Source organism: Falco peregrinus, chromosome 2, assembly GCF_023634155.1.
Source record: "Falco peregrinus isolate bFalPer1 chromosome 2, bFalPer1.pri, whole genome shotgun sequence".
NCBI lineage: Eukaryota > Metazoa > Chordata > Aves > Falconiformes > Falconidae > Falco > Falco peregrinus.
Window position 1 is genome coordinate 124258789 of NC_073722.1, and position 281033 is coordinate 124539821.

At 47.6% G+C, this 281033-nt stretch overlaps 6 protein-coding genes and 4 long non-coding RNA genes across 17 annotated transcripts; 3 read left to right on the forward strand and 7 right to left on the reverse strand.

Moving 5' to 3' along the window:
* Positions 1–1018: 1018 nt before the first annotated feature.
* PRKAR1A (protein kinase cAMP-dependent type I regulatory subunit alpha) lies at positions 1019–18117 on the forward strand. Its single transcript, XM_055795891.1, has 12 exons — positions 1019–1152; positions 2295–2354; positions 3280–3458; positions 8837–9010; positions 9642–9733; positions 9946–10007; positions 10539–10585; positions 11233–11391; positions 12064–12124; positions 12407–12528; positions 13156–13237; positions 15633–18117. The coding sequence occupies exons 3-12, from the start codon at positions 3282–3284 to the stop codon at positions 15803–15805; spliced, it is 1149 nt and encodes a 382-aa protein (XP_055651866.1). The 5' UTR covers positions 1019–1152; positions 2295–2354; positions 3280–3281; the 3' UTR covers positions 15806–18117.
* Positions 17514–37119, reverse strand: FAM20A (FAM20A golgi associated secretory pathway pseudokinase). 3 transcript variants are annotated; one of them, XM_055795882.1, is made up of 11 exons: positions 36190–36602; positions 29682–29866; positions 29193–29243; positions 28676–28754; positions 27452–27544; positions 25812–25927; positions 25189–25369; positions 24758–24867; positions 24303–24384; positions 24159–24218; positions 17514–21050 (listed from the first exon to the last, which is right to left on the reverse strand). In XM_055795882.1, exons 1-11 carry the CDS (start codon positions 36492–36494, stop codon positions 20786–20788), a joined length of 1527 nt encoding a protein of 508 aa, XP_055651857.1. In that variant the 5' UTR covers positions 36495–36602; the 3' UTR covers positions 17514–20785. The 3 variants fall into 3 exon arrangements, with proteins under 3 accessions (XP_055651857.1, XP_055651856.1, XP_055651858.1); XM_055795881.1 differs by lacking the exon at positions 29193–29243 and having other exon boundaries at positions 27452–27540; positions 36190–37119; XM_055795883.1 differs by lacking the exon at positions 29193–29243 and having other exon boundaries at positions 36190–36603.
* A 12337-nt stretch (positions 37120–49456) lies between these two features.
* LOC114012210 (uncharacterized) lies at positions 49457–64510 on the forward strand. The gene is made up of 5 exons (XR_003554522.2): positions 49457–51221; positions 52947–53088; positions 54297–54584; positions 62986–64275; positions 64387–64510. It is a non-coding gene; the product is annotated as an uncharacterized LOC114012210 (long non-coding RNA).
* Positions 64511–67212: 2702 nt separating this feature from the next.
* LOC129783927 (uncharacterized) lies at positions 67213–75147 on the reverse strand. Its single transcript, XR_008746072.1, has 4 exons — positions 74510–75147; positions 70919–73453; positions 67438–69921; positions 67213–67317 (listed from the first exon to the last, which is right to left on the reverse strand). It is a non-coding gene; the product is annotated as an uncharacterized LOC129783927 (long non-coding RNA).
* Positions 75148–81664: 6517 nt separating this feature from the next.
* On the reverse strand, positions 81665–106240 carry LOC101922139 (ATP-binding cassette sub-family A member 10-like). 3 transcript variants are annotated; one of them, XM_005237514.4, is made up of 39 exons: positions 105506–106234; positions 103222–103331; positions 102631–102841; positions 102035–102193; positions 101685–101785; positions 100598–100824; positions 100139–100277; positions 99583–99768; positions 98401–98548; positions 97723–97894; positions 97059–97117; positions 96532–96642; positions 96264–96439; positions 95757–95876; positions 95186–95324; positions 94954–95044; positions 94530–94669; positions 93801–93920; positions 93447–93636; positions 92554–92720; positions 91704–91831; positions 91201–91338; positions 90556–90669; positions 90096–90263; positions 89636–89746; positions 88873–89001; positions 87980–88048; positions 87436–87527; positions 86882–87002; positions 86413–86530; positions 85853–85944; positions 85304–85482; positions 84634–84709; positions 84260–84354; positions 83689–83808; positions 83333–83473; positions 82981–83060; positions 82844–82899; positions 81665–82251 (listed from the first exon to the last, which is right to left on the reverse strand). In XM_005237514.4, exons 2-39 carry the CDS (start codon positions 103321–103323, stop codon positions 82153–82155), a joined length of 4884 nt encoding a protein of 1627 aa, XP_005237571.3. In that variant the 5' UTR covers positions 103324–103331; positions 105506–106234; the 3' UTR covers positions 81665–82152. The 3 variants fall into 3 exon arrangements, with proteins under 3 accessions (XP_005237571.3, XP_027642688.2, XP_027642689.2); XM_027786887.2 differs by lacking the exons at positions 102631–102841; positions 103222–103331; positions 105506–106234 and having other exon boundaries at positions 100921–101785; positions 102035–102083; XM_027786888.2 differs by lacking the exons at positions 81665–82251; positions 82844–82899; positions 82981–83060; ... (2 more) ...; positions 84260–84354; positions 84634–84709 and having other exon boundaries at positions 85430–85566; positions 105506–106240.
* Positions 106241–108271: 2031 nt separating this feature from the next.
* LOC101913844 (ATP-binding cassette sub-family A member 9-like) lies at positions 108272–135483 on the reverse strand. 3 transcript variants are annotated; one of them, XM_055795703.1, is made up of 40 exons: positions 135352–135483; positions 134161–134409; positions 131087–131199; positions 130384–130594; positions 130024–130182; positions 128981–129081; positions 128386–128612; positions 127414–127552; positions 126734–126919; positions 126015–126147; positions 125183–125354; positions 124408–124466; positions 123370–123480; positions 122712–122887; positions 122266–122385; positions 121780–121918; positions 121156–121246; positions 120384–120523; positions 119792–119911; positions 119077–119236; positions 118609–118775; positions 118045–118172; positions 117485–117622; positions 116808–116921; positions 116216–116386; positions 115941–116054; positions 115667–115777; positions 115017–115082; positions 114373–114464; positions 113232–113352; positions 112779–112896; positions 112424–112515; positions 111390–111565; positions 110820–110895; positions 110229–110323; positions 109503–109622; positions 109066–109206; positions 108816–108895; positions 108670–108725; positions 108272–108544 (listed from the first exon to the last, which is right to left on the reverse strand). In XM_055795703.1, the coding sequence occupies exons 2-40, from the start codon at positions 134273–134275 to the stop codon at positions 108455–108457; spliced, it is 4938 nt and encodes a 1645-aa protein (XP_055651678.1). In that variant the 5' UTR covers positions 134276–134409; positions 135352–135483; the 3' UTR covers positions 108272–108454. The 3 variants fall into 3 exon arrangements, with proteins under 3 accessions (XP_055651678.1, XP_055651679.1, XP_027642661.2); XM_055795704.1 differs by lacking the exon at positions 135352–135483 and having other exon boundaries at positions 112779–112893; positions 134161–134641; XM_027786860.2 differs by lacking the exon at positions 135352–135483 and having other exon boundaries at positions 134161–134640.
* Positions 135484–136530: 1047 nt separating this feature from the next.
* Positions 136531–168413, reverse strand: ABCA5 (ATP binding cassette subfamily A member 5). The gene is made up of 39 exons (XM_055795539.1): positions 168308–168413; positions 167518–167631; positions 166580–166784; positions 165305–165463; positions 165003–165100; positions 164104–164333; positions 162472–162613; positions 161545–161733; positions 160996–161143; positions 159862–160030; positions 158255–158313; positions 157618–157728; positions 157227–157402; positions 156686–156805; positions 155740–155878; positions 155474–155564; positions 155108–155247; positions 153439–153558; positions 152238–152439; positions 151818–151987; positions 150909–151042; positions 149838–149975; positions 149075–149188; positions 148539–148709; positions 147468–147581; positions 147080–147217; positions 146517–146591; positions 145866–145957; positions 145212–145338; positions 144999–145116; positions 144802–144893; positions 144488–144663; positions 143910–143985; positions 143715–143809; positions 143206–143325; positions 142851–143000; positions 141786–141865; positions 141441–141496; positions 136531–139933 (listed from the first exon to the last, which is right to left on the reverse strand). Exons 2-39 carry the CDS (start codon positions 167620–167622, stop codon positions 139826–139828), a joined length of 4947 nt encoding a protein of 1648 aa, XP_055651514.1. The 5' UTR covers positions 167623–167631; positions 168308–168413; the 3' UTR covers positions 136531–139825.
* Positions 168414–173163: 4750 nt separating this feature from the next.
* LOC129783969 (uncharacterized) lies at positions 173164–179836 on the reverse strand. Its single transcript, XR_008746182.1, has 2 exons — positions 175729–179836; positions 173164–175224 (listed from the first exon to the last, which is right to left on the reverse strand). It is a non-coding gene; the product is annotated as an uncharacterized LOC129783969 (long non-coding RNA).
* A 1819-nt stretch (positions 179837–181655) lies between these two features.
* LOC129783974 (uncharacterized) lies at positions 181656–184631 on the reverse strand. The gene is made up of 2 exons (XR_008746189.1): positions 182753–184631; positions 181656–181805 (listed from the first exon to the last, which is right to left on the reverse strand). It is a non-coding gene; the product is annotated as an uncharacterized LOC129783974 (long non-coding RNA).
* A 395-nt stretch (positions 184632–185026) lies between these two features.
* Positions 185027–240349, forward strand: MAP2K6 (mitogen-activated protein kinase kinase 6). 2 transcript variants are annotated; one of them, XM_055796344.1, is made up of 13 exons: positions 185035–185326; positions 211560–211626; positions 212575–212623; positions 215131–215244; positions 216790–216909; positions 217705–217821; positions 218288–218339; positions 220430–220557; positions 221276–221353; positions 222089–222228; positions 225139–225184; positions 228675–228790; positions 239981–240349. In XM_055796344.1, exons 1-12 carry the CDS (start codon positions 185311–185313, stop codon positions 228750–228752), a joined length of 1005 nt encoding a protein of 334 aa, XP_055652319.1. In that variant the 5' UTR covers positions 185035–185310; the 3' UTR covers positions 228753–228790; positions 239981–240349. The 2 variants fall into 2 exon arrangements, with proteins under 2 accessions (XP_055652318.1, XP_055652319.1); XM_055796343.1 differs by having other exon boundaries at positions 185027–185326; positions 228675–240349.
* The last annotated feature ends 40684 nt before the right edge of the window (positions 240350–281033 follow it).

A 281033-nucleotide genomic window follows, 5' to 3' on the forward strand; every position in this document is an offset into this window, starting at 1 on the left:
GGCTTCTAATTAACCTGTAACAGGCAGAAGCTATCAAACATCTAAGGAATGTGAACTCGGCCTTTCTTTGCTGCGTCATAAATGCGGATCCAAGATCTAGGCCTAAGATGTTACCCTTTATTTCTTTAATATAAGAACTAGCCAAGAAGAAATGCCATGGCAGATAGCTCCTGATGGCTTGTCACATCATTGCAAAAGCACCAGTATCTTCTGGTCTTGAAATATACATTAAACCCTGGTTCTGGGATCATTTTGGTTGTCTGTAAGACAATTCTCCCAAAGGAGTTAAGCACCGGTGAGTATTGGTTGAAGCGCTCTCACAGCAGTTGTAACATGGAGTTGTAAAATGGCGTTATGTTCTTGGTTATATGCAATGAAGGGGTCATTCCTTCCTTTCCCAAGCCCTTGGACGGGCCCTGTCCCTCCCTGCCAACGCAGCTGGGATCTGCGGTGACTCCTCACGGGCCTGAGGCCTCACCTCAGCCATAGCGGCAGAGGAGGCGATTCCGCACGGGGATTTTACATCGATGGCAATGAGATCCGCCACACCTGAACACCGTTCATTTCCCCATTAACAGCCCCTGGTCCCTTCACCCGGCAGCTCCAAGGCCGAGGCTGCCAAGCACCCGCCGCTGCACCAGTACTGAACGAGGCCCCCGAGGGCAGGCCGCGGCACCGCAACCCCCAGCGCCACTCAGCGGGATCCCGGTAACACCCGCCCGCCCAGGGTCGGGCCCGCACAGGTATTAGGCAGCGCGGCTTCTACCGGGCGGCCCCAACCGCCGGATCCCCCCGCCCAGCAAGGAGGCCTGCCTCGGCCCCGGTCCGCCCGCCGTGGGGCCCGCTCCCCTCAGCGCCCCGGCCACTCTCTCCCCGCCAGCGCCGCGCGCCTTAAAGGCGCCCAGGCGGCCCCGCTCCCAACTCTGCCCGCGGCCCGCTGGAGCAGCGGCGCCCTGCGCTGCCCCTTTAAGGTTACCGTGGCGACGGGTCTAGGTGAGAGCGAGGCGCATTGACGTCACGGCGGGCGGTGATTGGCTGGATCAGTCGGTTTCCGGTGGGAGCTGCTGCCGCCGCTGCTGCTGTCGCGGAGGCCGCGGCCGGGCCGGGACTGGCGGGGGGGCGGTGAGGGCCCGGCGGAGCCGCCCGCAGCAGGTGAGCGGCGCGGCCCGGCCCGACCCGGCAGCCCCTGATGCGGGCGGTGGCGGGGCGAGGAGGCGAGGCCGGGCTCGAGGGGCGCGGCGCGGGGCGGGAGGCCTGCGGCCTTTGGGGGCGGGGGCTGGCCCCGCTGAGGGGAGCGGCCCGGTGCGGGCAGCTCCCGAGGCTACAGTGGGGGCAGCGTCCCCGTTCCTGCCGTGGCTGGAGGCCCCGGGTCTGTGAGGGAGAGAGGCCGCGCTGCGTTGGGCCCCCGCCGGCTTGTCGGGCCGCGGTGGGGCTGGGCGGGCGTCGCCTCCAGGCGGCCAGTGCTCCAGCAGTTCCCGGCCCGGCGTGGGGCTGGGGGCTTCGGGGGTGCCCCTACCCCGGCAACGCCGTGGCGTTAATTTCGCCCTGGTGCTGCCGTAGAGCTGCCCGCTGGGCCGTGGCGGCGCCCCCGGGGAGCGGGAGCACCCCCGGCCCTGCGGTGAGGGGCGGGCTGGGCTGGGCCTGGCAGGGCTGCCCCAGGGAGGGCAGGCCGGGCCCGGGCCGTTCGAGCCATCTAAGTGCAGCCGGGCGTTAGGAGGCTCTGGGAAACCTCGGGTTTGTAATATGCAGAAAAAATACTTTGTAGAAATGCTGCAGTTTTCAGTATTTCTTTGGTATTTTCAGCCCTGGCCTTGCTGTTCTCATGACCAACCGTGATCCGTGTCTATCAGCAGCGCAATTCTTTTTCTGTAGTTTGTAATTTGCAGTCTGTCAGGGAGCCACCAAGTTTCTCTGTGGCTGTTAATTAAGACTGACCTTCACTGTGTGAGCTGTCAAAACAAAAGAAGTAACTGGAGAACTTTAAGGCACTCTTTGAATCCATGTGAAGTCCATAATTGGTGTTTGTGCAACACAATACATCTGTCTGTGCATACTTATGCAGGGATGAACTGTGACAAGAATGAAACCTGTTGAAGTGTTAGCAATTTCGTATTAACTCTAGTCCTCCTGTAATCTCTGGTGGCATAATTCAAGGGGCACAGTGTTATATTGCCTATGTTTCTCAATCTGCTGCCTCAGTAGGATAAAACGCGTAATATGACTGCATCATTTGGCTTTTCAGTTGTCACTTCTCAATGTCATTTTGACTGAATCCATTTTTTTCTTTTCAAAAGCTGATCCTGGGATCAACATATCTTCGTATTTATAAGCTGTTGCCACAGTCCCTGTAGCAGGTAACTTTATTTATATTTCCTCAGAAATGCACTGAGAAATTCTTTTCTATTTCTAAAGTTGTCTCAGTGTTAATTGCTTTATGAAAAAAGTTACGTGAAATGTTTTTATATATAAATGTAAAAATAGATTTTAAACTGGTTCTATAACTTGGAGGGGATGACACCTGCTTAAGAATATTTTTCAAATTGTTACAGCTGACACTATAATTTTAAAGTCTGTTGAAAAGTTGGCGTCGTAATAGATGTGTTTAAAGATGTACTCTTGATTATTTATAGTTGAAGAAATATTTTTGGGACTGCAGTGTATCCACAGAGATAGTTACGAAATATGGACCAGTTTAAAATGGAGGGTAGCTTTTTAGAAGTAATGCCCCTAATTCCATAACTTCCGTTAGTGGATTCTGCCTTGGCATTTGGCAGACTGGCTTTGTTTTCAACCTTAATGTGTTTCACTTCCTAGTACTTTTCATACTGGCCTCTCAGATTCCCAGCTTCCACCCATGTGTCTCCTGCTCGTCATCTCCGTGACCCTGTACAGCTCTGTGAAGTGAGCCTCCAGTCCTATGGAATACTAGGCTTAATCAGCAGAAAGTTTAGGTGGAAGCTTCCCTGACTCTGAGTGCTTGTAGAGCTTGAGTTATTGAAGATTTTCCAGCTCGATCAAATGCTTTTCCTTTTGTTCCTGTGGCTAAAGAGCACCTAGATTTTTTATTTCTCTCCAGGTGCTAAGTAAGTTCATAGCTTTTTCTTTCACGGTTTATTTTAGTTACTAGTTTTACCAATAAAGGTAGTTTTATGCTGTGGTATCAGTAAGATTGTAATGCAGTGTAACTTTCTTTCAGGCAGCATAGCATGTCTGACTGTATCGGGCTGCAGCATCTTTGTTTCTGCTAGTTATTTAACCTTCTCTTTCTTTTATCTTCAGCAATGGCAGCTTCTAGCAGCAGCAGCAGCGAGGAGGAGCGTAGTCTTCGGGAATGTGAACTTTATGTCCAAAAACATAACATCCAGCAACTTCTGAAGGATTGCATTGTACAGTTGTGCACAGTGAGACCTGAAAGACCCATGGGATTCCTCAGAGAGTACTTTGAGAGACTGGAGAAGGTAAAAATACATAGCGGGGGGGAAAGAGGGTGGAACAACCTAAATTTGCATCATCTTCTTGTGATTTAGAGATGGAGCTTTGGATTTGTCTGGTGTTCATATTGGCCATTTGAAATTGGAGCTGATGCTTTTGGAAAACAAATCCTATTTTCCAGTAGTTTATGCCAGTTGAGCACGGTGTAAAAGCACCTCTGTCATAGCAAAGCACATAGGGCAGAACGTAAGCTGACAAGGAGACTTACCCAGCTGGGATGCAGATGTAATCCCAGTCTAATGCTTGCTCATGAAAGCTAGTAGGTGGCACACACGATTGTGTCTGTAGTTAGATAACTGTGGTGTTTGACCTTGGTTAGACACAGACATTAGGTGTCTGATTTCTTATATTGAGACAAATGGTTTACGATAATGTGGGTACAGCACAGAAACTCCTTCTGTTAGTTTCTGTTAGGTTAGTGGTAGTCGGGCAGGCCTAGCTGAGGACAAATGGAAGTATTTGCATTCCAGATCTCTAGGAGAGCAAGCCTGTTTCTGCCTTCTCTTGGGAGTTCGGTGTTGGTGTTTTGCTTTGTTGTTCCTCTTGTCCTCAAGGTCTCTTTGGTGTTCTTGTTGTTGTTGGAAGCATTCTGGAATCTTGGGAATGGAAAGCATTTTGTCATCTCGGTGCTCATGCTTGAAACGGTGATTTTGCATTCTTTTGAACTGTTCATTTTATATATTGATGCTTAAGCAGATAGGAACGGAAGCTGCTATGAAAATGGAAGGTTTTAAAGGCTAATGCAGGGAAAGGTTAGATACAATGACTATTCAGAATACACAATTAGTAAATAATGTAGCTGTGACCTCATACACAGTCAGTTGCAGGTGCTCCTTTCAGTAGTTGTTGTATATGGGAGTTATGTCTTTTTAATTTTTTTTTATTCTAGCTAGTTACTAATTGCTAATGTAAAGCAGAAAGAAATGAACACTACAGGTTATCAATATGCATAGTGCAAATTGTCTTTTAATGGAAGTGTTCAAGGTAGATACTAGAAAATGACCACATGGTGCAAACTAACCTGTAACTCCATGTATTTGAAGAACATTTTGCTTATTAAATGAACAAGAACTCCAAGAACTCTGCAATATGCCTGACTTGCTTTTTTTTTTTTGGTGTAGATGCATCTTGAGTACATTCTCTTTCAGAGAGAATACCAGCAGCAAACCAGGTAGTAAGCAGGTTCTTAAAAATTCATTGTGCCTCCTTCCCCACCTTGGATTCTCAAGTTTCTAAGTACTGATAGATTGGTAACTGGTAAAACATTGCCACAAGTGTTGATATGCAAAACTTTACAAAGTAAACTGCATTAGCACACTTAGAATAAATTGTAAACCAATCCATACATAGGGATATAAAATAGGAATATTTCGATGCTTTTGTAGTGAACTTACAGTCAACATGCATTATTTAAAAGTAAAGGGAACTGTTGGCTTTTAGCAAGACAAGTCTAGCTCTGAACTTAATCACATGTATTCTGGAGTTGAATAACTTGATTTTATTCTGGTGCAAGTAGGCTGTCTTAAGTATTTGGTCAGCCTACAAGGAAGCTGAAAATAAAACTGGTTAAGTAATGTTTCTTCCCCCTTAAATTACTCTTATTAGAGTTTTGGTCAGGGTCTCTTATGAGTTGTGTTGGTATGGGTTATACGTGCCCACCAGCACGGCGATAGCTACAGGTGAAACTGTAGTATTTTTCTTCTTGCCTTCTTGAATTTAAAAATTGCTACAGCTTTCTCTTAAGTCAAGTCTCACTGTTCAGTCTAATGGATTGGTCTTAGTTTAGCCAGGTAATGTGGTACCTTAATAGCTATCAAGTAACAGCAGTGAACATCCTGTACTATGTTAGCCAACTCCTCTGACATCTGTGTCTGGAAAGCACAAATGTGAAGCACTATTATTAACCAGCTCTAACGTGGTAGTTAGCTCTGGGAGAGGAAAAATAGGTGAAACAAAATCTGCTTCACCTTCCAGAAGTAATGTCTGTTACATCTTCAATAAAGCAGGGTAACTTTTCAATATACTTTTATAAACGTATTCATCTGTTAGACTGGCTGAAATTGAGGTTGAGATACAGTATTTTTTTTAAGATTGAATTTTGAAGAAACACCATTTAAAACTGAAGCAAGGTTGCTATTTTCTCTGTGGTTATCCTGACAGTCATCTCTCCCACAGCACGCAAACACAGAGCTGATTCACTGTCATGTTATTAAAATACATTGAAGACATTTTAACATGCTTTTGAATTTATGTTCAGAAACATTAAAATTACTGCCTCTGAGATTGCTGTAGCTACTGTAGGAATTCAGATATCCTCTTCTGGGTTATGAAAGCTGTTTCATGCATCTAATTACTACACATTGATTGTATAAATGTTTTTATTTTATCTGTTTGTGGTGTACTAAAGCCTCTATTCTTTTTGCTGTGCAAACGTGTCTGGTAACAGCAATGCATACTAAAAGCTAATGGCTATGCTTGGCTGTGTAGGTAGTCTGAGCTATGGAAACGTAATGTAGAGATCGTTATTACAGTCTGCCAGATGGATATTGGTCGTGGCTGTCCACTGAAATAAGTGCATGTTTGAAATATTGTGTGTAATGCAGTTATGTGCATCTTAGGCTTTACAGAAAGCTGGAATTACAAAGCGCAATTGACACCCAGTCACTGTACTTATTCCCTGCCACCTGCCCTGCCTCTGTACATACATACCTGAATATTTTCCCGTTTTCCTAAGTGTTTCTTTTGCAAAACATGGAAGTTAAGGATGATAAACTGTGCAGTTGTGACTTTATTTTATTGCGGGGCTTTTAACACTTTTTTTTTTTTAGCTTCTGAGTGTTTGGGATTTAAGTGTGTGGAGAGCTGATATAAATTAAATACTAATTAGCCAGAAGTTGAGACTGTTTCTGGTGTGATGACAATTACCAGGTGCCAGGCTGTACAGTGTAAAACATAATTCTGAAATTGCGAAGGTCATCCTCAGTAGCTGGTAGACTTCAATATGAGTATGTGAAGTCTTATCACTTTAAATTATTACAAGTAAGAAACGTTAAATTAACTTAATAACAATTTTTTACTTGTCAGGAGAAATGAGATTTTACAGTTAATGGTCACTGACACTGAAAACTTCAAACTGCTTCATCAACAGAAAGACCAGGCTCAACACTCGGATGTAATAAACAGGCTAACTTTATTACTAAACCTTCTTAAAATCCTGGTAATGGTTATACTGATCCATACAGAGTAAAATGAATGCCTTTGTTCATTCTCTGTTAATTTGAGGAGCCTCTAAACCTGAACAAATACATTTTCTCAGTCATAAGTAATGGCTAAATTCTAAGGTAACAGAGTAACAACTGCCACTCTTCCTTCAGGTCCTAGTGCAATTTTTCTCTGATCTGGTGGGGGAGTAATGTGGTTTAATATCAGGAATTGTAAAAGGTGTATTTTAAAAAGATGAACACATGAAAAGCTACTGCTGTGAAAACAATGAGATTTTAGCATGTCACTGCGTGGCACAGTGTTGTCTTGCAAGGTGTAATGGGATACATGGAGATTTGTCTCATTCAGGGATAATCTTCCTCTTGCTGTGTGTGTATGTAGGCTATTTAGAATAGCTGGTATATTTTAAATTAATGTGTTATCTTGCCCACCTGTAACTTGTTTATATGTCCATACCCTATCTTAACATACTTCTTTTTAATATAGTAATATTAAATCTCAGATCAGGCAGAAGTTTCCAGTTGTTTTTTTTTTTCTGTTAGTGCAGTTTTATTGTTCCTTGAGTGGACCATTACCCTGATGAGTCTTTTGCTGAACAGTGTTTTGATACACAGCTCCCTTGGTAAATGCTGCTGAAGCGCTTCTAGCTGTGAAAGTTACAGGATCTCAATATTTTATGTGATACTGGGGAAAAAATACAGCAGCTGGTGTTCACTTACTTAAAAAGTGTCAAGGCTTTTTTATGGGTGAAATACTTTGTATGTGAACAAACAATATGTTTCTGTGGTTGGTGGTGCTGCCCACTTAGTAGAGAGGCAGTTTAAACCGAACACTTACTACTGGTCAAACTATTTTTAACTTCATCTCAGTTGAGACTTGTTTCTCTAAAATCAGAGGATGGAAACAAGGTTTTAAATATGTTTTGCTCCCATCATTTTGAAATGTAGCACTATTTTTATCAATGGGCAAAAAGCAGGAAGTGGAATGTAATTTGATGGATCAGTGCTTGCTCTTTGGCTATCTGAGAGGTGTAAAATGTAAACTCGCTGTAATGGTTATCTGATGTCCCTTTCCTCAAAGTGGTGGTGTTATACATAGCCTCTGTGCACCTCCGGAGCGGAGCATGGCAGCCAAGCAACAAGCTGCCCAGCTGAGCAGGGGACAGTTTGATCAAGGACACTGGGTCAAACCCAGCTTTTAAAAGTGCCGGGAGCTGTCAGAGAACAGATGACTCCTTGTGCTTTTAAGGCATGTCCCAAACCCCTGTTTCCTTAATGCTGGGAAAGTAATTTGAGCTGTTATGATGCAAATGCTTTGGCTCCAAGGTTGGCTTTTTTGTTTTGTTTTTAGTCTGATTTTAGTTGATTAAGGTGAATCTTCTAGTACATAGAAGAATCAAATTTTGTGTGTCAAGTTAGACTTCACTTTATTGTGAGTATGCTAGTCTTCTACAAAATCACTACAACACAGTGCAGCAGGTAGCTGAGGGAAATAAGGAAAATGTGTGACGTCATGCAAAGATCCGGGGTTTGCAGAAAAAACCCTACCGTTTGGCCTCTAGCATCCTCCCTCCAGCTCTTTTGTAAGCAGCGTTCATATTTCTTTCTCCTAAAATAACTGTTGGTTATTGAGTATCAAGTTGGTCCATGACTTGACCTTGTTTCAAAAGCTTCTCATGTAACATGGATTTCTGAGGAATTGCTCTTCTGTCTTTCAAATCAAAAAAGGCTTAACACCTCCCAGCTGAGGGAAAGAACTGCTGGGTTTACAGTTGGGAAGACTGTACAAAAAAACTTTACAATTTGCAGAACGTCCATATTGCCTGTGGATTACAGTAGTGGAAAGTAGAATCGACTTGTTTATACTACTTAATTTATGAAACTATTAGCGTAACTTATTAAAAATAAACACCATTGTGATATGAATGTTGTGAATGGCCTATCTGCCATCTATTTTGAAAGGCCTTTGATCTTGGTTGCTGTAGTCTCCTGTTGGCCTTAATGTGGGAGCAGACGTATGCAGGAAGCTCCCTTGCATTGGCAGGCCGAATTGGAATGTGATATATAACGACTTTTTTCTTCACTGGATTATGTGATGCAGACATGTCTCCCTTCCTGTTTAGGAGGAAACAAAACAGTTGTTGAATCAACAGAAGTCTGGTTCTCGCTCAGACTCGCGGGAGGATGAAATCTCTCCCCCTCCTCCTATGAACCCTGTGGTTAAGGGTCGAAGAAGGCGCGGGGCCATCAGTGCAGAAGTCTATACAGAAGAGGATGCTGCATCTTATGTTAGAAAGGTGCTTTGACTTCTAAATGTTGCTAAAAATTGCATCTACAATCCAAGAGTTTGTCTAAGACCACCTTTTAGCCAGTGTATTGGGTAACACTAAGCTCCTGTAGCCTGTTAAGTCTTGTGATAACTAAAAAGCAGACCTCTGTGTACAGCTGTTTAATTGGAGGTTAGAATAAACTGTCATGCAATTAAACCATTTATGCATAACTTGGATCTGTTCCTTTTGAAGTAATATATATATTTAGATGCACATATTTATATATTATATATATAAACAAAGTGTTTCCAGTTATTTGACAGCTGCAACAACATTACGTTTAGCCTAATGGCAGAGCAGACTTGCTGCTATTCATAGCAAAATGGAAGTTGAACAGATACATGTACTCTTGCAAAAAACCCTGAAAAACTTAGCATTGAAGGATGCTTTTACAGTTGCATGAAGTAATACAGGATTTTATTTACCTTCTGCAAAAACTGGCTGTAAACACTGACTATATTTGGTTTTAGATCTGTAGTCCTTGAAAGAAACTGCAAAAACTCAGCCAGTGTTTTGTAGCAATTTAAATAATCTGTTTACCCTGGGGAGTGCAGATTTTTTTTAAATTAATCAGTTACTTTTTCTGTTTATATCCTAGGTTATTCCAAAAGATTATAAGACTATGGCTGCTTTGGCAAAAGCTATTGAGAAGAATGTGCTGTTTGCCCATCTTGATGATAATGAAAGAAGGTAGGAGCAAATCTTTGTAGTCTTCCTTGAAGGGCAGGCTTCAGAAGAGCTAAATGTGTCATAACGTACAAAGCTGCACAGCCACTTTATAATAGTGTAACCATACAGAGGCTATAGGAAGAGTATTGAGAGGTTGGAGGTACAGATGTATGAATGCATGCGTGCCTGGCAGTTCTCCAGCACTTGTCTAATGTTGGTATCCTTTTCTTCAGTGACATCTTTGATGCAATGTTCCCTGTCACTTACATCGCAGGAGAGACTGTCATACAGCAAGGCAAGTGACAGTTGTTTACATTGGTGAATAAGTGCCCTAGTGCTGCTGTTAGGTTTTGGGTGGTTAGTTGTTTGGTTGGTTGGTTTTTAATAAAAACACTGTCTGCATACAGTAACCCTTTCTTGTTATGTTACCTGAAGCACAGCTCATACTAAAGGGAGGAGTGGAGCAGTTTCAGGAAGATGTGGTTTCATTACATATGTTATCTATTGTAAAGATTGTCATTTGATGGCTCTGTAGAACACGTTTTATCAGTTTATGGATCTGGTATGCCTTTCCAGTAATACTGGCAATGCTGCTGATCTCCCACATACCAGTAGGTGTCCTCTTTCACAGGACTAAGATGAGTGCAAAATTGGCAAAATGTGAAATTTCTTCCTGCAAGCTGTGCAAAAATTGGTTGCTGTCAACCTTATTAGATTCTAAACATCAAAGTTGTCAGAGGTGCCATTTCTGTGAAATGTGAATGTTTGCATAGCTTTACTTTTTTTTTTTTTTAATGTGTATTCAATATTTTCTTGTCGTCTTTAGGTGATGAAGGTGATAACTTCTATGTTGTTGATCAAGGAGAAATGGATGTAAGCATTATTGGTCGTTTATTAATGATATTTTTGTTCCTAGTAGAAGAAGTAGGCTTCTTCTACAGGTCCTTCCTTTAGCAACTGTTCTCATAATAAATTCTTACTTGTAAAAGCTTATTTTGTTCCCTTAACAGCTCAATCTGGCTGTTCATACTGAGTTGTGTGGCTTTCAAAATGAACGATTTGGCCACCAACACAATATTAATGCATTACAAGAGCAGGGTGGAGTCTAGTTGTGGTGTGGGACAGGCGTTAAGAATGAACAGGCTTTTTATTTTCCAGTCCAACTCATCTGTAACTTTCTCTGACAGAGACTTTGTTGATATTTTATTTCTTATCACAGGATCTCAGGAGTCTGTGTGTAGTCTCTGTGCATGTGATGTAGAAGAGAGTCCCTTTGTTGATGAAAGTAAAAAATTGTGGCTGGGACTGGGGTTGGCTGTGGAATGTTGATGAGCCTGGAATGGTCAACTCTGGCTGTACAGATGTGAGAATTTCCCTTTATTAGAAAGGAAATGTTTTCTAATAGCATTTTAGAATGCTATTCTAGGCATTCTATAAAGGGCAGCAGGAGCTTCATGTTGTCTTTGACCAGCTCGCGAGACACCGTGGGCCTTGGCTTACCACAGTGCGCTGCCTTTCAGGTTTATGTGAACAGCGAGTGGGCAACCAGCGTTGGTGAGGGTGGAAGCTTTGGAGAACTGGCCCTTATCTATGGAACTCCCCGTGCTGCAACTGTCAAAGCGAAGACGAATGTGAAGTTGTGGGGCATTGATAGAGATAGCTATAGAAGGATCCTGATGGCAAGTATTTTTCCAGCTGGTGTGTGGCTTATGTCATTGACTCAAGTAGCTGTGTGCATAGTCTGGAATCGGGCTTTTGGTTTTACTATTCACTCAACTTACACTGGTCATCTGACCTTTTATCTGTGCTGGTCCTTTCCTGGAGTTGGTTATTCGAAATCCTGCTGTCTCTTTTGTAATCAGAAAACTGATCACTCAGCGTATGTCTGTCAGGCGTGGGGCAAGGAGGAGTCTTGCATTGGTGAACAAAACAATACCAATGCAGTATTAAACGACTAAAAAATGTAATAGCTGCTGGTTAACGAGCCAGATGTTTTGATTCTATTCTGTATTTAGCTTGCTATTTGTAAGTGGTGTGTGTGCGCAGCAGTTGTAACTAAGTTGAGCAGGTGTTGTGAGTTTTGGTAAGGTTATACAGTTAGAATGCATTTAAGAGTGTTTATTGCAGCCTTAATGTTTAAGTACTTTATGAAGGTTGCTCAGCTCTGAAATATTACTGAAATAAATTTGAAAACAATCTTGTGAGTTTGGGGTCTGTGAGACAGGATGCAGTATGTCTGGTTGAAATTTTTTATCTTGAGTTTTAATTGAAGCCTCATGTAAAATATGAAGTAGAAAGAAAACTTACTTCGTGTGCTTGGGGTGGAGTGACTTTTTTTTTTTCTTTTGTAGGGCAGTACTCTGAGAAAGAGAAAGATGTACGAGGAATTCCTTAGTAAAGTATCTATATTGGGTAAGTGAGAAGACTTCTGTTGCGAAGTGGAATAAATTGCCATATTGTCATAAGGCTGTTACCCAGCATTATTATGATAACAGGCTATTGTGGAAATCTGTTAAAACTGACTGCAAAGTGTGTGCAGCTTTTCTGCATCATTCCAAAATAATTCTAATTCAAGTCTTGATACCTGATGCACAGGTGTAGCCAGAAATAGGTTGACCTCTGTGTAAAGAGAGATCAAAAAGTATAATTTGTGTCTTGAAAAGATACTCCGTTAATGAACTTCTAAATCCATAGAATCTCTGGACAAGTGGGAGCGTCTCACTGTAGCTGATGCGTTGGAACCAGTACAGTTTGAGGATGGGCAGAAGATTGTGGTCCAGGGAGAGCCAGGAGATGAATTCTTCATTATCTTGGAGGTAAGTAAAGTAAAAAATAAAAGCCTAGAACTTTATTTCTTCTTAACATGGTTTATTCTGTCCCTAAATAGGCACTTGGAAAAAATCAAAATGTAAGAATATACTTAGTGGAGAATTCCTAAAGAAATATAATCTTGCCGGACATGCAGAAGCTTGTATTTGGTTTGCTATTTTTACACATGGTACTTCCTGGAAGAAAGTAACAAGTTTTTGGCTGAAACAGTTTATCTTCTTCAGAAGAGACCTGTTCTAGATAGTAACGTCTTGCTAGTGGTAATCGTTGTTTCTTGTCTGGGTTTTTTTTTTGTTTTTTTTTTTTTTTTTTGAGTGCATTTGGTCTTTCTCCCACCCCCTAGTTATACTGTAATATTCTCACTGTTATGAGGAAAAGCAGGAAGAGGTCAGTGCTGCGGATGTGCAGATACCCCAGACATTTTCTGCTTAGAGAGGAGGGAGGACCAGCTGTTTTTATAGGGCAGTCTGCTGAGCTATGCAAGGACTGTGCAGCAGTTTTTAGACTGAGACATCATAACAGTTATTTGTGCAAAGCAGCTGAATCTGTGTGGAATTCAATGTTGCAAGTGATGCTGGAAATTCCAATTGTTTAATTGCTGTGATTTATTAAAGGGCACAGCTGCAGTGTTACAGCGTCGATCAGAAAATGAAGAATTCGTTGAAGTGGGCAGACTGGCACCTTCTGATTATTTTGGTGAGTTACATACTGATGGTGACATACACCACTGTCACCATTTTACCTGTGCTGTGTAGATGACTGTTGTGAATGATAGTGATGAGGTGGATTTGCTTAATTACTGTTTTGGCTAACTCTTGTGGCTTCATTCAATGTCAGGTGAGTATCAGAGTCGCTTGGCATGCAGGTGTGCATGTGTATCACAGAAATGTGATTGTTCTAGAATACTCTAATTTAGAAGGGGCCTGGTGGTGGTTTGGTCTAACTTCCCTACCCTGAGTAGAGCTAACTTTGAAATTGCGTCATATTGCTCAGGGCTGTGTCCAGCTGAGTCTCTTGGTCTCCAGGGATGGGGATCCCGCAACCTCTCTGGGCAATTTCTTTCACTGTTTAACTCATGTTGTGAAGAATTTTCTTCGTGCCCGACAAGAATTTCCTGTTCTGCAACTTGTTGCTTTCTCTCTGCCTTTCACAGTGCAGAGAGCAGCCTAGTTTTGCCTTTATAATAACTCATTACGCAGCGAAGACAGCCTTAAGATTCCCTCCTTAGCTGCCTTTTCTCCAGGTCAGACTAATGCAGTTCTTTCAGCATCTCTGTACACCCAGTGTGCAGTCCCCTGACCATCTGGGTGGCACTGCTGGACTTGCTGTGCTTTGTCAGCATCTGGTACCGGGGACCCCAAAGCTGTGTGGTGCTCTGGACGTTGTCTCCCAAGTGCAGATCAGGGTCTTTTCTCCTGTTGAAGGTGTTCTAACTCAGCTAAAAGTTACATACCATGTAAATTGCTTTGGGTTGAAAAAAACTTACATATGTTGGCAAAGAAAAAGGCTGAGATCCTGTGATAAGTACTTGCTTGTGAAGACTTTGGAATAATCTTCACATGGAACTAGTCTCTTGTCTAGTGCATGTTGATTTATTTTGGATCACAGATAAGGACTGGATATGTATGCTTACAGAGCATTCTTGGAGTATAATGTAACAGTATGTAACAAGATACTCCTTGTGGCCTTATTTGGGTTCAGAAGAAAAGTGGCTTGCAGCTCAACCTGTTCAGAACCTGTTGTTTAAGGTGTAATAATACTTCCCTCACTAAAAAAAAGAAAGAAAACCCAGCTGCAAACCAGAACCTCTAACTCTTTTCTCATGTTTAAGGTAGGTCCTCTCTCCTTACTTCTTATTACTCCTTCTAAGCAGTCCTCTTGCTGAAGGGTTCTGGTTGTTCAGTTTTTCAGCTTTGTAGATGATGTAATCAACAAATACTCTGTTGCAAAGGTCTGAAGTGGGATGTACTCAAGAGTGTGTTAGTAGTACTGGATCTGACCAAAGGTCAGCTTAGGTCAGGATTTAGTACTGGATTTTTGTTTGGTGAATGTCATTTCAGTCTTTTCTAACATTTCCCTTCATGTGTACTCTGGAGTTTTCCACTCTCAAACTAAAAGTTATCTCTACCGTTGTGTTCAGGTGCTGCAGACCTGTCCTCCAGGGGTTGAACTCTCCCTTAGAACCTACTTATTCTTTTGCAAGCCTGTGTTTTGTAGGTTAGTGAGTTCAGGAGTTTTAATTGGGCACAGAGGAAAAGTTTTTCTCATTGCTTTTGAACATCCCTTCTGATAATGCAGGCAAATCTATTCTCTGAGGAGCACCAAGTTCTTTCCTCAGTCCCAAACATGGGTGTAACCAGCCCAACTGCTTAAAAACAAACAAATCCAAAAGTTGGTGGTTGATGCTGTGATTTTTCGTGCTTGTTCCTAGGGATGTTAGGCGTAGCTGTTATCACCAGTGGAAGCAGGGGCTTGTTGAAAGCTATTTCCAAATATGTTGTTTAGCAGTTGTGACAGGTATTTGAAACAAAGCTTTTGGCATGTTTGTGCATAACTTACGAAACGGGAATCCGATGGGACTTCAAGATACTAATCTTCCACAGTCCCATAGCAAAGTCAAACTCTTGATTCTGGCTAGCTATGGGGCAAAAGCTCCTGTCTCGTGCATTAACGTTTTTACTTCAATACCGTCATTGTCTTGTCCTGAATTTCCTAGAAATATCAGAATTGAACGGTAGCTTACCTTACATATTAAAAATAACTATTTGTTGACTAGAAAAATTACATGTTTAATTGAAACATGACCATTTCTCATGGAACCAATAGTCGAAATTCTTTAGGCCTTTTTCAGAGAGACTTGAATGTGGACAGGCTTTTTAATTAGGAAAATCAAGTAGTTTTGTTTTGTTTTTTTTTTTTTAAACTGCCTTCACAGTTGCTTCTAGTGTAACTACGTAGATACTTGTTCTGATCAGTGTTAAAACCTGAATTACCTTTGGTTCCTGTAGCAGTTTGAAATAGAGCAGGGTGATTTCTTTGGCTTTCTTGCACGTTGATTTTTAACACTGTTCATGCTTTCCTGTTGCCCTAGGTGAAATAGCTCTGTTGATGAACCGTCCCCGTGCTGCCACAGTTGTTGCTCGTGGCCTGTTGAAATGTGTAAAGCTCGATCGACCCCGATTTGAACGTGTCCTGGGTCCGTGCTCGGATATTCTCAAGCGAAACATCCAGCAGTACAACAGTTTTGTATCGCTGTCTGTCTGAAACCTTCCTCCCTATCCACACCATGCTTCACGAATGCAGACTGCTTTATTACCCTTGTGCAGAGCCACATTGCCACTGGCATTTGCAGCTTCCTGTCTGTTTAAAAAAAAAAAATTGCTTATCATGGCACTATTTTTAATTTTAGAGCATATTAGTTCTGTGCTCTCTGTCCCTTTTAATTTAATAGAAAAAGTTCTATGGAGGTGTTTGCTCTTACGGCTTCTCTCTGTGCAACAATGTCCAACTCGGGCAAATGCAGCCTTGCGTCAGCGAGGGAGAGATCTCCTGGCGCCATGCCAGTTGCCATAGAGTAAGGAGGTGATGGGGGAGTGGGTGGAAATGCTTTTAAAGGTGTTACTCAAATTGTTGGACAGATTTTAAGGCTGTGGTCATAATCTGCTGTATTTCTCTTGAAATGAGAACTGCCCTTGTAATGGCGCTTCTTGAGGCTTGGGGTTTTCTTTTTTTTCTTTTTTTAAAAATTTTCTGGGTACTGTAATCCTGGGTTCAATCGTGAGGCATCAGCTGCTAAGAAAGCCACAGTTGGAATTTAACAGTATAATTGTTCCTGTTGTCTGCTGGTTTAAGATTGCTTAGTTACGTTTTTGTCAAGTGTAAATCAAAGCTTTTAAGGTTTATAGTTCTGGTGAACTACTGCAGATGTTACTTAATTTGCTGACTTGCCGCAACTGATTTTTTTTCTTGTTCTTTCTTCAGCGATAGATATACCATTTAAAACTCTTCCTGTTCAAAGTGGCAAGAACCAAATGTTACATTAAATGCCTAACTTTGGTGTAAGAATGGTGCAGCTGTCCAGCTGTTAGTAATGTTCAAGTACTTAGATTGGTGTAGAAATTGGAAGCAAACATTTTACTTTCCCTGTGACTCTTGCTTGCTTTGTATTACTCAGCTGACTTTTTAAAGAAATGATCATCAGTTCAGGTGACCCTTTGTTACCAGGGAAAATAAATGTTGAGTATTTATGGCCAGCATCAGTTGCAGGTGGCAAGATTGCTGGTCTATACAGATGCCATTATTCTTGGTAGAGAATGAGGCAGAAAAAGTGAATGTTTTAACTTTCTTGCAACACTCAGTTATTTTAAGTTTTAAATCAGTTAATCCATAATTTTTAAAATGGTTAATTATAAATCTAGTTTGAATACAAAAGGTGCATTCTCTTTCCTTGCCAATGGAATTTACATGACACGTATTTCATACTCATTCTTTTTTCCAAGTTCAGTATGTTGCGGAGTCTTAAATGTATTTCAGTATTTACCAGCTTTGTGTTACATTATTCTGTGCGCACCAGTACTTCCCAGAAGTTTTTACTGAATTCCACGGTTCAATAATGGTAGGCAATTTTTAAGGTTTCCTTTAAACTGTAATTTATATAAAAGTAGTGTAGGTTTGTATTTGGGAGTGACAGCAAGCAGTTTTGCATTTGTTGTGCAACTACTTCTAACGATGGAGCCCTCGTTTTATTTCCCTTCTGAATCGATAGGGATTCAAATTCAACAGACTTTCTCCCAGGCCCGTAGATAATAAGGAAGAGCCTGCTGATTGATGCAAAATAATAGTGAGGGTGTCAAGCCTTTACAAAAGGTTTCAGGGTATTTCTGAACCTGAACTCCCAATAATGGGATTTAAATGCTTGCAGTTTGAGTTCTTTTTTCAGAAGATGTTGAGTAGAGGATTTCTGCCAGAGTCCTTAAGGAGTAAACAAATGCTACCTTTTCTGGTTTTTTGGTCTTTTTTTTTTTTTTTTTTTTTTGTAAAACTATTTTCTTCAGTTGACTATCCAGGTTTTTTCTTCATATGTATTCTTTGTGTTACTTTAAAGCACCAAAAACTGTGTAAACTAGTTAGAGCTCCACAAAAAAAATGCACATTTTTTTTATATAAGGCTTTCTAATCCAGTTTCACTACCGCATCTTTTTAGCTTGCTGTTTACTCCCTTTTGTAGTTTTACCTACAAGATTTTAAGATAAATCAGCTAAGTCTGAGTTAAATATTAATCACAGTTATAGCTTTACCTTTGTGTGCAATTTAAATATGTTTGAAACCACAATTGGCATAGTTTTGCCTTAGCTAACATTCAGGGCTTTAGAAGTAATTTTTTGCTAGTCCGCCTTTAGCGAATTTATGAAGTCTATTGCCCTAGAAAGCTATAGTCAACCAGAGGACCATTTTTGTATTGTTACCTGACTATATAAGTCTGATTTACTGTATGTGCTAATATATTATATTCCTTTTGTTATAGATTGTCCTAATGGCAGGTAAAGCAATAAAATGATTTAAATTCTTAAATGCAATCAGTCTCTTTTTTTTCCCCTCCCATCCTTATATTGTGTTTTCCTTTGGCCTCAGGGCGTACATTATTAATGAGGTGGTAGAAACTAAGAAGCTTAATGGATTAGCTTTGTGTTAACTCCGGAGGCTCGTGTTCAGGTCCTAGCGTACAGTGCAACTGCACCTTCCCCTCGAGCCTGCTGGAGAGCGTGGTCTCCGTGAGCCAGCCTGTGCCTGTGCCCCAGGAACTCCAGGCGAGTTCTGGCATCGTACACATGACTGCTTTTGCAGTAAAGGTACCTGCGTCTTTTCCGAGTCTCTCTTAGCAACTTGCGCTGCTTTGATCTCCTGCTAAGGTTGTCAATTCCCAGCCTGATCACTGTTACCGGGGCTCATAAGCTTCTGTAAGGTGTCTGTTCCCATCTATGCATACCCTTAATGAAAGTTTTGAACGTATCATGAATGAGTTCTGGTGGACAGACAGTGAGAAATAGAAAAGAGGGATTTTCATACTCGATGAAGTAAGAAAAAAAAGTTGAAGAGTGATGACCTGAAGCAGCTCAGACTGGACATTTTACATACAGCTATGAGAAAGCTAATACCCAACTTTGAAGATATGTTAAAAAATTACCATGTGAAAGAGAATAAAAATAAGAGGCAACCTTGCAACCCCAGTTAGTGTGCTAGCTATTTAAGTATCTGTGGGTTTCTTTCCTTCATCCTGCCCTCCCTTTCCCCCATCCCCTTGGAAAAAAAAAAAAAGGCTGAGAGCAAGTTCTTATTATTGAAAGTGAAAATGTAAACCTTCCAACCTTATAACTTTTTACCATTTATCTTCTGTTGCCATGTTCTTCCTGTTCAAGCAGCCAGCCAGCAGTCACCATTCCATGAGACTGATCAAATTAATTTTGGACTTGTCATGTGTGGTAAGCCTGTAAAACATCGCCGGCAGAGGGAGATACAACTTTGGGAATACAGCGTCTTGTACTGGAACAACTGCTGTGCTGCGCATGCCAAGAGTGAGTCAAATCTTTTTATTTTCATGTATTCTCTGTCCCCAAGAGTCCAAAGGCCTGTAAGCCCCCCCGGTGCTGAGAATTGTTTGATTAAGACTGTCTAAACCCCTGTTTTTGTGAAAGCTGGAAATGGAAGGACATGGCTAAATCACAAGTCATGAGCGACTAAAGGGCTGTGGTGTGGGGTTTGGGGTTGGCTGGGTTTGTGTGGGGTTTTTTGCTAAGCTTCATGGCTTCAGAATGTTGGAGGAATCTCTTCGCTAAATAGAAACACTCCAAACTTCCTCAAATATACAGTGAATACAATAGGCACCTGTGGGGACATAAAGAAATTACAGTCTCGCCTGTCATTTTACAATGTGGAGACAGGTATATTGTAGAATTATAGTGGAGCTGAATGAAGTGCCAGTGCAGTCCCCTGTGAAAAATGATAGCTGCGGCCAAACGAGCTTTGTTCCTTCCTTGCATGATCCAGGCACTTATTAACAGCATCACTGAGTTCCCTTTAGGTTGGGCAAAAGTCCAGCCCGTGAGAAAATGAGCCAGCGCTAGGTGCAGCAGCTTGCTGAGAACCTGTTAACTGCTGCCTGACAAGATCTGTACTATGGTTTTGGGATTCTCTTCTGAAAGGCCTGCAATGCTGTGGGTGGAATTTGTTTAACTTCAAGGTTAGTTTAGAATGAGCTAGCGCATTGGTTGTGGCGTGTTTGGTTTGGGGGTTTTTTTTCCCCTTAAAGATGACAAATTATCAACAAAGTTCTCAACTACTTTCCCTAGGTTGCCAGAAAGCTCAGTGCAATTGTTCTTAAACAGTTAAAGGAAAAAACTTGTTACTGAAGTCCTCTTTAATAGCTATTTTTAAGCCTTGTTATTGGGAGGCATGGGGAAAACTGCCCATTGGAAGATATGCAGTGACTCCCTCCCCGTGCTTTTTTGTTCTCCAGTTTCTATTGCATCTCCTCAAAATGCAGGGGTGTGTGGGGTGGGGGCAGGTTACCATTTCTGTTTTCCAGGGAACTCTTGACAACTTAAGTGACTTTAAAGCAAATGGGGAGCCAGATGACCCGAGCTAGAGGCCCCCCCCACTTTGGTGAGACCAAGAGGCAGTGGACAGGCCTGATGGTCAATACTGTGCAGATGCTCTTCAGTCTGACCATGCTGAATCAGCGTGTTGTCTTGGTGGCAGGTACTGCCCTCATGAAGCAAGACTGCTCTTTTCTCAATGCATAGTCTTGATTACAGAACAGAGACTTAATAAGAGGAAAATGCTCTTGGCATCTCTTTATTCAAGCCTCATCCTTGGACCTGGTTTGTGTCCTTCGCTAGCAAGACCGAGATCCTGTGCCGGTTGAGCAAACAAACGGCCGTGTGTTCCCCCACCCTCCCAAGGGCATGACCAGCTACAGAGCAGGAGATCGCTGCTTTTCCACCAGGGAGCTGCTGTCCCGGGTGTAAGGGTCTGCTGTGGTCAGACCACAACTTACCAACACGCTGCCCAAGCACAGCAGCTTTGGTTGAATACCCAGCATAGAAGCCCAGCGTGATTCTTGAAGGTCTTCTGAAGAGTTTCCCCTCTGTCTCTGCAGGTGTTTGTAGATGGAAATTACCAGCCATTATACCTGTCACTTGCCTTGCAGGAGTTTTCCCTGCCTCTGAGCCCGAGTTAAGGACTGTTTTAAGTGGACAACTTCACTCTGTCGGATGCAGGAGCCTCGACCTGTGTGGTGTCATTGGCCACCACCTTGGCTTCTCCATATGTGTCTATGCATTTCTTCACGGCTTTCAGGATAAGCTGTAACCGTCTGTCTAAAGCCAAGAGATGGGGTTCGGTGAGGACAGGTGCCAGGCGGTCCTGCAAGAGGGATTCCCTCATCATGTCGCTGAGCCGATACTCTGGCTCAGCCAGGAGCTGGAGTCGTAATAATGTTGTCCTCTTTATTCTGGAAAAAAAGAAATCACATATCTTAATGCAAACTACTTGCGGCATCCTAGCAAGAACCAGCTATCTGGGTGCCTTGGGTAGTGGGGAAGGAGGGAAGGCAAAGACAGGTGGAGATACTTCACAAAGAACTTTGGAACAAAACCTTGCCATTTCTGAAGGAAATGAAAATTTTTGCAGCAACCTCTGCTGCTTCCTTTGGTTTTCCAGACTGCAGAGTATTTATTTGTACTGTGGATTTCTGTCACCAGAGAAAAACAAGATAGAAGTTCTCAGTAATGAGTGTTCTTCCTCTGAGCCAGAGATTCCCCAGATTACTGCAGGATGGTGCCGTGTTCCCAAGGATGGCATTTATGGGCTGGGGGCAGAGGGGGAGGTAAAATGAAGAGGCATGAATGAGAAGAAAAATCTGTCAACACTCTGAGCAAAAAGAGGGAGTCTTTCCTGGAACTGATTTAACTGTGACTCTTCACCTTAAGAGATATTGCAATTTAAATATTACTTCCTTTTGACAGAAATTGGGATGAAAAGCTATAATCTTGGAACACTTCTGGGAACGAGACTGAGTATTCTGAAATCATGTGTTTAATCCTCAGCAGAAGTGTTTTGATTTCAGCATCTCTAATACTGAAATTAATCAGTGGTTTTAATTACTGCCCTTTACATTTTGAAAACAAAGTAGTCCATGTTCGTGGAGCCATTCTGACTTAGCTGAGCCAGAATTTTTCAGATGGGAAAAGGTGTAGTCAGGAACATTTTAACCAGCTCCAGAATTTGTCTTTGTACGCTTGTTATTTACCCAGGCTGTCAGCTGGGAACAGCGACCTGGCTCTGCAGCTCTGATGGGACACGTGCGGTTCGGATGGCAGGGGAAGGTTGCTGCTGCCGCTGTGCCCGGCTGAGCAGCCACAGAATCGCACCAGGTGCCAGTGGTGCTACAAGCAACGAGGTGCCAGCAGCGCTCTGGGGCAGCCAAGTGCCCTGCGTGTCTTTGGTCAGCAATGCTTGTGTTGCAGGAGGGAGAAGGATGCTGTGAGCGGCTGCCTCCTGCGTGGTGCTGGCACAGGGGGCAGGAAACTTCACCTGTGGCTGTTGTCCTGGCTGCCAGGCTTGCGTTGATATTCCTGCAAACCCCCAAATAATCAATTGATCAAGTGCTAAGGCTGGCAACGAGGCTTTAAATCGCTGCCAGAGCATGGGTGTGAGGTTCTGCTGCTGCCAGAGAAAGCTTTGCACGGAGCAGATGCAAACCTTCTTCTAGGTGAGGGGTGACCGAGGAGCTGCTGTGGGTAAACGCCGGCTGTGTTTGCTCTGGTCCAAGCGGTGACGGGGCTTGGAGGTGGAGTAGGGGATAGTGTGACCCTGTGGGGAATGGCGTATTCCATGCTGTCACACTTACATAAGAAACAGGCAGAACATGGAAAGGAGTGTGAGATGGAAATCCTGCCACTGGCCCCGCTCCTCTCCCGCAGGGTGGTTGTAACCCTGCTGTTGTACTGAATTGCTGAAGATTTGACCCTGAGCCTTCTCAGGGTTTCATCAGCCAAGAAGATACATATGCCAGGTTAAGTGGGGGCTGTTGTCAGGCCTATCTGTACCTTCTTGAGGGTTTTGACCCTTTCAGGAGAAGGACCATCTCTTACTGCATGGCTACATTTGTGCTGTTTGCTATGCTCGGAGCAACGCTGGGAGAGGAGAGCCGTGTGGGACAAGAACTGCTGTAGGAGCTGTGAAAGGTAGCTAAAAATACCAGTTTTAAATCTGCTGGGAGCCAAACTTAGAGAAGAACTCAGCTGGGAACAAGATGAACATGTTTGACAGGGAAGCGAGCAGCCTGTTCAGCATCCCTGGGGTTTGAGTGGTCCCTCGTGGCTGGAGGACTTGGTTCCTGCTTAGGTGTACACGGCTCAGCTTCGCCTAGGAGCAAGGAGGTGACTCGGTGTGCTCAGTCCAGCCAGTTGGTCAGGGCAGGCTTGAAATCGGTGGCCTCTGCAGTTTACTCAGATAAACCTTTTTACCTCCTTTCCAAGCATTTTTGGATGCTCCCCCACTCCAAATGGATTGGCTGTTCTGGGAAATGAGGGGGGTTTTGTGTGTCCTCTGGGCAGCGTGAGTTGGTTTTACGCTGTTCTTGGCCTTAGTTGGCTTATTTCAAGGTGTGACTTGCAGGTGGTCTTACCACTGCCTTGTACAAGGAGAACCAAATTAAGAAGAGCTTCTGGGAGGTGGATCTGGCAGGATAGGAAGGATCTGACCTGCGGATATTACTGTACACAGGTCAAATTAAGAGGCAGAGTTAATTTACACTGCACAGAACAGGAGTTCAAGAGAAGGATTCACTGCGAGCTTGCCATTATAAATGAAAAGGCTGACTGGGTGCAAATAACAGTTCTTAAAATTAGATCCAGTAATAGAAGTGTATGGGGAGAGAGTGCAGTTGACACCCCAGGGCTGAGATGGAGCAGGTACAGCAAGGAAATAGGTTAGGAGTCTCCTAAAGAGAAACCACAGGGAAGAGCAGCGTTTTGTCTCTTAAATGTAACTTTCAGCTGATGATTTATGTAAATTAATAAAGGAGGAAGACAGGATTCAAATAGGAAAATTTATGAACTTCTTAATGCTATGGGAAGAAACCTGATTGACTGGTAAGTTCTATGAGGTTTTTGGATGGAGATTTCTGAGCTTCATGTCAGACAAATGGGGCTGATAGCACCTTATGTCGATGGGCTGGGAAATGCCAGTAGACCCTTCTGGAAGGGTTTGATCCAGTGGACAGTGTCTCCTGGTCTAGCTGTGAAAGCTTTTACACTTGCAAGGCCTTTTAGCTCCAGTGGGGAAGTATCCAGGAAGGACTGTCGTATGACGCCGCAGCCGGCTGCAGCACAGCAGAGCTTAATGCTCTGATATAACAGCTTAATCCCCGTTCGAGGGACAACTTGCAATTCCCATGCTCCAGCGCCTGGCCTGCCCCCTTGGCTGGGATTAGCAGGGGCTTTCCCTGCACTGCTGGATGGAGCCAGGTCTGGGTGACTTCCAGCAGTAAGCGCTGCTGGTCTGTTGTGGTGGGAACACTGATGTGTCTGGGCAGGAAGATGAAGCTGGCACTTACATGCAGCACTGGGAAAGCGGGGCCAGGATGGAGGTTTCATCATGGGAATGCCGCCCGAACCTGGAGGGGTAAAGCAGAGAGCACAGAGCTTTAGTGCCTGCCCACCACCTTCCCCCCCACCCTGATGTCCTCCCACAGCCTCACCCTCTGGCGTTGTCCAGGTGTAAGAGGAAGCCGTCATCCCCAAACTTGGTGAACATTTCATAGTGGTGACGGTCCATGTTCCCTGGTAAAGGGCAGACAGAGGAACAGAGTTTCCCTTGCATGTGACCAAGCAATTTTCTAAAACATCCTACATTTTCTTTCAGCTCTGTGTGAATGAATTGTTGCCTTGCTGGAAGCGTCTCGAGATGCCCAGGGTGCTGTGCTCTCCTTGCTGGGCCCCCTGGGGAGTGGGCTGGGGTGGGTCTGGGGGCTCCCCCTTGCCTGCACATCAGGAGGGGTTGTGCTGGCTGGCTGTAGGGAGACAGCAGTCTCCCAAACTTGTCTCTGGAGCAGAAGGGATGACTTTGAGAAACACCATGGCGTGGGAGGGCAGACAGGCTGCTGAAGGCCCACACGGAAGGAAGGAACGTTATTTCCCCCTTCACCATACATACCTATTAGGAAGTCAAATATGGCCATGTCGACGATGTTAAGCAGCCGGTTGCCGTTGCTGTAGGGGTAGATCTCCTTCACCGTGTTGCAGTAGAGCGGATTCACTTCCCACCTGCAGGAGATGGAGGAGAAGGGAGAGGTGCGCTCGGGTGTTGCTGCTGCTGTGTCCTAACGGCATGCCAAGGTTGGTCTCCCGTGCGGAGATGAGGAGGACTTAAATCTCCCTCCTTGTGCATGCAGGAGACTGGAAGTCAAACCCAGTCAATGCCCAGGCATTAAGAGTTTATTAGATTAATTACAGGCAACCTGGGAACCTTGGCTTTCCTCTGCCTGGACGTACAATTTCTGTATGTGTGTCTGTACCCTGCTCGTTCTCCTTCCCATGTGCTCCCTGCAATGCAGATACGGGAAGCAGCATCATTTACCCACTTACTCCTCTTTTTCATCAAACGAGTAGGACCGGATCCATGGGTTTGGGATGGAGAGTCGTGGTGCCAGGTTGAGGGATGGCAGGAAGGCAGAGAGGGACCCTTCCAGGAGGTGAGGGTTCCCACACACCGCGTACTCAGTCTTGCACATGTACGGGCACTTGGCGAAGAAGCACACGTTGCTGGCTGTGGGGAGAAGAGAAGAAAAAGAGTGGGGAAAGGAGCTACGATCTGTAGGAGGCCACAAGATAGCCTGGACTGACCTGTTCCCCATCGCGTGATGGCGACTGCATATATCGTGGCACACGTAACAACATTGTGGATGTGAAACTCGTGGAAAATCATGGAGAATACCTGGATTTTAGTCAATGGACAGACTGGTCCCATGCTAAGGCAAAGTTAGGAAGAGGGGGCAGGTGAACAGACCTGGCAGCTGGTTTCTGCTTGAGGCTGAGAGAGGGCCACCTCCGCTGTAGCCGTGTCTTTGTGCATCTGTTTCACCCAGGCGTTTTATTTCTGCGCCACAGCCCAAGTCCTGCCACCCCCCCTTGCCTGCAGACCCTGCCCTTCCACCCACCATGGACCAACATGTCCAACCCCAGCTCATGGCAGCCCAGCGCTCGCCTACCTGGTGAGACGAAGAAGACGCTCTGCAGGATCTCGTTCTTGGTGACCTCCAGGATCTCCTTAGTGACATTGATCAACCTCCCAACCGTGGGTGGTACCCTCCGGAAATCCAGGATCCTGCACGAGAGGGACAGTGGCTCAGAGCCTGCGGTGCAAAGGGATGTTACTGTGCAGGAAGGCAACACGGGGCAGCGGATGCTGTCCTCATCCCTTCCGTTGGTAAACCTTCTGATGACTATGCCTACATGGATTTTTTTTTTTCTTTTTCTTTTTTTTTTTCTCCTCCTACCTTCTTTCTAGTAAATAGCCTGCATCATTTTACCCCCTGGACCAAAATGCGGCTGAGTTTGGATTTTGGTATTTTAATAGCTGCTGCCTGGAACAATCTGGATGTTCTCCAGAATTCATGTCTTTTTCCCTAACTGGTTTCTCCCATCCCCTTGCACATAAGCAAGGCTCTTCAGGCTCTTCTATGGTGCTGGGTTTGACACAGAAAGATGTGTAGAACCCAGTACAACGCAGCTGAGACAGCAGGAGGTGAGGAGGCATCACCCCACTCGGAGGCACTCATGCCCAGCTGATTCATCTAAAATATTAAAAAAAATCAGGGCCTGGGGCAGAAAGGCATTCATGTCAGTGAGTGGAATTGCTGATCGCTGAGTCAGTAACACGGGGTCAGCCAGCGAATGCTGTGCTTTGCTCCTTGGGCAATGCCCTCTGCTTCTGAGAATCAGGCAGAAAACAGGATTTAGCCTGTTCCTTATTGAGCAATGTTCAAAGAAAGAAGAATCATTTGCTTTCATCTAATGTCTTTCAGCTCTAAAAACCACAAAGCGCTTCAGAACAGCACTCCGGCCTCATTTTTCTGGCGGTGGGGCTGGGATGCAGAGAGGTAAGCTGATGGTAGCTGAGTCAAGCAGAGTCGCTGTGGCGATGCAGGGATAGAGCTGGAAAGGGAATTCAGCTCCATTTCTTGCTCAGAGTTTGGTCTACAGGACTTACAGTCATGTCCTGCTTTTCATGTAAGTTGGGTGTGGGAACTGGAGACCCCCATCCACCACCATCATCATCAGGGATCATTTTCCCTGGATGTTCAGTGCTCATCCCATTGAGAGGAAGAAGCTGCTGCCTTCCTCTTGTAATAAGGGTATTTTTGATTTTATTAAATACCGAGCCTGCTAGGGAGAGGAGCCAGGTTAATTGCTCGTTAGCTGAGAGCCTGAAACTGCATCGCTGCAGTTTATCTCCATCCAAACCACGGCGTGATTGCCGATGGAGCGTGTGACTCCCTCCCTGGGAAGGGATCCAGGCTGCACCCAGAGCTCCTCTTTGCACTGCAATGCATGAGAGGGAGCGCGTGCGTGTGCCTGTGGGATGGCTGGGCAAGGACCTGACCCGCTCACAGCCCGGACTTCATCTGCCAGCCTGTTCTCGTGTGCTGGGCAGGGCAAAGCTGGCTCCTGGGCTTCAGGCGAGAGCCAGAGCCACCCTGTCCCCAAATCACGCATCAGCTCTCCAGTGGGTGCTGCAAAGCAATCGCTCGTCTGAGGCTGAGCGGCTCTGCGGGGCTCAGCGCGGCTTTCCTCGTGCCAAAGCCTTCTGTGGGCAGAGGACTGGCAGCTGGCGGTGGCAGGCCCCTACCTGTCCAGGTGGAAGGCAGCGATCTCCGCGTTGTGCCGCTGGAAGTCAACAAAGTAGAAAAAATCCTCAGGAGTCTCTTCCTCACGTTTCTGCCTGGGAGAGAGCACGGGGGTTAACGCAGCCTCGCGCAGCAGCGCAGGCAGGCAGCTGGCCGGCAGCCTGGGCACAGGGTGGTGGCAGGAGGATGGTGTGCCCAGGGACAGCTGGCGTGTGGCTGTCCCAAAGTGCCCAGTGCTGAGCCGGAGCATTGCCCCGGTGCCGGGTGGGTCAGGGAGGGGGAAGGGGTGACTGTGGGCTTCAACACGTCTGTGCCACGGCTTACACCCACCCGGGACGGTGTTTCAGGTGGGTGCAGCCAGGGGTGCTAGAGGCCATGCTGCGCTTCTCATGTCCCCGTGGGAGGCAGAGAAGAGCTCAGGTCTGGACTATTATACCCCTGAGATGGGAACACCACCTTATTTAATTTCATTTTCTGGCTGCCACGCAGTGCCCCAATTTGCGTAGCATGTGAATTTGCATGCTCAGCCTCCCAAGCAGCTGTATATCACGGGAAAGCCCACAGGCACTGCTGGGCCCTCCTGGCTCAGCTGAGTGCATGGATGCTTTCCCTCTCCTCTGGGACCTGCCGGACGCGGCAGAGGTGGATGGACACCAACAGGAGAGGAGCTGGCTGCTTTCTAGATGAGCAGACCATCGCAGTCGGTGTGCTGCTGGCTGCCCTGCCTGCGCACAGAAAGGAGAGGGGGAATAAATATGAAGAGTCCCAAGTAAGTGCAGAAGCAATTTAAAACTCCTGTTTGAGGTGACTGGGACTGGTGGCTCTTTCTTGGAAATACTCTGGGGAATCCAAGGCGAAACAAGGTAAAACACAAAGTCAGCTGGGGAAGAGGAAGAAATGAGCAGTCCCTAAAAGCAAAGCTCTCGGGAGAACAAGTGTCCCAAGGTCCTTTGCCATCTGGCATCTACGAACTAAGAACTTTCCAACATCAGTAAGCAGTGTGGGAACACCGGTGTTTATCCGTGCACGCCTCTGGGATGGTGCGAGCAGCCAACAATAATTAAACCTTCTCAGCTGTCAAGGTAGCTGAGCACAGGGGAGGAACGACACAGCTGCGGCGTGGCTGTCCCTGCCAAGGATGCTCGCACCCCACGCCGCAGGGCTCCTGGGTTCATGGCTACGCGGGGCAGTGGGGGGCTTGGTGGGGGCTCTGCTGCGTGCCTTACCTCATGGGCTTGAACATGGCTTTCCCAAAGTCCTGGAACCTGAGGACCAGCTTCAGGTGCACACCGCTGGGCTTCACAACTTGGGGAAGAAACGGGACGTTAGCCACCTGGAAAGCCTCCCCGGCGCGCAGTGAAGCACTGGTTACACGCTGTGCCACGATCCGGCTTCCCACCCTGGTAAGCGCATCCCATCGCTCCTTCCGGCTGCTCCCCTCTGCTTCTGTGGCTATTTTTCCTCTCTTCCTTCTCCCCTGTGCCAGAGATTTCCCTCTAGCACTTCTCCCAACAACCATTTGTTACGTTCTGTTGGGGAGTTTTTCCTCCTCCCAGTACAAACCAGTGGCATACTGGTGTCCTGGCACCCACATCCCAGCTTCTGCTGGCGGTTTAATGGAAGGGAGAAGGACCTGGCATTGCCCGGCTTTACGTTTCCCTTGCTGAGGTTAGGATGGAGGAGTTGGGATGGGGTCAGCCGAGGTGGTGGCATGCGAGGGGAGAGCAGGGACCTGAAACTCACTCTGGCTGCAGTCGCAGGCTCCCAGCAGCGCTTTCTCATCCTGGCTGTAGTCTGTAAAGGCAGGAGGAGCGGTGAGACCCCGCTGGGCTCAGTCTCTTGCTGCTGAGCCCCCTCCCAGCACTGGGCATGCAGGGGAGCCCTGCCTGCATGTCCATGGCAGCCCCAGTGGCGTTGGTGCGCAGCGAGGGGTGCAGTCCCCTTGGGGCGGGGGATGCTGAGCCAGCCTGTCGGGACTGAGCTGCTGTGCAATGGGTCTGCAGCATGGCTGGCACCAAAAAAATGCTGCATTAAGGGCCACAGCCTTCCTCCCATCTCAAGGTAAGGGCGCGGCAACTGCCCAGCATGTAAGGAAGCCAGCACAGGGCTGGGAGCATTCTCCAGCGGGTGACAGCCCCTGCCTTGTTTGCAAAAGTAAGCTGGGGGGGGGCTGGAGCCCCCAGCCCCATGCAGCTCCCCCCAGCCCCAGTCCTGTGGCAGGAGGGTGCTTACCGGCACTGATAGTGGTGAAGTCTTGCATGTCCCGGAGGAGCCTGTTGACAGTGGGGCTGGAGCGCGGGTAGAGCCCATCGCGGCTGATGCCCAGGTGGAACTGGAGCCAGCTGGCCTCTGGCCGCAGCGGCACTGGTGCTGCTGGGGAGGTGAGGTTCAGCTCCTCCCTGTAAAGCTTGTGTCTCCTGGAAGAGAGCGGTTACGGAGTGATGAGGATGAGCCAGGGAACGGAAATCCTTGCTGCGCCGAGCCCGGGGGCTGTGGGGGAGTGGGGAGGGTGCTGGGGATGTCCTGGTGTTGGCCGGGATAGAGTTGATTTTCATCTCAGTAGCTGGTACCAAGCTGTGTTTTGGATTTAGTATGGAAAGAATGCTGCTCGCACGCTGATGTTTTAGTTGTTGCTAAGTAGTGCTCACTCTATATCCAAGGGCTTTTCACTTTCCCGTGCTCTGCCAGCAAGTGAGTGCGCAAGAAACTGGGAGGGAGCAGAGCCAGGACAGCTGACCCCAGCTAGCCACAGGGGTATTCCATAGCACAGAGCGTCACACTCAGTACGTAAACTGGGGGGAGTTGTCTGGGGGCTGCCGATTGCTGCTCGGGGATGGCTGGGCACCCATCAGCAGGCAGGGAGCACTGCATTGTGCATCACCTGGGTTTTTCCCTTGGGTTTCATTCCTCTCTCTTCCTCTCCCCTTTTCATTACAATTATTATTATTGTTATTATTATTATAATTATTATTATATTTAATTTCCATTATTAAATCATTCTTAACTCACAAGTTTTACCTTTTTCTCTATTCTCCTCCCCGTCCCACTGCGGGGGGAGCGAGCGAGCGGCTGCATGGTTCTCAGCGGCTGGCTGAGGTTAACCCATGACAGGGGAGCAGAGCTGGGGGCATGGGGTGGGTAAAGACTCTGCGTGTTACCCAAGGGGAAACTGAGGCAGGGAGCAATGACTGAGATGGTCAAAGGTCTTGCAATTTGTGCCACCTTCTTGCCTCTGCAAAGCCCTGAGAAAGCAGCCTCAAGAGGGAAGACAAAGGACTCTGTTGCCTTCTCCTCACCCCATCAGGAGCAGGAAGGGTGTCAGGGCATGGCTGGAGCTAAACCACATCTCCAGCAACACAAGAGCTGGCCTGTGTGGTGGATGAAGGAAGAGCTGCAGGTTCCAGGCCAGAGTTGGGGAGGGGATGTGATGTGACAGCGGGTGACTTGGGTCTTGACTGCTCAGTGAGGAGTCTGGAGAGCCCAGCAGAATGACAGGGTCTTGTCCAAGCGAGCCTCCACTGAGGACTGTCTTTCTGGTCATTGCATCTCTGACAGAGTTTTCTCCTGGAGCCAGAGGTCCCAGGCGGGGAAAAAAAAATCACCAAGTTAGAGCCAGAGATTGTGCCTGTGACCAGATTCACAGCCCTTGGTCTGGTGGGCAGGGATGTGGTGAGGCCCGCTGGCAGCATCCCGCGCATCAGCTCTTCGGATCAAGGTTGAACCCGGCCCTTTCTTGGCAGGTGGAGCCGAAGGGGCCTCCCAAGTTCAATAATAACCCAAAACATCTCCCCGCTTGATCAGTGTTTTCCTCAACCTAGAGACCTCCACAGCTGAGACCCACACTTTGCCAAACTGCAACTGAAAGGTCACTTATTCCACGCGGTGGAGGACAGCGCGTTAGTTTCTCATTAGCGCTGGCCAAGCCATGTGCAGAGTAGCTGTTCCTGATAAAGGGAAAATGAAGTTCAGTTTGCACTGAAAGTGCCAAGATACATCCGTGAAAGAAAACAGGAGCTGGGGGCTGATCACGAGTGGGGCGTTACCCAAGGCTGGGATGGAGCAGCTGGAGGGAGGGCAGTGCCATATGCCTTGCTAGACCCAATCCAGACCCTTAGCAAAACACACTCTGGGAAACACAAAAGGTGAAAAGAGATGTTTTGCTACCCCTTTAGTTTCTCCTACTTTTCCCGATTCTTTAGGTTTTGCCTAATGCAAACAAAACCGAAAACAGGGAGGAGAGGGAGGCGTGTGTGGGCACCCGCAGGCATGGCAGGGTGTCCCGGCAGCGGGGCTCTGCCGGGCTGGCTGCGCTGCACAGCTTGCAGCGGTGGCTGCGACAAGCAGGTGCTGACCATGCACTGAGGCATTTATCAGCCAAGAAGGTGGTGCTGGTGGCTGGAAAGGGCTCACAGGTGTTGCTCGGTTTTTTGCTTCCCTGCTCAGACCAGTAGGGAAGCACTGGGTTTTGGCTGGTCTTTTTTTCCGTCATTCTCCATCCAAGCAGGCTAAACAGTGTGGTTAGTCCGGTCTAACCATGAGCAAGGGATGAGCCCTGCTGGTGGTGAGGGACACGTTTCAGTAGCACCCTGGGAGAAATCCAGGCAGCAGAGAGACGTGGCTTATCTGCAGGTCAGAGCAGCCTGTCCTCTCTCCCAGCCTGTTTGTCTTTCAGTTGGACGGGGTCAGCTGCGGTGCGAAGTCCACGCGTGCGTGGTCGGGCAGCAGGCTGGCGGTGTGCTGCGCTCAGTCCAGCCCTTTGCCCAGGACATCTGCAGAGGAGGCAGAAGCTCCCCCGAGACAGGAGGTGTTGGACACAGGAGCATGGCCAAATGGGGCGATTGGCTGGCAGGCTGCACACAAGGTTGCGGCCCCAAGATGCTGCCGGCTCCAGCAGATGTGCCTTGACCTTCCAGCACACCAGTGCACCAGGTCTCAAGGGGGCAAGACACAACCTTAGCCCCACACTGTGGCCAGGGACAATAAAGCCCCCAGTGTAACTTAGAAGAATGACTCAGGATTTTTCTCTAGGGAAGCTGCCCAAATATTTTACCATATTTGCTCTCCTGCCTCCCGTACACACAGGCTGTTCCCCCCGGGGTGGCAGTGTGCAGTAGATCACTGATGGGGAAAAAAATGCACCAGTTATGCAAGGGGAGGCAGTTCCCAGCGGTGGCTGGGAGCACCCACGTGGTCCCTGTCCCGGGTGAGCTGCTGCAGGGCCAGCGAGCCCCTTTCCAGCCTTCAAACCCAAAACGCACCTCCCTCGACCTCCCCATTTCCTTCAGGATTCCTGAAATATTTCCCTGTAAGAACAGATCTCTGCAAAAGACATAACGATATAAAAAAGCAGGTTCTTTTGTACCTTGCTATAAATAGCCCCGGGGCTGCCCTAGCTCTCTGCTCAGCCAGCTCGCTGCTGGGCTGCGAGGGGCACGGCATCAGGCTGCTGGTGTCTGCTCACCCCGTGCCTCCCCCCGCACCGAGCTGGCTGCAGAGTCTGGGGTGTGGAAGCTGCTCCTTGAAGGATAAAAATGAGCTCTGGAGTTTTTAAGGGTTGTCTTGGTTTTTGGTTTTGAAGAGGTGTGGATGGGTTTTTTTGCTGTTTCCTTCCTGCATCCCCATCAGTGGCTCCAGCTGGTTCTGCATGCTGCAATCAAACTCCTGGTCCTAATTGAAGTGCTGGGGAAAAGCACAGGAATGGGCAGCAGCTGGCATGCAGCCAGCACCGTGGAGGTAGGATGTGTGCTGCTGTGTTCCCCTGGCCACGGGGATCCGAAACGGGCCATGTCCTGGGGCCACTCCATGAGCTGGCAGAGAGTCCCAGCCCAGCTGATGTCCATCTGGCCACAAAAATAAAGACAGGCACGCTGTGCTGCAGGTGCAGGGTTGAAGCTACAGCCTCTTCCACTCAAGAAGAGCATCCTGCCACTCTGAAAGCTGCTTTGCCAACAGCCAGACCTACACATGATGCAGAGACATGCCATCACCCAGCCAAGCTGAGGAGGGGGCGACCCAGGGACACTCAGCTCTGAGCCTCTTCTGCCTGCTAGGGGATGTGGTCACACCTTGGGGAGAGCTGGTGCGGACCTTGCTCCCACAGCACGATCTTCAGCTGCAGCTTCGCTAAGCCTGTGCGTTGGGAGACAAAGCCGTGGGTTCCTGAGTCCCGCGGAGGCGCTGCCCTTCATTGTTGGCAGTTATAAGGGACGGCTCTTTCACTGACCGTGTCAGAGAGGACATGGGCCCTGCAGTGCTTCTGGTGAGGCAGAAATTCCTCCATGCCCACAGCAAATTAACAGTCTCACGAAACGCATCAGCGCTGGGAAGCGCTGTCTTGTATATGCAATTTGCAGCACCGGCAGCAGGAGAGGTGGTGTGTCCCTCGGCCTGTGCATGCTCTCCGAAGGCTTTACCCGCTATGTGAGCATCATATATTTTATTTCAAAGTGACTGAGGAATAAACAATACCCTGCCTTCTTTCTCCTTCCTTTCTGCTCTCACCTGGAGGTGCAAAGTGAAGTCAACCAAGGGCAAATGGCATCACAGCATTCCTCCTGGCCACATCATAACCAAACCTCAGAACAAAAGGCACTGTGCAGCCACGGTTTCGTCCACAAATGGCATGTTTTAAACAAAGCGGTAAATAAAGCTGGGAAATGCAGACTTCTTACCAAATAGCTGGGGCTGTCCTGCAGGTGAGGCTGGCGTGGAGGTGATGCCAGCACTGCTGCAAATGCTCAGCACTGGGTGCTCAGGGCTTTTGGTGGTACTCAAGAAGCCACCAAGTATATGCTGTGAGCTGTTTCGGTTCAAATGCCCCCATCCCACCGGGCTTTTGCTTGGGAAACATCCATCTCGCTACCCAAATCCTGATGTCTTCAGGATGCATTGCCCAGCTCTGAGGAGATGCACCCAAGGGGGGTCCGGGGCATTTGTCCCCAGGGATCCCCAAACACCCTGTCCATGGGCGTCAAGTGATGTGTGAAGGGTTCAACGTGCTCCAGGCGGACTCGAGCAAGCGATGAGCCTCGCAGGGTGACCCCCGGCCGAGCACACGGGGCAGCTCCAGGACCCAGGATCATTCTTCGGTTCCTTCCATTATCGCTTCCCGTCATCTCCTCCTGCAAATTGTGCCTGAAACCAGGACTGGGTGAACCCACAGAAATGAGAGGAATCTGCATCGAAGTGGAGAAAGTGGGAGCTTGGAAATCCTGCCCGCGCGGCTCAGCAAGCAGCACGTGGGTGGCAGGAGGAGCAGGGGCTGGCTCGGACACTGACAACCAAACCCCGGCAGTGGGGAAGTGCCAGGACAGGGACCTCTGAGGTGGTCCCAGAAAATGCTGCCATCCCCTGCCTGGTGGGCACTGTCCCATCCCATGAAGGGGACAGTGAGATGATGCTGCAAGCTGGGCATGCTGGGAGCCTCTGCGCAGAGGCACCATGGTGACCTGCTTTGGCACCGTGTCACCGTAGCCATCCCCATTGGATCTGAGTTTGTGCATGAAGGAAGAAGCTGGTGGGGTGCAGGGAGGAGTTGGGGGACGCTGGAAGGTGCTGCCCGTTTCCAGTTTGGCCGCAGCCCTCCTGCAAGGGGGGTTAGATCAGGGGTTCAGGGCTCCGGGGTGTGGGAAGCCTCAGTGGTAGGATCATGCGCAGGCGGCTGCTGCTCAGAGCTGGTGCTGAGGGTCACTGTCCCCTCCGGGGTGGGGGCCGCAGGGGCTAGTGCCAGTCACACCCCGGGAGCAGGAGATGGGGGAGCGTTCCTGCCAGCGTGGCTGGGAGAGGCAGGGAGAGGGGGCTCTGAGCTGGGAGCCCTTTGCTGTCCCAGCGTAAAACCCTCTGTGCCTTTCCTCGCGGAGGAGTTGGCAGAAGGAACGGGAGAGGGGCTGAGCAAGGTGCCAGCGCCCCGACACCCCTGCCGTGGGTCGGAGGACACCCGCTGGAGGCAGATACTGAGACGTGCAGGGCTCTGGCCTGGGGGACTGGCTGCTGCAGCCCGAGGGCTCCGGTTGTCACCCAGCCTAAGGGCTGGGGGATGCAGGGGACCAGCTTTGGGGTTCAGCACCTGGGGACTGGCTCCCCTCCTGCCCCACGCCAAAAAAGTGACACGGAGCAGAGGTGCTTGCTCTTGGGAGGACATGGCTTGCAGGGTCTCACGCCGTGGGTCAGCAGCCACCTCTCCCCTCACCTGGGGCTCTAGCAGCTGAGCGGGGGGCACCGCAGGACAGCCCTCCCAGCAGACCCCCTCTGCTCGGCTCTGCCTGTCCATGGGGTGCGGTTACTGGGGAGGGGGCGAGGTGGGGGGATGGTGGGGCAGAGAGCCAGGAAGGGGGCACAAACCCAGCTGGGGATGCCAGGGGTACCCTGGGGCGCGTGCTTAAGGGGTGCTTAAGCAGGGGCACCCAGGAGAGCTGCCCAGAACGTGGGTGCCTGTGGGGTACCTGCGCAGGGGGTACCCAGGAGGGGTGCCCGAGGGGTGCCCATGCAGGGAGTGCTGGGGGGCAGTGTGCCTGTGCAGTGGGTGCGCGGGGGGTCCTGCGCTTGGGGCGCTGGGCTGGGGGTGCCCATGCAGGGGTTGCATGGGAAGGGGGTGCCTAGGAGTTTTCCGGGCAGGGGGTGTCCAGGGAGGGGGCGCCCATGCAGGGGGTACCCGCGGAAGGGGGTGCCCGGGAGATGCCCACGCAGGGGGTGCCCGCGGAAGGGGGTGCCCGCCCAGGGGTGCCGTGCCGGCGGGACGCACCTGTTCCAGCGAGCCGCCTTCCGCCGGTAGTAGCGCAGGGCTTCGCGGGCGCCCAGCAGCGGCTCGGCGGGGCCCCGCGGGGCGGCGGCGCGGTACAGCGGGTGGGCGAAGAGGCGCCGCAGCGCGGAGGCGGCGCGGGCGCGGGGCGGGGGGGCGGCGGGCGCGGGGCGGCGGCAGGGACAGCCCGGGGCACCGGCCGCCAGCTCCCGGCGCGCCCGCGGCCAGAGGTGGAAGTAGAGGTCGGCCGCCAGCAGAGCCCCCAGCAGCAGCAGCACGGCCGGGCGGTCCCGGCGCGGCCCCGGCATGGCCGGCAGCGGCGGGCAGGGACAGCTCCGGGCGCGGGGAGCCGCCGCCGCCGCCTCCCGGGGCAGGGCGCACGGGGGAGCTCGAGCGGCGGAGCCGGGGGGTGTGCGGGCACCTCGGGGCGGGGACCGGGCAGGGCGGCTCGGGGCCCGGGGCGGGGAGCCCGGCCGGGGCGGGGGCCGGGGGCGAAGGGGGCGGCGGGGGTCCCGCGGCGGGGGGCGGCTGCGGGGCGGGCTGCGGGGGGCGGCAGGTCCCGGCGGGGCGCGGGGACCCAGCCGAGCCGCCCCCGCCTCTGCCACCCGCCCCCCTCAGCCGCCGGAGCCCCGGAGCCGCCCGGCCCCCCCCGCTCCCCGGCTCCCCCCGCCTGCCCCCGCCCCTGCCCCCCCGGGGGGCTCTGCCCCCTCTGCCCAAGGCGCAAAGGCCGCCCGGGCAAAGCCGCGGGCAGGAGCTGCGAGCTGGCAGGCGCCGGGGCGGGAGGGGGCTCCGGGCGGGGCTGGGGTCGGGGTCGGTGACCAGGAGCCTGAACAGCTCTGGGGGACCATGGGCAGAGCCTTGGGGAGCTCCGGCCCCACAGCTGGGCTTGAAGCCCTTCTGCCGTGCTCCCTGGCACATGGGTCTGGTCTGCTTTTGTTTTCTTAATTCCTCAAAAAAAAAATAATAAAAAAAGATATAATTTTAAAATTATATATACACACACACACATATATGTATGTGTATGTAGTTGAGGAAACTCCTCCCTGCAGTGTGCTGGGAGAGGCCGGGCAGTGGGGATGCCTGTGCGACCCGTGGTGCCCACCGTGGGAAGGGGAGCCCTGCCGCAAGGACCCCAGCAAGGAACAGGTTGAGGAGCACAAGGCCAAGGGAGGGAAACGGAGGAGAAACTGCCTGTAAACAAAAGGAGCATGACTAGACTGGCCTGGCTCCGGCACTGTGCTGAAGGGAGAACAAAAAATAAACTGTAGAAGGAGGGAAAAGGCAATTATGTTCTCAGCTGGCTGGAGCAGGGCTCAGTTTTGCACGCAGCGCTGCGAGGGGCGGCTCTGGGAAGCGTGCTGGCATCAGGGCTTCGGGGACCCTGCAAACAGGCGTCGGTGGAGTTGCTGGCCAAGCATCTGTCCGAGAACCTGCGATGCTTCTTTTGTCGAGGGAGGGAGAGAAGATGATCCCCTGGGTTGTGGCTGGAGGCACCTGGAGCACATCTGTCCCCTTGCTCTCTTAATCTTTGGAAGACAGGGGCTAGTTCATGCTCTCATTTAGAAATGCGATTTCAGTATTGCTCCATCTTTTGAGATTTGAAGAGTTTGGGTTTCAGGTCTGAAGGGCTTGCTCTAAGCTTTGCTTCAATAATACAAAGTTTTATGTGTTTTCCACAGTATGTCAGAAAAAATCCTAAGCACAAACTGCAGCTGGTGCTTCTATGGGCCAGCGAGGACTGGTGGGAGCAAGCGATGTGCTCCCTGCACCGCTCCGTTTCTGCCCGGGGAACCGGCTGTGCCCGTGCTTCTGTGCCCTTTGGGGGAAAAATTGGTATAATGGTTATACTCGAATTCCTTTATGCTCTAACCCAGACTTAAGGTATCAAGAGGGAAAATTTGAGGGTCCTGTCTGTGTTGGAAGGGCTTGGGGGGCACAGGGCAGACAGGGGCTGTGCTCAGAGGCACCAGGTTAGGGTCTGCAGGATGGGAAGGGCTCCCACCAGCCTTAGAGCTGATTCTCCTGATACTGCAAGAGACAAGCTTTTGGGACATAAAACTGGATATAAAGAGGGGAAAAAATGATTTCCAGCCCTCTGGCTGCCTTGCTTTGGAGAAAGGCATAGGGGTGTTGTGCTGCAGTGGCAAGCTTTGCATGGGGACACCATGGTCCTCAGCCCTTCCACAGGACAGGCGGCTTGGCAGCTTCCCCAAACCAGCATCATCGTAAGCTCAATAATAAGCAGTGGGCTGGGACTAACAATAGCATTCTTCTTCTTTTTTTTTTTTTTTTTTTTTTTTAATGTTTAAAAAAGATGAGATTAACCAGCTGAAGTTAACAAACTCTGGAATTCAACAAACCCCAATGAATCACCAGGAGCCAACACCGCTCTGTGGCTGCCAGCCCTCTGAAGGGCACTCATTGGCTCACTTAAACGTAAAGAGCAACTTTTGACAAACACTCCATCAAAAAAACTGGCTAATACTTGCTTCGCTCTTAATCCTTCCTGAGCTGTTTCCCCATTGCTAATCTCTCCCAGAAACCAATAATAAATCTTTCCTGGTTTGCAATACTAATTCTGAACAAATGCATCAGGAACCAAACATCAGCTGGGCCTGTGTCTTTGTGTTACTTGCATGCTCCGCGGGAAGATTGTTTCGCTTTTAATGAGGCTAATTAAAAAGAAACAAAAATAATAAATCAATCACATTAATCTGTAATAAATTGAAGCACTACAGTCCTTCCCAAAGCATTAGTGACTGCCAGCTTCTAACTCGCTGGAATGCAAAATTGCTCTTCTCATTATTATTTAGAGCATCTCAGTGATGCTCCTATAGTGCTGGTGCTACCTGGGCTTCACCGGCATGGCCATCAGCCCAGCGCCGCTTCCTCGCTCAGCTGTGGCTTTGAGTCCCATGGGAGCAGGGGGAATCCCGCTGGAGCTTGTCTCCATCCCACTGACATCCCACCAGACCCTGGTTTCTTGGTGCCTTGCTCTCACTGCTGGGCTGTACCTGACTGTGTGCGGCCACCACACTCCCCGGGGCAGGCAGGTAAGCGCCACTTCCCACCCCCAGCCTCCGCAGGGCTGGAACAGGTGGACGTGTTCCTAAAATTAACCTGCAAGAACTGCTTTGATAGGACACTGACAGCTAAAACGGAATCAAATTATCATTTGGAATTACCATGAGATAATTGCCCTCATTTACTATTTTAAGATGAAAAAAAAAAAAAAAAAAAAAAAAAGGCTCCCTTCTCCAGACAACTGCAATGGAGAAAAATTCAGGCATAGATGATGTTCCAAAACATATCATTAAAGCTTTAAATAAATGTATGATGACATCTCATGTTAAGAAAAACTTCCTTTGTATTTCAGATAGGAATAAGCCAGGTCATTTTCAAAGTCATTTTGTAACAAACAAAAGAGATCCCTCTTGTTCTTCCAGACACACAACTTAAAATATTTGGAGATGTAAGTATGTAATTTGAATTCTTTCACACATTATTGATTTAAAAATCATCTTCCTCAGAGACGCCTCTTACTTGCCAAAAGGTAAATGCCTGTCTGCTGGTTTTTGTCTTTTTTACTCTACTTGAAATGCTACAGAACTGACCCAGTCCCACCCTGCAGATTATAGTGTTTGTAAAAGGGAGAAAGAGATGAGAATGATCCCCTTCTCAGTCTCTCATTAATTGCAAGGATTAAACGCCAAGGCAGCTACACAACATTGTCAAGGAAATAAAAATATCAATCGGAGGAGCCAAGTTCTTAATTTGCTGCCTCACTGTTGAGATGTGCCTGAGCACATCGTGGCACCAACATGCCAGAAGCACATCCCACAGCTCCAGTCCCCTCACTGGTCCTGCTGGTCGGGGCTCAGAGCACCAGGTCCAGCTTCTCCCCCTTTATGCATCCAAGCTGCTCCCTGCCAGTGGCAGCCATGGTCTGGGGGGAGGGATGTGGCAGGGGACAGGGATGTGGCTGTGGACCAGGACACTGTGGTGTGGAGGGGAAAGGGGTTTGCTCCACATGTGGAGCTGCTGAAAAAAGGTGATTCCAGCGGGTATCCCTGGTGAGGAGAGAGAAAAACCCACAAGGAGCAAGGGAGCCTGGGGATGTGTGTTAGCACAGGGCTAGAAACAGAGGCAAAGCTGGAGCTTGGACACTCCCAGGGAAAAAACCAGGCTGATTTGCAGCTCTTCTGGAACGCGAGTTCACGTCTGAGGTCTTTGCTGTTTCCCTGACCCCCGTGACGCAGATGCTTTTGGCTGTCCCCGCAGCTCCGTGGCCAGGGCTTGCTGGGCTGTGCCTGTGTATCTGGCTGCTCCCCCCGTGTCCTCCGTAGGGCTTCGGCTGCGAGTCCCGGCTGGAGCCCGGCTGGAGCCCCTCCAGAGCTGGCCACCCCCCCCTGCATGCCCTTCCCACCCCTAAAGTGACCGGGGAGGCATAGCTGCTGGCTCGGGCTCCTGCCCCACATCAGATAGATGCTCAGCGGTTGTATCTGACCCGGGTTGCTAGCAATGGAGGGCCCCAGACAGAGCCCGACAGGCCGGCCGCCACGCTCAGGGCTCAGGGAGGTGCCCGGGACCCGCATGGGGTTTCACTCCCCTTTCTCCTTTGCTCTCAGGGACGAGGACCCCCCCCCCAGCCTGGCTGCCGGACCACCAGGCCCCTGGCCAGGAGCACATGGTGGCGGTTCCGCTGCTGTTTGTGGAGCAGCAGATACCCCCTGTGCCCGCTGCGAGGCATCCGGCAGTGCCGGCAGGAGCTGCAGGCAGGGGGTGGGCAGGGGGTGGGCAGGGGCGGTGGGCAGGGTCACTGCCAGTCCCTGGGGAGGGAGGGGGGGGGGGGGGGAGCCACAGCCTGGGGGAGGAGCCATGGTAGGGAGCCCCACCCATGGGTGTGGCCAGGAGAGGCCAATCAGGGAGCGGCACTGCCTATAAAAGCACTGCTGGTGAGCAGCTGGGGAGGCCAGAGGGAGGAGGAGGTGGTGGTCCCCAGAGAGCCTCTCCCAGCCTGGGTGTAGCCTCCTGCCCTGGCTGGTTTTTTTTCCCCCCAAGGACAAAGGAAGGTGACACCTCTGGCAGGGTGTCTGGGGGGTCCCCCTGCCTGTCCCCCTCCCTGCCCCCCCCCCCCCCCCCCCCGGGGTTGGGGATTTTTCAGCACCAGGGCTGTGTGAATTCCCTCCCTGGTCTCTGCCCCACTCATTTGGTGGGGGAGTTGCTTGCTGTTGCTCTGGGCTGCCTCATGCTCTGCCTCAGCTTGTAATTAAAAATGAAATATTTGGGCTAAGTGCTTAAATGAAGAACACGTTTTTGCTAGCTAACAGTACAGAGGAAAGCCCTGGAGACCCCGATAGGGCAATTAGTACCTCTCCGCTTGCATCGGAGATGAATCTTTTGAGAGAGGAAGCCTGTTCATACCAGAGGATTTTTTTAGTTTAAAAAAATGCAATTATAGGGTATAAAAGGAAGTGTTCAGAAACATGCAAAGTGGGAATGAAGTCTGAAACTTCCTTTGCTGCAGGACAGGGAAAGCAGAAGGTGTGATGTGCCCCAGGCACGACACCCCCTGATGCTTCCCCAACCTGCCAGGTGCTGGCAGCAGCTCCCATTGGCTGGTGGTTTCATTTTCCTCCTCCCGTCTACCTCTCCTGGCCATTCTTCAAGGCTCATCCCCTTGGCCTCGGTGAGCTCTCAGCTGCTGTGGGCTCTGGAGGCCGGGCGGTTCCTATCCTACTTGGCAGTTGGCTTTTGCACCGCTAAGCGCGAGCAAGACAAAACCACCTTCATGCTCCAAGAGAGCAGCTGTTGTGTGTTGGGACCGTTTCTGGGCTGTCTCCTCCACCCTGGCTTTGCTCCCCCCCCCCCCCCTCCCCCCTCACCTCTCTTCCTCCAAGTCTCTCTGAAGCTGGTGTGTGTATTTAAAGCAAAGTCCTGAGTGGCTGTGGCAGGTCCTCGCGGCTGGTTCCAACACCAGACCACCCTGTTCCAGGATGGTGATAAGTCATGAAACCCTTGCCTGGTGCATGGGGTCTCAGAAGGCTCCAGCTGTGCTTCCCTGCGCTCTCATCCAAAGCCCGGCTGATGGACACCACACCTGGGAGCCTACAAAAGGTCTGTAGCCAGCAGAGCTCATGGAGAAAGGTGGTGGTGACCTGCACGCAGCCCAGCACGTGGGCAGGGTTGCTGCTGCCTGCATGTCCCCTGCAGTGTGGGTGACGTGGGGCTGTTTATCTTGGACTGGGGTGGACTGGAAAACAGCACTGACCTCTTAAGCAATGCTGGGTTTTTTTTTGCCATCCGGCCAGTGGCTCAGCTTGCGCTGAGTTTATGAGATCTGATTTCCAAGATAGTAAAAATAAAGCAATCCTCTCCAACAGCCAGACTCGCTGGCTGGTGTCGCCTGTGCTGAGGAGGAAGGGAACAGCGTGTCTGCGTCGTTAAAGGTTAAATAACAGCAAATCGCATTTCTTGTCTGCAAATGATGCTGGGCTGTGTACGCGCATCCTTTAATCAGTATTTAGTTTGTTGAATTACTTTTATTGGTAGTTAACTGTGTAATGGTCTCAGTGGAACATCTGGTCCATGATTTGAAAAGAATATTCTTCAACCCTTGCTGAGTGCAATTATTTTTGGATACAAGTGGAGGCTTTAGAGCCATTAAGAAGATAAAATGCAGATTGTTTGCAGAGGCTTTTTTTTATTCTAATGGCTTTCAAAGAGAGGAACTTATATTATTTTTTTTTTTCTATTGTTAGCAGGCAGTGCAGTTGAAACCAAGCAGAGGGGCTGGGAAGAGGCACAGATGTTCCTTTTGCCGTTGGCTGGCCCAGGCACCCAAACCCAAGGCGGAGGGTTTGAACCTCCCTCCAAAGCTGCTGTAATATCTTCCAAATCCTGCAATAGCTCTGCTGCCCACCACTTTCTGGGTAAAACCACTGAGGGCTGGTGTGGGACTCCCTATAGAGCGTTTTAAAAGTGTGTCAGTGGATGAGACAAGGATTGTTTACAAAACAGAGAAAATGAAGGGCTTTGTGCTTTCCTCCATTGACGGGAAAATCACAGATGGATCCCAAACCTCTGATTCCTGGCCCTGTACCACTTCAGACCGCAAAAGAAAATAGCCAGTCTCTTGGTTGTGAGCATGGTAGGCTGTGATAGCAACTGGGACACCTTTATCCTCAAGAGTATATGTTATTAAAGTAAAATAAGCCAATAAACATCAATTTGTCAGTAGATAATAAGTTCTCTTATGAGTTAAGTGTAGTTTTTATATTATGTCCTTCCATGGGGGAGGCTGGCTGACTCCTCTTTGTCTGCAAGAACAGTGCTTTAAATTATTTAGAGGAAACTATACAATCTCGGCTGCTGTTTGCTGTGGCCATTGTACATCTTGTCCCTGTGAAGACTGCAGGCAGAGAGGCTGTAAAATTATGGCTGCTTTTTAGTAGGAAGATAAAGTGAAACCGTTAAACCAGGTGAGGCTGGATACTTTTAGTTTATCCTGAGGACATACTGTTATAGGTGAGATCCTGGGTTTGAGAACGACCTTGAATGGCATTGGAAGTGCCAAGGGATCAGTCATGGGATGAAGGAGAGGCTTTGGCTTTGTGTGTTCTCAGGTGAAAAGGGCACTGCCAAGGGAGATGGAGGAAAATGATGGCAGAGACAGTGACTCCCTGACCCTTCCCTAAAAGCTTAAGAAGAAAAAGCGTAAAAACCAGCCATGACCTCAGGGTTGGGTGGGCACTTTGCTTGTGGCTGGTTCATAGGTGGGAGCATCTCTGCCAAGGCAATGCTTGTGTCACAGCAGGGTGCGAGTAAGAGCAGGAGATCCTGGAGCCCTGAACCTCCAAAATGCTTCAGACCTCGCCTGTGGTTGCACGCAGAGGCAGGCTGGGGAGCAGAACCCAGGGCCCCAAACTTCAGTTTGAAGTTAACCACGCACTCGTTTGGGTTGGGGCTTAGTAACAAGTTTCAAAAGGAATGCCTATGCCTAATAATAGTAATAATAATAAATCAGTGTTTCATTCCAGCCCCTCTGTATATCTTGATACTTGGAAATGCTCTCATGTTTCCAAGCTGCAAGGGAAAGAAAAGGAAAGGGAGCGAACTTCTCGATTGCAAAGTTTTGGGTTTAGTATTGTTTGTTATACTGAGGGGAGGGAGGAAAGTCCTTTCAGCTTCCACCTACAATTAAAATTGTTAATTAAGAAGCACCAGTAAATTGGGATGGTTGAAAACAAATGGCAGGGCAGCCATCCATTGCTCCCCGCTAGGTAAGGATGCTGCAGGTGTGTGTATGAGTCTGATGTCAGCTGCTGGGGAAGTTCCTTCCTCTTCCCAGGCAGCCTTTGTGGCACCACATCCCTGCTCAGATTTTCCTGAGTTTTTTTCCCTTTTTTTTTTGTATTTGTTTTTACCCCTCCTGACCATATCAATCTTTGCTGCTCACCAGGGTCATCTTAACCTTGGCTCTGTGGCTGGCCGCCGGGAACAACCCATTTGGCAATAACTCTTCTGGGGAAGCTCTCTTTGTGGGCATAGTATTCGGTAATCAAAGTAACGATTCTGGAACACAGTGCTCATGCAGGAGCTGCGCCACAAGAATTTGTTAAATAGCTTATTCTGCAATAAAAACAACATAAATTTAAAAAGAAAAAAAATTAGAACAAATGGAGGAGCTGGGAAGGACCTCAAGAGGACAACTTGTTCCTAAGGATGCCGGAATAGATGTGTTTGCTGGATCCGGGGAATTGACACCCAAATTGATTGCCTGATGGCTCCTCCGGCTTTCTTGCCATCGAAACAGCTTGAACTCTTTGGGCCCTAACTGCTTGTCAGCTTTGCTTCCTGTTTTCTCACTTGGTTGGAAGTCAACAGTAATGTTGAGATTTTTTTTTTCTTCTTTACCAGTAGGATGTAAAATAAGGAGAATCAGTGAATCTCTTGCACTAACAGAAAATTAGCACCCTGCCCAAGAGCTGCTGAGCCTGTGTGTGTTTGCCCAGGAGGAGCCCATGTCTGTCTTCAACACAACCCTGCATTCAGAGCAAATTAAGATGCAATTATGGCACTGAGACTTTCCTGTAGGTTCAAATGTTGCTGTATAAAATGCCTCTAGCATTTTAAACATGGGTTCTTAAGTCAGAACAATGAACTTTGACTTCACCAGCCCTCTAGTACTGTGGCAGTTTGTTCATCCCTGCACGGGGTGGGGGGATGCAGAAAACTCGCTGCCCTGCTGGAGAACCAGCAACAAGATATTTTCTGAAGCAAGAGAATAATCAGGATAGTTTTAATGAGGGTGGGAAGGAGGAGTCTCTAAGCAGAAAATTCAGCTGTTATTCAACTCTGTCCTTCCTTGATTTCCTTATTAACCCTTAGTCACCCCCAACGGGTGAGCACCAGGGCAGGGCATGCCATGCAGAGCAGAAAGCGGGTTGCTCTCTGGATGGAGAAGGTTGACCAGGGGAACTGGGGTGAACACAGAAGTACCTGGGCTGCTTACAGCTGTGCTGGCTCTTTTGTGACACATCGTCAAATTAGCAGGTTTTCCTGACAGCCCTGAGAGAAACACTTGAAGCAAGCAGTTGACTGGAGCGGGTTGAATGCACGGGCCAGTGCCAGGATGGGTGGCAGGGGCAGCTGGCGAAGAGGGGATGTGGGAACATGCTGGTAACCTCAGCCAGGCAAGCAGGGGTGAGCTGCCATCTCCGGACTGGTCTGGAGGTTCTGGTGGTTAGCCCTTGATTCCTACACGACACATTTTACTAAGATTTAGGGCAATATTAATCACTTTCAGCTCTGCCTGTTTCTGCTTCTGTCTCTGCGCTGTGTCCCAGCCGTGTGAAGTTTTGGGTGCTGCAATGAAAGCCTGGATAACTGGGGTTCAGCCAGGACCTCTGGACAGGGACTGAGAATGTCACTTTTCTGCATTCCTAGGAATTCCAAGAGTGGAAAACATTTTTGACTTTCATTCTTTCCATATTTCCAAGCTTCTGCAGTCCATGGGAAAGGGCACAGGTAGACCTCCTCACCCAAGCACAGTGTGCTCGATGGAGAAAGCCTTGGAGAGACATGATGCCAATTTTAGCACAAGTTCCTGTAACAGAAATAGATCTTCCTGAGCACACACTGAAATCTTAGTAAATTATATCTCAGGTTAAACTATTTATTGAAGTGCCACAGGGGAATGTCAGGCTAGCTATGTACATCATCACGGGAGATAGGCTGAAAATTACAGTAATTTGGAAAAAACATGGATTTGAATCTTAGGAGCTGTGGTGAAAGCCAATGCACAATGAATTATTTCACTTAACAATTCATATTCACACATTCAGCTGCAGCCAAAGTATTTCTATAGCATCACATTTCTCCACTGAGCTACCGGGCGTAGCATGAGAGCTCTTGGGGGAAGGGGGGGTTGTGCTTGTTCTTGGGTTTTTAATTTCTGCCTTTGTTGCTTATCCCAAGGCAAATGCCAATAAAACAGACTTGTTCGTCTGCTGTGTGCAGTAACCACAGGGAGTATTTCTTCCTGCCCGTGGTAATGTATCTTCTCTGATGGTGGGAAGCAAAAGGCTATGGAGCCCTTGTCATTTGTGTCCTGGCTGGTGGAACTGCAGAGCCTTACTGATGTGTAGGGATGTCTAATCTTTATATAAAAAATGGTCAGGGAAACTGTTTAATTGGCAGTCAGAGAAGCCTCAGCTGTTCCTGAGAACTGCTGAAATTGCCTTTGCTTGCTGCTGCTCCTGGTGTTCCTCTGTGTCTGTCTGTCACCCTACAGAAATCTCTGGAAGCCAGAGGGTGATGGGCAGAGTATCACTGCTGGGAGAGGGACAGTTTGGGCTCAGAGGGGTGAGGGACCTCCCTTCTACCTTCCCTTCTACATGGGTGATGGTCTCACAACAACGTTACCGCCCGCCCCCCCCCCCCCGCCCCCCCGGCTCTCTCCTGCACTCCAAATTTGCTCAGGAAAATGGGATCCTTTGGCTCCCCTTTCCCTTATACCACCTCTGTGCTCCCATGAGAGGTGTTTTAAGTCATTTACAAAAATTCCCTTCAGATTCTGATGCTTGCTTGGTTAGAGCCGGCTGGAGCTCTGTGCTGTTTCTGTAGCACACAGCGGTGTAAGAGGTCAGTGAAACCTTGGCAGCTCAATGCACGATGCTCCTGGCCTGAGTGTGAAAGTATTTCTTATTGCACGCCTCTGGTGTGCAGGGCTGAGGTCCTCGGCAAAGCTGATTTTCTTTCAGTACCCACAGCTGTGGCTCTAGGGGGAGTTTTAGCAAGTCGTAAAGTCAACTGCCACACTCAGGAAGGTTTTTCTCCTCTCCCCAGTCTTGAATTTAATTTAAAATAAGTCATTATTAATGCTAGGGTCTCTTCAGTCTACGAACAAATGAGATAGCGGGAAAGAAGGAGCTACGAGATCACTGAATGAGCATTTGCTCCATCTCTGCTACTAATATGCACATGAAGGCATTTGTAAGCGCTAAGAGTTTTAGAGAAAGATTTGAACTGTATGTAATTTAATAATCATCCATTATAACCAACAGAATCATGTGGATTTAACAGTTGAAAATCTTCAATTTGGCCTTGGCCTTTCCGTTTTGCAGTGAAGCATTCAGTCATTGTGTTTAGGTCATGTGCCAGGGTGGTGTCCCACGTGGGATGTATTAGCATAGTCAGGAGGTTTCTGTTGATGTGATTTTTTTTTTTTTTTTGGTGGGAACTGCAGTTGTGCAACAGCTCTGGCTTTGACGAACTTGATCTCTGACAACATGGAAAGGTTTCTTTCTGGGTAGGTTCAGTGGCTGATCTGTACCTGCCTTGTGGGAGTTGCAGCTCGGAGCTTCCTGTGGTACAGGTGTCAGTCGACGTTGACGTGGGTGAGTTGTGGCTCCTGGGCTGGTGTCATCCTTAGCATCACCTGCGGCCACAGTTGGTGTCCATCTGGTCTCTCCATGGACCTGCTCCTGTGAGCGCTCACATCTCAGTCCAGGGCAGGTACCACCTGGCTGTAAGCATTGTAAAGAGCTGGGCTTGGCTCCAGAGCTAACCTGGCTTGTTTCATCAAAAGTAACTGACAGAGGAAACCAGCTGATGTGCAAAGATGTGTTGAATAGCTGGAAGTAATAACCTTACCCAGCAGATCTGGGAGGTACCAGAGGTGTTCCTTCTCCTCCTCCACCCTGGCACTGCATTGCATTGCTTGGATGGGGCCTCTCACAATTTCCAAATGAAAATTTTCATTACTTTTTCACTGGACAAGTTTTCATTACTTTTTCACTGGCCAAAACACGAACATTTAGCCCGTGTGCCCAAAGCTGGATCAAAATAGCAAGTTTTCCCCTTGGCGGTGGTGTGGGTGCTCTGTTGGCTCTGACTCTCACACTCTGAAAGCTGTTAAAAACATCTGTGAACCAAATGGCTCGAAGAACAGCAAGAGAAAAGCCTCAATTTTACTTGTGGTTAAAGTCTTTTTTTCCTTTTCCAAATTACCCACCTTTCTTCCCAGCCCTCAGCTCACACTGGAGCTGGTGGGTGGGTTTGGGGGTGTGCAGAGGATAGCTTGGAGAGGCGAGCCCGGGCACTCCTTTCCCCTATTTGTTGCCTGGGGCCTCCACAGGAAAAATCTTGAGGGTCTGTTGATAGAAAAAGGCTGAAAATTACTGAATATTTACACAGCACTCAATTGCTGTCCATCTTCCCCACCATTTCATTTCAGCACAAAGAGCAAATAACTGTGTGCAGTGATTGTAGCTATTGCGGATTTATGTAGTTATTCATGACATGCAGATTACAGGGCAATAATTATAGCTGAGGTTGCTGTCATTTTACTAGATCCCTAAGTATAAAGATCTCATAAGTGCTGGAATTTTTTGCTCATATGGCAATGTTTAGCTTTAGCTGGAGAGACAGTTAAGTAGGGGAATCACAAGCGCAAAATCTCTTTGAAAATAAGGTGACAACTGAATCTTTACTTGTCTGGACTGAGCTTCTCCCGTTATATTCTGAATGTTATTCTGAGAGCTGGCACAGGCTTCGAGGGGCATGAGCAGTGGAAAAATAGCACTGGATTTGGCCACGGCGATGTTGTTGGGAAGGAGCCCATTGGTATTTGGGTGATGATGGAGAGGAAGGGCTGAAGATGGCTGGAGTGGGAGGCTGGGGAATTCATTTTTGCTCACCATGGGGTCTCACATCAGCAGGTTATGTTTTTTTTATTAAAGATAGAAAAGTTACAGTGCAGAAAGGCACATTAAAAAGTGACTATATACTTATCCAAGGAGAATTTGGGCCTGAACCTTGGCATAGCTGGCCAGAAGATGGCTACTTGGGCAGTAGAGGTGGGAACTGGGTGCTTGGGAGGGTTACTTGTAAAAGACCTGAGGTCTGACTCCATGGTACAAACCAGTTCCTCACTCACCTTCTGCAAGGTCGTGGGTAGGTCCAGGTGTAAGGGTGGTTCCTGCACCTCATGGGGGACAGGGACCACATGGGCCATCCCTGGGAAAGGTGGTCACCACGTGTTTCTCTTCCAGCATCGTTCCAGCACATGAGCACATGTGGGTGTGTATGGATGCTGCCTGGGGGAGCACTGCCGGAGTGGATTTCTAATTATAGCTAATTGCAGGGCTGATACTCTCTGGATTTGGTCTGATACAAGTCAAACGATTTCCTGTTGTTCAGCCCTTTACAGACACGTAGCTGGAGGCACCGAGATGGATGTGTTTTCTGAAGGCATCCAGCTGGGCAAACACACACTCTTCCTTTTCCTTCCTGTGCATGGACGTCGGTGGAGCGAAACACCCCACCGCAGCCTCGCTCCGTGGTCTTGGGTGATGTTAACACTCCATTTTATTAAATAGCATAGAAGTCCCTAAACCAGGTGAAATGGTCAGGTTTAGTGAAGCTGAGGGCTGTTGGGTCGAGCAGCGGGGCTTGGCCACACTGAGCCCTGGGCTTCTGTGGTCAGACCTTCTCAGTCCCCCAAAGACAGCGCCTTTCTCCGCACAGCCTTGCAGCTGGCGTTGCTGGCAGCGCTTCGCATCAAACCCTTAGGAAAGCTCTACACAGATACACTTTCTGAAAAATGGGATCCAAAATGCCTTAACCATGTTCCCTGCAATGGGACTAGGTGCATTAATTGGTTAAATATTTACACAATGGTCAAATATTGCATAGGAACTAGATTTTATCATGAGTCGTTAAATTCATACGTTAAAGCCCATTTTTAATGTCCCCTAATGGGGACATTCAAAGTGTATTTCATGTAGTTGATAGAGCTGTAATGCTGTGCTGTCAAAGATCCCAGCGATAGAAGGGGAACTCGTTAGCCCAGGCGCCGGCCACACGAAGGGACAGGCAGATCTCAAACACAGAAACGATCAAAGTTAAACAAACGTTTAAGAAGAAAAGCAGCAGCTTCTTGAAAGGAATCAGGTGAGTTTGACTCCAAATGTAATTTTTTTTTATACTTTGGCTTGCACATGAGCCAGGATCCAAAACGATGATTTCATAACCCTTAAGATGTTTCAAACAAACATTATTATTCTCTAGGAAAAAACGCCCCCCTCTCTCCCAGGTACGCTCTGCACACTGAATCCACAGTCCTGAAAACCTGGAACTGATGCCAAGCATTTTAATCTTACCAAAAGTAAAACATGAGCACAAATATTACATAAAAATTGACTTTTAAAATTTTTCCAGTGTTAACGTTGTAAGAGTCCCCGTAAGCGTATTATGTGACATTGGGTCTGCTCAATGCTTTTCAAATGTTGCTGCTGTTACAGCAGGTGCTGGTCATGTTTCTTTTCAGATGTTTGTAGGAAATTACGTGGAGAAAAAACTCTGCTTTAGGAAAAGCCCAAAGGCAAATGGAATGAACAGAAAGAGCAGATTCTCCACGGACTTCTGAGTCTGGAGGTCTCCTGGAAGTCCTCCTGGTAGGATGTGTTTCAGCAGGGTGGGAAGGCTGGGAGCCTGGAAGGATGCTCACGGTGACTGCTGGGATTCCAGAGGTGAGCACGCGGTCCCAGACGGGCAGCAGTTGCTGATGCTGATGCTGATGGTCCCCAATGTTTTCTTAAGGACTTTTCTTCATGCTATTCTCTTCCTTGGCTCGTTTTCTGCATGTTGTTTGAGAAAGCCCTGGGAAGGAAATTGGGACTAAAATTCGTTTGTGAGGGCAGGGAATGGATTGAAGAGCAGCTTTCGTGGGAGAAGGACCCCGGAGCTAGGCTGGCCCTTGCCTGCGGGCGAAGGCTGGTGTGTCACTCATTGCAAATAGCTCTAAATTGCCAAACCTCTGACCCTGTTCAGTTATTGGATGAAACATTTCAGCTTGCACTGGAGAGCAGCTCGTACGAGATATTTTAGTGGCTGCTTCTGATCTTAAAACCAATGAGTCCCTGAATTGCTGTCCAAACCGAGAAAAGCATCCTTGCAGCTATGCTGGCATTTACTGCATAAAGATGTACTGAAGTATATCTAAGCACAGCGTCTGCATTATCAGACCTTTGGAGATTACTTTTATCTTCTTTCCTCTATTAAATATAGCTCAGCTTGACTGCCTTTCACGCGAATAAAATTTGCTGGCTATTGCTTCGAGGAATCATCCATTAAGTGTTTTTAAAATGCTGCTCAGCCACGTGTTTGCCCTGTGTTTGTGCTAGACGGGATTGCTGTTGCACAATCCAGTGTTCCCTGTGCATGAGGATTATTTTTTGGCTGCTTTATGTAAGAAGTAACCTTCCCTGCTTCACCACTTTGTATGTCTTTTAGCAAATCTGAAAACAGATTCTCTTAGTTTGAGCTGTGGAGTTTTGCCCTTGGCTGGAAGCATGGGGTGGACAAGGTCAGGGAGAGGGAGATGGTCTCACCGGGTGGTTTCTGTGCCTGGAGGTGCTGTTTGCTGGCTCTGCGGGGTCACTTTGCACAGCTCCCTCTGAAGAACTGTGGCTGGGTGATGCCGATGAGGCTGGGGGATCAGTGTGTGGTAGCTGGATTTCAGCAGAGAAAGGGCAGGGTAGGGGAAGCAGCTCGGCATCCCTGCTGGAGGAAGGATGCTCTGCTCATCTCCTCCTGAGGAGAACCCCAGGAGGAGAAAGGGAGGAGGAATTGCACATATCCAGTGCTAAATGGCATATGACTCAAGCAAAAAAAAAAACCCAAAAAACCTCACAAAAAATCACACCTCTTTATTACATAGATTTATCTTGCTGTGTTGGGGCCTGACAGCCACCACCAGATGCTCATCTTCTCAGTTGCTTTATTGGATTCTGGGACATCCTCCTAATTGCCATAAGTGGGAGATGATTCCCCAGCATCTGGCATGTGTTAATACTGATGCAGAGAGCTTATCAATCCACTTAAGGAAAGAGCGTACGTGCTCAGTGTGCAGTCAGAGGCAGCCTGGCAAATTCTAAAGCATCATCATTTGATCCTATTTTGTTTTTCCTTTGGATGGCTGCTGAACGACTGAGTCCTTGCATTGGACCTTGCTGCAGTATGAACAGTTAAAGGTAGGGGGGCATTGCCCAGATGTCATCCCTGTTTCTGGTGATGGATAGGAAAGTGCTGCAACGTTTCCCCCAGCCTTGCCCTCAGGTTGAGCTTCAGGAGCTGCTGAAATGGTATCTAAACGCAAGTTGCCCCTCAGCTCATGAAAAGTGCACTTAGCAGTTAAGGTGCAACAGGAGTCCAGCAATAAATTAAAACGGCTTCTCTTTTAATTTTTGGTTTAGGTTCGAACCATCTCCTGCTCTCTTTGAGGCTGGCTGCAGGTATCAATGAGCGCACCTGCTTGGACACTTTTCAGCTCAGCATCTTTTAATGGAGGAGGGAGCACTGCTCGGAGGTCTGTGGAGGCAGCGAAGTCTCAGGCAGGTGGGTCTCTCCACTCAGCTCAGAGTGAGGAAGAAGGAGGAATAAAACTAGTTAAAAGCAGGTATTTCAAGAATTGCTCCAAAGGTGTTTTCATTCCAGGCAGGAATAAAACCATGGGGTTTAGGTGGTTTTTGAAACTTTTGTACCCTACTTCCTTCCTCTGGGGAGCCTGGCAGCATTCGGTAAATGAGAGTTTGTGCTGGTGTGCGTGCAGCAGCGCTGGCAACCTCCCGTCTTCCAGGCAGAGCTTTGGAGGTGGAGGGTTTTGTGGGAGACAATGGTGCAAAAAGGTCTGTTTGAACAAGGGAATTAAATATTTCCCCGCATCACTGCCGGCTGAGGCATGCTGCTGGGTTTTCAATAGTATGCAAGGGCAGGGAAAAAGCATTCTTCAGGCTTGCAGGGCTCCAGCGCTGTCTAGACTTCATAATGCAATGGTGCACACCGCCCTGCCTTGAACTCCTGCCACGGCATCTCTCCGAGCGGGCTATAAATGGAAGCTGAGAAGCATTCCCTCTGCCAAAGCCTCAGCCACGCTAATGAGACCCTAGCTCCTGTCGAGTTTGGCAATTTGTCCCACTAAACCGGTGAACTTGCAGCAGGTGGTAGCAAAGTTCATTTCCTAAAACCACATCCTTCTGGAAAGTAAAAGCCACCCTTGACTTCCCCTGGTGGGGTGGCCACAGCTCCCTCCAGGCTAACGGAGGCAACCGGGCGCAGGGGTGGATGCTCCTGCACAGGCGACCTGCAGACCACCGCTCTGCAGAGGTGGGCTTTGGATCAGTACAAGGCTCCTGAGCCTGTTGAGTTGTCTTAGAAAAGTGACACTCTCTGCTCAAAGCCCGTCCCATTGACCACGGCGCTGTCTACGTGAGGCTGCAGCCACTGAAAGCAATCTGTTCTTTATAAAGCTTTAGGATCTGTTTCTGTCCTATCCAGATCCATGAGTCTGTTGACAGAGCTCGGCTGTGCAGAGTTGGTTTGGGTCACCCTGGCATTAAGGTGCTTTTCCTTCTCCACCCTCCCTTCTCCTCTTTCTGGGATCAAGTTTCTTGCGGCTAAGCACAGCCTGCTCTCTGTATTTCCCACCGAAGGCTGAAGCAGGCTTGGTTACCTCTGTTGCTCTAAATCCAGCCCAAGTGTTGAGCATCTGCCAGGATGCAGAGGTTTTCCCTAAGCCCGTGTTTTGAATAACTTGTTCTTTGCAGCCTTGCTCCTCTCCCAGGCGCATGCTGCCCGCGAGGAGTGGGAAGGACATCTCTAACCTCTAGATGCTGCCGCCTGCGAAGCCCCCGGCAGCGGATGGCCATCAGCACGGCACCCTGGCTGGCCTGAGCAGCCTGGGGGATGGGAGCACAGCGTCGGCCAGGCTCGCTGCCTTCGCCCCAGTGCCAAATCAAAGCCTCCTCATTTCGCTCTAGCTGATGTTTTTGTGTGACCTCTCCCATGGCATGTGGAGTGGAGAAACGTCCTCCCTGCTTTTCCCACCAGAGGAGGTAAGTGATAGTGCCGAGCGCAGCTGGGGCAGAAAATGTACCAGCATCTCCCAAGCACCAACACCTTCCATCCCTGACCTGCAGACCCCTGCACGTGGCACAGCACTTCACTAAACTCACCTGACAGGCTGCCTTACTGCAAGCCCAGAGAAGCATCACTGCTCCCATTAGCAGGAAATTTGGATCTTAGTTGTATTTTAAAAGAGCCTGAAGTTTCCCAGAGTGCGCTGTTGTTTGTGTACTGGCAGTTTTGTGTACCTGGGAAGACACTCCATGGAAAGCATCAGCTTCCAGAGGTTAAGTCCCCAGCAATGCAGATGAGATCTCTGCTTCTCTGTTTGAAAACGGAGGTAGCTCACATCTTTTGTCATCTCCATCAAAAGACAAACACATTCCTGTGCAAAATCACTGGTTGTAACTGAACAGGCAGAAGTGAAATCAGTGAAATGCTGCCTAGATCCTGGTGGGAGGTTCATCCCTGATGTGAATTTGAACTTTAGCAAGTTTGAAGCTTCTGGTTTGTGGTATTTTTGCCTCTTGGAGTGACACATCATGCATGGGTTATGCATCAGGGACTGGCATGTCAGGACCCGTAAAGAAATCTTGTTGCCCACAGGAATGGGCTGGTCCAGCTTGTTGTGGTGTTAGGTCTGCCTGCCCCAGGAGTGATGGAGGAGGTGCCTAGGTGGGGCAGAGGGATGGTCAGTTAGGGCATCATATCTCGGCTGAGCAGTCGCTTCTCAACTTACATGCAGGGAAATGGGCACAGAGAGTTTTAGTGCTAAACTCCGTAACGAATGCTGAGAAAACCTGCAAAGTCCTGCTCCCATTTCCTGCTCTAAATCCCGCACAACAGACCCTGATATTCAGGGAGCCAAACGCTCTCAAGTCAATGGAAAGATTCCCCTTGACTTTAATGGTCTTTGCATGAGTGCCTAATGCCTTCCTGTTCACAGGCCCTCTTGGACTGGATTATGGAAACAACTGCCGATAGAAAGTGCTGCAGTGAACTGTAAACCCTTCAAAGCAGCACGATGGCAGATTCTGCTGTCCTCCCAGACAGCTGGAATGGGTTGTGTTTGACAAAAAGCCTGATATATGTTCTTCCAGCCAGCGCCGTGGCTACAGTGTGAATGAGTGTTTTAACAAATATATTCATGCAGACAGAGTTTGTGGTCAGCCCGCTGGGTTTGGAGCCAAGCTCTTCCCAGCAGGACGGGAGAGGCAGGGAGCCTGTGTCCGTGCTAGGCGAAGCTGAACCTCCGCAGCTTTGACGTGCCAGCATCTCTCAGAGCTGCCGTCTTGGGTCTTGCAGCTTCTAGGGGCTGTTTCAATTCCCTGCCTGCAAAGACCATGTCACTGGTACAGACCAGGTGTTGTCCGGTTTTGTCAGCTCTTGGCGAAAGATAAATTTTTTGCCCTAGACTGTACCACTGCCAGCCACTGTCCCACCTTGGGCAGGGCTGGCATCTAAAACTGCCCAGAGAGGGACACAAGAGCCCAACTCAGCAAGGCGCTTGCTTAACCATAAAGGTGCTGTGAAGGTCCAGTGCCATCGCTGTGCTGAGCTCTCTCCCACCTGGACCAGGCACCAGACGTGCCATCAGCCCACCCCACACGGTGGATGAAGCTGAAGGCGCTGCCTGGGCCACCTCTGCGGCTCACTCCACAAAACTCGCTTTGGCAAAGGGCTTAAAGAGGTGCTTAACTTCAAGGGCGTAGATATGTTCTGCTGACTTCACGGGGATTAAACACATGTGTTTGGCTGGGAAGGGATCTTGGTGCCTTTGGCTGGGCAGTGCCATCGAGGGGTACACAGGATGTCCTCCCTGATGCTTGGGACTATGGACCTAGTGCCTTGAAACACGGGATCGACCTGCTGCAAGGAGAAATAATAGCAAACAGATTACTTAGTCTTTATAAAGCCCACAGACACCAAAAATGAGTCTGTTAGAGGAATAGTGACTTCCACAGGGGACCTGTCTGAGTGTTTAAGAGCAGAATGTTTCCCATTGCGGAAGGTCACTCAGCTGGCTCTCGGGGGAGAGGAGGCAAATGATGATTGCTGCTTCTTGCTCTATGCCCTGGAAACTTTCTAGGTCTACTTAATGGTTTTGGTTGTTTTATTTTGTTGTTCAGTCTCTGGATGGGTTTTGCCCATGTATTGTTTGGGTTTTTTTTCCCACGCACCCAAAGGCAACGGGGTGTCTGCACCCCCTGCCTGCCCTTCCCTCACTCGTGCGCAGTGTGAGCACCGATGTGACCCCGTTGGCAGTGTGGCTTAACGGCTTGGGCACAAATCCGCACTCCTGGAGCCACGTTCTGCGGGAGGAACCGAGACCTCACTTTCGCAGCTGTGCATTCCTGAGGCAAAAAGGGCAGCTCAGGCCCAGGCTGTTTCATAGCAGAAAATCAGAGCTGGGCAATCTATGGAAAAGTCTGGCAGCTGTAGGAGCCATCTGGCTGCTGGAAAAATCCATAGTGAGCTCTGTCAGGGTCCCTTCCTGACCCCCTGGTTTGGGGAGCGCTCCCCCTCGGATTTCAAGGATTTTGAACGCTTGCCCATCGGTCTCACTAGAAACGTGGCTGTGTGAAGGCTCCCAGTTCAGAGACATGGGAATTACAGAGTGCTGGCCTGGCTTTTTCAGGAGGATTATTTGCTTTTTAAAGTCCCTGTCTGCAGCCTAGGCTGATCGTTCTGTTGCAGAGGAAAATAGGCAGCAGACTGAGACGTGGATGAAGTAATGAGCTCATCTCTCTGCAGTCTAGCCAGGTACACGCTTTTTTCTCCCAGAGCTTAATTAAAATGCATACATCTTTCCTCACATTTTTATGAAGCTCAATGGCAAATACCGGTCAGTCTCTAATTACACCAACACTAACTTGTTTTCATGGCTGAAAAGGACAGATCAAGGGCAGTATCGTTCCCCTGCATTTGGTTACTCCGGGATGTGCTATCTCCAGCAAGCAGCTAAGAAAACCAGGTTTCACAGTCTGGGCCAGCACTCCCATGAGCTGGACTGCACTGGTGAGAGGAGGGTAGACTTGTCCAGTGGAAAACGTATGTGTTAGTCTAGGCTGACTGATAAACCCTTACCCCGCTGATGCTCCTCCTGCTCTGTTTTGCTGGCATTGGCACTGACCCCATGGACCTCGTCCTCTCTGCGGTTTGTGGCTTCCCTGGCTGGAGGAGCAGCCCATCAGCCATGGCTTGCTGCCTGCTCAGAGCCCTCTCCTGCCCAGACCCTGCCTGCTGTCCCCAGGGCTCACTGAGAAAAAGTAAAAATAAACACCCAAGCAAGTTTGATTGAATAATGAGTTAAGTTTCTTCACCCAGCCACAAAACTGGTCATATTTAACCAGAGCAAAATTAAAATAGGGACCCTCTCAGTGCAACAGAATAGCCTGTCCTAGAAAGGAAACCACCAGCTCTGTTGTGGGAGGGATGCGAAGCTGTCAATGGAAACAAGCACGCCGTGATCCCGTGGCCTTCCACTCCGCTGTGATTTTGGTTACTCCAGGCTGTAACCAGCACAGCCAGACCAGTCCTCATCCCAGCCCAGCTGGCCGCTGGCATCAGCTGCTGCTGGTGAGCGCGGCTGGCTGATGTGCCTTGTAGCAGGCTTCGCAGGGGGCTGGTGCAGTCCCAGAAGCATCTCTGTGCTCCTTTGTGATATCCATCCAGCTTGGTTGCACCCCACAGGGTTATTGGTTATGAAATGGCTGGTTTTACAGTGACGTTTTTAAAATTCAGCTCTTCTTAATATGGAATTGGTTCTTAGAGTATGGATTTTGCAACGTCATGTTCTGCTTGAAATAATCGCTGTTCTAACATGCCCAAGCCCTGGCTGTGTTGTTCCATTTTCTCATCTAAACCTGACCAGTCCCATGAAATTAAAATCTAACCTGAAATGCTCAAATTGCACTGCAGACATGGGAAACGAATGCATTTAGACGTGTCGCCAGGACAGTTGCACGATGAGAGAAGGTTACGTGCTAAGAGAGCGTGCAAGTCCAACATGACTCCACCGGTGGGTGGTTTGGGTCTCGGCCAAGGCAAGGCGGTTGGAAGGAAGCATGTGGCTTTGCTTGGGTGCTTTGTGGCTTGACCATCTGCAAGGAGAATGAATAGGCACCATCTCCTGCATCCACCCCCTCCAATTTAGTGCACGCCTGGAAAAAGACAGCAGTAGGTGCTGTCTGCATGATAAATGGCATCTGTATGACAAATGGTGCATCCCTAGGGCTTTCCTTTGCAGAGTCAGAAAGTTGGGGCTGGAGTGATGGGAACAACAGAAGAGGTGACTGCAAGACCAGCAGATTCAAAGAGCTTAGCTCGGCTGCCTTTTCCGGGGATGAGTTAATCACCTATAATATGTGAGGTCTGCAGGGCACGGTGATGAACGGGAGCAGACGGAGAGGGGAGGCCGTGTAATTAAAAGAGCAGTGGTGACAGTGCAAAAGTCCTTCTGGCAGTGTGATTTATTAAGCTGTGATGGTGTCTTTCACATTAAGTGGCAGCTGCCTCATCATACAGGACATTCAGTGCAGGAGGAGAGCGGGTTCACTGTGGGAAACCAGTCTCTGGCTGCAAGGGAGGCACTGGGCAGGCTGGACCGAGCTGGCAGCGCTGGTTTTGTGGCCGCCGCAGCTTGCATCACACTTGTAGTCGGAAAGGGAATTTTTAAAATCAGATTTTTATTGGGTGCCTAATTGACTCATCATCCCTGCCCCCCCCCACCCCCTCCATGCACAAACATTTGCTCTGCCCTGAAATGTGAGCTAAACAAGGCTGGCGAGAAATGTTTTCTGAATATAGCTGGGGAGAGGAGAGAGGACTAAGGAGGGTGAAGGAGGGGTGAATTCATGCGGTTTTTATAACAGAAGATTGTAAATGACTAAAAAAACCCCACCCCTACAAAAAATAACAACAACAAAAAGAAGTTGTGGTTTCTTAAGCCAGTTTGCATTCCTGGAAGTTGATGACGCCCTGGATTACTGTTGTTTTTTTAGATCTCTCTCAATTTTTTTCAGGATAGCTTGTCTGTGGTGTGGGTATGTGTGGGAAGAGAACCGGGGAATATGCAGAGGGGAAAAAAAAAGCTAAAAATGGGCAGGAACAGGCTGACTGCATATGCTTTTTTCTTTTTCTTAAATAATAATGAAAAAAAGAACTTGACGTTGTTAAAGATTTGGGTATGTGGGGGTGGAGCACAGGCATGGCAATGGAAGTCGGTCTTGAAGACCACATCTAATACAGGATGTTTTGCGCTTCATTAACAGTCGTGCGTACTCGGCTATGGGAGAGATGTGTCTCGGTTTGCAAAATAATCAGTCCAAACTTCTGATTTATGTCACTTGGAAGCTGCCTTGCTCTGCAGAGCAGAGAAGGGATGCAGCCAGGCTGCCATGGGTCTTGCAGGTCTTGTATCAGTGCCACCAGGAAATTTGTTTCTTTTTCCTGTTTCGATGTCGCATCTCATTTTGGCATTTTTGCTTAGAGAACAGTTGTCGCCTTCAGGCAGTATTTTGCTTTTCTCTGTGTAACTCAGATTTACGCTGAGCTGAGCCCCACCAGTCTCCATGGGATGCTGCCGCTTTGTGGGAAGTTCATTTTTTGGACTTTTTTAGCTCAGCCGGTCCCTGAGGGGGATGGGGGGAAGGTGGGGAGTCGAAGTGCTAAGGCCCCCTCCTGTTTATGGGAGCGTGTCATACCCAGAGCATGTTCTGGCTATTCTGCCGATTTCCTCATGGTTGCTCCAGATTTTTATTGCTTGCACTGAAAGAAGGGTCCAGGCTGTAGTTTGAACATCTAGAACAAACTTAAGACGAAAAAAAAAAGAGTTGTTGCATCAGTGTCTGAAGGTGGAATAACTTTTCCCACTGTGCCAGGGTGTGCGATGGCTTCGGGGGGAGAGCGGCTCCGCGCTGGCGGGGGCTTTGGCTCAGGCACCCGGCGGCTCTGCCCTGCCCGGGGGTGGCAGCTACGGGAGGTGTGGGTGCTGTTGCTGCCAGGTGAAAAACACCCCTTACACTTCACTCCAAGCTCTTCCCCACCCTGAAGCTCTGTAGACATGCCACGTTCACAGGTTTTGCTTTTTCCTGTTACCAAACCAGGGACTGATGTTCCTAGTAAGTGTATCCAACAGGTCTGTTCTTTGCTCATCGCTCCTTTCCAATACATTAATATCTGTATTATTTTTTTTTCTCCCCAGAAGGTTAATTAATACTTGATTCATCACCTCGAAAGCTAATGGATATTTATCCAGATCATGAAGGAAATTAATGCGTTCTATAAATAACCGCCGCAACGCTCACTAGCGCTCACTGACACCACATCTTTATTTATGTTCCTTCTTCTTCAGGCAACCAACCCTGCTCAGCTCCGGTGGAGTTAATCCCAACCTTTTGCCAGGGCTGGTTTTGCACTGACTTGGCTCGGTGTTTTCCTACTTGAGCTTTACTTTGTAAACACGGTGCCTTTTTCTGAGGGAAAACAGCAGCAGCTTTTGTGGAGAGAGACGCAGACAGCACGGCGCGATCGTGCCAGCCGGGGCCAGCAAAGGCCATTTGACACCTTGGGTGTTTTCATGGGCTGGGAGGTCTCTGGCACCCTCAGAAAAGTTGTTTAGTTTGGGCTATTGAAAAAAAATACTAGCAAGCCCTTTCTGAGTTCCCATCTGCTTCCAATAAAGATGCTTCCCATCTTTATTGTCTTTGTCTCCAGCTCTCCAGCTATTGTCATTGGTGACCTTAATTAGAAGCATATTAAAAATCACGTCTATTTTGTCATTCACACATACAGAATGAAAAATCATTATTTATTTTTACTATTAACTTGCATGTTCCTCCTGGGTGTATCCATGAGAGTGTCTGGCTGCTCACTGGAAAGTCCTTGTTGTCCGTGTAGATAGACCTCAAGGGCAGAAATAACTGGGTGGGTGCTGGGGTGCTGGACAAGGAGGCTGAGGGGCACAGAGGTGGCATGAGGCTCGTGGTAGATGCTGGATGCAACCACAGAGTGACCTGCTGTGATGTGGTGCTGTGCTTTGGCTTTTCCCACAGCCCTGCCTGTTGCTCGCTGCTGCCCGTGGCTGGGTCTGCACCAGGTCCTGCGTCTCTGTTGCAGGTTTAATCCTGCTCTTGTGGCTTCAGAGGGGCTGGGGGCTGCCAAGAACTCTATGTTCTTGTCCAGACCAAGGCTGGAAAAATATTTCTGGCATCATTTCTAGGACCCTGACCTCACTGGTGGACAGCTTGCACTGGGGTCTGCAGTGACACTTGTTTTGAGGCAGGATAGGGGAACCAAATGAGCTCATCCCTCCTGTGTTGCTCAGTCTCTTGGTTTTTGTTCTAAGTGGTGCAAGTGAGGCTGCCTCCAGGAAGCACCAGCCTCTGGAGTCACACGAGTGTGTGAAAATCCCAGGTTTTTTTCATTTTCCTATTCCCTATGAAAGATGCGGGCTGAAAGCTTCTAGCACAAAGGAGCAGCTAGACATTTTTTATGATTGTTTTAAAAAGCTATGCTGCTTAAGATGAACTTAATGGTTTGGTTTTTTTTTTTTTTCAGGGATATTGGCTCATGAATTTTTAATTCTTGAGCTTGGCAGCACTGGTTGAATTAGAAACAGAACAACTCATTTTAATGAGCGTAAGATTAATGCAGATGAGCTTGGCTGAAACTGCAATCCAGCTGAGGGGAGAGGGTTATCTCACTTCACCTACCAGCTCCCTCCTCAGTGGGCCGGTGTGTTGCAGGCATTACTGTAGCAGAGCATATTCTCGTCACTGGTCATTACCTGGGGGAGAGATGCTCCTTAAACAACCCGGTTCTTACAGGATAATTTGCACGTTAACCCTTGGCAGCTGCCCTGGATCATCAACAGTCCTGCAAGGTGGACTGCAGCTCTCGAGCGTGCAAGCGGGGAAGAAGGAAGGTGCAGATGGATGTGCACTGGGGGAGGAGAAACCTCCCTTGACTCTGGGCCAGTGTCCCCTGGATGGAAAGGAGAAGACTTTCAGCTGTTGCATGAAGCCACCACAGCTCCAAGCAAGGTCATGGTCTACACCCGCTGCCTATCTCTTGGTGGAGAGCTGTCGTTTTATTTGTTTGATAAAGTGCTTAGCACCCTGGGTCACATAAATAGCAATTACTGGTACAAGAGAGCTGGTGCTCCAAAGCACCCTTGTGCTGGGCAGAGCTCTCCTGCTGCCCCAAGTAACCTGTTAGCTCCGTGCCTTGCTTTCCTGTACACCTGAAATTAGATATTTGCACAGTGAGTGGTTTTATTACCTGAGCAATAAGGAAGGATGGGGAGGCTGAGCTGAACTAATTTTATTTGCTTCTGTGGGCAACTGGTAGTTTTATATCTCTGTTTATTTTTTTATGTGTTTTAATCAGGTAATGCTTTCAGAGATCGCATTGCTTCAGGTTTTGCCTGCTTGGGCTCGAGCAAATGTAGCAGGAGTATTTGTGAGTGGAGTGTGATGAACCATAAATAATGAGGAGATTCCCAGGAAAGCATCATGGAGCTGTGGAGGAGAAGGCTGCCCGGCAGCTGGTGAGGTCGCCCAGTGACTCATGTCCAGCTTTACAGGGACCTCCTGCCTGCCCATGGGTAAGCCATGGCTTGGTGACCGTAGGTAAGCCATGGCACCGCGTCCTGCTTCGGTATCTCCCCCTCAGAGTGGGAGGCAGAGCCATGCAAGATGTATTAGCAGCCCCTGACCCAAGGGATTCTTGGTTGTCTGCATGACCCTTTGCATCCTAGGGGGATTAAACGATCAGGCTGCTCGACAAAATAGTGGGATCGTCAAGGCAGATAGAGAGGACGTGATTATGGGTCTGTTTTGCAGCAGCAGTTTCGCAGATCTCAGGGGTCTAGTAGGGAAATCTGTGAGGGCAAAGGGGTGCCTGGGACAAAAAGTGCTGTACCCCAAAATTAGGAGACCCTGAAAGACAGCATCCAAAATAACAGCACACTCACTGGGCTCGTCCCCGGTGCTGGAGGGCCAAGGATGTCTCTGTGCTGAGGCTTGGGAATGCAGAGGCATGGCACTGCCCAGCAGTGGGAGGCATTTTTCTGAAAGCTTCTCCTGAACTTTTAAAGTATTTTTTCAGCTTCAAAACCTGTATATTATAAAGAAAAATTCCTCACGTTGTTAGCATCACTTTCAGCCAGCAGCTATCATTAGTTCCAGAGTCTGTTGCCAGCAGCAGCACCGGTGATTTACTTCGTCTGCTGCAAGGCTAGAGGATGAGCCACTTTCGCCTTTTCTGAGTTTCCCACATTGCCTCTTTGCTCATGAGGAAGCAAAATTCCTCATGAAAATTGGGCTGCCACCACATCAGGAGACTGCCAGCTACCGCCTCCAGGTGTGGCTGTCTTGGAACGCATTTAAAAACCCACTCTGAACCCATTTCTCCTCCTCTGTATTTTTCCCAATATAGTTTTCCTCCTCAGCCTGAGCTCCTGGTGCTGGTTTGAAGGGATGGCCGCCCTCTGCTACTGGCCAGGTGGCCAGTGGCATGTCCTGTGCCGGAGCAACCCGTCCTGATCCCACTGAGGTGGTTTGTTTGCCATGCTTGGTTTTGCTCCCCTGCTCACCCCATCACGCTGCTCCTATTTTTAATACCAAGGAATAAACCCGTCTCTTCGCTACATCTCTTACACGTCGCAAGCAGCACAAGGTATTAAGTTGAGCACGTCTGTGTTCAGCACCTGCCAGGCGGGTCCCAGTGAGGAATGCATCGGCTCTTCCCTGTCGCCAGCCCTGAATTACAGTGTTTCTTCCTCTGCAGGAGATGCTTTCCTCGGCTGGAATGACAGCCCCCGGTGTTATGCTGGGAAAAGCTGCCGACTACAAGCCCCGGGAGCTCCTGTAGTTCTTTCAGGGAGAACAAGCTGCAGCCAAGCCAGGAAAACTTGTACTCTAGGACTTTATCTCCTGGAACGTATCCTGAAATGGACGGGATGCTGGCCTGGGATGCGAAGCTGAATGAGTGTTGTGTCCTCACATCTTCAGTGACGTGCTCTGGACACCTGGGTCAGGACCCTGGTCCCCACTACAATTACTGGAAAAAATCCCAGTGCTGCTATGGAGCCAGCATCCTTGTGGGTCGCCGGGTCAGGATACTCGCGGCATCTTGCTGACGGCAGGATCAGAGCAGCTTTAACAGCCTTTCCAGACTCGCAGGGCTCCCCAAAGGCATTGCTCCACTGCAGCACCCCTGCTCAGCACTCCCACGAGTTGCTCTGCCTTTTGAGGTGCTCCACCTGGAGCCGTGCTGGGGAAAAGCAATATACTCATGCTTTCTCCTGAAGTTCCATAACAAATCGCACTCATGCATTTTAAATTGGGTTTATTAGACTCTTTGAGTCAATTTCTAAAGACCTAACCTCAGCATAAATCCTCCTCTCAGAAGCCACATCTGCAGCATGTGGTCAAGACTCAGTTTGCCCCCGGAGGCAAGCTCCTGAGCTGGGGTGGTGTTAGATCTTAACTCTGGGACAGCGCACAGACCTTGGAGATCTTGCTCCCGCAGCAATCAGCCTGTGCTGGGAGCTGCCAGGGACCACGTGTGTTATCCCTCCTGTGTGCACGGCCGATGGAGAGGAGGTTGGCAGCCAACTCAACATCCCGCACAGTGACAGCAGAGGCATCGGATCCTCTCCCCACCTGCCAGAAAGGGCGAACCTGCTGTGAAGCGTTCTGCTTTGCGACACTTTGCCTTTGATTAATGAAGAGTGGCCAGAGAAGGGAACTGGCGCTGTGCCATCGCATACCAGAGAATTACATCTTCTTCGGCCAGATGATGGGTTCCTTCTGCTTTTGAAAGGGAGAAGCCCTGCGGCCACGTGGGTCACATCAGCCACTGCTCGTGGACTTCTCTGCACGGGGAGAGTGCCACTTGCTGTCAGGTTGGGATGGCGAGACGTGCTCTGACTGCATGCTGAGCCGTGCGTAGCATGGTACCCATCCTGCTGCTACCAGGAGGAACCCCAGAAGGTAAATGCTGATTTATGCTGTGTACGGTGCCTATTAGACCCTGCACGGAGCAGTCAGTAACACAGAGGTCACGTGTGGGTTGTGCTGGATTTTATTGAATGTGAAAGTGGGGAATAGTTCAAAACCCTGTAAAAGATGGGGTTGTGTTCTTTATTACTGCGGTGAGTTAGAAGTGTTTCCAAGGGGAGGCATGTGTTGGGCTGGTAACGAGCTCTCCTTTGGCACAGGCAGAGTGCTGAATGCATGTGAAAACTGGAGGCTGAAGGCAGCAGATGCCAGAGGTGAAGAGGAGGGTGTTTGCAGCTGCGGGTACCAGGGTGTCCAGGGCAACGCATGCTGCAAGGGACCGGTGGCAGAAGGATGCTGCTAGTCTCCCCACTGGGTCCCAGCCTGCCCAGGATGGACAGCAAGCTGGAGGCTATGGATGGCTGCAGGAGAGGATGGCAACCCCCTCCTAACATCTTCAAAAAGGTTGAAGTGGACATTGAAGGGTCTTAGCAGCAGTTTCCAGGTAATGTCATGCACAAGACTGACCTCACACCAGCTGGGGGTGGGTTTCACAAAGTGTTTTTCAGTCTTGCCCAAGCACTTCTCCCTCCCAGATCCCAAATGATGATGCTGTGCTGAGGGCAAACATGACGTGACAGGAGCCAAACCATGACATGAACTCAGGGGCGTGCGAAGGTAAAGAGCTAAAAGGCACCTGGGACTTGTTTTCCAGGTGGGTTTACAGGACATTGCTTTAGCCTCACCCTCTCTGTTTACTGCAGGGTGCAGGTGGCCTCAGAATTGGTCCACTTGTTCCTTGTGGCTTCTGATGTTGATCTGGTAGCAGAAAGGCTGAAGCATTGGACCTGTGGCTGTGGTTTATCCAATGGATTTGGGAAGCAAGTGACTAATGTCACAGTAAACAAGTGGGGCTGGGTGTGCCACACAGCTCAGCGTCTTTCTGCTGGTGGCATCTGTGGTGGGACAGATTGGTGACAGCTGGTGGCTTGTTCTTGATTTGGGAATAGATTAAAATAATGTAAGGAGCAAGCGAGGCACTGTTGAGGGGTGTGTGTCTCACTGTGTTGCCACCTCCTTGTGCTGCAAAATAATGGAATAGGGATGTGTCTCCAGCTCCTCCCGTACCACCTCCTGAGCCCTGGCCAGCCACAGCACTGTCCCCTTCTCAGATCCCAGAGGATGCTGCAACCCCCTCACTGCCAGGACTTGCTCCTTGTGAGATGCAGCACAGAGAATTTAAATTGTCTCATTACAGTGGAACAGACATGGTTCTGCTGTAGTCTGGCTGCACGTGGAAAAGCCCTCCCTGGCTCTTGCAGAAGGGCTCCTCTCTCCTGGAGTTAGTCATGCAAAAAAGATTTCAGGAAGGTCTGCTGGAATCTCTCCCACTGTGTGCATTTGTACTGCAGCAATAGTCATTACTGGCTGCAAGTGCGGATTTTTCCATTATTAGGGATGATACGCGCACACGTGCAGGCCCCCTCCTCCCGTGTGCTGGTGCCAGCTGGCCCTGCCCTTCCGTGTGTGCACGGAGCAGAGAGAGTCCATGAAAATCTGCCCCTGCTGGATTGCCAGCTTTCTCTTGGGAGAAAACAGCTCTCTGGTCCCTGCAAAAGCCCCCTTGTGACTTCAGCAGCTTTCAGCCGAGGGAAGTCTTTGTGAAGGAAGAAACAAACAAAGGCAGTGCAGTTCTCCTACATGCAGTGTTTTAGACCTGGTTTCTCAAAAATGCAGTGTTTTAGACCTGGTTTCTCAAAAATGCAGTGTTTTAGACCTGGTTTCTCAAAAATGCAGTGTTTTAGACCTGGTTTCTCAAAAATGCAGTGTTTTAGACCTGGTTTCTCAAAAATGCAATGGTTTAGACCTGGTTTCTCAAAAAGCAGCAGGGTCCAAGGCAAACACTGGGTGGCATCAGACAGAGCAGCCTGGAGATGGGTTTTGTTCGTTCTTCACTAATGGGACAAACCCGTGTGTGGCGTGCTGGCAATTAATGAGGCTTGAATTCTGCATTTCTGTCGAAATTGGATGGTTGTCTTGGGACAAATCCTTTTGGCGTTGCTAGTGAGAGTGGAGGTGGCTGCCCTGGGGGGCGGAGGGGCTGTAGGGAGCACTGCGGGGCTATGTGGGTCACCACTTCTTACCTGCTGGCACGGGCAAGCTTTAACACCCTGAGGAATGGCGCAGAGACTAAGAGAAGGCAGGGAGGCTGTCGCATGAGTGTGAGGGGAAAATCCCCCTTCTCCAATGTTTGTCCTGGCTGCAGATGTGGGAACTTCAGCACAAGCACCTACAGGCAAGCCTCCAAGAAAGCATCCCAGACCTGCAGCGCCTGAGGAGGTGACAAAGAGGCAGAGAAGCTGCCGGTTATTCCCACTGCTCCTGGCTGGAGCTGGCTGCAGGCATCGACCTTGGAGTTGTGGGAAAATTCAAGTCTGAGCTTTGTGGCTTCGTCAGATCTGGACTCTGAGCGTTCACTCCCATATCTACGTAACGAGAAGAGAACAGCGAGAAGCTATGGTGATGGCTGCATGGAGCTGGCTGAGCACCCAGCACCAGCACCCTAAATACAGCCCTGCCTTCCCCCCGCGGTACACAACCCGAGCTGCTCATTACTGTTGTCCTACCCAAGGGCATGAGCCTACGGAGGCAGCAAGCCTCAGCCAGCCGAGCTTCTGCCTTGAAGTGTTTGCTTTGGATCATTACTTATTTCTTTTTACACCCATCTTCCAGCAGAATTAAGGACAGTAATGGGAAGAGCCCTGTAACGCTGCTTGCACAGTCTTAAAATGCTTTATGCTCATTGCAGTTCTCATCTTACAGCACCTTTGGGAAGAGAGACAATATTAAAATGCCCATTTTACAGCATCGTGCACTCGCCACTACTGAAGAAGAAATCCTTAGTAGTGTTGGCGCTGGAGACAAAATATGAATATATGTGAATTGCACGTATCCAATCTCATTGCAGTAAGCTCAAAATGGTGCAATTATCCTTATTTTTATGCTCATATGTGATTTAGAGTGACTAATTGCTGAGAATTCCTCCCTCCTAATTGTCTGCAAAAGGAGTGATTTCAAAGCACAGTAATTGTGGCCACTGCCAAAGGGAATAGGAGATAAAAGCAACTCCTCTTACCTCCAAATGGCCCCACATGTGTTCCCTGTCCATAGCAACAGGCACAGTTTGTACTGGAATAATGCATCAACTATATATTTAATCTTTCACCCAAGGATCTAAAATTGCTTTCCAATGAACCGTTAGCTGAAGGATCCTGGCACAGCCCTGATTAAACAAGCAAGCAGACATGGGAGCTAGCTGTGAAACCGCCCAGCTTCGTAGCGCTGGGAGGGAAGAGAGCCGTACCGTGATTGTGCTACGTGGGGAAACTACAGCTGAGAAGGGACAGGCAGGTCAAACCCACTGTTTTGAAGATGTTTTGGACACATTACAGTGATGCTACAGCCTCCTGCTCTGAGCTTGATGCTGTCGGTAGCCAAATGAGGTAGTTTAAAGGTTACTGGGTGGCTTTCTAGGTGGCTCTGCAGAGAAATGAAATACCCTTGGAGCAATGGTCTCTAAAGGGAGAGCTGCAATGCCATGGGGGGGGGGGTGGGGACAAGAGTTTGTGGGGACTACCAGCCCAACAGAAAATCGATTGCTGACAAGACTCTTCTGCTAAGGTCTGAGGTGTCCCAGGGAATGGGCCTGTGAGTGGAAATCTTTGGGAGCCACCAGTTTAAAGACTGCAGGGACCACAGACATCTTCTGCCCTACCTGAGTGTGGGCCACCTCCAGCTCTGCAGGAGCACCAGCATCCATCACAGAGTCCTGCGGCACCAGCTGGAGCTCTTGGAAACCTAATTCCCAAATACCAGCTCCCCTTCTGTGTTCACAGCCCCTGCCACTGAGCCAGGAGACCCAGAGAGACCCACGCTGTGGGCAGCACTCAGCACGGCTCCTGGCGGCAGGTGGATACGATGCCTTGGGGCTTCGCCCAGGTCTACCCCAAAAGGCTTGGAGAGGGGGATCGGTGCTTGGCCAGGCTGTCACATAGCAGCTCCAGGAGTGTGTTGCAGCACAATCCCGCTCCAGGAATGGGGAGATTCAGGGGTCTGCAATCATAAAAGCACTTCACATCCCCAAAACCACAGGCAAAGCCTCCTCAGCTGTGTTGTCCACCAGCGTCCTCAGCATCTCCCAGGGCTGGAGCTGCGCTGCTGACCTGGCTGGCTGGAGATGTCAAGGGCAGGAATTTCTTTTTGGCTTTTTCACATTCTCAACTTGTGGTTCAGTGATCAGAAGGAAGATAACTTCATGTTTCTGGCAGATCAAGAGAGGACCACTGCGTTAGTTCTGTGTCACTGAGGAGAGCTTAAATATTGTGATTCGAAAATTCCAATCTCGCATAGTCTACTCAGACATGCAGGGGAAACCTTTGCAATTAGATTCCCTGGGTGCTAGCAGGAGGGCAGAAGTTCCTCCTTTTTTTCTTTCCCATGACTTTATTCTTCTGCGATTTTAGAGCAGAAGGGGGAAAAAAAAAGCCCGTTTGATTTTCTTCATTATGCTAAGCCAGGTTTTTCTTTCTGATTGCCAAAGCATGATAAATGGAACAGAGATTACCTAGAGATTTTCAAAGATTTGCTTTCAAATTTTATTTTTCCTAAGCCTCATTAAGCTTGCAGGTTTTTATCTACGCTTTGTTCTTACAGTAAAGTAGCATTGCCATGTATTAATAGCCATTTTTTTTCATTTGAAATTAAAACCAGATAGAGGCTTCTCATGCTCTGCTTTCAAATCCTATTTTAAAAAATATTGATCATGTGTGTGTTGTTTTTCTTTTCCTCTGACCCTGCCAGCTCTGTAAAGGACAGTCACTAACGAAATGCTTTCAGTCATGGATTACTCTGCATTACTGGTGCAGTTTTGTAGATTCAGGGACATATTTTAAAAGGTATAACATATAGATAAAATAAAAATGTGGTTTCCAACAGAGACACAGGCAAGATAAGTAAGATTTAAAAGCAGGAGCTCTGCAATTAGGGGTACCCAGCAGCTTAGACATGATGTGCCAAGGTGCATCTTTCAAGAGCTAGATGCTGTTGAAAGATCTCATCCTCCAGGACTTTAGGAAAAATGGCCAAAAATCATCTTATGGCTGAGAGCCCCCAGGCGCAGCCTGTGTGCTCCTCTTTAGGAGAGGTCTGGAGGAGGGTGGCAGTGACTGGGCATGAGGGCAACATGGGGCACACACACAAAAGCCACCCGAATATACCTGATGGGGTTTCTTCTGCCAGAGCCAGGAGAACTGACCTACCTTCTGGGGTTTCCAGGTGAACATCTTCCTCTTTCTGTGCCCATCCATGAGCCCACAGAGGTCTTGGGGCAGCTTGAAGGTGTGACAAAAAGGTCCCCTTGAGCCACTTTCCTGGTGTAGGAAACGGCTTCCTCACCTGTGGTGGGACAGTGTGACAGTGCAGGAGCTGGCTGTGTCCTCCGAGTTCCTGGGGAAGCTGCTGGAGATAAAAGACCCAAGGCAAGTTTCTCTGTTGATGCGTTGCGCTGTTATCACAGGAATGGGGAACGCAGGTGCACAGAGTGGGATGAGGACAGACCATCCTTAGGGTGCCACTACATCACCCCCAGCCATGCTGGGAGCACCACGACCTGGTGCAGGGGTGAAGCCCTTCATCCTGAGACCAGCCCACACCTGTCTCCAAAACTCCAGGTGCTCCTCGTGATCTTCTCTGGATGTGACCCCAGGAGCTCTGCTTGGACTGGAAAGCAGCTCTTTTGGAAAGGTTTGCTGTAGTTCCTCCAGACCCACTCAAGAAGCTCTAATAATAATTAACTGCCTTTCTATTTATAAATGAGAACAGCAGCGAGGAACTTGACTTATGTGGCTGAGGCCACCGCAGCCCTGGTGCTCCCACACCAGGCTCTCACCCTCTGCCATCCAGCTCTTTGTCTCCGCTGTCCTGCCAGAGCCCCAGCAGCCCTGCCATCGTGCATGGGAAAGGGCATTTCCCAGGGATCTTTTCTCTGGATACACACTTTTTTTTTTTTTTTTTTTTTTTTTTTTTTGCCTGTTGACAAGGGAATATTTTCCTTTTAAATGTTTTTTTTAGCAGCTCTTACTGCACTTTGTAAAACAAACATTTCCCCAGCGCTCGATGTTTCGGATGATGTTATTGTTACTGGAAGGTCAGTGCGAACAGCAGAAAATGTATTTCTTGGTGGAGCCTGGGGACTTTGTGCCACCCATCTCCCAGCAGCCAGATGGGATGCAGAGGACTGGTGGATCCTTTTGGCCGAGCCAGCTGGATGTGGCCTGCTTTGGGAAAGCATTTGGGTTTAGGTTAAGACGCTGTAGCCCAAGGCTAGCTCTCGCCCAGCCTGCCTGCGGGAGGGGAGCATCACCTCCGCTTCGGCTGGGTCAGCTCAGCCAAGGGTCGAGCCAGGCTGACGCTGCCTTTCCTGGCTCTGCTCGCACGGGGTCTGGTCACCTGCAGCCAGTTCTGGGTCTGCCCACAGCTCTGCCTCTGCTCCCCTTCCCGACAGCGCCAGGCCCTGGACCCAACACTTCTGGGAGAGGCTGGAGAGAGTTTTTCCTCTAATCCATCCTCTCACTATCTCTGCTACATGCAGGATGCCAGATTCGATGGAAATGCTCTGATCTGTTCTGACAAATCCTCTGTTCCTAAGTAGATAATAACCAGAAAATCTTCCTAAATAAATCCTGGGTTTGGATCTGTGCCCACATTTGTTATGTTTTTCGTACCAATTAACTGCTCCTTCTTGCCCTGAATTGGGGGCATCCTCAGCCCCTCGAAGGAGAAAGGGGGCACAGATTTATGGCTGCTGAAGTCAGCATGAGGCCGGGTGGAGTTTTACGACTGTAAAAAAAATGAGAGTCTGATTGGCAGCATTAATGCACAAGTGACCAGAAACAGTCTCCGTGGCTGAGCAGGGATTAAAGGTTTCAGATAGCTATAATGCCAGACTGCAGAGGAAAGCGCTGCGATACCTTTTCATCACATCAGTAGTGCAATGAAGCGGTCACATGGACATGGAGGAGAGAAGAGGAAGATGTTAGAATAATACCCGTTGACTTCTCTCTTTTCCTTCAGCATTGAGTCCGTGTACTTGATATTGAGACATCCCCCTGGCAAAGGGGAGCCTCAGGCTCCATCTGCCCCCAGACTCAGACCAGTCCTGGTGCTCCTGGCAAGGTCTGTGCATCCACTAACAGATGAAACTTCCTTGAGGAGGTTCGCTGCAGGCACACTGAAGGTGCGACCATCCCTGCTGGTGATGGCTGCCACATTGCTGTGAACACCAGCCACATACACAGCATCTGCGGGCCACATTTTTGACGTCCTCCTTCCATCTGCAAATCCTCGGTGTGTGTCCAGCTGCAGAACAAGGCTCTCGCTCATAAGAGAGGCGGTGGTGCCACCTTCAGCACAGAGCAGCAGGGCCTGGGGGGCTGAGCCCCTCTCCCAGCAGCCTGGGGCTCTTCCAGCCGGGCAGCACTTGCCTGGGAACCACTGCTTTCCCTTGGATGGATGCCTTGCACAGAAAACTGGAAATACTCTGATGAAAGGTTCTGCTATAGTTCTGCACTTCCCCTAAGAAAATGGAAACTCCGAGCAGCTTTTTTTTTTTTGACACATCATTACCTGGTGAGTCTTCCTGAGATTCAGCCCAGTCCTCTACAATCCTCTTCGCCTCCCATGTTTCTGGCTCTGGAGCCTGTGGTCCCATGTGGTGAGTGCTCCTCCCTTGCTGATGCTCATAAACCACAGCCCTGGGATGAGGGTATCACTGGCATCCTCATAGCTGCTCCTGGCTGGGAAGTTAAGGTAGAAACTGATCTTGCACCAGAGTCTTAAACCTCTTCCAGGCTGTGCATTGCCCTCGTTTCTCATAAATGCTGTCTTGCTAATGCAGCCATCACACAGCGGTAACACAGCAGGAGCCACGCTCCTTTGGGGTTAGGGAGGTATTGGAGTGAAAAAGTGATCCTCGAAACAGGCAGGTGGGGATGCTCTGGCCGCCTGGAGCAACATGCTGGGCCAGAAGCATCCCCTAGAAGGTCACTGGAACAATCTCGAAAGGGATTTTGTACGGAGCCCTTTCTCAGACCCAGGTCCCTATGATCCCAGCAAGTATTTTGCTCACACCTTGCTCCAGGACTCCAGCTCAGCCCCACCTCAACCACCCCTCTGCTCACCTCCCTCTGTGCACAGCAGCACAAGGGGGGTCAGCCCCAGCAACACCAACCTGTCTCAGCCTGCAAAGGGTCAGCGAAGGGTGACCTCGATGCCAGGGCTAGACTCACCGTGCATGGGCACAGAGGGCGAGGGATGCCATGGGGCAGCACAGAAGCATTTAGATTAGAAAACACCTCTGCGATCATCCAGTCCAACCATTAACCCAGCACTGGCAAGCCCACAACTGAACCATGTCCCTAAGCGCCACATCTATGCGCATTCTAAACTCCTCCAGGGATGGTGATTCCACTGCCTCCCTGGGCAGCTTGTTCCCATGCTTCACCACCCTTTCAGTGAAGAATTTTTTCCAATATCCAATCTAAACCTCCCCTGGTGCAGCTTCAGGCTGTTTGCTCTTGTTCTGTCCCTTGTTATCTGGGAGAAGAGACGGACATCCCACACCCCCCACCCCGCCTACAGCCCCTGTCCGGCAGCTGTAGGGAGCGATATCGTCCCCGCTGAGCCTCCTTTTCTCCAGGCTGAACCCCCCCAGCTCCCTCAGCAGCTCCTCATCAGACTTGTGCTCCAGCCCCTTCCCCAGCCCCGTTGCCCGTCTCTGGACACGCTCCAGCCCCTCAGTGTCCCTCTGGAGGGACCCAAACCCAAACCCAGGACTGGAGGTGCAGCCTCACCAGTACCGGGCACAGAGGGACGATCGCTGCCGCGGTCCTGCTGGCCACGCTGTTTTGGATACAAACCAGGATGATGTTGGCCTCCTTGGTCACCTTGGCACACCACTGGCCCATGTCCAGCCAGCACCCCAGGTCCTTTCCCACCGGGATGCAGCACGCTCGCTGATGGAGGGGGGCGGGGGCACAGCCGGCTGGTCCAGCACCTTAAGAGATGGGATAACTGTGGTAGCAAAACCAACCCTGCAGATGCAAACCTGCCGCTGCCTGGTCGCTGCGGGATGTCCCGCAGTGCTGGGGGGTGCGCGTGCTGTCCCAGCCCTGCACCGCGGCGCTGTCACCGGGAGGTGGCACAGCACGAACGGAGATGCTGCGGGGGAGCGCACCCGCGCCGGGCGGGCTGGGGTCCGCGGAGCCCCCGCGCACCCCCGGGGGGACCCGAGTGATTCATTGGGGCAGTTCCAGGAAAGAGAAGAAAAGTCTCGCATCTTCTTTCTCGGAAACGCGTTGTGCAAAGTCCTTTCACATGGGAGGGGGGGAAAAAGGGCACAAACGCAGCATTTTATTTGGAGAAAAGGGAAAAAATGAGCACATTTCTCCCCCTTCGAAAAGACGCAGCTGTCAAGACACTCACTCCCCTGTGTCCCCATGGCCTTTCCGCATGAGCAGAGCCCCTGCTGACTCCCGTTCCTCTGTCTGGTGCCCTCATTCCCTGCTCTAACGTCCAATCTGTCAGCGTGTTCCTTAAGGAAACCTCACTTATGGCTTACATCGCATTAATAGCCCGCAGCTTGCAAAGGTTTTTCCTGCAAAAGTGCAAGGGCTGGAGGTCTCGGTGGCTGAGCAAGGACAGCTCGGCCCCTCAGCCTCCCGCCTGCACGGCTGCGTCTGCCGATTCCCCGGTGGGATCAAATGCCTTTTCCCCATGGAGAGGTTTAGCCCATCTTCCCTTGTGGGACACTCCTTAGGCACCTCTGCCTGAGGGGATACAGCTGGAAATGGCAAAGCAGTGTTTCTTTTTTCCTGAACACTGGCAATTTTCCCTTTCTAGCAAAGGCAGAACAGAGGATGTAGGAGGAAGAGCTCAGCCCTAACAGTCCAGCAGCAAGATTTGCTTTTAATGAAACACTGATCTACAGTGCTAGAAACATCACATCTCATGAGAATTGTTGTCTACCTTTCACCTGAATGGATGATTTTGAAATGCATTGCTGTTATTGGTAAAACGTATACCATACCACGTAGCCCATGCCCAGTTTGTAACAAAAACCAAAGGTGATTTCTTCCCAGAAAATAGTTCCTTCTCCCCCAATTTTCCCTTTTTGGGTTTACGTGTCAGAAGTTAACCGAAACACTTAGAGGGGTCCCAAGAGAACAGCAACCAAGCACCTCCTTTGGCCACTTTTTGGGGTCCTTTGGGTGCAGGAGCACAAGGAGAGGGCAAGTGATTGCTGCCCCTTCCCCAGCTGCTCCCTGGCTCAGGTGTCCCTAAGCTGGAGGGGCTTAGCAGATCCCCATGGGTGGCTTTCTTTTGCATGAATTTGTGCAGGCACTTTTTAAACCCCCCTCAAATTTTAACTTTCACAGCATCCTCATGGATGCAGCTAACTTGGTGTCACGCCCTCCTATCTCAGGCTGGAAGGGTCAGCACAGGACACCCCCATGGAGGGCATACAGGGGGGACACAGAGCTGCTGCTCCTTGTCCCTCCCACTCAGAGGGTCCTCACCTGTTTGCCACCGTAACTGCTGCAGCCAGTCTTCCAGAAAAGCCCAGGATGGTAGATAGATGTTCTGTAAATGAAAGAAATCAGATTTAAAAGATGTTGTGCAACCATTTGCTCCCAGAACCCATTTCTTGCTTTTCAGTCCCTTGTGAGAGACAATTACAAATCCCCGTGGGAAATGCGGTAGAGCCCTGCTACATAATGTTGGCAGGAGTCTCCTGTCTTATCCTGAGAGGTAAAAAAAATAGCAGTTTCAAGGTCAGTTATTTCTCAAATTAAAGCAAAAAAAAAAAATTCTTGCTTTTTGTTGTTCTTTCTGAGTTCCTACTTAGCATCCTGAAAACCCTTTAGAGGATTTGCATTTGGAACATGAATTTCTCACAGTGAGGCCAAAGAAAACCAAGGTGCGTGGGTGGAGGAAGCTGTGGCCCATGCCAGCAGCCAGTGCCAGCAAGTCTATGTCCTCAGCTGCCTAAGGTGAGACCAAGCACTGCCTCAAATCCTCCTTGCACCCCAGGGCACTTGCTTTAAAGTCAGATAATAAATGTTTGCTAGGACTGGGAACACAGAAAATATTTCCAGTACCCAGAGCAGACTTTGCCCCTTAGTCCATCTGTGGACGCAGTACTTAAGTAGCTGAAGAAACCAAAGAAATACTATTTTTACAGCTCAATCCTGACAGTACTAACCTCCCGCTTTGCGGCAGTGCTCCAGCTGCTGAGTTGCCGCTGCCCATTATCTCCGTGGAGGCTTGCTGAGCCTGATGTGTTGTTGTTGGAGGCTGGAATCCCACTGGGGTCTGGGGCAGGTGATGGTGGGCAAAAATAGCTTTGTTGACGTGCCTGAATTAGAAGGAAGATGTCTTAAGTCATCTTGATAGGTTTTGCAGTCAGAGGAGCTGATGGCTGGGCAGGCTCCTGGCTCCCAAGACTCTGGGTCACGGAGTGGGAAGACTCCTGAAAAGAAGGGAGTTGCTCAAAGCAAGGGTCAGGCTGGTGTGGCCACCTGCAAGAAAGCTGATTATAGGTGTTATAGGTTCCTGTGGCTGCATCCATTTACCCAGGAGAGACGAGGTTGTTAATGGCAGTGACAATTCTTCCAGCAAACCCATGCCATTTTACTGCCACAGTGACACAGAAGGACCTGCTCCAGCTGGCCCCAGATCCACGGGAGGGATATACCTGTGGCATGTGGGCTCCCACTGACATCCATCAACCACCTCTGACCCAACCCAAAACCTCTCCAGGGACATTGGTTACTAGTCTAGATGACTTCTCACCTTTTCAAGTAGACAAAATTCCTTCTGAAAAGCCTAAGACCCTGAGGGAGGGATGCATTCAGTCCTCATGCCGGTGGCATCCACCATGACCACAGACATACAGGTGCGTTTCTAGCTCAGCTGCTGCACAGCCCATGTCCTCCCTTCCTTGATCATAAACCACCAACTGATGTCTGTGCCAGGATAAGGATGCACAGGGACAAACCGGACACCTACATTTTGCCTAGAACATAAGTTCATGAACTTCTGTTATCATTCAGGAGTGATCTAATTGAAACTTCATGACTTACACAACCATCTCTTTCTCTGTCCTTCTCTTTCACTCTTTTAAAAAACATTTCCTGCTTTTTCCAGCTGGACAAGCTATCCTTCTGCCTGCTTTGAAGTAAATATTTTGTTGGGTTTGGCTGCTGTCACAGCCACACATAGTCTTCTGCCTGATACTTTATCCATCTGTTGCTAAAGAGAATATTTTGAGCTGAAAGTCTCCAAAAGGTTTTGAGGTACTGAGTAGAATTAGGTTGTACCGATGGAAGAGAAAAATCTCGGCTCTCACGTGCATAGTAATTCAAGCTAAAGTACCTTAAAAATTAAATACTCTGAGACATGGTTGTTACGACATCCTGGTACTCATGTGCTGCAAACTGGAGAGCACATGCTGGTTGCACTCTAGCTGAGGAGCTGATACACCCTGTCCCCCCCCTCCATACAGGGAGATGGAGTCCAACCCCGATTTCCTCTTTTGTCTCAAGTGAAGAGTTGGACTCCTGCGCCATGGAGGTTGCCAGCATCTGCCTTGCCTCATTTCTTCTGCTTGAGGAACATCTGGCTCTGCTCTGGGACAGCCGCGCATGGCCGGTTGTGTTGCATCAAATGAGATGTGCTCACTGTGATAAAGCCTCTCGTGGATCTGCCCGCTAGAGATGCTCGCTGCCCTCACGGCATGCTCTTCCAGAGCAGACACAAATAACTTTCTGTTTGATGATGGTCCTGTCTCCTGTTTTGGGTTTGGGTTTTTTTTCCCCCAGGTTGCTCTAAAGAAAGGATGTTTTTTGCTCATTTGACCTACGAGATCTAGAGGTGCCTGCTTGGGAGAAAGCACGCATGGCCACGAACTGCTGCTGCAAAGAGGGGATACAGGAGGGGCTGCGAGGAGCTGCACAGGGCTGGGGTACGTTGCCTTCACCCCGCGGGGTGTGTGCAGGCGGGACACTACAGGCAGCCCCATGATGGGATTCCTGCAGGACACCAGCCCTTCGCTCAACATCCCTCAGCTTAACCCTGTTCCTATTCTGCAGAAGTTTGTCTCATAGCTATTTTGAAGCTTGCATCACTGCTTTTTGTGAAGTTCCTTGAAATTCTCAGAAATACCACTTTTTGTTCTTGCTTACTTGCACTTACGGGGAATTGTTTAACTAGCATTTGAACTAGACAACGTTCCTATCTCTATCACAGCTGGGAGAGGATGAGGAGACCTGCAATGCTCTGTCATTCCTGTCCAGACATTTGTCAAATACCCCTTGGCTCCCAAAACCTTGTAGGGTGAAACGTTGCCCCCGAGTTCCCAAACTCTGAGCACCCATGTGCTTTGCACCCCTGGTCTCAAGCACTCAAAACCTACTGGCTGGCACTGCTTTCCTCACCCTGGAAGGCACGGAAAGCTCTTTGCCATCGCTCCAGGATGCCTGTTTGGGGCATGGTGCTTGAGGCCAGCACTGGAGGCGGCTGGTGGTGAATGGCCCTTTGTGCGCTTTGTTGCTTTGCTGCATAAAGAGGGTATTATTAAATCCAATAAATAAGACTCTCCCTGCTAATAAAACTATGTTATTGCACGAGTTACTGTGGGGAATGTGCAGCATTCGCAGCAGGCAGCTGCCTCACACACTTTGTGCTGGCATGATGGGTGCAGCCTGCAGCACGGCTGACAGGCCGGTTCAGGTTTATCAGCAAAGACCCCGCATGCACGGAGGGCTCGTGCTGCGCTGGAAAATGAGGAGAATTACCCAAATGTTAGACTGCTTTTGGAACTGGTTTGCATGCTGGGTCCGGGTGCTTCTCACCAGGCTGCTGTCAGCCCCTGCACTCAAAGAGCAGGTAGAGCGATTGCAGCTGCTGGGGGATGGTTTGTCCCTGCAGCCCTTCAGCGGAGGGCAGGGGAAAGGACGGAGGCGGAGGCGACCTCTGAAGGGAGTGTTTAAGAAGCCAGTTCCAGTTCATTTCCAGGAAATCTCTCTCTTGTTCTTTTTTTTTTTTTTTCTTTCTTTCTCCCCCCCCCCCCCCTCCCCCCCCTCCCAGTGGAAAAGCTAAGTCCTCATGAACTTTTTGAGAACTTTTGTTCGTTCTCTCTTGCCAGATAAGCTTGGCTTTGTGCTCGTGACAGAACCCCTTTCTCCAAGCACTGGCCATGGGCCAGGGCCTGGAAATCTCGACTGCGTGCTGGCAATGCCACAAAAGCCCTGTCCCCCTTCCCCCCCGGTTAATGCAAAGCTCCAGCACCATCCAGCTCACCTTTGGGGACCACTGTGGGTCTTTTCTTCTGCCTGTGCAGGAGATGATGGATCTGGCTCTGCTTGTCTTCCCCTGCAATGGAAAGTCCTGAATATCATGGAGAATAATCTGTCCGATTTGTGGTAGCAGAGGGTGAAGTGGGTTGGTGGTAGTTACTTAGAAGAAACAACTGTGCAAGTGGTGTCGGAAGAAGGAGATACTCTTCACCCCAGAAAAGGAAATGCAGCTCCCACAGGATTTCACACACCTCAGTCCTGCTCTCTGCTTCCTGGTTTTCCCTCTGTCCCAGTGCACTCCTCTTCTCCTCTCCAGCTCCCAGAGGTACTCTCTGGGACAGGACTTGTTTGCGGGGCATCTATTACTGTTGGCATCTTTACATCATTTAAAGACCTCCCAAGGGTTGGGTCCCCTCTTGCTGTGTGACAGACAAGATTTCTCTGTTAAAGAAGTGAGGGTCTGCGTGTAAGAGCAGAGATACAGGAGGAGGGAAACCAGTGTATGGCACAAGTCCACTCAAACCAGCAACCACCACAGCAGAATGGTCTCTCTCACCAGCAGCATCTCCAGGGGCACAAACCACAAAATGCTGATGAAAAAAACCCCAACAGGAATGGATCATACAAGCTGTCATTAAATTAGGAGGCTCAGGGCTTGAGGTCTCCACTGCTGCTGCTATCTCCAGGGCATTAAATGCAACTCTTCCCTTTTACTGAGTTCCCGTTCCCCAGAGCTGAGTGTATGAACAGGTGACCAAACTGTTCGGTGATTTCACTTACCCATTTCCCAGGGGTGGGGAGTAGGAATGGAGCTGTTGTGCAACCAGGAGGGAAATATCTTTCTAAATACATGTCCTCCAACTGCCAAAATATGTTTTGAAGGCAAGTGGGGAATGTACACAAGCAGTGATTGCAACACAGCCACTGCTGCAGATTATATAAAGAGAATTGAACTCAATATTTTCTGTGAGAGTTTTAACCTTTGCAAATGAGCTGGGCACAGGAAGAACATGCCCGAGCTGTCAGGAGGAAAATCATAGAAACACAGAAAGGTTTGGGTTGGAAGGGACCATAAAAATCATCTGGTTCCACCCCCCTGCCCTGGGCAGGGACCCCTCCCCACCAGCCCAGGTTGCCCCCAGCCCCGTCCAGCCCGGCCTGGGACACTGCCAGGGATGGGGCACCCACAGCTGCTCTGGGCACCCCGTGCCGGTGTCCTAGCACCCTCACAGGGGAGGATTTCTTCCTAATATCCAATCTAATTGTCCCCTCTTTCAGTTTGAAGCCATTTCCCCTTGTCCTATCACTACATGCCCTGCTAAGAAGTTTGCCCCCCTCTTTTAATAGGCCCCCTTTAAGTACTGAAAGGCTGCAATAAGCCCCCCCTGGAGCCTTCTCTTCTCCAGGCTGAACAACCCAGGCTGCTTTCTGGAGGGAGGAGTGAAAAGCACTGGTCCCAGTGCAGAGGGAGGGCAGGGGTGAGTGCACTGGCAGAGCCAGGCTCACAGAGACAGTAAACATGAGTGACTACAACCACTTGGCCACCAGCCCTGGGCCCTCTTCAGCCACCTCCATCCCCAGGGGATGATGTTTGAGCTGCTCAGCTGTTCCTGATGGTCCACAGCAGTGATGACATATGAGGGAGTAACGGTGGTTTCTATAGTGACATTTATTGGAAGGCTATAAAAATAGAGTGCAAATTTCAATAGGATGTTATTAAACACATAATAGGGAAATAGTCCCATACATTGGTGGGAGAGGGGCCCAGAAGGTTGGCAGCGTGTCCAGATTCCCTGATGCACCCAGATCCCCCGAGCAAAGCCTCAGTCCCCAGAGACGGGGCATGACCCTTCTTTCTGCAAATCTTTCTGTCCCCACGCTTGACAAGAGCTCTCACCAGGGCAGGCACTACTTCATCAACCAGACACTGGAAAGGCAGCCTGGGGTAGGGCTCAGCGAGACACCAGCAGAGTCCAGGTGAAACGTCTTCTGCATCAGAGAGGAGCCCTCAGCTGATGCTTGCTGGAAAGGCAGTCTGTTCCTTCTCTTTGTGGTATGCTGATAACGGTAGTAAATATGTGCAGTATCACATCAGTTGGGTTAATACTGAGTAATGTGTACATGAACATCTTAGACCTTTAACAGTCCTCCTGCTGAAGTTGTTTCCATTCAAAAGTTCCATCCAAAGTCAGATCAAAATTATCCTTTTCCTGCTCTCGGGAGAGTTCCAAGAACACCTGAAATGGGCAAGATAACACTGATTATTCCTCTGACTTTCAGTAGAAACGGCGATGCTCCTTTGCAGGAGGTACAGCTCCCCAACCCCTATGAGAGTTGTGTGTAGCAGCTTTGTGTGGGGAGCACATACACAGCAGCTCAGACCTGCAGTGCTCTCTGATATAAGATGCTGAGAGGCACTGGCTGCCCGTAGGTGTATGCATAGAGTAGGCTTCACCCACCAATGGACTGACATAAACATTCCTCATCTTTGCCACCAGCCTTGTACAAGCAGCAATAACCTGCAGCTTCAGGAACAAACAGAAGCTGGGCGTGGGTATCCACCGAGGGCACCCACCCCCTGGATGTGTGGTGTGCCTGGCCCCAGTGAGTGGAGTCAGGTAGCAACACTTTGCCTAGACTTGTTCCCACCATGCTAAATCCCAGCTGTGAAAAGAGCCAAACCATTTTTCACCACTTTCCCAGTAAAAGACCCATTGCCCACCACCCCCACACAGTGGAGCAGCCTTCTGCTCCTGCACCAGCCTGGATCTCACTATGGCTTTTGTTCCTGCACACGCCTTTAGCATGTCTAGCCTCGAAACCACCTGCCTGAGCCAGAGTATTCAAAGAGAAGCTGTACTCCTCGAGGTTGCGGTTTCGTTTGGCTGTGGAGAAATGGAAGGAGAGTCAAAAATTAGCAGTCTGTGTTCCACCTTTTCAAAAAGTCATCTTCTTTTGGCCTTTACCTTCCTCTAGTTTGCAGAAAGACTGCGACAGGGGCAGTGCATCTTCCATTGGGACCTTGTAGACTAGCAAAGAGGGAAACCTTGAAGAAAAAGAAGAAAAGGGATTCTTTCTCTGTATCGAGGTTCTGGGATTAAAACTTTCTGTCACGCCATGAGATGGATGTATGGATATTTTGCTGCAGGGATCACAACAGGGTTGGATGTGGTGACATTACCAAATCAGATCCCCATACAGGGACTCTGAGCTCTTCATCCCTCTCCAACTGAGATCCCGTTTCTGCTGACCACACTGGGCACATTTTAGGGATGAGGTAGTGTTGAAAACACCGTTCATCCCATATTTTGTACTTACTGCTCCTGACGAGCTGCACTTGGAAAAATCCTCAAAATCTCAGCATGGAGAAGATCAGTGTGCTCTGGATCCTTGACCTTAATTTCCAGCAGATAGCCTTTGCCAAACTTGTTCTTCAGGTACTGAATGGAGCCAATGCACCTGCAGGGAAGGGAGGAAAAATGAGAGTTGTCAGTGTGAAACCATGGGTGCCCCACCATTTGCTCCTTCCCGAATTGTACAGCCGGTGAAATCGCAAGGAGCACTTCATAACACCCATGGCGATGGGCTCAGGTAGGTGAGGCAGGGGGAGAAGCCCCTGTCCCTGCATGGACCCTTTCCTGGCTCCGCCGCGTGCCGGCCGTGCTGCTGCCCACCGTAGCTGCCCAGACACCATGATGGCCACGCGGTCACACACTGCCTCCGCCTCCTCCATGTAGTGCGTCGTCAGGATGGCTCCCGACTCCTTGGTTTTCAGGGCAGCACGAATCGTTTTCCTTGAGGACAAGGTGGGAGAAGAAAAAGTTAACACTCCCTAGGAATATCAGGCTCTTATACTTTTGTCTTTCCAAATGCTTTTCCCATAAAACAAGTGTAAAAGCTTTACATACAGCAATTTTAGACTGATGTGCACATGGTAATACTTGGAAATAATGAAAAAAAAATATTTTTGACTTAGGTGCCTCTGTGACTTCTTCCAAATCCCATATATGACTGTCCCCGAGTTTGGAACAAGGACGAAGGTAAAATGTTTCTTTCTTTCCCCTTGCTCCTGCTTTAGCTATAGAGAACCAAGAAAATGGAGTTTCCAATAAAACCACTGGCATGTGATGAGCAGCGCCAGCTAACTGCAGATAGGGTAAAACACTTTACCAAACCTTAGGCATCTCCTCTTGTCTTCCAACCCCTTTACCACCGTGGTGGCAGAGTGCCTGAGGTCCTACTCACCAAACACAGCGCTGCCCACTGGGGTCTGTGCCAGTTGATGGCTCATCCAGGAGCAGGACCATGGGGTTGCCCAGCATGCACATGGCGAAGCACAGCTATAACAGGAAAAGGGGCTTGTGCCAGGGACTGCAAAAGGTTTGACCCTCTGTCTACAAAGAGCTGCAGACAGCATCACTTCATTTATGGGAATCGAGGTTCTGATTCCTAGGAAACGTGGTTTTGGGAAAGGCTGATTTCCATCACCCCACCGTGGGAGCCAACATGATGCTCTCCTGGGTAGCTCAGAGCACAGGTAGGTCCCTCTGCTCACGGAGGGTTTTTTTGATTTGTGCTGTCAGCATTGCAGTTCTCATTATAGCTAAAACAAAACACACCTTTCTGGTTATCCCAGCAGATAATTTTCTGGCTTTCTTTTTTAAATAGTCTTGAAGCTGCAGAGCATTCACTATTCTGCGGGGAAAAGGAATAAGCAAAAAAGGAATACTTTTCTTAATCCAAAGCAATACTTTTACCACGGATTCCCAAAACGATAAGAAAAAGGAACTTTCTTCCCCTTGCTCTTGGCTCCTGCTTGCTTTCTTTAAACATTTACTGTGTTATTAAAATCTAAGTGAATATTTGAAGCAAAGTGTACTGAATAAGCCACAAGCTCTTTTCTAAACCCATCATTACTGTCAACAGCATTATAAATCCATTCCACCTTGCCAGTGTCAGCTGAGTAGGCAGTGCTTAAGCACCCTTTCTTGTAGTGCCAAACTATAACACCAGAGATTTCAGAAATGCTTCCTAAAGATAACATACTTAAAAGGACATTAGTGGTAAATTTATCCCCACTAAATGCACTTAGGCAAATTGGAGATTTTCTTAACCCACTCTCTTAATCACGGCATTTAGCACAAAATCACTTTTGCAGCTCCATTTCCTGAGTTTTTTCCAAGGTTGGCTGTGATTCACAGTGAATTTTGACTTTCTGGTCCCCTCCCCATGCCCTAGGACTAGGGAATAAACCACTGACCAACCCCTGGAAGCACCCTCCATCCGTACCGGTTGACAGCAGCAGCCATCTCCTCCTTGCACACCCCTTTCACGGCTGCATAGACCTTCAGGTGTTCGTGCACGGTGAGGTCTGGCCAGAGCGGGTCCTCCTGCGGGCAGTACCCCAGGAAGGCGGGCGCGTGGTCCTGGGGGTGGGGGTCTGCTCCATCTCCCCTCTTCATCAGCACCTGCGCAACCAGGCTGGTCGGTTTGCTCTCATAGAGCCTTGCCAAGATACAAGGGTCTGGTGCAGAGGAAGATCGCGGGCTTCACTGGGATTTAGATGGGGAAACCCAAAGAGCAGGGGAATGATTGTGCAACCCTCATTGACATGTTTTCTAAATATAAACACGGCCAAATAGGGTAGGTGCACCTGCTTGTCCAAGTTAGAAGTAGGTCACAATATTTTTAATAATGCATTACTTAATAGCACAATGAATTCAGTTAGAATCTTGATCACTAATAATGCCTTGAAAAAATATATAGCTTAGCCTAGGTGCAAGGTTTGCACTTGCACTTTTATCACGGATCTATCTCTTTCCTCCAGATGCCTCCTACCTGTCCAGCTGTCGGTGTCGTTTCTCCAGCAATCATTTTGATAGCTGTGCTTTTACCAGCTCCGTTGGGCCCCAGAAGTCCTAATACTTCTCCTGGAATCAATACATATAATTTCTTATTTGACTCTCCATTTGACAAATACATCAGGCACAGTCCCACAAAAGAAAAAAAAAAAAGTAAAAGAGCTTGCTAATATCAAAGATCATGTAAAAGTAAAGAATACAAATATATGCTCTGGGAGCCTGTAATGTTATAACTCTGAGCGATGCTGCAAGTCTGAGGATTGCTCCCAGGTCTCTCAGGAGCCACTGCTGAAGTGGCTCTTGGAGAGAGGGGGCTGTGTTATTTTAGATAATGGAGAGTCAATGATAACTAATAGGATGCATCCACATCATGTCATTCGTTAACACATCAGCCACAGATGGAACATGCCTTAACCACAGAGCAAATAGGTTTGACCTTTATGTCATTGCTTAGCTAACCGAGAATCTGCAGAGAATTAACTCTCTGGGTGTGATCAGGGCTCCAAAAAGGTCTAGGAGAACAGTTCCAGTTCTCACCTTTTTTAACACAGAAGGAAACATTTTTGGTGGCCATTTTCTTCTTCTTCTTAAAAACTGAACCAGCTTGCTTTATTTTATATTCCTTGCACAGATTGCTGACAATAATGACTGATTTCTAAAAGCAAGGAGGAAGAAGAAAGATTAATCTATTATACCAGATAGCATTAATATTTCAGTAATATTTTTCCATTAAAAAAGGTAGAAAACCTTCTAAAGATCTTTGAATTTGTTTTATAGTTCACTGAGAATATGAGGTGCAACAGGGCACTTTATTGTCCACATTCCTCTTAACAGCTTGCTTCTCCATCCGGATGGGACCCACACTGCACGTTTGGGAGCCTGGTTTTCCCAGTGAGAATAACAAAGCCAGAGCACGGACCTGCACTTACTGATACCTGGTGGTTTGTTTTTCACCAGTGGGCTTCTTACTGGTATAAAATAAACCAAGGACAACGCTTAGCCATACCCCCTCCTGGCCTGGAGCCGCTATGGCATCTCTCACTGCTGCTCTTTCAGCTTTAACATCTTCGTCTTCCTCTTCGAGCTCCTCAGGGTGCTGGTGGCTGCTTGCTCTCCTTGGGGAGATTCTACAAACCCAGGAGATTCACCTCAGCATTTTGTTCTTTACCCTTGTTTCTTCACCAATGCATTTTGGATAGACCTAGAGGGAATGTCCCTCTGGTTCAATGTTTCTTGTGTTTTTGGTTTTTTTTTTAATTTATTATTATTTATTTAATATTTATAACCTTTCTGTTATACAAAGAATAAAGCTGGTACACCTACACAGCACAGGCAGCACTGTGGGGAGGTACTAACAAGACTGAGTGATGTTTTACATGAGCATAACACTGTAGTATTTAAGTGCCTATTTCAGTTATGAAAAGTGACCAGTATTAAAAAAAATATTGAAAAATAGGGACACAAAGGCAACGAAAGCTGATCAAAATGTTGTCTTCAAGGAAAAGCAATGTGGTAGGATTTTACCTCCCACGCCCGTGGTGCATGCATGTTGATACAAACCTAAATATTGGGTCCTTTCTCAGAACTGCTCCTCCGTATTTTATCTCCAAATATCGAAGAAGAAAAATGAAACCGACGGAATGGATATAAGGCTGAAAAAAAAAGGTTGTCACATTAAACAGCCTTGCCTTCCATCCTCCTATGGCTGAAACCGAGAAGGTGGTGACAGTGTTATAAAATATGTGGGGGGAAAACATAATATGCAAAAATAAATTCCATGAACATCTAAACTGAGGGTAATCCTGAGGATCTTGAACTCTGGTATCACTTACCAATACTGCAGAAAATACCCATGGTGGAAGAAAAACACAATTCACAAAGTAATGGGGCAGCATTAAGTGATCTGGGCTTATTCCATTTTCCCTTCCCCATTTCAAAGGGGTGAGGTTATTTTCGCACAGGAAGGTGATCTGCCATCCAGACCCACCGAGATCCTCCTTCTGCATGAAATGAGCTCAGGGTTCTTGCCTGCTTCTTTGTAACTGAGGATGGGGTTTAGAAGACACACATTCCTAAACAAAAATAATCTTAAATGTTTTCTTACTGCGAAGACAGCTATTAGTACATCATGCTGTTGAGTCACACCAAACATGTCAGCATCTTCTATAAAGATCTATAAGAATAAATAAATAAATAAATAAAAACAACACAATGAAGACCTGTAATTCTTCAGTATAGTGCTGGCTAATTTTGGAAGCAAACAACATATAATTTGAAAATGTACAAAACCTTCTGATTGACCCAAAATATTCACCAGACAGATGAACAAATACAGATGTTTACTTGGGCATCCCAGTCCTATACCAGATGACAAGCATGGCACTCAGTTCATGCATCTCCTTCTAGGGGTAATGGCCCGGCACAGGAAAACACCTGGATCCCTCTCCTTTGGTGTTCCAGTGGAGAAGAGATGGAGGTGAGTGGGACAGGATAGAGGAGGAGTCTCTTCTACTTCAGCTTCATTCCCAAGTCATTTACGGCTCATGAACGGTGTTGCACATAGCTGGAGGGTTTTGTTAAATTCTTAGCTGGTTTTCCATGACCACCCTCAGTTGACATGGGGTAAATCACCTTGTGAGTGTTCTTAGTTCTCACACGGTTTCCATGCAAAGTCAGATGCGTAACTTCAAGTTTTCTCTTATGACTGTTCAAGCCAAATTGCTCAACTTTGCATGGAAACAGTGTTATCCGTAATCTACAGATGCAGCTCAGCTGCGCAAGAAGTAGCCCCTAGCCATAATGAACAGCTGGAAAAACTAGATGTGATCTGAAATGGTCACCTAACAATGCACTCCGGCCATTTGGAAAATCCTACCCATTAGAGGAAACTAATGAGCCTTCCCAGAACGCAGCATAACGTTACCATGACTGTGCTCACGAGGACACAGAGTTGTGTTTTGCGCTGCGTGCCTCTCCTTGCCCAGTGCCACCACTTACCTGATGGCGGCTGATAATTACAGCCATCAGTGGGTATATGGGAATCAGGAGAGACATAACGTAGAGGGAGACTTGAGGATCAATTGAGAAATCCATGACTCTGCTGATGATGTAAGAAACAAAACATACCTAGAAATAAAACAAGAGGATAACTTAGCTGATGGGAAGCGTTGCACTCCTCACTGGTCTTAAAAATTGTGTGGGTCTACCTTTTCAATTCCCTGTTGAATTTCTAAAAATGGACAAAAAATACAAAGACGAGAAACAACGAGGGTTCAGGAGGTCCTCATCCACCTCTGCCTGAGGTCGTTTGGGTCAGCTGGGGAAACTTCTTCCCAGACACAGGGATGCTTCAGCAGAAGAGCAAAGCACAGGATCCTGTCCTGTTCTTTCCCATCCTGGCTCATGCCAAACAACTCATCTTCTTCCAGGTCAGGCTTGGGCTATCTGCATCTAACCTGATGGCTCATGTCTCAGCACCTTACCTCTTGGATGTGAGGTGCCAAACAGAGCAATAAATAACTTTTTTTGCCTCCATTCCTGCCCCAGCTCAGGGTAGATCCAAGCATTTCCCTGTGCCACAGCAGGATTGTGGGAACAGAACATGATGACATGAATTTAATATAGACTTGACTGCTATAGAACACATGCCCGTATTTATGTTCTGCGTCTATAGTTGGGTGTTTGGACCTCTTGTTCATCCTTAAGATCGCAAAATACATTTCTGTAAGCCCTACAGCACATCACCCAGCCACATGCTTACCACTACGAGGATAAAAGACCAAAAATCACAGTTCCATCCGTTGCGAAAGACGAAGGAGATCACATAGATGAAGAGAATGATAGAAATTCCATAGCCAAAAGTAGTCACGATCTACAGGAAAAACAAGGCTTTCACTGGAGAAAATGGAGTGATGTAAACAACCAGAAACCTATATATCTATGAACGCAGTTCAGTTTAAATAATCATACGTTAAGGTCAAGGCATTCAGAAATTGCCACAATTTTACTGCAAAATTAAGGCAAGATTTATTGCCTTTTATTTCCATCTGAGAACACACAAATGATAGGAGGTGAAACAAGGAGAAGGTCAGGAAGCCTCTGGGACCCAGGGGTGTGCCAGCACCGTCTGCACCCACGGTGTCTCAGCTACCCTTACACATGCTCAAAATATTACCCCAGTCCCTCCCTATTGAACCAGCAACCACCAGAATGGGGTGTACCAGCAAGAAGAGGTTGTCGATGCTCCCGGAAACGTTGCTCATTGCGAACTGAAGCCCAAACATCGAGAAGAGAAGGAACCAGCACAGTGGGATGTCTACCAGTGCCTGGCCGCACCAGTATGCCGAGGGAAAGAGCCCTGAGATCCGCAGCTGGGCGCGAGCTCCCACCTGGGAAGGCACGATGCAAAGGACAGTTTATTGTCGGTGTCTGGCTGGCCAACAGCACCCGTGGGAATGGCTCCAGGAAATAAAAAGCTAACAAAAAGCTGTTATCATTGTGATACCAGGGTAAAATTCAACCTCTTTTTGTCTTTTAGCATTTTGTGATGGCTGCAAAGCTGCACATGGCAATACAGAGGAAAACACCTCAAGCTGCCCATCATATTCAAACTTCCTTTGTGGCAATGCAGTTGTAACCCCTTCTGCCCACCCCACATCTGCTCCATTCCAAGGAATTTACCTTGTAATCCTGCATGTAGCCCATTGCAAGGTGAGGAGGAAAACCAGGGAATAACAACAGCATATAAACAAGGTAAAAAGAAATAAAATAATCCCAGAACTGTGAATCACCTATCTGGAAACAGAAGAAGAAAGCATTTATAGGAAACGTTCACAGTGTAATGGCTAGATGCAACAATTCCTCTTACTGCATTTCTCATGAAGTACAGGGCAGTATGAAGACAAAGTGGGATTGGAAACCAAATATTGGCAGGAGGAAAGTTTTCCCCAAACCACAGCCCTGCAAAATGCCTGCCACTGGTGAGGAGATATGGGTGGTGCAGGTCCCACTCCTCCATCCAGACTTGTGGTGAGCTCTCTTCTGTGAACTGATGTGCCGCAGCTTGAATAACATGACGTAGAGAATAAGGAACATCCTGAAGAAACCCGCCCAGCTACCCTTTCCATGCAGCAGCCCTCAAGACCCACAAGGGAAAAATTAGCTTGTTTTCCTGAAGTCAAACGTGATGGTTCCAGAGCTACCACCGAGGGAGATGGGTTTGCAGATACAGACAGCCCCACACAGCTTCCCATTAAAATCTGAGACCTTAAGCAGATTTCAGAACTATTTTCTGACACCTTCTGGCTGCCAGGCTCTGACACTTACAGAGAAAAATGGATGACTCCAGATCCGAATGTGCGCGGTGGAATTGAGGGCTCTCAGCAGAGCGTTGCTGATGATGTTCACAAGCACTGGGAAGCAGTTGACGGCCTCCATGTGGCATAACACGGTAAACCTGTAGCTCTTCAAAGAGCAAGAAAACAAGATGAAAATGCTTGGGTTTTCTCATCTGCAGGGCAGCTGTAGAAAAGGAGCATACCAGGAGAATCCAAGCCTGGAATAATTTTGTTTATGCCTTGTTTGCTAAAAGAACAAATTATGAGGTATTGGAAGTCTGTATAGCTGTGCTACAAAAATGTAAAGTTTGATGTGGAGGATGAGGGAGATAAGGTCTCCTCTAGCATTTACTTTACTATTTAAAACACTTTCAAATCGTGGTAACTGTGGACTTTATGCAACAGGACCGTCCCACAGGTAGAGCTGATGGAGGCACCTTGCTTAATTATTCAATGGTTGGGAAGAAATAGGAAGAGAACAAAAGTCCTCACCTGACCTTTGCGAGCCACTTTAATAGCCCCATTGTGTTTTAGCTCCTCAGTGATATTTTCCTCGTTTGTTATTTCCACTGTGAGATCTTGGCTCTCGAGCACGCGGATGAAGTCTTCAATGTCTGTGCCTGGTGTGAAAGCCAAAAGCAGAGGAATCATAACACTGAACAAGAGAGTCTTTGATGGTTTGCTTTTTAAAAAAAATCCATGACCACCAAACAAAAACAGACAAAGTCTAATAACCGTGGACATCAGAGAGCACATATGTGGCAGATCATTGCACATTAATTTTTGTGAAGTTAATGGATTTCAGTCGCACTGACTGAATTTTTGCATTGTCATTTTTTTCTGCCTTTGCTGAGTTTCTGCAAAATATATTCTCCTTTGTGATGGTCTGATGAAGCCAACAGTATCATACTCTGGCCAAATAACATAAAATAGCATGCACTCATAGGAATGTTGAAGGTATAACTCTGGGAGCAGACCATTAATTTGACTCAGCATTAGTGAGCCCTCACTGGTGTATGGTGCCTGGCTTGAGAATCCCACACTATGAAAATGCAGAAATTGTTCGGACAGAGGTCTGGATTTGGGGCAGGGAAAGAACTGTGTCCCTTCTAATCTCATCTGCTGTGACATCCCTTTTCACATCACTGTGTCAGGATCTCACCAGCTGCTGAAGCCAAAGTGGGCTTCATTCACAACCCTTTAAAAATGATGCCTATGCTTGAAACCATCACCCCTTAGATCCCCCATGGTCCTACAACCATCTGCTCTTTCACTTATTTTCCTTTGCAACAGCAAGAAGCCCCAGAATAGGAAAGGATGAGGGAAGGTTCATTGCCCTCACCTGTGTTGTTTTGGACCAGGAGGCTGGTCATCTCCGAGCAAGCCCTCTTCCCTCGGGGCAAGAAGTACCGCGCAGATGAGAGCTCCCAGACATTCACACTCTGCCAGACAGCAACCAGGGCCAGTTGCAAAACCAGGGGAAGTAGAAAAACCACATAGAGCAGCAAACTACATTAAGAAAGAGATGGATAAACACTCTGAAAACAGATATTCAGCAGAATGCATTTGCATGTTAGGAAAGGTTTACTATATTCAAGTTGCCTGACTCTCTGTTAAAAATTTTTGGCAATTTCAGAAGTCTCAAACCTTGCTCATTCACAAAAGCCCTCAAAATTTAGCAGGGAGAAGACCTCAGATCTGGAGCACTCAACTTTTTAGGGCCATTAAATGCCTTTCAAACTTCCTTAAGATATCAGTTTTTCATAAATCGGCATCTCCCTTGTGTTTCTTGTGCCCCGCCAGGAAATGCCAGCTTAAGAACAGCGGGGCCAAGTGAATTCAGACAGTGGTAACAAGGGAGAAGCTTAAAAAACATTAAAGAAGTCTGAAAGTAGTATTTTTCCCTCTTTTCTCTGTACACACTAGTTCATTTTAGAACTTCTTCCTGCATCTGAAATAAAAGTGTTTATAAATGATTCTTCAGAAAGAAAATGGTTTTCCCTTGCATAAACCACTCACTATAGAAATGAAAAAGCACAAAAGGGGGATTTTGTATTGCTGGCACTGCAAAGGAAGAAGCTTTCTTCTCCTCTGACAGCAGGTTACCAAGACCATTCCTAGCCCAGACCTCATATTAATTAATCCAAATGCTTATCAAAACAGGGAAAACTGTTCCCCACTGCTGCAACTGTGGCCAGTTCCAGATCTGCAAAAGCGAATCATTTTGGTACTTACATTGACCGCAGGTTTTTCACCGAACTCTTCAGCTTTAAGAAGTGCACCCATGCCATGGCAGAGACTTGCTGCCTCCAGAGCGCTGAGCCGCTGACTGCTGCCTTCCTGGTGTCCGAGAGCAGCAGGGAGCCCAGCTCTGTCTCATCAGGGCATCGCTGTCCTGCCTCTGCCCACTCCTCCCCGTGCTCATCTGCAGAGAGTTTTGCATGTTTATGTCTAAGATCAGCTTCTGAGTCGAAATGTGTGAAAAATTAAAAGCCACCCAGTAATCAACTGTTGGAGGCATGCCCAGGGTTATTGCAAAGCAGCCGTTCTCCCTGGCTGTGCACTGTATAGCTGCAGCCACGATGGTACCTTCTTGATCTGCTGTGTTTCCCTCCTCCAGCCTCAGGAAGACATCCTCCAGGGTTGTCATGCTAACTCCGTAATTGACAATTCCCTGGTCAGAGCAGCTGTCGAGGCCGCTGAACAGATCTGCAATACAAGTGCATTCGAGGTTTCAAACATGAGCATATATCTCCAGACCAGACTTTGGCTCAGCTGAGTCAACCTGACTGGAGCATCTCCAGTGAGACAGGGAAAACGATAAAGCAGCTAGCTGCCAGGATACAAAGGGTCTGGAGGAACCCAAGGCTGCCAGATCTATAGCTGATTGAAGATGATTTTCTGCTTAGCACCCGCATTTCAGACTATGCATCCGCGGGACCGTCAGACTGAACGTGATGGACATGGTGAGTGAGGGTCTGCCTGGTGCCGCTGTAGGTACGGAGCGGTACCAGTTGTACGGAGTTTTCTCTTGTCACTATCTTCTCGTTTAACAAAAAGAAAAATAATCTCTCAGTAACACAGGTAGCCCAGTTTAGCCTGCCAGGTTTTTCATTAGAAACAGTAGAAAAGCATTTGTTGCATGTTTTCATCTTAAACATATGGATGCTAGAATTGTGGGGGGGAGACCAAAATGCAACAGTTCTAAAGCCTTTATGTGATTCCTCTAGAAAACCTCCCTCTTTATTTCTCTTCTCCCCTCCCCACGTGATTATTTTTTCCTTATGGACAATTCTCAAGTATTTTAATATACATCACCTGGGAATTTATTCACGTTTTCTAATGGCAGTTTGTATCTCAGCTCGTATTGACTGTGTCCTGAGAATATGACGTTGGGGATGTACCGTTTAACCAGAGATGTCACGCTTTCTAAGTCACAAGACTCGCTGACATGGATCCTGTTCAGTTGAAGAAAACCAGATGCTTAGTTTTGAAAAAATACCCCACCCAAACAAACAACACCCACCACTATTTGCTAGGGTGCATAAAAAGACAGCTCCAGCGTGCTTCATTTATTCCTGACTCTGCAGTAAAGTGCTGCTTCCATTAATTTAACTGAACATTAATTCAGTTAGTTTTATTGTTTTGACATCTGGTCTACAGTTTCCCCCTTACAGTCACCCTGGTGGCTCCTTGTACATGCATGTGCCCAGAGAGCAGCTGCTGGAGCTGAAGTAGATACCTTAAATGATAGCAAATCCCCCATTTTCTCTTCAAGAACAGAGAAGAACCAACACACTTCAGCCTCCCATGCGAGATAAAAGCCTTGCGGTCTAAAGAAAGAAAAAGCGAAGGGAATTTATACTGTAGAGCAGTGGTTCAAAACTTTTTTTTGCAACTGAACCTCATGTGAGCTTTGGCTTTGTGCTCCAGGGTGATTCTGCAGAGATGCTCTAGGCTGAGCCTGCGCTTACCTGCCAGGATATCGGCCTCGTCCATGAACTGGGTACTGAACAGGATCACCCGACCAGCTCTGTACTCCCTGAGGAGGCTCCACACCTGGTGCCTGGAAAGGGGATCCAGCCCAGCCGTTGGCTCATCCAGGAACAAAACCTGCAGAAAGGGTGCAAGCAGGAATTCCTCACTGCCGGAGCAAAAGCACATCTTTTGGGTTTGGGTTCTCCTGGGAGCCTCAGCTCCTGAAGGCAAGAGACCCAGGCCACCTTTTGTGCAAGGGCAGCTATTGTGGGAGCTGTGCAAGAGGTCAGGGAATCACAGACTCATAGAATCATTTAGGTTGGAAAAGACCTTTAAGATCATCAAGTCCAACTGTGGAACTACTTATCTGCTTTAAAACTAGGTTAGCAAAATGGGTTTTGAATTTAACAAAGTTAAATTATTAAATTTATTTATTTCATGAGTGCTTTAAAGAGGTCTGAAACCATGCACGAACCTCTAGCCAAGTTTTACGTAGCCAAGCATAACGTTTTAGTTGTGTTGGACCTTACCCTTTCCTATGTTACAGAGCTGTGCCTGCTGCTTTACCTGGGGGTTTCCAAGCATGGCTATTCCAATGGATAACTTTCGTTTTTGCCCACCACTCAGTTTCTCAGCTTGAGTATCTTGAATGTTACTGATATCCAGCAGTTCCAAAATGTTTTGCACCTAGAACAGCACAAGGATGTCCCTTCTCAGCACCAGTTGTCCTTCCATCCTTTATCAGCCATGAAGGACATCTGGCTGGGACTGCAAGCACAGTTTCTAAGAGCATGTACCGAGGTCTATGACCACCAGCAGAAGCAGCCACTACAGGGGCTGCAGCATCCCCTCATCTCCTTGGGTTGAGTAGAGGAATCACTGTGGTTGCATCAGGACCACAAACTTGCCTACTAACCTGGTCAAAGCTTGACACCAGCTTTGATTTTCAGAAGACACAGCCAGGTGGACCCTTTGAGCTTCCCAGCCGCAAAAGGAGCTTTTACAGCAACGTGGGGTTTGCCTACAGCCTGACGTTGCTGCACGGTGATGCGTTCCAGGGGAACACACACTTACCTCTTGATCTACCTCCTTGGACTTGATGCCCTTGATTTCTGCAAAAGTTTTCAAGTTTTCTTTCACTGTTAAGACTTCAAACTGTATGTCGGATTGTGGGCAGATGCCGATCATCTCTCTAATCGCTTCCCTATCTCCTATTTCAGAGAGTCTGTAGTCATATATGGTTGCAGAGCCTGTTTACAGGAATAAATGTGGCGGGGTGGGATGAACTGGTCTTCACAGCTTTTGCATCAAGCCCAACCCATCCCACCCTTTGCCATCCTACCTTCAGAAGGCAAAGTGAGTCCACTGAGCACATTTAACAGTGTTGTCTTTCCAGCCCCACTGTGGCCGAGTAAAGCGGTGATCTGACCCTCATAAACATTTAAAGACAAACCTTCAATGAAAACAACATCACGTTTGGGAAGAAATGAGGCTTGACTCACCTTCAACTCATTGTTGAAGGCAAGACAAGTCAAGAAGTGTAAGAACTAAGTAGCAATAATTAGCCAAAAGTGCATTAAGCAATGTAGGGCAAAGTTCTGCAAACCTTTAAATACAGTGTAAGAAGCTGCTTTGTGTTTAACAGGAAAAACAGAAACACAACAGAAAAAATCCCACCCTTTCTACTCCTTAATCATATTAAAAATAGAATATCAGTAAAAATGGAACAAAGTAGTAATCAGTTGCATCAATTAATATCTTAGATAGCTTGAAAAGTTATGCAGGTGTGGTTTTATTTCTTTGACAGACTGAAATGTTTGCACTGTTTTTCCTCATCTTTAACAGCAATCAGTATCACAGATTTCATACCTCTTAAAGCATCTATCTTCTTGTCCTTCTTTTTATATGCTTTTTTGATATTGTTGAGCCTAAAAGGAAGGTAAGAATAATATTATTTCAGGATTCCTGTAAATACATTTCCCTGGTGCCCTTTTTCACTCTTATGGCCCTTAATTTAAAATGACAGAAGTGACATGAAAAGCAAGACTCAGAAGCAGGCCTGAGGTTCAGCAGGGTTCAGCATGCTCTGTGCACGGGCGTGAGCATCACCAGGCAGTGACCATCGCTGGTGACCAGCATGAGGCACACAGCACCGGAGCACCAAGCCTTGCAAAGACAAGGCGAAGCCCATGGTAACAGGTGGCTGGTTTACAACAGGCTGCCCTCCACATTCTCCTTGGGGTCCCTAACGGACATTTAACAAAGTCCACAGCAAAAAAAACCCTGTTAGTTTTTAATCTGAATTTTTCTAGTTTTCACCAGTAGTGACCAGCCTGAATTATCTGTTTATCTCATCTACGTTTTATCTCTACTTTTTCTTTGTGAAATAAAGTGTTTTGCAAGAGCCTCATGAACATGAAAACAGCTTGGGTAAGTCAAAACAAAGCTGATGGCAGAAGCGGTGGTCCGTGGGAGCATGACACCCAAGCCACCCAACTCAAAAAGCATGAATGGCAATTTCCTCTCTCTTAACCTGATGGCTTCCTTCCCCATGAATTCGGGGGGCATCGGCTCTATGTCATCACCGAGGAGCTCCTCAGGGCTCGCTGCAGTTCTGGGCATCTCCCTGGTGGAGCCTTTCCTGCTCCGCACCCAGTACGAGGGCTTCAGGCAGAAAAAAGGAGGATCTGGGATGCCGTATTTGCCTGACAGGAAAGCAAAGAAGATGACCTGTCATTAACCGAAGCCACAGCAAAGACACCATCCTAGACTAACCATTTAGGAGGTTCTAATAAGTACTTGGTTGCCTCAAAATTGGTACTTTATCCAGTTGTAAAAAGAGGTTTGGAGCTAGCATAGAGGAGACAAGAAGGTTGGCTTCAGGGCTGTATCTAATGAATTCAGTATTTTACTTAATTCATTAAAATAACTCCCCCCACACACACTCTTGTACTATTTTCTCATAAACAGTTCAACAGCAGTATAATTAGAAAGAGTAAACACTAAATACTTTGTGATCTTTGATTTGGGTATTACCAGTGTGTGCCATAGGCAGAAAAGTCACTCAAGTAATATAATACATTTCTTTTCGACCAAAACCTATTTTGGTTAATTCAGAGGATGGAGCAGCCCATGATTTCTTGGAGAAGATACCACATGCAATCCATATAAATCAAAAATATAGAAGAAGAAAGTGTGATCATAAGCGTACCTGGAAGAACTTTGTCGAAATACATAGCCAACAGCATGTACAAGACTGAGTCAAAGACCAGCATAATGTAAGTTGAAAATAAAAAGTATGATTCCTCCATAAGGTTAGAGAAAGAGAAACCCATTCCATATTTTTCTAAATGGAAAATCTGAAATAAAAGGACAAAGAAGAATAATTTTCGGTCTGGAAAATTATGTACATGGCATCAATCCATGGACACAATTGACTTTGTTAATCCAGAATTTTCTGACTGATTTTTCTACCTTTCTTTCTAGTGAGGAAAGGAAATAAATTTACTCCATGCAGAGATGTTATGTTTTCACACATACAGAAGCAAAAGAAATTATTAGAGTTCTATAGAAAATCATTCAAGAAACATAATATTGGCACCCTTGACGTAACAGTCACAACAAGGACAGAATAATTTTACATAGTGATTGATTTAACCATATGGTAAATTAATAGTAAACGCTGTTTCTTTTCTGCTGCTGCAGAAATTTCCTCTCCCAGGCAGATTTTTATATGTCAGGAAATCAGATATTAAAAAACTGGAGCTAGAAAGTATCGCTCAGAGCTATGGAGATAGGACTGAAGGAAAACTGGGAAACTCCACAGAATTATCACAAGCAGGGATGGAGGAAGGATGGCTGCAGCAGGAGTCTTGAATTGGGTTTGTGCAATCTCTGTTGCCAGGAAGAGCTGCCGCAGCGAGAGGGGAATGAGCGGGCAGCGACGAGCTGATGTCCCCAAGTCAACTCCTGTGTGCCTGGGGTCCAGCCCTGGAGGATAATGGTGCTGTTGTGTGTGGCGATGGGCTTGCTGGAGCTTCCTCGGGTTCCAGTGGATGCTACAGAAGTGCACAATGGCAGATTATTTGTGATGAGGGCTGTGGTTTTCTTTGCATTCATTGGCTTTTTAGATGAATGGGGGCATTGGAGCCCACTTTTCTGCCCAACAGCAACTAGGCTGGCATGGAGGTTTCACAACGGGAAGCTGATATGAGCAAGAAGTACCTGAGGATTTTACAGATGTAGGAAAGCTGGTCTTCTAAAATGAAGACTGTGACTTCCTATGCCTTTATCAGCAAAGCACAGCACTGTCTGTGACAAAACGTACTCCATCCCCACCGAACGCACCCAGGACAGAAGCTACGGGTTCAGCTGCAGAGATGGCACCCCATACCTTTGCAATGCCAGCATTAAATGCAAAAGGACAGAAGAGACTGAGAAACCACTTCAGTGGTTCTGGAATATTCTCTATCAGCACTGCGAGGCTCAGGCATCCGAAGAGAAAGGTGGTGAGGAACCCAAAGGAACTGGCAAGTTTGGAGGTCCTTAAGAGGGAGCAGAGCATGAAAACCAGGTGGATCTGTAAGAACAGAAGTTTCCTTCAATCACTGAAAAAAATAAATAGCTTTAAGAGTAGCACTTCCATTTGCCAGGCAAACAGAGCTCTGGTGAGCTGAGTCCATGTAATAAAATACACTAAAGTCCTCCTTGGTGGGCTGATCTGAGTTTCAAGCTGGATCTTTTACAGCCAGCCTACTGCCTGTCAGACCTCCAGGCTGCAATTCAGATCACCACTGCTGCCTCAGAGAGTCCACTCAGCTATTAATATTAATATGACCATGCAAAGGGTACAGTCCTGCGCACTGTGCAAAAGGCTCTGGAGTAATGTTTAGGCTCAACATAGTAAGAAGTCACATGGCGGGAAAATTTGGCTTTAAAACCTGACTTACACATGCTAGGCCATACAGGAAAAACAGCAGTAAGACCGCAGGGAAGCTGCTGAGGTAGAAAGCATCCTGCACCACGACAGCTGTAAGCAGGCAGGAGAGGACCATCACGTAAAGAGCATACAGCAGACTCCAGGAGAGCCTGAGGATGGAAAAGTGGCATCACACTTTCGTTTAATGAAGAACTGTTGTTACAACTTCATCTGCATGTCAGAACTGCTTTAAAATTAAAATACTAATTATTTCCCAGGGTCAACTCATTCACATCCTAGGCAGAGCAGATAGCGTGATCCACCTTAGGAGGAAATACCCAAGGAAGAAGAATACACCACTGACATGTTCAGCCCTCCTGGTTTGTCCTTAGAGTACCTTATGAACTCATTTAACTTATTAGCGGACTATGCAAGTGCCTAGGGGTATACTGATTTTTGGCAAATTTTCTTTAGTTAAAAAAGGACTCACCAAAATGCAATATCCTGCAGCCCCATCGTTTTCATCAATACTTTGAGCTTCTTCTTTTCTCTTACAACATTCATTGATAAGAAATACATGAATGGAGAGAAACACATCACGATAGTAATCATGAAATAACTGTATTCTAGCGTAATCAAGGAGATGACGCCCCGGGACTTCATACGGACACCAGCAATTGATTTCATTTCTTCCCAAACAGAATGATTTGCCACCATCTAAAGGAATTCAAGGTCAACATCTCAGTATTTTGATTTTCTGCAGCGATATGTACTTATATAAGGAACCTTCTGATTCAACACCCCTGGATTTACTTTTTAATGCAGCTTTATAGAAGACACCGACCAGTAATGCAATAAAGCCCTGTGGGAAGGGCTCATCTGACGCGGTTGTGTGTCTGCACCTCAGCAAAACTCCATCCCTTGTCTATGGAGAGAGATAAATCCTTCAGCTTGTCCAGAGGTAAGGATCCAGAGACTCAAATCACTCGTGCTCATAGGGTCCTGTTTCTCTCCCCATGAAAGCCGCCTGGAGAGCTGGAGGTGCACAGCCAGGTGGAATGGCCCCTGCCCTGGTATACTTTTGGGGAATAATTTGGAAAGGAAGGGTGAGAAATGACAGATGTCCCTACTTTGAAATCGAGTCGTCCAGCAGATACACATACCACCCAGTCTCCTGCAAGGATTGCCTTTTCTTTGGAATCTGAGAAATTTTCTAAATCAAATAGTGGTATCATGCCCGGTTCCTAGCCTTTAAGAGAAATCATCATTTTGAAAAGAAACAAAAGTTAGTACAAATCTTAAAAATTAAATCAAAACGTGTTATTTCCTTCATGAACTGCTGATTGCATTCAGGTTCCTGCCTGAATGTTTTCATTCATTGCTTGAATTTCATTCATTTAACAATTCATTCAATTGTTGCTGCCAATAATATTCAGGTAGCCAAGATTTTTAAAATATTTGGCTTTCTGCAAAATTTTCTGACAAGCCCATCCCTTACTACTGCCACGGAACAACTTGTCTTTCCTGTACCAAGTTTAAAATAAAAGGACACTTACATACACATAAATTCAATTTACCTCGATGATAGCAGCATCGATGCTGGACTGCAGGGAGAGGAAGCCTTTGTACCAGTACCTGGGGCTGTAACAGTGCCGCAAAGAGAAGTTGTAACAGTTATCTGCAAGGATGAAAGGTGAAGGGCATCACAGGTAAGAGCACCGAAATGTAATTAGTTTTCCATACAAAAGTGGTTGATAAGCATGCATATGCACTATGGGGAACTCTTCAAATGGACAGCAGCCCACTGACAAAACAAAAGACAACCTAACAATTTATTAAATCACTTGATATATATGGATTATGCCAACAAAGTGATGCCTATCCATGTCAGGCAACCACCCGCCCGTAAATTCTCATTTTGTGTTACCTATGTATCCAAAGTTGTCATTTGGGATAGCTACGTTGCCAATAGGAAATCTGAGGTGATAGGAGAAGTTGTTCTTAAATACAACTCCTATTAACTCATTATTTGAAATCCAGGCTTCTTCCAGGGCTCTCTCGTTTTCCAGTGCCTCTAGTTTTATACCTGTAGCGTGTAAGAAAAATATTGCGATGAGCTTCCGTAGGTCTGGAAATGTGTGCACAGGCATTGGGTGTATATTCTACTTTTTTAGCATGGCAATTCCTCCTTTCCAGTTCTCCTTACTGGACAGGCTGGCACCTCAAAATCCTTTATACTACACCAGCTGTGAAGAAGCATACCTCAAAAGAATGAGCCAAGGTGTTGTAATAGTATTAGTCTACATAGGAATATCAGGTAAGGCAGAGCTTTACAGCTCAAGCACACACTGGCCTCACTAGTAATTTAAATACTAGAGAATAAATATTTGTGAGAATGGAGGATTCAGTATGAATTTTCTCTACTGACCAAAGATACTGGAGAACGACTAAAACACATTTAATACATTGAACATGGGTTAAAAATAAAATGGCAAAGCAAAATACTTCAAAAGCAAAACATACCCATCATTACAGAGTTCAAGGCGACTTTATTCATGATCTGCCTTGTGGTGACAGTGATGGGAGTAAAAGCGATGGTGACCCCAGCGGAGTCATAGGCAGGGTCATCTAGCTGCCCGAGGTGGCTGTAAGGCACTTCGGGGTAGCGGATGTTCACAATGAACACGCTCATGATGAACATCAGTGGCAGGAAGAGCAGAGACAGCATCCACTCCTAGGCAAGGGGGAGAGCGGGGAGGAGAATTTGATAATGTAACAGTAGAAGAGCATATTCTCTGCGGGACTGAAATATAAACAAGAGGCACTCACAGTCACACTGGTTTTTTAGACATCGACTAACTAACACAGTCTTTGCATTGCACCCATCACCTCAGTAAATTACTCTGCTCAAAGAGCCCATCTGCACTCTCATGTCACATAAAAGACAGAAATATTACCAGCTAAAAAAGTGTCAAAGTGTTCATTACCAGGCAAGCATTTCAAAAGTACTTCAACTTCTAATTAAAAAAAAAAAAATAATTGGCATTTAGGGGCAGGCAGCGATTGGCTGCTCTCAATGGTTAGCTACTCACTTTTTTTTTTTTTTTAGCTTACCTCAAAGCTCTGCATCTTCATCCTCCGCTTGACAATTAGATTCTTCCACAAGAGAATTTTAATTTGCTGAAATACACTCATCTTTCTCTGAAGTGTCTGCATCTTTGAACCTACAAACATTTTTTTAAAAAAATTACTTTTAAATACAACAAAAGCTAGAGCAGCAGTGGCTGCTTTTATTTGCACAGTCCTTGCACACGTGAACAATGATTTTTTTCCCCCCTTTTTTACTGCAAGAGAGCAAGCTAAGCAACTGAGACCTCGTGTGCTGAGCACAAGCCCAGCTTTGAGCAGTGAGGGACCAAGAGACATCATCATCCTCAACGCAGCCCCAGGCTTTGCAGCTAAGCAGTAAGATGCTGAGGATAACCAGGATTCCACGCTTCTGTGCACAGTATGGTAAGGCTGGGAGGAGTTATATATGAAATAAATAAGGGAAGATGATACTAGATGGCCTAATTGACTTGGGTGGCCTTAATATCCAAGAAACAACAATAATGTGGTCAATTAAAATCACTAAAATCTTTCTGAATGTAATTTTAACGTGCTGTAGGCTTCACACCAAGAAGTGTTGAGCAACTCCTGGCTGTGGCGTGAGCTGAGCTCATACGGAAAGCAGTGTCAACTGAAGGCAAGTGGGAGCTACGGGAGAACAAATTCTTGGAAGTGTGTTGGGAGAGCTGTTGTTGTCGGGGATATTAATGGAAAATGAGTGAGAAACAGATAGCCACGAGCATGTGTTGGTGTGGTACTCCAAAAGACGTGTCAGTGTCCTTAAAAAGACATGGTCAAAGCAAACCAAGGATTTGTTGCCTGGGTTAGTGCTGGTGGTGGAAACGTCAAGAAACAGGCATAAAGGTGGCTGTCAGAGTAAATTTTGCAGATCAGCTATGTCCATATTAACCATCAGTAAAATAATCATGAGTGCCTTTAATGAGCAAAAGGACTAAGTACGTACATGCAAAGGAGCTACACTCACATAGCCAGCCTGCTCTGCTGTCATACAAGTAGCTAAAATATGCTTTCAAACAGGATCTTGTTCCCCTATAAGTGAAATCTCAGGTAGAAATATCAGAGCATTTGTAGACCTAATCCCTTCAAACCTCCCCATCGTATTGAAGGAAGATTTATGTTGCCCTGTTCCCTTTGGGGGATGATGCCTCGCAGTGCTGACAGTCAAGACAGAGTTTATCTTCTTCCAAATATTGATATTCAGCCTGCAGGAGAGGCACATGTCTGCTGTAACACTGCAGCAGGCACCAAAATGCTGGAAAAGCAGCTGCAACAAATGGCCTTCCCCAGGTACACACTGCAAACACACACACTGGCACGGCACGGCACGAGGATGGTGCAGGGACCTTGGCTCAGGGGCAGGAACCTGCCGTTTTGCTGCCGCTTTCTGAATAGATTTTTCTCTTACAGATGATCTCATTAAATCCAGGCACATAAAAATTTGAATTTAGCCCACACTAATGATCTCCAAACTTCCTTGAGGAAACTGTGAAGTTAAACTTGCAATTGCTTGGTCGCTTTTTCACCTAACAAAAGCAAGGTCTAAGACAGTACATATCACCCGTATGCATTCCCACAACCGAAACGGGAATTGCGTCACGGCTAAAGCAGGTTTCCAGTTTCTCCTTCGTTTTAATAGTCACATAGAGTAACCCCCGACAAGCTGACACAGCGAGGTCCTGGGTGGGATGGAGAGCCGGTGCCCCAGGTATCCATCACAGCTGTCGCACGTGCCCCCCTCCCCCGTCGCCCCTCAGTGCTGCCAGACCCCCCGCTGCGCGGCTGCAGAGTTTGGACAGCTGGGGGAAATGAGCCAGAACTCATTTCATTGCTCCTTCAGTATTTCCAGGGTAATTTTTAAGAGCCTAAAATGAACAGAAGAGTTTTTTTTAATTCAATCTTCAGCTTACACTGCATGTAGGGAAAGAAATCTGCTCCTTGTATGTGATGGATTACTTAAAATACTGAGCTGTGGTGAACCTACCACATCTTCTGAGCACTAAGACGCACTGGAAATGCATCTCTGCCATAAACTGAGCTGCATTTGAGTGTTATTTCATATCAAAGTAAGGTTAAAGAGACACTATTGCCTTTAAATAGTCACTAAGCTTAATCACAGGCTTAACTCAGCCTGTTAGAATGATGCCCAATGTCCTGCCTACGCATTCATTATCTCACCCAGTATTATTAATGGTGTAACTAATCAGTGGATGTTTGCATACCTTTTAAATAACAACTTTTATTTGCTTTAAGAAGAACATTTAAGCCTTACCTTAATGGGAAGGTTTGAAAGGAATCCAGAGCTTGTCCTTTGCAGTGTGCCTGTAAAAGTGGAGATGCCCAGCCTCCCTGGGATGGACTTGCCGGTTGTCCCAGTGGCTCTCAGTGCTCCTTTGTCCACGCACTCATTTTTTCACTCAGGCACTTCTGCCAAAAGGCATTCCTCACACCATCATTTGGCTTTTCCCTGACTTCTTCCCCCCTTCCTCCTTGGCAGAGCTTCAGATTTATTTATGTTATAAAAAGCAAACAGAGCATATTGCTATTGAGTTGCTGGAGCGGATTCTCTGAAAAGTTACTCAGAAAATTCTTGAGTCTTGGCCAAGAGAAGAAAAATGAGCCCAACAACAAACCACACAAAAATCCTTTCTCTGGCAAACTCTGTTATGTTTCTCAGTGCAGTGAGAGAGGCTGAAGTCAACTGCAGCATCACGGCACGATTCTGCAGGCGGGGGAACAAACGGTGGCTCTCGCTTATCTCCAAAAGGCAAAGGTTGTGTTTGCAAATGGTGTCAGTGCCACCAGCCCCGGTGCAGGAAGAGCAATGAAGTGCCGTCTCCTGGATAGCAACAGCTCTTCTGATTAAAAAACTTATTGTAAATGTTAAAAGAAATTTCTCTTGATTAGCTCTGTGCTACTAAAGGGAAGGGGGTTGATTGCATCCCCCGGCGGAGAGCACGGCTGAAGGAGCGCGCCTGTCCCTGGGTCACCCACCGCAGCACGGCCGAGGGACAGGCGGTGGGAGGGAGCAGCCACCATCTGGGACAGAGGCTGGGCTTGCAAATGCCGAGGAGCTGGATCTGCTTCCCTTTGCTCTGCCTAGCGGGAAAAAAAACACTCCTAAGGTTTAAATAACATTCAGATGTTTCGGAGCTAGGCAGGCTCCAGAGGCGTAGTAAGTCAGGATACAGAATGAAGTTAAGACCTGTTCCCAGTACATCTCCTAGGTGTACAGACCTCCTCCTCCCTTTTCAGACCCTCCTTGCAAAGGGAGAAAATACCCAAACCCACCTAAAGTAGAAAAATAGATATGCCAGGTCCCAGTCAGTGAAGCTCAAGGAAAGACCTCCCTGCCCCACCTCCTTGACAGTGCACAAATGCTTGGAGACCCATATGGAAAGCAGTTCCCTGGGTCTGTAGGGTGGCTTCCTTGGGGGCTTTTCCTGGCAGGAGCAGCCCATTACCGAGTCACGGCAGCCACCTGCTTGCCTGCATCCCTGCCTGCATTGCCTAGCCACTCATCTGCGCCTGCGTCAGCCACCTGCGTCCTCCCTCCCTGCATAACCCATACCTGATTCACCAGCATCATCCACATGAACCCAGGGGACTCACAGCGTGGGTGAGGTCTTGCTGCTGTGGCTGTCCCATGGGGTGGCACTGTCCATCCTCCAGTGGGTGCCCAGCCCGGCCTTTCCTGGGTGCTTGGGGACAGGACACCAGGGTAAATGCCTGACTGCCTGAATGTAGGGAGCTTCTATTTTATTTATTGTTTAAAGCTAACTCTGGTGGGCAGATGTCTAAGAAGGGACACTGATCTGCTCAGAAAGGGTCAGCGTGGGTGTTGGTGAGGAGCCCACCCTGCCCTCCTAACCATGAAAGCAAGTCAAGCACACCCGTGTGGCCAGAAGACCTGTTCGGCCTGCTGTCCTGCTCCAGCATTACTCTGGGTTAAAGCACGTCTTATTTTAACTCCAGATTTATATTTTTTAAAGATGCTGATCTAGGAGCTGCCAGTTTTCATTACACTTTTCCAGGTACTGCAGAGTCCTTTCCTGTCTCTGTGTCCCCAGCAGTGGGGACCAGAGATGGGCCAAGGTGGCCTGAGCTGGAACACACAACAGCAGCAGTTTTTGGGTCAAGACACAGCCCCACGCCTCTCCACCAGAAAACACCACCTTTGCTGTTCACATGACACCTGCCAGGGCTGCTTCCCAAAACTGAGCAAGCCAAAGCCCTGGTGTCCTCCTGGCACGGATGAGTTTCCCCTGAGCCAGCAGAACCTGTGTGGGCAAGAAGGCCAGTGGGAGCCCAGGGTGCATTAGGAGGAACGTGGCCATCTCCTCTACTGCTCTACTCCTCTACTACTCCTACTACAATCCTCCCCCCTCTACTCTGCCATGGTGAGGCCACTTCTGGAGTGTCCAGTTCTGGGCTCCCCAGTTCAAGAGAGACAGGGAACTGCTGGAGAGGGTCCAGCAGAGGCTGCAAAGCTGCTGAGGGGAAAGGAGCATCTCCTTTAGGAGGAAAGGCTGGGAGAGCTGGGCCTGCGTAGCCTGGAGAAGACCGAGGGGATCTTACCCATGCACACAAATACCTTAGGGGCACGTGCCAAGAGGACGGGGCCAGGCTCTTTTCAGTGGTGCCCAGCGACAGGACAAGGGGCAACGGGCACAAACTGCAACCCAAGAAGTTCCTTCTGGATATGGGGAAGAACTTCCTTACCTTGAGGGTGACAGAGCACTGGAACAGGCTGCCCAGAGAGGCTGCGGAGCCTCCTTCTCTGGAGACGTTCAAAACCCACCTGGATGTGATCCTGAGCAACCTGCTGTAGATGAACCTGGGGCTAGATGATCTCCAGAAGTCCCTTCCAGCCCTGACCATGCTGTGATTCTGTGAGTGGGGGTTTTGCAGGCTCCTCCAAGTCTGCACTATAGTCTCCAACGACTGAGCCCCCTCGCACCTGGCAGGGTTATTCCTCAGCACAGAGGATTTTCACGAGCTGGTCTGATCAGGGCTACAGATGAATGGCAGGCATCAATTTGTCAAAGGATAAAGGCTTTATTTATTAAAATATTAACTCTTTTTTTCTTTGTGAGGCAGAAAACCTGCAGAGCAGTATGAGTTGTGACATGGGTAACCAAGTCCTAGGGCTGCATCTGATTGCACGTATCAGTAACACTGATGAAATACACTGAATATTTTCCTTTGTGGCTCCAAGGGCTCAGGGATGAAGTGGTCTCTGCTCCACAGCCCCATCAGATGCCACATCCAGGTCGTGCTCCTCCAGGTCCTTGGTGAGGTCTACGAACACCTGCAATGCAATGCAGTGGAAACAGCCCCATTACTGCCAAGGACTGACAGTATGTACATGGGTCACAGCCTATTTCTTCTTTTTATACCATCGGTTTCTAACCTGTCACTTCTACGTCAGCATACCTGTTGCAAAGTGTGCAATGACAAGCTGTACTCCTCAAGCCTGAAATTCTGTTTAGCTGCAGAAGAATGGAGAAGGCATCCTTAAAAAATGAATCCATGTGAACAATTTGAAAGCAATCGCCTTTTAATTGCTTGTTTCCTTTTACCTGCTTCTAGCTTAGAGAAAGATTGGGACAGAGGTAGTGCATCTTCCATTGGTATCTTGTAGATAAGCAAAGAAGAAGTCCTGAAATAGTAATAAAAAGATGAATTCATCATTTTGTGACTCAGCAACAAGGTTTAGGGGTGCTTGTTGGGTTACTGTACTCCCGGGTAAGTTATTGAGCAAGGTCAGTAGGAGTAGCAGGGCATCCCAGCACAAGCCTGGGCTGGGCGTGCAGCCCACAGGGCACTGACCTTCCTTGCCGAGCCGCACAGGGGAAGAGATGCAGGATTTCGGCGTGGAGAGCATCGCTTTGCCCCATGTCCGTCATTTTGACTTCGAGGTGGTAACTCGTGCCAAACTTACTTTTCAGATCCTCAAGGGAACCGATGTACCTGCAGAGGAAGAAAAACATGGCTCAAACCATCATAACTGGGAAATAAAACAATCACTGGATATGAGCAGCAGATTTATTTCCTCTTACTCATCAGCTGTTTAACTGTGCTGCCGAAACAATCCATCTCCTCACAGAACTGGTTGTTATATACTTGGGACAATCCAAACAAACATTTTGTATTAGATTAAGAATTAAAAAAAATTAAGATCAATCTAATCCAAACAAAACGCCCCAAACTCCAGACTAAAAAGCAGGTGGCACCCCAGGTTGCAAAAATGCAACCCCACTGCCCACCGTAGCTGCCCCGCCACCAGGATGGCCACCCGGTCGCACATCGCCGCTGCCTCCTCCAGGGACTGCGTGCTGAGGATGGCTGCACGCTCCTTGCTTTTCACAGCGGTCTGCATCACTTTCCTGGGAACAGAGGGATCACAGTTACTTCCCAGGAATCACCGAAGAACATCTCCTGGTTTACAGCTCCCTCCCAAAAGCCAACTGAAATGATAAAATTGTAAAAAAGCCGATGACTATTTAAAAGACTCCAGTTCCCTTGTTTAAAGATGACCTGTGGACGCCAATACTACATTGCAATTTGTCATGTCAGCATCCCTCCAGATTTTACACTTTCAGTGTAAACTATTGACAAAAAGCACTAGGGACTGAACGATGAAAAGGATCATCTATCTATAATTTTTTTTTCTTGCTCTGAAGAAAACAGGAATTTTTGTCTTTTGTACCAAATACATGGGTTCAGCTGGTGTCTACTCAGATTTTTTTTTGGGTGCAATAACATTAAGATTACATCTGATGGTCAGCAAGGGCTTACTGCCTGCTGAGTAAGGAGTTTAGCAAGTGGCACCCCAATCCCTGCACATTAGGGAAAACAGAAAATATAGATGTACTCAGCCCACAAGGCAGAACCTCTTTGCCTGCCCAACAGTTACTACAACAGGGAGGGCAAGACCCATCCTGTTAAATTTATTACATGCTTCTTGGTTCTGCTGAAACAGGGCTGCTCACCGCATACGCTGCTGCCCTTTGGGGTCCATGCCCACTGATGGCTCATCCCAAAGCATTACTGTCGGATCTCCCAGGATGCTCAGCACAAAACACAGCTGAAATGGGAAAGACACCCAGGTCAGGTCAGGTCTGCTTTTAATTTACCTGCAAAACTGTGGAGTTGTCCTGCTACATCATCTTAATCCCTGTGAATCTTTCAGAAGCTGAAGCTTTCGATTCCAAAATGCAGGAGGAACAGGGATTCAAAAATCCCCACCGCAGGTGTTCTTAGTTCACATTTTAATCTCCCCAAATCAGCTTTCCCCAAAACTCCCAAGCCTGCCAAAGATCTGAAAGTGGTTTTCCATCCCATTTACTGGCAGATGCATGTGGTGGGGCTTGAAGAGGTGATTACCTTTAGCATTTGTTACACACACAGTGAGAGAGAGTGGGGAAAGAGGAGGGGGAAGGATCCTGCCAGGCTGTATTCAAAATTTATTGATGCAAACAAATTGTGTTGGGAACCTGCTGTGCTGAAGGTTTTCTGTGCACCACGTTCTAGGAAGAAAAAGCAGGATTTGCTCAAGTAGCGAACACAAACCTGACACGTACCTTTCTGGCTTCTCCAGCAGATAACCTCCTAGCTGGGATTTTTAAATGCTTCTGGAGATCCATGGCCTTTGCTATGCTGTGGGCAACAGAAAGGAAAAACACTGAAATGACCATCTCTGCTAATTCTGTGGTCAGGGGCACTGACAAGCCAGAGACTAACGTACTTGTTTTGGCCGATATGCATCACCTTGGGGTGATTATTTTTTGATTATTTTATTTTATTAATTACTTGGTGATTTTACTCCTAGCTCGGATGATAAATTACAGAATTTTTGCAGAAACTCCAGCTAATAATAAGTGCAGCTAATGAGAAAAGTGAGTTGCTCATGTAACAGGCCATGAACTGGAGCAAGTTTGATCGTTTTCTGGATAAACTAAGGCTAAAATCTTCAATGACAGGGACTGAGAACAGTATAAAGTAGCAGAAGATCCCTTTTCTCCAGGGTAAGGAGGCATTGAAGGTGCTGTCACTTAGTCACACTAGCCAAGTTTGTTTGCAGAAAAACCTTTCCCTGTCCTGTACCTCTGGAAAGGGGAAGAACTGTATGCTAAACCCCTTCGGCTTCGTACCGGCTGATGGTAATGGCTGCGTCTTCCTTGCCCATCCCTCTGATGGCAGAATACGCCTCCAGATGCTGCTGCACGGTGAGGGCTGGCCAGAGCGGGTCATGCTGTGGGCAGCAGCCCAGGCTCCCCAGGCTGCCCAGCCCCGGCCCCCCAGCAGTGGTCCTGGCACCCCTCAGCACCTGCACAAACACACACGCCTCCACCGCTGCAGCATGTTACTCCGGGGGGAAGCAATGAGCCCCTTGGAAACACGCTTACACGTTCTCCTGTGTTGTGAGGAACCTCAGAAGCACAGGGGAAAGGAGAGCCAGCATCGCTGGAGTGACCACCTGCATCTACTGCGGCTTCTGCTCACCTGAGTCCAGGAGAGCATGTTCCCAAAACCAACCACACGTTCCGTGTTCCCAAAACCAACCACACGTTCCGTGTTCCCAAAACCAACCACACGTTCCGTGTTCCCAAAACCAACCACACGTTCCGTGTTCCCAAAACCGTACAACCATAAAACTCTGGCTAATAGTACGGACATGAGACTATCTTTTCCTAGTAATACTTTTCTATTTCAAACATTCAGTCCCAAATCTGTAACCGCAATGGTATTTCCCCTCCCCCAGCACATGTCATTAATCATCCTGCATATAATTAAGTGATGGATTGTTACTGGCCCAGCCCTGTTCGCATTCATTTTCAATTTCCTGGTTTTGCAAGGCTGTTTATGAAGAGTGTTGGTTTTCATCCTTTTTTTTTTTTAGAAGTCAACATTTCTTATGGGGTTTGTGAAATTTCACAATGGGTGTCCAATGCACGCCGAAGATTTTGTGCAGCTTAAACCCTTAAATCTGTAACATTGATTTTGATGCAACCTAGAATGTGCTTTGAGTACATCAACACTTTCTTCTCACTTCCGCAAACAGCCAGGGTTGCATGTATATAAATTCCCTGACTTAAGGGCTGCCTTGCCGGCTTGCCTTATCATATGCTTAATTTATAAAGGGCATCAAGGTCATCCCTCCAGCTGCTCCAAAGGCATCACCTACCTCCCCAGCAGTCATCATTAAGTGTCCAGAAATCATGTTTATAGTTGTGCTTTTTCCAGCCCCGCTGGGTCCTAACAGACCTAGTACTTCTCCTGGAACAAATACGTAAGAACTGTTAGTAACAACTATTGTTACTAAGACCTTCTTCCCTGTGTGCTAAGCAATATCTACAATTACAGTAGGAGAAAGGATCATTCATTAACTTATCCCCCTGAATTAAAACTGTGAATACAGTAGCCTGGGTGTGTTGGGTCCAGTTGCACACAAGAAAATCCTAACAAAAATATGGTCCCCAAATGTGACTTTCACATCAGAAGTGAGCCGTTACATAGGGAGTGCAGTAAAATACTTGAACCTTTTTTGACACTAAAAGTGAGGTTTTTGACAGCCACTTTCTTTTTCTTCTTAAAGATGGAACTGGCTTTCTTGTCTTCGTATTCCTTGCGCAAACTGTTGACAATGATAACAGACTCCTGTGAAGAGATGAAGTAGGAAATAAAAGCTCTTCCCTTCTCCCGTGAGACAGCTCATCTGTTCTTACCATTAAATAGGACTCTTTCAGGAGAATTCTAATTGTTAAATTAAAAATTCAGGCAATGGACCGACAGAAAAAAAAAGGAAAAAGCAGAATGAGAATAGAATAGAGTGCCAGCTAAATTCCTTCTGGTGCCAGGGTGACCGTGGGCTGGATGGCAAGATGTGCGCTTGGGCATCAGATCAGTAAATAATAAGTGTGTGAGCTAAGAAAGCAGAGACAGACCTGATGACGGCAAATGCAGAAGAAAACAAGCTAGAAGGCTGGTTTCACCTCCTCAGGTGGCAGGGAGGCCATCACACTCCGCACCCTCTCCCTCTCCGCCTGGACTTCTGGGGGCTCCTCCCCAGGGGGGTCCCTGTTCTGGCGGGTGGCTGCTCTCCTCTGCTGGATCCTAAGAGCAGAAGAGGAGAGACGGTGTTGCTGGGAATCACTCCCCAAAAGGCTTGGTTTGACAACTTCTTTCCCAGGGCAGTGCCAATGCACCGCCCCCCAAAATTTATTTGAATTCAGGGAGCTATTCCACAGACAGCTGTATATTTGCTCAAATATTTATTCATGGGGGGAAAATAAAAAAAAATAAAAGAAATCCCACTGGCATGAGTGAGAAAATAATGGCCAGATTTAGCTTTTCCTTCATCAGTATCAACCAGTTCCCTGCGTGACACATGCCAATGATCTGTTCAAGGAGAATTAAAATACACGCAGTGGCAGGTTTTCAGACTATTTGGATGTCTAACTCCTAGCTGTGTCATGTTGGTTAATGTTTGACGAGTTAGTATTTTTTACAGATCTTCTCCCACATGACTTAGGTGGTCAGTCGTTGGAAACAGATAAGCAGAAAGCCGGGAGCAGGTGACCCCAGCCCAATGAAGCTTTAGGGGGAGTCTCTATCCTGCAGAGAGCAACACTGAAACATTTGAAAAGGAGTTAAAATGTTGGATTTCAATTTGTGACTTAATTTAGCCGGCTGTAGTGAAATGTCCTGAAACCTCAGCTATGAATCTTAATCTAAAAAAACAAAAAAACCCCAAAAAACCCCCAGCTTAAATCCCATTAATTATTCTCTCTAGGACACTGTAGTGCAACTGACCTATTGCAACACACTGGGGAGGAATTTGCCTCCAGACATATTCAGGGAAACTCCAGTAAGTAAAGTCAGAAATTGTAATGACCCAAAGGAATAATAAAAATCCCTCCCTTCATTCTCAGTTTCCTCCCTTCCAGATAAACTGGTTAAAACTAAAAAATATGAGCTTTAGTCACACTTTGCAAAATGTTTTTAAGTTTACTCATCCCCTCCTCCTGCTGTCAGGGGTGAGCCAGGAGGGTTTTTTGCCTGGCTGTGCAGCACCGAGCCCCCCACAGACCAGGATAACCGTGGCTCACGAGGCACCTGGCTGCTGGGACACACCTGAAGATGGGATCAAGTCTCGGAACTGCTTCTCCATATCTCATCTCCAAACAGCGCAGGAGAAAAGCAAAAATCACACAGTGGATGTAAGGCTAAAAAGCAAAAATGTATTAGATTTGCATGGAGACAAGGTAACAACACACTTGATTAAATTAATAAGGGGATGCAGGAACCTATCTCATTTAATTCAGCTATTGAAAAAGAAGTTAAATTGATGCTTCGCATACATTTCCATCTCATATGCAGATCGTTTGCAAAAGCCTTGCCTTCCTACTGCAGTTTTTGCTCAAATAATATGCACCCCAACAGATATCCTACAGGATTAGAGATCACATCATCTTTCTTTTGTAGAAGTAGCATTAAATTGTTAGCTGATTAATAATATATCTGCCTCATATGTGAGCTCCACTTAATCCCTAGCCCCCTTTTTGCCAGCCTTTGCACATATGGTACAGCATCCAGGGGTCACTTGAGACACAAGCCTGTGATTACTTGGATGTACCTCCCTTGCCAAAATTTAACATGAAACTTTGACCACATAACATATGCTCTACTTAGGGGGAGAGTTATACAAGCCCAGTGCAAGTCCAGTGCACCAGAACAGTCATCCTTTCCACAAGAACCACCATCAAATTGTTCCTTACTGCAAAGGCCGCTACAAAGATGCGATTCCACGACTCAAGATCGGTACCGTGATACAAGAAGAAACGCTACAAGAGAAAACCAAAACAATTAGAAAAATTCCTTAGAATGGTGAGCCTCAGTGCAGCGTCAGAGCAAGTGTGGGATGTAGGGATGCTTAGCTTCTCTTCAGGATGGGATAAGGCAGGTTTGGTCTGTACTTATTTTTTGGGTCCATAGTGCCTCAAAGAGTTGTGGCTATGGCTAATTTAGAGGCACCTCAAATCAGCCAGGTTAGATCAACCTTTTCCATCATCGCTTCTCTCTTCCCAGTCCTTTTAACTCCTTCTGTCAGCTCACTTCATCTCTGCAGGTCTTCCCACTCCACCACCTTCCCTTCCCGTGCTACCCTGGCTGTCAGCACACGGTCACTGTAACTGCTCTTTGTAACTAAACAACGCAAAAATGTCCCAAGCAACCCAAGGATTAACAAGGCAGATCTTGGTCCCTTCTCACACTCCCCAGCCTGGACCTTGCCTTCTCCTGTTGTCTTTTCTCACTCTGTCTTTTTGACAGTTGGCACTTTGAGACAGGGAATTTGGAAAGCGCCTCTTGCTTTTCCAGTTTGCACCATTAGGACCATTATTGAATTTAGTACGACATGTTCACTTACTGGTGTAGAGATCATCAAGCAGCCCAGCAGTGGAAATGTAGGAATCAAAGTAGAGAAGGTGAAGTAACATGCTTCATGTAGGTCACCGAGTACATAGAGAGTGACATTCACCTGGAATAAAGCAGAAAATGTATTTTCAATGTTAATGCATTGCTGCTAAAAAATAGGCACTGATTTGGGTTATCCTGTTGAATACTAGTATATCTGAAATGAAATCTCAAGTGGCAAGATGTGTACGTCAAACACTTTCAGAGCGAAAATTCACTTCACTTACCAGAATGAAGATGAAAGACCAAATGTAACGATTGCTTCGTCCCGTGCGAAATTTAAAGGCAATTAAATAGATGAGGAGGACAAGGGATACTCCGTAACCAATGACGCAAATGATCTAGAGAGAGAGACTGATGTCAGCAACACAGAGATTGATGTAGATATATGAAAATCTGCCTAGAGCAGTATGTTTCCATTAAAGTATTTTAAGAAAAACTCGATGCAGAACAAGGGAGGGGGATTTGTGTTTGACTGTTTTCCCGCACGCAAAGAGCTCACCAGGGGCAGGACAGTGCTGGCCTGCAAGGGGCAGATGCGATTGAAGAGTACCATGACCCCAAACATGAGGCACATCAGGGTCCAGAACAGCGGGACATCCACCAGTGCCTGCCCACACCAGTATGCTGAGGGGAAGAGCCCCGCGAGCTGCAGCTGGGCGCGAGCCTGGAGCTATGAAGCAGACGGGAGAAGGGACCTGATTCAGAAAAGCCTGAAACATCCATCCTGCTCCTCCTCCTCCTCCATTACCCCTGCTCCTCCCCTCCCTGGCTGTGCCTTCCCGTCCTTTCCGAGCACTTTCAGTTCTTTGTCAGTTCTACTATTGTGTAAAAACACATCGTTCTTAAAAAGAAGAAAAAAATAATCCTCCTGACCCCAAAGTATTTATTAACACCCAAATTGTTCTGATTCTCCAGTTCCCTGAGATGCAGGGTAACGCACTTGGGTACAACGTTGTGCTTGTGTGGCTGTATTTCTTCTGGCATCCCACCCAGGCGTGCCAGCCAGCCCCCCAGCACACGAACTACTCTCCACCGACATTGCATTTGCATTCACATTCACTCCTCGTGTGAGCCCCCTTAAAGCTCTTTACCTTGTAATCCTCCATGCTGCTCACTGCAAAGTAAGGAGGCAAACCAGCAGCCAAAATCAGCATGTAGCTGAGGCAGATGAAAAAAAACTCAGTCCTCACTTCTAGGCTGTGTGTCTGCAGATGAGAAATTCAGAGTCAACAATCATCAACAGCTGCCCAGGGAAAATCTGGCTAGTTCAACACTCACAGGATGGTTAGACACGCAAGTGAGCAACAGCACTAACGGTAAGTCATTTGCATTTAAAAACAAAATCTAAGGCAATGTAAAAAGAGCGTTTAACACCTTAGAATTTGCAGAAAAGTAATGGGAATTATCTTTAACAATTTACAGTTGAGACCATCTTTTTGATGCTGATTCTTGCCAGATGGATGCTGAAGAAAGGTGGGGGTTGCATGTGTTACTGTTTTATTCCTACCATATTGCCATGCAGCACGAGCTTAAAGGTTGTAGGGCACTGAAACCCTGCAGAGCCCTTAAACAGTGCAGAAGAGAATCGTCACTCAATGGCACCAGGATTGCTGGCCGAGCAATGCCCCCAGGAGCTGGCCAGCAGTGGGACCACTGACCCCAACTCTTGGAGGTTGCTCATCCAACCACATCTCCAAGCTGTCCAAGTCCTTATCACTTCAGGATGGCTATTTCAATTAATTTTCACCAAGAAAGGCAGGACACTCACATTGTAAAAGGGCTCACTCCAGATGCGGATGCGCGCGGTGCAATTAAAGAGCCTGAGGAAGGTGTTGCTGAGGATGTTCATGAGCACGGGGAAACAGTTGATGGGTTCCGCACTGCACATGACCGTGAACCGGTAGCTCTGCAGATGCAGGAGAAAAGACGTTACCTTGATGGCCGTGAGAGGTGTGAGGAGCTGACCACAGTGAGGGGTTGGGAGGGAAGCAAAGACAAAAGCAACCAGACGGCTTTACTGGTGGGTCTGCGGAGACCGGGCGGTGTGCTAACTGGTACCATGAGTGAAATGATCAGTAAAGACCACAATTTCTGGAGAAAAGCATAAAAGAATGAATGCTTTTCTCTAAAGATCACCATAAAGAAGCACACAGTGGAAAGAACCAAATATAAACCTGGTTTCCCACAAACAGGACTACTGATATTATTTAATACATCAAGCAAATACTCTCTCTTCTACTGGTGTGTATGTTTCTCTGTGCCTCACTTCAACACATTTCAGAAAATCCTGTTGACATGCAGGGTGAAAGAAGAAAAAATAGCCCTCACCTTGCCTTCCAGGGATATTTTTATAGCTCCATTATATTGTGGAATGCTTGTGATGTTTTTCGCAGGAGTTATTTCTGGGATTATGTTTTGAGTCTTCAAAGCAGAAATGAAATCCTCGATTTCTGATCCTGAAATGAAGTCAAGAACAGAAATCAGCATAACCAGAAGTTTTTTTCTTGAAATAGTTTGATGTAGACAAGTTCCCACCTGCAAAGCAGAGGTATGTTAAAAAATCCCAAACATTCAGAATCTATGGAAACTTATCTTTTCTCTATTTTTTTTTAATTAAACTGGTTAAACACAGCATAATATTTCCATACTTAGTTTGTTTATTGCTCTTTTTTATTTTTTCTTCCAAATTTGCCTGGTTCATTACTTTTTTTAAATATTGGCTACTCAGTTTTCATCACTAAAGCTGCATTTGCTTTTGCTCAAAAGAAAACACCTCTCAAAGCCAATGTATAAAGGAACGTACAGAACGAGTAAGTCGAGGCTGGTCTATCAACTCTAAGAGGACTCAGAGTGGTGCATGAAAGTGAATCAACATCACATGTTCTTCTTCACCTGTATCATTGAAGATGAGAAGTTTTGTCGACTTATTTTGAATTTTCTCTTCAGTAGGAAGAAAATATGAGCTAGCCGTGATTTCCCAGCTAACAGAGCTGTCCCACAGTTGAAACCCAATGAGAAGCATCAGCATTGGAAGGGTAAATACTCCAAAGAACAGCAATCTGGATGGAAAAACAGACCATAAGTGGCTCCATGGAAACTCCACCTTTGCCCAATTGTGCGGTTTATGTTGTGAAAGACAAGGGGAAATTTGAAAGTTAAGCAATTCAAAGCTCTACCAGTAAGTTCCGACTGTCCTTATTACTGCAGCTGTCAAACATTTCCCACCTAACTCTCTGCTGCCAAACACACCTCCACCAGTATTTAGCCCTTCCCCCAGTCACTCACGCGGATGATCAGATCCTTTGAAAAGCATCAAGCCAGCACAAGGGCTGCAGAGCAGGTGAGAACTCCGGTACTTACATGGACCTGAGAAACTTTCCTTCGTGCTTTAGTTTGAAGAAGCGAACTCTCATCACCGCGCACACTTGCTGCTTCCAGAGCGCCATCCTGCTCGCTGCCCTGCTCCCCTGTTCAGAAAACACCGGGAGGCTCTTGTCCTTCTCCTCCAGGTCTCCATTTTCTGCGTGTTCATCACAAGAAATACCATTATCCACAAAGAGCGTTCAAAGGACACATTTTAATCACAAACAACAACAATCTTCTGTTCTGAATAGAGAAACACTTCTATCTTTTAGCCAGAAAAGAAACAATGGCAGAGAAAAGGGGCCATAATTTATCCAGAACATAATTTACATCAGTGAATTCAGACTGGCTGAACCTGGGCTCATGTGGCAACACATCCAGTATCTTCACCGGCCTTGTGAAATGTATTCTGTCTAGTTTATCTTCTCCCATCTCCCAGTCTGGCAGTATACCCTTCAAAGGCAAATACCCTTCCAACATCAGTCCTCAATTCTTGTGCTTAAAAGCCTGTGCAAAATCAAGACTGAATCATCTAGACTTCTCCAGGAAGATATTCTTCACTAAAGGAAAGCTGAATACAGCTGCAACTCCTGACATACCAAAAACTACCAAAATTCACATTTTACTGAAACCCATTAGATACTCAATTAAAACATATGTATAAATGGAACCTTAGTCATGCCACACTTGCAAATTGAAGTCAAAGTTTTACCTTCTTGATCAATGGCTTCTTTGCCCTCCAGCTTCAGGAAAACATCTTCCAGGGTTGTCCTGCTAACCTCATAATTAACAACCCCCTGGAGAAAGCTGCTCTCGAGGTGGCTGAACAGATCTGCATGACAGAAACCACCAGACTCAGCCCAGACACCAAGGCCAGTGTCGAGCAGAAACTCACACTGGCATGATTGACATTGCACATTCTAGCATTCACATCATTAATCTCCATAACTTAAAAGGCACAGCAAAATTATCGCACTCTTTAGAGGTAAGTAGTAGAAGATTCAGAGTTCTTGATTACCATGGGCCTTCCTGCTGGAAGAACTATCCTGCAACCAGAGGAGACTCAGTGGATTTTAGTTTGTAAATTAACTGGTGGTTTTTCTTTTGTTCATCTGCATTATTAAATTTAGCACATCCATTAGAGGCTTCCTGTAAGGCTGATATTTATGCAGCTTTGGGCTTCCTAATTCCACGCACAATGGACCAGGGAATACAGTTATTCTCTTTACAGCAACTCTACTTTCTGCTTTTCCTACCACTTGGTTTCTCTTTCCAATTCTGGCACAACGACAGGCTTTTCCTACCTGGGAAGCTGTCAGCATTTTCCAGAGGCAGCATGTAACACAGCTCGCCCCGTTTCTGTCCTTTGAGCACGGCATCGGGGATGTACTGTCTGACCAGGGATGATGTGAGCTCAGGGTCACACAGGTCAGTTATGCGCACCCTGTTTGTATTAAAAAGCAATTGCTATAATATTAAATGAGGAAAAAAACCCCAAAGACAACAAAAAAGAAAAGCATCCATCATCCATTTAAAACACAAAGCCAGCGGTCGTTCCTCAAGCCGTAGGGAAACTTGCAAAACTGGGCAGCATTTCAGTGGGAATTTTTATAGACATTGCAGCACCCCTGGTTTTGCCATGCGTGCAAGTTGAGGTTAAGAATAATGATCCTGCCCCATACTGCTAAACCAAGAATGCCGAAATTAGAATCCAAAGAAAAACAGCTTCACATTAAAGCCGTTGTACGTTGCTCTGGCACCATCAAGTATGAGGAAATAGCAATTCATTTTACTCTGGTCCTCTTTTGGCTGTGAAGGAGGTTGCAAAGTCATTTGAAAGAGGTTGCAAAGTCATTTTAGCTACATGCTTAGAGCTTTCAGGATTGGGTTCCAAAGAAAAGCGGCTTGCTATCCAAAGCAAGATATTTTTGGCAGCCTCAAAAGTCTTTTAAAATGAATTGTCAAGACTTCTATTACTCTATATAGAAACTCTATAGAGACACAGACTGTACAAGGAAATATATCAACTAGAAGCTTTTCAGCAAATGAGTGATGACCAGAAAGAAAAGGATTTACCTTAAGTGATAGCCAATTCCCCATTTTCTCTTCAAGTACAGAGATGAGCCAACACACTGTAACTTCCCATTTGAGAGGAAAGCTTTCCGATCTAAGGAGGTATGAACACAGAGGATTTAGGGGGGATTTACAACAGTACAGTAGGCTGACCTCGCTCTGCTCCTTCTGAACTCAACAGACATTTTTATAATGAAATCAAGACGAGCAAAACCAAGCCAGTGCTGAAGGTTTTCGTCTTTTTAAACTGCTGCCTTTCTCCTAAGCATCAAGGTTAATCTTTTAATTATGCATTCTTACAGGCTTGGGGAAAATTTCCCATGCCACCTGGGAGCAATAAGGAAATAGAAAATATATTAAACTATCACTAATTTGCGTGCGTTCTGCTAGTGGTATATCCAGAAAATATGCAACTGCTTCATCCTGAAGCAGAGCACGAGCAAGGTCTTGGAGCAGCACGTCAGTCGAATTTTAGCCTTCGCTCTGCCTGGGCTGGGTGCTTACTGCCAGAGAAAACACATCGAGCAAGCACAGCCTGCGCCGCAGCAGGACCCAAAGGTGGACTCTGCAATGGGAAACCCTCACTGGCAAACCGTCATCGACCGCAGCGTGAAAAGGCGAGCTCACCAGCATGAGCATCCGCCTCCTCCATGGACTGGGTCGCAAAAAGCGTCACGTGTCCAGCCTGGCGTTCCTTCAGAAGGTTCCACACGTGGTGCCTGGAGCAGGGATCTAACCCGGCTGTTGGCTCGTCTAAAAGCAACACCTGCAAAGATGAACAAGGTCAGACCTCCGCATGTCCAAGCCGGCATTTCTGTGTTTACATCATTTCATTTCATGCTTTTGATGATCTCACTAAGAATAAAATGCATGCTCAAATATCAGCCATTTTTATTGTTCTTTCTCCTGTTACAATATTATTACCTTTTTAATGTAAAAGATGGTTCTCATTGACCTAGATTCCTCGATCCTGCCAGCAGCCAAGCTGAATTAGTAGGTCAGCAGACTTGGAGTGCCAGGGGAAAAGTACAAATGCCTGTGTGCCAAGTCCAAATGCAAAGCTACGTGCTAAACAGCACACGTTGTGTGTGTGTAAACATGACTGGTCCCTACCTGGGGATTCCCTAAAATTGCGATTCCAAGAGACAATCTTCTTTTTTGTCCCCAATTCAGAGCATCAGCACGAACGTCCTGAAGGTTGGTGAGGTCCAGCATCGTGAGAACTTTCTGCACCTTAGCAACATACAAAGACAAGAGCCAGATTTCCAAAGCACTGGTCACATTTTAATTCATAAATAGCCACACACAGTACAGGAGACTATAACTTCAGGATTTGAAATTTATCTGCTTTAAATGGCTTTGCTTAGAGATAAATACTGCAAATCTGAATCCTAACTCTTACGATGTGTGGATAAGAACTGAAAAAACACTTTTCTCCCAAATTAGGATTGTTCTCATTTCCACAGAACAAGATGCTGGTGATAATTTTTTATAAAGAAAGCTCCAACTGTCCGAGGTGCCACAATACAGAGGCCGGTGACTGACAAGCACATACCAACCTCTTGCTCTACTTCCTTCGGCTGAATACCCTTGACGTGAGCAAAAGTTCTCAGGTTTTCCTTCACTGTTAAGGCTTCAAAATGCAAATTAACTTGGGGACAAATCCCAACCATTGCCTGAAATCCTTCCATATGCCATACTTCAGAAACATTGTAGTTGTATATCATCGCAGAACCTGCACACAGGAATGAATGAAACCAGTTTCATACTGTACAGCATTTCCCAGTTACAAGGGGAAAGCTGGCTGCTTTGTGTTTGTACCTTTGACATTAATTCCAGCATTGTGGATGTTCCTCAAGTGTTTTGTTTGGTTTTTTTTTTTTTCAAAAGCGAAACTGTGTTGTGCGAAGCTTTAATACCACTCAAAAATATTTCAGAGCACCAAATCTATCCCTTAAGAACTAAACCATATTTCCTATAGGTATGCAGCTCATGATAAACATCAAGCCAACCAGATGGAGCAATAACAGCCTGTGAATGCCTGCACACGTGAGCGTATCCCTAAGGGATGCGCTAGCCCTGAAGCTCTGTTGAAGGACCAGTCTGCACTGACAGCAAGCCAGAGTGAGGGAAAACTTGGGGGTTTGCATCTTTACTCCCTTACGCTTGAAAAAACAAACAGCTTCTCCTCTTCAGCATTCAGGTCCATCATCTTACCTGTTGAAGGCTTGGAAAATCCACTGAGCATGTGTAAGAGAGCAGTTTTTCCAGATCCACTGTGACCAAGTAATGCAGTGATCTGCCCTTCATATATATTTAAGGACAAACCTGTAACAGAAATAGGACACCATTGGGATGGAAGTTTGTGAGAAACAGACTTGCACCTGCAGCTTGCTGCCATGTATGACACACGAGTGACATTTCTTTTGAAGCTGAGAGGCAAAACCACAGATCCAAACCCATGGGTTACATCTTCACAAGTTAGGACTAAACTCAGTAAGGAACTTGTAGCCCTGCCTTGATTGAATTGACAGAACAAGCATATTAACTTCATAGTTACAGAAATTTGACTTGTGTTCTCTGTGAGGTTCGCAACCTTTTATTTTAGCATGGCTCAAGAGAGTCCACAGAGAGAGAGGAGCCCATAGCCTTTCCAACACGTGAGATTTCAAAAGCTATTTCAAACTTTGCTACTCCCTTTCCTATTGTTTGGGTCGAGCTTTATTTTTTTACTCAATATAAACCTTTGAGACCATATTGATAATTTCACCATCATCTGGAGTTCTATTTAAACAAAGACATTTAACAAATATCCCCTGACTATGCTCTGGTGATGCCATCTACCTGCGTACCGGCCGCTGGCAGATGTGCAAGTGCTCGAACACCGCTCAGCCAGCGACAGCAGACTCTGCTATAGAACCAAGTTTTGTTTGCCCCAAATAATTTACATTTTGAAAGGAAGGTTTAAAAGGGGATTTTTAGAGTGATTCATCCCTGCAAAATCCACAGCTTTTAAGGACACTTCTGCTGTTGAAAAAAAAAAAAAAAAAAATAAACAGACATTTTCCTGGAGTGAAGAGGAAGATAACAACCTGGTAGAAATTTGCTGGTAACTTACCCCAGCAGAAATAATCATTGCGTAATGTATTTTACCGGTGCTGAAGGCAGATTTAAGTACATCCAGTACATTTCAAAACAGTTCGTGTTCATATCTAGTGAAAAATTAAATTAAAAGAAATACAAAACCTCTCTTACCCCTTAAAGCTTCCGTTCTTTTGTCCCTCTTCTTGTATATTTTTGTAACATTGTTTAGTCTAAAGGGAAAGGTAAGCAAGTCATTAGTGTTAATTCTCACAATTTTGGCATCTTTCCACTGCCTCAAAAACTATGCGAAGAATATTCCCCAACCTCCTCCTCGAACCGCTCCTGCTCGGTCCCGTCTGCAGGAATGGCTTTATGCAATTTGTTTCCTGTACGCTCAGCAGAATTTGCTGATGGGCTTTTCTACAAGGTGTTTAAAAGGTTTCAAAGTCAAACTCAATGAACACGTAGCGAATGAAGCACGAGGCCCCAGGGAAGGAGATAACATTTGGTTTATACAATTCAAAGCAATGATGTAGTGAGTATTTTAGCAGATTTACATTTGCTTTCTAGTAATAAGCAACGGGTAGCAGTAGCGACAGGCCAGACTAGCCCTGGAAGGATGGCAACAACGGTATCTTGTGCAGCACGTGCCATCAGCCATGTTCTTAAAGACAGCAGGGAACAGGAACAGACTTACTGCTGCTGCTCTGCGGAAAGTGTGAGGCAGCAAGTCAGTCCCTGGTACAGGGATGCACCATGTCCGATAAATGTTCAAATCCAGCTCTAGAGCAGAACGAAATGCTGAACAAACCTTCCCTCCCGCATGTGTTCTATTAACATTATCTGCATACATCGGATGGCTCAGTCCAATGTTTAGCAGTGTCAGAGGTCTACGCTCTCTAGTCAAATAAAGCATTATATTTGTCATGCCTACAGGAGCCTTTACCTGATCGCTTCCTTCCCATCAAAGCCTGGAGGCATCGGCTCGATGTTATTGCTGAGGACAGGATGGTGGCTGCCCTCGGTGACAGCCTGCACCCCCACGTAGCCACTCCTGGGCTTGACCCAGTATGACGGTCTCAGGAAGAAGGAAGGGGGGTATGGCACTCCGTACTTCCCTGATTCAGAAACAGAGAAGGTGAAATATCAACCAAAACCTGCTGGCTGCCAACTTGACTCTGACAAATGCCGTGCCCAGCCACCTCACCCTCTATAGCTGCACAACACAGACTTCCAGTAGCCACAAAGGGATCGGTAAGTTCGCAGTTAAAGCTGTCAGCTCGTCCGCTCTGTAAATGCAGGTGGGGAACAACCACAACACTGATTGTTCATTGACAGTTTCTTTGGCCCAGAAGGTGTAGGAAAATCAGGTCAAATCCTACAGTATAAATTTAAACCCATTGGTTAGGGCTGTTGGACTGGGATCTCAGTGCCTCACTGCAGGTTTTACCGTTCCTTTTGGAGCCTGGTTTTGAGACAGGACTAGATGAGGTAGCTACATGCACCCAGCTCCTGGGAAAACAGGATCCTTCCCAACCATTTTTTTCCTGAGCAGTACAGCAAATCCAGGTTTTGTCCCCTGACGTACCGTGGCAAGGCTCATTGCTGTTAAGATGCCCTTCCACAGCCTGACCAGCTCACTACAGCGCTACCTGTTCCATTGCTCCATGTAGATTACAGGTTTCTCAGTTCTATCCCACCATCCCTTTGGCAACTTTCCCCTTACGAGAAGAAAAGTGCAAGGAAATGTATGTTCTTTCCCTCACATTTCTGCTTACCAGGCAAAACCTTATCAAAGTAGATGGCCAACAGCAAATACAAGACACTGTCAAGGCTCAGTATGAGGTACAGGTTAAAGAAAGGGTACAATTCTGGTGTAAAGGCTGGTCCATATTTGTCTAATTTTATCATCTAGGCAGAAAAAAAGAGCGCAAGTTAGATATAACACTTCTGTTACCCAGAAATACTATGTGCAAGCCACTGCTGTGTCATCATGACCGTTTCTGCCAGGAACCCATGCCCGCTCGTGATCACGATGCTGTTTGTAAGCAGGGCAACACTTTATTATGACCACGAGTATCAGAAGTGCTTCAGTAAGCTGAATTCAAATGTGTGCTGAAGTTACTACACCAGAAGAGTGATGCACACGGTATTTACTAAGGCAGCATTTCACGACCTCACGGTTCTTGCAGATCTTGGTACCCACCAGACACATCCCACTGCTACAATAATTTCCCAGAGATCAAAAATTACTGTATATATAAAGCTGGTAAAATTCATGAGGTATTTGACAGTCCAGCTATATTTGTTATGAATTATCATGTATTATTTGAAGTAAACTTTTATTTTTGCAAAGCATCTAGAGCAGAGGGGTGTGGTTGGGTCATTGCGGCAATGTGACTCATGTACAGCAGCTACCGTTATCTGTATACAGCCCGCAGCGTGTTTGCTGTGGTCTGAGCTTTCACAATGTGCTGGCTTTTAAATTTGCACGTACCTTTGAGATGCCAGCTGTAAAGGCAAAGGGACTGAAGAGATTAAAAATCCATTCCAAAGACAGTGGTAGGTTTTCAAACAATGTCCAAAAGCCCAGCAATCCAAAGATGATGTGGAGGACAAATGCCACAAAACTGGCAATATTTGGCTGCTTTAACAAGGAGCAGAGCATGAAACAGAAGTGAATCTGTAACAGAGAAAATCAGTAGTTAGCAGGATGCATTTCTGCTGGCAACTAAAAACAACAACATGAAAATTCAATGAGTAAAATGAGAGACCCAGCTGAGTTTCAGTTGCACCCCTAGAGATGCACATGGCACGTGACAAGGCTTGCATCATTTAGCTCCGACATTTAGGGCAGGTTTATAGGGACAGATGGATCAGACCCCTCTCAGCCTCCTGAGGTGGCTGGATGCAAGGTGGCAGCCCCAGCCTTCCCATTAATGCTGGTGTTAGCACCTCTCTTTACTCTGATTTTGAGTCAGAATCTCCCAAAATGTAGTAGGAGTGATATATTACCCTTCAGATTATAACAATAAATCCCAGTAGTGAAGGTATTTTTGTTGCTTTCTCATGCAACGCCCAGACCTAGAGGACTCTGTAGTCTCCCAGTTTCAGATGTCTTAATTTGGAAATGGAAAAAAACACACAGCATCTAAAAGGACAGAAAAGCAGACTTACAGATGCTATGCCATAAAAGAAATAAAAAAAATATATTTCGAAAAAGTTGTGGTCATGGATGACTCCTATAATCGTGATCGGTGTCAGCAGACTTGCTGTTATTGAGATGTAAACGGTGTACAGCAAGCTCCAGGACAACCTACAAACGAAGGCACAGTTATTTTTGCCTCTGTACAAGACAGCACTTGCCACAACAGCGCCAATACAAAACACTCTTTTTAATTCAAATATTTTTTTGTATAAATAAAAAAAGAAGTGTAATTCCAAATACACTTCCACTGACAGTTCCCAGTCTGGAAAGGTGCAAACACCCATGTCCCACATCCACCCAAATCTCTGCAGATGCTGATGCCAGCAAAGAGCCACGGGGCAGCTAAGCAGAGGCTCTGCAGCCAGTCCCACTCATTCACATGCTTTTCCTAATGACGTGAAATGCCCGTGCTCAGGCGGCTTTGGAAGGCTGTTTATCTAATTAAGAGGCTACATCCCCCTGTGCTTCACCATTTGCAGTTTTCTCCAAAATCTGTGGTTTCTTCACTTTCTGTGTTTTCTGAGTGTACCCACCCATTTCCTGAGCAACACCTCAACACCAAGAACCTTGCTACACGCATCTCTGCTACACAGAGTGTTCTTTCTTTTTTTTAGGGGGAGAGGGGGAGCAGAGCTAACTATAACAACAACAACAAATCCTGTATCAGAGCAATGTTCTTGGAAATCGAGGTCCTCCAGCAAACGGTACGCTACAGGTAAAAAGCAGCAAAGGTTTTGCTTCAACAACATGCAAAAGCTGGCTTCCGAGAGCTCAGGCGAATGGTTAGGGGATTGCAAATGACTGCTGCTGGGGCCTGGGGAAATACTGCTGCTCCGCTGAGTGGTGGTACTGGACCTGCACCCACCCTGCAAGCTAGGGTACATCTTACATACGTAAGATAATACAATTCCTAATTATGGGTTCCTTTCTATGAGACTTACCAGAATGAGATGTCTTCCAATCCCATTGCTCTCATTAACACCTTGAGCTTCTTTTTCTCTCTCAGAACTTTCACTGATAAAAAGTACATATATGGGGAGAAGCACAATACGACGTAAACAATGAACCAAATATAATCCAGTTTATACAAAGGTTTGATCAAGGGTGATTCCAGACGAACGCCACTAATTGACTTCATCTCTTCCCAGACAGAATGGTTTGTTTTCATCTAAAGAAAATAAATTAGCCATCAATTTGATTTTCTGCAACAGAACAGCCAACATCAGCACAAACAGGTTTCCATAAGCATTACAATTATTAGTTTGCCAATAACAATGTTACATGTATAAGTGGCAAATATAACAATATTTAGCATCTTTTTGCATTGCCTTGTAATAAACACTAACACTGCACCCCAAGCCGTGAGGATCATCTATCATTCTTTTAACTTTTGAATTATGCTATGTATTTAAAAAGTTAGTGATCACAGAAAATGAACCGGTTTGGTGGTTTATTGTTTGGTTTGGTTGTTTTTTTCAGTTCACGGGTAACTCCAGAAAGAACAGAAAACCTATTTTCCAACCTGATCACACTTACTTCTATGACTGCTGCATCGATGCTGGACTGCACCGATAGGAAACCTGTGTACCAGTATGAAGGAATTTTGCAGCTACTTGATGAAAAATCGAAGCAAGTATCTGTAGGAAGGAAAAAAATGAAGAATTTAATCTCTATATTTCCATATACGTGTACATAAATGCTTGTGTATAAGGTGTTGGGGTTCAAAACGTATTTGACCTAAGAGTCAGGAAATCAAGATTTAGTTTTACTCAGCCTTTTTCCTGAGGCAGTCAGTTTTTCTCCAAGAATAATGTAGTACTGGGAGTTGGTGGCTTTGGCTCCTTGGGCCACCACACACGGCATCAACCCCATCTCCAGGGCCACGCTCAGCTCCCCTATTTTGGCAGGAGCCCAGGCTCCAAGTACAGCCACCGTAACCGTGCCCAGCACCGAGGGCAGGAGCGGAACCCCTCTTGGAAATCCAGCACGTCTGGACCTGGGGTCACTTCTGCAAAGAGCTACTGACTTGTGTAGATGGAATAAATCTCCTTTCCATCATTCCCATTTTCCAAGACCAGATCTTTGCAAAACACTTTTTTTTTTTTTTTTTTTTTTTGCCCATCAACTGATGAACTCACTTGATTTTTGTCTGATAATAAACTTTTTGTTTCAGATAGCTCACTACTTTAGTCAGTAAATAGGGGTGCATTTGGGCAAAGCAGTAGTAGTGTGGAAAAATATGTGCAGGTTTATGTTTTAACATATTAGATGCCCACGCGCTGTATGTTAGACGTACATTAGCGCACACAATGCTCATTTTCCAGGCATGATTTGACATGGTAAGACATAGAAGGGAGAGGGACAAAAAGGACCGTGGATAATGTGTACATGGTTCTTAAAAACATTTTGCTCTGACATTTGTTTCCATACAAGTAAACAAAACGTCAAATCCTAATTAATATCTTTCTTGAAGCATTTGGCACATACAGCCTCAATCCCTTCCGAGTGGCACGGCACCACAGGATCCAAGCATTTTTTAATGTAAAAATCAAGTTCTCTGGTTTCATTTATTTTGTTACCAATGTGTTCAAAGGCATCATTCGGAGACACCACACTGTAGCTTTGAAATCTGAGGCGATACGAGAAGTCATCATTAAAAACAACACCAATAACGTCTTCCTCAAAAATTCCTCTTTTTTCCAGTTTTTTCTCATTTTCCATCTCTTCTATTATTATACCTGTCATTAAAAAAAGAAGAAGATGAAGAAGAAAAAAAATCCACTGCAGCTGAAACTTTGATTAGCCACACAACAGCATCAGCCACAATTCGCACCCTCAGAACTGCGTTGTCCGAATGCTTTTCTCCCCCCAGCACAACGAGGGCTGTGTCAGGTCAGTTCGGACAACGCATCTGTAACAGGGGTTAAAAGCAGCGTTACCCTTCATTGCAGAATCTGAAGCCACTTTGCTCATTATTCTCCTGGTGGTGTTTGTCACGGGTGTGTACGTGAGCGTAACCCCCGTGGCATTAAAGGCTGGATCATCTAATCGGCCGAGGAAGTCGTAAGGGATTTCTTGCCGCGGGTAGTGGAATATCAGACTCGATGATATTAGTATCACTAAGAGAAAAACCACTGACGTAATCCATTCCTAGATGAAGGGAAGAAAATGCAAAGGTGAGTGGCAGCCCAGTGACCTGGAGGTTGGAAAGCATCTTCAAGGACCCTTCTTGGTCCAGCTCCTCCAGCCGTGAATGCCTTCTTTCTGTAAATGAGGAAGAGCTGTTTCACAGGTGTAATAATTTTAAAAGATGAGGAATGTTCCAAGTGAAAAACATGTTTTCTTAGTACCAGAGCCAAGAAGGTCTGCTGATAATTTTACACCCATAACCATGAACTGGACATTGTGTTCCTCAGTGCAGCAATGGATCAACAACCAAAAGCAACAAGCCAGCTTTGTAACAAGCCCTTATTATGCCGTGATGTTGCAGTGCCCCAGGAAGAAGTGTAATTTCTGACATTTTCCAGAGAACCACATTACCAGCTGAGGCTTCTCATATGTCACCTAGCATAAAAACAATGCAATGCAAAAATACTTTGTAGTGGAAATCCTTAACTCCCCTTTGGAAGAACTGATACTTGCCTGAAAATTTTCTGTCTTCATCCTCCATATCAAGAGAATGTTTTTCCATAGGAGAGCACGGGTTTGCCAAAATATTTTTGAGGCTCTCTTGAATATCCCTTGCATTTTCCCAGCTAGGATGAGAAAGAAAATAATAACGTTTAGAATAAAACAAGTCACTGGCAGTTAATATATTTCCCTGGGTAAACATCACTTCTGAGGAAGCCAATAACACGTCAAAGGTTAAGAACTCTCGATTTTACAGCTGGGACAACCAAGGAGTTCAGAGGAAATAGTCCAAGATTGCGCGAGGCAACGGAGAGGTGGGTTGGACTCTGCTGCCCCTTCCACGTGCACAGATCCATCCTTCATCCCAAAAAGACTTTGGAGAAAGAGGCATTTCAACTGGCTAGCTAGAGTTTCATTCCTTATCTACGTAAAATTAACAACAGAAGAGCTAGTCTGTCCTGTACTAAAAATGGGAGAAGATTGAACGGCATATAGATTCAATTTATATCAATCTATATCAATCAAATCTATTCCAAAGGAAGACATAAATTTTATTCATTTATTATTCAGTTGTTCAAAATACTGAAAGCATCCATGGTGTGCAGCAGAAGTGTCAAGTCCAGCTCCTGAGTGCAGTAGCTCTGGTTTAAGCTGCACACCTGAGCTGAGCCTCAGACTGCACTTCTTACACTGACTTTACGTCTTGCCTTAGACACGCGGTTTGCTGGCAAGCCCCTGCTCAGCGGCTCTGGATATTGTAATTAGACCCTAAACCATCCCCGTTACATACATGCCTTCCCTCCACATTGTCTACAGGTGGAAGGTGGCTGCCACCCAGGAGGCCAAGTTAGGAACACCGGTTCGATGCTAAAAGTAGCCTAAAACTGTCTCCCCTAAGCAGGTGGTAAAGGACCAATTTGTTCTTTTTTCATCCTAATGCTAATATAATGAACTGTAACTCTGGTATAGCTAGAGCAGGGCAGCATTAACACACCAGTGTCTTCCTCTGTATCCTCCTAAATACTGAGCAGGGAGTATTTATTTGAGATATTTTTATGGGGAATATTTATTTCAGCTCCAACTTTGATCACGTGGCCAAGCAGCAAACACCCTGTGCAAAAACAACAGTGATTTCAGAGTTACTGGTTTCCAGACTTTCCCAGAAGGAGAGCAGGGGAGGAAACCTCAGAACATTTTTTTTTTTTAATTTTAATCCTTTAAAATGGCTGAAACCAAAAATCAAAGCAACCTCAAATGCACAGTGCTCTTTTCCCCTTGGACATCGTTTCCTGATTTCGCGGATCAGGCAGCTGGAGTTAATAAACGGTTTTACTACTCTGTTCCTTTCATTGTTTGTTTTTGGAAGAATTAAATATTTGCGGACTCCAGGGGTGATGGATCCAGAATCCCTGTTTACCCTCTGACTGTTAGCACAGGGCTTATCTCCCCGGCGCTCCGCTTTGCCTGCCTGGAGCTTTCTCCCGTGCTTCCCCACCACAGCCTACAACGAAGGGTAAAGGCAATGAGGAAGGGATTTCTAGGAAGTGCTACTTTTTTTGCCCCGGTCTGGATTTCAGTTGTTGTGAACTGAAAGCAGCAGCAGCCCAGCCCAGGATGTCGGGGCAGTAAATAAAGGTTCAGGCTGGAGTATTTGGAGAACATGGACGGAAAACTTGATGGGCTTCTAAAAACTGTACTGAATCTCTACAGATGGAACAATCACCTCATTAAAAAAAAGATGGAGCAAAACGAAAACTTTTCAGAAAATTCCAACTAAATTTCTACCAGTTTTCATCCTGTTTTTTCCTGTGGAGCAGGAAAGAATTACTGATGGAAGCTGAAACATGACGCCAAAAAATCCACACAAGTGATGGTGCCTACAAACTTAATCAGGAAGAATTTAACTTTCAGTGAGGTATCACAAGACACAGAATGTAAGCAGGAAAGATGCCTCCACAAGACCTGAGATTCCAAACTTCAGATTCAGAAGACAGAAACAACCATCAGAAATTTATTTGGAGGCAACAGCGCTTGAATAATCTTTCAACCAGTTAAGAGCATCATTTGTGAAACTGGGGATCTCTGGAAGCATTTCCCTCCGGAGGGCTCAATAAATGCACCCGAACTTCTCACTCTCCAGGAACACGGTCCCCCAGCATTGCCGTGACTTTTATTGGGATCCTGTGTCTAGCTCTGCTACACCAAAATCTGTCCCAGGAAAGCACGTCCCAGTAAATAAATGGAGTGGTTATACATCTCGGGGATTTCCTATTTGGCATGTCCTCAGATTTCCCCCCCTCTAATAGAAACCAAAGAGGGCGTATCGACTCCCTACAAGCCAGCTGATCTTCAGGCGTGCTGGCAGGAGCCTCTCGATGCTGGCTACGAGCAAGCAATGTGCGCCGCATCTTCTGCTTCCCAGAGGAGCCGCCGGCTTTCCGAGAGCCAGCGATTAATCCCTGTGTGTGGGGAGTACAGAGGTGAACGTGCTCCCCCCATACCCTCCTGTTTGCCAGTTATTGCAAACATAAAACATGCCTCTGGCCCCTACCCAGCCCTGTCTTTAACTCCTGATAAGTATGAGACAGGTTTGTACTGACTCTACTCTTTAACACATGGGGTTTGAAATAGGATTTTTTTCCTACTCTAGAGAAAAAGCAGCTCTAAGCTTGCTCTGTAGCAAAGTTCAACAAGTCCTACAGGGAAGTGAAATTTTTATGCATTTTTAGAAGCCTTTATTAGCGATAGCAAAGCCAGAGGAGGGGAGCGAAGGGAGGGATCATTAACCGTGAGGACCCAGTGCTCAACCTGCAGCTCTTCGCTTGGAGCCAAAGCACATCAGCAGCGAGAATCAAAATCCACACATGCCCATAAAGCAGAATACTCTTGCTCCTTTGCTTCTTAAACATTTTGGTGTGAAGCTTAACACTTGTCAGAGAACAGAGTTGGAAAGCACAGCTCTTATTCATTCAGCATCACACTATATTAAAATAATAAGTAAAAAACTGATCACCAAACATCCCCTGCATGAAAACGCCCTGGGTATAATTTTTCCCTTAACAAAAGAGCAATATGAAACTCCTTACCTGGTAATGTGTTTCCCATTAGAAATATGCCTCCTTCGGCTCTGATATGTCTGGGCTCCTCGCCTCTTTGCACTCCTGGAGAGGGTTCAACGCTGTAGTACAGCCCAGTGGCCATGCCCCTCTCCCAGCCTGACGTCAGAGTCTGTCCTGGCGGTGCAAACGCTCCCAACGCTTCTCAAGCGATGACCCAAATGGGGAGCAATACCTACCCCCAGCTGGCCTACAGCTCGGAGACACCAACACTGCGTTCTGCAGGATTTAACACAACACGTGCATCGTGTGCAACGTAACAGCACTTACAAGTTCAGGACAGAGCGGCAGCAGGAGAGCTGTGGTGCCCTGAAAAGGGGCTAAAGGAGCTCCCGATCTGTGGCCAAGCAACCTCCTCGTCCCTGCCCAAGTTCTCCAGAGGAAAGCTTCACCACCTTCTCCTCATCTTGCTCAGAGCATGAGTCAGCAAGCACGCCTTCCTCTGCAGAGATGAACTGGGTCCGATGACCAACAGGATTTTGATCTCTTGTTTCTCTTTTCCCTCTTTGTTTTTAACAATTTTTTTTTTTTTTTTTTTTAGTTTCCCCTCCTTTTAATTGCTTTTCCAGCAGCTGTCACACAGCTGGAATCAGAATGAGTTTGTTGGGTTGGTTTTTTTTTTTGTATTTTTTAAAAAATAGCTTTCAAATGGATCTGCTTTCAAAACAGGGAGGTGAGGAAATCAGATAAGCCAGGAAATCCAAATGAGTTGGAAGGGTGGACAGCCACATGATAATTCAAATAGTTAAAGGAATTTGACTGTCCTGGAACTTCAACAGCTTGAGGATTCTGCATCTGATTTGCAGAGCTGACTAAAAACATAAAGGCTGGCTGGTTGTTGCTTAACAAAAGGCTGGAGCTCTTCTGCAGCTGCCGATTTACTCATTTTCAAGGAATGAGCTAATTTAGGAGAGGAGCAGTGTTTTCCTGCATCACTTCCCATCAGGCAACAAGGGAGAAATGGGGAAGGTTATTCTTACTGGCAAAAAGCAAATCTGAGATGCATTTCACTAACAAAACAGTACGTTTCTGACCCATACCCTGTGCCATGGTGTGCTGGCAGTACCTGGTGCAGTGCGAAGCCTTAGCATGCCTGTGCATTAGCTGCAGAAAATGCATCAAAAATGCATTTTAACATATAGATATATATATAAAAGATACCTGTTGTGAGTGCTCCCTGGGGTATCCCATCCTGCATACTGGGACCCTAATCCAAGGCAACCCGTTGGGGCTTCACTGAAAAGCAGCTAGAGAGCACATAGCATCTCAAAATAACATTAATTAAATCCCCAAGCATGTCCCACAGGATTGCTGAGAAGGGGGCTGAGGGCCAGCCTTGGATCAGCCCATATACCTGCCAGGAGGAGGAGAAGGGCTGGGGATGGAGCCAGTGCCCCCCCCCCCCCCCCCCCGAGAGGGCAGCCCAAGCAATGCGTTTCAGGAGAAAGGAGAACTGAAAGCTCCAGAAAACTTGTATCAAGAAGCAATTCAGCATGCTAAATTAGGGACTTTCTCAGGATCTCTTAAAAAATAGCATTACCAGAGAATGAATTAATTTTACAGCTTTGAAAAAAAAAAATGGCACACCACCCTTAACACATCATTAAAGAAAAACTAGTATGAAAACCTGGGAACTTGCACTGAGTTCAGATTAAGTTTCTTTGGGGTCATTTTCCTCCCCACCGAGGGGTCCAGGGGGCACAAACCCCTTCCACTAGGTGCTGAACCGACCCACAGGGCTGCAGGAGGACCCCTCCATCCCAGCAGCGGGTGGTGCCGCAGCTCCCGCGGCAGCCGAGGAGCAGGCAGCGGACCCCATCCTCCATCCCCACAGACCACGGCTCCACATCCCAGCTCCAGCTAAACCAGCGCCAGAGCGAGCACCCATCTGGCCACCCAGCCAGTTCGCCTTGGGCACAGCTCCAGCTAGAAAAATGATTTTTTTTTTTTTTTTTTTTGCAGTGGGGTTGATATTTTCAAGTGGATGAACGTGATTCATCGCTGCAGATGCATGACGTGGCGTGCCAGCAGTGCGCAGCTGCTGCCGGGTCACTTCTAGCCTGAAGTTGGGCTGAATTAATCCGGCTGCAAAACGTGACACAACCGCGGGCGGTTCTGAATCCCAAGTGTTCCAATACTGCAATTCTCTGAACTCAATTAAAACCACACAATTACTGCAGCCTGACACCCCCAGCCATGCCAAGAGCCGGGGTCCCCCACGCTCTGCCTGAGCCCGCTCTGCTGCAAGCCCCGGTGCTCTCCAGGGAACAGCAAAGGCTTTCGGAAACAATCCCCCTATTTCTAGCATGGCAAAACACATGCAGGATAGCAACACAAGCATTTAACAATCCAATCCATCTTTATTTTGGTAGTACTTTCTGCTGGAAAAGGAAAAACCTCGACTTTACAAATACAGCGAAGTGGTAAAAGAAAGACAGGTGTCGAAAACAAACTGCAAATGATCCCACGTGCCTGACGCCAACATCAGGAGGAGTGTTACAAACCTATCACCTCTAGACCAAGTAACTTCTGGCTTTGCTAACAGAGTACTGGATGTCGGCTACACAACTCACTATACGGAAATATTTTAAAATAAGGACTTTTCTTGGTAACGTAAACAAAATCAGCCAACATTAAATTCCTCCATAGAAAAATACAACCTTATAACATCACCACAAAGTAAATGCATCTTCCAAGTTTTGGATATACTAGCGACCTCTCACAACCACCCTGCAAGGTAACTAAACCCATTACACCTGGAACAAGTGGCACTCACCCAAGCCCCAGAGGCAGCCTGAATCCAGCCGCCTCGTCTCGGTTTTATCGCCCAGAGCACAAACTGGGAGGTGTGCTGTACGGCTGGGATTTGGCATAGCGCTGGTAACAAGGGGACTTAAAATTGGAGGAAAAAACTCCCACCTTTCCAGGGGATTCTCTGGTTTAATTGTGCACATGTTCTTCCTGATTCTGGCAGTTCTGGACATTGTATGATGCTTTGAAAGACTTCTGATACAGTAAACTGACGTTTTGGGGCAGCATCTTATGCCACATCGACACGTGATGTCACCGCGCCAGAGATCCCACCCAAATTAAGCCGAATTCTTTGCCCATGCAGCTGCACAAATACAGTGCCACCATCAACTGAGTCACCCCAGCGTAAGCAAGAACAGTACCAAACTGTGCAAATCTAGCTGCTAGGGGAGGTCTTCCTATGATCCATTTGAAATGTTAGAAAACACGGAATTATTTGAAGTAGGGCAATTTCATCCAGACAGTACAGAACTATTTTACAGACTACTAACTTGAAGTTAAAGAATAAAATTACAAAAAGACATCGGCTAACTGGCCACAACCGTACTTTTGTAAGCTCACGTGGAGAGCGCACTGGACATTGCTGGACAGATGAGCAGATGACACTCGGCTGAAACACCATTTATGATGAGAGATGAAAGTAAAGAATGTGGGCTTTGGGGAAGATGCGCTTAACTTGGATGGACGTACATGGGAAAGTATCGTGAGACAAAATTTGGGGTCCCACCTTTGCTCCAAATAAAGGAAATTGCTCAGAGATACCGGCCAGCAACAGGGATGCAGCTGGGAGCAGTGGGCTGGGGGCTCCCAGGGGCTAAATAAAAGGCTGTATAAACAAAAAGCAGCTGAATCTGGGTTACTTTTCCTTTCTTACAGGGAAGCTCCAGCCCTAGCAAGGTTGCTACTGGAGCTGTTGGTTAGAGGCTGGTGCTTTAATCCTGTTCTTTGCCTCCGTTTTGTTTCCAGCACAGGAGCCCAGGGCACAGCAAGTGCCCCAGCTCAGGGCTCATCAAAAGGGGCAGACCCAGCTCTGTGCTCCCCAGGGGCAGGGACCTTCCCCTGGCGGGGCAAACGGGACAACCAGCTGTTTCTGCAGTTCCTGGGCTCAAATTTTAACAACAAACCAAAATCCGTACGTTTATGTGCAATCTTCGGGTACAAATGAGGAAGCAAAAGTCGTACGTAAAAAGTTCACACCTCCCCACAGCCGAGTGAGAAACGAATGAGAACAGGTTTTGGCTCACCATGGTGATTATCGGACATATTACATACATTATTGCCTGGTAATTACAAACAGTTGGGACACACAGCTCCGCCTTAGCCCATAGGTTTTTTGAGTTTTTGCAAGAAAAGCAAAGGTCTTTTCTAACTTTAATGTGAAGATAGATAATTGGTATGACTTATGAAGCCAATGTTTCAATATAAATGCACCTCCATATTTGTTCACTGCAGAACACAATGAACTGTTAGCAATCTTTAATTTCACCTTATAAAACTAAAAAAAAAAGTGATGATAGCTTTGTGTAGAAAAAACAAAAAAAATAATATATTTTCAACATACATCTGTCATATCATAGGATAAAGGATCACCTATTCCACTCTTCTTAGTGCTTCTATGTAAACCAAAGGCACCATTTCTACCGATGAGGTTGTAAATTTGGATCTTTTCCTTTTGGGTTTAACAAAAGTGAATGAAAAATTGCAAAAGCTAACGTTCCTGTGCCGAGCACACTACTGCATTACCTACTGCTATCACAACAAAGACGGATTAGGAAATACTGTTGCATGTGCTTATGAATTCACTGTCAAGAAAAATGAAGACATCTAAAAAGGACTGTCTCGAAAAGCAGCTGGCAAGATACATGTCGTTACACCCAACAGAAGAATTAGACTGTTTTTAATGAAGACAAATACTCACAGCTCTGCAAATCCCGTAGCTACACAGTTATGTCTTTGTACTTTTACCAAGTGGGGGAAAGAAAGCATCCACTTCTGCACACCCCCTTTAACCCTACAGTGCATGCATTACAAACACCAACACCACCCAGAATGGCAGCAGGACTTAGCCACATCTGCCAACTTGCAGTAGAAAGGCATGTTAGTGTCAACAAGGGCCATATTCTATCTGTAAATGAACATTTTCTCATCAGTTGGATACCAAGCTAAGCTCGCAGTGGAATTCAGGACCCTCTCAGCAGTGAATACAATTATTTGGGGTGGGTTTTCCTCTCTTTAAGCAGGTGCATCTTCTAAGCATAAGCAAGGACTGATCAGACAGTGGGGGAGCAGGACCTTGCAGGGGCACGTGCCCGCACAGCACCTTGTGGGGCAGGCAGCAACGCCCAACCAAGGGCACATGGCACGGCACGACCCTGCGAGCCAGCAAGGGGGTCCCGTGGGGCAGGATCCTCCAGTGGCAACTGGTTTTGCTCAAATGCACGATTTCCAGTAAGGACAACCCAACCTCAGGCAGCCCTGACACCCAGGCAGCACAGCCAGGGGACAAAGGCGGATGCTCCCGCACAAGTGACCCACACCAGGAGATGACTGCCAGCCATGGCAATGTCTTCTAGCTCAACTGAAACTGGGAAACCTTGAGGAAAGAAGGGATTTCAGATCAGCCAGAGTAACGGTGGGGATGCTCACTGCTACTGCGGTGTTATTCCTAAGGCCAGGATGGTGGAACCCGCTCAGTGCTTCCAAATTTGATTTTCCTTCTCTATTCCAGCTCCGATGTTTTCCACACACATGTCCCAGAGTGTGTGCAGAGGATCATTGCTGGCACAAAACACCAGCTGCCAAGCAGATCTGGACCGTAAGGAGCTCAGAAAACGACTCTGTCCTCCTGCGTCCTCTCCCACCACAGCGTGCTGTTCAGGGTGCCAAAGCTGCTGTCCTCCTCCTCCTGCTCCTTTGCCAGCTCCACAAAAACCTGGGACAGACAGAAAAGATCTGAATGCATCATGCTCCTTGTAGGAACTTTCTTGGTCACAAATTTCTTCTCCCAGATAGCAAGCGACAGGACAAGAAGAAATGGCCTCAAGTTGCACCAAGGGAGGTTTAGATTGGATATTAGGAAATTTTTTTTCAATGCTTCACCACCTGGGCAGTGGAACACCTGCCCAGGGAGGCGGTGGGATCACCATCCCTGGAGGTGTTTAAAAGACACGTAAATGCGGTGCCTGGGGACATGGTTTAGTGATGGGCTTGTTGGACTGGATGATCTTAAAGGTTTTTTTCCAACCTGAAGGATTCTATTCTATGCAACAGAATTTATGCCAAAACCCCCATGGGTATTGCATGTATTGCATTATCTCCGAGTAGGAAGTTCTTAGTATTCTGGGTTTTTTCCTCCTTGCTCCTACCCTCCCACCTCACGTCTTCAAGAGTACAATGAAAAGGAAGTTGGACAGAATCCACACTAAAGGACATTTATCGTCAGCAATAATTAATCCCGAATAAGCAATAATAAACCCTCAGTTTTGCCCTCCTTTCAGAAAACGAACAGCAATGCCCATCTTTTGAATAAATCTGAGCGACATTTCCACGAAAACCACAAGTTTTTTTGCTCCAGTCACTGTTTGAATTAAGAAATTTAAAGTGCTGAAGCTGCTAAATGGCAGAACCATAGCCCTAATCCAAGGCTGGTTTAAAACTTAGGTTAATCAGTGGGAGAATAGAGAAACAACAGATGATCGATCTGTGCTCTCAGAAATGCAGGGGTTTCTAGAAAAAAATCAGTATGTGTGAATAGGAATTGCTTGTTCAAAGACTAAGTGTGCTTGAAGGACTGAGTTAAAGCAGGCAGAAAGGAGATCCTGATCCCAGGAGGAGCTGGGAACTGAGGCAGAGACTGGAACTGAATAGATGAATCAACTGGGACAGAGTCAGGTGATGGATTTGCAAAACTGACAAGACCAAAGGAAACTTCTAAAAACTTCAGATATTGACTAATGAGTTGATCAGTCTATATAAGCTGTGCTGCACCCCTTTGTTCTCTGTCACTCACTGGGGTGGTGGCCCAACTCCAAGTTGTGATTAAAGCAAGCCCAGTGGTACCCACGGCTGTGTAAATTTTTCCTTTAACAGCCACTACAGATGGCATCTTATTTTTAAAGGCAAGAACGGGGATAAAGAGGAACAGGAGAACTGGCAGTCACAATTCACTTTGGAAAAGGGGACTTAGCTCCCCCAAAACACCCTAACAGGCACCACCACAGCAGCTGCCCGACAGCTGGGGACGGGGGACAAGCTGCCTGCGCAGGGCTCATCGTCCCCTCCATCCATGGTGCCTTGCCCAGCCTGGAATGCACAAGCCCTCTACGGCAGGAGCAAAGTGAACGCAGCCCAGCCACCTGCAAACCCCATCCGATGCCCTGCAACAAATGCCTTCGCCTGGCGGGGTTTGCTACCATCAAATATAATTTGCTGTAACGTACCTGTTCCAACGTTGCCTGAGAAAAGCTGTACTCCTCGATATTAAAGGCGTGCTTTACTGTTGAAAGAATGACGACAGAGCATATTTAGTATATTTATACATATAATATAGACTATATTTAGGGATACTGAACGATCGGACACAACTAGATTTAAAGAATTTTAAGCCAGTACAAGTTCTCACTCTTGATTTCACAAGAAACAGAGTTGGGGAGAGCAATAATAATAGAAAAAAAAAAAAAAAGTACTTTGGAACAGAAATGCAGAAATGCCACCGCATGGCAAATGTGTCATTTATGGGAGACAAAATGATTTCTGTACGTGATGTGCGGCAGGTTCTTAATTACCTTCTTCCAGCTTGGAAAAAGAATGTGAAAGCGACTGTACATCTTCTTTGGGAATTTTATACGCCAAAATAGAAGCAAAACTGGAACAAAGAAACAAAGCAAACTTAGCTTCAGGTAAAATGAACCAAAACAAAAATATTAATATCCAAGCAAATGGATTTAAGCTCATTTTCTGACAGTTACTCCAGGCATTTTGACTAGTCATCATTACACAAGACAACAGGAACGCTGCAGCGCCAGCAGCCCAGCTGGTTTATAACCTGTCTCAGGGATCCAGGTCCAGGTGCATCAGCTGAGGTCTCCCTGAGACTGCTCCATGATTTATATGCTCTTCAGCTAAGATTCAACCATTTATATTCTGCTTATAAACTCATGAAAGAAAAAAATCGCTGCCCAGGATTCTCAAGGTTATGAGGTTTTGCTTTTCAGATGAACTCGGACAGAGGTCCCAGGATCTCCTGGGGCTTTGCATCATGCAGCGGTTCCTGTAACCCAGATTCCAGAACAGGGAGCTGCTCTACCCCTCCCCACCTGCTTCCGAAAAACGAACGCTCCTCCACATCTCCCACATCTGTGGGATGTTCCTTATACAATGCCCGCAGTGCCCTGTTCGGAGAGCCTCATCAGCGCCCACCAAGCCAGACCCTCTAGTTCACACGGCAGAAATCCAAGGCTGTTCGGGGAAAACCAAGCAACCCACTCTCAGACTTTAAGGTATCCCCAGAAAACATTCAATTATTTCCTGGTAAAGGCCAGTGACTCAGACTTTACCCGTTTCCCGGGGGCCCCAACTGAAGAGGAAGCTGTCAAGGAACAGCTATGCAGAAATCCAGTTTTGCTTCCTCCGTGCCGAACATCTGCAGGCAGGGCTCGCAGCCCCAGCCCCAGCAGCTTTTGCCAGCCTGCAAAACCCTTCCTCTTTTTCTTTTTTTTTCTTGAAGCTACATGTAAATACTTTTTGTAAATTTTAGTATCATAGTATGCCCTACTCTGTGCCAAGGAGCTGCTGAAAAATGAGGGGCTTGTATTAATATTAATATTTTCCACGTATTTGTGAAACTTCACCTTTCCTGACGATTTGCATTTGGGAAGATGTGCGAAATCTGGCTCTGCAGGTACTCCACCTGCTGTACATCTGCTGTTTCTTTTAATTTCATTTCCAGGAAGTATCCTCTTCCAAACTTACTCTTCAAGTGCTGGACAGTACCTATGCACCTACCCATTGCAGAGAGAAAACAAGAGCTGAACACGTTATATCACGCGCAGGGAGTGCTCTGACTTCTTAGAGACCCTTTTTGCAGTTTAATTTTGCTCCAAATTTAAGGTGCAAAAAAAATTGTCTATGTGTATTTTCAAAGAAATATATTTTAGTCTATCCTCCCTGCCACAACACCTGCCCATGAGGAGTGCTCGGTGGTACCTGAGCTGCCCGGACACCAGGATGGCCACACGGTCACAGACAGCATCTGCCTCTTCCATGTAGTGAGTGGTCAGGATAGCTGCTCTCTCCTTGTTTTTAAATGCTGCTCGAATTGCCCGCCTACAAAACATAACCAAAAAAATCCCTGAATAAAACATTCGGCACCTAACGGTACATCCTGGGTTAGTAGGAAGAGAGGACTGTGATGCTCAGACGCAAACCCTTTATTTTATGGGCCAATACTACTCCCACAGCAACAATCAACACCTAACTTTTTCACAAAAATGACTCAAATCTATATTTTTCATGTAATTTTAAAGATTTCTTTTGACTTTCAAGCTTTTGATCTCCAAGCTGTTCTGGGAGAGGACACAGACGAAGCGCACCTGGCAGCAGGGTGAGGTTTATTCCCTGCCTATGGCTCTCCCTAGTGTTAACAGGGATAACGCACACATAAAATTGGGCAAATTCCCAAAAGGAAACGAGCCCGTGGCGCCGGTGGCACTCACCACATGTGCTGCTTGGCTTTTGGATCCATCCCGGTTGACGGTTCATCCAAGAGCGTGACCCGCGGGTTGCCCAGCATACTCAGGGCAAAGCAGAGCTGGGAGGAAGGCAAAGGGAAAGGGTAAGGGACACCAGCGCTGCTGGGGACAGCCAGCACGGGGACAGCCAGCATGGCAGCTCAAAAAGCTCCCCCGTACCTTGCGTTTCAGCCCCACGCCCAGCTTCTTCGTTGTCTTCTGCAGGTGGTCTTTTAAATCCAGGGCATTGGTGATGCTGCGGAAGAGGAAGGACCACATGTGAACAGCTGGGAGGGCGATGGTTTGGCTTGCCCCTCATCATGCCGTACACAAACAGTCTCATTTGAAGAGCTCAGTTACAAATATTTGTATATGAATTATATACAACCCCAAAAGCAGAGCAATAAGCAGAATCTGAGCTGGGTGCTTCCCTACCAAACCACCTGCCCCTTGTCCCAGAGCAGCCGGTGGTGACAACCCAGAAACAGCTCCAAGTCCTGGACTCCCCGTCCCTGCAGCCTCGTTAGCACTTCATAACTTAAAAAATAAAATAAAACCCCCACAAATGCCAGCTGCATTTTGTGTGGCTGAATCTGTATCTTCTAACCTACAAATTCACACGTGCTGAGTTTGCTGAAAAGACGCAATCAAACTTAAATGAGAAGAAGATTGCACTAGGAGAAGTGGAAAAAAGCCCCAACAAACCCACTAAGAAAAACACAGCTAAACCTTAAACGTTTCTATAATAAACTACTTACCGTTTTATGACTTCCTTAACATCAGACTGACTCATTCCTTTGATAGCTCCATAAATTTCAAAGTGTTCCTGCAGTGTAATATCTGGCCAAAGCGGGTTTGTTTGAGGACAGTACCCCACAAATTTCACTGAGTCATCTTCGCTGTTCAGCCCAAAAGAATCACCTCCCATCAGAACCTGCGAGGAAAATATGGTAAGCTTTAGAATTGTTTTTGTAAAGCTTTAGCAAGAAACACTTGGGAACACTTGCAATAATAATAATAAAAATTTAAATAATAGATTTGTTTTCTATTTAGCTTGTAGCACGTAACGTACTTGCCCACTGGTTGGCTCAATCTCTCCAACGAGCATATTAATTAACGTGCTTTTGCCAGCTCCGTTGGGTCCTAACAAACCCAGTATTTCTCCTAAAGAAAGGACGACACAAAACACGGCTCATGAGGTCAGATAAACAGATCCAAGAGTTGCTTTTGTAAATAAAACAGCCCAACAGCAAGTAATTGAACTCCAACCCTTTTTCACGCAGAGAGAAACATGTTTCGTTGCCACTTTCTTTATTTTTCTCCCCAGAAGAAATTCCTTTCTTTCATCAAACTCTTTGTGCAAGCTGCTGACCAGGATCGCTGGCATCTAGTAGGGAAGAGAGAAGCGGCTGCAGATCCCAGTGGCTCTGGGAGCCCTTCACACCTGGGGTCCGGGGAGCGCCCGGGGGCGCACAGCGTTACCTCCTCGCTTTTGGGATTGCTCAGTATCTCTTGGACTCGCAGCCTCTCCGCCTTCACGTCTCCATCTTCGTTCTTGTCATGCGGGACATCCGGGAACTTCCAGGTTTTGGCTTTTGTAGAACATTTTCTAAGGGGGAAGAAAACAACGTGATGCCTCTGCTCGGCATTCAGCTGAGATTCGCTCACCGCTTCGATGCAGAAACCATTTGCGCCTGCTGAATCCTGGAGTAACATGTTTCTGCGGCATGTCGGAGAAGCCCCAAAGGAGCAGAAAGAGCTGCCAGTGACAGCAACTATGTCACCTTCCCACTGAGCTCTCTGCCGGGGCACAGCATCCCCAGCCATGCAATGGGAAAGGAAGCTCCCCTATTTTTATATAGGGGATGATCTTACCAAAGTCACAATTTTACACCGTTATAACTTAAAAGGAAGTGCAAAACCTGTTTCTGCACGTCAGTGACTGAATTTTAGAAAACTGAACTCAGGAGAACAAATTCTTTAGCAACTTGGGATGGGATGTAACTAAAGGTGTTTTATTTTCTGCAGTATCCCCAAAGCTGTAGGCTGCATACTCCAGTTTCATCATCAGCGTCACTTCGAAAAACAGCTTCTTTGGACTATTACTTTTTAGAAGTCTATTCAACAGAGACACACCTGAAAAACGGATCCTCTCTAACTGTCCTCCCTCCATTCTTCAGCTCAAAACATCGCAGCAGCAAGAGCCACACAACACACTGCAAATAGGGCTAAAACAGACAAATACAGTTCTGGTTACTTGGAGCGCTGCCAGCCCCTCCAAGGCTGCTGATCCTATAGGTGACCCTGCAGGTGATCCCACCAGTCTGATGAGTGACAAGAAGCTCCAGCTCCTCACCACCACAGAAGTGCTGATGTATCCGCAAAGATGAAATATATAATTCGCTGCTGCTCAGTGGGTTGACACTGAGGATGCACAACCGGAGTCTGCTTTAATTTAATGATAATTATTTGGGTGTTTTGGAAGGAGAAGGGACTGTCCCCTGCTCTGGAGCTCTTGCTCCATCAGCACTGACTCCCATAATAATCGGAATTTAACATTAGCATCGTTAATAAGACCATTGAAGCAGCAGATGTCGAGCTGGCAGGCACAGCAGCCCTACTGAGACTGTTCGTGCTGCAACAGGCTGCAAAAGCTGCAGGCTCCAGCGATGCTCAGCATTACATCCAATCTTTATTAATAAAGATGCCTGAACAGAAGGGGCCTCCCAGCAGGAATCAGCAGTTCTCTACAGCAAATACGGCAGATAATCAAATAACCGTGCTTACAGCTACAACTGCTACCAGGAGCCGGTCCCAGGGGTCGTAGTATCCTCCGTTCTTTTCCTTGCCTTTCCACGAGACCTGACAACGCAGAAACCCCACGTTCAGGTACCCCAGCACCCACCGGAGAGCGCGTATTCTGCACCGTGCTTCCACCTCGGATCGGTCAGGTAAGTTATGTCGCTCCAGCGCTTTGAGAGGGTCTGCAGAGACCCTGCCTGTGCAAGTCTGACACCAGGAAAACTCCACTGAAGTCCCGGGGGCTGCTCCCGGTTTAACGCCACCAACTCCCAACTCGCCCATCACTGGGGCGGCTCAGCCCACAGGCTGAGACATGTATGGTTTTCCTTTAGGTATTTAATGGAAGACTTGCTTCTTTCCTTATTTTAACTGCAACACTTTGCTTACAGGAAAAAGGTGACTTGTCACCAGCAGTTGCTATTTTTCACGTGTTAAACGGCTATGGATGGTGTTACACCACCAGGCACCGAAGCACTGCCCCGCTATCATTAACACTCGATCCCAACCACCTACAAGTGTTCTGGAGAGGATGTCCTGTGTCCCCTTACCTTTATAAAAGAAATCAGACAGCCAATAAGGGGATAAATAGGAATGAAGATGGAGAAGACGTAATGCAGGATGGTGGTTACCAGGTAAAAGTCCAGAAAAAAGGCCACTTCAGTGACAACTGTACAGAGCAAGGCCGTCTGTACAAAAGAAAAGGGAAAAAAAAGTCCATTTTCATGCAGTTCAGACTCTCTAAGCATAAGTTATCTAATTTGAGGCACATTTTTTAAAAGCTTTTATCACGTAGGATATGGCAGTAATACAGAGATGTTGGTAAACGTTTCAAATTTCTCGTGCATTAAGGACACGCAGTTAAATAAAAATAACCGAGAAGCCTGTTGTGGATAACCAGCCTCCCTAGCTAACCAACATCAAGATAAAATTACTCACCACTGAAAATATAAATGACCAAAATTCTTTCGTATTCTGGACTTTTTTAAATGTGAAGGAGACAACGTAAGTGAAGAGCACGACTGACGGGACATAACCGATCAGGCAAAAAATCTGCGGAGATAGGAAAGGTTTCTCAGGAAATGTACAGCAAGAACCCAGGGGTGAATTTTTTGCGTAAGTATCAACTGGAAATACTTCAGGTGCGCTACGTAACTCTGCATTCATTTTTGTAACTTAATTTGATGTTTTGCCACCTTGGTATATACAGCATATACTATTAAAGACACAAATAAAAGAGTATGTGGATAGGAAGGAACCTCTCCTAGCTTCCTTTAAACCATTTCCCCCCTTTTTTTAAAAAAAACCACCACAGGCTCCCATAAATGTTGACCTGAAGATTTTGGCAGATATTAGAAATTCCCCTTTCAGCCTCAGCATTTTCACAGAAACTAAAATAAAAGTAGATGCACTGGCAGAAAACTAGCCCTGCAGCACGACGGTCACATCCCAAACCTGATTAACTCAGAGCTTCTGGGAAAGCAGCTAGGAAAATATGATTCCTCTCAATTACAGCCAATATCTCGGGGAAGCCCGCTCTGAATATAAAAGACATGAAGACTTGCAGTGTCTTTGATTTAATCACATGCTGCAATTCATTGTGGAGCCGGCCTGTGCTCAAAGTCACTGTACCCTTGTCGTTAGCAGCACGCTGATACAAAAGGAGCAAATATCAATCGGCAGTGAAGAGCACAAAGCAGGCTGAGCGAGCAGGGCAAAAAAGGATGGAGCATTTCCTCGGAAGATCCTGCTATTTTTAAGCTCCATTTTATTCCAGTTCTGAACGAAACTCCAAAATTTGCATATATTTTTCCCCATGAAAACTCGTACTATTTTGCCTTTGGTGCAGCCTGACTAGTGCCTCTGCACCAGCAGCCTCAATTAGGCACTTTCCACGTACATTGGCTGGAAAAAATCTGCTGAACCATCTAAGGAAAATAAAACACTTGTAGAAAACAACCTAACCATGCTCTCACATCCCCCCGGTGCTCCTGGCCTCACCACACTCACCACAGCGAGGAACTTGCCCACGTAAAAATAAACGCCGTAATGAAAGGCGAAGAGGCTGCCGATCATCAGGACGAGGATGGAGAAAAACAGCGGGAGGTCGACAACGGCTTGGCCAGTCCAGTAAGCGGAGGGATAAAGCCCCGCTATCTTCAGCTGCGTGTACGCTTTGATCTGCAGCAGGAAAAGAAAATGCAATGTTAATAAAAGATTTATTAAAATTAATACTGTGTTAATCTGCCTCGGTGTGCAAGCAGGATCTCGGTTTTCCCTCTAACACACTGCTTTTACACTGATGTGGCACCAGCACGTTACCTGGTTATTGCTGATTTTAGCCACCGCAGGAGCAAAGCGCCTTTCCATGGAAAGCAAAAGGGCTTTTCCCAAACCTGCTCTACCCCAGGCAGCAAACAGCAGTCACATCCACGCTGCCTTTCATGGTAAAAGACACCGTTTAAAACACCTCTCTCGATTTCCCCCCCAAATCCCAAGGTTTTCACGTTCTTGTGCAGTTTCTAAATCAACACCTGGGAGTTTACCTTATGGTTTTCTGCGTTGTCCATGGCAAAATAGGGTGGCATTCCGGTAATAATGATTCCCAGTAACACAGCTTCAAAATAGATCTCCAGTCTGAAAATTGTGTCTGGAAGGTTCTGAAATATAAATCAGATGGCTTCAATGCCAGAATGTGCGTGACCAAAAACCACTCAGAATTGGAACGTGACTGTAAATGCTAAAACATGTGTCCTGTCTATCTCAAGATCATCTGAGCTGCAGCATAAAGGAAAATACCCACAGGAGGTTTTGGAGTATTTATGTTTCTAATCAACTCCTGCAGCAGTTATCTCCTGCAGGAGGTCCTCTCCTCTCCTCAAGACCACCCCAGCTGCACGGGAGGCAGTGGACCTCCCGCATCCCCGCGCTCAGCCTCCGACAATTGCAGGTAACCCGCAACAAACCCATAACAAATTCCCAACAGGACACCCTTGTTCCAAGCCCTTTTTTCCTCCACTTCCACAAGCTGCAGGGCAAAATCACAGCACCTTTCACATCCTCTTACATTCTGCAAGCATCCATACCACACCACCAAGGACTTACTCCACGGGGTTTGCCTACTGAGGCCCAATCCTTCCCGACAGCGCGGTGCAGAGCGCAGCCTTCGGTGCTGCAGCCAGTCCCCACAGCTTCTCCCTTTGTTTACGGCATGGTTTTGCCCCCTCCCTCTCCCCCCAGGGATGCTCTGCCACCCACCCCGTGGTTAAGGGTGGGTTTTGCCCCGCTGCAGCCACAGGTGCTGCTCACCTGCACGAAGGGGTTGCTCCAGATCTGGATGCTCTCCGTCACGTTTAAACTGCGCAGCAGTAGGTTGCTGACAATATTCATCAAAACCGGCAGCGAATGCACCATGGTACTGTTGAATATGACCGCGAAAACATAGTTCTGGAGAGGAAAGTATACACCACACTAATTCTTCTGCACGAAGGGCAATACCCTGCGAGGGCTCTCCTATGGGCTTGATTTAACCGCAAAGCGAGGAAAATCTCTGCATAAAGAACTCTGGGCAGCTCACGGTGGCTATAACGTGTAGCCTAGTTCAGGAGAACAGTCGTGTTCACAGAGAAGAAATTATTTGGAATAAATTCCCAGAATGTTTTGCGCAACTGCAATGCTATGACAAACGACGCTCCAGACAATCACAGTCTGAACAACAAAACACAGTGACCCGCACTCGTATGTTCCTGCTAATGCATTTAAAAACCAGACAGGCAAAAATTCGCATTAGCTAAGGGCTGCACAGTCACCCTAATATTAACAGTTTGCAATGAATAAAAATGGGAACAAGAGACAGAGCTGGCATTTTGCAGAGCGGTTCCTTTGCTGGAGATTAAATACGACCCCCACGCACACATCTTTCTGACACTCCTGCAGCGGCCACACTGAAACGAACACCTACAATCCCAGAAACTCATTTTTCTTTACGCATGAGAGCACCCTGGAATTATATACTTCTGTCAAACTGGGTAATTCAGCTAGTGTACGTAAATAATAATAAAAAAATAAATTCCTATGCCAGGTCTCTTGCGAGGTACAATATTTCCCTTGGCTTTTTGTATCCTTGTGGGCAGGAAAGGGGGATGGAAGTTTTATTAGCCTACCATAATTATCGTTATGGAAAAACAGTTATTTTGATAACGTTTCCATCCTGTCAATACAAGTCCTTTTTGCAGGCTTATTGTATAAGCAATAGTACATGGCACCATTTGATTCTATACCTCAATCGGTGCCTTTCAGGCAGGAGTACGGCACCACCAGCCCTGCCCGGCGGCGTGCCTGCTCCCGAGGGATGCGGCTGCGCCAGTCTGTCCGTCCTACCTGCCTGCCCTCAGGGTCCAGCACGTTCAGAGCTGCGCTGTGAGGTGCAGCTGCGATGTAATCGCTGTCATTGAACATCTCCAGGAGTATGTTCATGCTCCCAAGAGAGCGGACAATGTCATCGATATCCGATTCTGGTGTAAGACAGAGAAAACATGATCACTTACCATCAGCTGGGAGTATTTACACAAAATTATCGATGCGTTTCCTCACTGATACAACCCTACGATGAAAGATCATGCCCAAAGAGTTCTCGGCTACTTTGAACAACAGGAATGACTTTTTTTTTTTTTTTTTGCTTCCCACTCAACCACCTCCAAAGAACTCAAGAAAGTTTTTTTAGTTATTTTCTCCAACTAATTTGTGCAAGTCAAATGCAGCACTGAGGAAGTGGAGCTGCCAACAAGCGTTATCAGGATACTCAAAGTTTCAGCTGAACGGAGAATTAGCCAAGAAAGCTGGAAACCAGCGGCACTGCGACACGGCACCCAGAGAAATTAAGTTGTATTAAGCACAAATTCCCCGATAGCTCAAATAGACACTCATTTCTATTGCCTGGATTGCTGCTACGCGCTTTTAAAACATCCTAAGTGGAAACAAAATGGCATTTTCCAAAATGCTTCGTAGCAGGATTTTAATCTTGATGTATCTAAATGTCTGTCCGGCCAGTTCCTTCACAGGGGCCATCTTACAACAGAGCGAGCACAAGGCTACCAGCCATGGCATGAAGGATGCTCACTCTCTGCCACCTCTGGGTACTTAGAAACTCTTCATCTGGGTTAACTCCAAGGAAAAAGTTTGACCCCAGCCCCAAAAGCATCACACACCATCCTTCCCCACCACGTGACATGCTGCGTTAAAGAGAGCTGGAGACAGGAGCTGCCCCGCGCAGCATCCCTGCTCCCCTACCTGTGGAGTTCTGCAGCAGCAGACGACTCCTGTACTTGTGATAGTTCTCTCCGGGCTTCAGCAAGTACAAATCTGGGGAAAGTTTGATAGCAGCTACAGAATTTTTGATGATGTGGTGTATGAAAAACAATAAAATCTGAACGATAAGAAAAATCAGAAAAAGCAACAACCTGAAAGAAATAAAAAGTTTCGGGTTTATTAAAATTCAGCAGAAGCCAATGCAGTTTATGTACATGATATTAAAACAACATCTCCCTCTCCCCCCAAAAAGCATGTATTCAACAGTAACAGACAGCTTCATGCTTCTTATATTTTAAATGCAACTATGGGAGAAAAATTAATTGCATCCTGCCTTTCTCTGGTTTCATTCAAATAGGTTTTGAGGATTTTGTATACAAAGGAGAAAGCCCCGATACTTACATCACTCTCACGCATTTATTTTCCCGCTTGAGACTAAGGAAATGAACTTTCGCTATGGTGGAAACCTGCTTCTTCCAGAGGGCCGTGTTGCTCATCGCCGGCACCTTCGTCTCCGAGAGCATCAGCAGGCTCTGCTCCATGTCGTCGAGGGATTTTGTATCCATTTCATCCTGCACTTGCTGGGAATTGAACACGCTATAATCTGAAAGAGAAGAGAGCAGAACTATGAACCCGATGCTCCGACAGAGCTATGCGATTTGAAACGGCAGGGCTGGAGAAGGCTGGGTGGCCAGCAACTCCTTCCCCTCGCTACTGCGTCAGCCACCCCAGCCCAGCCTCTCAGCCCCAAGGTCAATGACACTGGGCTACCCCCGAGCCCTGAACCACACGCACAGTGGGCACTGAAGGCAGATGGTAGAAATTTCTGCCACTCAAAAGGTGCAGACCTGCCCCGGTTTCACACCGCTGCCCTACGTACGTGCCCGTACTATTCCATCCCAGTACACTGAGCTGTTAAACTCTCATACCCACGCAGAGACCCTGCAGAGCAGGACAGTTTACTCGTCTGTATCACACAGAAAGCTCTAAAGAGATCAAGATGGCTTAAACCATTCGAAGTTGACATCAAAAGAACAACTGGTTAATTCTGGAGTAATATTAAGCAGTCCCAACTTTTCACTTGAGTTGAAAGTTAACTGAAAGGAGGGGAAGAGCAACAACAGCTATTTCAGCCTTAAGCGCAGGCTGCTAATACTGTTTGTGCAGAAAGTTGGGAATAAATTTTATACACTGCATTTACAATTTCTCTAAAGTAAGCTCCATTAGGAAAACAAAGTACATTTTTAAAAGCCAGCCAGAAAAAGTGCAACTGCAAAGCAAAGGAATTACGATGTAAGTACACTGGATGAAAAATTAATTACTGCAGAGAGAGCCAGTAAAAAGCTTTTCCCCTGGATCCTCCCAGAGTCACTCCCCGCTCGGCTCACTGCTTTTTCATGTTAAATATTTCAAAAGCCTGGAATGCCGTGAGACCGAAGGGGCCCCACACTGCTGGGTGCAGTGCTCCACGAGAGGATTTTTTTATATAATTTACCTTCATAGCAAAACTCTTGCTGGCACTGATGTGGCGTGGACAGTTCTACGCTAATTAAGACTAAATCAAATAGGAGGGAACCAGGAAGCCAGCCACAGGCCACCCCACCTGCTTGATCAATCTCTGCCTCAACTTCCAGCTTCAGATAGACATCCTCCAGCGTCGTCATGGAAACGCCGTACGTGATAACGCCCAAGTGGGAATGAATATCCAGGTCAGAAAACAAGCCTAGAGACAGAAGGGAAAGAGTGGTTGCTCTGAAACAGGGTTACATCACCCCCCGAGAGATCTTCAAGCACATCAGAGGCATCCCTAAAGCCTTCTGCATGGTAGGAATGAGCTGGTAACGTGTAAATATGGTCGCTTAATTACAAAGACACAGGTCATGGCTTGAGGACCAAGGGAGGGATAAGCTCCTTTTAGCACAAAACTTCAAACTCTGTGGTCGGGTATGGGAGATGGGGCATGTTTTCCCAACGCTGTAGTGTTTATGAAAACCACCTCAGCATCCTAAAGCTCCTGGGCTCAGAACTGCCTCCCAGCTAGCTGCAAGAGCCCCTTTTCCTGGAAACATCACCCACACGGACTGCAGGACAGCTCGTCCTACCTAGATCCCTGCCCAGGCACAAAGAGATTTTACAAATAAAACCACTCAGTGATTTTATATTTTTTCATATATAAAAAAATAAATACCAGATTCAGTAAAGCCAGCTTAACCGGGCAGGAGAACCTGGACAGCATGCATAGGTTGAAGAACCAAAATGATGCTCAGAGTGAGAGCACTTCTTAGCACCTTTGGATAAAAATACTATCAGGCTCCTGTCAATCCTATGAAGTGAAGGACTTGACAAAATGAGGAGCTTCAGAGCCAAGGTCACACTGAAGGAAAATGCAGTTGCGTAAAATGGGAAGAGCAGTTGGATACCCGATGATGCTTATCAGATCCACAACTTCTGCTCCAGTGGCTGAGGCATATTCCCGACCTCAGCTCCTCCTTAAAACAGTTTGGGGGAATGGATTCATTCTTGCATAAAGACGTCTGTTTTTCAAAAGTACACGCAGTGGCTGCTAAAGGTAAAACTAATAAATTATTAACTGGTTAAATGCAAAGGGGAAAAAACCATTTATGGAATATGAGCTGCATTTTCACATCAGTATTGATTCTCCCCTAGCTTTCCACACAGCGCAAAGGACACACTGTTTCTTCCATTTTTTTCCTGGGAGGTAAACAAGGAGCCCTGTATAGGGCTGATCAGATAATTGCTGCCATCTAGTGAAATCAACACATCTGTTCTGCGCTCCCTCTTGCCAGTGAATTTCAAGGCAGCGACACAAGGCTCTACACAGGTCACAAGGGGGATTGATTTTTGTAGGACTTGAGGCTCTCTGGAGGGCAGCCCTCCCCATTAAAATGCTCTGTGGTAAGAGGATGCTTCTTCAGGACGAGGGGATTCTCAGGCAAAAGGGTCTCTTCACCCTTCTGCTAAATAAAGGCACCTCCCCAGCACTTGCTGTCGGGTACCACGTCCCTCTAAACACACCGCAGCCCCCTTGGAAGAGACCTCGCTGACTGAGCGGCAGACAAATCAGCCAACCAATGGGTTTTTTCATATATATATATATTAAAAAATACATGTATATTTTATATATATGTATTTATATATATAAACCACAAAAAAGAAGTGACAATTTAACAAGAATTGCAGGCTGTGGCCATGCTTGAAGGATTTCTCTTCTGCAACTGTTCAGCCCTGCAGAGCAACCCAAACATCGATACCTGCAAACTTGTCCATGTCCCTGAGCGGCAAGGTGTACACGAGCTGCTCGTCGTTCTCCTGGATCAGGCTGGCCGCAGGTATGTGCTGTCTTATCAGCGAAGTTGTAGCTTCCGTGTTGCAATAGGCATCGATGTGCATACTGAGAAAACACATGATGAGCAATGGGGGTTTTAAAGCTTGCTTTTCTCCTTACACCCACATCGGAACTATCAGCCTGCAGAGCGCCAAACCTTCAGCACAAACATGATGAAAGGATTTTTTTGGGGGCCAGGGGGTGCTATCTTATAGATTTTAAACAGAAAACAATTAAAAAAAAAAAAAAAGAGACATCATGTCACATAGAAGATACCACAGAAAAAGAATACCTCAAGCGGTAGCCAATTCCCCATTTGCTTTTGAGAAAGAGAGAAGATCCAAGGCATTTTAACATCCCTTGAGAAATCACAGCTTTACGATCTAGAAACAAAAATCAAGAAGGCCCTCTGAATCACACAATTGTCAGTTTGTTTCAAACCCCAACTATGTATTTCAAACAAAGCTGTATTCCACCGTTAGAGCAGCATCACTTTCTGCTCCGTGGCTGCTGCTGCTGTTCTGCCTCTGCCCCCCGGCCGGTACCCAGGGCACTCACCGGCGAGGATATCTGCCTCGTCCATGAAGTGGGTACTGAAAACGGTCACACAATTCGCTTTCCTGTTTTTCAGAAGGTTCCAGACGATGTGCCGCGAACACGGATCCATACCCGCAGTCGGCTCATCCAGCAACAAGACCTTTGGGAAAAACCAGGAAGCGTTTGCAAAGCCATATCCGCGTGCAAGGAATCAACCGTGGGAAATCCTACCCAAGTAACAGATACAGGGCTTCTTGTTTGAAGCCTGCTAATTAGTCCTCGAAAACATGCAGGAAACATCCTAGCGTAAGCAAGGCAGCTGTCTTCACTGTGCTTTGAATAAATTCATCTCCTCTTCCAACAAATGGAAAAATCACATAGTAAGTTAATGCCATCGTCTCTTTCATTCCGTTTCTGATACAATTATGTTTAGCTACGGCTGCAGTCCATCTATTAAGGGATGATTAAATACACACACATGTTATTATATTCAAGTCCCGGTGGACTGTCATACACACCATTTTTAAACACAGATCTCAAAGCAGCCACCGTTCTTACAGGGCACCAATAACAGATCTGTAACACAAAAGCACTCTCCGTCCACAGCCCCGTGCCAAGTGCCTGGACAGCTTTGCGAGGAACGTCTCCAACAGGTTCACTGCTGGGGGCTAAATGTCACCTGCCAGAAATGACATCAAACCTGTCACGCTGTGGTTTCACAGAGAGATGAAACCCAGAGCTACTGCCACTACCTAAGCCATTAGCATCCCCCAGCATAAAGGCTGAGCTGTTGAAGTGGTATTTTTAAAACCACAAATGAAGAAAAAAAAAAAAAAAAAAAAAAGAGAGACAGATACTCAAAGGAACAATTTCTGCATCTTACGTATTATTAGTCGGTTTTGACAAGAGACATCAACCCTTGGGTGTGTTAGTGACAGCAAGTCAGGTTTGTCTCCATCGCTCGCACCTTTGGGTTCCCAAGAACAGCAACTCCCACCGACAGCCGCCTCTTCTGCCCCCCGCTTAATTTTTTAGCTTGATTGTCTCTGATGGGCTGCATATCCAAATCCAGCAACACCTTCTGCACCTTCAAAACATAAGAAAAAGCACATTTATTTTTTTTTTAAAAAAAGCATATTTTTTAAACAAGATTATTAATAACCAACAGTCAAATGAACTGCTCCTAATTCCCCGTGTATCCTGTATCTGAACTGTGCACCCTGCAAACCAGCCGGTACATCAACAGTAGGGTCTTTAGCTCCAGCAAACCTGAAGTTAAAAGGTGTCTATGCTTGAACACAAACACTAGGATTTAAGATGTTTCATGAGCATTTTAGTTTCATAGGAAAAACTGAGAGTTTATTCTTGTACAAGTATCTGTCTGCACCTCTTTGTCGACTGTACTGTAAAGCAGCATTTCCCTGCAAACTTGCCTTAAGGAAAAGGGTGTTTTGCCTTACTGGTTCAAAACGATCAGGTAAGATAACGTCTGTGCCCAGCTGACTTACCTCTTGTATCAAATCATTCTGAGGGATTCCTTTAATTGCAGCGAATATGGAGAGATTCTCCTCCACAGTCAATATATCAAAGTGTATGTCGGACTGAGGGCACACCCCGGCTATCTGTCGCACTTCAAGCATTTCATCGATCTCGGAGACTTTGTGCCCATAGACAGAGACGAACCCTTAAAAAACAAAACAAAACAAACACGGGAGCCATCAGCCAAGAGGTTTTTTTACAGCCAGAGAGCAGGATAACAAGGATGTGGATCTAAAGCAGACTCTTTCCAGACCCTATCCAGAGAAAAATTCAGTGCATCCCGGAACAACCATAAAGGCTAACGGCTTTGGTTTATCAAAAGCAGGGTACTCAAAGCCTGCTAAGAGTGGAGGAGCTCACCGTCAGTCGGCGGACACAGCCCGCAAAGGATGTTCATCAGCGTCGTCTTCCCGGTGCCGCTGTGCCCCAGCAGAGCCGTGATCTGCCCTTCGTAGATGTCGAAGGACAAATCTGGTCCCCGAGGCAGGCGCAAGAGAGAGAGGAGATGTTAGCGATGGGCTGGTGGCGCCCAGAGCCAGCTCCTAGCACAGAGGTAAATTCAAATACTAACATATGGGGTATGCATCCGCGCTGGCTCGGAGGGACGCCTTACCTCCGCGCCCTGGGGCTGGGGGGCCCTGCACCGGCTGGGGGCTGCGTTAAACGCCACACGGGGAAACGAGATGAAAACATTAGGGAGACAGGGCAGGGAAGATCATATCACTACTAACACGGGCGCAGGAGGAGTAACGGGGCCGGTGTCAGCAGGTTTTCTTGTGATGGGAAGGCTCCTCTTTTGGGGTACCATTTGATACAAGTTTACTCTCACCGCTTTGGCAAAAAGACACACACAAGCACATCTGGCATTCATGCTCCAAGGCCCCACCCCACTAAAATAAACCAAAAAGCCCAAACCGAAACAAAAAAAAGTCACTCAACAATCCAGCTATTGCTCCTCTGCATCTGATAAGCAGCTAAAAAGCTAAAATGTTCTTACTTCTGAGAGCCTCCACAGTTTCCCCCTTTTTTCTGAATGTTTTCTGAACACAGCTGATTCTGAAAGAAGACACGTCATTTTATAAACTATTTGAGGATCTTTGTATGTCATTTTGAATGATCAACACTTGGCAACAGTCACAACAAGGCAACCATACTAAGGTTGCACTAGGCACATTAAAGACCCATGAAGGCAAGAGACAGGCCACCTTGCCACAGAACTCTGTGCATCTCCACCCTGGCCATCAGAAAGCATTTTCTGGTCACTTTCTAGGGCATTTCCTATGATGACAGACTGAATTATTTCAAATCTGTGTTCTTGAACAACACACTAGAGGTTTTCCCAAGCTAGAAAAGGGAATGGCTACTCCCCAGTAATTTCACAGAACAGCAGAAGACTCAACAGACGCCAGATGGAAAAGAGACGTGGGTAGAAGAGACTCCAAAGATGTGATTACAGACAGCCCTTGATCAAAATTAGGGAAAAGCAAGCAGGTATCTTTCTCTCCAAGAAGGGTAAAAACCATCCCTCTGGCCCCATCGTTTTTCAAAATGAAAAAACCAACCAGTTTATTTGAAGGATGGGTTTTGGAAGCCTGGCCACCCTGAAAGCGAGGATGGAGAGTGGATTACAGGTGGGAATGGGGGGAGAAGAACCGGGTATGAAAGAAAACAAAACCTGTAGATGTAAAGATGACAAAACAGTGCAAAAATGATGGTGAGCTGGTGGAGGGATGCTATGGAAAGAGTCCAGGGTAGATGAATAATGCAAAAATGGCCACAATGTTCTCACGTGAACGTCAGGATTAGAACCGGATCCTTCAACCTATGGCAGATGCTCAAAGAGACATGGACAGCATGGACAACACAAGATTCATTCTGGTCACTAACCCCAAACATCCATTTGAGGCTAGTGGAGCCAAGCAGGAGGAGTGAAGCTGCTGAGTTCCCCTACGCGTATCAGGCTGTGCCACTGGAAAATGATGGCAACAAGGGCTACAAGGAAGATACTGAAAATAGTATCTGAGGAACTCCGAAAACACATGACAGTCCAGATGCAAGACAACAGGTGACACAAAACACAGCATGGAAGATGACAGCATGGACATCTATTTTTCAGTTTCGGTTTACCCTCTTACGTATGGCAGCTGGGGAAAACCACTCTGGTCTATGGAGAACACAACAGCCTCCACACAAACTTAGAATTCAGCTTTCTCTCCTCAAAAATGTGTGTTACCAGAAACTAAACCTTCCCAGAAGAGTAGGCGTTTCAACATCTGCAACCGCTTACACCTCTCGTGGCCTCAGCGAAACTGAGGGAATGGAAAACCGGCCGGGTTTGAGAGGACTCCAGCCGAAGGAATACAATCCACAAACAAACCCTGCCTTTAAGCCCAGCGATTTATCCTTGGAGAGCATCCATGTCACTGATGATGGGGCTTCACTGAAAATGGAAACTAGCCGTGCGGAGGACCCTGCAATGCATACCATATGCTATTTGAATCCAGCGCCTGGAGAACTCAGAGCGATTTTCAAATTGCACATCAAAACATGTCAGGGACCCAGGCGACCTGCTAATCTGCAGGTGGGGCAGGGCAGGGCTTGTACCTGATGGCTTCTTTCCCCTGAAATTCGGAGGGCACGGGTTCCACTATCTCACTGAAACTCAGACTGCCATTGACACTGCTCTCGTACAGCTCTTTGTAGTTTTTTCTGTGCTTCGACCAAAACGAGGGCTTCATGAAGAAGAACGGTGTGCGGCGTAGTCCAAACTCCCCTGGAGAATACAGGGAAAAAGACAATTTCTTAACAGTAGCTGTGGATACTCTTCAGCTTTTTTTTTAATATATATATATATATAAAAAAAAATAAACATAATATATATATTATAATAATATATAACATTTTAATATATATGTATATGATATATAAATATTCTATATAACTATTCAATACATATGTATTATTTATTTATAGATCATACAGTAATAGGAGATATTAAATAGGTAATTTTTTATATATGTGTGTGTGCATATATAGATCTCTATCTTTTATAGCTAAAACCCTGCTGAAGGTCTAGCAGCCAGCCCACATCCCCATTCCGGAGGGATTCCATCAGCCAAGTTTACATCATCTGCATTTAAGCCACGGTTCCCAACAACTCAGTTAGCAAAGCTGGAACCTGCTCGCAATTTAAATGTATGTGCAAATCTCTCTGTGCAGGAGAAATCCCCGGCACCGAACAACGGTGACTTAAACGCAGGCGATATAAAGCCAGAGAGATCAGAGGCAAAGGGAGCTGAAGGGCTTAACCAGGCATTAGTCGCGAGATTAACAACTTAATTCTGCATTTCATGTTAAACTACTGCCGTCGCAGGGAAAGGTCTGGAACGGGCAGAGCGGTCCTGAATTTTCAACCCTTAAGAGCAAATTGCAAAGGCTTTCCTCTAGAAAGAGGGCAAAACAGAGTTCAGCTGGTGTGCCTAAGGGCCATCCATCCCAAACATGCCAGTACCTCTCCCCACATCTCGTAGTTATAACAGAATATAAATGATTTCAGCTAAAGGTATTCCGAGTCACAGCATAAAATGTGTTTACAAATAGCACCACCTCCTAAATAGCACCACCTCCTTTCCCCACAGCAGAAATTAATTGAGAACTGCCACCAGCCGGGTCAGCTCAGGGGGCTCAGGGCTCCGGTGATGCTGGCCCTGCTCGGTTCAGTTTTCCCAATGAACGTACCTGGGATAACCTGATCAAGGTAGACAGCTACAAGCAGATAAAATATGCTATCCAGCACCAATAAAATAAGGGAGATAAAGAGTGGGTAAGGACCGTCATATAGATTTGAAAATGTAGCACCGTCTTCATAATCTTCCAGATGCATGACCTGCCAACAAACACGGACAGAGGAAGGTGTTACACACCGGCGTGGTACCAGCCTGGGAGGACACGACAACACGGTGCAAAGCTTAGCAAAAGCAAAAGGAAAAACTTAAAAAAAAAAAAAAAAAAAAAAAGAGAGAGAGATGAAAAAGTGACTGAAATCACAGCAACAAACATGAAGAATAACAGCTGCTTGATGGCACACTGTAGTTTACTTGGTATTAAATTGCCATGGGAGATAAGTAAGACAGGCCTTTTTCCCCGCTGTCAACAGATTATTAGAAAAAAAAATAAAAGAAAAAAAAGAAGAGTATTTAAGAATATCTACGTCAAGACCTACTTGAAAGCAACGCAAGACAAGTGAGCGCGACGAGGCCGCAAGCGGAGAGGCAGGCGGTCACTCACCTGCGCGACGCCGATCAAGAAGCTGCACTGACACAAGGGGCTGAGCACCCACACGAAGGACTTGGGGAAATCCTCCAGCAGGACAATGTTAAGGCCCACGAAACCAAAAGCCAGCGTGGCCAAGAACTCCACTATACCCACATGTTTTGACTTTTTAAATAGAGGTGTCAGCATCAGTGCAAAGAAAACCTAAGAACAGATTATGGGGAAGAAAAAAAAAAAGGTATCTATTAAAAAAAAATAATAATCATACAGGGCTTAGAAAAACTGAAGGAGAAAGAACATCGCTTCAATTTTGCCTCTGATAATTGCATCATTTTCCTGGTATAGTCACTACAGCGTTCACCCACGTGCTACTCTCGCCTTACAAACAGGCTGCTGGGAGGGACCTACTTCCCAAAGATGCCGGTGACAGAGCGCTGAAAAATATGGTAAAGGAAAAATAAGGAGCCATATGGCTGAGCATGCATGTACACCCTGGTTAGTACACCTTCCGTGAATGACAGACAGTAAACAAAGAGCTATTCCTGTACTGGTTGCTTATGAACTCAGACAAGCAATTGGCTGCATTAATGAATTCTCTGATCTTTAATTTGGGTTGTAACATTACACTGTATAGTAACAGCAAACGTCTAGGAGAGGGCATGGTTTTGGACTTCAGACCAGTGCTGCACAGTGTTCTCAGTTCAAAGACAATTACAAACTCAGGTATCTCAGTAGGAAAAGGTATTCCTGCTAGCGATGGTCAAGACCATACAACACCCCAACCAGAGTGGTCCCCGGGATGGGTAAGACACCCACCACTCAGTCCTACAGAAGCTACATTTGATCCAAACCCTGTAGTAGAGAAAACAAGATCAGATGGGAAGGGGATAAAAAAACGCCAGAGATGGGAATGCTGGATTCAACGAGACCAGGAATACTTACCGAAGAGATTCCATACAGGAAAAAAAGGAGAAATATCACAAAGGCACTGCTCTGGGGAAAGAGGGAAGAAGCCGTAGCAATCACTGCCATCAGAATGGACATGACAAAAATCAGACTCATGTAGAGCAGCACCCAGGAAAGCCTAAGAACAAAAGGAAGGGGGGGGAGGGGGGGGCAAAGAAAAGAAACCAGTGAATGAATTCCCAGCTGGAATTATCCACGCACACAAATAGCTAAAACTACCATTCTTTAATATTCCAGACAGCTGCACCAAAGCACAAGCTTGCAACAAAACAAGAGTCTCCAAATAAAAAGAGCTCTTATAAACATCCTTGTAATTGTTCTAGGCATAAGAGCACACACATCAATACCCACAGCATCAAAAAGATACACAATTAGATGATTCATGATTTTTATTTTATTTTTTTTTAACTTGCATAATTAATTCCCTGGTATAACCAAAAGAGCGTAACTGAGCAGTAGGTTTCAATAATTAAAGAAATTCTATTTAAAATTTAATACACTGGTCATTCCAGTAGCTATGCAGGGTAATAAAACCCTTTTCTTTTTCACAACAGAGCTGCAAGTCTGTGAGCAATTCTGACCTCAGGAAACAAGGGTGGTTTGTGTACGGGTAGTAAAAAACGACCCATCTTCCTCAGCAGCACACTTCTGTCAGATCCAGCGGCTGCTCAGGGCTGCACTCCCAGCGAGCCTTCGCACATCGCTCCCATTTCACACTGGAAAGAGTAACATGATTTTCTCCAGAGCAGGGATGCTCAGCGCTGATGTGCGAGGGGCCAGAGGGGCCAGCGGCCCATCGCTGCGTGCGAAGGGCTCGGCTCGAGAAGATTTGTCACCAAGGACGTATCGTCAGCAAAGGGAACGGCTGCCAGAGAAAGAGCTTGGGTGCAGAAATAAAACAAAAGCAACCAGGAAAAAAGTAACCCAGACAAGCCCAGCTGGCTGGTACCCTGCAGCAGGGAAAGATGCTAAAACGCTGCTGGCCGCTGAGGCAAAGGGCAAAGCGAAACCCGTTTTTATCTCCACAACTATCAATGATTTCAGATTACTACATCCTCTCATCTGGAAAAAAAACCCATCCCGTTACATTGCACAGGACCTTTTCCATCACGGTAAGGAAACACATTAAAACCTGTTGCTCAGACTGCTCCGTCACATTAAAATTATCAAGCTAGATTCATCTCATTATGTGTCGGGGAAACTGCTGCTAAGCCCTGGAGAGAGACCCCAGGTGACCTGCTGAGCCTCCCAGCGAGGAGGCATTGAGCCAAAAATATTTAAAAGCAGTAAAAACCGAACGACATAAAAATCTCACACGTTGTCACATTTAATCCCTCTAACTCTGGCATAACTTTACGTGCACAAGTGCAACAGCATTACTCTGGTATTACTTATTAAAATATTCCTATTTTCACGATACTGCAAGCACCTGTTAGATTTTACACAGTATCTCACTTCTGGGTGGGTTTCAGTTCATCAGACTGAAAACAATTTAAAAAAAGGAGGACAGGACAGGGGAATTTTCCTAGAAAGTGTTATTTTGTATTATTCCTTTACACATTTTATATTTCTTTTATAAACAACAGGTTAAAACAAACACTCACATACCAAAAGGCAGTGTCATGAAGTCCCAATATTTTTAAGAATTCCTTCAACTTCCTCTCCTTTTCCGCCACAATATGAATTGCCAAATAATATCCAAATGGCGAGAAAGCGATCACTAGGTAAATTAAAATAATCGCACGAGGAAAATTATCTATTTCCACCACCGCAGCCTCTCCCATAACCACTGCTCTTGTCAATTCAAGCTGTTCCCAAACCGACTGATTCGTCTTCAGCTGAAAGGAAGGGAAGAGGTATTTCTGCATCATCTCGGATTTTAGTGCCTCATCCCACCCAGCAGCAGCGACCCCGGCTTAGCCCCCCCCGGCCAGCGCATCGCCCCGCACCCAGCCCAGCCTCCATCCCCACTGCCAGGGGGAGACCCCGAAACCTTCCTGGCCCCAAATCCCAGGCCAAAAGCACAGGAATTGGAGAACACCTGAACATCTGGAGATAAAATTAATAATTTTGCAATTCCTAGCACCTGAAAAACAGACCCCCTCCTGTCACGAGCAGAGTGATGGGAAAGAAACAGGGAGAAAGGCACTGCTGACGAACGCCGACACCAAAGCAGTAAGGCAAATTCTGCAGCCCCTTTTGGTACAGCATCTTAAATAACATTTTGGGGTGAGCACTGTCAAGCCTTTGTGTTTGAAAGACTGCTGCGATGTATGGTTCAGGCTCATTTGGATGTAAATGAAGACAAATGCCTGCATTATTCAACGCAGAAGAACACTTTTGTATGAAATACGGGAAAACACATGAAATATCCTGCCTCCCCATCAGACTCAAGATAATTTTTCATATGGCATTTTACAGAATTAATAGACAACATGAGAAAAACAGAGCCTAAGGCAGTCCACGGATTTGAACTTCCTTGGTTTTGTTATTTTTTTCAGGTTTACCTGTATGATTGCAGCATCGATGCAGGCTTGCAGAGCTGTAAACCCTGAGCTCCAGTATGTTACCGACTCGCATCCTTTCTGCAGGTTGGAGCAACTGGCTGCAGAATAAAGGCAGGCGTTTTACAGTGCAAAAAGCCGTCTTATCCCCAGTGCAAAGATGGCTCAGCCTGAGGCCATCCCTCAGAAATGATGGAAATAACCCGCATAAACCAATACAGGCAACACCAGGCCAAAAAAGAACAAGAGGGAATGATGTTTCAGTTTATCCCCTTACAGAGCAATACGAGAACACGCACATTTACCTCTCGATTCCGTGTAAATGGAAGACATAGCGATGGAATTGTGAAACCTCAGCTGGTAGGACATGGCATCGTTGAACACGACGCCCACAAATTTTGAGGATTTAGAAGCACTAGCCTCTTGCAGCTCCTCCTCACTTAAATACTCCTCCGTGATGATGCCTGTGAGATAGAAGAAATTCTCATGTTGATTTCGGTATCAGCACAGCAGGAAGAAAAACTGTGACTGTTTAAGGAAGCATCACATTAATCATTAACGAGTCATTCTGTTTTCGAGATACGTACAGTTATATTTTTGTCCCAGTGAAGGAACTATTCTCCTGAACAGAAACCTGCAGGAGTGTTGTTCAGCTGCAGGGTGGGTAATTCAAATTTACCCCCAGGTCTTCTTTTCCCTCCCCTGATTTTTTGCTGCTCCAACAGCTTCTGTGCCCCAATCCTCTGCCAGCCACCCAAGAGATTATCCTCCAGCACCAGCACTTTTCAAGAAGTGCAGATTAACTGCTGCAAAGGGCTAAATACATGAAAACATGGTATTTCTCCACCAACTTCAGCAGAGGATGGGAGGCAAATGGGCTGCACAGGCAGAACGCAGAATTGTTTGCTCAAAGTAGCTGAAGGCACCCACAGGGAAAAGGCAGATGCTGGGCTGCCTGTTTCCCCACGGTACCTTTGAGGCATGCATACCACAAGGAGGAGAACCAAAGACACCAAACTAAAAATACATCAGGTTATGGAGAGGTAAGTTCCTGCTAGATATGTAAGCTGTGTAGGCAAAGCAGTTTAAACCAACAAAAAAAATTGCTTTCAAAAGAAAAGGTGACACGGTGTTAATGGGAATCAGCATTTTAAAAATTCTAAGATGTTGTTTTGATAAGAACAACAGGATAGAAAACACAACCTGAATTATCTGCGGGATAGCATCATCTCCTGGATTTGCCCCAGGATGCCACAGGACAAGTACTAATTAGCCCAGAGCTGCTCAGGGGCTGTTTGTACTCTGGGTCCTCCCAAAACCTTTCCTGCAGCCACGTAACACTTCTTGGCTGTGACAGAAGAATGGGAATCATTTTAAGATGGTAGTGCCAAAACATTTGCCAGCCAAGCAAAAAAAAAAAACCAAAACCAAAAGAAAGCCTTCACAGTCTTTTCTTTTATCTGCAATGGAAAATAAACGTTTTTTTTTCTACCAGCAGCAGCAACAGTGAGCTCCCCCTTCCAACACAAGCCACAGCGCGAGACACAGCGAGAACAAGAAAATTCTTAGGGTGTGAATACCATCTTCAAAGTTATCAAAAGCCACTTTCTTCATGATTTCTCGTGCCATTCGGGTGGGCGGCGTGTATCCGATGACAAAATTCACCAGCATGGAGGTATCCAGGGTGCCGAGGTTGGAGTTGCCGAGCTCGCCGTATTTCCTGTGCGGATGCATCATGCTCATCAGAATCAGCCAAAACAGGAAAAAGAGTGGGAAAAGGACCTCCTGTACAAGGAAAGTAAGAAATATGAAAATTTCAAAGAGCAGTCGTAGAAACAAAGTTTACCTTAGTTACACGAAGCTTAAGGGAGGGACCGTGAGTTTCATTACTTGACTGTAAAGTTCCCTGAACGTTTTCAATGCAACAGCAATTTTAATGCCAAATCCTTCTCTGGCACTGAAGCAGGATTTTAATCGCATTCATCGGTAACCTAAGAAGCTGTTTTAAGGTACAAAGGGATGATTCTACACGCTTTAAAAAAAATCAGCAACTTCATGCTCTTTGGAAAGTAGCAAAACACAAACCATGAAGCATTAAACCAGTCTAGCCAAGCACTGTACTATCTCTTCTTCACCCTAAAATTCATCTTAAAGCATCACACACATCACCTATGCACAGGGCTGAACTGTTAGGAAAGATAAAAATCTTTTGGAGAGGTCTAATCCCACCACACTGCTCAGTTATGGGCGCAACTAACTGGGTTTTAGAAGCGCGCTAAGGCTGCAGTATTAATTCCAGGGTATTTTCTGGACAATGCCTTATGCATGACAACACATTTTCAGCCAAAGGATCACAAAATATCTTCTGAAAAAGCTTATTTCAACCCAAAATTAGAGCAGATCGTGAAACTTCAGAAAGATGGTAACAGAACTGAGCATTGCCTCTAACTCAGGAGCTACTGGTAAACGCAGAATAACTGCGGGTACGAAGGCAGCAGTGAACACGCACTCCGCTTACCTGAACGCTGCTTTTTTTAGTCCTACACTTAATAAGACAGTTCTTGAACAAGAGAGCTCTGGTTTGCCTCCATACTCCTGCTTCTCTTGGAACAGCTGGTGCCATTTTTCCAGGCTAGTTAAAAAAGAAAAAAAAATAAAACAACCTACAAACAAAACCCAAATCTGTATTAAATGACAAAATAATTCAAAAAGCAGAAGCCAGGCATTTGCAGCATTCAGTACCTCATATTTTTATATTTTCAGATAGATATTTCACTTTCACTTTTTCATATTTTCAATGCCTTCCTGTATATATGCCAGATGCCTGCTACATGAAGAAATTGGTTGCACTTGTTCACAACGAGAGAGCTGGGAAAACTGGCTGGGAGAGGCCTCGGGATGCAATCCTCCACCCAGAAGCAGGATCAGCATTTGTGCTAAGACTTGAGCTAACCTGGGCTTATTTTCATTTTGCTACACATGAATTACAAAGCAAAGTATTTATCTCGGAGCACAGCTCCAGCGTCCCATGTCCCATGGGCTCAGGGCAGCCAGCCAGATCGATGCATCTGAAAGCAAGAGCCACCTCACCCCAGGCAAACTGTTCAATTTACCATGAGTAACGCCTTTCCATTTGGGAGCAGATCCAACACTACATACTTTCCTTTTAATTTTTTTTCCCCACTTTTTCATTAGGCCAACCGTACAGCACAGTAGTGCTGAAGATAATATTTGGGGAAAAAATAAAAAAAAAAAAAGATTTTGAAACGCTCTTCTAAGAGACAGCATCCAATTCCACCGGGACGTACCTGGTGAGGGATGGCAGGCTGGGGAACCACCACGTTTCTATCCCCAGCGTTGCCACCACTTTGCTGCTGGAGGTTTGGAGTCACTGGTCCATCTACATCTCTGTTTTCTCACCTGTGAAGGTGAAATACAACCGTGAGCAGCTCAGCAGGGCCAGCAGAACCAGCGTGGGCTGCTGCAGCTCCCCAGCTGCTCCGGCCCCGTCCCACCTCCAGCAACACCTTCATGCCGTGACCGACCGAGCCATTGCCCAGCGTTTCCAACAAAACACAGTGCGGATTTTAAGAACACATCCCTATTTCTGGTTTTACAGCTGCCAACGCTTGTTCAGAAAGCGGACTGATGTTTTTGGTGCTGCGTGTTCAGCACAGCTCTGCGGCAGGACCTGGTTTCTCTGTTATCTGTTAGACAACACATGGCTCAAGCTTCCTTCCCAGCTGTATTTTAATATAGAAATCTATTTTGGGAGTGCAGACATCATCTAATGAAATACATGAGGTTGCTTGAATGTCAGCACCGCTGCTATGAGCTGAGCTTGAAGAACTTCAAATGCACAAACTGCTTTACAGAGAGCTCTCCCAGAGCCTGCATTCCTCCGAGCGCAGGAGGGAGGAGAGGAGGGGGAAGGCTCTGCAAGCAACAGATCCCGATCCCACTGCTCATGGCCTCCTCTGCTGTGGGTGCTGGGGTCCCCCACGGGGCAGTGACCCCAGCAGGCACAGGCAGCACAAGGACCTGTGGGGGACACGGCTGCACATCCCGGGAAGCCGAGCCTTGGGAAGAGATCCCACCTGCAGCGCTTTGATAACGTCCCATTGAATCGACTTCAAACATCCCAGAATCACAGAACGGTTGGGGTTGGAAGGGACCTCTGGAGATCATCTAGTCCGGCTTCCTCCCTCCCAAATAACAACCCCGTTTTGCTCAAAAAAACCCCAGACCACCCCACACGAACTGCTTAAACATCACCCTATGCTAATAACTAACTCTTGCAGGAAAATTGCATCCAACTCCTCTGGATATTTTCGAGCAAGAAATGTTTCAAAATGACAGCAGAATGTTTTAAAAATAATGAAGAGCAGCAGCTGTTGCTTACAGGTCATAAAAAATAATGTGCTTCTGCCCTATGCTCACAGCATGCCCTGTTATGTGCCCAGACTCCCACCCTTTGCTTTCAGAAGCAGATTCAAAGTCCTTTGGAGAGGACAAGCTCCACCATGGTCCCCACCGAATGCTACATGGCTGCACCAAAGCCAAACCCTCCCCCAGTCACACTGCTCCATCCTAATAAAATCCAAAAAACTGGCAGAGATTTAATAGGATTCAACTTCTAATGCCACTTACTGTTTTTTTAATTATTTTCTATCCATTTATTAAAAAACCCAAACAAACCAGTAACTCTTCCAATCTTCCCTGGAATGCCCCCATGCTTTAATTTACGTCAGACAGGTTGGAGGAGGGGTTGTTTTAAGAACGTTAATTGATTTCTTGATATTACACCTGCCATCTCTGCGTAAGCTAATGAAGCTGCAGAACACAAAATTAAGAACGTTGAAGCATCACTTGAACGCTGACAAACCCAAACCCTCCTAGGAACTCCAGAGGAGGAAAACAAACACATAGGTTGAACAGAAAAAGAAGCTGCCAAGACATTTATCTGAATAAATACCGGAGAAAAACGCAAATACTCTGAACCTGCAAAAGCCTCCCTCAATGTCGCCCCTTGTTTATGGTCTCGTACTGACAGAAGTGGCTGAAACGCTTGCTGGCACCTCAGCCCAAGCAATCCCAAGGAGATTATTTGGTTCGTACTTCAGTTCCGGATCAGAGATGCTGGCGGTCCTTACGGGGGGATAAAGATCAGACCCTACTCGAGGCTTCCCTCGCTTCCCCAGGCATCAGCCTGGCCGGGCTTTAAGGGATTTAAGCTGCTGTGATTTGGTGCTGTATGCCCGGCAGCCCTCACTTCATAAGCTAAAAGCAAACAAATAAACAAGGGGGGGGGTGGTGGTGGTGGTGTATGTGCATGTGTATGTGTGCGTGTGCGTGAACAGGGCGCGGGTGTGCATGTGTGCACACCTCAGCTAAATGAGCTGTGGCTTAAGAGAATAAAAAAAAAAAAAGCCAACAACTTAGTGAACACCACCTGCAGAAAGATAAGAAAATAAAATTACCGATCTTGCTGCAAGGCGACGGCAACGTAGATGATACTTAAACACTGATGTGCTTTTTACTGCTCTTCAATTATTTAAGCGAAATGGGTTATTTATGCGTTTTTAAAAACGGGCGGAATCTTCCTCCCCATCTGGATCCCGAGGGAAGCGGCTGCGGCTCCGGCACCACGGAGCCCGGCAGCTGCAGAGCGGCTCCCTGCGGGCTGGGGCTGCGGGGCCGCACCAGGGCTGCCCCGGCTCCGCACCGCGCTCCGCACCCGGCCCCGCTGGGGCTCCGCATCCAGCACGGCTCCCCGCATCCGCCCGCCCCCCGGGGGCTCCGCACCCCGCACCGCTCTCCCCACCAGCCCCCGCACCCGGCCCCGCCGGGGCTCCGCATCCAGCACGGCTCCCCCCAGCCGGCCCGGCCCCCGGCGGCTCCGCACTCGGTCCCGCTCCCCGCACCCGGCCCCACTGGGGCTCCGCACCCCGCGCCGCTCCCCGCACCCGGCCCCCGGCGGCTCCGCACCCCGCGCCGCTCCCCGCACCCGGCCCCACTGCGGGTCCGCACGCAGGCGCCGGCCCCGCTCCCCGAAGCCCCTCGCTGCCGGGCGCTCCCGCAACCGGCAACGGCAGCGCGGGCCCGGCCTCCCCCCGGCTGCCCGCCCTCCCGCGGCGGCCCCGCACCACCGCCCGCGGCACCCTCACCGGGACCAGCCGCTCGGCCCGCCGCGCCCGGCAGGTGCGGCACGGCTCCTCCTCTTCCTCCGCCGGCCTCGGCCTTCCCCTTCCCGTCCGCACCGGGGGGGCCGCCCCCGCGCCCCGCCCCGCCCGCCGGAGCCCCCCGCCGCCCCCGCCGCTGCGCTGCGCCGCTCCCCGCCGGGCGCAGGGCCGGGGCCGCGCTGCACCGCCCCGGGCGGAGCGCGCCCCACGCCGCGCAGCCCCCCCGCCCCCGGGCCGGGCCGCGCCGCAGCGCCGGGACCCCTCTCCCGGCGACCCCCCCTCCCGGGAACCCCCCACAAATGGCACCCCCGTCCGGGGAGCCCCCTCCCATCGCGATGACACTCCTCTACCGGAACCCCCACCCCCAATGACACCCCTCTCCGAAACCCACCCGAGGACCCCCACCCTCCCAAGGACCACCGTCCTCTCTCCCAATGATCACCCCCAAGCCCCCCCCCCCCCAAGGCCCCCCCCCCCCTCCCAGGGACCCCTCCTCAGAAGCACCCCCTCTCCCAGGAACCCCACCATCCCAGGGACCTCCGCTCCCCTCCTCCAAAGAACCCCCAATTCCCAGGGACCCCCCCACTCCCTGGGACACCCCCCTGAGGACCCCCCCCTCTCCCAGGGACCCCCCCACCTCCCAGCCAATGCCCAGAGGAAGGGGCTGGAGGTAGGCACAGGGGTTTACGCCTGGGTGGGAGCCGCCTGGACGCACCCAGCGCTGCCAGTTCCCGCTGGCATCCAGGCGGCTGCCAGTATTTTATGCCATTACCCAAAATATAATTAAGGCATTGAAAATGCTGCCTTGAATACCAACGATGAACTCCTGTCATCTCCGCCTGTTGCATCCCTGCCTCAGTGGCTCGACACCGCGTGACGTTTCCCGCTCGGTCACCCCCTGGCCAAGCCCCTCACCAGCCCCCAGCCTCACTTTTTGCTGACGAGCGGGATGCACTCAAAGCTTAATTGATTAAAAAAAAAAATCAAATCACTAAAATCTTAATGATCCTCTTCCCATCCCTGTGAGCACAAGCCGCTTGTTTTCCTCAACGCCTCCTGCAAGTTGCTGGGAAAGGCTGAGCACAGGATGAAGCCCAGAGGTGGTGGGAACATCTGGAGCGCTGCAGCGGAAGGGAGGGAAGCGGGCAGCTCCCGGCGCTCCCCCAGGACCAGCGGCTCCAGGAGGAGCTCAGCAGCTCCAGGCAACAGCACTGGAAATGCCTTGTTGGAGCTGGTTTTGTGCACCTGAGGAGCTGCACAAGCATCACACGAGCACCACGGGTGCCCCGGTGCAACTCGGTAGCAGCGTGATGGACTCTACATTTTTCCTTGGAAAACTGAATCAGGAGACTCTGTCCTCATCCAGACAAGAAGAAAAGGGTCTCAAAGCCCAGCAGCGGGAGCAGGGCCAGCATGGGCAGGCGTGGTGGCCCTGCAGGAGCCTCTGCCTTCACACCTCACCCCAGCGAAGATCTCCTGTCTGGAGATGCCCAGAGCCGAGCCCCAGCCCTGGAGTGGGGACCGGCGGCCCCCAGCAGCAGAAATCCCGTGGGCCGGTATGGCGAGGCTCGGGGGGGGGTGGTGTGGGGGAGTGGGGGGAAAGGGTTTGGAGGGGGAGGGTTTGGGGGGGTGGTTTGGGGGTGTGGATTTCAGGGGAAGGGATTGTGGGGCAAGGTTTTGGGGAGGGGGCTCTGGGGGGCAGATTTTTGCAGGGGAGGTTTCAGGAGGGAGGTTTGGGTTGGACTTTTGGGGGGGAGGCTGCTTCCACCAGGTGACCCCCAAGAACGGGCGGCCCAGCATCGGTGGGTCCAGGCTTCTTCAGATCCTTCACATACAGAAAATGGTCAAATCCCACCCAACCTTTGTGCTAGCACTTCCTTTAGGGAAAAACAAAGAGCCAGCAGGAAGGCTTGCTTCAACCCGTAACTGGAAACTTCCTTTTTTCAGTAGTTTCCCCCTTGACAACAAGCATTAGATAAAAGTACTGAATTAAATAATGCCCTTTAGTTTAGCCTAATGAAGACTGAGTAAATAAAATGGCATAACTTGAGCTTCCAAAAAAACCAACCCAACCCACCCAACACTTCTTGGCTTGATCCATCCAGCATTAAATGGAACAGAAGCCGAATTCTGGGCACTTTGATGTTTGTGGTGGTCTCTGTTTATACTTAAAAAATGTGCACGGAGATCAGGGGGGTGATGCGCTGGTCCCAGTCCAACCCCAAGCGGCTGCTGGCGATACGGGCTGAGGACATCCAGACCATGGCAAAATTTGTCCTTGAGCTGCAGGGCAGCACCCCACCACCTCCCTGTGCCGGGGGCGTGGGGGCTGCCCTCGCTTTCCAGGTACGCAGCACCTACGGAGGCGACCCAGCGCCAGGACTGCCCGGTCCCCAGCTCTCCTTAGCACCCTGTTTCTGCTCTGCATAGGCAAGCAAGCAGCGCTTGAGTTTGGAATATAGAATTCAACACTTTAAGGAATTCAAACATCTGAACTCCCCATTTTGCTGGTGCTTATGCCAGTAAGCCTCCAGTTTGTTTTCTGTACCTAAATGACTGACAGCTCATGCTGAAGCAGTGGGATTTTTTTCCAGTTCTCATCACTTTGGGCTGATGGACTCCGTGTCGCATCATGAGCTCTGAAACCACAGCGGCACATGTGGAATGGCACTTCTTCCCTGCCTGATGTGGATGGCCGTTCCTTCCACTTTCTTTTTAAAGGATCTCCTGACAGAAGTATTTCTTTGAAAAAAGAAAGTTGTGCACAGGTGCTCACCTAAGGAGTTCTGTCAACAGGATATTATGGAAACGCAGTTCATTGCGCTGCAGTTGTAATGCACTAATCCATCGTGTTTCAGAAAGGAAACGTGATCAACTCAATTTCCTTTTGTTGAGTAGGTAGTGACTCAGCCTTTCAAAAGTAAAAAGAAAAAACAGTAAGCATTAAAAAAGTAAAAAGAAAAAAAAGTAAGCATTAAAAGTGCCAAGGACATTTCCAAATTCTCCGGTAGCATCCCTGCTCATCCTGCTGGTGAAAGGACGGCGAACCCCGCGACGCCTGGCCATGGAGCACAGCGGGTAGGAGATGCCTGCAGCACAGCAGCCTGTTCCTTGCCATCAACATACAAAGGATGGAAGGTTCTGCCCGTCCTTTCTTGTGCTGTGTTGAGAGGGGAGCACAAGTTCAGTAGCGAGACAACAAATCGATGGCCAGAGCTGGAACATTATTCTCAGATTTCAGTTAGGTGGATGTGGCCCTTCTGTCCCCTGCGGCTTTTGTGTCTCAGCTGGAAAGAACGCGCCTGCTCCGATTGCTCTTGCCATTCTGCAGAGAGTTTGCAAAAAGCCCAGGAATGTTGGAATGATTTTGTCCAGCGATGCAGAAGCTTCAGGTAAGCAGCTGCGCTTTCACTGTTTCTCTTTTTATCAGAGCTTTGCAGAGCCCTCTGAGAACCAGAGGCTCACCACATAAATTGCTCAGATTCAAATACAGAAATTATTTTACATTTTCCTTTGGACTTAGCATCTCCTTATTAACTGACTTGAGTCCTGCTCCTGGCCCACTCCTTGTTACTGTTTATATGCATTTTTCTCACGCAAACAGCTGGCTCGGGCACTGGCCATGCTGTTTCTGTGCTGCAGGTGCTCTCCTGACCTCGGGCTCATCGCTGTCACAGGCGGACCGAGTGACCACCACCAAGGGGCGACTGACGCTGGGAGTCCTTGGCACACTCTTCCTTTGGCATCTAAGAGCTCTTTTGCTTTCCAGAAAGCAGAAATAAAAAAAAAGAAACAGCATTTAGACTTGTAAATCATAGATATCCTCATCATGCACTCAGAGGGCATAGATGCTCTCCCCCAACACCCCGGTCCTCCTGCATCCAAACCAGTGCCTGCAAGTCCTCCCAGGTTGTGATTCCCTTGAAGCCCAGCGCTGACAGCAGGTTTTCAGCCTCGTGCCAGCAGCCTGCCTCCTCTCCGCTGAGGGTCTGTCTGCATTGAAGAACTGCTCTTTCCTTTCTTCCAGGGATCGTTACTAGAGACTGTGCCGGGCAGAACAAATTACAGGTGAAAAAAATGAGTTCCCCATTGTGTCCTGCTTCTATTTGGAGACACCATTTCCTGAGTGCCCAGCACTTCAGCAGAACACAGGTGGGGAGAACAAAACCACAGTAATGTGCTTGTGCCTTTTTTCATTACGGTGAGTTTTGTTCAGCTGTAAGGCAGCATGCAGCACAGTTCATCATTAGGAGCATCAGGGGTGCCCAGCAGAGCATGGACCAAGCAGGAATCGCTACTGCTTCCCGGCTTCTTTCACCTGCTGTGGTTTCATCCAGATTGAAGCAAAATAAAGCTGTTAAAAAAGCAGGCTTCTCTGGATTTTTTTTAAGGTTTAATTAATCAGAGAAGTTGCCACCAACAGTTAAGCCCATTCTCAGAAACTAGGTAGCTTTTTCTGGAAGCAATTATTCCACCCTCCGGAGCAGAGGCTATGGCTTGCAAGAAGACAGAACAGGCTTTAGAGAGGAGATACATTCCATACTTACTAGAAATGATGTGTTTGCATCGATAAACCTGTATATAAGCACAAGGGTGATGTATTTGCATCATCTAATGCTAGAGCCTGGATTCTCTGCCAGGGAAGCCCTTCAAAAGTAATTCAGACCACCTAATTTAGAGACCTGCCTCTTTCTGTGGGCTAGAAGGAGACTAAAATAAACCGTGCAAAACCCAACTTCCTTCAGCACTTGCTGCCCAAAGCCTGCAGCTGCACCCAGCTGAGGAGGGTGCTCCGCTGGTGCCAAAGCCAGGAGCTCTTTGCCACCAAAAACCTCCCTGACACTCAGAAGCAGGGCACAAATACCAAGTACAGGCCAATACCAACGGCACTTTATACTCGTGTATAAAGAACAGGGGTTAAATCCCTGCTGGGGATGGCAGCATTTTGCATCTCCAGAATGGTTATGCAAAACAAATTCTTTAGAAGTCAGAGTTGCTCATAGTACGCAAGACAAAAAATTTACTCTGTGCCCTTATGCACCTTCTGTAACAACACTCAAACTGGCTCAAAATAAAATTTCAGAAAAGAATTTTCAATCTTGGCCTAAGACTTGGCACAGAGTTTCAGCCCAGAATAGACTTTTATGGAAACTTAGAAACCTCTGGAAAAAACAAGTTTTGTAACTGAAGCATCAATAGCCTCTTAACAACAGCAGTGCCAGGGGTACAAGGATAATACATCTATTGTACACAACGTATATAGAATACTATAATTACAGCCACATCAGTACAAATATATGTTCATTCTGGCCACGAATGATACCTCATGTTTGTAGAAAAAAAGAACCCAAATGCCTATTTTAAATCTACAGAGTTCGGAGGGGGAAACGTGCCCCATTGCTGATGGGGACATGGCAGAAAACAGATATTTTTCATCTGCGCTGCCCTGGTGTGCGGCAGCATCCCTGGATCCAGCGGCCGGCAAACACTTGCTGACCCCCAGCTGCATTCCCTGCCCACTGAATGTGCTGTACGCATTACGAAATGTAATTTCCCACTTTAGAAAAGCGCCGCCCTGGCTGGCTTTGTATTACAGCATGGTCTAGATATACATGTCATTTAAAGAAAATTATGCTTCCTGCTGCCGGCCCAGTAAAAATATCCCTTCAGACAGAGGCTGCTACCTGTCATTATTTAGCACCGCTTTTCTCAGAATCTCACTTTTGGAGCTGCTCACCCCCATTCAACCATGTTTGAGAACATTTTTGCAGTGGATTCCTCCTCCTCCTTCCTCTCCCTGGCTGCCGGAGAGGCACCAGCTTCCAGCCCTGAATATCTGGGCTTCTCCTTGCCTTGCATGCTCTGTACCGGGTGTTTCCAGGTGGTCTCCTACCAAACCTGGCTGGGACACGGTGCAGTATTGCATCCATAGCCAAAAATCACGGGGCGCCCACATTCGATGCAGGGCTTTGCCGACAGAGCTGCCGTGCAGAGGCAAAGCCCCCGCAAAGCGACACGGGGCTCACGGCCGCCTTCGCCCTCAGTGTCCAAGAGCCCTGGTGCACGTGTTTACACCAAGCCATCCACATTTGTATCGCGTTAAACATGAGCGCAAAAGACTTAACCACAGGCTTTTGACAAGCTCTTCAGATGCATTCAGAAAGAAAACTGGCTCCAGTAATTAAATTCAGATCATATTACCCCAGGAGTTACATAAATATAATAAAGGTTTAATACACCACCTCGACAAAAAAACCCACACACATAGTGGTGGGTAAGTGATAAAGACCATCCCTACCCCGGATTGCTCACGGGCAGGTCTGGTCTGGCAGCAAGGAGCCTGCCTGTGGGAAGCCCTCGGACCCCCCCCGGTGCTCAGCCCCTGTGGGGGAGCCGGGACCCCCGCTGCAGCCATGCTCCCGCAGAAAGCCCCCGCACAGGAGCATGTGCAGGCACGGGATTGCAGCCAGGGTAATCCTGAGCAATGAGCTGGTTACGGCTGAACCCTTAATAGCGCTGTTGAACGAGCCTGCAACTCATTTTGCTGAAAAAAAAAACCCAACACAAAACAACAGCAGAATGAAGGAGTCGGGGAAAACCAGCAAGAAACAAAGTTCAAAGCACAGAGCAGTGCCACAAGGCAAAAAACCCACACAACCCAAACTTAAACTCCTATGTGAGCCAGGCAGCAAGGGCAGGTGACGTGCAGGGACGGACATCCATGGGGCCAGAGGTTGCACCTGCATCTACACCCAGCCAACAGCAACCCACCGGCGTCCCTGCGTGGGGCTGGCGGCTCCAGCTCCGGGCTCGTCGGGGTCCTGCCCCCACTGCTGCCTGCCTGGGAAGGAGCAGGAGCACTCCCCAGACAGAGCCCAGCTGGCTGGCGTTTATTTAATGCAGCTTAAAAGTGCCTCGATTTTAGACGAACCTTGATGAAGTCCTTTAAAATGCTCTCGGATGCGGTGTTTTACCCATCCCAATGCAAGGGCTTGGGTACCGGCGGCTGGGCAGAGTTTAGAAAAGCCTGAATTTCCTTTATTGCTCCTGTCTTTGGGATGAAGCCACTGGGCATTCAAACAGCGCCTGGTGAGTGACCTGCAAATCTTACCACCGTGGAGACTAAAGGTGGTGGGTGTGACCCTGAAAGGTGTTTAATCATCCCGCTTCCCCCAGCAGAGCTGTGCAGCCGCAGGGCGCTGAGTGCGGAGCCTATGGCACGGCGTCAGGCTGGGGATGTACATACCCCCAGTGTACCCGGTGTACGTACACCTTCTGGTGCGGGAAGCACCCAGAGCCAGCACTGCAAATCTAGCAAAGCACAAAAGGCCTGGGACTGACAACTGAACCGAGTGCTCACAAGATGCCCAAAGGATGCATTTTGGTCCATTACTTCACTGAAGTAAACAGAGAATCTATTCTATACGTAACGTATATGCATGGAGTACAGATAGGAGGAAATGCAAACAGTAAAAGAACAACCAGTGTTTTTGCAGCACTAAAAGCCACACCAGCAGCCAAGGAAAAAGCAGCCACAACACTTAGCTCTGCCTCTGTCGTGCCACCCCTAATGTGTGACAGAGGGGGGCCCCCTCTGATGGCAGCTTCCTCTGTACAAGGCATGTGTCGAGTGTGGACATCTGTGTCCAGCAACACTACAAAAAAGTGATCACACAAAATGTGTTTGGTAAAATGTCAGGCTTTTTTACAAGAGACAAAACCATTTCCAAGAGCACGACTGCCCAGGAGGGCCATGCAATGGAAGACATGCCATAGAAAAATACCTTTCCCCCCAGCTGCCAAGTAAATGATTTCCAGAGGTATGAAGCTGCTTTAGTTCATCCGTGCATTAACCCTACATTAAAAAAAATAATATTTAAAAACTCTATCTGGCTCTCACATGTCACAGCTCTCCACTCCATCTCTGTCCCCCTGCTTTAGGTTAACAGCCACTCACAGCACCCTCGCCCCTCCTGGCAGAGCGGGCTCAACCCATCATTATTATCTAGCCAGATTTACGACTCTAAGACTTATTATTAGGTTACTGAGTTGAAAGTAGTTTTTATTTATTCGCCTCTGCCACTTTTACGTGCTGCATATACTTCTAGGGTCACTTTATCCTCTCTGAATTCCCTAGCTATCTGGCTAAAGCCACACAGAGACTTTCCCAACTATCCCACCTTGCGTGCACAGTTTGTTTAATTTCTGCTAAGTGCAACATCCTCCTGGGCTTTTCATCCACCTACTCGGGACTCTGAGGTGTAAAAATGTGCTACAAGCTAATGGCTGCAAGAGAAGATGCTTCAGGAGAAGGAGACGGAGGAAATTCAGACAAAAGGTAAGATGTGGCTGAACTCTGAGGGTCTGTGTTTGGCTTTCAGCACTGGCAGCCTGCAATTCCCTTTAAACTGGGGAACAAAGGAATGTGGGATGCGGCTCGGCACCATTCAGGCTGGTGAAGAGCAGATGGTCTCTGCTCCCAGAAGCGGCTCGTGCTCTGGACAGCTCATTGTTTCCCACCTCCTCTCCTGTCAAGCTGCATTCTCCTCCCCAGCATCTGCACCCACTGTTTGCTTTGGCTTTTCTTCAAGCCTCTTCCCCAGACACCCCGTCGGGGGCATCCCTTTTTCCAGCTGGTCCGTCTTCTCCTGGAGAACTTCCTACACTCTCTCCACCTCCTGCGGCAGAGCCCTGCCCTGCCCTGCCTGCCCCATAGCAGGCAGAGCCTTCAGTGTGCTTATTCCCACTATTTTTCCTTTTCAGCTTGGCAGTGTGAGGCCACAGCACCTGGGGAGCATTACGGAAATGGCTGGCCATCTCCTCTGCTTCCCTATGGAGGCTGACCACTGCCTCAGCTGAAAAATGACAAGAAATTTCATGAGATACTGTCCAGGGGATGGGATCACGCTTGAAAATACCACTGCCCTGCCTGGTGTCGCTAAAAGCCATCGTTACACCCTCTCACAGGACAGACCAAGCCAAACCCTCGTTACGTTTGCCCCACAATTATCCTTCTTTCTCCACAGCTCCCATTCCCACGAAGGGAGGTGATGGCTGGAAGCAGAATAATCCATCAAAACCACGAACCGGAACGGAAGGAAACCAAACCAGCTGCCAGGTCCCCCTGCAGAGGTCCTGCTGGAGCCCGTCCCACCTCCTGCTCCATCGATGTTGGCTCACCAAGCTCCTCTGCTCTGCTCGACTTCTTCATTTGCAAAGCGTATCGGTTTTGGAAGATCCCATTTCCCAGGCACCGTGACTTCTGTCCGTCCCTGCACAGCGTTGTCATCCAAAAAACACAACAGCTTCAGAGCAATAGCTACGACACCTTCACAGTGCATGACCTGTTGGGAAACCTGTGATTTGAGTCCCAGAACCTGGTTTTAGTGTTCAAGGATGTAAAAGAAGGTACCGGAGGTGTTTTGGACACCAGTTTTCCTTCTCTTTCACACCATCTGTGGTTACAACAGTTATAAACCACACGTGACTGGCATCTGAATTTTCCAAACAATTCTTAGTGATGGGATATGAAGCAGGGGAAAACATATCCCTCCCCACTGAGATGTAAGAAATTGCAATATATAAACTCTGACAACGGTCATGCAAGAGTGAAGAGGACAACTCTGCGAAGCTGCACCCCTCGAGCTAACTTTGTTTGTGGACAGAGATCTGGGATTAATTTTTGGGCTGTCGATTATCCACAAGCGAGCGTTCGTGCAAACACTGAAACTGAAGCCTCTAATTGTATTTTTACTGGACAAACCCACCACATGACACGGCTCGCCTTCCAAGCGCCCCGATCAAAGCAAATGCTGGAAATGAAGTCGTGCCTAAAACAAATACATATTGCGGGGCAAATCTCCTGTTTACCAATGCAGAGAGGAGATTTGTCAGTAGCGTCCTGAAACCACAACACGCTGGTCCAATTTCTCCACAGCAAATTCGTTTCTTAGCAATGAAGGAGCAAGCTAGAAGGAGGGATAAACAAACCGTAACATGTATAAAAGTCAAATTACTATATACAGAGAGTAAGTACTGGAGAAATAGTTATGGCCAGACCCAGATGTAGAAATCAGATCCCTTTGTTCAGACCTACGGATTGCCCCTAGCAGTAACTCCCTCCCCTCCCAGCTGCTCTCTCCCAGGCGCTTTGCAGGACAGCTGCATTTCACACCATGCACTACTCAATAATCTACCTCCTAAAACATCACCGCACAGGGATGCACACGGCAGGGCACTACTCATTGACACAAGATGATTAAAGTAGCGTTCCTAAAAAATTTACTTAATACATGTTGGGAGACATAGGCTCACGTAAGGCACCTTGCTGGCCCCGGTGCATCGCCCCGCAACCTTTAGGCACATAACCATTTGCAAAGAGATTCTGCTGTTCTGCTTCAGCAGCTGCTCTCGTGAACTGACTGCTGCACAGCAAATCAAAATGTTTGGCTGTAAAATAAACCAGCAACACAAGTAGTGTTTAAAAAATGTATTTAACAAGCCATTGGAAGAGAAACGTCCTTTTCCACAGCTTGGAAGCACCGCTGACCGGAGGAGGAGGCGATTTGAGCAGCAGAGATGGGCATCTGAGCCTGTTACTGGGCAGGAGGAGGGTGAATCCTTCCTAGGGCAAAGGAGATCTGGTCACGTCTGCAGAATTTAGACTTAGAAAAGATTCACCAAGGGGAAATGGAACACTGAGCTTAAAGGCTGGGCACTGTGCTGGAGCAGTAGTGAACAATAAAGATAATAAAGTGTTTTGGTAGCACTTGAGGCAGAGCTGATGGTAACCTGGTCGCGGCACCGTGATGCGCCGAATGGAAGCTCAGTCACAGAATCCTGGAATCGTTTAGGTCGAACGAGACTCTTAACATCGTCGAGTCCAACCATTAATGCAGCACCAGCAAATTACATCGGGTCACCCACCGACACCCCCACTGGGCTCTGGGGCACGGGCAGGCATCCTGCAGTGGCCAGGGAAGGCTGCAGCCCTCACCGCCCGCCCCGCCCCCCCCCAATCCCCCGGGGCAGCCCCCGGCCTGGGGGAAGCACTGGCCCACCTCCCCACCTCCCCAGCCACACTGCCAGGTCCTGCCCAGACTCATCCACAGCTGAACCTCACACACCCTCCACCCCCCACTCCACAAACCCTTGCACAGCACATGACAGACAGACAAGCCTCTGCAGGTCCCAGGGTCAGCCTAAACCCATTAAAACTGAGAGAAAATTTCCCTGGGCATTAGCAGGGCACTGCACAAGGGTGCCCTGATTCCGAGGAAGGCAACACTGCAGCGGAGCCCCAGGTCCCTGCATGCCTTTGGGGAGAGGGAATAGGAAAAACATCAGAAAACAATTAAAATGCGCTCTGTGCTGTTTGCTGGCTGCCAGTAGGGCGACACAGGTTTTGCTGTGCTGTCTGAGCTTGTTCGTGTGACAGCGACATCCCAGAGCACCTGATGGCATCGGGCAGCCAGCAAGGAACGCGGCTAGCACTCCGGGAAGCCGCAGAGAACAAGGACTCCATCCTCTATAGGACAAAATCCCTTAAACCAACCAGGCTTCTCTTCTCACCCGAGGGATGGTCAAAAACTTTGTGGAAAACCAAAGGAGCATCCCTCATTTTGCACCTGCAAATTAGACCAACAAAAGTTTGTTACAAACATTAAAAGCCAATTAAAAGCTATAGCGTTGCTGCACATCTTTATCAAGGCAAGGCCTCCGGGCCACGGCTGGCTCGCTACAGCAATCCTCGAAGGCTGCCCCCACTCCTGCTAATTTAGCTTATAGCTACTGAATTTTAAAGCTGCCATTTGTAATGTGTTAGTTAAGGGTTTGTCAGAATTTCCATCGTAAACCTTTCATTTGGGGGATTTATTGCTGGGCTATAAGGATCTGCTCTGGCAGCAAGTTTGGCAGGAAGGACCACGTACAGCAGCACATTTCCCTCACCCCGCAATCACTCCCATCATTAGAAAGTTACACAGATCCCTAATTGAGGGTTACAACCTCCTTAAGACTCCTTACAGCTACAAATGGCAAAATCCCCGAGCGACGCCAGCCCAGTGCGAGCTCAGCCGCACGGGGCCGGCTGGCAGACGGGGCAGCACGAGGACATGGTGTGAAAGTCAGCAGCAAGACACATTTTCCAGCCCAAGGGAAAAGGGCACTGGGAGCGGTAGCGCTGCTCATGATCCCGGACACACTCTCCGCGCAGCCTTTTCACTGGATTTTATCCCTTTGCCATCAGTGTTCCGCTGGTGTGTGAACAAACATCCTTGGCACTTGTTTAGCCGTAAGGTTTTTAGAGCGCATATTTCTTAGCACTTACATGTTTTTTATTCCTCCAGTGTTCCTATAATGAAACATATATTTAATGTAAAGCACTGCTTTAGGAAGGTCGATCTTTTCCTTAGGGGCTTAGGGTCCCTATGTACAGAAGGGGGTCCCCACCTACCACACCCCAGCGTACAGCTGCGCTTCTGATCTGGACAGCATCCCCATCCTGGGGGGATGTCACCGCATCGGCTCCACTGGCTCTTCCCACAGGAAAACCCCATGAGCCCGCAAGGGCCGTGCTGCCCGCTTCAGAAAACATTCCATTTCAGACTGGGGATAAACTTGCTTCATCTGATCTGCCTGCGAGGGGAAAAAAAAACAAAACGAAAAAATGAAAAAAAAAGAAAGAGAGATGAAGAAATTGCTAATGTTACATAAGGTGACTAAGAGCTGTGGTTAAGCCGGGGCACCACGGTACTACACACAATGTGTAAGGCCCCCGGCATCGCATGAGCACAAAGGAAGATGTTTCTCTCCAATGGATCCTTCAACATCTAAACCTACTGGAAACAAGATGGACCATGTCTTTTTGCCTTTTTCCACTCATTTTTTCCACCCTGGTCTGTCCCTCTGTCACCGCGGCACACTAGAACACGGCATGGCCGGCGCAGGGTGATGGGTGCTGAGGCTCTGCGTGCACCCACGTGTTGGCAGCACTGGCCGGACCCCAGCACGTGGAGGGAGCGATGGGGCCGATGCCATGAAGACCCCTGTGGGCAACGCTTCCTTGCTGCCATCCCAGCACGGCCACGGCCACGGCCACGGCCAGCCACAGCTCCTGACCCGCAGCCGGCCCTGGCCCCCCCAGGAGCCCCAGGATGCTGCTGGGCAGCACCTTCGCTGGGGGGCTGCCACCCTCCCTCCAGCCGGGTAACAGGAGGAGGAGCAGGAGGAGCAGGAGGAGCAGGAGGAGGGTATCCTGCAGCCACCACAGCCCACACCATGCCGGCGGCGCTGGAGAACTGCACAGCATGCAGGCAGGGGCGCAGGCAGGCAGGGGCGCAGGCAGGCAGGGGCGCAGGCAGGCAGGGGCGCAGGCAGGCTGGCAAGGAGGCAGGCAGGAGTGCAGGCAGGGGGCAGGGAGGCAGGCAGGGAGGCAGGCAGCGGTGCAGGCAGACGCACAGGCAGGGCCCTTGCTCCCTCGCAGCCACAGCAGTCCGGTGGAAAAAAATAAAAATGAAGGCGAGCCGCCGCGCTGGGGTGCGGAGCCGCCGCCGCCCCGGGGCTCCTCCGCGCATCACCCTGACACCGCAGCGCCGGGCGCCCGCCGCCGCCCCCTCCCGCCGCTTTGCGCGCGATTTGCGCGCCCCGCGCGCCGCCCCTCCACCCCTCCGCGCGCCGCCCCCGCCCTCCCCGCGCCGCTCCCCCCCCCCTCCGCGCGCGCAGCCTCCGCGGGCGCGCGGCCCCGCGCCGCCCCCTGCAGGACGCGGCGGGACTACAGCACCCAGGCGGCCCCGCGGCGGCCGTCGGCAGCGCGCCTGCGCACTGCGCCCCCAGCTCCAAGTTTGGAGCTTTTAGCTGCCAGCCCTGGCCCATCATGTAGGTGCAGCAGAGCCTTCCCTACCATTGCAAGCAGGGGGGGCGGAAACCCCCCGCTCTGCAAGCTGCCCTGCAAAGTGTGCAATTGCACGGCCCCCCCCGCTGCAAGGAGAGCTGCTGCAGCAAGTCAGGAAAACTCCAGTTGCATGAAGATTGAGCGCTTGCAGTTTGCATCTTTGTTGCAAAACTAGCTCCAGAAGAGAGGCAAGGCAAAGTCTTTTGTGCTCCCCTCCCCCATCAAAGCAAAGGGGAAAATGTCTCAGTCGAGAGGTAAGGCTCCTACTTCTGTTCGTTGCAGATATGCAAAAAGTCGTGCATGCATTTTGAAGTGCATGCATGCATTTTTCGGGATGCAATTGCATTTTGAAGTTTGAGGCTTTCAATGGCTCTCAGTTGCATTTCCTGTTTAGTATGTGCCTTTTTGCAGCCACACACACACTCACACACACAGTTCCTGTAAGGCAGGGCTTGCAGTTCAGCTGTGCATTGACGTTATTTGAATTCTTCTGCGGGGATTACTGAGCCCTTTTTGCCTTTTGCACAGTCAGGACAGATAAAGGGTGTTAGAGAGCAGATGCATTCGCTGCCGTATAGCTGCATGCAAAATGGGCACGGTGCATGCGAATTGCAGCTAATTTCAAGTGCAGCATTAAATGAAACTTTTGAAGAAGTCCGTGGACGAGATGAAAGGTGCAACTTGAGTGGAGTTACCACGAATTAAATATATCCCTATGTTTCCATGGGAAAGTATTGTTCTTGTGCCAGGACTGAGATCATTTTCCACCGATTTCTTCCCCCCCCAATATTTGGTAACTTTTGGTGGCAGGCAGCAGTGTGGTTTGTAACACCAGATCGCTAAGAGCATGCACCAGGGCTGCTTTATTTAGCATTTAGGAGCCCGAGCTCGGCACTTTGGATGGAGCGGGAGGGGCGTATTTGGGTAGGGGACAACAGTGATTTATTTTATTTATTTTTATCTTAATTTTTTCTTGCCAGCGTGGTGGTGGTGGGTAATCTTGATCTTTGCTTTTTAACTTGATGATTATTCCGGGGTGGCTCAGCCTTGTGTCCTGCAAGGGGGTGGTGGTGGTGGGAGGAGGTGGAGAATTTAATATTGCAGAAATGCTGTGGGAATGCAATAGCCCCTGCAAGACCAAGTGGAGATGTTTAAGGAGGAGTTGCTCCGGCCATTCATTGTGAAAATAGATGCACATATGTCAGCAGCCGGCTGCACGGATGCAGGCTTTAGAGCTTCTTTTAAATGTTTGGACTTGATATTGCAGCTTGGCTCTCCCTGCATTTTGCAGCCCTCGCACATATTGGGGAGCAGGGGGGGTGAGAGACAGTGCATGGCCCGGTGGGAGAGTGGTTCCCAAACTGGGACTGGGGCTTTTTTTATTGCCGTTATTTTATTTTAAAAAGACATCTGTGAAGTCAGTGGCCTTCCACTATAAGCCTTGCTGGGAGGGCATAGGAAGGAGGTGCTGTCACAGCTCTTGCCACACAGTTTTCCTTTGTAAGAAAAATGTAAAGTTGTTGTATAATTTATTCCTAATTTGGGTTTGCTGCAGTCATCTTTTCCAGCCAAGCAGAGAATTGTAAAAGTTTCCAATAGAAAGAGCCAAGGAAGTTTGATAATGCAAAGTTGAACCAAGTGATACCCGCAGCACGCTGCCGCTCGCAGGAGGGTCACCGTGAGATCCACGGAGGGGCAGGGGCCGGGCAGGGGAGCAGCTGCTTCCCGGGGGTCCCTGGAAAGCCTCGGGGTGGGAAAGCCTGGCCACGCAGGGCTGGTGACGGGCAGGGACCTGTGCTGGTGGCCCTGCAGCCCACCCTCCCTGGGTGCGCTTAGCCCCCACGCTCGCCAGCACTGGCCTTGTCCGTCCTTCTCAGTACCGGGAAAATGGGAAAGTACGAGTAGCCAACCCACAAAACACGATCCCGATGAATGGCATCATTCTTGAATCTGTTTTCCCGTCCATCTCACGCTCTGCAATACAAGTGTCTAAGTTTGAATTCCTTACATGGATAACTTTTCCAAGTTCAGTTGTTCAGGCTGAGGTTTTGCTCGGGAAGGGGTTTCAGCTCCAGGGTTTGCACCAGAGGTATCATTCTTCAGGATGAATTAAGGGAGGCATAATCTGCATTTCAGGATCGGCTTTCATGTGTTGCACAGGAGGTTCCTCCTCAGCTTTCTAAAATACTGCACAGAGCTTCAGCCAGCTGCTAAGCCCTCTCCCTGCTTTGAATCATTTCCAAAGTTGTTCTGAGAATTTGCCAGAGATTAATTTTTTTTTTTTTTTTTAAACGCTGCTTGTCAGGGGAGCATGTAATCAGGAGGGTTATTCCCTGATAAGACTTAGTCCCTGCAAGGAATCCCACCTAGCTGCAGGGCAGAACTGCACCTCAGACCCTGCCTGTGCCATGCGATGAAGCGGAGGGAGCTGCTTTCTGCACAACCATAGCATGGGCTGTAGGAGATAAAACTCCCTGGAGTTGGGAAGCAACAGTTCCATTCTGGCCCCTTCTGCAGCAGAAACCAGTAGATGCCTCCAGCATCGTGCTTGCCAGTTCCCAGCCACATTACCTGCTGGACTCCCTAAGACTTTGCGGTCAACAAAATACAGGTCAAGTCAAAGGCACCACTGGGTGCAAGCGCCTGCATTTCACCCCATGCTCATTTCTACCTTCGTTCCCTCTTTTATGTTGCAAAATAGGATTTGTAGTTGGATGGAGCAACCCATAGTAAATAAGATTTCTCCAAGCACTGCAGGGACCTGCAGCCCGTTTCTCACCTTCAGAGAGGAGCCCGCTCCGGACAAGTGGGACTCGATGTTGGTGGTAGCTCAGAAGTTGTTGAATCGTTGCCCAAATACGGCACATTTGGCTGTCATGACTAATAGGATATTATTCTGGAAGAGAAAAAAATGCGGAAGTCCATATTAATTACAAGCTAAACGCAGTTTGAGGCTATAAATCTGAACTCTCGTGACAGCAGATATATTCAGGAGTCTTCCAAATTCATTTTAATGGGGGAATTATTCACTCGCAAAGCCCACATCAGAGAAGCAACCTGCAAATATGCAAATTTCTCCACTGAAATAAGGGAAGGGGAAGCAGCTCCCATTAGAGCACTAATTCATAAATAGTATGTTGAAATGAGCTACATTTAACTAAATGTTGCTGTCCATTGATCTCATTCATAATGCTTAGACTTCGCTGTTTCAAGTACAATTTTTTGTGCTCTAGCTGAAAAGGGATACAGAGATTACGAGAACCACGTCCCACGTGATGCTGGCTGAACATGTACCCTATGGACTTTGACCAAAGGCCCTGCAGCCCTGCACCAATTCAAAATACTACATTTTATGTAAAATGCTCTTTTTTTGCCCAGCTAGAATTCTCAGTGCAACAGATGCGAAGCCTAAATGGTAGTGTGGTTTTTTTGTTTTTTTTTAAATCCTAGGTAGGTGGCAGGTTTTTGCTAGTATAAAATTAACCCATAAGCAGTGTGAAGCTCCCGTTGGTTGTGCAATGTGCAGTTTGCCTCGTCAGCACCACCTCAGCTTCTCACCATTAACACACTCCCATGACATAGGTGCTTGGCAAGGGCAGGCTTTGCAAGAGCACGGTGAGCAAATCTGTGGCATGGGCAGCGAGGTGTGAGCCTAGCAAAGCCTGGTCTAGCAGCGGCACAGGCAATTTCAGGTAGAGTTGTTGATTTATTTATTATTTTTTTTTAAGGATACCATGTTGAATTAGTATTTCACCCTGTTGCATGCGTAGCCTGCTCTGCTATACCACCTGTGGAGGTGCCTGTGTACTTACTTTGGGTTAAGAGGGGGCAAACGCTTATAAAGAGGTTTAAAAGTCTCATGCGGTGTCATGCTGGAGGAATTAGGCAGCATGGCCAGAAAGAAAAATAACTAGTCAGGATAGAAAGGATGAGGCTAGAAACGATGTCTGACATACGCCCAAGTCACTGCTCTGCACAGCTGAGCAAGAGTTGCTGCCTTTTGCTGCCTGCTCCCTCTGCGTTGCACAAGAGGGGCATTTGCTTGCAGCACTGCTGGGCTGCGCAGGGAAGGAGCTCTCGCCCCCTTCGCCCCAGAGAGCATCCCCAGGGGTGGTGCAGAAACCTGAGGGTATTTGCAGGGTACCCCATATCCTGATGGGGCACAGCAGGCGGCAGCACGCTGCCCAGGGCAGCGGCTCCCTGGTGCTAAGCAGGGACAGGAACAGGATTTAAAAGCTCAAACTATAGAAGTAATTATAGCAATAAAAGCGGTAAGTTGCAGGGGAAAAAGGAGCAAAGAGCTGTTTTCTCCTCCCAGCTGAAACAAGTTTAGGTGCCTCACTGCCACAGCGTTTGTCATTTACTTCAGTCACCAAAAAACCCCAAGAGCTTCCTTTGGGGTGAATTCCCTCCCATGACACATACACAAGCTGCTAAGGTGAAGCAAATGCTACTCAATTAAAACCACAGGAGTAATTTAGAGAGATGAGACACTTCATTCCTCCAAGAGTATTGGCATTAATGGAACACAATTACCTTCAAAGTCACATGGCAGATTTGCAAATTCTGTGTACTGTGGCTGCAGATGTACAAGATGACTAAAAAGTTGCCTTTTTACCCAAACAATACTTGCATTTGATGTCACTGGTCCATTTTCCCCTGCTGAAAAGAGCCCTAACAACACCTGTAGAAGCCTTTCAGAAAAAGGATTTAAAAACAACACATCTGAAAAAAGCTCCCAGCCCTTTTTTAAACTGAAAAAAGAAAAATAACATGGGAGCTTTGATAGCTCAGGAGTGGGAACAGACTCACACCCTCCTCTATGAATGCACTTGGAGGAGTGCAGTGTATGTTACCCCCAACTGCTGGGCACGGTCATGATTCCCAGCTCTTTCCCATGGGGTTCCCTGCCTTCACCCCATGAACTTGCATTCCTAATGCTCAGCCTGCCTGCAGGTCCCCTCCTGCTCCAGCAGAAAAGCTCCTGGGGAGATGCGGAGCACCCATGGCAGCTTGCTGGGCTGGGCACAGCATCCCAACAGCAGCAGGTAGCACAAGCATTCCCGAGTAAGGGAGAGGGGTAAAAACCAGAGCACACGGGTGTCCCTTGCTGCGGTCACTTGTGTTTTGGGATTCAGTCACTGTATTGTACGAGTTGGCAGTGTGGCCACCAACAGCGTCATTATATAAAGTGTTGAGTCAGTCTCCGGTGGCCAGATAAATTGCAGGACTGTTCTTTTAATTTTAGACATGGGCAGAGCTATAATTAAAAAAAAAAAAAAGCTTCATTACCTGTAGAGTTACTTAGCTCCCTTCCTTAGGGCCTGGCTGGGAATAGTTTGAGATTAGCATTATCAGCTAGAGCAATGTTAGCAGGAAAGCAGGTCTAGGACCCTGGAGCTGTGCCATGTTAGACACTACGATCTGTGATGGCAAAGTGGTGAAGGCCGTTCAGTGCAATTTCCATATCTACGCATTGTGCAAAAAGTTGGGGGTTTTTTTGCTTTTGTTTTCCAAATCTACAATATTCTGCATGCAACAAGTGTGACTGGAAGGTACCTTCTGCTCAGTAAAAAGCAATTTGGAAAGAGGAAGCCCAGGACTCTCGCTTGTAGAGCTTTCTTTTGCCTCAAAGCTATTCTTCCTTTTAAGCTATAATTCCAAACACCCAGTTGATGTTTCAGAGGGTGCATCCCACCATGAAAGCCTATGGGGTGCTGAAGCACTTCTGAGTCATCTTTACTTTGGAGATGTTGCAAACAGATGCTGAAACATCCTTTATGGAAGCACCAAGAAGCCACTTGTGCATCTTTGGTCTGTTGGTGCTGGCAAAACTGCAGCTGAACCCTGGATTTACATCCCATAGTCAAGCAAGGGCCTGAACATCTATGGGTATTGTAACAGCAGCATCAGACCACTTTGGGAGAGGTCTCTGGGGTCAGAGGTACTCAGGCTACTTCCCCCCACCCCCGCCCCAGTTGCTGTAGGAGCAATGGCTATGGCTTGCTAGGCTGCTGCAAAAAGCTGAGTGCAGTGAAGCCCAAGGAGCATTGTGCAAACAGCCAGAGGGAGCAGCCTTGGCAGCCAAGATAGAGTTTCATATTTGTAAGAAACATTGTGGAGAGAGAAAGCATCCCCCCCCTGTTTGAGCAGGAAAACTTCATCGAGCAAAGCTGATCCAGTTTCTTGCTGTTGCTGTTTTGTTAGCCTACTTAGCTTGCAATTTTATAATAGAGGCTAGATTTTCCTAGCCTGCACCCAAGCAGACCAAAAACCATTAGAAGAACTGAAGCCCAAGCAGCATCCACTTTTACTGCACTCAGATGAGACCAGTGGAAAAAAAACAAACCAGCAGAAGTTGCAGATGAGATGCCAAAGATAAGGCATCAGTAGAAAATAAGTACAGGACTCAACACTTCACTGTGTCTGCAGCAAGAGGCCTTTAATGAAGGCTGAATCAGCAGAGTCTTGGTAGCTGCTTTTGAAGGAGAATGTTTTTTCTAAACAAAAAATATGTAATTGCACTCAATGAAACAATGCTTATCAGCGCCAAATGGCCTCAGAGCATCATCTGGCTGTTCTTCTGCAGAAGACCCAGGCAACGTGATTTTGTGCTTCTTTTCATTCTGTAACGGGGTCTGACCCCGAAGTTCTCCATTCGGGTGTTTTCAGCAGGGCTTATTTGACACTCAAGCAACAAGTTATATTAGAAAAGTTACAGCTTCACTCCATGTTATCATTCCTCTTAAGAATGTTTATTGCTTCTCCAGTAGTTCAAGGTCAGATATAGAAAGTGACTCAAAGTCTTTTGTTGGTCTGACATCTCTAAAGTAATGGAAGTCCCCATCTGGCAAAGACAAACCTTCCCAGGGTACAAGCATCAAAAAGGAAGGGAGAGAGAACATTTTAAAAGCAAACCCGGCATTGATTACTGACTGTCTTTCCCTGGACTTGCTCCATTATATCTGCTCGCATCAACCCAGCATCTCCCATCTTTCATACACAGGAGCCCCAGTAAGAGCCCGCTAGACTTGCAGGCTCATGCAAGTACCTGCATGCCGGAGGTGAAGCATTCACTTGAAAACCAGGGTACACAAGATGAGAAGGTCCTTTTAGCACCGGCTCTGTGTGGAGGGCTTGCACAGCACCTAATACTGCCCTGGGCACCGGCAACTTGTTCCAGGGCACTTCTCCAGTGCTGGCAACTGGCACCCATTTAGAGGCACACTTTCCAGCTTTGATTTCAACACAGCCCTTTTTTCCTAGGGCTGCTTTAATTGCCTACAATTAGAACTAAAACCAAGTTTGGCTTTGTAAGGACTGGAATTGATTTCTTTTTTCAAACATCTGATGATGCTGTGGCCTTTTGAAAAAGAAGTGTCAGCCTGTGATCATTTATGCATCCTACTGCCTAGGGATTAAAGGCCAGATGTATGGTATTTATGGTAGTTTCATTCAAGGAGTGAAACACCTGTAGGAGCTGAGAACAGCTGCCCCCCCTTCTTCCAGTGAAATGAAGGAAAAGGCAGGGACTTATGCTATCATCAAAATGCCAAAACCCCTTTGGGCAGAGCTACATCTTAAGTAGATTTGTTTAAGCACCGAGCCTCAGCCCTTAGCAAAAATGCCTCAGCAGAAGTACAAGCCACAGCACAGGGCGTTTGGCAGCCCTGGTGGGACCCTGAAGGTACAGCTGGTCACCCCAGCCCCTGCACAAGAAGGGCATGACCTGGCCAGCTGGGACTGAGCTGTTAATGAGGTGCAGACAGAGATCTGACCTTGATTTCCAAATGCCATGCAGGTTTGCAAGCTAGCAACAGGACAGGGAAGCTGCAACAGTTCTCATCCTGAAGTTTTGCACATGGAGATGTAGACTTAACCTGCAGTCGCCTCTTGCAGGTTTGCTTCTCTGAATAGGAAGATGCTGATGGTTAACATAGCATCACTCCCAAGCAGACCTCAGTACTTACGCGTGCTAATTAAATGCTTTCAAAACCACAAGGCTGACCTTCACTGCATGCCCACAGATTTTTCTCTCATTTAACAATCAGAGGGTTGACAGAGTAGCCTATTAAAGGAGTAGAAAGGCAATGCTCTAGATACTGTTGTTTTTTAACCTGTTCCAAGTGTCTTCTGCTTTTCATCTGTAAGAGAGGGAAACCACAGTCACCTGATAACCCACCAGGAGAAACCAGGCTGGAGACAAGGAGTGCTTGGCTCAAATCAAGCACAAGGTCTGATAAAATAGCAAACATGCTTAAAACTGAAGTTTACTGTGATATCTATGCAATAAGCCATAACAGCCATTACATGTACAGGTACTTACGTAACCAGAGAGCCACTCTATGTGGCATAGAGTTGTCCTTTGGGAGATGCCCTCTAGGAAAAAAAAATAAAGGCAATTAACAAAGTCTGACTTCCCTACCTTTCCCAAGGACACCAGTAATTTGCTCATTGCTAATAAAACTTGGGATGTCTCTACAGAGAACTTGAATTCCTGCCAAGGAATTGGTTTCACGAATTAACTAAAAGACCAGATCAGTGCAGTGCACCGCATGAAAGGACATCACAGAACAGCCCCCGACAGAGCAGCATCTGAACTGGAGGGAGAGCCTGAAATAGTCCCTGGCAGCTGGGGGGGGGTGCCACGGACGCTGCTGTGAAAGCTGATCAGTAACGAGCTGCTTTCTGAAGACAAGACAGACTGAATTTGCAGCAGGCACCTTTTTAGCAGAGAGAAGGACCTGGGCTTGTACCTCGCCAGGTCTCTGTGGGGCGACAGTGCAGGAGCATGCCCTTGCTTGTAGCCACCCGAGTTAGGCAGCCCAGCAAGCTTCCACGTAGCATGTCTTCAGTTTCATTCATGTCATTAGGCAGCTTCCTTTATAGCTAAGCATGTGGTTGGGTGGTGGGTTTTTTTTTTTCCCTTTCTTTTTTCTTCCTCTGAAAAACATTTGGTACTTCCCCCGCAAGAAATCAGAAGCTTTATGTCTGATAAGAGGCTGGAACAGCTTCCTGCAATAGGAGAGCATTCCTCCTCTGCTCTTCCTGCGGACCTCAGAACAATGCCAGCGCTTCCAGCGTCAACAAGCATTTACTTTACCTTGTAGCACAGTCATTTAGGGCCCATCCTGTGCAAGCATCTCCCCAGCCAGCACCTCCTGTGAAGGGGGGGGAGGCTCTTTTTCCAGGAGCTTGCTTTAAAAAAGGCATTGCCACAGCTGAAACACAAGGAGCAATCTGGGAGATTGAATCAGAGCCGATTCAGAGCAGCTGTAGCCAAGAAGGGCCCTCATTTGGACGAGTGGGGTCTGAAGAATTTTTTTCTTTCCCCTTGAAAGAGAAGCTAAATAGGTTTTTTTTTCATGCTCTGATCTTGAAACGACTTGTGCACATGCTAGACTTGGAGCATGTGAATCCTTTTACAGGAGTCAGTGGGACTGAATGTGCTTGGGATTGAGCACACACAGAAGAATTTACAAGGCTGGGGATGTATTTTGTCCTGGTTGCTAAGTAGGATGGACATTATGGACCTGCGTAGATGATTTATACTACCCTGCTTTCTCTTGGTTTCTTTTTTCTCATTCCTGCTTATCTGTTCTTGCAACTTAGAAAGCAGTATCGTATGTGCAAGTGTGTATGTCTATAACTGAAACTACAGCCTTGAACGTCACACAGGGAGTTCTATGGAGGCTTTGACAGAAAGTCTTATAAAGGGAGTTGTGTATTTACAGCTCCTGATTTAGAAGGCTGGGTGGAGAGATGTAACCTGACAGCGTCTGATCCGTGTGGACATATGTGGACAGAAAAAAACCTGCTTAGTGGTGTCAGGGACGCTTTATGGGGAAAAAAGTATGAGACTTGCTGGCCTCTGCTACAGTACTCTGCCATAATGCATTACTTCAGCGTGTTTTCCAAACTGAAATAAAATTGCATGATAGAAACAGGGGAAAGGCTTTTGTTCTTCCCATACTGCTTGTTATACTTTATGATAAGACATACAGGCAAGTGTATGCCCTTAGCAGGTGTCTGGAAGGAGAGCTGCAAGTTCATGCTCTCTGACCTCTGGCTAAAATCTGAACTTTAAAGAGCTTCTCTGGAAGCCCCAAGAGCTGTGCTGCGTCCTGCAGACCTTCACGTGCATGGCTTTGAGCTTCCTGAGCCTTCTCGCACATGCAAAGAAAGATGTGTTGTTGAAGGGGCTGCAGGACCGGGACGTGACGCTCGTGGTCGGACAGACTCGCCGCTGCCGTAGCGGTGGTGGAGCAGCTCCGGTTCTTGCCTCTCTCTGCTGCCGGTGGTTTCTTGGGGCAGCGGCTGTTCTTGCTGGCAGTGCAAAGGGGAGGGCAGTTGTTCTGCTGGAGCCCTCTGCCTTGCTCTGGTGTTGGGGTGGTTCTCCAGCTGCAGTGCTGGAGACCTGGGTGGGTGCTGGGGCTCGGGGGACGTGGGTTTGGCTTTGTGGCAGTTGCCCGTGGCTTCTCGCTGGGAATAGGGCTCCAAAGTAGGACCTACACGTTTGCTGGGAGGCATTGCCAGCAGAGGGAGCATGAGTGAGTTCCTCCCACCTACGCTGGCTGTCCAGAACTGTCAAATACCACCTTTAGTAATTTAGGTACAAAAATAAGCAAATAAGCTCTTATATAAAAAAAAAAAATAGCAAAAGGGAGCTGTCTAATGGGGTAGCACAAAGGCAGATCGGTCAAAGTCTTGACCATGTTGAAAACTTAATCACAATATTTGGCTGAACCTTTATAAAAATTCCCCATGACAAAATGTCAAGCAAGGAAGCAGATCCTCTCCTTCTGTGCTCGTGCTGCAGGTGCCGCAGTGTTCCTCTAATGCAGGAAAACCTCTGTGCGAGATTGCCACCAGATTTCTAATCAACTCCTCTGTTTGGCCTGAGCTGTGAGTGAAGGACGGAGCATGAGCAGCGTATCACTGGGAGGAAAATTACGTGTTGATTTGAAATTCTTCTGAGTGTTATTTGCACCATGGAAGAGGAAAGTGGGCCAAAAATTATCTTCAGTTCAACACTTTCAGTTGAAACGAACAGTTGCCAGCTGCCAAACAGAACAGCACAAGCAGAGAAGTAATTAAGTCTAGAGGTGTCTTGTACAACTTTGACATTATTTATTAAATCTTTTCAACGCAGAGGTGCTATTTTCCCATGAGGATCCACAGGGATTAACATAGCCTTCCTGTTCAGCAGGGACCTTCCGCAGAGGATGCTCGCTAAAGGAATGACTTGTGGCACACTCCTCTGCTTCCGTGGATATTCCCCTTTGGCTCTAGAAGTTATTGTTACTCTATAACTCGCACAATGACCAAGTCAATGGGCAGTTTTCTCTCTATGGATCATAAATTTCCCATTTTGTCCTAAGGTGGCTTTACTCAAGTGCAGAAAATTATAAACCCAAGTTTTATATGCAGCGCATCAGCAGTGGAAGATGGCTGGTAGTGGTGTAGCTTAAATGTCCAACATTTACATTATGCTGAACAAATTAAATCTGTGCTTGGTAAAATGAGACTCCTGCGGCTTCCTGGAGCACCTGGTAACAGAAATAAAACCATATCTCAGATTGCCCTGTGGTATTGGTTAGATTTTATTCTGTCCTGCTGCGAGGGTGATGACACCAAGGCAGATACCCCACAGACAAGGTGCGATCCTGCTCAGCGAGCAGAAGCATTTCTGCAGAGAAATGGAGAATTAACATGTAGGGAGCAGCGGTTCAGAGCTGAATGATAAATAACTGAGCATGCTTTGCTGGGAACAGTGACACCCCACGGGGTCGGTTCGCTGAGCTCCCTGGGGGATTCCTTCCTGGCCCATCACACCCTCCCAATGTCGCAAAGTCCTGCTTTTCTCATGTTTAAGCCTCCTAACTCATTTTGCCTGAACAAGCCTCAGCACTTGCCCACGTAGCTTTGCCAGGGGATGCTACGGGGCAGCATCTCGGGCATGGGAGGGCGATGAGGGGGAGATGCCACCGCTCGCAGAGGGCTGTCCACCAGTGCTCGCGCGTGGGTTGTCCCTTTTGGTGCGTACAGCAAAAAAATGGGCTGAAGCCTGCAGCCAGGTGCCCAGGGGACAGATACTTGCTGCAGCTATTGGAAAGGCTAAGACAACGGTCTGGCACAGCCTTTATGTACGTGTTCCTGCTCAGCCTGGTGCTTAATACATCCTTAATAGCAACATGTACTCACGGTAAGCACATGCTTAAATGTAAGCACCAAGACATCAGAGCCTTCATAGCTGGAGCTGCAGGCCTGGATCGGGCTTCTGAGTCTGCAGCACAGCAGAAATCAGCAAGCGGGTGGAAATGTCACCTTCGTTTTCCAAAGCAATTTGCATTTCCCTGGGCTGGCAGCACATCTGACAGCTCCAAGAGGCCCTGGCGCGGGAGGCACGGTGCTGGTGCTGCTGGGGCGGCTGCCCCTTGCCCGCTCTGCCAGGTGCACGGACTTGTCCCCCCTCGGTGTCTGGGCAGCTGGGGCAGATGTAGAAGCCGATTGTTTTTTTCAGGGGAAATGAAGCTGTGCAGCAGGGTCCTTGCTCTGCCAGTGATGCTTTAAAAACACCTTGCAGAACCCCATGGGAGTAACTCCCAGCAACTCCCAGTTTAAAAAACCTGAAAATCAAAATTGAAACTGGAGGGAGACTTTGAGCAAAAAGGCATCTGTGGGGTGTTTGACAGGGAGGGGATCTCATTGCCCTAAGAAAGTTGGGTTTCGAGGCTCTGTAAAGTAGTGGGGAAAGGAGGTGGATACTCCCTTACTGTGTCAGGTTTTCCAGGGAGCAGTGGGTTAAGAAGTGGAGAAGTATTTCTAGCTGGGCTGGGGCCAGTGGGTTTAAGGCAAGTCTTGTTCCCACCATGACTGAGGCAGACGGGCCACATGCTTTTTGTGTTGAGTGTCGGAAACTTGCTGCTACCCGCTAGGTATTCATCTGGGAAGTTGGTCAGGGTTCCGTCGCTGCATGTGGCCCTTCACTGTGAACTTTTGAGGTGAATTCTTGGTGGATAAGGGGAAGTAGAAGAAAAGCAAGTGGAGTCCCAGGAGTGATGCCCGGCTTGCAGCAAACCCACAGCATCCCTGCTCACACATTGGCTGTGGGAGCTTCAGCCCCTCATCCATGGGCTGCATCGTGTGGGAGCACCCACCGGCACGCAGAGCCTGCCTGTCCCTTGGGAGACTTTCTAGGGTGCTGCCGCTGCACTGAGGAGCAGAGCCCACCCTGCCTTCTGTGCCAGGGGCAGAGCCAGGGCAGGGAGCTTGAAGCTTGGCCGAAAGGCCCGAGTAAGCCTTGCACGCCACGAGGCATGAACGTTTGGAAAGCACTTCACCCTTCTGCCTGCAGCGCTCTGCTTCCGCTGCCTGCGGGCGTGGGAGGCGGCCGTGCTCCTGCCTGCGCGTCCCCCATGCACGGGCAGCAGCCCACCTCCTCCGGCGCCGCTGGCAGGTGCTCTTTGGCAGGGAGAAAATAGAAATGAAGGTAGCAGCAATGAAAGCAGCCGCATCCTTCAAATCCTCCTGCACAAAAGCCCTTTTGTTCCCCGGGTGAATTCCAAAAGCTTTTCTCCAGTTTTGATTCCAGCAAACTCCCACTGCAAGCAGACGGCCGAGGGTTTGAAAACAAAGCAGCAACTAAACGAAAAGTCCCTCATAAAAAATCCCCACGAGGGCCGGAGGCTCTTGACAAACAGCTTCCCTGGCCTGCAATTCCTGTGGATTTCCTAATTTGAGATAAGCAGCAAAGAAAACAGGCTCTGGGATGGGGAGGCAGTGAAGCCAGCGGACCTTGGCAGAGGGAAAATAAGGGCTTGATTTATGGTGACCTGGTGACTGGAGGGAGTGACTGCCCCTGCCACTTGCCTCCCTGCAGCTCCACTGCTGTGATTTCTCATGATAACAGGGGCGAGGGAAGAGGCCACGAGGCTCTGTTGCTCTGTGGCATCTCCACCACTATCGCATCTTTCCCAGAGCAACGGTGGGATGCAGCTGCTGGAGGTGCAGGAGCTCTGTGAGGGATGCAGCCTGCTCCAGTGACGGTGAGGAGCAGAAAACAAAGTCCTTGTTGGCACTGCTTGGAGCCCAGTAAGGTTTCCCTGAGCTGCCTTTTGGCTCTGGCAGCCTCACGTTGGGCAGCTGCAAGTGATTTGCAGGATTTGAGGGTGTCTGAGGCAGTGTGGTGGAGGAGTGGAAGTGGTTTTTCTCTGTGTGTAATGAGGAAGGCTTGGGTGCATCCATGAAATTTAAGTTGATGGGTGGAAAAATAGTTAGGGAAAGCAAGGTGAGAAGAAGAGGCTTTGGTTCCTATAGAATTACTGTCAGACTACTGGAGTTGGGGGTGTGCGTAGGCAAATTGTTGAATTTTGCATTTTGTGTTTTTATACACGTGCCTCCACAGTGGTCTCTGGAGGATTCAACAAGTCTGGAGCATGAAGGCACAGCCCCAGCCTCGGCGCAGGCAGGTGTCTCCTTGCAGCTAAAGGGTGTCAGAAATGTCTCACAAGCCTGGTGGGGTTCAGTGCTGCTCTCCCATCCTCAGCTTGAACCGCCTCCATGGGTTTGGGCTAATACTCTCAGGTGCCAAGGGGAGCGGGACAGTTGTGTGAGCCTGTGCTGCCTTGTGCCCCCTGTACAATGTGGGCAACATCCTTTAGCAGCTGCCAACATCCTCATCCATGGAGGTTCTTCGCTTTGGTGGATGTGAGTCAGAACCCAAAGCAACAGAGGTGGTTTTGTTTTAATTCATTATTGCGGCACACCTGCACACGAGGCAGAGAAGGGACATGCACAGAAACAAATCTTGTGCAACTTCAGGAGTTGGAGTTGAGATCCTTATGGGTCCCTTCCAACTTGAGATATTATATGATTCTATGATTAACTTGCCTGCGGCCATAGATGGGGTTGTTTGAGCTGAAACCGGAGCGTGCACAGCCTGGTGCTCTGTCCCTTCCACCCACCACCTCCTCCCCTCTTTTATCTGATGGATCACGAGGCAGTGCCTGTCCCTGACAGAGCATCTTGCGGCTGGGGTGAATCAGCAGAGAACTCAACGGTTGTACTTTGCAGCTGACTGGGAGATCCCAGCACCAAGGAGGAAAGCGGTGATCCCTGGAGAGCTGTGCAAGGGCAGGGCTGGTGCTGCGGGGCAGCTCGGGGCAGCCGAGCCCCAGCCTGGGTGGAATTGCCGTGCAGCAGCTGCTCCCAGCTGTGGTGCATCGAGTGCCGTTCCTGCTGGGTGTTGGTGCCACTGTTTGCACAGAGATGCTGCTGTTTGGGAGGAGCTGTGCCCTTTCCCCCAGGCCATCGAAGTTTGAGCAGCTGGATGCACACGCCAGATGAGTTCAGCCAAAGTGTTGTAACAGGGTTTTTAATATTAAAGTCTCTTGTGCCCCATGCTGAAAGCCGTAGGCAGGCAAAACTCTCGTATCTTATCATCTCCCACTTACATTAGCTCCTGAAATACAATGGATTCAGGGCTATTTTGCATTGCAGCTGTTTTCTGAAGAAAAGCTGGCTAATCTAAAGGCTGCCTCAGCAGTGCAGGGTGTCCGGAAAGGGCTCTCTCTTGCCTTGTCACATCCACAGATGCCAATGTGGTCCTGGCACCAGCTCAACAGGAACATGGTGGGTGGCCCCATGCTGTGCCTGCAGTTCCCTTGCTGAGACTGAGAGTGATGCTGCATCTGGGCTGGGAAGGGACATTATCTGGAAAAGTTGTTTGTTGCCATCTCCCCATTTCCTCTGAGCTGTTAGCATCGGAGGGGAGCATGTAGCTGCTCATCGTTGGTCTGTGAGCATGAAAATGGGCACTGAAGGCCCCGTTTCCTCTCACATTGGTATTCCTGCAAGTAAATGGTGGAGTGGGGTGCAGGGAACACATCGGGGCAGAGCCCAGTTGGGAAGTGAAGTCCAAGGTCTTGGCAATGTGAAGTCCAAGCCAGTGGGGGAGCCCCTGAAACAGCTCAGTGAGGTGCTGGCAACTTTTACAAGACACAAAAGATCATCCTAAACCCTCATATCCTCTCCCGTGCAGCTGTGTTGTATCACCCCCTCTGTCAGACAGCCAGTTGTCATCTCCAAGCTGGTGTTGGGTACTGGTGTCCCACGAAACCTGCTGGAAGGCTGCTCCAGCGCGTGATTACCCCAGTGCTCCCTGCAAGCTCCTGTGGACTAGAGCTGCAGGGGGACCCAATTTTGTTCGGTGGGAGATTACAGGAGGGTTTAGAGTTTCCCAAAAGCTCTATCAGCTCCCTGCCCCCTTCCCAGAGTCCCTGTAGCGCTGTGTTCAGTGCATGTCTTAGCACAAGATCTCATGTCTAATCTCTATCTAAGTGTCTCTTCCACTTCACACTCAGAAGGTCTTAACTCTTCTACAATTTAGAGATGCACTCTTATCAGAGTGACAAACACACTCGCATAACCAAAATGTGCAGATAGATAAGGAGAAATTGCATCTCTCTGGTTTCTGTATTGAGATGAATAAACACAGCAGCCTGCAGTCTTTTGCAGGATGTGTTAAGAGGAAAATGGGCAGAGTAAGCAAGATTAGCCTGAATCAGGAAATTACCTTCAAAATTGAATTACTGAAATACAGAACTTATTGAACGGCAGGCAAATAGGTTCTGATATTTGCACAGTTTGGTGACATTTCTGTATGTTTCTGCACTGCAGGATCCAGAGATTAGTCTGCTGGAGTCCTTTCTGCAAAGCTTTCTGCTTCGCCTTCTTCCAGCGTTTTGTTCTGGTGCTGTTCAGAGCTTTGCCACCAAACCATCTACGACTGGAGGCCAATCCTGAGGCAGGCACAGAGGCCTGACCTTGTGATTTTACCTTGCAGTGAAGCTGAAGATCTTTGTCTCCATTGTGTTTGCGCCTCGGCAGAGCTGACCGACGTCAGCTGCCGCGAGTTGAAGACGCAGCTTGCTCCCACTCTTGCAGCGGAGACAGCGCTGAGACGCAAATAACCCGGGTGTGATCCGAGCAGATGTTGCACAACCTCTGCCAGGCAGTTCACGCGGTGCACCTCTGTCGCTCCTTGCAAAAGCTCTGCTGTTTTGGTTTGGGGCCTCTTCTGCGCTGGGTTTATTCCAGGTTGCAGGGTTGAGTCAGAGGAGCGAGTTGAGCCCTGTGACGGAGGAAGCCCGGGGCAGCCGCCAGCACGGCTGGGTGCTGGGGCACGGCTGGGTGCTGGGGCATGGCTGGATGCTGGGGCACGGCCGCTGACGGGGCAGGACAGCAAATTACATTTCCAGCATTGCAATATGGGTGCTAACAGTGCCAGCAAGTAATTTGGGATTGACTGGTACATAGTCACTGGGTGAACTGTGCCCAGACCGTGGCACGCCATACTCTTCTTATCTGCAGGGGATTTGGGAATTAAAAAAGAAGGTGGATGCAGCATCATCTGCTCATGTGTTGTGCCAGTGTTTCAGGGTTTTATACAGTACAGATTTCCAGATACTGGTTTTCCACATGGAATTCTGGGGTTTTCTGTCTCTGTATTTTGATTGCTTAGACTGACTTTGAGAAAAGAAAGGATCCTCCTCTGGGCTATGGCTCTGAGGTCATCTTCTCTTTGCCAAAGCAAATTTGGTTGCACTTGGGGTGATGTGTTGGCTGGTTATGTGTCTGGAAAGTGTCTTCAGGAGCAGGTTCCCCTTACTTAGCGCAGTGTGTCTCAGCCATCAGTCAGAGCCAGAAAGGAGATGAAGGGATAAGGAATTGGCTGGGTCATTGCACTCAGAGACTTGCAGTCAATGGCTTGATATCCGAGGGGAGACCAGTGACAAGTGCCTCACAGTTTCTCAGGGGCTGGTATTGGGGCCAGTGCTGTTTGACATCTCTGTTGGTGACACTGACAGTGGGATCAAGGGCACCCGCAGCAAGTTTTCCACCAACGCCAAGCTGTGCGGTGCGGGAGATGCACTGGAGGGAAGGGATGCCATCCCGAGGGACCTTGATGGGTGCGAGAGGTGGGCTCGTGCGAACCTCATGGAGTTGGACAAGGCCAAGTGCAAGGTCCTGCACATGGGTCGGGGCAATCCCAAGCACAAATGGAGGCTGAGCGGAGAATGAATTGAGAGCAGCCCTGAGGAGGAGGACTTGGGGGTGTTGGTTGATGAGAAGCTCAGCATGACCTGGCAACGTGTGCCTGCAGCCCAGAAAGCCACCCGCACCCTGGGCCGCATCCAGAGCAGCGTGGCCGGCAGGGCGAGGGAGGCGATTCTGCCCCTCTGCTCTGCTCTCCTGAGACCCCCCCGCAGCGCTGCATCCAGCTCTGGGGTCCCCAGCATCAGAAGGGCATGGACCTGTTGGGGCGAATCCAGAGGAGGGCAGGGCCGTGAGGATGCTCAGGGCTGGAGCACCTCTCCTGAGAGGACAGGCTGGGACAGCTGGGGTTGCTCAGCCTGGAGAAGGCTCCGGGGAGACCTTAGAGCAGCCTCCCAGTACCTAAAGGGGCCGACAAGAAAGCTGGAGGGGGCTTGTTACAGGGGCACGTAGCGATAGGGCAAGGGGGAATGGTTTTGAACCGAAAGAGGGGGCATTTAGATTGGAGAGAAAGAAGAAATTCTTCACCACAAGGGTGGCAGGACACCGGCACGGGGTGCCCAGAGCAGCTGTGGGTGCCCCATCCCTGGCAGCGTCCCAGGCCGGGCTGGACGGGGCTGGGGGCAACCTGGGCTGGTGGGAGGGGTCCCTGCCCAGGGCAGGGGTGGTGGAGCTAGGTGGTCTTTAAGATCCCTCCAAACCAAACCATTCTATGATTCTGAGAGGCAGAGGGAAAAAGCAAGGAGAAGTGACTCAAGCACTCCATTTAGCCTGCTGGCATATCCAGATTTGGTATGAAATGAAATGTGCTTATTTATTTATTTTTGGAGAAAAGCACCAAAAAGAGGAGTGGTGCACTAGGACTTCAGAGCAAATAAGGGCTGTCCCTGGTATTTCTGCACTTGATACAGTGTTTCAGGTGTGTCCTGATTCTAGTATGCCTTGGCAAAATCCATCACATTCGTTAAGAGTGCTCTTGCCTTTCCTGCTTCCTGTCCCAAAATACGGCTCCTGGAGGGGAAAAAAATAAAATTGCTTCAGTTCTTGGGACATAAAGATTGGAGTTGGCATGCGGACACAGGGTGCAGTGATGGGGCTGGCAACAGTGATGGGAAGCTCAGACCTGGATGTACCAGTGGCCACCAAATGGGCCGGCAGCTGCACAGCACCCAAGCAAGAGGAGGAAAGCCCGGAGGTGGGAGGCATCTCAGCCCCATGGCTGCAGCAGCCTTGGCTCCCTTCTCCGGAGCAGCCCTGAAATGAGTTGTTAAGGAAACAGATTTCAAGTTTGCTGTTTCCAAGGAGGTATTGCAGACAGCCACAAGGGAAGACACATATAAAGCATGTGCAGGAAATGTCCCTGTCCTGCACAGAGGATGTACTATGTTCCTCACTGGAGCATCTCCATTTATCTCCAACCAGTCCAGTTGCTCATGGCAGTGTTCGGAGTGCAGCCAGTGGTCCTTGGCCACCCTTACTTATTGATAGGGCTAAGGGGAGAGCAGCTGAACTACATTTCAAGGAGCAAATAAAGCACAGTATCCACTTTATCTCTTCCCTTGGCCTTTGGTTGAAACTTCAACAGGTTTTAAGAATCTCTTGCACATTAAATTCCTTTTCTGTGCCTTAATAAGGGGTCGGAAAACAGATTTTCAGGCCTGCTTCCACATCACTGGTGCTTACATGAACACCTAGCTTTTGGTTTTCTCTACAAAGTAGGGCTTTGGCATTCACAAAATGGGTGGTGGGCACAGCTCAGCCACTCACCCACCCTGTCCCTGGCACCCTGCTCCGAGTGGTGCACAATGTGGGTTTGTGCAGCTTTACCAAAGGGTTACCAAGACGTGCAGCCCAGGCATGGAGGCAGAAGTGACAAGAGAACTTCCCCTGGCATCTCCCAACCCCAGCCACTGAACCAGTCACCAACACTAGCCTCCCTATCACCTGTAGATCTGTCCCAAAGATATTTTAATCAAAAGAGCATGGTTTAATTCCATACTTTGCCTGTATGGCAAAATTCAAAGACTTGCACACAGACAAAGCCTGTGGGAGGAAGGTGGTGGTGGTACTGGAGGCACTGTGGTCATGCCTGTGGAGATGCCACAACAACCCATGGGAGGGCAAGTGGGGCTGCCTCTGGGAAGTGGCCACCTGGGAGGTTACATTTATATTGCTAAAACCACCAGAAGTGGCTAGTTCCTGAATTTACACCCATTTGTGTTTGTTCTGTTTGACTGAGGACTTGATTTCTGTTTCAGCTGGAACGGAGCCAGCTTGTAAAAACAAGTCCAGGTACAGCTCCGGCAGTCTGGCTTCTCCCTCAGACCCACTCATTTAAACTATACTTTGTTATCTACATGTATTTTAATTTTTAGGCACAACAATTTGGCAGGGAAGCTCAGGCGTCTTTGCTCAGTGACTGTTGTTTAGTCTAGAGGTGCTGAGTGTTTGACTGTGGGGATGTCAGGAATGCTCCCAGCCTTCCCCCTCCTCTTACGCTTGGCTGGGACATCCCCACTTGTGGGATTCCTTGGTGGAGAGACCTGGGCAGAATCAAAGGCTTTTCACCTTGAGAACTGGTGAGTGGTGGTGAGGTGTTGCTGGGGCAGATGACTGAGGACCAAAGGAGATGGGCAAGTCTATCACCAGCCTTGAACTCTCATGTTTGCTACGATGGGTTTTTATCAGCTCTAATCATTATGTATGTCTTAAACTTTAATAATTTGCAAGCATAAATAATTAATCTGTGAGATGATCTTGAATACTTGTTATTGAAAAAAAAATGTTTTCCCCTCTTTGGTCATTCTATGTGACATTTATGTTAAATATGAGGTTGCTACATCTTCTACAGCAGCAGTTGCTCCAGGTGACCCTGCTGTGCCCTGGGTGCCATGAGAAACTTTAAGGTATCTCAGTGTTCATGTGCCTGGGTCCAGGCATATTAATGGGTGAAGTTCTCTGGGGTTTGAATATTTCCACCTGGCCTGCAAGGTTTGGACTTCTCTTTGACAGCATCAAGTCTACCGTTCCTTGCTGAAATATGAGCTGGAACTGGGCTTTGGATAAGAGATGCCCTTTGCAGCTGAAAACCAAGTCTTTGCATGAAGAGCTGTTTTCTGCCGGGCATTTCCAGGGCATCTGGGACAAAAAAAAGAAAGAAATTAATCTTACTTTCTGGGGTTTTCAAGAACCGTCTCAGTTTGGGGTTTTGCATCTAAGCCATGGCCACGGGTCCTTTCCCACCGCAAAGTAGGCATAGCAGCACTTTGGTATCAGCGAGAGGTTGGTTGTGCAGCCGTTCGGCACAGAGCTGTCTTGCAGAGCCCGTGAGATGCCGATTCACTCCTCTTCCATGGAATCGCACCGAGCATTTCCATTTTGCCCTTGTGTTAGGGCGGGGGTTTTGCTTACACAGTTAAGTACAGCTGATAGGGGAAAAGCAGATCATTTGGCTTTCAAAACTTTTCAAGAAATCAGAGAAAAGAGCATTAGGAAAGACAGGAACAGTAAATGAGCCACTTTTATCTCAAAAAAGTGGGAGAAAGAGGCATTTCCCGCCTGTGAAATTTTACCAGCAAATTATATGCTAAAGAGTGCTATTTGAAAGGAAGTGTTGCTACATGGCAATTGAACACAGCTTTAATAATAAATTGTGGTGAAGACAGAACTGGTTAATATCCTTTGAAGGAAATAGGAGCTTTTTGTGGCAAGGAACCATTTACTTTGGATTATATCATAAAAAGTTTTTAACTGCAGTGAAAAGTCTGGAGACTGGGGAATGGGATTTTCCTTCAGAAGTAAAAGTTTATTTTCTGTTACAGCATATGTGGGTAGTGAATTCCTCTGTCTTCCCTTTCTTTATTATTCTCTGTTATGCTTCCTACCCTTTTGCTGTGAAACTTTGAAGTTTCTTTTTTCAATATTGATATTTAACACTGCCCTAATTGAAAGGGGCTAGCAACATTAATCTCCCTGTACGCTCTGTCAGTGCTGGTGAGAAGAGGTTAACGAGCCCAGTGGAAGTTGTATTTTTCTCCCCTCCCTCAGGAACTGGGTTTAAGACCTTCACAGGGAAGTATTTAATGTGTTTTCATTAAGTCAGGTTTTCTTTTTCCTATTAGGATTTTGCTTTCAGACCTCACTTCGTTCTCAGCATTGACTCTCTTGCGCTGGCCGAGGCAGTGCCCGGGCGGGGGGCAGGCGGGGGGTAGCTGGGCACAGGCGGTTGCAGCGATGCTGCAGCTAACTGCTTGCATTACTGCTGTCCTGAGCAGTGCGCTTGCCAAGAAAGCACTGAGGGTTTTTAAAGGTGGCAACATCTCTAGCGCGAGTCAGTTCAGCATTTACTGTGGGTAATTGCTTTGCTAGAAGAAAGTAGATTTAAGCTTGTGCTTAATGTTACAGATACCCAGGGTGTTCTGCTGAATGAAAACTCACTTCTGAAGATGTCTCTCAGCATTGCTCCACACCAGTCTGTTTCTTCCCCCTCAAGTATTCTTAAAACTTGGCTTTTGAGTCAAGTGCTTGTGGAAGTCTCCATGTGGGAGATTGCAGGGAGAGGTCTCAAATGAGCTTTAGCTTGAGGGTGCAGAGACCAGAAAGCCACCAGTGGCTGTTTACATGGAAAACTCATGACTTCTTGGATGCTGGGGAGCAGATACATGTTCCCATCTGTTGATCAGCCAGGACTGTGAATGTTTTGCAGAAGGAACCACGTTTAGATTTCATGCTTTGTATGATGGCTCACTGGGACTTTCCTTATTGCAAACCCCAAGGAGTCGCAGTGAACCCTCCACACTGATGCTCAGGCCCTGGCTGGTCTGTGCCTCAGGACCGAGCCTCGTGCTATTATTTTGGTGTCTGAGACACCCGGTGTTTCTGCACAGCTCAAACACGGATGCCTGGTCTGCCATGGGTTGCTTTTGTGCTTCAGCCTGCTTCTGAGTCGGGGACTTCTTTATTTAGTCATCTGTTTTGATCAGATTTGCAATCTCCAAAAGCTCAATTTCTCTGTCAGAGAAATTGGCCAGTGGATTTACACTTGCCACAAGGGACACAGACTGTCAAATATACACGTGATGATTTTCTTCAGGAAACAAAGCTAAAAATAATAATGAATCATAAAAACACTGTGGAAAATACTGGTTTTCTGGTGGATGGAACAGGTAACATCCAATTTGGTATGCTATTAAGCTGCTTCAACATTCAGAGCTCCTGTAGAGATGACTTTCTCTGCAAACTGCAATTTAATACAGCTTCATCTTTCAAAGCCAATGTCTGCTATGGTAAACTGGGGGATTTTATTTTGACAGCAAGATTGCTTGGCAGTTATTATTGAAGAGAAATGATCTTGGGACTTCCAATTATTTTTATTCTTACAAAAACCCTCTAAGCGTCAGTGTTTGCCTTTGGGGAGAAAGTCTTTCAAGCATGTGTGACCTGGACCCTTGTTTTTCAGAGCAGCTGCAGAGCCTCAGTTGAGCCCTCCCACCCCATGCAACGGGGAGCTGGGGCATGGGGCGAGGGGGGGACCCCGACTTCAGCACCCTGCTGCAGCCTGCCAGGGTGGCAGCCACGGCTCCACAGCACCGTGCTGACCGCTGCTCCGTGCTTCTAGTTTTAAGGCAGTGCCATGTTTAGGATTGCTGATGCTTCCTGCAAGACACTTGCAGACGCTGGCTGCAGAAGGCTTGGAGAGACAAGAATTTTGCATGTTGTAACAAAAGGAGCTCAGAAACTTGGCCTGATCCAGTTGAGAGGCATGACATTTCCTGATTGCAGCTCGAGACTTTCATTAAATAACCATGTGGTGAGCCACGGTGCAGAGGTAACCATGTTCCCCCTCCGCACCACGAGCTAATCCTGCAGGAGCTGCTGGTGCTGCAGGTGCGAGTCCCAGCCGTGGCAATTTCTGTTGCAATCCCTTCTCCTGGTACCACTGTGAAATGGGTGTTTTATTCTTGCTACTGTTGTTGCTCGCTTCTTTCTTGAAAAGAAAACCCCAAAGAACATTAAACTGTGTCTGTGTCTTGGCAACTCAACTGCACGAACAGATTGTGCTTCAAAAAAATGGCAAAGTTTCAAAATATTGTATTCTGTGAAGAAGAGACAAGGAAAATAAACTCCCCAAAGTGCAGATTTTATTTCACCAGAAGGCGGTAGGCTTTTAATATTTATTTGGGTTTGGCATTTTGCTACCTAGTTCTTCTGCTGACACCACTTGTGAACCACGATAAGATTAAATGCTGTACAACCTGTTCTGGTTCACGTTCAAATCAGGTTAATTTCCAGTAGGTTCGTTTTCACCCTTCCAGAGCTACCTGAGAGCAGGTTCCTGAGGTTCGGGTACAAATCCACAACAGAAAAAAAGCAAAAAGGAAAAAACGGAGCAAATTTGTGCTGGTTTCTCTTTTGATTTTCGTTGTGTGAATGTCAGTGGGGATGGATGGTCGACGTATGCCAGGAGGCGGCTGGTGAGTGTTAACAGGAAAAGTTCAGCTCTAGAGCTGAAGAGGCAGTTCCTGCCTCCATGGGCAAGGTGGCAAATTTTTGTCTTTATTTCCCCATGCAAAATAAGGAGAGATACTGCTTTTCATGTGCGCATGGTTGTCTTGTTTGCTTGAGCTGTGAGAGGATGCAGGCAGGTTTTCAGAAGCAGAGAGGTCACCGGGATGGCAGACTTAGAAACTGTCAGCAAAATGGTTTTTGTTTGCCTGCACTGCAAGACCTGTATTTTTGAGATTCCTTTTTTAGCTAAAACACAACAACATCCAGAACACTGTTACCCATTTAGCATCCTGTTAGAGCTGATGTGCGCTTGGCACAGCTTGGGCAAGAAATGGTATCTAGAGCATCTAGCACAGCAGGGCTTGCTTCTCAGTTGTGCCTTCTAGAGACCCTTCTAGTACAACTAGAGAAAACTAGAAGGAAAAGGGTCGCAGAACAGCTCTGCTGTTAGAATTTCTCCACTTGTTTTTCAATGATTTTTGCTTCCTTACACACAAGCTTTTACCTCTTGGGAAAACTGAGAGCTGTTCTTCATGGTTCTGAAGTGACCTTGCTGCTTTTATTTTGCCTTTTCTATGTTAGACTGAAAACTCCTTGCAGCAGAGAATTGGCTTTTTTTTTTCCTCTCCCCTTTTGTAAATTTGCAGCTCTGTCAACTTCTAATACCAATAGTGAGTGTGCACAGTGGTTTCCAATAGATAGTTTTCCCAAAAGGTGTCAGCTGGGTTGTCACAGCCTGTCCCATCCTGGAATGACTCTGCCAAAAGGAGCAAGTATGATCGTGTCTTTTGGAGCAGACAAGGTGGGAGGGAAAAATAAAAATAATAATAATAAAAAAAGATGGGCAATCTGAATTGCCTAATTGCTTCAAAAAGGTCATTTTCAGGTCTGGGTGCCTGTGCTTTGATCTAGCACCCCTTGGCACTAGGATGCACAGACGTCTGTTGACATGAGTTTGTGTCAAGAGGAAAAACAAACTCAAACATGTAGGTAAAGCTTGAGAGAGAGTGTTGGGAATAGAGAGTAAAACTCATGCTTGAAAGAAAGATAGTAATTGATATAAATTGTTAGGTTAAAAATGTTTTAATGCCTAAATTAGATGCTTGTGCCTTTTTGGGGGACCAGAGATTTTATTACACAGCCAAATAGCCAGATGTTTACCTTGGGGTTTCGGTGACATGACTTATGTTTTCAGGTTATTTTATCCATGAAATCAAAACCCCACGCTGAAATGTCCCTGTATATGTTTAGTCATAAAAAGGTTCTTGTATTTCTCTAGTCTGCCTGGCTCTTGTGTCTGCTGGCTTGGACCCCCTTTACAGGAGAGCTTGCATTTGAACTGCTTCAGAGCTTGAGCTTCATCCAGCTCAGAAAAGCTTGGCTGGTCAGTATGAACAGAAACAAATGGCTTTGAAGCCTGCAAACTTAATTCTGCTTTATTTTTGCTGGGTTTGCACAACTTTAATGACCAAGAGGTGAAACATCCCATTTAAACGGAATCAGAATCTGATTCTGGACTTTCAGCTTCAATTTAAAAAGATTTTTAATCCTGCCAGCATTTGCAGTTATGTATCTGGAATGGTTTAAAATCTAAGAAACATTTTAAGGGAACCTATGTGGGTAGGGCTGACGAAGGAGAAATACCTTTCACTTTGCATTTTCACATGGCCTGCCTCTGCCAGAGCTCTTGCCTGTTTTCTGTACCAAGTTGGCAGCCAGACCTTGCAGGTCTAAATGAAGCGTTACTGAACAAAGGCACTTTATGTTTTGAACTCTGTGCCCTGAGTCTACACCACTAGCCTGGCCGGGCATTTATGTTAAATAAGGTCAACAAATATAGACAAGCTGTGTTTTGCAAATTAAAACAAAACAAAACAACAAAAAGGTGCCTTTCTTTAATTCTGCCTCTTTCTTGTTTCACAGGCAGAAAGAGAAACCCTGGGCTGAAAATTCCTAAAGAAGCATTTGAGCAACCACAGACAAGCTCCACGTAAGTCTGCAAACACTAAGGCAGAATAAAAAGAAAACCACGAACCCCAGCTGCCTTCCAACCTTTGCTAGTGCCTGTGCTGCCACGGCCAGGGGCCAGCAGCCGGTCACGGCCAGCGCCTGGGGCTCGTGCTTGCAGGGCTGGGATAACGGGGACCCTTCACAAGGAAGAGAAGCAAAACACCCAGGTTAATTTTGGCACCATTAGGGAGGATAATAACAGCCCTTGTATTTCTCTTGTAGCCCCAGGTACAAGCCAGGGGGTCTGAACCCATCACCCTCTACTCATCGCTGCCCATGGTCCGTGTCTTGTGCTGCTTAATGATGTGCCCAGGAAAAGGAAAAACCAGAATGGGCACCTGATTTTAACTGATGTGGCACTTTGGCCACCCAGTTTGAGTAATGTGCATTTGGTCAAGGCACAAAAATACATCCCCTTCCCTACATACTCAGCCTTGCAAAAGAAAACCTTGTGCTTTTAAGGCAGTTTGTGCAACTCCAGCCTGCTTGGCTTTCTTTACTTCCTTGAGGACTGACTTTTATTAGCCTGTTAACCCATGCTATATGCCTTAGGTAATCATTTACAGTGGTTTAAGGCCTTTATGCCCGTCTAATCCATACAAGTTGGTAGATGTTTGGTGCTTGCCACCTGCCTTGCCTTTCGCAATGAATCTCTGTGGGTTCCCGCGTGGGGAAGTTGGGTGTGAGAAATGCCAACTCCAGCAGCTTCCTTCCTGACCTCTTTTTGGGGGGACTTTGTGGATCTTGGCTGTATCTGTTGATCCTGCAAATCTAGGAGACTAGCTGGGCTGCTCAAGGCTACTCGGGCTGCTGGCCCGAAGGTGTGAGGGGACGGCCTGAGGGACCACGGGGGCTGTATTTACTCACTGAAGTAAAAATGGATCTTTGTAAGGAACATTTCACATCTTTTCCCTTTTCTCTCCTACAGGCCACCCAGAGATTTAGACTCCAAAGCCTGCATCTCCATTGGCGAGGAGGTAAGACTAGGAGTTATGGTGAGAAGACAACCTCTGGGGACAGGTGACCTTCCAGGGCTGGCTGCCGTGGTGCTGGCTGCTTGTCCAGGCAGGCTGCTCAGGGGATTGCTTAACTTCAACCCTCCAAGAAAGAGCAGATTAATAAACACCAGCTATTAAAAAAAAAATGTAGCCCATTTTGCTTGTTGGAAGGCAGTTGCTGGATGAATTGAAGCTAAGAAGAGCCAGCCTGGGGGCTTGTGGGAGCCCTGACAGCCACCTTCAGCCACAGACAGCTGACGAGCCTCTGGTGTTTGTGTTTCTCCAACAAGGGCTGTCTGCGTGGGACTGATGGCCCCATGGCCAGCTGCAGTGTGACCTGCTGGTTGTCACTGCTCTGATGACATGTCCCCAAATGCTCACCCTTTGCATCCCATGACACCTGCATCCCCTTCATGTTTTCCACCTTGGAAATGTGTTCCTTGCCTCAGTAAGGTGCAGCTAATCCCCTGGAAATAATGATTATAAAACAAGGAGATTGCTAACGGCAGATTTTACTCTCATTTCAGTTCCTTTGGTAATTTAAAGCCTCCATCCAAAGTATTTCCCTTTGCTGATATTGAAAGCCATCTCATCAGGTTTCTAACTCAGGGTAGATCCTCCTGTCCTGGAAGCAAATCCTTCTGACAGTGTGGAAACCAGTCCACCTGATGTTCTAAAAAAATAGCAGGGAAAAAACAAAACCGAGGACAGCTGTTTCGATAGGTGAAAATGGCACAGCAGCATTCATAACAGCACTTTAAAGCTGGGCAATAAATTTATTAGGTGCAAAAGATAGGCCTTGGTGTCAGAGAGATAATTTATGAAGTGAAATGCTAATGCAGTAGTGGTTTATGCTGTCTATCTTTGGATGCTTTTCTTTCATTTTTAATTTTATATTTTCCCTGGCATGGAGCAGGGGCTGGAAGGTGGAAGGAGTGTGAGATGCCTCTGGAGCAAAATGATGCAGCACTGAGGCAGAGAAAATGCCTGCTGCTAGAGCAGACACCCGCTCCAAGAAAATAGTTTCTCCCCTGCAGTCCTAGGGATGAGGAAAAGCTCAAGCAATCCAAAAAGTCTCCATGCATGAAGGCAGAGAGCCCATGTTGGAGGTGCAAAGAGAAACACCCTTGTAAAACCCAGAGCTCAGGTTTTTTTACAGATGCAGATATGTGCCTCTCTTGGAAGGACTGACATACTGTGGCTTGCATTCCGCCAGATCTGTTGCCTATTTGTCCAGCCAGGTTCCTTTAGGATGTGCTCCCTCTTCCACCAGCCTTTCTACACTCACCCCCGATCCCTAGGGAAAGCCACTTTCCCTCCTCTCCCTTTCAACTTTGCTGCTAAATTTAAGAATGGCCTTGAGAGAGTCTAAGGGCTTTTTTGGAGAGGGTCCTGTTGAACAGTAGGAGTAGTGTCAGGCAGTCAGAGATGTTTAAATGTCTGCTGTTACACAAAAATGTTAGTCAGGGCTCCTTTTGCAGGCAACATAGCTGCAAGTGAATGACCGGGAGCCCGAGCGCACAGTAACGCAGTGTACGGGCCCTGCATGCTGTGGCATCCCCAGCCAGCACATTTCAGGCTGCAGGTTTTTTTCTGCTGTGCCGGCAAAAAGCGGTGTGGGATTATGTGCTGTGAATCAGTTCATTATAACCCGGTTCTTTCTGTAGGATGATTGACTGATGTGGTGCATTCAGCAAACAGAATGGCTGGTTTTAGTAGCAAAAGCATATTTTAAAGATCCAAAAAAAATAATAAGCAAAAAATAGAGCCTGCTGCACAATATCACGGCAGAAAGGAGAAGGGCAGGTTAGAATGCAGGGCTCCAAACAAAGTCATCCTTTGTGTGAGGCTGGGAGAAGGACATCTCAAATGCTAGACAAAATAAATCTGCCGTGGTTTAAAAATGGGGCACACTCAACTAGTATTTGGCCCATCTACAGGTCTGGAGAAATAAGCTTTTACAGGCCTTAAGAAAAACTGGGGATATTTCCATTATTGTTTGTGGGAGGGAGGAGGAGGAAGATGGAAAGGGAAAAAAAAAAAAGACTGAATGTGTTTCCTGGGGGAGAGGCTGCCGTGGTGTTTTCCATCTCAGCCCTTAGAAGATGGAGAAGCTGAAAGAGCGAGCAGCTAAAGGTGGCTGGAAGGGGCACTCGGGTGTGGGTGGCTGGGGAGAGAGCATCCCACCGAAGGAACCATCCTTCCTGCTCCCGCCCTGCTCAGGATGCTCATCAACACAGGCTCCCTGCTTATGCTGTTACAAGGCATATCCTCTTCAGAACGCTGCTAACTGCTGCACGGTAGTTAATCCTGACAGCCTCCGAGGACCGTGATTTTGTTTCTAGCCTCATGAACACAGATAGGGAGGGGGATGCACAGAGGTGAATTTATGTGCCAAGCAGGGCTAGATTTTAGGGGTATTTTGCTCCTTGCGTAGCATGTATGTGCAACAGTCAGCTTTGCGCTGATGTTTTTTTGCCCCGCAGAACTTTGAGGTGAAAGCTGATGACCTGGAGCCCATCTCTGAGCTGGGACGAGGTGCGTACGGGGTGGTGGAGAAGATGCGGCACATGCCTAGTGGGCAGATCATGGCAGTGAAGGTAGAGTGAGCCTCCTGAGGTGCTTCCTGTCTGTATCGTTGTGTGTGGGCACCCTCTGCGCTCTTGTTTGTGCACAATTTTGATCTTCCTTGTTCTGATGCATGCCTTTACTGAGATTTACTTCTTTCCTTATGAAATCCTCTTTCTACACTGGGGCGAAGAGTGCTGAGGTAGATTTGGTCCATTTAACCAAGAAAAGGCATGTGTTTTGAAGTATGATGCTCAATGTTTTTCCAGCATTATAGTGCATATTGTTCACCTTTGTCTGCTCTATTCCTGTTTTCACTAAGATTTTACAAGCTATTTGCCGTGATTTTTTAAATGTGTGCATTTTTTCTAATGTAAATAGACTCTTAGATTCAGGGCTCTGCACTGTAATTGCAAAGAAGAGTGTACTGTAAATTTTATTGCATAAGGTAATTTTCTTCAGCTGGGACTTTTTTAGTCTCTTTGGAACGGGAAATTTTTGTTGAGATTTTCACATTTTGTCTGCTACATTGGGATCTTGATTCATGACAGGCTTCTAGATGCTACTATGAAAAGTTTTCCTAACAACAGTTTAGACTCAAGCTTGCAGCTTAGGGAAAGAGCCATGGGAAAATTTATATTTTGAGAAGAACCAGTTTTTGCTTGGCTGAATTTTAGCTCAAGTTTCCTTTCAGAACAAGAAAAAAGAAAAAGGATGCAGAGCTGGAAGTTATGAGTAAGCTGAAGAAAAATTCTTAGCTCCTCAGTTGTGGATAGACTTTGCTGTGGATGCTGGGGTGTGTCTCAGGGCCTCTGTGCTCTGCATTTGGTCTTCTTGTTTGCTTTGGTGTTCACCAAACTGCAAAAGACCTCTCTGAGTATGATGGAAGGTCTGAAGAGGGTAGGGCAGGAACATTCAGGCTATTACTTGCATCTGTGATGCTAAACAGTTTAATTCTGTGACATTACTGACCTCAAGTGGCTTTGGCCAAGGAGCCTGGAATATGTGTGTGACCTGTGTTGGACTGTGTCATGCCCCTTTGTGGTGCTTCCCAGCTGAGGGTTTCCAGGTATTTCATATAAATGACCTCTCTTCCGTGGGAGACTGGAAAATGTCCATTTTCCACAGCCAAGGGGAGCACATGGGCTCTGGCTGCAGGGCTGGAGCCCTCTCTCGTGACAAAGTCTGCTGATGTAAATAATGTCCACTGCAGCTCCAGAAGTCATGGGTTTCCACCAGCCCAGAATTTGATTTCCTGCTCCTTTTTCCTTGCTCAAGCTTCGGTGACTTTTGGCTGTTGCAAAAAGAGTGGCATTGCAGGGAAGAGCCAAATCACCTGCAGTTTGGGCTGAGGCGAGAAGACCCCTTCAACCTCCATTGCCTTGTGTTGCCCTGGGCTGCTCCTACTGCGCGTGTTTTGCTTGTGATGTTCTTATGACAAAGAGGTGTGATAAAAAGGTAACACGAAGAAGTGTGATAAAAGGGTAAAGGTGTGATGCCAAGGCACTGTGGCCAGCAAGGGTATGGCTGTGGTACGGAGGTGCTGACAGCCAATGCTAAAATGCTTTGTCTTCCAGCGGATCCGAGCCACAGTGAACAGCCAGGAGCAGAAGAGGTTATTGATGGATCTGGATATCTCCATGAGGACGGTAGATTGCCCCTTCACTGTCACCTTTTATGGGGCACTTTTCCGAGAGGTATGGCATCCTGGAGATTAGCTGTGCTGCCGCTGGGAGACTGGATCCTCTCCCAGGCTCTGAATTCCCATGCCTAGAATCACTCCAAGAGCCAGGGATTTAATCTCCATCTAGACATGGAGACTTGGTACAATATGAGTTTGCTCAATCCCTGCGTAAGGATCTGTCATGTACAGTTACTTCTTGGTGAGCAAGGAGAGATGCGGTCCCACGTGAGGAGGAACCAAAGGCAGCCAAGCCCCAGTGCCAGGAACGTGCGAGTCCTTTGTGCTGAGACATTGGGGCTTGGTAGTGAGTTTCAGTGATGGGGATGGCCGGGCACTGAGGACATCAACTCACAGCCTGGTCTGTTAGTGTTAATATTGTCCTGACTTGCAATGAGAAAGCCACATGGAGGAAAAGTGTGGAAAGCTCTAAAAAACAAGATTTATTGAAAGGTTTTAAGCATAGCTCTGCTGAGCTGAACTTTTCCTGGCTGAGCATTTGCAGTGACCTGAACATGTAGGAGCCTCAATCTCGATAACTTTCTGGGCTCCTAAATCACTGGGACTCTGCTTTGGGAAAAGCAGATAATAAAAGATACTAAATGTGGTAGTGAAGGTGGATAGCGCTTAATTCCAGCTGGAGAGGAGGGAAAAAGAAAGCCCAGTACAGTTTTGGTGAATGAGTTATAAAGGACAGCGAAGAGGCAAACAGGCCAGCAAAGGGCAAGTGCCAAAGAAGACCTTTGCGTGTGAAAGAAAAGGAAAAGATGCTTTGTTCCAGTAGGCATTATTTCCTTTCTTTCTCCTCTAGGGAGATGTGTGGATTTGCATGGAGCTGATGGATACCTCACTGGACAAATTCTACAAACATGTCATTGACAAAGGCCTGACGATTCCTGAGGACATCTTAGGGAAAATAGCTGTCTCTGTGAGTATTAGCAGGGTGAGAAGGGAAGGGAAAGGATGCTTCTCTTTGAAGCCAAGTCCTACGTGACCCAAGCTCCCTGCTGTATTTGCACCAGGAAGAGCATGGTCCATGGGCCAGCACGTGTGAGCATTCCTAGCTGGCTTCCAGCATCTGGTCTGCAGTGATGTTATTTATAAACCATAAATAACCCAAAATGTGCCTATACACGTAATTGAGAGACAGCACAGAGTTAGATGTGGGGAGGGCCCTGCAGCTCTTTTGCCTTTTCATTAGGGTCCTGGAACCCCTGGGTGATCCCCGGGTACCTGCCATCACCGTGGGCTGCTGTGAGGGTGCAGGACTCGTGGGAGATGTAGCTCCTTCCCTCTAAGCAGGTCTGGTGAGGATGGGGTGGGTGAAGCCAGATAACATTTTCTCCTCATCATGGTGCTGCCAGGTGTGATTCACTCTGGAATTCTTGTTTCAGATCGTAAAAGCACTAGAACATCTACACAGTAAGCTCTCCGTGATCCACAGAGGTAAGTGCCAGGCACACAGCCATGCCACGCTGGTGTCTCTCTGCCCTGCGCTGCATGCTTTTAGCCTTGCAAGGGCTGGCCTTGCAGCCAGGCACAGGGCTCCCAAAATATCCGAGATAAAATGGGCCTTTGACAACAAAAATATTCCACAGCTTTTCATGACTAGCAAATTCTAGTCAGAGGAAATGTCTGCTGGTTTGCTTTTTAAAGACTGCATGCTGGTCCCAGTGTTTCCCCGAGGTGGAGGAGAAGCGAGCTCCAGCCTGACCGTGCTGTCAGAGAAAGGGCTGTTTCCCCCTGGCTTGCATTTCTCTAGTGCACGGTCTAAATCCCTGGTCTGCTCCAACACCTCTGCGAAATTATAAAACAGATTTTTCCTTCTGACCTCGGTGGGCTTTGGATCAGGCTTTGCCAAGGCTTCTTCCCCAGCTTGATGGCTCCATGCTGATGTGCAGTGAGATGTCTCCATGCCAGCATGATGCTTCATGCAGTGATCTAACCATCCTCATCCCCTTCTGTGAGCTTCCCTGAGCAGCGGTGGGGCAGAATAGTTTCATACTTAAAATAGCCTCAAATCAAGTCATAAATACCCTCCTTGAAGTCTTCAGACATTTTCCTCTCTAGAGCATCTCAAAGATGCCATGAACACACTTAGAAAGAAACAAATTTGCAGTGTGGCTGCTTGATACCTTTCTTTTTAAAAGGTCTTTTTCAATTTTTCGTGAGGAAAAAGCCCTCTCTGGAATGTGTGAATGCAAGGGAAAGGAGCATCTGAAGCGAGCAGAGTTCAGCTCCAGCAGGCAGTCACATTTTGTACGTTCTACGTGTGGCTGAGGGTTGAGTTTCTGCCTTCTGTATCATTTACAGTGGTTGGAAAATGCTGCTTGGCTTCTGGATTTCTGTTTACTTGTTTGATTCACACTGAAAATTGTCTTATTTCAGCATAGTAACAGATGGGTGAGGATCTCAGATACCTGAAGCTTTTGATTGCAAAATGCTGATTAGAGAGCAAATGTTAATGAAATGTAAACCACCCAATTCTAATGGGCGGGACTGAAGCAGCTTCTGGCCTCCTTTGGATGTTATTTCAGCTCTTCTGTTTAGTAGTTTATCACATGCAGACAGAGGACCTTCTTGCAGAGGAGAACTCTTATTTCTGGGTGGCAACAGGGAAGGGATTGCTCCCTTTTGAGAATCACTGCTGGGACAAGAGAAAACAGGGTGGCCTGCGCTACCTGCCCGGTGCTGAGATTACATCTGGGATTAGCCTCTTGGGGAGCGATTGCCTGCTGTGCAGAAAAGCACCTCCACGCTCTTGTGGATATCACTTATTAGCTTCTTTATGTGCCTTAATTTCCCTTTCTGATGTTGATTATAACTGCCTTCATGAGCGTGATGCAAGTGTGAATGCACCGAGGATTATAAGGCAGTGATGGGAAGCAGATAAATCTGGCAGTAATAAATAGATGAGACACTGGCCTGATTTCCATAAGGTGTGGAGCACCCACATGCCTGCTGCTGCTCACATTGCCTTCAGGCTTGGTATCCTTAAAATCAGAGGCCATTTCTGAAATCCTGAGCCTTGTCTTAGTTTACTGCTCCCTCCTTCCCCTGCAACCCCTGCTCCTCTTCACCCTTTCCTGCACTCCCTTCATCCTTTCCCCGTGGGTTTTTCCTTTTGCTGGCATGAGACCAGATCCATCTGGGGACTTGCCAGAGCTCCAGCTGTTTGCAGACAGCTTCTGGAGGTGCCCCCAGCCCTGCCAAGCTGTTCCCCTGTGAGCACTCTGATGTCCGTGGCCATCCCTTGCGCAGTGAGATGCAACGGTTACGTGCAGGGTTCCCTCTCGCACCCCCAAATCAGAGAGGAGTCTGCAAGTGAAGGGCCACTTGCAGGACACATGACAGGCCCATGAGGCTGTCACCTGAACTTGCAATAGCCGAAGCCAGGGTTTCTGGCTTGCACAAAGCGCAGGGGTTTGCAGGGACACCTTTGGTGCCCTCTGCTGATAGGAAGCACTTTGGCTTTTTTTGGATTGGCACAGCCACCCATGCCTGACAGTGACTGTGGTATGTGTTCCTTCTTGCAGATGTAAAGCCCTCTAACGTGTTGATCAATACGCAGGGGCAGGTGAAAATGTGCGATTTTGGAATTAGTGGTTACCTCGTTGACTCGGTTGCTAAAACCATGGATGCAGGATGCAAACCCTACATGGCTGTAAGTTGAGCCGTGGAGAAGCTGCGCGTGAAAGCTGCTGCGGGACAGCCAGAGGAACATGAGCCTGGGCATCGGGTCATCTTAAAGGGGGAAGGATCAGCCTCCGGCATGTGTCCTGGGGACTTGTTTTGGAAGATGTATCCCTGAAGTTACTTGTAAAGGGGCAGAGAGGGGAAACAGATCTCATGGGTCAGATCAGATCTCCTGGGCACAGCTTCCTGCTGTGTTATCACCTCCCTGTGACCTTGGAGAAGGCTCTGTAATTACTCCATGTTGCATTTTTGCCATTTGCCCTGTGGGGACAACAGTACTTTTCATCTGGGAGGAAAAAGTCCCCAGGGATTGGGTCCCTCAGACTCCTCCTGAGAGGTGCTGTTCAGAATTCACCCTGTGTGGAGCACTTGCACAGGGTGAAAATGGTTCTGCAGAACTGGGGCTTGCCACCCGCTGTGTGCCAGATGTGCCAGGTCAGCTCCACCACCTCAATCCCTGGGGCAGGTACTGTCTGCTTCTGGTGACCCATTCCACTGCCCGTCCTTACTGGCAAGGATATGGGACCACATCTGGCCCCAAGAGACCAAGAGAGCAAGCTGGTGGCATGGGCTAAGTGGTCCTGGCCTGCCACCCTTGAAAGACCCATCTGAGGTTGGTGAGCCCTGGCGCGGGCACTGCACTGGGGCTGCCCCTGTTCCTCACCCACCTTTGTCTCTGTTCACAGCCTGAAAGAATTAACCCGGAGCTGAACCAGAAGGGGTACAGCGTCAAATCTGATATCTGGAGCCTGGGGATCACGATGGTAGGGTGACCACCTCTGGGCTCACAGGGATGCCAGCAGGGTTGAGTGTTGCTCGTGGATTCATTTTCCTCCCCAAAGTCCCCCTGACACTGGTGGCCCTGGAAAGATGGCGGGGTGGGAGTGGGAACACAGCTCTGAGGGTAACCAGGGAGCGCTCCGTGGGGTTGAGGGGAAGAGGATGGAGCTGCTTTGCCAACTCCTTGCCGTCTTCGGAGGTGCTGGTGCCCCTGCGGTGGGGCAGGCCCCGCTGCGGCAGCCGTGGCTGCCGGGAGATGGCAGCATGGGCTAAGGCGAAGGCGTCCGGTGCCGCACGTCTGTCGCCTTGGAGCAGGTTGGATTTCGAGCACAAAAAAATACTCTCAGTACTTAGCGATTAGCAAAGCCCCCCTCAGAAGAGGAGAGACGAGTAGTGTCGCCCACACAGTGTTTAGGGGGAATCCATCTGCTTGCAGAGTCATTTTATAGCGCAGTTAGCCTTTGCAGCGCGGGTAACTTCTTTCTCCAGCCACATCTAACGCGAGGGTAGTGGAGTCTGGACTGTGGAGGCTGCTGGGTCTCCTCAGGCCTCTCCCTGTTGCTGGGGGAGGTTAAGCAAGATGTTGTGGCCAGGTGGGGTGAGGAAATGCCACGTATTTCTGTGGGGTCTAAAAACCTACCCCCTGGGTGGGCCCACAGGCACCCACAATGTGGGGGGGTCCGTCCGCAGTGCCTGAGCCGTGGGCCCTGTCTCCGCAGATCGAGCTGGCCATCCTGCGCTTTCCCTACGACTCCTGGGGGACGCCCTTCCAACAGCTCAAACAAGTGGTGGAGGAGCCATCGCCACAGCTCCCAGCGGAGAAGTTCTCAGCAGAGTTCGTCGATTTTACCTCGCAATGGTAAAATGCCCTCTCGGCCTCACTGCCCCCCCCCCCCCCCCCCCCTCGCCTCCGCCATGGTGTGGGCAGGCCGAGGCAGGCAGGTGCCCGCGGCCTCTGGTGTCCCTGTCCCCACAGATGTGTCTCTGGGGTACCACCCGCATTTTTGAACAAAATATCCCCCAGGGGAGGGATGGGCCTTCATGCCCTCACTGAGCCATGAGAGCTGGGCTGGGGCCTGGTGCTGTGCAGGCAACACGCACCCTTTGGCAGAGCAGCAGCGATGGTGGCTGCGGGGTCTTCCCTGCCTGAGGTGGCGTGGAACAGGCTTCATTGCTCTGGAGGGGCAGGCAGGACGGGATTTAGGAGACATTCTCAGCCCGATTGCCCCCACATTGAGAGCACAGGGGGTCCATGGCGGAGCCAGCAGCACGAGCAGGCCATGGGCGGGCAGCTCTGCCGGGCCCCTCACATCCCTGGGGCTGGCGTGGCGCAGGGAACAGGGCTGCGTCCTCCTGCCTCCTGCTCCCAGGGACACTGCCTGAGGGCAGGGCCGGTGCTGAGTTTGCCTCATGGTGGCCCCTATCGGCAGCTGTCCCACTACCGGGGCCCTCCAGCTGCTGTGCTGCTTTCCGTGGGACTCGGAGCTGGAAACAGCGGGAGAGTTTGGCTGCGGTGTAGGAAAAGGGTTGGAGCAGATGCACGCTGTCTGGAGGTTGTGAGAGCTGCATAAAAGCACAGGCTCTCCCAGCACCCGAGGAGACTCACAGCTGCCCTCATGGTATGGTTCAAAGAGAGCTGGCAGCAGCCCTGCGGCTCCTGACTGCTTCTCCCTCCAGCTTCCCTGGAAACCGCCTGGGAGGCATTTTTATTTTCCACGGGCTGCAGTGCCATCCGTGGCTTGCCAAGTTGGCAGGTGGATGGTGGGTTTGCGTGGTAGCCAAGAAAGGACAGCAGATCGACAAATACAGAAATGTGAGACTGTTCCCGAGCTGCCAGCGTCAGGGCCTGGAGCCCGGCCGGCTCTGCTGTGACCCAGGAAGGGGATTATCAGCTGCTCCTGCCCGGGGACTTTAAGTACTAGTATTCGGATTCCTCAGAGTCTTGTTTGTACATGTTTTTGAGGTCCCCACGGTTCAGCTGCATGCCTCTACCAACCCGCACTGGGGAATACCTGCCTGTGCCCACACGGCTCTGTGTCTATCAGAGGTGGGAGCTGGCTTGGAAAAACCCTCTTACAAAATGCCCACTGTTTTTGCAAGGCCCACGCTGAGATTTTGGACCAGCTGCCTTTCTCCCATGCTGCTGGCTCACTACTTGTTATTGCAAAGTTGCCTGTTTGTGCCAGGCAGGCTGTTGTTCCCCACTGAATATTTTATTTTTGCAAGCACCATGTCGTGCAGCTATAGCTGTGGGCTGATAAGTAAGATATCCACAGCCGTTTGTGATAGTTGCAGTGAGAAGAATGACCGTGCTGAGCAGCACTCATGTCTTGAAAGCTCATGCTTGTGAGAGCATGTGGCAGTTCCTCTCTTTGCAAATCCTATCCTCCAGGATCACTGAAGATCCCTCAAAGCCGGTGGAGTGGCACGGACTCAGGAAAAGTGCACTTTGGCTGCAGATTACACTAGTTTAGTGTTGTTGGAGTCTGAGAATTTATTCTGACACCAAAGCAGGTCACATCAGTGCAGTGTATCAGGATTGGCCTGGCTTAGAACTATGTCAGATTCAAGAGGTCGCAGAGTGACTCATACCGTCGGCTGCCTGGGGCAGCACAAGTCTGATTACCTGTAGCCCTTGCAGGGAGTTCCTGGGATGTCTGAATCAGGATCAGATCCAAGTATGGCTCTTAATTCCTGAAGATGTGCATTGATTTCCGTAACTTGTCACCAGATTCCTGGTATTAGTAACCTGGGACCAAGGTTTTTGTAGAGGGTCTAAATTAAGAGGATTGTACCCAGATACTGCTTCTGGACACACCTATCCTTCAAATTTACCTTAGCACCTCGGCTTGGCCTGCTTTTGAGTTCAGAGGATGTGACACATCCCGTACCTTCAGTTCGGCAATATTGGCACGTATCGTTACTAGGTTCCTCTGTTCATTCACAACATGACACTAAACATGAGCCCTCTACACACAGCAAGCAGGAAATATCTATTCAGTGTGTGTCCTCCGCTTCCTCTGGACTCTGGCAAATCCCAGCAGAGGAGCGACTTATCATCACTGAGGTTCTCACTTTTGTTTTGCTCAGTGTGACACCTTTTCCCCGCCACCGACGTGTACGTGTGTGAAGATCTTTTCAAGTTGCTCCAAGTGTCTTTCCCCTAAATACACTGTCAGGAAGTGAGTAGAGATTACGTCCTGTCTTTTAAAAGCTATTTTCTGCTGGAGGGAAACCAAAATAACTTCCAACTACAACCCTCCAGAGCCATCTGTTGTAGGAGAGGAGAAAAAAAGGATGTCCCATGTAACCGTCCCCGCTGATAACAGCATGATGATAAACAAATAGTTGTACATGTGCTTTGGAGCCACTTGGTCACTGCTCCCAATCAGAGGTTGGAGGCTATATCCATTCCTTAGTTGCTTGCTGGCCTACTGGATAAGTGCCCAAAAAACCAATTGTACCTGTCCCCCCAGCAGCAGGCAGTGTCTGGACTGGTATATATGGTGTGTCCAGATCTCGTTTGACCTTGAGCTCACTGCACTTGTGTGTACCCACCACTGTATACTGAACAGGGCCTGTGTGCAGGCTGTGTTGGCTGTAGGTGTCCTCAAGGCCTAAGCTGTTTGCTTAACGTGTGGATGAGTAGTTGAACTTATTCTACAGGGACATGAAACCTTGCTTTTTTCATGGTATAATTTTATGGCCTTGCTCTAAATTGCATACAGAATGTAACTTTTTTTTTTTTTTTTTTTTTTCCTCATTAAAGCTTGAAGAAGAATTCCAAAGAACGGCCAACATACCCAGAGCTTATGGTGAGTGTGCCTGCATTAAGCAGTGTATTGGCTCAGAGCTGAGATGAATTAGAATGAGATGCTGAAGATGGGGTTTCCAATAGTGGTTGGTGATTTGGGATTCTTAGCATCTCTTTTTTCATAAGAGATGTGAGAACCATGGCACTTCAGGGTCTTGCGAGGGTGAGTGCAAATCAGAAATGCTCTTTGAAATTTTGTTCAGGTGCTATTCCAGTCAGATCAAGGGAGAAAAGTATGTAAAAGCAGTTAACAAATTTGCTAAGGGACAAAAATGAGGCTGTGAAGAATCAGTTGGCAAGGATGAAATCCTCCTCTTGGGTTTGTGTGATGGCTTCAAACACCTAAGTCAAATTCATGCACCATGGATGCTCGACGTAGGCTGCAGGAGCTGAGTGGCCTGCTGGGCTTTACTGCTGTGGTGCCTTGGAGAGGAGACTTTTTGGACAGAGTAATTCCTGGATGTTAGGGACAGAGACGAGTCTGTGACTAATAATTCCGGTTATTGAATTTCATCTGCTGCTTAGAGACTGTTTGCTGTGAGCATGTCTAGGACAGAGGAGTAACTAAGGAAAAATATGCTGATAAAGGCTTATGACAGGGGAAATGCAATGCAGTGCAGGGCTTTGAGATCAGATGCACTTTGCTGATGAGCTCCCAGCAGTGCATTCACTGGTGTATACTCAGCCAGAGCTCTGGGCTGGAGCTGGCAAGAACAGGGTCTGTGGTGAGATTTTTCTGCTAGGGCTCCACAGCCTCACGGGTTCTCTTGACCCTGACTTTCTGGTATTGATCCTGGTGCTCCTAGTAGCCGGCAAAAAGCAAGAGACCTTAGGAAGTCAGTGTTTCTCTCCCATAAGCACCTAGTCCCTTTTTTACTCTCACCTGATTCACAGCTTACTAAAGGCAGGAAAATGCTTAACTTTGTTATTTCTGAAGATCCTGACCCAAATGCTCGCCTGTCCCTACATGCCCACCCCGTCCAGTGCCACTGACAAGATCTTCTGGGTTAAGGGTGGAAACTGCTACAGAATTTCCTTGGGCATTGCTGTCTCCTGCCCCATAGCTTGCAGGACATGCGTTATACCATCCAGGGGGTCATGCTGTCTGCTCAGAGGTGTTGGGACCTCTGTGTCGTGAAGATGCCAGGGTTTAAGGTGCTCTCTAGCTGCAAGACATGCTGGAAATCCATGTACCTTTTGAACATGAGTTATAAGCAATGAATAATTCCTGTGGCGTTTCTTGCTGGGCCCTGTAATGCAATTAGACTATATATAGATCTGATTTACACACAGTTTGCCCAAATACTGGTTTCAAACAAAGGGAGGCCCAAGGTTTATGGCTTCCCCCCTTCCACCCCTTCGTTTTTTTGTTGTTTTTTTTTTTTTATTATTGAATAAATACATATATATTTTAAGCAAATTTCTGAAGTTTGCCAAATGGCCTTTTATCAAAAAGGTTCACCGGAGCAGCTCCGTCTGTTGCAGCATTTATACCCATTGGCAAGCGAGTGCATTTCTATTGAATTAGGTTCTTGGATCACCTCTTCAGAGTATCTCAATGCTGTGGTATTTTATGGCTGACATGAATGTTGTGAGGTCCTGTGGTTGAGGGTTGCTGTTTCGTTGGGTTTTTTTTCTCCCTCCTCTCTCTCTTACAGCATTAAGTTGCGGTACTGGATTGGACTTGTCATTTAGACCAAGACTGCTCCCTTGCTTTCCTGTGGAATTGAGGTTTCTCATGGAAAATATGACTCTGTGCTATCTTGAGCATCAGGAAAACTGATACGGATGCTTAATTTCATTTTAAAACCCACTTCCCCAGGTGAAGTGGAGCATGAAACTACTGCAGGACTGGTGGTCTGCGCATTGCGTGGGGCACATCCCACCTGGCATGGGGTGTTTTGTGCTGTAACCAGACTCAGTTGTTACAAAGGGTTGGGCTTATTGAGAGATGGGGCTGGAGGCCACAGCTACCACCCATGTCACGCTTGTGGGTGCTTCCAGGCTGCAGTAGCTCTGCTTTGGGTGTGACTTAGCTGGGATGTGAAAGCAGTGGCATCACACAGGGATAATAACACGGCAGGCCATTTGGGCCATCTCTCTGGGAGTTATTCAGGACACTTTGATTCCCATGACTGTCTGACCCAGGGAGACCTTAAATTATGTCTGGATCCTTGCCTCAACCATTTCAGCTCTGTTTCCCACATAATTGGGCTTCCTCTTCCTTGCTGGTGTGTCTTTGGGTCGCTTCCCGGCTGCCCAAAGCTGCCTCTTTTTATTCACTGGATAATCTTCCACTCAAGTCCACCTTGGAAAATCTCTTTTCTTTGCTCTTCTTCTCCCTCCACTTTGCCACTGCTGTAAATGATCATTGAAATAGCCAATGCCCAGGGATGGAAGTGATGAGCAGGTTTAAAAAACCCTGGAAACCCCAAACTGTCTTTAAAAATCTGGCTTGAAATGAGAGGGTCAGGAATCAAACCAAGATTCTGCACCCTGCATATGGGAAGCACTACAGCATTTTGCACAAAGTGATGGTCACCTGTGAGCTCCACGGGGCCTCAGTTGCCTTTTGGTTCTCTCTGACACCCTCCATGCAAATAAATGCAATTAACCGCCAGGACAGTGGGTGTCTAAGAGTGTTTCAGTGATTTCAGGTGGAAGTTGACTGATCTCAGCTGATGTATTGCAGCCCCTGGTAGCAAACTCAGTCACTAGTACTAGCAGAGAGGGGCTTTGCTCTTTCTGTCAGGGGGCTTTTGTGTTTTTTCTTTCTCCTTACACTTATTTTTCCATTTGTGCTAAATGTAGGCAAGATTTTCTGGCAGGATGTCTTCCCGTGTTGGTCACGATTAAGTAGTTAAACATATAACTGTGGATGGCTTTCCAGCCGGGATGGCTTTCCTCTTTGCGGTAGTTAGGGGTAAAGTAGCCATCTCCTGCTGCGAGTATGAGCAATTGCAGGGAAGAAAGAGACTCAAAAGTCACCAGAGGGTAAATACACAGATAAAGCAGGAAGCTGAGGGAAAAACCCACTGCAGTCAGCCTTCCTGCAAGGTTTTCCTTGCTCCTGTTGGAGCTGGCATGTGGTGCGGTGGGTAACCACCGTCTCAGGAGAAGTACATCTCCTCCCAGGGCACTGCAGGGCTGCAAGGCAGTGTGTGCCGAAGGGCACGATTTGCTAGAGATGGAGGCAGTGTTTTTTATTACTTTGCCTTGCTTTGAAAGCAGCCCAGCTCAGCCTGCCTAGCCAGGGCAGGATCTAGAGGGAATCCGAGCCTTCCTCTCTAGAGGAAATCTGCAGCCTTCATGATGTGGCCCCTGGGGGCTGCCCAACTTACGTCAGCTGCAAAACATGGGAAGCCCAGTATTATGATGCTAGTGACAAAATCTTTTGCACTGTCTAGAAGGTTGTCTGAAAAGGGTTTTGGTTTGGTCCTCAACGTCATGAATAATAAACATTTCTATTTTTTCTCTCTTTTCTTTCCCAGCAACATCCTTTCTTCACCCTGCACGAATCCAAAGAGACAGACGTCGCCTCTTTTGTCAAACTCATCCTGGGAGACTGAGAACTGGACTTGTAAATGAATTGCCCTTCTGTGGACTGGTGGGTGCAGGGGAGGGGCGCGTGGCAGGACTTGTCATGAAAGCACCAACAGAAAGCCGCCGTGTTTTGTTTTGTTTTGTTTTTATTCTGAGAAACCCCCACCTCGCTGAAGTTTTTAAAAGGGTTTTTTGGTATCCATAGTGACATAGAACGAGCTGGTTAGTGAAATGAATTTTAATAAGGTTGGTACCCTTAAAACAAAAACAAAACAAAAAAAATTTAAAAGAGTGATTTACATATTTAATGACAGTCGAAGTCCCTCTTCCTAACTTTCTCCTCATCCCCTTCCCTTCCCCCTGAACCAGAATTTGCTTTGTCATGGTAATAGGTGCTATGGTAGTCATGAAGTTGTATGTAGATTTTTATTTTGTCCCTTCCATTATTTTAATATTTATGTTAAGTGCTTGATGGAATAGATTTCTGTTTTATATGAGGATGAATGTGTGGTGACGATGATGATGCTAAATGAGGCCACAGCAAGCAATAGTTGTAGGGCTTTGCTGGGGAAAAGGTGTTAAAGGAAAAGAGAAAGAAGAGAAGAAGTGTCTGTGTTGTGGAAAATATTTAATGTGCATCATAAAAAGAATTTATAAACAAGGATCTCAGCTCAGCTACTCGAGCTGCTCTCGCAGCATGTGAGGCAGCATCACTGTAAGGGAGGGAGGCCCCAGCATCCTGCGAGGTCGCCTCTTCTCCAGACACTGCACTCCAAGTCGGGCTGATGCGTCCTGGCCAGCCTGCCGACTGTGGTGCACTGCCAGCCTCCTGCCTGGGGAAAGCCTCTGCCCTATGTCCCCCTGACTTACTCTGTTATATTGGGAAGGTTATGAGGTCTGGAGTGGGAAGACATTGCTGCCATAGTGTCTGGGATGAAAGCCCCAGAGCAAAACAGATTGGCAGATAAGTTGCACAAAGACCAGGAGGAGGCTGCAGTAGTCAGTCCCCACCTGTCCACAAGCCCAGCAGCATGGCAGCGCCTGGGGCTCACTTGGGCTGGGGATGAGCTGCTTTGGGCCTGAAAAGGAGTTTCTCTCTCCTTCTCCAGATGGGAAAGGATAACAGTTTGCATAGCATGACATCTGTGAAAAATGGTAAATCTCAGCACAAGTTTCCAGGGCTCTCGGCACTGCATCGGCAGCAATGTGCTTGCCCACAGACTTTGGGAGTGCTAGCGAGCTCCCCTGGAGCCTATGCTGGCATGCGGTTTGGGCTGTGTCCAGCTCTGGTCAGGATGCTGAAGGCAGCCAGGAGCACTGGGATCCAGCGTGGGCTGCAGGTGTCCCCACGAGAGCTGCAGCCTGGAAAACCATGCAGGGAAGCCACAGCCCACCCCTACCCGGAGCTCATTGCTGTTGGCCGGGTCGTCAGAGAAAAGCTGCTAGCCAAGGGCAGGCGTGTGGCGACTGTCGGGGTGGGAGGGGAAGACAGCAGATCACGCTGCTTTTAGGTAACACGGTTACTGTCTAGAGAAGGGGGGAAACGAGCACTGCAAGGTGTTGCTGAGTCTGAAGCAAGGCCACTGGCTCCAGATTAACGCTGGTTTGACTGAGCCAAACCTGCATAGCTGCCTCACTTGGCTATGAGGTCCTTTGCCTTTGCCCGTGGCTCTTTCCCCCAGCCCTGTGGAGGAGAGTGCCTGTGCGTGCAGCTGTGCCAGAGCATGCACGCCTGCCTCCTGCCCTCCACATGCTTCCATTCCCCATCCATTGCTTTGGCACAGACTCTCCCGAGTCAAATCCCAACTAGAAGCATGCCTTGCTCTGCAATATTTAAGTTGTGCAGGATGTAACTCAGCCTGGAATTCCAGCCCTTTCTCTCCTGTTTAGTGCCTCCAGTCTCTGTTGGTGCAGGCTGGGCTTCTGGAATAGTCTGAGTGTTTGGGAAATGATCCCTTGGAAGGGCTGGGGAAACGATCCCTTGGAAGGGCTGGTGGGGAGGGCAGTATTTAGAGCAGGGGTTGCCGAACGGTGGTACTTCTTGTGCTAGGGACATGCCAGTCGCTTTGAAGAGGTGCATGTAGACACCGTCAGTGCTTGGGCTGCCACTGTCACCGCCATGGCCATGGATGGTAGTGCCCACAGAGGTAGCTGCGAACCCTAAAATAGTGCAGCTCTGCTCTGGGGGCAGTGCGAAGGAGATAGGGGAGCATTGCTCATGGGGATTTATCGCTCCTTGTTCCCCTCGGCTTCAGAGCAGGGTGGCTTGAGGATGGCTTGCAGGATTCGGAGTGCAGGGATTTCCTTGCTGCAAAGAGCTCACAGGTCATGCAGACTTTGGGGAAGAGGTTCCCCTTCCTCAGCCATGTTTCACGAGCCTGCCTGGCCCTCAGTAACAATAAGCTCCGTATTCCACTTTGTGTTGAGGGGAACCTTTCAGGTTACATTTTGTTATGGATGAAACACAAAGATGTTTTACTTCGCAGTGTAATTTTAAGAGGCCTCGCATGGCTCATAATCTGCCCTCTCATTTTCCAGTGTGTGTGTGTGTGTGTGTGTGTGTGTGTGTGTGTTTTCTCTCTCTCACTTTTTCAGAGTCGCAGAGCTGTTTTGATTGATTGTCCTCAGCTGCAGCTAAAAGTCCAGCCAGCCAGTTTATAGAGTTGGTTCCAGCATCAATTCTCGCTTTCAAAAACATGACATTTAAAACCACCCTTTGGTTTTCCTACATATGGATCTGATGCTTTTGTTAAAGATTGTTTTTGCCGCTTTTCTCCTGGAATATAAGTCTCATTTGGACACCACATCTCCTTGACCTCAGAGCACCTTTATTTCAGTGCCATTGTAATTGACAGGTTGAATTTATGAGATACTGTCAAAGTTCAGTATTAATAGCAGATATTAATGTCACCAGCGTTTTCCAATAGAAAATTAATGGCAGTGTTGTCTGCAGCTAGTAACCCTCTAAAACGATTCCTACATGCCTCGACACTACATGCTGAGTGCTTTCTTTTATGCTTTTTGCTCTTGCAGCGCTTGGGCTGTCTAATCCCTTTGTTTTAATGACATTACAATAGGGCATGCAACAAATCACTTCCCGCCTGATTCTCCATGACTTTGTTCCTTTAAAAGTCATTTGCGTCAGCCCATGGTAAGTGTGAATCCATATGACCAGTGTGAATGAAAACAGTGATCTGAGTGATCCGATCCACAGCGGAAGGTAGTTATGGCAGGAGAGAAGTGCAGAAGCTGTCTGTCTGTCTCTGCATCCCTCGTGGCATGTGTGGACACAAAGCTTGGCCTGACCCAGGATTTTCTTAGAGAGAAGCCTAAGCTGGTGGCCTTGGCGCAGGGAGGAGAGCCAGGGACTCCTGTGTGCTTAAAAGCTCTGAAAACATGCTGGGCTACAAGATGAAAATCAGACTCTTTTCTCTTTCATTTGATTATAACCTCTGTGAAGATGAGAAGCCTTTGATCAGTGCTCAGAACTTCACTTGGTTAAATCATGAGCACAGGGTTGCCTAGGACAGGCATGGCTTTGGGGACATTAAGCCTTTCTCAACAGCTGTGCGCCCTGAACAGCCAAGGTGTTGAGGCTTAAAGCTGTTCTTCTAAAAGCTCTTTTGTTTTCAGACAGCCTAGGACTGTGGGCAGCATGTTAGGTTGTCCTGAACTGGGATTTTTAAACTGCAAGAGAAACAGGTTTTATGCCATAAACCTGAAACAAACCAAAACCACACCGGGGAGCAGAGGAGAGAAAAGCTGCTTGGAGCTCAGCACGTGACCTAGACCAGCTGTATGAATTAATTCCAGCATAGTTAGCCATTTGAAAGGCAGGGAGGGCCCCTCTTCTCTGCCACAGGCAGTGGTTATCGGACTGCATGAAAGATGATGCACAGCCCACCCCCATCGAAGGCAATGAGGGATCACTGGGGCGTGATGTTCATCCTCTTTTTGTCCTCCACCATACAGCTCTTGATGTTCCTGCAACTTCCTGGACGCTTGAGATCTTGCCATCACTAGAGCTCTTGAAGGTCACTGGCAGGAAAGATATTTTCTGGGTTCCCAAGAGCCCACTGGTCCTTTAAGCCTGAAAGAGGAGTTGAAGGGCATTTGCTGGTTATTGTTTTTAAATGCCAGGTTCGTGCTGCTGCAGTGGGTGAAGTGCCCATCTTTTCTGGAGTTTTTCCAGGTGTACAAAGTTTTACACAGATATCTATGTACTGTATTTCTGCATTTTTCCTGACTTCTGTCAGGTTTACTGGTGAGGAAGGAGGCATTTCAGACTTGTTGAAGAAGTGGGAACACCATTTCTGGAGGCAGCTGGGCCTCCCCTGTGTGATGGAAGTGGCAGTTGGTGGGTCATTACAGAGGAAGCTCTAAAAAAAGATAATACAGTTGAGCTCTCAGTTCTTCAGCAGGTGCAGAGGGAGGTGGCTATGTGCCTGCTGGGTCAGTGCTAGCTGCACCTTATCTGGGTGGGAAGGGGCTGCCAGACCCTTGGCCCGTGCAGCAGAGCAGTGCCTGGTGCTGAGAGCAGAGACACCGGCATGCACAGCCTTAGCTGGGATTTCTTCATGCTTGCTGCAAGCTAAGTACGTACCTACACATTGCCCTTCTTTCCTAGACATTTTGGAAGAGGAAATCCTGCTCGGTCAATGCAGCATTGCTTTAGTGGCTGGTCTGATGTAGTTCAGACAAGGTTCCCACCAGCTCCCTTGTTTAATAGACCTTTTTTATATTAAAAACAAAACCCAAACTCCTCTCTCAGAAAAGCCAGCCAAGATGCTCTTTTTTTTTTTTTTTTTTCTCTCTTCCATCTTGTTCCTCTTAGAGGAACTCTGGGAGCCTGTCTTGGTGCTTTCACTCTTTCACATGCCAAAGATTGCTACATCCCTCTTAGTTACGCTCCTGCCAAACCAGATCTTATAGTCTTGCCTCAAAAATCATCCACTTCCCTGCTCCTTGGGGTTCCTTTTGTTGCTGTTGCTTTTTCATTGAATTTCCTCATGTTTATTGACATGTCTATTGTTGAGCTTCCTGGACACATGCAGCTCTCTTTTTCAGATACAGAGAAAGACAAATAGTTGCCTTCACTGATCTGCCCCTGCTGTTGGGGAAATACTGTTAGGGATACGATTCCTGCAGATGGGGTTGGGTCTCATTTAGAGCTAGGGTCATGGAGGGTGTAAACTGGCATTGTTCCATTGGCTTGGCTGGAATAAGGCCAGTTTTGTCCAGCTGAGAATCTCTCCTTAATGTCTAAACAGTTATTACACACTAATAAAGATTAATGATTGTAAATCCCCATGGATTATACATAAAATGGCAAGTTTTACTCATTAATCTTTATTGCCATATTATAGCTGTTTATGTTAGAGAAGTCATCTCTCTCTGTTCTGAACATGCAATTAGGAGGTGGGGGTTGAGCATGGGGGAGATGAAGGGTGGACAAAACAGACCAGATGTCCACGTGTTTTACAGTCTGTGTCCTCCCCCCAAGTTGGTTGTTTCCTTGAAAGCCGTTAACCAGCAGCAAAGGATGTATCGCAGAGCTTTGTCTGCTTTGCTGGCCTCTGGCTGAGCTATAAAATCCAGATTGTTGCTGGTGAGAAGGGATCAGATCTCCTAATTAATATTTCAGCTCAGCCTTTACTGGAGCAGATGGGTAATATGAAATTTGATGTGCACTCTGGCAGCCCAGAACTCTGCAGTGCGGTGAGATTCGCTCTCCCAGACCGTGGCTGGAAGAGATGCTTTCTGTGAAGTAGGCAGCTGTGTTACAGGTTGAGAGGACACTGCTCCTTCACATAACCCCACACCATAAAAGCAGTTGATTTTGTTAATAAAGAGGGCCAGAAAAAGCTCAGTTGAATCTCAGCTTCTTTGTGTTTGCAGATGCGTATAGCCATAGCTAGGAGCTGGTGGTGCCGGTGGTCTGGACACAAAGGTTCACGTGCTGTATAAATGGAGAGGACTCTGAAGAGAATGTAGTAAACTTCAAGGGTGGCTTTAGTGGCAAAATGAGTCCTCTGATAGGCAGCTGATATCAATCCACTCTGCCAAGGAAGGTCTGGAGCTGATGGGGAAGGCTGGAGCAGAAAGAGAGGGCAAGACAGCCACAGACTCGACTGGGTACATGGCCTGGTGAGAGCAGCCTGCCTCCCCTTTCTCTTGCCATGTACTCCTTCAGGTCCAGGTTTGTGGGTAATGGGCTTGCTCACAAGGCCCAGATTGCCATTCCAGCAAGAGAAACAAAATCTAAAGCCCCAAAGAAACCCACAGGGAAAAACTGCAAGCTGACGTTTGTGGCCTGCTGCGTGGCCTTGTGCATTGCTGCTTCCCCTGCTGAGCTCGTCAGTGAGGTCCAGAGGTCTGACTTAAACGATGGGGAAAGCATGAGAAAGGCCTCTGTAGCTGAGAAAGAAGAGGGTAAACATTTTAAGGTTGTCTCTAACTAGCCTAATGGTAGAAATACCTAATTTACAGGCCACAGGGATAAATGAATTCTTCAGGGGCCTATGCAGCCAGCAGAGCTGTTCCACTGGGAACAACTTTGGCTGCATGATGTTTTTTACATGGCCTCCTTTAATGCACTCCTGGGTTGCTAGAAGGCTCTTTGCCTCCATCGACACTTTACGTCTCAGTCACCTTTACGTTTTGTATTTTACTGTCTAGGATTTTACTAGCAGCCTTTTTTCTAGGCGGTTGGTCAGAGTGAAGGCAAGGGAAGGGGGCCTCCAGCCAGCTCTCCACAGAGTGCTCTGGGAGAGGAAGGAGCTGCCTGTCTGTTATCCAGTGCCTGCTTAACGGAAAGGCCGGGTACCCAGCCGAAGTGAGAGCTTCTCCTTTTGTACTTCACTGCCATTGCATTAAAACCTCCTTTCTGGAAGTGGAGCAGCTCTGGAGTTGCAGCAGCCTCTCCACAAGGCGGCTCGGCCTTGCCGTCAGCCGAGCTGCAGGACGGGCCACATTTCCTTCCTTGAAAGGCTCTTGGTTTTCTCTGAGCGTTGGGCCAAAAGTCCAGCGGCTGCGAGGTACTGCAAGGATAAGCTGGGAAAAGCTTGGAAGCGTCTTAAACACTCTGGAAATAGAGGTGGAAATCAAAAAAGATCAGACATCTTTCGGCAACTTCCAAAGCTGTGTGGTTTTAGCCAGACCTGAAAACCCTTCCTAGAAGTTTATTTCAGGGTATTTTGATATGTTACTTTCGCTTTTGGGCCTAGCTAAATCCAGGAAACTCAGAACAGTGTAATTTTTAAATAATGAGTGAACACACCCCAAGCATTACTGAACCGATCAGGAAAGTTTCGGTTTGGTTTCTCTTCGAGGAATAACTCAGGCCAGCTCAGGGTTTATCCTAATTCAGTCTGGTTTTGCCCCAGATAATTATTCTTTTTTTGAGAAAATAAAAGAGATCAGACCATGGTCTTCCAAAACGCTGTGACCCATCACACAAGGGTATGCACCAAATTGTGCCAGAAGGTGATAAATGCTACAGTAAGAGGCGGCCAACATCTGATGGCTGGAAAGAGCAGTCTGGCAGCAAGCATGCCTGTGGCCTCCAAAAATGGAGGTAGATACAGTTTCTCAAGGGGCTGTGTGATGGAGGTATCAGGGTGTGCCCGTCTTGTTTTTTCCCTGTAGTAAAGAAATTCAGCCAGCTCAGAGTGTCCTGGAACAATATCTGAAAGCCTTTGGTGTTTCTCAACTTAGTTGTAGGTTTTTTTCAGGATGGATACCGTGAAAAGTCAGGAAGGACCAGGTATCTTTGATTTACGTGGCCAGAGTGAAGAGATGTAGATTAAATGCCTCGTTAAGAGCCAAAAAGGTGTGTTTAAAGATAAATTACCATCTCCATCATAGTTATTAAGTCAGGATCAAATTTTCACATGTACAGGTGCATCTGCAGAGCTCTCCATCCACATTTAGCCCAGATCTAGTCATGAATCTTGCATAAATATCTAATAGCATGGGCTGTGCCATTTGATGAGCTTCTGGCAGGTTGGGGCTCTACAGGCAGAAAAAAAGCCTTGTTCAAAATACAGTATCACCAAAACCAGGATTTGGGCTCCAAACATTTCCTATATAATCTAGATATGAAGTGAATTTCCAGAGCTCTACCACCATTTTGTTTCCCTCATAACTGTGAATCAAGCGGCTTGTGCTTGGTGACAGCTGTCACTGTGACAGTGGAGCTGCTGGAAATAGCCACAACATACAAAGTAGCTGAAATTTTGCATTTATTTTTTAATAGCAATACATTGCGGGGAAGCTGCTAAATGTAGTTTCTTAGAAACTGGAAATATGTTGGAGTAAAACTTGTCATTTCTTGTAGAAAAAAATAGTGGTCTGAAAATGTCCGAAATCTTCAGTTTCAGGAATTACAGTTTTATTGGCAAAGATCCATGTTTAGCATCAAAATTTTTGAAAGTTTCTGTCTTAAGGTGTGAAATCTGCTTTTTCATGAGATGGTGGTAAATTTGTAACAAGGATATTTCTATATACTTTCAGCTAGAAAAAAAAAAATATATGAGCGCAATGGAAAAGCAACCACCTCCTAGTAGTCTGCTGGTATTGAAGAGGGTGCAGGCAAAGCACCTGTGTTTTGAACATGTTAGAAAAGAGAAGGCTTTCCAGCCTGCTGTAATGCAAGTCCTTATTTTACTTTATTTTTAGTTTGTTGGTTTTTTTACAGTATCATAATTTGTTTTGGAACTGTGAAAGTCTCTGCTTCTCCTTACATGTGGCAGGCTGATTATTCTTTCTCATGTTCTTACTATTTATTATTTATCCATTTCTGGTACTATCCAAGATGTGCTGAAGGTATCTCCCACCCTGCCTTGAGCCATATGGAATCACTGTACTATCTCCTAACAACTGGGATGGCAAATGGCAGTAGATGGCTAATTATTATTTTAAATTATATTTGTAGCAATTTAGATTTTCTTTTAGTAAGCTGGTTTGCCCTAAAATTAGAGATGAGGATAAGGAATCTTTTTTAAAAAAATGCATTTTTCCATTTTTTTTGATGTCTTGGAGACTTCTGAATAAACCTACTCACTCTCTTTTTTTTTAATAGGAAAAACACCAGTTGGATTGTAATTGTTCCTTTAAGAGGGGATTGACTAGCATCAGGGTTCAGTTTAACTGGTAAAAATGCTCTATGTCACAAGATCGTTAGCCAAAAGCACAGTGGAATTCTGAGAAAATGATAATTTTCCACCTGAAAAGTAAAATCTGGTTTGTGATGAACTTGGTTTGTCCAAGTCCCATGCTAGGCTTTTCTGTATCAAATTTGCATGGAGTTTTCCTTTAGCCCTCAAGCTAGTGAGACCTGGGGTTGCCAGGATTGCTTCGAAGCAAGGCTGAGGGCCACCCAGGCACCCTCTGGCCACATGTCTGCTCTGGGTTTGGAGGATGTGAGTCTTACAGAAATGATGGAGCAGCTAATGAATGGCTTCTTGCTCTGCGAGAGATGTTGAGGTGAAATCCCATAAGCATGACTGTGTGAGACAAGCAGGACTGGGGGCTCAAAACCACGAGGTTTTTCTTCTTTTTATTCCCTTTCTTCTCTTTGCAAAGGTGCCTTGCTGCTCTCCTGCTTCAAAAGCCTCCCCAGCCTTTCTGATAAAGAATGCTGTGGTGCATCTGTTTTCAAACAGCTTGCATTGGTTTTCTGGTTTGTTTTTTCTTCCCCCTATGTATAAGAAATGTTGGGTAGCAGAATGTGGAATTCATTAGAAGTTCATAAAGCAGGGACCTCAGAAGGATGTGGGTATAAATGCTTTTCAGGCATCTGAGGTGAACTTTAAATGGAGCTTTGGCCCTCATTTGCTTTCTGCTTTTCAAAAACCATTTATGAGAAAGTGGAGCTGTCAAAGCCATGCATGAACTTTGCCTTCTTGCAAATAACTTGTCTCAAAGTAAATTGTCAAAATGCACAAGGAACTTGTCTCAAAGTAAATCCAGTAGCTCTGCAAAGCTGGAAACGTTATGTGCATTAGAGTGTGTGTATGTGTGAGTGTGTATGTGCACGTGTTGTACATGGGAGGGTGGAGTGAGTAAGTCTACCATTTTGGAGATGTAAAAAACACAATGCAAGTGTTTTTAAAAAAGGCGATGTAAAATATTTATTTCTTGGCAAAAGTACATCAGACCACATCTCCCATCCTTCTTTTAATTGCTTCATGTTTGTTTTTGTTGTCTAAGTCTTTGCTGGCCTGTTTCCTCTGCAGTGCTCATTGCTACTTAGCAGCTCGTAACCTCACACAACCCCTCCGCAGCAAGGGAGCGCATGGCATGGGGGAGCTCACAGGAGCACAGGCTCTGCTGCTCAGCAGGGAAAGCACTGGTGTTCACATCAACAGCAGGAATGGAAGAGGTAGTATTAGATGAAAAGGTAGGACAATGCAATGTGAGCGATTTTTGATTTTTAGCCCTGAGGAGGAAACTTGGTCCTCATCAGAATCAAAACTGCCCAAATCCTAATGCCAAGACCCCAGATCGTGGCTTTGGGAGAAGGTAGATTGGTGCAGGGATAGCAGGCTTTGAGAAAGACTCTCCCTGCCTTGGCAGGCTCTTGTGAACACATACTAGTGGTATATTTAAAAGAAATGAGGTGCTGTCATCTTTGTGACATGGCACCCAGGTTCTTGTCAGTGCTGGTTAAGGTCCCCTCGGGCTTTGCCCCTGGTTTGTAGCAGTGCAGAGCCTGTGCCAGGAGGCAGTGCTGCCCTGTCGCTCCGAGCTCCTGTTCCTCTCTGCAACCAGGCGAAATTTCATCAGTCAGATGTTGCAAAGTTCACAGGGTCCTCCCTGTGCTCCAGAGTATTTTGGTGGTCGCCTGGCTGCCCACCCCTATGGCTTCACATCCGCTCCGTCTGAAACACTTCTCTTAACCTGTGTTGTCTTCGTTCATCTCAAAGCCGTTCATCATCCTATGAGGATGATAAATAGTAGGAGACTGACAGTAGGACCATGTGCGTAATGTTAGATAGCCTTTTATTTAATGTTGTTGTTTTAATGAGATGCTTTTAGGATCCGTGTTGTACTGGATTAAGGATATTGGTGGAACAATTTAACTGGTATTCTTTAAGCCTGACTGCCCCAGATCCTTACCCTCCACCCTCTTAATTTAAAAAAAAAATAAAATAAAATAGTTTGGGAGAATATATTTAACTTGAAAAAAACCCCAAACTTTGCTGATGGAATAAGTTAATCTTCTTTACTATGCTTCGATTTTATTTCTCAGGATATCCAAAGGTTTATCACTGCTGCTGAGAGAAGGGGACAGTACACCTTTTTGAAACTTCAACCACTGTAACCATTTTCCAGATGTGAGTGTGTGTGCGTGCGGGTGTGTGTATGTTAAACTCAGCACTGTGTGTGCGTGTGTTCTGCTGAATATTGTGTGCATCTATGAAATGCTTCAAACAACTGCCTGGAAGTCAAAACCAACCACCTCTTTCCAGTCATATGTTTGCCGTGACTTTTCATAACCACACTTGAACTAGTGGTCTTGGATTAAATATTCAAAGAGCAGGGCATCTTTATAGCAATGGTATGTCAGTCAAATTAAGAAAAATGTACACAAAAATAAATAAATGAAATTTAAAAGTAACGTGCTGTCAGTCTACCTGTGTTTACCCAGTGGAAGTACTACCCATTGTTGGGGACCCACTTTGTACTGCTTTTGCTATTCGTATGAAAAGTTTTTAAGGATCAGCTTACTTGTAAGAGTCTTTCTGCCATTGGTTTTTCTTTCTGCACTTCGGCTAGCGTGGCTGGCGAGAGCAGACGCATCCACATCCCGTCCAGCCCACATCAAAGGCGTGAGCCCCAGCTCCCGCCGGGCTCTGGCAGGGCGCTGGTGCGATGAGAGCAGCCGGCTTCCTGCCCCCCGCCCCAAATCATCTTCCCCGTGTGGATGGAGGGGTTCAAGGGGCTGCAAATGGACACAGCCTCTGTGCCCAGCATTGCCTGGGGGCGTGGGTCTTGGTGCTGGGCTGACACCAACACGTGCTGTTGGGGTTGGAAGCCCAGCAGCTTGCTCAGCACCTTGCACTGATGGGGCTGAAGTGAGCGGTGAGTTTTATGCAGCTGTCGGCCTCTGTGCTCACGGGCTGGAAAACAGATGTGGTGCTTCGCTCTGTCTTTCACCAGGTCCTGGATCCAACCCTGGATTCCACTGCCAGCCCCGTCACTATTATCTGCAATTAAGCCTTGCATTTCTTTAAAGGTTAACTATTAGGCTGTGCATTTGTCATGATGCAGAGCCAATTTTCACCCTTAATTTATTAGGCTAAGTCAAATAGCATTTTGCTTGAGTAAAGCATGCTGGTCTGGGTCATACTGAAACATGAATCGCTATTTCCGTCTTTCTCATGTAAATAAAATTATGCTTCCATTTATATTAGAATTGCCGAAAACAATATATCAGCTCCCTCTGCTGATCCTGCAGTCCCAGTTAAGGCAAAACCACTAGTTGCAGAGCTGATGTGCTAAGGAACGAACCAAACAAAAATAACCCATTTAATGTAATAACCAGTAAGGGCACAGGAAAGGAATCGATGTTTATCACATAGAAGAAAGCGGAGTGGCCTGGGCTGAATGCTTTTAGGTTGCAGGGGGAATGTTACCTGGCGTCAGTGATGGGAATGCTGGTGATACAGAGGTTGCCATAAAAATGTCTGAAAAGAAGAGTTGCAAGACGCACATAACTGTTTCTGGGAATCCTAAGCAAAACAGCTGCCGAAGTTTTATCTGCACTGTGGCACGTGTGTATGTATGTATGTGTATTCTGTTTAAAAGGATGAAATTAAAAGCCGTACTTTTATTTTATCAAATCAAATTACCCTTGTATGTTCAGAATATTTATGCATCCGTACTTTTTTTTTATTAGAGCCTTATCTCACTGTAATCAATTCCAAATACAAAACTATTTTTATCACTGAAATGCAGCAGTAATTTATAAGATGTAGACAGAACGCACACGAGATGCCAAAAGCAATTTTATGGAGCCTCTTTTGTTGTCATCTACAATGCATCAGTTCTTGCCTTCAGCCTCCCATCAATTTTAAAAGCCCCAAGATGGAATATATAAATAAATAAATAAATAAAAAGGAAAAAGTGTACTGGAGCAGCTGCCAACCCCTAAAATAGTCTGGAGATACGTATGCACCTTTGGGATAGAGTTTGATTGGACACCGCACAATAATGTAAACCGTGCTGAGCTTTGTAATACAATTGTTTTAGTTGGCGAAATGGCAGATCTGGTTCCCTCTGTCTCACTTGCCTACTAGATAGTATTTCGTATATGTGCAGAAAATGAAATTGTGAAATAATGTCCTGCATTATCACAAATAACGTCACGTTGAAATAAGGAAAAGAAGAGTGAAAGTTGAGGTCCTCACAGACAAACAGGAACTCCAGCCCTGCACAGGACAATATTTAAATGTGTCCAGCCTAAAGCATATCTTTTATAGGGTCCTTCTTTGGGTTACTTTCCCAAAAGGGTGGCTGACGCTGGATGTGACTTGTAGGGCCAACACTAGGTTGGTAGTGGGTTCTCAGAAGGTGCTGGCACCCATCTTAATCCACTCGGACAACCACCAATGGTAAAACTTCAAGAGAAATGTGGATTAAGCTGGAATGAAATCCTGAATGTATTTTAGCAGCAGGAGTCTTGTGGAATTGTGTTCCAAAAAGAAGATTTGCCATTTTGCAGAAACTGAAACATTTGTAGGCAGGGACTCCTGCCTTTGGGTCTTGCACCCAAGCAAGACAAGGTGATTTGGTCTTGGGGTTTCTGTACTAATAATCATGAGAAATTTCCAACTAGAAGCTTTCTGAAATCCTCAGAGCTAGGAAGAGGTGGCCACTGAAATGCTTTTGCCTGGTGGATGTGCACTTGCAAATACACACCCAGTTTTGTGGATTGTTTTCTCTTCACGTGGCAGAAGAGTGATCCTCTGGCATAGCAAGCAGCACTCGGGGGAATATCCCTGCCCTTGTGCAGAGTACCTCGTCTGCTGAGTGTGTCCTCGATTTCTCTGTATGTGGTGCTTGCTGAAGTTGGAAAGAGATGATAAGGAAAAATCATATGCTGAGGCTTAAACCATTTGCAGTCATTAGGGATTATAAAATGGAAGAGAGACATGTTTCACAACTCCTCTTGCTGAAGTTAGCCGTGAATATCTAGAATCCAGCTTTGGTTTGTGACTTTTACTGGGACACACTTTGGCCTGACAAATGGCACTTTCCTAATACTTCACCATGGTGACAGATATCTGCAACTATGGACCAAGGATCTGAAGAAACGGCAAGATTTTTTTTACAGGTCACAGTTCTTGCTCTGCAGGTTGAGTCCACTCCTGTTTGATTTCCTTGTGGCTGTGACAAGGCACGTGAAATTTAGCAATTAGGTTTTATAAAATGCGGCATGGAAAAAGAGTATTTGAGGTGACACACATTCTTCCTCAGCATGAGCTGCTCTGCCACCTTTTCCGTATCATGAAAAACGTTATCATAGTTAGCCCAAGCACAGCAGCACAGTACTCCCCGCCTTGGTCTTCGCTTTCCTCCTCTCATTTAGGATCCCTTCCTGGCACGCACTAACATTTACTTCCAAAATGCAAATATGCCAAATGAAGCACTCTGAAATCATCCTAATTTTCATGCAGTCAGCTGCTGGTGAATGCTCGCTCCTTCCAGTGAGCTCTCCGTGCCCCTCAGGAGCACCTGCGATAGCAGCATCCAGGTATGTGTTCATGGTTATGGTTTTCAAACTGTTATCTTGCCAATGCAAACATCTTTTCTGCTCTCCTAAATCACCCCAATGTCTCCTGCTACAAAGCCACGTGTTACCACTCCAGCACACTTTTGGTTACAGTTCTGGCTCTCCGGCTCTCCGGTGCTGGAAGTTCATGGTATGATGCTGAAAGCAAGATATTGCAAAGTTTCTTAAGAATACGTTGCATCTAGAGGTGATGTAGTTTACTGATGTTAAAGATAAAGATGTTTAATTCTGTGCCATTTGCTTGCCAAATCCTACTGATTTTATGAGAGTAATAGTCAAATTGAAGGTATTTTCAGTCTTAAAAAAGCATCCTATTTTAATACGCCATGACTGTTTTTAACATATTCATGTTAATAGGTCTCTTTCAATATGCCTCTATAGGTATTGAAAATAAATGGGAGAACATTACAGAATATTAACAAATTATTAATGGGAAACATTACTAAGACACCTTTCTTGTTTGCCTACTGCTTTCACATTAGAGTGCTTTTGGGAAATAATAATAATAAAAAACTCCCGCTTGAAAGAATCATTACTAAAGCATTTTGCATGCAGATTACTTCAGGCTTCAGCACTGCAGCTCTCGGCTAGGTTAGGAGATGAAGGCCAAGATTTGTTGATTGAGATCAGATGGCTGGTGGCGAGAAGGAATCTAGATGACTTAACTGGAGGGATTAAACTCAGGTCTTTTGGCTTCCATTTGGCTGTTTTATAAACTCCACCACTGGGCCAGCTCGTTGGGCTCTGTTCCCCTCGTCGCGTATGTGTGGTGTTAGCGGGGTGGTTTGTAGTATCAGCCAGTCCATCAGTATTAGCGGTCCAGACATTCTGGGTGAGAAAGGAAAAGACAGTGTAACTGAAAGCTAAAATTAGTCCCTGAAGCGCCCATCCGCACACCTCCAGCTCGGCGGCTGACCTCTCGGCTAAGGGGAGCGGCGAGTGCTCTCCAGCCCAGCCAGCACCTGGGCGTTTTGGTGATCGTTGGCACGCGGATGCCGTTGGACAGAGCCAGCATTCCCAAGGGCTCCAGCCCTGCTACCCTGCCCTGCCCAGGGAGAGGCAGGTCTCTGTGGCACCCAAACCAGAGCCGATGTCCCCTGGCAGCAGCGTGGCCGGCACTTTGCTGCAGGGTGACGTATCCTCGGTTATGTGGGAAGGAGGGTTGTGTTGTTGGCAATTCACGTCTGAAGCTTCACCCATTAGATGTACCCCATGGGAGCTGATGGAGCTCACTTTCTTCTTTCTTTCAGAGCCCTAACCTTTAATTTTACAACACTGATTGAAACCAAGAGTGGAAATAAAAAGTCAGAGCTACTCTGTTTTCCTTCCCCTCCCTTCCATTATCTTCTTTCTTTTCCATCCATCCTCATTTCACATGCCTCTCAGATTGCGTCCCCTTGGTTTTCCAGTTATTTATTGACCCAGACCTAATTCCTTATTTCCAGAAATGTGTCATGAATCCTGCCTTTGAGTCATTTGCTTTTTGCTTTCCAGGCTCACCTCTTTGACCACGTTTTCCTGTAAAAGATAAGGATATAGGGTTTGTGGAGTAATCGCAGCAGGATGCCTGGGTTTCATTCATAGATCTGTTGCCACTGGCTCATTATGGAAAATTAGGAGAGTTATTTCACCTTTCAGTGCCTCACCTCAGTGTCACCATCTGTAAAACAAGGCTAATAATTGTTATCTCTTCCTTGCAGGAGAACTGGGGAGCTTCGCTAATGACCATCTGCTAAATGTTCTCAGAGCCTCACATGAACATTTCTACTGAAGTGCAAATTATTATTAGAAACCAGGGATTGTTACTGGATTGATATCAAATCATTGTCGACAGCTTCTCTGCAGGGAAAACTTAGGCGCAGCCAACAAGAACAAGCTGCATGTTTTGAAGTTGTGCAGTTGATTATATTGGCTTTCATCTTCTGGTAAGAGGATCCTCTGCCATCTGAACTCTCTGATCTCTGGGAACACAATTCATCCAATCAATCTGGAGGAAAATAAACCTCCTCAGACAAAAATATAAAGTATCCACCTGAGATCACATGAAGATGGAAGATGTCAATTAATTCCCAGCCCCCAGTCCTTAACTCTTGTAAACCCAGTGTTTTTCTGGCCCACCAGACAACGCTTAAGAGAAGGATGCATCCGTTACATCGTCTCAGTATTGTAAAGAGCCTCGTGGGCCTGCCTGGGCTAAATTCTAATTAAAAACATGCAAATATTTTACAATGAGATTGGTGCCACTGAAAGCTTCTACGAACTGTCTGAGGGATACGTGTTGATCTCGTGGCAGCATGCAGAGGTTTGAGGTGCCAGGACAGATTCAGCTGTGGCTCCTTCCCAGCTCTCGTGATATAACCCCAGCTGGCAGCTGAGCCCCCGCAGCCGCTCGCTCTCTGCGCCCCGCTGGGATGGGGGACGGAGTCAGATGGGTGAAGGGAGAGCGCTCGTGCCTTGGGGTAAAGGCAGTTTAATAGGTGAGGCGAAACCCGCGCTCGCGAGCCCAGCAAGACAAGGAATGCGTCACCACTCCGTGGGCAGGCGGGTGCTCAGCCGCGGCCAGGACAGCCGGGCTCCAGGCGCGTCACTGCTACTGGGAGGACAAACGCCATCACTCCGAGTGTCCCCCCTTCTCCTGCCCCCAGCTGTATGCCGTATGTGACGCCGTATGGTCTGGGCTCTCCCTCGGGACAGCTGTCCCGGCTGTGTCCCCCCACCTCCTTGTGCCCCCGCCTGCTGGCTGCTGGGGGGGCTGAGGGGCAGGGACGACCTGGACTCTGTGCACACGCTGCTCAGCAATAATAAAACCATCTCCATCGTATCAACACCGTTTTCAGCACAAATCCAAAACATCGCCTGTACCAGCTACTGTGAAGAAGATTTAACTCTATCGCAGCCAACCCCAGCACACCGGCATGAGCCAGCCCAGCGTGAAGGACATCTCCGTACCACTCCCGAACCTGACCCAGTGCATTTTCTCCCTGGGTCAGCCTCAAGCTGCCCACCCAGTGCTGACAGCTGATGGATTTACTTGCAAATAGTCTGCAGCCCATGTTTAGCACCAGGTAGATAGAGAGAAGTTGCCACTGGGTCATCGGTGGTGTGTGCCCCACGTGCCCAAGACCTGAACGAGCTCCACTGATGACCTTACAGGGAACCACTGTCTTCAGCAAGCATGGCCTCCCATCCTTTCAGTGTGTGGGCTCATCTGTCGTGTTTTCCCTGAGCTAGAAATTGAGAGGGAGGATCGCTGGAGGCTACAACCCATTAGTGGTATTCAATAGCAACACCGTCAATAGGGACAAACAAGCGGAGATGGGGCTGGAGATGGGGATAATTACAAGGACCAAGTTGTGAGGACCTGAGAGCTCATGACTTCTGCCACTAAACTGATAATATATAACTGGCGAGGCTTAGCAACAGCCCCAGTCTTCCCCCTCCGATACTATTATGTGCCATTATGGTCACTGTCTTAGTTTGCTAGGTTTAAGTAAAACAAATGTGGTTTAATGATGCTGTTACTATCTGACAAGAGCATCAGTGCTGAACTCATGGAACCCTTTCCAAAGCAATGCTGCAAGGACTTACAGGGAGGAAAATGGGTGAGCGAGCTTTTGGGAGATGCAAGGGGGATATAAATATCCCTGGTGTGACCATCTGCGGTGTGCTGGGGACTCTGGAAACAGGACTTGGTTCTCTTGTCCAGTGCAGAGCATATTAAAAATGGAAAAAATGGCCCAGTAATTTTTTAATTAAAAAAGGATAATAACATCTTGTGTTAAAATTTTAAAAAGCAATCTTCTACATTTAAAAATATACCTGTAAAATAATATGTGCCTTTTGGCTATTTCCTATAATATCTAACTTTGGTCACATGGCTCTCATTAAGACACCAGAAAATGTTGTAAACTAGCATTTATAAGCTCAACATAGGAAATTTCTGTATTTTTATTTTGAATTTATAATCCCAGTCCAAGATTTGCTGAAAGATATGAAACTTTATTTGAGGTTTTGGAAATGGAATGATTTCTGAGCAAAACAGTCTTCTTTTGGTAAAAACTCCCATCTGTTCAAATTTTGACATTGTCTTAAGGCAAATATGATTTTTTTGCCTACAAATATTTAAAAAAAATAATCTGGCTAAGAGCGCAGTCACTAATACTTTAAAAAAATTGCAACGTTATGAAATGTAACAGTTTAAGAGAAAACTACTTAAAATGCATGGCAGCCTGAACACGCTCTGCCCGTCCCTGCAGAGCGGAGGAGTGCTGCCCCGGATCCCTGCGTGTAGTTAGCGCTGAAGACAAGGAAGCTTTGCTCTGAAAACAGACAAGAACATTAAAAGCAGGGAAGGTATTAACCACATCTTTTTAACACTGAGGCTGCAATAGCACTATGCCAGGCAGTTAATAATTCATACTGCCCAAGCACGTAATCGGATAGAAACTTTCCTGTTTCCTCTGAGTTCAAATCTCTGGACAAAGGTCAAGCTCTAAAATCTGAAATAAGTGGACTAATTAACTTAAACAATGATGAGACAAGGGCCGATGCTGAATAATCTAGGGATCTGGAAGCGTACGAGCAGGTTCAAAACCAGCCTGCAAGTTGGAGTTTCAGCAGCTCGAGCCCGAGCGCGGCTCTTTTGCAATCAGTCTGCAGGTGGCAATGCATTTATGTTCGAGTGCATCGGAGCGGAGGATGTTGCTCTCGAAGAAGAAATACATCAGGAGGGAAATATGATAAGCATAATTGCAGGGAAGGGGTTAGACAGAGATCAAATAGTTTTCCTTTCAGTGGGAACGGCTCATTTCTAAAGGCAGCCGCTGTGGGTTTTCTGCTTTGCCCTCTCAGCCCGTGGCTGGCTGCTGGTCTTTGTGCGGTGCCGCACGGGTTATGCCAGGAGCCAGGTGGAGAAGTCATCTGGAAGTGGAGCAGCGTCCCCCGAGATGGGCAAAGCTCTGGGGCACATCAGGGAATATCTTAGAAGTAGAAAGGATTAAATGAGGCATCTTTAATTCTCCTTTCCTGGGCTCGTTGTTGTGTTGTTTCCCCGAGGTCAAGAATCCAGACTTGCAGCTCTCTCCTTCCTTAAGGAAAATGAACCAGATTAAAACTCAGATTACGATTTATATTAAATCAGTTACAATTTATAGCAGTCCTAAGTGCATTACAGTGCCCTTGCAGTGTCTGTCTAGCAATCCTGCTACTCTAGGTGCTATGGCAGGGTTTGTACCTGTAACTAAAGGCATCTGTAAGGGTGATTTTTGTGCTGGGGTTTTGCTAATCAGCTCTGGCACAGGGCGTTTAACCCCGGGAGATGGAGGGTCGCTGGGGGAGGCAGCCTGGCGGACCAGCCTGGGAGCAAGGGAGGGGAGAAACACCCCTCTTCACATGGAGAAATGCTCCTGAAAATGGAGCAGCTTCGCCAGGTGGGCAGGGGAAGCTGTGGCAAGGGCTCCGGTACTGCACGGAAACTCAGGTTGTAGCAGGGAGCTCGTTTGTCTAAGCCACATGGGGTCTAGCTCAAGGTGCAAAACAAGATGTTGTGCAAGGCTTGGGCTCTGCTGCTTCTTCAGCATCAATCCTGCTGCTGGAGAAGTGAGTAGTGCTTTCTCCCTTTTTGTAATGGCTCTGAATCTTTAATCTCTATTAAGTGCCTCCTCTGGAAAAGTGCAGTGGGAACAGGACTATTATTAAATGGTCACAGAGAGTAATTGCTTTAAAATAATATTGCAGAGTACTCAGTGTGCTCTTGCTCAGTTACTCTAATAACAGGTTGATCAGCCTTGAATGATGCCACTATTAATTCACCAAATGGAGCACACACAAGGGCCAACCCAAAAAGGCACTTTCCAACAGGAAAGAAAGAGTACCCTGTTTTACTGAAAAAGCAATGGTGTTTTGATCAAACCTTCCTTGATGAAACAGCCCGATGACACAACTTCATCTGAATCAGGTTGCTGCACCAGAGCTGTGCCTGTGGGACCTCACTGCATGTACAAACACCCGTGAGTGCATCCACTGCACGTGGCCGACACAGTGAGCAGCATCCTCGTGGCAGCTGGTGCCTGACGAAGGAGATGCCACGGCCTCTCCCTGCTTTCCCCACCTCATCTTCTCTTTTGTTTCAGCTTCCATCACCCGTGAGTGATGCTCTCCCTCTGGTTCTTGCCTCTGCCTGGTTCCCTCCCCTGTTGTTGCCCCCTGTGAAGCCACCAAGCCAGCTCCTGTATTTGTGAGTACATTGGTGGTAGGTGACGGGGACACGTCCAACTTACCCCTCTGCCCTCCTCCAGCTAAAGGCAGAGCCACCCTGAGCACTTCTGAGCACAGAAACCTGCTCATTAGTGCAGAGATTTTAATCAGGGGCTGGGTCCCTGGGTGATGCACGGGCAGGACACCCCAACAGCCTCCGACCTTCATTTGGGAGTTTCCAAACTGAAGAGCAGGTCGATGGGGTGATGGCTGGGGAAACTGGCTACCAATGGTCCGTAATTTTCTTGCAAGGTATTTCTGTCGTTCCTGCTGATATTGGGGGGATGGAGGGGGACAGACTGAGGGGTGAAGCCGGACTGCTCCCCGCCTGTGTGCCACCTCTCTGCTCCAGACCCCATCCCTGTGAGCGGGTCTGCCTACACTAAGCCCACGAACAGGGCAAAAGGGCAAATTCAGCAATACCTTTGGCTTATCAGTGACAGAACAAATTGATACCAGACTTTTAAGAGGGTGGGGAAACATCTCTCCATAAAAAGAATCTAAATTTACCATCGTGTTAACAATTCTGTAAGACTTTTTGGCAACTCCTAATGGAAATTTCAGGAGCAGATGGAAATATTTGGAAACGTATAGAACACATGAGCCTGCAACATCCATTTTTATTTTCTCATTGGGAGTGTGGAGTGGTTTCATGTTGCCTTTAAATTTTTTTTTTCTTTCTCTCTTCTGGATACTAAGAAAAGCAAGAGGGGAAGCAGGCGATGGATATATGCAGGAGGTTTTTTTTTTTGGTGTTGCTCACTTGATTTCCCTGTGTGGTCTGTGATGGGATTCAAGAGAAAATGGCACCAATGCAAGGTGACTTGGTCCCAGGTTATTTGGGAGCTTGGCAGGAATGTGAGGGCACCTGCTAGCCCGGCTCTGTGAGGTCCAAGGAGCCAATTAACCTTTTCTGAAGTAAATTGAGGTGGATAACCTGTATCTACCTCCCAGGCAACATGTGAGGTTTAATTAATGAGTGTAAAAAGGCCTCAGGGATTCTTTGATGGAAGATAATGTCAAAGTATGCAGAATGGTTTTTGCTACCCTGGCGGGCAATGCCCAAAGTCGTGGCCTTCCTGGGAGAGGAAAATCCACAGAGGACATTGAAAAGGCGGATCAAATATTTCCAGTCCCTGTTGCCCACAGAGCAAGAAAAGCTTCTGGTTTTTAGGTCCTATGACCCATCCCAGAGCATGAAATCTGGGGCAATAGGACAGGGATCAATAACAGCAATTGACTCTCTTACATACAAAAGCTGGGGGCTGGGGGGGGGAGGGGGAATAGCTCTTGGTTGCCAAGTTCCTGGACCACTGGTGATAGGTAATGATCAGGAGTGAAGGAATACGCTGTGTTTTTCTGTGTCCCCAGTGGATTAGCAGAGTGAGGGCCAATGCACTGTCTTCACTGCCGGTCTGCTCTGGTAGATCCAGCCGCTACAGTTTTTTATGTGGGGAACTCATTTGAAAACTGAGGCATTTTCCCAGGTGTTTACATTGTCCCGCTTCCACCAGACCTCAGCAGCTCTTGGAATACCCATACCTAAAGCCTTTAATTAGAAGAGAGACTTCTGGGGCTGGTGGCTGCAGCATTTATTGTGCTTGGAAGAGGACTGATCTGTTATAGCAACAGCAAAAAAACACAGAGCCAAATGCAGTTCCGACAGTTATCACATCCATGGCTAGATGTACTTCCTGATAGCACAAGCTTTGGAAAATGAGTGCATGTTTCCCTTGAAGGCCAGGGAAATGAACCTGGGTGATGACAGTGACTTCTCCCACAACCACTTGAGCAGCTAATGGAGAAAAATGAGGCACAAATCCTTCACTGTCTCCATACGTTGACAGTAGCATGTACGGCTTCTTCCATTTCACGGCACTGAATCAGAATCTGGGATGGTTTAGGAATTGCTGCCTTTTCTGGTGGGCACTGTTGCCACCCCCTGCAGCCAAGAGCCAGGGAGCAACTTCGTGGCGTTGTGCAGGTGACGCAGCAGCCTGCCGTGGTGGTTGGCAGCCATCCCTGCCGCCCTGTGTCCCTTGCCTACCCCCTAAGGCAGATAAACAATCCGGGGGCAGCACTCAGCCCCTTCCATCTCTGCTTTTGCTGCACAGACTCTTTTTCCATAGTGGGATTAATGCAAGGGGAAGTGGGATTAATGCAAGGGAATTGGGTTAATTTTTTTTTTATGTTGGCCGTGATACAGGACCACATCTGCCCAGACCTGCAGAAGTCATTCAGGTCCTAACTCTTTCTCAGTCATATCACTTCCTAGTGATTGCCATGGCAGAGAGACACTGGCTAGAGAATCTGCAGGCTCGTGCCCATGCCCAGCACTGTGGAGCTGCCACCATCCTTGCTGCAGCAAGATGCCACTGGTTTGGTCCCAGCACCTTTGCCTTTGCCCAGAGGCAGCAGGTGCTGAGCCACAGCATCTTCTCCCTGGAAATGCTTCCCTAATACCTTGTAAAACACGAAGAAAGCATTTGAAGTGATTAACTGTGGGCTCTTCCTTCGTAATTGCAGTGTGATCCCATGTGTGACATGGAAGCTGTTATGTTAATTCCTTTTTTATTGACTAGTAGTGAATAATTGTATTATAATTCCTCTGTCCCTGATAAAAATGCATAACACACTTGCAACTGCTTCGAGGCAGGTTTAAAGCACATGCTTACACAACTTTACCAGATGCTGTGTACTTCTCTTCATCCCAAATCAGAAGAAAAAACAAATTCTGAACTCTTTTATTCAAAACAATTATCACATATAAAACCCCAACAACTGAAATGAAAAAACTGCTATGACTTGAGAATAATATGTCCATGAAACCATTTGATTATAAGCATATTAAAAAATACGTCTGTTTTGTTTGCAAACCACTTTTTATGTCTAAAATGCTTGAGGTGAAACCACCTGAAGATAAATCTGAAACCAACCCAAATTTATTTCAGTCACAAGTGCAAGGCACTCAGGTAGAACATCAATAATAAAAAAAAGTTGGGTTTTTAAAAGTTAATCACTTTTAGTCAGCCAAGGAAGGAGTGTTATTCATAATGAAGACAAATGTCTTTGTCTGTAGCTGTGATTCATGTACTGACAGTGACTCCTCTCCCAGCTGTCCTTCCTCTGGGCTACTTTACCTTTTCCTCTACACTTTCTTGTGCAGTATGATATCAGCCAGGACTATTCACATTCAACACAGTGAATACAGACTGGGGGCTCTGTATGGCTAAGGCACGGCTGGGTGATCTTCCCTTTCCCTGGTCGTCATCATCGAGAAGATGCTGGTGTAGAAAGACGTCTCTGAGTTCTGAGTTAAGCGGGAGTCCTGTCAGCTGTGCTGGAGGGGCCACAGGGCAGGGAGTGATGCCAAAACAGAGGCTCAACCCCTCTCAGACACTGGAGAGGAATTTCAGACCCTCTGGCCCATGGGAGCTGGACCAGCTCCTGATTACTGATGCTTTTGTTCTGTCTTTTATTAAAAAACATTCTTTGACCTGCAGCCTGTTGCATCAAGTCCCTCCGATGCAACTGTAGTTCTTCAGCCTTTTCCTATCTCCATTTTGGTCTTCTGTCAACGTAAGGATTGCAGCCCTACATTTCCCCCTTTGTGCCCTACTGAACATATTTCAGCACAAAAGCCAAAATGGCAGTTTGTAAGGTTCTCTATGTGTTGGGATTTTTTTCCATGCTAAGAGGTGTTGTGGCTTCCTGCAGCGTGGGGCCAGCTCAGAAGCTGCTCCCCAGCCTGCCCCAGGGCAGAGGGGACAAGTTGTGTTTGAAAAAAAGCAAATGAAAATCCAAAACACAAGTTCCCCCCTTCCATGGAAGTGCGGACAACTCTGACCTGCTGGGGTGGATGGATGAAGCCCATTAAACACCCTCCAGGTAGTATGGTAAGATGAGCCTCCCCGGGCTGGGGAAAATGGTGCTGGGTGCTGAGTGTTTGACACAAAAATGGCTAGAGTTACACCAAATTGTTTCCTCATCATCAGTCAAAATTACTCCTTCTTCCTCCTCCTCCTCCTCTCCCTCCTGAAACACAAGGTGAAAAGCAGAAGGGAGGGGGACAAGAGGAGGGAATGGGGACAGCTATAAAAAGTGCAGTTGTTTCTCCTGGGAGAAGCCCTGATGACGCTGCTGTCTCCCCAAGACTGTGTTGGCTATTAATGCCTGCTAATCCCATGCGAGGTTGTTTGGGAAGTGCTGGGAGCTAAAACCTTGTGGCAGACTTCACATCTGGCCTTTACAGCATTAAACTCTGGAAACACTTGGGGGAAGAAAAGACTCGTTGCCATCATGACGGATGATGTGTCTGCTGTAAAACGGGGCCAACTGGGATCAGCTGGTGCCGCGGCGGGTCTGGCTGCGGACGGCACGGGGCAGGGGAGGGACCGGTCCACGTGTGATGGTGCTCCTGTGGGAGCTCCAGAGGTGCTGCACAGCATGGCAGATAGACAGGCCCTTCCAGAAGCCCTTGCTGCAGCACTGCAGGAGACCCCAGAGTGATTCAAATAAAACTAATCACAGCTTTTAATTTGGCATGACTCCATCACACCAGAACAGCCCACTGGCATTCCTACCAAAATCCAATGGGTTTAATTTCTCCAGATTTCCATTATTATTTTTTTAAAAAAGAAAACACCAAAGAATACCAAGAGCAGGGATATCTTGCATTTAGGACATCTGCACTGGTGTTTGAGAGATGCTCTTTCAGACACCCTGTCCCTTGTTTGTGGTCCCTCCCTGCCCGGGTCAGCGCTCTCCGTACCCACTTACAGTGCTGGCTGGCTACAGCAGCAGCCTCTGCCCCGCATTGCCCAGTGCCAAGCTCCAGGAGCACCACATCTTTTCTTTTAAAGCTGTTTTATTTTATTTCTTTCCCCCCCCCCCCCGCCCCCCCCCGGAGGCTGGCGAGTTTATGAACACACATTGTAGGTGCAGTTCAAAGCCGCTCTGTCGCCCCAGCGCGTGCCGGGCTGTGGGGGGGAGCACCCCAGGGCATGCTGAGTGGGTTTTCCATTGCCCAGAATAATTCAAACTGGCACGAAGGAATTCTTTAAGACAACACAGGCAATCAGCTCTAACCAGGCACGTGAGCGCTTATAGTGGTGGCGGCATGGAGATTCAGCCAGCAAAACAAAACCAATCTAGTCAGCGTTTTAGCTGTGACTTATTAAAAATGACATAAGTTAAAACACTGTCTGGCAAGGTCGGTAACTGAGACCAACCGGCTTGACTGGGAACGAACCTCCAGCAGGCTGTAAAAATAAAGGTGCTCCAGGTTTTGGGCTGCAGCAGCATCCCTGGCACGGGCATGAAAGGCTGAACCATGTAGAAGGGGGATTGTGGCAGGAGACACTTCAGTCACTCAGTCTAAGAAGGAGTCCCCAAGTGTGCACTGGGCAGTAAAATATTTCCTGAATCACTGAGCCCATTCCATGAGTGACTGGGGGCCCGGCTTTGCTCACCTCACGCTCCCTGGAGCTGCCCTTTGGCACGGGGGCTGATCCTGCCATGCAGAGGTGGCCCAAATGCAGTATTCCTACGAAATCTCAGAGCTTCCCAGAAAATGGCATAAAACCGAATAGCTGTGTTAGCCACCCCTATGGAAGGAAGGTCACAGCTGCCAGCGGGTTGCGAGCAGAAATTACTGTCCTGGCTGAAAACAAAACTAGCTTCCCCAGCTGCTGGGCAGAAGTGGTTTTTGGAGGATTTTTCCGAGATGCTCCCAGGCTCCTGGCACAGCCATCTGCCCCAACAGACAGGCATGTGCTGGTTGCTCATGGCTGTGGGGAGGGCTGCGATCGGCTCCGTGAGCAGAGCTCACCCAGTGACTCACCAGGACCTCAAAGCCAGATTTTCTCAGCTGTTACACATTAGCACTTTGACTTCAAGGCAGCTCTGCCGTTTCACCCCAGTCACTGACCTGGCCCCAGCAGCCCTCTTTTTTTTTTTTTTTTGGAAAATCTTTGAGCAGATAAAAATTTCCCTAAATTTCTTGGCTTGTTTGATAACCCCCGTTTATTGATTGATTTACTTGTGTTTACTTTGGTGATGGACAGAATCCGTTCCAGTTGCAGGCGGGCTGTCTGCCTGTGACCGATCCCAGGCAAGTTGGGGATTTTTCTTTTCCTTGCTTTGATGGATGCCTGAGTGCTTCTCTCACAAACACCAACTGGTGTAAACTGAAAAACTCAGCTTTGCCTTCTCTCCTCTGCGCAATGGACTCTGGAGAAGGGTGATCATGGCTATTGCTAATTCATGTAAAGATCTGCATGAATAACCATGGAAAATATTTGGCATTGCTCAGCCCCAGATATAACGTGATTAAATATGTGTCACAATTATGCTTAGTCTAAAATTATAGTCCCTTAAATACCTTGCATACCACTCACAGCTGGTATATCTAAATTTAGGGGTTTCATCCACTGCAAACAGTGTGGTGGGATCACGCACTATTGTTGGAGGGGACGCGGGGGGGACACTCAGGTCAACCTGCAGCACCAACCGATGTCATTTGCTTGTCTCAGTTTTGTGAACTCCCACAGCCGTTTGCAGGCACCACCGCCATGCGGGTGTTGCACACCCATTCAGCACGGCGCGGGGACAGGACTGTGGCTCCGGTGTGCTCAGCCTCATCCCGGGCTTGGGCAGCACCTGCCTGCCCATCCCACCAGCCCCGGGCACAGCTCTGCCCCTGCCCAGCACCCCTGGGGAAGGAAAGAGCTCTTTCAACCTCTTATTTCCCAGTTGGGCTTTATTTTTCTTTCCACCACCTCTTGACCCTGGACGTGGAAATAAGGGCTGGCGTCCACAGAGCTGAGAAAGTTCTCAGCATCTTCTTTCCTTCCTGCAGACATCAAAAGGGGATTGTGGGCTCGATCACATTTTACATCACGGCTGGGTTTGATCCTTTAAGCATAGGAGACATAAATCTTCTTCCTCTTTCTTTCTTTGTTTGGGTGTCAATTCTTTCCTGCATTCTGAAGTTTCTCAGGAGAAAATGTAAGCGCACAGATAAGCCAATTATCTCTCTACATAATTTTACCTTGGTGATTCCTATCATTACTCTTAGTTGGATAGTGTATGGACAGGGTTCGGAAAGGACTGGAGCAGGCTGCAGAAGGGAGAGCAGGAGCTTTAACTGGGCAGCAAACAGACCTGGTTTCACCAGCCCATGGCTGCACTGCTGTGGTGGGGAGACGCCTCCAGCAGTTTGCTAATGCTGGTAATGGTGGTGCCAACTTTTCATGAACCAGGCTCCCAAAATTATCCCCTTCATGGCATCCCAGGGCTGAATGGGTGAAGCCCCACTAAGGCTGGGGGTGCAGGTCAAACCCTTGACATTTCTAATTTTACTCCAAGTGAGAAAAATCATCAGCCCGGGCATCCCATTCCCACAGAACCTTACAGCTGCCTGGTTTGCCTGTGGTGCTTCTTCCAACATCCAGTGGGTGACAAAGCAGAAATGATACCCAGGTATCTTTTTAGGTGGGAAGCATTTGGGCCAAGGGCTGGTTTATTCCATGTTTAAAGTGCCTGAAATCTTAAGCCTTTACATGGACTGGGGGCTTCTTTCCCAAAGGGTCTGCTCATGGCCCTACCTGACCTAAGTCCCTTGTTTGGAGCTTCCTTCATCTCTCTGATGGAGGCTGAAGGACCCAGAATGAGGTAGGGAGGTGAAAAAAAGGTGAAGTCCAAAGAGCAGGAGTGAGCAGGGCCAGATGTGCAAATGTCAGAGCATTTCCTAGCCCTCAACTGCTGTTCAAGGAGGTGAGCAACGCCTGCATCGCGGCCGATGACATTGCCTCCCACGGGCTCATCCTCAGCGTCCCCACAGCAACTGCAGTGACTCCTGCTTGGACAACTGACATTAGGACGATATTGGTGTATTTGTGCTGCCTTTTTAATCTGCTGGAGTAGCAGCTATGGAAAACTAAACGTGTTACGTGGAGGATTTTCTTTTTTTTTCCCCATGTGCATGACTGTGAACTCGCTTTTCAGGCAGGATGGGGGAGTGGACTGCTAATACCTGGAGCTGGTCATCCTCCTCCTCTTAGCACAGCCACACCGCCCGGGGCCAGCGTGCATGCTCAGCTCGGCGTCCAGCGGCAGGTGTCCAGGCAGGGAGCACACAAGCTGCACGCAGCAACTCCCCCGGTGCTGCCTGCGAGCACGGCTCGCCCTCACGGCTCAGCCTTGTACCCGCTGGTGCCAGGCTGGCCGCAGGGCTGAGCGGGCATCACCCACCAGTGCCCAGTCCCGGCGCTATTGTTGATGAAGCGCAATTGCTTGAATGCAGAAATTTCAGTGATTTACTGCCAGGAGCATGAAAAAGAAAAAAAAAAAAAAAAAGAAAAAAAAAAAGTGGGAATGGGGTGGGGGGAGGGAAGGTCATTCCAGTTTCTTCCTGCTTACACCCCTCGCAGCTTTCGGATACAGGATATCGCTGAATGGCAACCTCCATGCTGCATTTATTTTTAAGCCACTGATAGCTTTCTAAGTGACCTCGCTGTACATGAGCAACATCAGCCAAGAAGCTGTTTTTTTCCGGCCCTTCGACGTCAGATTGCTTCCTTTGACACCTCTGAGAGCCAAAAAATGGGAAGCATTCTCTTCCCAAGGTGACTTTATTTTTTTCCCCTGTGATACTACCACTGGGTCTCTCTCTCAGGCTCGGGGGGCTGGCGCAGCGTGAATGGCACTGCCCTGGGGACACGGCCCCGAGGTGAAAGTTGGAGGTCACTGCTTTAGGGCAAAGGTGCCCGAATTATCCACTCCCTGGGAAAAAAAAAAAAAAAAAATGCCTTAGCTGGAGCCAGAGTTAGGGCAACTTCACCTCAATTTAAAGGACTCTGGCATGCACTTGTAACATTTTTGCATTTTTGTTTTCTTTTTTTTTTTTTTCCTTTTCAGGGCAACTGGGGCTTTCCAGGACATCCCAGCTCACATCTACGTAACCTGTTTACTGTAACCTTAGATTTAGCACAAGTTTTTCAAGTTCATTCACAACCAAGTGCAAATAACTAAGTGCTGCTCTAGCACGAGAGGCTCCATGGAAATGCTTCACCCCCACTTTTTGAAAGCACACGTAGTTTTAAGCACCCTCACATGAACATAATAATAAAGGCTCCTAAAGCCTATCTGGGACTCTGAAATGGAGCCAAGGGGTGATGAAGCACGTTGCTGGCTTGGTGCCTCGGTTTACCCACTTCCGAACCGTGGCTTTGCACTGGTTTAATGATCGCTGCACCCTGCAACATCAGTGCAGTGGGGGTATTTCTATCCACTCCTCAACTGCAAACTGCAAGAGAGGGAGAGGTTTTTAATACAAAAAAGATGGAATAGGTTCAGCTGGAGGTGCAAGTGCAGGTCCCAGCTGCATCTTGTTTTCTCAGAGTTGGGGATACACTTGAAAATCCCCTGTAAATCAATGGGAAGAGCCTGGCTGGAGGAGACCCTTATGGGGGTAAATGAACCTGCATGGTGCTGCTCTGCACAGCTCTCTGGGGTTGTTACAAGGCTGGAAAAAGGGGAAAACACCAGCCTGGGCCATGGTGGGCTCCCATCCCCAGCTCTGCTTTGTCTCTGCCCTGCCTCCAGCACTTCAAAGCGACCAGGCGCAAAAATGTGGCTATGAGGTATCCTTCAAAGCTGCTTCTTCCTGCGTCACTCGTCAAGGAGAGGGCACCAGGGCTCAGATATGGATTTCTGAGCTCAAAAATGTCAGAAGGAAGTGATGGACTCGGAGGAAATTCTTGCGACGGTCTAGGAGGAAATGGGAGATGTGAAAATACACGATGTATTTTCCTCCCACAAGCTGTGCGCTCTGTTTTTATTATCATAAACCTGGGCCCAGAGGATGTCAGCTTGTTTATTTATTTGTTTAAATGAGGTTTCGCTCCTTGTTCAAACATTCCCATGTTGGCAGCTGCTGCGCTGCCGGCCCATGTCCCGGTTCCCGTCTCCCCTCCCCTAATGAGGGGATGTGTCAGCCCAGGCAGCGTCCTTGGCCACCGGCGAGGTGGGAGATGCTGACGGCAGGGTGGGAGGTGGGTCCCCCCAGGGTCCTCCTGGGCATCACAGGTTGCAGCAGGAGCCCCTTAGGCTGGTGGCACTACCACGTCCTCATGCATTGCACTGCTGCATCACCTCTGCAGCTTCCCCGGCCTCCTGGCTTCTCTCCCTTGGAGTAAAATTAGAAATATCAGATTTTTTGGCCTGTCCCCCTGAGTCAGTGTCCCCATGGGCACATCTGCTTCCTTGCCACCACTAGTGTCCAAGGCAGCTCCAGCAAGTATGTGCTAGAGACGGCACCAGTGTCCCATTTTCTGTCGTTTTTGAAGCATCGTCAGGATTAATTGCTATGCAAAATCATGCTGCAGCATTGGGAGCCTCTGTGCACACCTAAAGCTGCTCGTGTTGGCTCCTGAGGGCTTTCCAAGGGCTGGCCAGGCGGTGGTGACCCACAGAGGATCTCATGGTGGTGGTGACACTTCCCACCCCGATCTCCCCTGACACTTGGTGCTGCTGCCCTGTATGTCCCCGGTGAGGCTGAAGAATGCCGGGAGCCCTCCATGGACCCACCCACCCGGGCCAGGCAGCAGCACACATCGTGCTCACCCGGGTCTTGCTTTCACCACCGTGGAGATCAGGGGGAGTTCATTTATCACCTTGCAACATCGGCCAGCCCAGGCCCTGGGCTGGGGTGCTTCTTCCGCGGCCAGGGGGGCACTGCCCCACGCAGGGGGTACCCCCATCCGAGCCTGGCGGGGTCACACTGGCAGGAAGCTGCCTCTCGCCCGGCGTGGCGGGGAGCCACGGGAGATGCACCTGGGAGGAGAAGCACTTTGCTGGAGGAAGAAAACAGGATCTAACATATAAACAACATCCTCAATGGCTCAGCAAGTGAGTCGCTCTTTCCAGAGCATGTTTTTAAGCCATTGTCCCAGCCCCCATGGCCCCCCTCCAGCTACAAAGTGCAATTAAACCAAGACAGTAGGAGCCATCAGAGCTCTGGGAATGGTGCTGCCCCGCTCCTTGCAGTGATACAACCCTGGGTGGACCCAGCAAGGGCAAGCATTGCAGAGGTGGAGGGTAAGAATATTTCCTGGCTCCATTCCAGGGTGTGTTTGTGGCTGAAATACATGGGTTGGATGTGATTTCCACCTCCCAGGCCCTAAAATATTTAGTTCAAATTTTATTAGGGGCTGCAAAGTACCATTAAGCAAATGGGACGGAGCGTCCCTTGGGACAAAGCGAAGGCTTTCCCGAGGAGTCACTCATGCTCCTTCCAGAGAGGTCCCACCACAGGACTCCCCAAGGTGCAGATGGTTTTTCTGGCTAATGAACCTTTATTTTGCATCCACATGTAGAACCTCTGCATGTTTCTGGAATGGATCATCCTATATCCTGGCCTCCATGATCATGGCATTAAGCAGAGCATCCTGCATAGCCCCTGGATTTTGGCTTGTTTTTGACTGAAAACAGTTTTAATTTAAAAAAAACAAACACACAACTTAATTTGTTTTTCATTACTTCTTCCTTCCTTCCTTCCTATAAAGCATGGGTGACTGACATTCCTGTCAGCCAATGAGTCCAAATTGCTGCGGTATCCCAAAGGGATCCAACTGGACAGGCTGGGAGGGCTGAGCAGACTGGGCTATTCCTGCACCGAGGCCCTCCTGGCTTTGGGGTGCCTCCCAGTCACCCCAGGATATTATTAGTGTCCAACTGTCATGATAAGACTCATTCCCAGATTGATTTTATGGTTGGTTTGGATGAGAACAAAGGGTTTTCTTAACCTCAGGAGCTGTCGCATTTGGGTGGGCAGGTTCCCACCAGTGAATGTCCTCCACTCCAGTACCCTGTAGCCATCGGTGGGTTTGGTGTTATTTGTAGTGTATCTTCTACCAGGTTATGAGAGGTCCTGCAAGCTGCCTCCAGCACCACCCCGCAGCCCACCCAGTGCTCTGGCTTTTGCCAAGGTCCCATCGCCCTGCAGCTGCATGGACCATTCTTGGGCTCCTGCTGAGGGCTGATCCCATCTCCTGCCTTGTTCCCATCCCCATCACGGCCGTTTCCCTCCAGGTGACTTCAGGCTAAAGGTTAACGTGCACCTATCCCCACGGGCTCGGACATGTTCATCTCCCTCCATCCCCCAGCTGAAATGCTGCTTGCTTTCTGCCTGGAAATATCAACCTATGATGGCATCTTCCATTTTTCCTTTTTCTCTTTTCCTCTATTTTCTCTGTTTTTCCCAAACCTCTCCACGCAAGCCCTACCACCTCCAAGGAGACCCCATCCCACCTTGTTCTGTCTCTGGTGACCTCGGTGGGGAGCAAAGGGCCCCCACCTGCACCCTCCCACCTGCCCATGGGATGAACCCCAGCCCCACCAGCCCATGGGGTGCTGGGGGGCTGGGCCAGGGGACATCCCAAAGGGTTAAGCTTCTCCCCAGCACAGGAAACCCGCAGCCGAAGCCAGATTCCCAGGGAGGAAACATGCCGTTTATTGTGGGAGAAAAGGTAAGTGAAGTGTTAACGCGATTGCCCGAGCAGAGGTCATCGGCATATCCTGCTGCAAACTTCCTGAGTAACCTCACACGAGAAAACAACAACCCCGGGCATGGGACATGGGACGTGGTGGGTTTGTTTTTAACTCTGGTTACCTTGGACCTACTTTCTGGCCGGTGCTGGTGGCTGCCCACACACTCGCCCTGCAGAGCAGCCCAGGACTTGCTCCGGCACCCTCTCCTCCCTGCTGCTGCCGCAGCTGGCTCTTGGCTTTTTTTTTCCTAATGTTTCTTTTGCGTGACTAGTTGTATTTTTATGCCTTGGACTGGAGCAGGGGGGGAGGAGAGGTGGGAAGTGAAATGCAGCTCTGTTTTTTTCAGGCTCTTTGAGATGCTGCTGCTCCCTTGGAGGTCTGTGGCAGGTGGGAGCAGGAGGAGCGGAGCAGCCCCACGCCGGAGCTCTGAGAAGCCAGCAGAAAGGAAATCCACTGGAACTTTCTGCATTGCCTTTTTTTTTTTTTTTTTTTTTTTTTGCTTCTGGCTCTCAGGACATGGAGCAAACAGGGCTGGGGGTAACTGTGGGGTAACCGCAGGAGCAGGCTGACGCATGGGGAAGTGGGGAAGCCATGAGTGGGACCAAACTGCTGCATTGCCCCCCCCAGCCTGCAAAAGGGAGCAAAACTGTCTCTGCTGCTTTTTCCAACCCCTGGTTCTTATTAAAAGTAAGGTTTTTACATTAGCTGGGGTTCCTGCAAAGAAAAAACCCCAACCTTTCAAGGTACAAACCACCCCATATACTATGCCAAAAATGACGTTTAGACAGAAATGACTCAGAAGTTTAAAAACTGACAGGTGATGCAACTGGTTTTATTTACATCCATGCACAAGAGCGGCGGCAGGTCATGACCAGCATATGAAATAATTTCATTCAGTCCAGCATTGCTGTGTGGTTCCTTTACAAATATTTGGTAGAAAGAGACTCCTAGAAGAGGTCCATCATGAGTTTTTGCTAACCTTGCGGACAAAATTGGGATGAGCTCCAGGTCTGAAGCAAGATGCTCAGTCTGGCAAGCTTCATTACAAGTCACAGCGCATACAAACATTTCCATTCCCAGATCTTGAGGTAATGCCAGAAATCGGATGTTAGCAAGTAGTGCAAACCACTGAGCAAGGGTTTCCACCAAGCTACCACCAGCTCAACGGGTCTCACACGCCGCGGGTGCTGCTGCAGCTACCACATCCCTGGATGGAGCCCAGAGCTGAGAGCTTGCCCTTCTTGCCAGCCAACAAGACAACGGGTTAGATATTTTAAAAGGTCTGTATTTTTGAAAATACGGACCTAACACTAACAGCATCAGCTTAGATCTCATTTTGGGGCATCTGCTCATTGCTGCAGGAGAAACATCCTGGGTGAGCTTGGACTGGTGGCTGGGATGCCATAAAGCTACAGCTACAGCAGGTGGAGAAGATGCCAGGAGGCCCACATGTCTGTGTCCTCCTGTCCTCCACAGACATGTCCTCCTGTCCTCTTGCATTTGCCTTCCTTCACATGCCCTTACCCAAGATATAAAGTCCAAAGGGCCCAGGTGCCCTTGAAGAGGATTAAAGAAACTTTCAGGCTTCCTAACAGCTACTGCCATGTCTGTGGTGGCTGAGTTCAATGGACTAAATTTTAATTCCTTCTTTTTCCCTTTCTTGGGATTCAGCCAGAAGACCTGTTTCACAGCCACCACCACCGGGCTTCCTGTGCACAGTATTTGTTTTGCTTTGAAGGGTTTGACAAGAGGAGAACATACATCCACGGACGTGATTCGGAGTGGCAGGGCAGCAGTGCAGCCGTACACCCTCGGAGTAACGCGTGGCTCCAGGGGAACGCAATAGATGCCGTGATTAGCTATGCTAAATTGAAATCTTATGATCTTCGGGGTGGTTACATAAAATGCCAATTAGTATGCGGTCTACATTGTTTCATATAAATGTTTTTCATTATATTTTGCTGTCAGCAAATGCTGGTGTGAAACCAGTTTTCATCCCTCATATGGCCACCATGAGGAAGTTGGGAAATGCACCAGCATGGCTGGAATCTTCCTTTAGACAGATACGTTATCTTGTTTACCCAGCATCTTGTCTTTGGGCAGAGGGGTGGACACTTTTGTGTTGGAAAGGACAAGCCCAGAGGTCCCGGGGGGCTCCGTTGGTTCCCACAGGACCCACCAAGGCTTTCCTGACAAGTGCACCCAGCACTTCTGATCTGCTGCAACTACTGTTTGTTGCCTCTTTGAGTCTTACTTTTTATATCATTGCTGTGTTGATAAAGTGCTGAGTCGCAGGATCTGAGAAATACTGTGCAAAATAGCCGCAAGGGACTCCTATTTGTTAAGATGTCTGGGACGCTTCCTATTAAATAACAACAAAATGCTTTAATAATAACTTGGCAGCTCTCTGCCTCCATCAGTCTGATGCTCAGTGCCAGTTTGCTTTCCTAAAATTCCTTCAAGTATCATGACAAGTTGCATGATAGGAAGGAAGGCTGCTTCGCTCTTGACTTTTGCCTGTGTAAGTTCTTATAAGGAGCAACTATCTTGAAGAGACGGAAAGGATGAGAAATCCACCTCTGAATAATGTTAACTGGCAAGAGCGTGGGTTATTACACACTATATTTCCTGATAAAGCAGGCACAGGTTATGGATTTTGCAGAGCTGTGGTCTTGGCAGGTTTCACCAGATGTGTAGGTATGGGTCTGCAGGGGCTTGTTTCACCCTTTGGGGAAGTATTACAAAACCACCTATGTTTAAAAATAAAAAGCAAAAAGCAGGAGAACGACGGCTGGCACGCATCTACTTTGCATCCCTGTTTCATGATCTCAGTTAACAGTTTTTAGTAATGAAACGTTTTAATTCATATATAGTCTCAAAGCCTTAAATTAGTTTGCATGGGTCTATCTTTTTTGTTTTTTATTGTTTATTAAAGAAATCTGTCTGCTGCCTGCTAATTTTATCAGAACAGCTTTCCTGGCCTAGGTGGCACCAGCTGCCTCTGCTAGAGATCCCTGCACGGTCGGGCATGCTCTTCACAGAACCTCAGTGCTGGGAAATCTTTCCAAAGTACTACATTTTTTTCCCCTGAATTCAGGATGATGGAAGTCGAACCAGATGAAAGATCAAATACATTGTGCTGACTCCAATATGTGCTTGTTTGGGGTTGGTTTGGGGTTTTTTTTGATGAAAAATGCCATACAGAGGGTTTGTTCAAATGTTTTGCATGAGTTACTACTATACTTTGTAAATCTTCTGAACAACCTGAGTCTAAGTTGCAGAATTTCCATCTCCTGGCATTTCAGATTGTATTCACCACATATTCTGCTTTTCCTACATTTCCTCCTTAAATAAAGAAGGACAAGGGGTAATGGTAAAAGGACAAAGGGGAATGGTTTTAAGCTGAAAGAGGGGAGATTTAGATGAGATAGTAGGAAGAAATCCTCCCCTGTGAGGGTGGCAGGACACCGGCACAGGGTGCCCAGAGCAGCTGTGGGTGCCCCATCCCTGGCAGTGTCCCAGGCCGGGCTGGACGGGGCTGGGGGCAACCTGGGCTGGTGGGAGGGGTCCCTGCCCAGGGCAGGGGGTGGAACCAGATTATCTTTAAGGTCCCTTCCAGCCCAAACCATTCTATGTTTCTATGAAAAAGTCCCTGTAGGTCACCTATGGTTTTGTGCGTGACCACAGTGAAGCCACCGTCCCATCCTGGTTTATCAGGATCAGGTGAGGAGAGCTGTGGCTGGAACCACAGCCCTGTGGGACTGGGGGGTGGCTGGGGCATGGAGCAGCCCCTGCACGAGGAACCGTGGGGCGATGCTCTTGCTTGGGACGTGTCCAGGCTGCCGGTCGCTGGGGCTGGCAGAGCGTTTTGGGAGCCGTCCCTACCGTGTCACTGTGTGTCACCCCACCTCAGCAGCCACCTCTCAGGGACAGGGTGCTGGTGTCAAAGCTCATCTGCCCCAGTGGGGCGGCTCTTACGGTCTTAGTATTTCTGGAGTATAAGGCATTTGGGTTTTTTTCTCTGCCTGAAAATAATGCAATAAATCTTTCAATAAACCAGAGAAATCTCCCAGAAACCTGCAGGAATATGTGTAAACCCAGAGGTGAGAGCTGAGTTACAACACCCAGGCAAATATTTCTTTATTCTCATAAACAAAGACCTCAAGAGACCCTGATTGAATGCCTATACATCTGAAATGCTCTATAAAATGAACAGCATTGCAATGCTGTTAAAATCGCTGTCCCATTTACATGTCTTGGTGATGAGCAGCTCTCCGGGCCGGCGGCAGAAGTCTGGTTTGCTGTCAGGGTAGCAGCAGGCAGCACAAGACACGGCGTGTGCACGGCTCTGGATTACAGCTTCCCTTCTCCGATACGAATATTTGAGCAACGATGGCGTGAGCCATCCTCAGCAAGCCTAACACGGTGCTTGACACTGCTTTCTGCATGCAGAGTTTTCCAGCTTGAATCTGATCATTGATTGAGATGTGTAGGGAAATAGCAGGACACCCCACTGTGAGCCTGACTTTTCTTACTGCAAATTTTAAGTGTCATTCCAAAATGATTTATTACAGTCTTAAAATTGAGATTATTTTTAGAATACAAGTGAGTTTATCCAGGTTTCTTTTGCACAGAGAGATCTCAGGCTGAGGTTCTGGCTTTGTAAGCTGCAGTGGTGCAGCAGTGGGATGGTAAGGTGCAAGCAGTGAAAAAATCATAGTTAAGGCTGAGTAGCAATTTCATTAACTGGAAACCAGAAAGGAGGAGATGAAGCATTACACTTTCATAATAACGACACTGCGACATGATGCACTGATGAATAGAGCAAACTCATTTCTCAATGTGTCCATCCAATTATTTCCAAGAGAGATAAAGGAATAGTCCTGTCATTGTGCAAAATCTAGATAAGGGCATCTCTAAAAATCGGTACGGTGAGTCTGTTCAAGAAAAAAAAAATTAAACTAGAACAGATTCAGAGAAGGTCTGTTAGATGACTGGAACATGGAACTCCTCCTGTAACAGGAAAATCGGGGAGGTCGGTTTTGCCCAGCCCTGTACGACAGAGGCTCGGAATACATACGGGAGCATCAGGGTGAACCTGCAAGTAGTGGGAGGAGCTGTGACCTACGGGAGAAGGCAAAGCTGACCCTGATGCAGCAGGGAAGTTTTCTAACCATCAGAGCAAGAGGGACTGAAACAACCTTCACAGACCCATGGCAGAGGCAAATCAACGGCATGCTAAAGATGGAGTTGAATCCTTTTTGAAATGGGTGTTGTGCGATGGCAAGGAGCATACGAATACAATACCACATGCATGCTTGGCTTCACAGCTAGCAGAGAAATGTTTCTAAAAACAAATACAGTAATTTACTCTGTCCTAAACTAGCGCTGAAGTCTGGGCTGCAATATGGTGAAGGGGAATTTACCACTGATTTAATATGATTAGGATTTTTTTTCCCCATGAGTTTGTGTCTGTCTTTTTATATTATCTGGAGGGTCGGCGTGGAGTCCTGAGTCAGGAAAACAGCTAACTTAAATCCATCCCTATTCGCAGCAAGTCTTTGGTTTGACTTCAGAGCAATCCATGCATGTGCTTAACATTAAGGCTCTGCTTACAGGCTGTCCTGAATAATATGCTAGAGTGTATTTTGAGAACTCATTTTTACTTTTTATTACAATAATAACTTCTACAGTGACATGAATTCCAACACGAAGCACTGAGAAATAACATACCCGTCCAAATGGTTTTCCCCTTTACACTGTTATTAGAATACATATTAGAAGAGCAGTGTATTATAAGACAAAGCACTTTCCAGAAGGCATATTTTTCTCAACGCCACTGCAGCACAGCAGTTACTTTACAGTCAAAGATTAATTATATTACAGTCTGCTTCTGCAAATTGTAGTCAAATGGATCATTAAAAGAGAAGGATGGCAGGGACCACTGCTAGGGTATTGCTTCTGAAGGGCCCAGCTCCTCTCCTGGAGGTGCTGAGCTCCTGGAGCTTAGGCTGGCCTTTCTTTCCCCATTTCCTTTTCAAATTTCATGCTGGCATCCCACGAAATGATGTGTTTGAAAAACTGTCCTGCTGCGATTCTGACAGTATATTGCATTACTCCAAGATCAGAACTACCACAGGTTCTAAGCCTAGAATTATAATGAACGGCCAGTTGTATGGGAGACGGGGATGTCTAATGATTCCCTTTGGGCTTATTGGTAATTACCGCCCCAAGCCCTAAACAGCTACATCAGACACAACACAAAGCATGCCCATAAGCCTTGATGGGGAAATAGGGAAAACCCCAGACATATCAGTCACTGCAATAAAAACAAAGAAGGTGGCACACAGCTCACGCTCCATCCAGTGTAGGTCCATCCCTCTGTTACTCTCCAGCTGTTGGGAAGTTGGTTGTAGGATGGGGCAAGTGGTGGCTCAGGTAGGTGTGTACAGAAGAAGGGAAGGACCACGTAGTTGCTCCTCTTGTACCACTTAGGCGCTGCACCCTGACGTTCCTGTTACAGGGAATTCCTGTTGAATCATGCCACCTTTGAGACCAAATTTGCTTTAGCCATGATGAAAAAAAGCAGATTTAGTATTAATTCCCATTTAGTAGTATCACCATGTAGTGATAGGACAAGGGGGAACGGTTTTAAGCTGAAAGAGGGGAGATTTAGATGAGATATTAGGAAGAAATCCTCCCCTGTGAGGGTGGCAGGACACCGGCACGGGGTGCCCAGAGCAGCTGTGGGTGCCCCATCCCTGGCAGTGTCCCAGGCCGGGCTGGACGGGGCTGGGGGCAACCTGGGCTGGTGGGAGGGGTCCCTGCCCAGGGCAGGGGGGTGGAACCAGATGATCTTTAAGGTCCCTTCCAACCCAAACCATTATATGATTCTATGATTTCTTTAAAACTAAGCTAAGAGGAAAAGTCAAACATTTACTTTCAGGCTGATGTTTTGTCTCAGTTACCTCAGTGCTCTGCCCACCTGAGATACATCTCCTCTGCATGAAGGAGATTATAAGATCTGGTTTACTCACACTCCTCTCTCAGTATCTTGTCTTCAGGGGAGAGGAACGATGACGAGATTTCCACTTAAAATTAGGCTGCAGAAGCAAAACAAAATTCAAACTCAGCTAATTTTATCTGTGGTTTATAAAAGAAACAACAACCAAAAAAAAAAAAAAGCCAGTAAAAAAACCAATGGGAGAAATGAGCAATATCTGCCAAATAAAATCATTCACTCACTCCTCATATTAGTCAGGAGAGAAATAAACTTTTAGAAGGCCACACAGTAAAACAGATCCCCAAGTGTAGCTAGAAAACAATGAGTCAAGATGCTTGCTTGAGCTCCTTGAGCTGCTCCGTATGTTCTTGGGGAACAGCACGTTGCTGCCAAACGGTACCCATGCCCCCACGATCCAGAAAGAGATATGGTTATTTAGACCATTTCGTTAATGCAAACTGCTGAAGAGATGGAGTAATCGAGCCGATTTGCTGCGTGGGCGTGTGGTTGTTTGTGTCGTATCTCTGTACCGCTGCAGTGTTTGGAAACCCATCATGACTCACCTCCACATGCGGTGGCTGAGGACAAGCAGGAAGGTACCTAAAGTCAGCCTGAGGAGCAGCGGCAGTTACTGGAGATGCAGCTAGTGCCCTTCCTGCCAAACTTGTCTTATTATCCCAAAAATGGAGAAGTTTCTGGGCTGGAAAGAGCAGAGCAGTGATCCGTGGAGCATCACTCAGCCGCCAGCACTGCTGAATACTGGAGAGGAGCAGCAGTTTCCGTGCACCAGCATGCATCAGGTCAGTGAGGAGAGGATACAGCTGTAACCCAGGAGCACTCATCCAAATCGTTCTGCGTTGCAACACAAACTTCTGGGTGATTTTTCATGGTGACCGTTTCACACGGAGGCAGCATTCCTCCAGCGCACCACCCTGATCCCTCCAGCACTCCTGACACGCGTTGGAGACCCCAAGAGCATCAGGACCACATTACCGCTGTTTCCATTCCCCGTGTCAGATGTCAGACCACCGCCACGGCGGGGCACAGCTGGCCATTTTCCAGATGGCCACTTTTTGCTGCAGATGGTGTGGGGGGATGTTCCCAAAAGTGCTCCCACATTGCTTTGTGGTGCACATTACCCCCATCTACATTTCACAGATTTCCATCTCAAAGACCCTGTTCTTGAGAGAGCAGAGATCTTCGTGGCCTTCTGCTTGTTGCTTTATGTATTTTGGCATTTGCCTGCTCCTTTTACAGTAGAGAAGCTGTTTGTGCCTCTGCAGATGTATTTTATAGATGCAACTTAAGCAAAACTTCTGATGTGTTGGGCTTAGAGGTTACCGAAGGAATGTCAATGTTTGTCATCAGGAACACGGGCCAAGTCCCACACACCTGCTTCGAAAATAACACCTTTGAAGTCAGGACGAGCACAATGGTGAACATAAGGGCAGTAGAACATAAAGGTGAATTTCACACTGTGACCTTTTAGTCTTTTTTTTTTTTTTTTTTTTTTTTTTTAATTTATTGTCTTATGGAAGTTTTTCCTCCCTCCTTCCCCCCTGCTTCCCTGGATTTGACACCAGGGAAATTTGAAAGAGAAAACAGTCAGGTACCCAGTAAACATCGGAAAACATGTCTGATGAAGTTCAAAGGGCTGGGAAATGTAACGTCTTTACTAAGCAATGAGTATCACCAGAGTTTATGCAACAGTGTCCTTCAGGGCATTGGGAAGGTGCTGAAAACACAGTAACAAGCGGCTTTGTTTTCTGGGCTCAAATGTAAAAGATACTGGGAAATACAACGAATAGAGAAAAAATCCTTAGGAAAGTTCGCAAAACCTTTGTAAAGACAGTAACAGATGCCCCCAAAGAGGAAATTACAACATGTGGCAGTTGTGTTTTTTTGGTTAAGCAACTTTTTGTGAAAGTTCAAAGCATCTGGGGAAAGTAACCAGTAACAGGGTGAGACAGATTTATGCAGCCCACACATGGCAATATTTCTGTATAAAATCAGTAAAAAACCCATTATATCCCTTGATGAAGAGATTAATTCATACAAGTTTGCATTCTTTGAAGAGCAATCATATTTTGACTTCATAAACTGGAAGAACTGAGTAATTTCTTGGATTAACTGATCACAAGAGTTGTAATCTGTAATAAAAATCCATGCACGGCTGCCAGGTTTTGTTTCTCAGAGGATTAGGGTAATGAGTTGATTTGACATTAGAAGAATGCATCCCAGCCTGCAGCCCCATTACCTGGATCTAAAGGGTGGATTCGGAAAGATGAGGCGGTTAATCAAAGCCTTCAACATATTTTTTTAATACAGGGGAACATATTGCTTATGCAAGTTGCTGGATTGATGAATCTGGGTGAAAATTTTTGCATAAATCTACAGTGCATGGCATGAGCACTGCCTGGACTTAGCTAGGCAGCCTCCTAGTGCTACATATAGATATACACACATGTGCGTGTACGTACAAGCCCCTGGAAATGTCCTTTGTAGCCATGAAAGACTATCTGCAGGAGTTCACCCTGAAGCTTTGTTTTTGTTCTCTCTTTTTACAGTACTTTGGTGGTTTTGTGCTTCATGTTTTGGTGAGAGAGCCAGAAGAGACCCTGGCCATCTGCTGTCAGAGTCGCCGTGTGATGGAGAAAGAAGAAAGGCTCAGGTCTGTAAATGTTTTGTTTAGATCTAATAAAGCCCTAAATTTAATTTCTAAATAAATGACTGTTCCTGGAGCTCCGGGAGGCTGTGAATACCTGCAGCAATAGCAGCTTGAGGTGTTTCCCTTGCTGGTTCCCTCCCCGTCCTGCAGCTCCTGCTCCTCCAGCGCTGGCACGTGCCGAGAGCCAGATCAGGGAAATGATGCTCCTTAAAATTAAACCAAATGTTCCTTTGCTGCTGGGTTATTTTAAAGCCAGATCAGTTCCCAGTCTGCTTCGTGGTGCGATCACGTGGCTGGCTGTGCTGGCAGGGGAGGGAGCCTTGCTTGGGCTGCTAGGAGGTTGAGCTGGGGAGAGGAGGGGACTCGGTGTCACCTCTGACCACTTCATAGTGTGAAAGCATGGTCTGGGGGACCTCCAATGGGTTTTGTTTTTACCATCTTTCACGTAACCCCAAGTCTGCACTGAGTGCATGGTGGTGACACTGTAACAGCAACTATTAAAATCAAACAAAACATGCCTGGATCCTTTTGCAATCTTTCTGCTCCAGCAGGGGCATGCCTGCAGAGAACAGCCAGTTCATCGCATGTATTTTATTTCAGATATTCTGCGAGGCTTTGGATTTCCATCCCCAAACCTTCCATGTACTTGCCTCATGCTCCCAGACCCCGTAACCCTTCTGCAGATAAGCAGCATGAGGCAGGACAGCAATCGCAGCAGGTTCCCCTGGGTATGCGGAGGGATGGGGAAATGCTGAACGTGCTCTCCCACCACCTCCTTCTCCCGCCCTGCCCATCCCTGTTGTGTGCTGGTCATCCCTGGGGCTCATCCCGCCACAAGTGCCCCAAAGGTGCCGGGGGTGGGGACATGCTGGGGTCTGCCCCGCCCCCCCCCCCCCCCCCCCCCCCCCCCCCCGTGCACGCAGGTGCTCCCGCACGGAGATGCGTTTACAGAAGGTGCAGAGAGGCCGGAGGAAGCCGCAGTCACGCGAGCCGCATGTGGTTAAAGAAGCAAGTGCCAACATCTCTCACTCTCACTGTCCCAGCGTTGCTCCGAGGGCAACCTGATCTGCCTTTAATCTACTCTGACCACAAGACAAATGGTTTAAATAAAACCCTGCATGACTGAGTCTCTCCATTTCTGGCTTTTATACGACATACTGAGGAGCAATGGTTTACTTTGCCTGAGTAACAAAATTAATATAAGAGAAACATTTTGTTATGTGGTAACTGAGAAAAAAAAATACAAAACCAAAAAAAAGAAGAGAGAGACATAGAGAAATTTGGGTGGGATGTTTGTGCGTGATAAAACGGAAATCAAAGAAAAGAGTCGCTTTTCTCGGAACAGCCGGCAAAAGTAACAGCCGATAAACAGCTATGCAGGCAGGATGAGGGTTCTGTTTTAGCAACCAGGTTATTTTTGGGGAGCAGAAACCTAAAGCCCCGCTGTTGTCAGCCCCGTGCAGGCAAGCTGTCATCAACGAGATCCCGGCGTCCTTACCCCTGCCGGGGCAAGGTGTGGGGAGAGGCATGGGCTGAGCGAGTACGGTGTCGCAGGGAAGGGGAGGACCGAGAGGAACATCGCGGGGTGTCGGTGGGAGAGCTGACTGCAGCTAGGATTGCCATTTAGCACACAGGGACTGCCACATGTGTGTGCTGGGGGGAGCAGAAGACTTTGCCTCCGTCTGCGGGCAGGCGGCCGCAGGGATGCAGCCTGGTTTGCTGGTGGGATCTGCTAGAGCCAGTCCCTGCCCCTGCCTGGGCTGTGCTCTGCAACCAAATGTGTTGTGAGAGACTCTGCTCTGACTATTCACCATCATTTTCTTCTCATCCAGGACTTGTTGCCACCAACCGCCCCCCCTCAGAGCTGTGCAATTAATCTTGGTTGGGGAGTCGAGGTACTTACCTCTCATCATCCTGAGCCTCGTGGGAATATGTGAATATGAGCTCAAATGAAAGCTATGAAAGGATGAAGTTTAAATCCCGGCAGCGTGGGTTTCACACATCGCAAGCCAACAGTGCCTATAGGAAAAGCTCTGCCTTTTTCATTCTTTTTAATGAGAAAACTTCTAATGATTTTTGGTAAGCTTTAGGACATGTAAGGTAATATCCTGGTGTTAGTGAGAATAACAAGAAATTCCCCCACTGACTTTTTGGGGCATAGGATAGTTTTCACATTGAGTAATACTTCTGAAGGAAGGATTTGCCATGCTGGACCGGAGCATCGCTGCCCACGGACACCCGGCTCCTTCCTTCTGCCAATAGTCCACACCTTGCAGAGAGGATCTTCAAACCATCTCCTGCTCTTGCAGGTCTGGACGTCCTCCCTGACTCCCTGCAAAAGAGATCAGGGTGTGAAGCTTGAAATCTTGTCACCATCATCTTAGCCCATGTGGTTCCAGTAGTTTTAGGGTCACTTCTCTGTTGTGTTTCATTGAAATGCTGGTACGTCACGTCTGAGCCATGTTCTGAATGCCTGTCGCTGCAGCATGGCAGATCCACTTTGAAGTGGGAATTTGGGTGACTTTACAGCAAGCAGTACAAGAAAAAGAATGTTTCTCTTTGATGTTTATTAGTTATGAGCATTGCTGGCCCCTTTTGGAGTTGATTTCAGGCATGGTCCCCTTTAAGAATCGGAAATACATTTTACCAGCATTTCAAATGTTATGAAATGCAGCATTTGGTGGGAAAGAAAATGACAAATAAGAAAAATATGGTATTTTTTCATTCTCTGAAAGAAGTTATAGCTAGAAAAAATCGACTGTATGTGCAAACTCGAAGTGGTTAGCTGTTACTCTACAACATTCGCAGCTCTCTGTGTCAGGAAGCAGAGGCTCTACAGGATTTTTCAGCTCTGACACGGGGCTGTAGTCCATACTTCGCAGATGTAGGACACGCTTATGGATAATTCTTTCGCAGTGTTTTGGGGTCACAAACAAAACAAAATCAGCAAAGACCATGAGATCCCTATGTACTTCCCTTTATTGTGTTTGGATTATGTTTTTGAAGGTGAGTCAGTGTTTATCGATATAAAAATATAAGAAACAATGCAGTATCAGAGTCGTATATTTCCCCCATGTGTTCATTGTCCCTTCGCTTGCCGTAAAACCCATGCGATGAGGAATTAATGAGCGCACACCTGTTTTCTTTGCAGAACCTGCATTTTATTTTTAAATTTTAAGCAGCCTCTGAAAGTGATTGCAAAGGCAAGAAAGCAAACTTTGCCCTGGCAGAGGGGGCAAGGGAGGCGTTTGCTGAGCAAAGGGCAGCCCCCGTGTTGCACAGGCTTGATGCACCATTCGGACCCCGGCTGGCTGGAGGCAGGGCGCTGTCTCGGCTGTACCGGGTGGCTTCTTCTGAGGCTCCTCTGGTTCCTCCCTGTTTAGCAGCAACCCAGGCATGTGGGTTTAGGTTACACCTCCCCGGGGAGCTGAACAAGGCGGGTTACTAATGTTTCATCAACCTCTGAGACAGGAAATGTCCCACCGTGATGCTCAAGTAAAGTTTTGCATAAAACACCAATCTGCTTTGCAGGGTTTATTCTTTCCATCTATTATCTATTTCCTCAGGCTTTAACTGCTCCTGTAGCCTGAGATGCTGAAATCTTGCACCCAGATTTCTTATTTGAGAAACTCTTTGCTGTCAATGTAAGATCTCTCCTCACATGTGCTTTGAGCAACTCCCCTTTTCTCTGCTGTTCCTTAGAAGCATATAATCTGTTTTGCAAAATTGTGTTTACACTCAGCAAATACACAGGGAAATGGTCTTTTGCAAAGCTGCATTGGCCGGAACCGGTAACAGCATCACTGGTGGATCCAAAGGTAGCTGTAGGGAGGGAACAGTACAGAAAAAGAAGTGGAGTCTTTCAGAATTCCTTCAAAATTGTTCTGTTCAGCTGAGATGTCACCTGGAAGATGGTCCTACCTCTAAAACCAGCTGTTGAGCTTGAGGAGAAAGCAGTCTGTACTTGCTGAACCATATAGAAAGCTGAGTTCATGCCCACAGCTATCCCTTCCTAAGCTCGAAATTTGTCAACCAGTGGGAAAAACAAACTCTCTGCTCCATCTTGCTTTCTCCCTACCTTCAATGTCTGGCAGACAGACAGATAAATCATGTTAAAAGAGGTAATTTGCAAGAGAACTGCAAAGCTAAAAGGTGACATTAATATTATTTTGGAGCAATTTTGTATCACATGTAACCTGGAAATGATATCAGCTTACTAGAAGCGAATAAACCATCAGGAGAGAAAAGGCAAAAGGCTGTAATACAGCATCTGCCAGCCTTTGGTAAACATAAGGTTCTTCATTTAATTCAGAAATATCTTCCAGTCCAAGGACTCTGCATAGATCACACAACTTCTTTGGGGGTGGTTTGGTTTGGGGGTTTTTTTATTATTTTGGCAGGCCATGGAGCCATGAAGCCTGAACATAGGCAGAGCATAGCGCAAAAATTCCCCATGCTACACACAGATGGATTTAACAGCCCTCCTTTTATTCACGTGTAAGTGTTTCTGTGGAAGGGATCCAACTTTATGACAAATTTCACTAGTTTCTCGCCAAACACAGGGATCCTCTCCAGAGACATGAAATTTGGGGGTGAACAACTTTCATCAGATTTGCATAGCAGTCCTGGAGTTAGAGACATAAAAAACAACTTGTGGTATCAGAAAGACTTCTCTAGAGACCTGCTGAGGGTCTCCAACCCCACTTCCCACTGGCTGCAGTGGAGTCCTGCAAACATCTACACCAGCCAAGAGTCTTCTGCTGCTGGTGACCATGGATGCCCGGTGAGGAGCAGGCTGGTCTCAGCTCTATGGAAACCCATGAGATATCAGGGTTCTCAGTACCTTGAAGGACTGGGGTCACTTCTGGGGTCTACAGGTTTGATCTGGATGGGAAACGAGATACCCCTGTGTGGTGGAAACACTCTCATTGTCCCAAATGAATTCCAATGTATGAGGGAGAACAAAAAAAACCCCATTTCATTTCATGCTATAATTTTAGCAAGTGTGCCAGGTGCATGGTCTTTTCCTCTTCCAGGGTAGTTTGCTTTTCTTTCTCATGTACAAAGATGTCCTGAGTGCAGAAATAACCATGCATCGAGCTGCTTGTGCACATGTTGTGGGAGCAGGAACAGAGAGGCTTTTGCAGCTATGAAATTCCACCAGGAAAGCTGCCCAGCAAAAGCCTGCCCTCTGAACACTTGCTCAGGGGATGTTTTAGGAGAAAATATTTTTGCTTAGCTTTTATTTGCTTTTCCTTCTCGTGTACATGTGTGCATGTTCAGGGGTTCATTTGTTTGCTGCACTGAAATACAGATTCCATTTGCTCCAGCTGTTCATTTCCCACCTGCGATTGCATCTCTGTGACTGTGGCATCAGCGCTAGTTGCTATAGGCAACGTTGTGATGTCATGCTGCAATATGATGATTTCAGCTGGGGAGCATGCCGAAGCACCAGGTCTCATCTGAAACAATAATGAGCTTATTTTTGTAGAAATACCCTTAGTTTTAATAAAAAGCAGAAAATAGGGGACATACTGGCAGAACAATCTCAAAACAGAATGTTTCCATTGAGTATCAGCTAGTTTTTAATTACTAACCAGAGGGACATCAAAGAAAGTTGCTAATTATGAGCATATCATAAAAATATAAACATTGTGTCCCAGTTTTACAATGGCAACACCTTACTGTGGATGCATATGTGAGGCTGGATTGGCTAATGAATGGAAAAATCATGGGATTTTTCTTGAACAGCTCACCAAGAGGCATCTGCAGTTATAAAATCAACTATTTCCTTTGGAAAAGGAATGAAAATATTTGACAAAAATACCTTCAAGGTTGGTTGTTATTATTTTTTTAAAATATATCCCAGGAATAATCAAGTTCTGCGGTTTTTGAAAAAGAAATCATGAATCAAGATGGCTTTATCAAAAACCGTCAGTACTTTCAGCATTTTGTGATGCCTGAAATCTTCTTCATTCCAACTTCTTTTGTTTGCTATTTCTGCCTTTTGAAGCAGCACCAAAAACCAGCCCTGAAGTGAGTGGGATCTATTTGCTACAGTGCAAAACGTGCCCCTCCCCCAAAGGCTTTGCTGAGATCTCTGTCAGACGATTCCACTTTAGTCCAATAGTCCTGTTGGCTGGAGATGATTTTATTTCTGGGTTCTGCTGTTCACACTCTGCTGCAGCTACCCCCGGCCTGAGTGTGTGGGGACGGCTGGGGATGCTGCGCGGCCGGTCCTGCAGGATGCTGCGCCTCCCGCTGTCTCTCTCCGGCCACAGCCCTGCCGCTGAGGCTCCACTCGAGTTTGTGCTCGGGGTAAGAAGAAGAGAAGAGAGGAAGGTGACAGAGACCTTTAAGAGCAACAACTTAAGCTCTAAGTGGTTTCTGATTTAAGCCTCTCCATTTCTGGAAATCCAGGCTGATCTCTCTCAGGCCTGATCTTCAGAAATGATTGAATTGCTTGGAAAATGAAGGTGCTCAGCGCTCCTAAAAACACTCCTAAAAACAGACCAAAATTGTCTCTTGTTGGGCACAACATTCAAATTGTTTCTCTCTCTCTTGTTGACCACCCTGAAGGAACTGGTAAACTAATCTTTGTTTCATAAACTATTTTTAACTACTGCTTTATTTTTTTTTAATTTGCTTTTTTTTTGTTTTTTTGTTTTGAGGGAGAATATAGAAAAATAATTGAGAAGGAAGAAGAGGTGTTGCTAAACCATGATTTTCCTTTATTATTAAAGCACATGTGGGGGTTGACACCTATTCATGGAATCATTCCCAGTGATGCAGAGTGTGGCAAGCCTTCCCCAATCCTGATGCAACTACACAGAAGTGGAAGCTGTTGCCAAGTGGACAGTGCTTGCTCCGATATGTCCATCACCACTCACATGCTGGACTGTGACAGCTGAATAAATTAGCCAAAAATAACTATTCCAAAATATTTCGCTCTGAGCATTCAGACCCATCACAGTAGCACTGGGATTGCCGGCAAAGCCTCTGCTACAGCAAGGGGAGTTAGTTAACAGGAGAGCACAGAGAATGGGCAAAGGCAAAACCAAACGACGAGCTAATCCAGAATAAAGTGTATTCCCCGGAGGTCGGGAGATGGCTTTGAACAGGTTGAGTCGTTAAAGGGATGTAGGGTTGATTGATGAATCTGCATCGCTCGCTGCAGTGAGATGAGTGCATTATGTTGTAAGAGTGGGTTGCAGGGGATCAGTTCGAGTACGACTCTGCCAAAAAGGTGAAGGAAGTTCATAAATTACCCCAGAGTTATGGAAACAGATCCTTTCTGCAGAGGGACCCAAGGGGCGGCAGCATCCCTAGGTAGCCCATCTGTATCCCATAAAGAAACGGATACCTGTAATTAGTGCCATGAGTTATCGCAACTGCGTGCAGCGTACATATGTCTCCATCCGAGAGGACAGTGCTTTGCAAGTGGGAGCATTTAATATGGAAATAAGCAAGACAGCTGAAAGTACAGTTTCACTGGAAGATTTCCAGTCAAGACGTTTGAGGCAAAAGCTTGCTGTTGCCAGTATGGGAGAAATCTAAGATTCAGAGCTGATTGCATTTCCAAGAAACGAAACAGGGAAACTTGGACAGTGCTGCGGAGTAGGTGCACTGGAGTTCATACCATGCAGCCTCACGACTGGCCTTGTTTGTGGCTTCTAGGTGCTCTAGTGAGGTGCCAAAGTGCCAGCTGGAAATCAGATATCTTGAAAAAATAGGATTTTGTTTGTATTCTTCAAAGCCGCAAGGCTGAATGGGGGAATCTGGGATCCATTTTCCCTCCCCGTGCTCCCTGCCTCACTCTTATTGAGACTTAAACAAAAGGGCACGGAGGCCACTGCAGAGTAAATGAGGCCCTTAATTTACCATAAAAAGAAGATGACTGGCTGTTAAGGTTTTATCGGATTACAATAAAGGCTCTTTGCACTCGGGAGACTGTGGTTTGATTCCCGGCATTGCTGGCAGGGCTGGAAATCATAACCACAGATTATAGCAATAAGCTTCCAAATTTCCATATTCCAGCTGAGGGTGCTGCTCCCCGGCGAGGCTGCTGCCCTGCGCCAGCAGGAGCAGGGTCTGCAGCATCCTGCTGGGGCAGGACCTTCCGCCACGCTCTGTGTCTCTGGGGCATCCTGGTCAAGGTGGGGACCCAGCCTGGGACTGCTGGGACCTTTTTGACTGTGAGATGGGAACAGGAGCAAGGTCACGTTGTGTTATCTATTTGATTATCCAGCAAGATAATTAAAAATAAGCTACTTTATCAGTACAGCTTTATACTGTAACTCTTCAGATGAGTAGTCTCATTCCTTCCTCCCAGGTACCTCCCAGCAGCCACCATCACAGGGTGAAGTAAGCAAAGCAGACTATGAAAAACAAAGTTTACCTTGCATGAGCAGATCTCCTTGGTTTTTTCCCAGGCTTAAATTTCATTAGGAAAATAATTTCATTAATATAACACATCTTCTTTTGGCATAGAGAGTGCTGGCATTTTGTTTGTCAGCTAGCAGAGGGAGCAACGGGCAGCCCTGCATTACGAGGAATATGTAAGGAAGGAGTTTAACTGATGCTGTGCGTTTGCGACCTGGAAGGCACGTCTACACTTGAACTTGTAAAAGAGAAAGGCTGTTGCACCTTTTTTCTTCAGCCCTGGGTGGCAGTTGGTGCATACCCCCCATACGCTCCTGTTTGTGCACAGGCAACGCACAGCTCGCTCGCGTTCATAGCACATGGCTCACAACCCGTTTTCCCTCTCTTTGCTATGTTAGCCCCACGGACTCACAGCAGGCTGAGGCTGGAGGACACCTCTGGGGACCACCCAGTCCCAGTGGCTCAAGGCAAGGTCACCCAGAGTGGGATGCTCAGGACCATGTCCAGTCAGGTTTTGAGCATCTCCAAGGATGGAGACGCCACAGCCTCCCTGGGCAACCTCTCTGCAGCCAGCATATCCAAAGTGGGCATTTACAATGATGAGCAACAAGAAGCCAAGTAAAGAGATTGAGCTTAGCTGAAGAGGA

What these genes read in the sequence shown, in the direction of transcription:
- PRKAR1A (XM_055795891.1), top strand. Translation starts at nt 3,282, where the DNA reads ATGGCAGCTTCTAGCAGCAGCAGCAGCGAGGAGGAGCGTAGTCTTCGG. An exon ending in CTGCATCTTATGTTAGAAAG is followed by an intron (nt 9,011 to 9,641) that starts GTGCTTTGACTT and finishes TTTATATCCTAG; the next exon opens with GTTATTCCAAAAGATTATAA. An exon ending in GCTATAGAAGGATCCTGATG is followed by an intron (nt 11,392 to 12,063) that starts GCAAGTATTTTT and finishes TTTCTTTTGTAG; the next exon opens with GGCAGTACTCTGAGAAAGAG.
- FAM20A (XM_055795881.1), bottom strand. Translation starts at nt 37,104, where the DNA reads ATGTGCCAGGGAGCACGGCAGAAGGGCTTCAAGCCCAGCTGTGGGGCC. An exon ending in GCCATGTTCAAGCCCATGAG is followed by an intron (nt 27,541 to 28,675) that starts GTAAGGCACGCA and finishes TCTCCCAGGCAG; the next exon opens with AAACGTGAGGAAGAGACTCC. An exon ending in CATATTTGACTTCCTAATAG is followed by an intron (nt 24,385 to 24,757) that starts GTATGTATGGTG and finishes GCCCTTTACCAG; the next exon opens with GGAACATGGACCGTCACCAC.
- LOC101922139 (XM_005237514.4), bottom strand. Translation starts at nt 103,323, where the DNA reads ATGCAGACACTTCAGAGAAAGATGAGTGTATTTCAGCAAATTAAAATT. An exon ending in CCTGGTCCAAAACAACACAG is followed by an intron (nt 91,832 to 92,553) that starts GTGAGGGCAATG and finishes CTTTCACACCAG; the next exon opens with GCACAGACATTGAAGACTTC. An exon ending in AGAAAGGACCCAATATTTAG is followed by an intron (nt 87,003 to 87,435) that starts GTTTGTATCAAC and finishes CTGGGTTTGTAG; the next exon opens with AATCTCCCCAAGGAGAGCAA.
- LOC101913844 (XM_055795703.1), bottom strand. Translation starts at nt 134,275, where the DNA reads ATGGCCACTGGGCTGTACTACAGCGTTGAACCCTCTCCAGGAGTGCAA. An exon ending in TTACAGCTGGCATCTCAAAG is followed by an intron (nt 126,148 to 126,733) that starts GTACGTGCAAAT and finishes TTTTCTGCCTAG; the next exon opens with ATGATAAAATTAGACAAATA. An exon ending in GCAGCCATTACCATCAGCCG is followed by an intron (nt 110,896 to 111,389) that starts GTACGAAGCCGA and finishes TGTTGCCCACAG; the next exon opens with CATAGCAAAGGCCATGGATC.
- ABCA5 (XM_055795539.1), bottom strand. Translation starts at nt 167,622, where the DNA reads ATGGCACCAGCTGTTCCAAGAGAAGCAGGAGTATGGAGGCAAACCAGA. An exon ending in GCAATCCCAAAAGCGAGGAG is followed by an intron (nt 145,117 to 145,211) that starts GTAACGCTGTGC and finishes CTTCCCTACTAG; the next exon opens with ATGCCAGCGATCCTGGTCAG. An exon ending in CTGGTGTCCGGGCAGCTCAG is followed by an intron (nt 143,001 to 143,205) that starts GTACCACCGAGC and finishes TGCAATGGGTAG; the next exon opens with GTGCATAGGTACTGTCCAGC.
- MAP2K6 (XM_055796343.1), top strand. An exon ending in ATGGGGCACTTTTCCGAGAG is followed by an intron (nt 216,910 to 217,704) that starts GTATGGCATCCT and finishes TTTCTCCTCTAG; the next exon opens with GGAGATGTGTGGATTTGCAT. An exon ending in GGAGCCTGGGGATCACGATG is followed by an intron (nt 221,354 to 222,088) that starts GTAGGGTGACCA and finishes CTGTCTCCGCAG; the next exon opens with ATCGAGCTGGCCATCCTGCG.